Below are 215,392 nucleotides of genomic sequence, written 5' to 3' on the forward strand. Positions count from 1 at the left end.
AAACTGTCAAGAAAATGAGAAGACAAGCCTGGGAGAAAATATTTGCAAAAGACATATCTGATACAGGACTGTTATCCAAAATATACAAAGAACTCTTAAAACTTAACCATAAGAATACAGGCAGCTTGAATTATGTTTTTATTTTTTATTTTTTGAGGACAATTAGCCCTGTGCTAACATCTGCTGCCAATGCTCCTCTTTTTGCTGAGGAAGAGTGGCCCTGAGCTAACATCTGTGCCCATCTTCTTCTATTTTATATGTGGAACGCCTGCCACAGCATGGCTTGATGAGCAGTGCATACCTCCGTGCCCAGGATCCGAACTGGCGAACCCCAGGCCACCTAAGCAGAGCACTCAAACTTAACCACTATGCCACCAGGCTGGCCCCACAACCAACTTGATTTAAAAATGAGCAAAATATTTGAATAGATAGCTTACCAGACACCTCACAGATGGTAAATAAACAAACATATAAAAAGACGCTCCATATCATTAGGGAAATACAAATTAAAACAAAATGAGATACCACTACACACTTACTAGAATGACCAAAACCCAAAACACTGACAACACCAAATGCTGACAAGGATGTGGAGCAACAGGAACTCTCATTCATTGCTGATGGGAATGCAAAATGGTGGGAATGCAAAGATCCACTTTGGAAGACAGTCTGGAGGTTTCTTACAAAACTAAATATATTCTTATCATATGATCCAGCAATTGTATTCCTTGGTATTTATCTAAATGAGTTAAAAACTTATGTCCACACAAAAGCCTACACATAGATGTTTATAGCAGCTTTATTCATAATTGCCAAAACTTGGAAGCAACAAAGATACTCTTCAGTAGGTGAATGGGTAATAAAGCATGATACATCCAGCCATTGGATAGTCTTAAGCACAAAAAATAAATGAGCTATCAAGCCATGAAAAGACATGGAGGAAACTTAAACACATATTACTAAGTGAAAGAAGTCAATTTGAAAAGGCTACATAATATATGATTTCAACCATATGACATTCTGGAAAAAGGCAAACAATGGAGGTAGTAAAAAGATAACTGGTTGCCAAGGGTTGGGGGAGGGAGGAATGGGTAGGCAGAGCACTGAGGATTTTTAAGGCAGTGAGCCTATTCTGTGTGATACTATAATGGTGGATAAATGTCATTATACCTTTGTCCTAACTCATAGAATGTTCAACACCAAGAGTAAATCCTAACGTGAACTGTGGACTTTGGACGGCAATGAGGTGTCAATACAGGTTCTTTGACTGTAACAAATGTACCACTCTGGTGGGAGATGTTGATAGTGGGGGAGGCTGTGCCTGTGAAGGCAGAGAGTATATGGGAATCTCTGTACTTTCTGCTCAATTTTGTTGTGATCTAAAACTGCTCTAAAAGATTGTCTATGTAAAAGGGGAAAAAGCAGCAAATATAACTGAGTTTCCCCACTGAAGCATCTTTCCTGTTGAGGGGAGAGGAACTCACATCAATCTTTCTATTGAAGGATCACCTGAACACATTTCTGTATGTTATTGTTAATGCCAGCTTTCAAGTGCCTTGCGCGAGTGGCATACTTCAGTGGTACATTCACTATCTTCACCAGCTTTCACACAGCCAACATATTACAACGTTTAATATTGAGGATACAATTTCTCAGGAAGCTCAAACTGAGAAGATCAATCACTGAGCATTCAATCCTTTCTCAGCAATGGATGATTTTCTCTACAAATCACAAAATCTGGGACTAGCAAGAGTCATAAATAAATGGCATAGTGTGGGGCATATTTGTAAATCACTTTTAAACATTATGTCTGAATGGGAAGAAATCCCAGGCAAAAAGCAGACTAGGAATCCATTTTTTTTCTGTCTCTCAATTTGAATAGTTTTCTTTCTAGTTTGGGGGAATATGTTCATTGACTTCGCAGAGTGCCAGAAATGGTGTCTGAAAAGTTGATCTGCAATTTCAGAGTTCACGTTTGATCATAATATCTAGAAGTAACTGATAGTGACACTAAAACGTGCTGCTTGTCCCAGTGATCTGGAGCAGAGCTCAGGTCATTTACTTTAGCAAACGCAACATTAGAAAATAAACCAAAAAACAAAAATAAAAACCCCACTGGATAGAAAGCCTGATCTACAGCCCAAACTATATAGACATTCCTTTGTGTGTCATCTGCTTCATGGATACCAACTTTTATAATTATTCATTATAAAAATTGCAATAAGTCCTTTAAGAAAGTTTCCTAAATTTGGTGACCCACTAAAATCTTAATGAGTAAAATGCCATTAAGTAGCCTATATATACCAAGAGTTTGAGAAAGTATGTTGAACTACGGGATTTATAAATATTCTAGGCTAGCCTCCAACTTATTTTAGGTCACTGAAGTTTTTAATTTTTTAATACATTAAAAAATTTTTTTATAATTTTCCTGACAAAAAAATTTTTTTTCAGGAAGATTAGCCCTGAGCTAAGATCTTTGCCCATCTTCCCCTACTTTATATGTGGGATGCCTACCACAGCATGGCTTGCCAAGTGGTGCCGTGTCCGCACCTGGGATCCCAACTGGCAAACCGGGGGCCGCCAATGTGGAAAGTGCGAACTTAACTGCCGTGCCGCCAGGCTGGCCCCATGACTTTAAAATTTTTTAATTTGAAATAATTTCAAACTTACAGGAAAATTGCAAGAATAGACAGACAATTCCCTCACTTAGCTTCCCTGAGTGTCAATATTTCACCACAATAATTTTTGTTATAAAGTTTGATTTTTTATTATAAAATTACTACATGCTTATTGGAGGAATTGAGAAAAATACAGAACAGAATAAACAACATAGATAGCGTCCATAATCCACTATGAAGAGATAACCACTGTTGACATTTCCTTTATTCTTTTGTCCATATTAGACAGGCTAAAATTTATATAAACTGCTTTTTTTTTTTGTAATGATTGGTATTTCCTTCCAGGTGTGGGACTTGCATGAGGCAAGTGAGATGTTTAGGGCACAAAATTTAGGAGGCACTCATTCTCAGGGTTCTGTAGAGTCAACATGAATATGACCCTGAAAGTTAGGACTTCCTTCAATTTTGTACTGTGGGCACCTCACTTGCCTCACTCTGTTCCCTGCCGTATTTCTTGCTATGATTTCTCTGCACTTCTATTCACCATGTCAACAGATGATAGCCAAAAAAGAACAGGATGTCTCCTCCTCACTTGGTAGATTCAAAATCCTTAAAGAATAGAAATGATTCAAAATACAGACAACGTTTGGGAGAGAAAAAAAGCCCAGAATAATGTAAGAGCCAATTCTTGTCTTGTTACTAAATATGATTCTACAAGTAGAGGGGAAAGGAGAGAGAGAATGGACACAGGGAAATGATGGAAGTTTCAGTAGAGATAAGACCTTGCACTTTGCTCACCCCTTGGCAGACCCCAGGGACCAACCTCCCAGAGCACACCGTGCTCCAGCGCAGCATGGGAGTTGCAGAAAGAACAGTGGGATCTAAAGGTGTCTTGAGGATAGGAATGAGGGACAATTCAGTAGTGAACTGCCCGTGCTTGATAACCCAAGTATCAGATGTCCAGCTGATGGTAAGAATCAGGGGTCCTACCAAATTCCCCAAAAGGCCCCTGGAACTTAGATACAACTTGAGGGAAAAGGGTGGTAGGGGGACATGCAATTTGACCAAGATTAAATTTCCACTACCCCAGGGGAATGGAGGCTTACAAGAACAATTATACAGGGTGAAAAAAATGTAATTTGCTTTGCATGTCTGAACATGTTCCCCAAGATTTGTACCTATTGCACAAGAACAGAACGACCCACTAACCTGCATCTTATCATATGCTAATGGAATATGACTGGCAGAGTAAAGGGATGAAGTTACATGGCAGGGATTCAGTCCTACAGGAGACAGAGTATCCCTTCAAGAGCTCTCTTAACACTATGACTTCTTTTATCTTCTCAACCTCACATGCTCAACTACACACACTATTTTCTCCAGTTAATAGAGCCTCCACTTCCAAACTTCCAACTTTTTGCTTAAAAATCTTACGTGTCCCCCAAAATCCAGCACCTAAGACTATGAAGCTGTGAGCACTCCTTCCCTATTTCTTTGAGATTCTATCATGTGTGCATAGAGGATATTCAATATTTTCTACATGCATAAAGGGCACTGGCCTCATATATTTATGGCTCTCCAAGTCTTATCTGACTAAGTAGTTTGTACTTTTCATGAGACTACAGACTGTATTATACACATGATGCTGATCGTTTCTTAATAGTACCCAACACGTGCAAGAGGTATTCGGTGAATTCCCAAGTTGTTTATCCCACAAAATGGAATACCTAATGTTTTAGATTGGGTTCTCCCAGAGGCAGACTGAGCCACAGGTTCAAGTGGACAGTGACTTATTAAGGAAGCACTCCCAGGGCAGACTAGTAAGGGAGTGGGGGAAGCAGGACAGGGAAGAGGAGGCAGACAAGCAAGGGTACAATTTTAGATGAATTCCTGGACTCAGTCTGATCTTGTAGGGAGCTCTGGAGTGTAAATTACGCCGCTCAGTTCACCCCGTCATGAGGCTGGGGAGTTAGGCTTTGTACACCCTCACCAGTCAGTGGCTGGCTTGGCCACCTTGGGAAATGTGAACTCTCAGGCATCTCTAACCTTCCAACTAGAGGGGGCTCCAGTAGCCCCAGGGCAACCTTTGAAGGAGGTTGCTTGTGTAGCCTAAGGAGATTCTGAAGGGATCTGAACAGGGTACTGATGTGTTCACAGAGCTTGACAACAAACGCAGTCTTTGAGAGCTTCTTTGATTTATTCTGAGCAAGATGCTCCTGTTAATCCTTGTTTTCTGGTTTGTTGATTTTTTTGTTTTTTGGTTTGTTTGCTAATTTATATCCTACCTCCTTGTGTTGGTTCATACAAAGCAATAAAAAATTTTAAAAATTATTCTTAAATGAAAACAAATACCAGATAGTCCAAAGATTTATATCTAAAAAAGGAAACCATGAAAGTCCTGGATGATGGCTCAGAGCTGCTTTGGGAAACAGGAGCTTGAGAAGGTTAAACTGCTCTACAGAAGGAAATGGAAAGAATTTGTTTTTATGTTTTTTTTTTTTTCTTATGAGAAGGCAAGCACAGAGGAGAGAGGAGTGAATACAGAAATAAGAGATGTAGCCAAAAGACTGTTTAGAACAAGTGTGTCTAATGTTTGATTTTAAGATGCATATGTGTCCCCACCTCCCTAAACATTCATTGTAGACTGCTACACACTCAAAATCTTGGATAAATATGAGCTGTTTTTGGTATGAAAACTAAAGAATGGACTGAAACAGGGTAGAGAGGAAGGAGCAGCCTCAAATTGCACAATGGAGAACAAGAATTCAGCGGAGGCAGCCAGAGTCAGCTGGGCCATGAGACCATAACTCCACAGGGAATTCACAGAGGTCTTGGCCAGGGCGCTGGGTTTCCTTTTCCCCAAGGCATGGAATATGAACATTCATGCAGTCTTATCTAAATCCTTTCGATAACTGGACTACACTAAGGAAGCTAAAAGCACTTCAGAATATCTTTATGAGGTACTTTTATAAAATAACACATAGTTATAATATTGGAGAAGTTATGTGAGTTGTGTAAAAACACAAAATAAGGAAGAGACAAACGTAGAACCAGAACCCAGATGTTAAAGTTCCTAGTCCAGTCTCCTCCTGCCATATGTTATTGTCCCAGTAGCAGTTTGCAGTGGTAGGAACAGCGTTACTGGCTGTATCTGAGGCTTCTCCGAAAACCTTAGTAATGAAACAGTGAGTCTCAAAAATGGATTCATTTAAATCCCATCTGTGTCACACCTTCTGAAAAGCTGTTCACCCACTCACATTGGCTCTACTCCAAGATGCCCCATGCACTTTGTAAAACTGGCTGGCTAAAGTTTCCTTTTCTATGATGTGTTAAATTTCTTCTACTTCACCCTTCTTTGTAAAAGCTTAACAAGCTTTGATATTAAACAAAAATGGGCTATTCATGACCTGAAAATTCTTAGAATGGTGCAGAGCAATTCCTGAGACCCAGGAAGTCACTGTGTGTATTCAATCGAAGTAAGACAGTGTTTGAAGTTTTCAAGAAACAGCAATTAGTTCCCTGTGATTAGGGGTGTAAGGTAAATGAAGGCTGGAGAGATCATAGGAGCTGGACCAGCAGTTTATAATCTGTCTTTTGGAATTAAAGAGGTTACTGAAGATTTTTGAGTAAAGGAGTAACGTTGAATTGTGAAACAGAAAGACCGCTGGCTGCAAAGTGCAGAACAGATCAAAGGGAAGCCAGGTGTCTTAGTCAGCTCAGTCTTCTATAACAAAAACTACAGACTATGTGGCTTAAACAATAGATATTTCTTTCTCACAGTTGTTGTAGACGCTGGGAACTGTGGGATCAGGGTACCCAGACGGTCAGGTTCTGGTGTGGGTCCTCTTCCTGGCTTACAGATGGCTGCCTTCTCATGATGTCCTCACATGAGCAGGAGGGGAGTGGGAAGGGGAGAGAGAGAGAGAGAGAAATACTCTTTTTCCAAATAATGTCACATTCATGGGTTCTAGGAGTTAGGACATGGACATATCTTTTGGGAGGCCATAAATAAACCCGCTATAAATTTTCTAATGTAGTGGTTCTCAAAGTGAGTCAAAATTATTTTCATAATAATACTAAGATGTTATTTGCCTTTTTCACTGTGTTGACATTTGCACTGATGGTACAAAAGCAATAGTGGGGGGAAAATTTTTAAAAATTTTTAAAAAGCAATTTTTAAAGGGCAAAACTGCAGTTTTCCTAGCATGAAGCAATGCAGTGACACCAACTGTACACGAGAAGGTGAGGTGTGGACAGTGTGGGGAGGGAGTAGAAGCGGGAGAAGCAGGTCTGTTCTGGAGCTGGGTCCATGGAAGCTGAGGGCCACCAAGACTGTCCTTCACAGAGCCATGGTGGACGCTGGCAGGGCTACGCAGGAACACACCGCTGGGGCTGAGGCAGAGCAGCAGCTCCGGTTGAGGGGATAGTGATATGTATCAGAGTAGCCTAGAAGCAGGCATCAAAGAATCTGTTATCAGACACTGGAGGTTCAGAAGAAATAATCCAGCCCTTGTGAAGGTCATGGTTAACAGGCTGGGCGTGTCTTCCCGGATACAAGTTTTTGGGGATTTAGGGTATAAGATAAAATATAATCACGGTGGCAAATTTCAAGTTTTGTCCAAAACAGTAAAATGAGTGTGTATCCTCCCAGAGGGACTAGTGTGACAACAAGCTCTTACAGTGCATAGATAGGCAGAGGCTAGAGCTGGAGGCCGACTTGGCTTGGATTTTGCCCTAGTCTGGGTTTCTCCAAAGGCATGGATTTGGGTACAGGTAGTTGATTCAGGAAGTGATCCCTGGAAGGGTGGTGAGGGAGTGAGGAAGTAAGACCTGGAAGGAAGGAAAGCCAAGAAAGGGGACATTAATGACTGAATTACTCCTGGGAGCAACTGGGACTCATCTTTCTGGGGACTGTGTAGAAATACTTAGAACTGTCTCACAGAGAGGCAGAGAAGCCAGGATATTTATCCAGCATTTCCTGAACCTCTATGGTTGAAGGTCGCTCTTGGGGTCTTAACTCCACAGCATGCTCTCCTCACCAGGGAAAACCATCAAGGAGAGAAATGCAGGAACTGAATGTACAGAACTGTCTGTAGGTAGGGGCTCTGAGAGTTTTGAATCTCCTTTCTCTGGCTTATTAGTTATGTGACTTTTATTCTTTGTGATTCAGTTTACTCATCTACAGAAGGATAATGATAATCAAAACTTATGGGGTTGTCATGAGAATTACATGACAAAAGATATGTATGTAAAATGTTTAGAAAATTCCCAGGAACAGACTTAATAATATGATTATCACACTATCTCTGCAATGTTGGTTAAACTAATTCATTAAATTAATTATAGTTACCTCTTTCTTATCTTTTAGAGAGGTGGTAATTTATTTGGTATTAACTGCTTTTTTTTTTTCTTTAAGGAGTCTAATGGTTTTCTCTTAACATATTTTCAGCTTCACTAGTGTTTACCATTGTGAATTTCCTCCCATCATTCATGAATATTTGTTAGCTCTGCAGTCTTTTATTAACTGGGCTGACTTCAGTCCTCTGGAAACCTCAAAATTTTCACTGCTGCCACAGGTAGAAAAACACCAAAATGCCTTTCATTTCACCTCTCCCTGGATGCCAATGCAAAACATGATAAATGTATTTATATTTCCCAACAGCGCTATTGATTTCTAGAGATATTCTACGTGTATTTAACTGGTTTGCCTGGATAAACACAGGTTCTTACATTTCTATTTTATTTATTTTTGCCTAAGCATCAACCAAGGTGGAGCTAATATTACAACCTCAGAGATGGTTTTCTGAGCTTAGCAATTTTTTGTACATGGATCAAATTCTCTTCCACAGATCCATCTAGAAGTTCTGAATGACTCAGGACTATAAAGCACCTTTCTCTTCACCTGTTTACATTTTCACTCTCAAAATGATGCCTTAAAATGTATATCTTGAGTATTACACTCAAATTGTACAGCAACGCCCTCCCCCCCCCCCAAATGGGCATAGCATTGCAGTTAAAACTAAGGGATTTGGGGTCAGATTATCTGGGTTCAAATGTTGGTGTCGCCATTTATTAGCTGGATGAACAGGGAAAAGTTACTTAATCTCCCTTTGCCTCTGCATCCCCATCTGTACAATCAGATATTAATAGTACCTACCTCATAAATTTGTTATGAGAACTAAATGAATTAATAACTGTAAAGTACTTAGAACAGCACTTGTCTCTTAATAAGCGCTATCTAAGAGTTCGTTAAATAAAGAACTTCATATATACCGACTGTTTAGTATTTAATATGTACTTTCCCTTTTATGATTGGCGCTTTGCATGGGTCAGGTGGGAACCAGAGCAGGAAATCATTAATCTTAACTGAGACTGTCATTATTTCCAGTCTGGACAACTGCATTAAACTCCTAAAGCGTCTCATCACTAACCTCCTCTCTTTCCAGACCATCTCATCTATTGCTGTTAGTAGATCTGGTCATGCCTCCAATTTTTTCAAAAATTTTAATGAGTTCCTGTTTCTATTATGAGACTTTGCTAAGTTTATTACGCAAATACCTTCCCTAACTACACAGGAAAATAAACATGTGCCCTAGGATATATAAACTAAAACAACTAGGCACAAGTAAGAAATGTCTTTGAAGTCCAGGCTCTTAACTTAAAATTTTATGTCAATTTTACATTCTAATCCATAACATGGCCATGCATATTTTAACTTAAGAAACATTTTCCATTTCTTGCCATTGAGAAGGTTTTAAAAAGATTTTTCCCACCTGTTTCCTTGGTTAATTGTGAGCTATTGCATCAAGTACATCAATTTTGGATAATTAGACTGAATAGCAGAGACCTAACAGCTCATTATCAGGCAATTTTTTTCACAATATTTCTAGAATCCATACAGTTAAATGTGTGGATATAATTTTTTAACTGCTTCACGAGCCATGTGGGATAATCATTAAGTAGAGATGCCCTAAATGCTGACAAAGAGGTGGAACAGTACAACATTTTCAGACTACTGTTGATTAAAATTTTATTATTTTATTTTTTTAAATGTTTCTCTTGAGGAAGATTAGCCCTCAGCTAACATCTGCCACCAACTCTCCTCTTTTTGCTGAGGAAGACCAGCCCTGAGCTAACATCCATGCCCATCTTCCTCTGCTTTATATGTGGAATGCCTGCTACTGCATGGCTGGAGAAGCGGTGCATAGGTCCACACCCACGATCCGAACCGGTGAGCACTAGGCCACTGAAGTAGAACGTGCTACCTTAACCACTGTGCCACTGGGCCAGCCCCTACAATTTTAATAAATATGTCTTCATGCTAACAGTGTGTAATGGGAAGGATTCTTATGGTTCCAAGCAATAGCAACTCAATTCAAACCAGCTGGAGCAGAGAAGGGACTGTATAGCTTAGTTTGAAGTCCAGAGTTGCAGCTGGCTTCATTCGTGGCTGTTTCGAGGGGTCAAACTCTCAAGGCCTCAGCTCTCCATTTCCAGGGCAGGGTCTTTCCATATGACAATCAAGATGGTGATCATGGTAAACTGCACAAATTGAAAAGAGCTCGTTTTCCCTATGACCTCTAATAGAAAAGTGCCGGAGACAGACCAGCTTTCCTCAAATCCATTTCTCACTCAATCACTGTGACCATATGGGTAGGATGCAGTGATTGATCATGCCTTGATCTAGTGCCGCACCTATGGTCAGGGAAGATAGGAACAATTGGCTGTCAGCCTCTCACCACTCCACATTCCCCACCCCTAGACAGACCAACTCTTCCTGTTTTCCCAGGACCGTGGGGTTTCCCCAGACACAGAACTTTAAATGCTGAAACTGGGTAGGGGCAAACGAGGACAGCTGGTCTCCCTACCTCCCATTCCCCAAAAGAAAAGAGGTTTCATCCCAAAGGTGGATGGGAAAGGATGCTAGGCAGGCCAAATCTGTAGCTACCACAGTGCGCCAGAGAATCAACTTTCTTGTGATTTATTGACAAACTGAAATCATTTCTGATCATTCCACCTCCCTTATTATCTTAGAATACTTGTCAAGGGACTTTTTTCAGTGAAGAAAGCTGACTGGTGATTTTTAGCTTAGTGCCAATCTTTTAAATCTCATCTGATGTAAATAAACCAAAAGTCTCAAACAAGTCCTACTTCCACTATGAACTCTTCTAACTCAGACTTTATCTTCACTTTAGCAGTCTTGTCATGTGCAGTGAAGATATTAGCTTTACTGTGTAATTGTCATTTGAGAGTTTAGCTTTTAAAATGCAAATTAAGACAACTTTGTGAACCACTTTTATTAATAAGGTGCACATATAAAGAATTCATTCTTTTAATCCAAGTTTTACCCTTTTTCATGGCATTTTCCTTTTTTTCATAAAGAAAAATAACAATGCAGTCTTAAGTTAGAAAACTCTGACCAGCAGCCCTCCTGGCTAAGCCAATATACATCTCTGTAATAAAGCAAGTTTTCAAAATCAACATGTTAATTATAAATTTGATTCAAAAGAAAAAATAATCAAACCGCTGATTTTTTTAAAGCAAACTTTACTTCTTTACTAGCCGTGTGAGAAAATATAAAAATGGATTATTTGCGTAAAAGTCTTCTTGGAACAGGAGCCTTGATGTGGGTTACCACTTCCGGAGTTCTGTCTGTCATATATTTGGCTTCATCTCTGCACATTCCCATACATTTGTTTCCAGAAAATGCTGTGTGCCAGAATTTTACTATTTGGTTGAAAATATTTTCACCACTTATTTTACCTACACACATCTTCACAGACATCACCATTACAAATATAATAAACAATTGCCTAATCAGTAACAACCTTGCATTCATCCAACTATAAGAGAAAGAATTGGATTACATATGACTTTTTTAAAAAGCACACTGAAATGTGTTTATTAACCATGTTGTTTTTTCATAAGAGCACATTTTTCAGATTGGCATCCTCTTTTTGATCTAAACAGATTTGAAAATGTCTACCATTTAGAATGTCACCAATTTTTCATGTGTTTTTAAAAAATCTCAGGGTCTGAGGTAATTGAAAAACTGATTGTGAAGCTTTACACAAATTTTATTTGATCTGTACATTTTATTGTAATACTCTAGCCAGAGCTTCTCTCTTTATAATTGAAAAAAGTGATTACAGTTTTTCTGAAAAGTTTGCAAATTTAGGGGCTGGTCCCATGGCATAGTGGTCAAGTTTGGTGTGCTCCGCTTTGGCAGCCTGGGTTCACAGGTTCGGATCCCAGGTGCAGACCTACACCACTACACTGTCTACACCTACAGCTACACCACCACCAAAGTCAGCCATGCTGTGGCAGAGAACCACACATAAAGTAGAGGAAGATCGCCACAGATGTTAGCTCAGGGCTAAGCTTCCTCAGCAAAAAAAAAGGTTTGCAAATTTGTTTTTTTTATGGGACAATGATATCTCACAACCGTTTTTAATTTGGGCTTCTTTTCAGAGATAGTTTCTTCTTTTGGGTGAGAACTGTTTTGTTGTGTTGTGTTGTGGCAAGGATTTGCCCTGAGCTAACATCTGTTGCCAATGTTCCTCTTTTTTTTTTTCCTTCTCCCCAAAGCACCAGTGCATGGTTTCATAGTCTAGTTGTAGTTTCTTCTAGTTCTTCTATGTGAGCCACCACCACAGCATGGCAACTGACAGATGGGTGGTGTGGTTCTGTGACCAGGAAGCAAATCCAGGCTACCAAAGTAGTGAGAGCGCCAAACCTTAACCACTAGACCATCAAGGCCAGCTCTGCAAATCTGATTTTTAAGTGCATTTCAAATTTAATGGTTTCAGGTGATTATTGCTCAGTTTTATTTATTTTTTTATTAATGTTATGATAGATTACAAGCTTGTGAGATTTCAGTTGTACATTTTTGTTAGTCATGTTGTGGGTACACCACTTCCCCCTCCGTACCCTCCCCCCACCCCCCCTTTTCCCTGGTAACCACCGATCAGATCTCCTTCTCAATATACTAATTTCCACCTATGAGTGGAGTCATATAGAGATCGTCATTCTCTGACTGACTTAGATTATTGCTCAGTTTTCTCAAAACACAGATGCTGAGCTTTAGGTTCATTCACACATCCACAGTAATGGAAATTTGTATTAAACTGAACATCTGATTATATCTTGCACGTTTTAAATGGACTTCAGCTTATTAAAATGGCGATTGGAATACATCACTGTCAAAAGTAACTATAGGTAGCTTTGGATAGTTCTGTCAATAATTTCAGGCTTTTCTGAATTTCTTCTATTCTCACCGTTTCAAACTTACAATTAAACTTACTCCTTTTAACCATTGATTCCTGTGGCTATTTGAAGATACAAGTTAAAAAGCATTACAATTAAAGATAGCAGGGTAACCAGACTCCAAAATGGTCCCCATCCTTGCCTCCAGTTTTTCATGCCCTAGTGTCGTCCCCTGTCACACTGAACAGGGCTGACCTCTGCAAATAGACGTTTGTGGAAATGATGGCGTGTGACTTCTGAGACTAGGTCATAAAAGACACTGTGACTTCTTCCTTGGTCTTGGATCACTCACTTTGGATGAAGTCTACTGCCATGACATGAAGACCATCAAAAAACCCTATGGAGAGATCCACGAGGTGTTGGTGTCCCAACAGGCAGGGTGATAGAAATCCCAAAACTCTCAGGTGCATCTTCAACCTGATTCCCATTTCACCTCCTAGCTCCTTTCTTCAACAAAGCATTCTATTCATTGGGAACCCACCTTTGACTTTCTTACTCTAGAAATCAATGAGAAAGTATTTACTCACAGAAAAAAATTTGTAACAAAAATTGTTGGGACAGGTTTATTTCATCCTTTATTAACTTCCAGAGAAACCTATGAAGAATTGTTTGACCTTTTTAGCTGAACTTCCTTAATACTTGCATTTCATTTGTTTAGGGGTTAATTTTATGTCACCTAATTTTTTTTGAAATATATTATTTACTACATTTATGGAGTCTTTTTTATGTCCTATTGGATTTAACTTGATTTTTACCAAGAAAGATATGAAAAAGCCTTCAGTGGTGGGTGATAGGATTTGATTTTACCCTACTTACAAGCTAATAACAGCTTGTTATTGTTTTACAGATGCTGACAGAAGACCCAAGACTCCTGGGTGAGACAAAGGACTTTTTTCACAATCTTTTATCATTTTATTTTTTTGGCATACAACATTATATTAGTTTCAGGTGTCCAACATAATGATCTGATATTTGTATATATTGCGAAGTGCTTGCCACAATGTGTCTAGTTAATATTCATCAAGACACAGTTACAAATTTTTTTCTTGTGGTGAGAACTGTCAAGATCTACTCCCTCAGCAACTTTCAAATACACAATACAGCACCACTAACTGTAGCCACGATGCTGTACATCACATCCCCATTACTTATTTATTTTATCCCTAGAAGTTTGTACCTTTTGACCACTTTCACCAATTTTGCCCACTCCCCACCTCCTGCCTCTGGCAACCGTTTGTTCTCTGTATCTATGAGCTCGGGGTTTTTTTGTTTTTTGTTTTATATTCCACATATAAGTAAGATCATACAGTATTTGACTTTCTCTGACTTATTTCACTTAGCATAACACCCTCAAGGTCCATCCATCTTGTTGAAAATGGCAAGATTTCCTTTTTTATGGCTGAAAAATATTCCATTGTATATATACACCACATTTTCTTTATCCATTCATCCATCAGTGAACACTTAGGTTGCTTCTATGTCTTGGCTACTGTAAATAATGCAAAAGACTTTTTTAATCATGGCACAGCAAGCAGAAGGAGCTTCACGTTTGCATTAGTTCCCCTTTGCCTCCTAAATCTCATGGGGGTTGCGTTACAGGAGAGAACACTGAGTTTGGAACACTCCAACTTATAGCAAGCTCTAAGCGAACCTGTTCTTTGTCCTGGAGGGAGACAGTACTTCATCCCTCAAGGTTGCTCGCTGCTAACATAACCCTAAGAAGTAGCCAAGGTAAAGAGTGATCAGGGCCTTGCGTTCTTGGTATATCCAGCAAGACTCATGGGGGAGTATCTTTCCCAATAATCATTATTAATCCCCTTTATTTAGATAACTTTATTAAGTTTACACAGCTAGTAATATTAGATCTTGAGTTTCCTACTTCTAAATTGGTACTATTTTCAACAGACCTGCACTAATATGTAAAATATGTTTTTAAAACTTTTAATTTGATCACAGGTTTAAATGATAAATTTTGGATATTAAAATATTATTAAAGATAATAGCATTATTAAATATAACATTTAATAAAATATCACCTATAATTTTACTCCATGTGATTTTAAAATATCATTAAATAAAATATTAATATATAATTATATGTAAAATCTAATTTATATATTACTAAATATAACTTCACCTGTTTTTACTCTCTAAAATGTGGCTACCAGAAAAATTTAAATTACATATATCATATGCTCACATATATATTATAGTTCTATTGGATAGCACTGCAATAGACTACAACTCTTTTCTTTTTTTTCCTTTTAATCCTTTGTTCTTAACATTTTTTCCCTTTTTTATTAGTTATAACATACATATAGTAAATGCACCATGTACTAATCTTATGTGCACAGCTTCCTGAATTTTTACCTATGTATGTACCAGTATAGTCATCACTTAGATCAAGATACAGAACACTTCCATCACTGCAGAAAGTTCTCTCCAGCCCTTAGTCAATACCCATGACTCCCCTTGTGATAATCATCATTTTAATGTCCATCACCATCAATAAGTTTCTCCTGTATTAGAACTTCATATAAATAGAGTCACATGGTATATACTCTTTTGTGTCTGGTGTCTTGTGCTCAACATGGTGTTTTTGAGATTCATCCTCATTGTTGAGTGTATCAGTAGTTTGTTTTTTATTGCTTTGTAGAATTCCACTGTATGGTTACACCATAGCTATCTATTTTCCAGTTGGTGGACATTTGGAGTGTTTCCAGTTGAGGCTATTATGAACAAAGCTGCTTGAACATTCGTGTACATATGCCTCTTAACCTTTGAAGAGAGATTGTGATCTGTCTTTGGCAAGCCATCCAATGCCCCACGCCCACTCTAGTACCTAACACAATGTCCTTCTTGATGGATATTTGTTGAAGCATGGTTTTAAACTAGCAGTGTGCTGATTTGTCCTCTAGTCTTCGTATGGAAAAAAAAAAGTCCAGTGTTAGAACAAAGTTTACTCAAAGTTTCCACTATTATCGCAAATCATGAACAAATAGGTCAGGAAGTCAGTCTCCTGTATTTAAATGATCTATTTCAGTCTTGTTGCCAGTTAAAAACAGACTTGTGCTCCCAGATACATTTTAGCGACTGATTATGAAAGAATGTAGACTTTCCTACACTATTTTTTTCCCTGATACTCCCACCTATTTCCTTAATCTCCTTATCCTTTTCCTTTTAACAGCAATTAAGAGAAAGGTAGGTTCTACATGGAAATAGTGTATAGATATTCAAAGAAAGACTGTATTAAACAGGGAGTGTTATTATTTTGGTAGTTAATTTCTATTTTTTTTTTTTTCATTTTCTCACCTTCAAGGTTATTTATTTGGTAGACCACAGAAGCCAGACATCCTGGGTTTAAATCATGGATCTGAAATCATGAGCAAGACTGGAGACCTAACCCCTGAGCCTCAGCTTTCCCGTCTCTACAATGGGGATATGATATCTTCCATATAGGGTGGCTTGCAGGATTAAAAGACCTAACATAAGTCGGGCTGAGCTTTTCAGGAAACAGCTTTTGTGAAGCCCACTTCTCATTGGATTCATGCCTTCTTACTGCATGAGCAGCTGTTTGCGTTTTCTGTTCTTTGTCTCTCTGATAACTTGAGCATCATCAGGCATCTGTCTGCCAAGCTTCCCAAACTGTGTGCTCCCGCAGCATGGGGTGCAGCAGCAAACTCACTAACAGCCCTCCAGGATATTTTAAATTTTAAAGGGAAATAGTGATACTTGGCATCTGTCAGACAGGGAGTGAACTACCGGCTCCAGGGAATTCACAGTTTCAACATTAGATTGTGATTCATTTCTTTCATTGATGTCATATCTTGGCAAGGCTGTGTTTTCCATGGTTGCTGTGATGAAAAGCAAGTGCTGCATGAAAATCAATGTGCAACAGGATGAGGATGGCAGTATCCAGTCTGATTCCAAGGTTTGAAAAATTGCACAGTGACCAAGCACAGACATCTCATTAGCAATTAAGTACTGTTATTTAAGAATGAATAAAAATGTATTTTTTCAATTTATGCGTATTATTTTTTTATATGCCAACTAAGATGTTAGGACACAAATACTCATTAAGTTGTTTGGATCTTACTATAAAGTAGGTGGTATTTCTTAGGTCTTTCTTTTGGTCTAGGAGTGTGTGAAAAAATGACTAAGATACTAAGAGTCCCGTGAACTAGAAAGTTTGAGAACTTTTTGCTCTAATGATGTTTAACCCAGGACAGACAACAGTGATATAGATAAATGTGTAGATTTTGTAGGAGGTATATAATAACTATGTTAAATTGAAATAGTTACGATTATATTATGTAGACAAACATGCTATTCCCCAGAAAACTTCTTTAATTAGCTAGTTCCTACATATTCTCAAAACTCAGTTTAAGTATAACCTTCTCTGGGAACCTACCCCCCTTCTCAGTGCCAGCTAGATAAGGAGCCTCTCATCTAGGCTTCCAAAACCCTTTGGCTTACCCCATCGTAGCATCCTAGTAATGCTGATTTTCTTTTCGCCATATGAGTTTGTTTGCATGGAGGCCAGATCTAACGAACTTTATATCTATGGAGCCTTGCAGTATCTAACACATAAAAAGTGCTCAGAAGACATTTGTTGATGAATTAATGAAACACACAGAGGAAATACATAGGTAATAGTAATCAGTGTTCACTAAGCATTTCATAGGTACTTGAAATGGTACTAAATGCCATCACATTATCTTATAAGTTGAAGACTATTTAGTTATAACTTAAAGACTAGCTGGTTTGATCCTTGAGTTATGAAAGTTCAGAAAGGTGAATGGACACAACAGAGAGCGAAGAGCAGCAGTTATTTTTGGTCATAGGGACAGGAAGGGCTGAACTTAGAATCCAGGGCTCCTACATTTTATTTTTTCTACACTACATACTGCACCTGGTCACTGGCAATTAGAGTGTAAACTTCTTCTAGACAAGATCTTCTTTTTATATTGTTCTGCAACCCTTTACAAATGGAGTCTTTAAACACCAAAGAAATAGTTACCATAGTTTATTTGATTGAGGACCAGTTTTAGGGAAACTACTGCCAATTAAAGATGGAAGAAACTTCACAACACAATGGGAAACACAGAAATATAGGAAAAAAATTTTAGAATAAATACAGAAAAGAGTCCTTTGAATGTATTGTTGTTATTATTATTTTGTTATTGTGAACATTTCAAATGTCAATTCATTGAATTCATTCACTTGTTCAATTTAAACTGATTGAGCTTTGGGGTCCACCCAGTGGCGAATTGGTTAAGTGCCCCACGTTCTGCTTTAGCAGCCCAGGTTTGGCCGGTTAGGACCCCAGGTGCGGACATGGCACTGCTTCGCATGCCATGCTGGGGCAGGCGTCCCACATATAAAGTAGAGGAAGATGGGCATGGATGTTAGCTCAGGGCCAGTCTTCCTCAGCAAAAAGAGGAGGATTGGCAGCAGTTAGCTCAGGGATAATCTTCCTAAAAAAATTTTTTTAAAAATTGATTGAGCCCCCATTATTTGCCAAGCCCTATTCTAGGGAAAACACAAATGATCTTGGAGCTTTCTGTGTAGTGGAGGAGATAGATAGTGTACAAATAATTATTAAATTGTGGTTGGAAATAACTGGCAGGAAGATAAATATGGTGTGCATTTAGAATGTATTATAGACCACCTTACATCCACAAAACTGGCTAAAACTAAATATTGTGGAGGATGTGGAGCAACTGGAACTCTCAAGCACTGCTGGTGGCAGGGCAATATAGTCCAGCCACTTTGGAAAACAGTTTAGCAGTTTCTTTGAAGGCTAAACATACACTTATGATAAGACCTAGCAATTCTAGTCCTTGGTATTTACCCAAGAGAAATTAAAACGTGTCCACACAATGACTTATACACTAACGGTTATAGCAGCTTTAACCATAATTATAAAAAAATTGAAAACAAGGCAAATGTCTATCAACAGTGAATGGGTCAACAATTGTGGTGCTTCCATACAATGGAATACTACTCAGCAATAAAAAGGAACTGACACAGCAACACACTGGATGAATCTCGTAACATTAAAGAGACAGAGAGAAACCTGACTCAAAATGAGTACCGTGTATGAAGTTATGTGAAGTTAAAGAACAGGGAAAACTATGCTAAAGTGATAGAAATCAGATTAGAATTGCGTGGGGGAGGGGGCAGTAGTTATTGACTGGGAAGTTCCCGGAAGTTCCTGGAGTGATGGAAATGTGATCTGTCTTCATTGGGTAGTGGTTACCCTGGTGAATATATTTGCCAAAACTCACGGACCGTACGTTTAAAATCTGTGCATTTTACCTAATGTAAATTAAACCTGTTTAAAAAAAAAAGCATTACATGGTGACCTAACCAATGGGGTCAGGAAGCAGAGATCATAATTTTTTAAAATGAGGAAGTGTATTCTACAAGGTTAAAAAAAAACAGGAGTGGGAATGGGGAAGGGGGATTCCAAGTACCAGAAACTTCCCCAAGTGTTGATTTCAAGTAGGGGAAAATTTGGAAGCTTTCTATATTTTACAGGGCAGGGGCAGGGCGCAGCGACAGCGGGTGGCGGAGAACGACCGACCTGCAGAGGACGCCGACCCACTTCGACCCCAATTCCCCCCACCGGGGTCCCACTGGCCCCAGCGGTTTCCGCCGCGGCCGCTGCCGCCGCGAAGCTGGAGCCCAGACGGGCGGGCGCTCGCCGGCGTCGCGCTGACGTCACGCGCGTGCTGACGTCACCGGCGGCAGCGGCCTCTGAAGCGGGCTGGGGCTCGGGGGGCGCCGAGTTTGAGTAGTTTGGGGGCCGCTCGGCGCCTGGCGCTGCTCCCGCCGCCCGCCGCGCCCCGCGAGCCGCGCGTCGGCCGGACCGAGCGCTTCCCGCCCGTTCCCGCGGGGCCCCGCACTGGCGGCTGGGCGGCGCTCGGCGAAAGTTGGCCCCTCACGGGCTGGCGGGCGGGCGGGCGGGCGCGGCCATGGAGCCCCGCAGCATGGAGTACTTTGGCGCCCAGGTGCAGCAGAAGGACGTCGGCGGGCGCCTGCAGGTCGGCCAGGAGCTGCTGCTCTACCTCGGCGCCCCCGGCGCCATCCCGGACCTGGAGGAGGACCTGGGCCGCCTGGGCAAGACGGTCGACGCGCTCACTGGCTGGGTGGGCTCGAGCAACTACCGGGTAAGCGGCGGCGGCGCGGCCGGGCCAGGCGCCTCCTCCGCAGCCAGCCCTTTAATTCCGGACGTGCGCGTCCGGCCGGGCGAGCCCCGGGGCGCGCCTGGCGCCTCGGAACCACCCGGTAAAGGGGAAACCCATGGACTGGGGGGGCCTCTGCCGCGCCCGCACTGGCTAGCCTCCCTCTCCGAACGCGAGCAGGGGACTGACTTCCCACCACGACCAAGTTTTCCCCCACTTGTGAACAGTGACAAATTCAGCGATTCCGTGACACGGTGCGGAGTTACTTGACATTAAGGCCCAGTGTTTAATCATCTTTTCAAAAAATCGCTAATAATTTACACACACAAAGGGCTCGAAGACTTTTTACATTTGGTTGTACCAATGTAAACATTACCTAGACCAAGTCATAGGACGTTAGGATACAATTTTTCAGTTGAAAAGCGGTGTCAAGTTAATTCTTCTTCTTAGTGATTTTTATCCTACTTACTCTCCTGTTTCCTTCTTTCTTTCTTTTTGATAACTTTTGTGTCTCGAAGGTTATGCTCTTCCTCTCTAAGGCATCTTTAGAGCTGAATCAGGCTCCCGATTAAGTTTATCTTTAACGAAAAGATACTGACCCCAGGCCATTATTCTTTCGTTTTTAGTTTATTGTCGGCAGAAAGCAATTGAACGCTCTCTGTCATTTTATTTTGCCGCAGTTGAGGACTGGCTGGGATTTGAAACCGTGTCCTAGCAGGTTAGCTAATGCTGAAGACAAAAAATAGAAGGATGGGGTACAAGAAGGAATGAGTGTTTCCGAAGGGCCGATAGTAGGCAGGTTGTAATGCAGCCTCGTTGGGAGACCAGGTTAATATTCTGTGATTAGCCTAGTGCTGTAGTTTTTAGCAGTTAGTTTTCTTTCTAGTCTTCTGGTGGCAGTGTTGCTTTAAAATGCTGGCCCCAACCTCCTGTGGATGAAGTGATTCTTTTTAGTAATATATACTTACAACCCAGCGAATAAGTAGGCTGTACTTTGAAAGCTTTATCATTATAGAGAAGAAAAGCAAACTCTAGAATTATGCAGATTTAATAGTGAAACTTATATGAGATTTTGAAGGTTTTGACTTTTGTGAGGATAATTAACAGTTTGAGAATTAACCACCTTGATGCTCCATTACATACTATCTCTTTATTATCATTTTTTAAAACTTTGGGAAAAGTTAGTGTTTAATAATATATCATTACTGGTTGGGGGTTTAGTCTTTTTTCTTTGGAAGAAACAAGCTAAATTTACTTACAGTGTAAGAAGAGCATGTGTACACTCAAGATAGTTGATTTTATGTTGCAGCATAGGCTGTTGTAGAAAGTCAGCTCCTTGGTAATGCTTGTTCCCCTTCCCAAGTGAAGGTTGTTCTGTCACCTTCTCCACTGGCTGTGGTGACTGTTGTGGGCCATCTCATTCTTCATAAGTACCGTCAGTGAATGCAGTTGAGCAGTCCCAGCACTTGAAACACTCTTGGCTTCTTTTTTTTCTTCTTCTTCCCAAAGCCCCCCAGTAGGTAGTTGTATTTACTAGTTATAGGTCCTTCTAGTTGGGCATGTGGGACACCGCCTCAGCATGGCTTGATGAGTGGTGCTAGGTCTGCGCCCAGGATCCAAACCAGTGAAACCCTGGGCCGCCAAAGGGAAGCGTGTGAACTTAACCACTTGGCCACAGGGCTGGCCCCTCTTGGCTTCTATGATACCACAGTATTCCAATTTTTCTTTTGTATCTCTAAGCACTGCTTCCACTCAGTGCTATGTTTGTCCTTTAACTAGTCCTTGAGAGTTCTGATCCATCAGGGATCTGACCCAAGTTCTCATCTCTTTACTACACGTTCTCTCCATGCTCCTCACTAGATACTGCAGCCAGAGATAATTTCAGCAATCAGAAGAGAACTGCTATAGGCTCCCACAGCCTTATCTACATACTTGTTTGTAGCTGTGCTCGTATATTCTACCTTCTTCTCTGTTACGATGAATGAATTGTCTATCTATCTCACTTATACCAGTCCCTTCACATGCGTATTAGACCCCATGCCCTCTTGCCTACTCAAGGACATTAATTCATCAATTCTGCTCTCTCCTTCCTGAATCATTAGTTCTCTCCTTTCTACCAAATAGTGTATAAAAGCTTTTATGACATTGTCAGAGAGAGGGGATTCTAATTACTTTCTTATTTGGGTTTTATAAGCTTAAATTACCAAACTAGGTCATCATTTTTTTCTCAAGATAGAGTGAACATATTTAACTCTTTTGGAAAAGTTTATCATAGAATTTTTTGAACGTACACACAAATAGAGAATTGTACTCAAATTTCAAATTGTGCTGAATAAAATAGCATGTTTCTTTGGATTTGATAGTACTTCAGGTTTTGAGTGTCTTAATGATTGTCTTGCTTCACTGAATTTGAATGGCTATACTATATGCTGGATGTTGTTCTAGATACTAAAGATTTAGCTGTGAACAAGACTAGTAAAGCGCATTCATTCAGCCTCATTTGGATATTTATTGAGGACCTACCATGTGCAGGCATGCACTTTTCTAGGCGTTTTGGACACAATAGTGAAAAAGAAGAGAGAAATCCTTGCCTTTGTGGGCTTGGATTCTAGTGGAGGGAGAGCGATCAACAAGATAAATGACTAAAATCTACAGTATGTTAGATGGTGATAAATGCTTTGGAGAAAAGCAGTGAAAGGAATAGGGAATGTTGGGCAGGATGCAAATGTTGGAATTTTAAATAGTTGTCATTGCAGACCTCGCTGAGAGGGTGACTGAAAGGAGATGGAGAGTGAGATCCCTGCTGTCATGGAGATCCTATTAGAGGAAGGCAGATGGGTGTACAAATCAGATAATTTCAGGTAACAAGTACTTATAAGTCAGCTGATGTCAAAGAATGAGGATAAGGTTAGACTATTTGGGGTAATCAAGGAAGTGAGGTGAAATTTGGGTATAGACATGAAAGAAATGTAGGAGTGAAGAATGGTTTAGGCAGAGGAAGCTGCAAATGCAGAGGCCCTGGTTCTGTTAAGGAACATGAGAAAGGCCAGTATGGCTAGAGCTCACAAGTGAGTGAGGTGTTAAGAAAGATGACTTTGGGGAGGCAGGTGGAAAGAGCCTTATAGGATTTTATTCTGAATCATTGGAGGGTTTTATGTAGACTGGTGGCTACTCTGTCTACTTCACAGAGTAGACTGTGAAGGAGCAGCAGCAGAAGCGGGGTGGCTAAGGCTGTTTTGGTAGCAATGGCAGTGCTGAGAAGTGGAAGATTTGGGGGGTGATTTGGTGGTAGAGCCAGCAGGACCTCCAGTTGGATTGAGTGTGAGGGTCGAGAGAGGAATTAGGGATAACTGCCTTGCTTAAGCACCAATAGAGTGAAAGACTGAAATGGGGAAGACAGAGAGAACAAGCTGGGTGAAGGAAGTAAAAAGTTTGGTTTGAGAAGGTTGTTTAAAACCCAAGTTGAGATGTTAAATAGACGGTTGGAGTCTTGAGCTCAGTGGAGAAGTCATAATTGGAGATTAAAAATAGGGAAATAGGTATGTATGTAATGTATATGCTCTGGCATTTGACTTTTGCTAAGGATAGTCCTGTAATTTCAGGAGTCCCCAAATTTTAAAGTGGTATTATGGCAGTAAAGTTTCCCTGCTAAAATGCAGTTAAATATGGTCACCGTTTGAAGAGAGCTTAGTATCAGGCACTGTCTCCAGTATGTTATTTGCATTAATCTCATTTTAATCTTTAAGATGGCCTTAGAAAGTCAGTCTTACTGTTTTCCTCATTTTGTAGCATCTTGCCTTAGGTCATAGAACTGGTGAATTGGTGGAGGAGTACTTAAACCTAGGGAGATTAGGATTTTCCTTTTCTGGACTTTTGTAAACCTCTTCAGTATGCAATATTTGTCAGCAGTACGTTCACTTTTTGTAATACCTATCTGCAACTATAATAGTAAGTTGACTCTAAAACTGGAGAAAACGGTAAACAGCATTCATGTTGTAACTATGTAGTGCTGGGCTAAGTAATGTGCTAGGATTTCAAGTCTTTTCTTGGAATCCAAAATCATAGCTCCTTTGCCATTTGAAGGATGATACTTTCCAATGTCAGTGTCACTTTGCTTGTATTTCTTAAAATCATCATTTTCTTAAAAAACACCATGTTTTAGTTTGCTAAAAAAATGTTTTGAGATCTGTATTTGTGTATATGGATCTTGCCTCCTCCTTTTACTTGCCATATAGGAAGAATGTCCAGGTTATTTTTAACTTTTTACTATTAACATTGTCTTTTTTGTTGTCACCTTGTATATGTGCATGAGAGTTTGTCTATGGCAGTGATTCTGAACCCTGTCAGATGCAGTACCCTCTTTTAATGCCCTCTATACAATCCTGAAATAAAGTTTATAGATAATACCCAATACACATAATTTTTAAAAATCCCAATAATGTCCTCACTATGCTATAAAAGAAAATTACACATAATTTATAATGAGATAAAATATATTTCAATATGTAAATGTGCCACTCTGACTATCCATGAAGACGTGATGATAATCAGATGGGTGCACCAGTACATATTATTGGTGTAAATGCTACTATCACTGCCAATTCAGACCACTGCAAGTGTGTGGTTGCTGGTGATTCAGACTTCACAAGTGGCATTACTGTTGATGACTGTGATATCCTAGAACTCTAAATTCTGAAATTTATTTGAGTGCACCAACTTAAAGAGTTGGACCACTCCTTGTGACACCCTATCCATTTAGCTGCTGATGCTGCTTTCTTTTTTTTTTGGGTGAGGAAGATTCACCCTGAGCTAATAGCCGTTGCCAGTCTTCCTCATTTTATTTTTTTTTGCTTTGAGGAAGATTAGCCCTGAGCTAACATCTGTGTCACTCTTCCGCTACTCTGTATGTGGGGTGCCTCCACAGCATGGCTGGTGAGTGGAGTAGGTCTGGGGCCACCAAAGTGGACCATGCAGAACTTTAACCACTAGGCCACGGGGCCAGCTCCCTCATTTAGCTTTTTAACTGTCCCACACTCCCTCTTGTCTGAGCTTAAATATCATGGTCAGTCAGTCACACTCTTACATCCATTCTTAATTCTTTCCCTCCTCACTCCCACTCTATGTCCCTCATTTGATAAAATGCAATCCTGATTAATCCAACACTGCCTGCCCAAGACTACACCAATGCAACTGAAGGTGGTTGGAGAACAACACAAAATCTTTAACTGGTTTGATTTCAAGTTCCTGACCTTCAAGTGGGCCCTTCATGGTGCCTGGCAATCATACTATATTTTCTTAGTTCATTTATTCTTTTGCTTAGACAACTATTTTACATCTGTTCCTCTTCCTCAGACCTAACAATATCTCTTCTTCCATCGTCAGTGTCAGCTGATGGTCTTGCTTCCCACTTCACTGAGAAAATGGAATTGGGATTTCTTTTTTTTTTTTAAGATTTTATTTTTCCTTTTTCTCCCTGAAGCCTCCCGGTACATAGTTGTATATTTTTAGCTGTGGGTCCTTCTAGCCGTGACATGTGGGATGCTGCCTCAGCATGGCTTGATGAGCGGTGCCATGTCCGTGCCCAGGATCCGAACCGGCAAAACCCTGGGCCGCCAAAGTGGAGCACGCGAACTTAACCACTCAGCCATGGGGCCGGCCCCGGAATTGGGATTTCTTAAGACTCCCAGTACTGTACCTACCTTCCAGCATTTATAGTCATAGCAGGCTTTCAATATTTGTTGAATCAGTAAATGAAAGCACACTTGTCCATTGATTTATTTGCTGGCTGCATTCCTGGAAAACTCTTATACTAAAACCATGCAAAAAAAAGAATTCTAGGCTCTGATAACTTCAAACAGGATTTTCATTTGCTTAAGTGGCTGGCAGCCGGGCTGCCGAGTATGACCGTGTACCTTTGGGCTGCACAGCTCTGGGGAGTAATCTTGTGTGTCATACACCACCCCCCATTGAGAACAGTTGTTCTTGGGTGTATGTCTAGAAGTGTAAATATTGGGTTGTACTTCTCTCGCCTCACTCTACATAGAATTAACCAGTATCTTTAATTTTAAGTCATTTGTTTCCCCTCTTTTGGAGGGAAATAGTTTTATTACTTATATATTTATATGAAAATAACCTGATATTTCTCTTCAGGTTTTCAAATTTTGTAAGCCATCTGGTTTTACTCATTTGATTTGTGCATACATGTCCATTTGCCAATTAGTCCATCCATTCTTTTACTCATTTTCTTAGATACTGAGTTAGTTTGTGAAAAAGAATACCCCTTAAAACTACAGTATTTCCTAATGAGAGAAGGAGCATTACAGGAATATGCTTGTTATGAACAATACAGGCCTTTTTTCTGTTCCACCTATGGTGGTAAAACAACTGTGATTATGAATTAAGCTTGTGTCCCTCCTAGATTTCAAGAACTCTTGTTGTCAGGCTTTCTGACTTTTACATGGAAAGTTCTTGGTGGCGATTCTCATGCAATTACTTAGCTGTGCTGTTGGTTGACAACATTTCTGATTTAAACTATTTGGAAGATTAAACATTATATTGAATTGAAACTCTATAGCCAAGGTGACACTTGCTTGTGAGTTTATTGACGTCAGATTACTCAAACACCTTCAACCATTTGTGATTCAGAGGTGAAAAGGGAGAGAGAGAGAGAATGCGAAAATGACCCTAAAGGTTCTGGGACTTCTTAAGGATAACATTTCATAAATTTTTTAAAATTTCAGTTTTATGACTTGAAAACACCCTAAAATTTAAGCTTGGTCTTAGCACAAAGTTTGTTTTTTAGAGTTTCCATTTTTCTACCTGTTAAAAAGTATGTTATTTTTGCTTTTATATTTTTAGCATTTTTTATGTATTTATATGTTTGCTTTTATTTATTTATTTTTGCTAAGGAATATTATCCCTGAGCTAACGTCTGTGCCAGTCTTCCTCCACTTTATATGTGGGTTGCTGCCACAGCATGGCTGATGAATGCTGTAGGTCTGTGTCCAGTATCCAAACCCCCGAACCCAGGCCACCAAAGTAGAGCGCACTGAACTTAACCCCTTGCCGTGGGGCCACCCCCTACTTTTATATTTTGTATATACCTGTTAGAAAGTACATTTTTTTTGCTTTTATATTTTAAAGGGTTGGAATGGAGGCATTTGAGTTCCTAAGGAAGTGGTGAGGAGCAAACTGGAATATTACTCTAGTTGTTTTATTTCCTTCTTTTTTGGGGTTTTTTAATATTCTGCTGAAAGGACCCTTAACCAAGATGCAGGCTAAGTTGAAAGATGTGCAAGTGGAAATTCAGGAAAATTATTTGTAGCTCTGTGGTAAATCTTGATATTTGCTGTGTTAAATTCATCCACCATATTCTTTAGGAATGAGTTGACTATCGTTGGGTCTTTATTTACTAACGCATGTGAATGTTAGAATCAGCTGGTTAAGTTGCACCAAAAAATTGGGGCTTCTTATTGGAGTTACATTGAATATCATGTTTTTTGGGGAAGACTTGATATCTTTATAATATTGACCTCTTTTTATCCATGAAAATTGTTTAGGTCTTCTTTAATGTCTTTCATTAATGTTTCAGTATTTACTCCAAATAGGTCTTTTGCACATTTTATTAGATTTACTCTAGGTAATTTACAGTGTTTGAGTATTATAAATGCTATTTGTCTTTTTAAAAATTGTTTTCTGGCCTATGGAAGTGAAATGGCATTTTGTATATTGGTTTTTATGACCAGCCTACTTATTATACAATTAAAAACTTTTTAAATTCAATTTGTGAGTTCTTTTAAGTTTTCTGTACATATAATAATATCAGACACTAATGAAAGTTTTGCTTCTTCTCTCCAGTCCTTTCGTTTTGCTTGGTTTTGGTGCATTGGCCAGGACCCTTAGGGTGGGGTTGAATAAAAGAGTGTGGGCGTACTTGAATTGTTCCTGGGTTTCAAGGGTATGTTCTAGTATTTCACCGTTAGGAATCATGCTTACTATAATTTTTTAGAAAAAATTTTTAGTGTGGAAAATTTTGAACATGTGTAAAGGTAGACAATAAAATAACACACCCATAACACACATCGGTCTATGGCTAATCCTGCCCCATCACTTTGTCACAAATCACGGATACATTGTTTCATTCATTAGTCTTTCTGGTTAGTCTCTCAAAGATAAGTGCTCTTTAAAAAAAATTTTGGGGGCCCACCCATGGCTAAGTGGTTAAGTTCACGTGCTCCACGTTGGTGGCCCAGGGTTTCACTGGTTCGGATCCTGGGTGTGGACATGGCATTGCTCATCAAGCTGTGCTGAGACGGCTTCCCACATGCCACGACTAGAAAGACCTACAACTAGAATATACAGCTATGTACTGGGGGGCACTTTGGGGAGAAATGTTGAAGAAGGAAAAAAAAAAGAAGATTGGCAATAGGTGTTAGCTCAGGTGCCAATCTTTAAAAAAAAAATAATTAACATAACCTCAGTACCATTATCATATGTAAAAAAAAAAATTCCTTGATATCAAATATCCAGGGTTCAAATTTCCAATTTTTTTAAAATGTGCAAATTTTTAAATTAGTTGTTTTAGGAAAAATCAAGATACAAATAAAGTTCACACATTGTGATTTGTTAATATATTGGTTTCCTGTTGCTGCTTTATCCAATTCCCATGCACTTACTAGCTTAAAACAACATTTATATTCTTACAGTTCTGCAGGTCAGAAGTCCAAAATGGGTTTCATTGGGATAAAATCAAGGTTTCAGCAGGATTTTATTCCTTCTGGAGACTGTAGGAGAGAATTTTCCAGCTTTTACAAACTGCCTGCATTTCTTGGCTCATGGCCTCTTTTTCCATCTTCAAAGCCAGCAATATAGCGTCTTCAAATCTTTCTCTCTGACCACTGCTTCCATCATCACATCTCCTCTGAGTTTGGCTCTCCATCCTCCCTCTTATAAGGGCTCTTGTGATGCATTGGGCCTGGGTAATCCAGGGTAATTCCCCCATTTTAACATCCTTAACTACATCTTTAAAGTTCTTTTTGCCTTGTAAGGTAACATATTCACAGGTCTTGGTGGTTAAGATGTAAACACCTTTGGGAGGCTATTATTCTGCCTACCTCAGTTAACATGTTTGTTGAGTCTTTTTAAATCTCTTTCTCCCTTGGTCTCTCTTTTCAAAAATCTTGGATTTTATTTGTGGTAGAGTTTCCTACAGTCTGGGTTTTGCTGATTTCATTCCTGTGATGTTGTTTGTTCCTTCTGTATTTCCTGTAAGTTAGTAGTTGGATCTAAAGTTTGATCAGATTCAGTCTGGTTTTCTTTTTTGTGGGAAGACTACTTTATAAATAGTGTTCTTCTTCCATCAGGAGGCACATAACATCAGGAAGCCTCTTAAGGTCTGATAGTCTCTTGTTGTGATGTTAGCAGCCATCATTAACGTTCAGTGTTTAGATCTCTTAACTTGTTATCTTGCCATCAGCCTCAGACTCCTGGTGACCCTATGAGTGAGCGATGTCCACAATGTCCTATCCTCAACAACCCTAACATAGCTTCTGTAGACTCGTGCCCACAGCCTCATTTATGGAGTCAATCCACTTCATATTTGGTCTTCCTCTTTTCCTGATACTTTTTACTTTTCCCAGCATTATCTTTTCCAAAGAATCCTGCCTTCTCATGATGTGCCAGAGTAGGACAGCCTCAGTTTTATCATGAAGAGAAACTTCTCCCGTTTACTACTATTTGGTTACCCAGTGATATAGTTTACATAGAAAGGCAGATACAGTTCATATAATTCTTTCCTTTTATTTACTAATTGTCAAAATAATGAGGTGGTCTTCTAGCAGCCTCCAGTGTTGGCCAAGTAGTTTTTGTTCTTGTTATGAACTCTTCTATTTAAACATATCTAATGAGTTTCAGAGCAATGCAGTTATTATCCTTATTGCTATTCAAACTGTCCTGTCTCGACATGACCCTAGTAATCTTTGGTAGCGTCTTTGCTATTTGGTATTACAGGATGTCGTATTTCCTGCTCTTGCCCTGGACTCAGCCACTTCTCCAAGAAGCTCTGGTTCCTTTTAGTAGGAAATGGTATATGGAAAATACAGTGTGGGTGCTGGTGGAACTCATTGTTACTCGTTTGATCATTGTTTCTAGATTTTTTTCAATGGATAGGGTTAGGTTTTATTTTAATTTCAAAGAAAAATACATCATGAGTTTATACTGATATTCTAATTCAGATTGAGTACTGCACTTTTTACTACTTCTGTCTTTTATCTATAGCTCCTTTGATCAACAACAAGATTTTGAAAGACGCTGAAGTTTCTTTTTTGCCAGTATATTTTAGGGATAGATTCCCAAGTGAGATCTTACTAAGTGTGCATGTTTTTCCTGCTGATTTGAGATACTGCTTTTATCATCTGTTAAATTTTATGTGTGAGTCTATTCGTGGATTTCCAATGATTTTTGTAAGAGTTTTATTGATACAATTCACATACCATACAGTTCATTCATTTGAAGTACACAATTCATTGATTTTTAGTGTATTTACAGATACACACAACCATCAGCACAGTCAGTTTTAGAACATTTTTATCACCTCAAAAAGATGTCTGTACCTTTTAGCTGTTACCTCTCTGTCCCCTCAGATCTTCTAGTCCTAAGCAACCACTAATCTACTTTCTATCTTTATAGATTTACCTGTCCTAGATATTTCTTATAAATTGAATCATACAACATATGGCCATTTGTGACTGGTTTTTTTCCTCCTATCATAATGTTTTGGAAGGTCCATCCATGTTGTAACATGTATCAGTCATTCCTCTTTATGGCCAAATAATCTTCAATTGAATGCATATACCACATTTTTTTAATTCATTCGTCAATTGATGGACATGTGGGCTTTCCACTCTTTGGCCCTTGTGACTAATGCTGTAATGAACGTTGTCATACAAGTATCTATTTGTGTCCTTCTTTAGTTCCTTTGGGTATATATGGTTAGGAGTGGAATTGTTGGGTCCTCAATGTTTCTGCTCCACTGCACACTTTAGGCCTTCTCTTCATAGAAGATTTTTCTCTATGTTCTCTCCTTCCCTGGTGATAAACTGGAGTTGCTTCTTATTCTGTTCTTGCTAGCCTGGTTATGGAGAGTGGGTAGCATTCTCTATTTTTCTGGTCCAGCTTCGGTCTTAGGAGCCTTTTGTCTTTGCATCTTGAGGGTGAGGCTTTATCAGATCCTGCCTCTCTTCACTTGGACACTTTTACTCATCTGAGCCCAGGATGGTTTTCTGCTCCTCCCCCTGAGATAGCATTTTTTCTTTTCTCTGTACTCAGTAACAGTGAATTTTTGCCTCTGTCCTGGGGACGATTGTGTTTGTCTTTCCATCAGTAGTTTCAAACTTTTGTTTCTTATAGGACAAGTGTACAGGAAAGGTTTGGAGCAGCGGCTCCCTTCCTTCGAGACCTGTACCACCGAGAGATACTTCCTCGGGTCTCCTGCCCTGTCCTTGGTCTTAATTATGAGAGACTAGTGGAGGTTTGTAGAGAAAGAGCTTACAAGTGGGTATAAACTCTCCTGTGTCTGTAGCTACTAGGGATTCTGTATTTTCATACTAGCCCACACTCAGCTGTTAACAATGAGTTAAATATAGGTGAATTCTTACCCACTTGTGTCATGGCTTTGCTTTTCTTCTGTCCTCTGCCGTGTGTGACCTTCTGTTTATATCCCATCTTGCCTTGGAGGCATCTGTTTTTCCTTAGATTTCAGGCTAGTTGATTATTCTACAACCTCAGCTTTCTGATGGATTTAAGAATAGTTATGATTTTGTAGATTATTTGACATTTTTTTATTACAATGGGTGTGATGTTTTTTCCAGTTTTTCCATCCTAGACAGAAGCTGAAATTCCTCTGTAATTAAAGGTGCTCTTTTAATTTTTAACTGTTTCATTTAGGAAACATTTCAACATTACAGGAAAGTTGCGAGTATAGTCAGTGAACTCCTGTGTACCCTTCACTCAGTTTACCAGTTATTAACATTTCGGCAAATATGCTTCATTACTATCTTCCTGTCTATTTACACATTATTGTTGTTATTATTATTATTATTATTATTATTATTGAGCCATTTGAGAATAGGGTGCTCTAACCTCAAACTGTTCACCCCTGAATACTTCAATCTCCTTATTTTTTTAAAACTTGGTAATATATTATATGAAAATCTTTTATGTCAACAATTAAATACTCATATTTAAAGTGTGCATCAGTAATTTGTATCTATTAAAATTTCTTTCTATAGGTTTCATTAATGGGATTGGAAATTTTAAGTGCCTTTGTGGACAGATTATCAACACGATTTAAGTCCTATGTAGCAATGGGTAAGTTAACTTTACTTATTTAAAAAATTATTGTAGGTTTTGACATACTTTTTCTCATAGTTTTTGTTTAACAGAATAAATTCTCTGTAAAAGCGCAAATGTAATTTTGTACAACCCAGAGATCTGCTAATTAGCTTTAGTTTACCCAGACAAAAGATTTTAAGCCTATCTAAATAAATAATTGTATTCTCTTTGAGACAAAAAAACAAAAGCAAAAAACATTAAATATACTGCTGATAGATTTTTACTTCATATTTTCAAATTTTTTACTATATCTTTTACTTTTTTTTGTAACATATTAAACATTTATATTATAACTTATAGCACCACTTTTCAGACTATCTGTGGTGAAGGACCAGTTCTTTCATTGCTGGTCTGTTGCAGACCAATATTTTGTAAAATACAATAAAAATAAATTTCAGCAAAATGAAATAAAAAATATATAAGGCCCACTTTATTACTAGATTCAACAAACAAAATTGCTTTGGTCAGACTGTTTCAGAAATTTTGTTTTATAAACACTCTCAATTTCTTTGCCATAAATAGTTTGTACACTGGTCCTACACTGCCACCCGTATTTTGAGCAGCACTTACTTAACGGTGTGTTTGCAGTACAGTACAATATACTAGTACAGTGCTCTTCTTTGTGTAGTAGTTAGGATTACAAGTTGGCTCTGACCTATTTTCCAAACCTGAATGACCTTCATATGCCTTTTGGAGTGCTTTGGTGAGTTTATTTGGTTCCCGTTATATGGAAACATTTAAGGGTAGCCTCACATGTTCTTGATTTTCTTTTATGGATTAAGTTAATGCCTCCTAATGCATCATCACACTTATTTTCTAGTTATCTTTGGTCAGCTTTTTTCTTTATGTTTGGTATGCTGCCAAATTCTGCCAACTTTTTCTTTTCTTTTTACTGTCTGCTTTTAGCAGAAGCATCTTAATGAGTTTTCCTCTTCATTATTCCCTTTTTAATCAATACCTGGTTCCAATTCATTCTTTGTATGAATATCTTCTGAAAAGATGATTTTTGCTATGTCAGTGTCCTCCATAAAATCCTATAGATGTTAAAAACCATGCTCTGCAAACATTTTTTACTTGCTTATGTATTTTCTTAAGATGTTTTGAATCAGTGTTTAAAATTAGGAAGTTTTACATAAAAATTCATATTTCTGGCTTGTCTTGAAAAATTGGCCAGTTTGGCAGCCCTGATCTTCCATTCTCACATATAATTATTGGCTGAAGCTGGGTTGTAGCTTCCCTATTGTCTGAGTCATGAGCTTTCCAATTTATTATCACTCGCGTCATCTCTTTGTGTCCCATCTCCTCTTGTCTCCTCATAGCTGAGAATATCGGTTATAACACAGCAGGGTTGGAATACTGCACTTCTTAGATCTGGTTCATTTTTGACATTTTCCGAACCTCCCTGACCATAGGTGTTTGTGTTTGTAACCCCTGCCTTGTAGTAACTCTCTATTATTAGTTGTTACAAGATAGTATTTTAAACTTGAGAGTAATTCCAGGTATTATGTCTCTCACTCATTTTTTAGACACAAGGAGGGCCAAATGGGGTTTGATGTACTGACTGCTCACTCATATTGAGGCAGTGGTAGTATTGGGACTAGAATCCTAGTTTGTTTCTCCCGGGACTGCCCTGCTTTCAGAACTTACTTCTGTTTTATTGTCCTTGGTGTTCCAGTTCTCTGCGCCTATGTCCCTTCTTTATCTCAGAAGCCTTATTTATTCATGATCTTCAGCAAGTGCTTTCTCTCTCTCACTCTAGCTGATCAGAAACTTGCTCACTCTTGTTAATTCTGTTTTAACTTGTTTATGCCTCTGTTGTGCTCTTTCTTTTTGAAATCTTCTCCTCTTCTCCGTGGTCTTTTGTTCTTTTTCACTTCACGTTTCATTATTTGGGAGCTTTTCAGGTTAACCTTACCCTACATTGAATTTTTCTCTACTCCATGATTCTTATATCCTTAAATACTTAATAAATTACATTAAGTTGCTTTTGTTGGTTAGTGTTTTTCATATGTGTTTCCTACATATCTGCATATTCTTATATGTATAGTTTTTTATCTTTTGATCTACTCTTTCTGATTATCCCTGTGCATTTACTGTTAATCAATATCATTTTTACTTTGAACTCTAAGTGCTCATCATTGTCCTTAGTGAAACTTGAACTTGTTACTTGAGAGTCAGTGTGGTATAACGGGAAAATTTCATCACAACTTTGCTACCATTTATTGACTGCCTACTTTTTACTCATTTACTGGGCTTATCTACTTCACGTACACAAAAGATTATCCTCACATTATTTCTCATTTGTACAATAGCTCTGCAAGATAAGCATTATATCTGTGTACTCTTACAGTGTTACAGTACTAGACTAAGAGTTCCAGGATTAGCTTTCTTGTTTTATCCTGTCTTAGACCTTAGCCAAACCACTTTAGGAGCCTTTCTGTAAAAGGAAGGAATAGAATTAAATTGTGTGCTGAAGGTTTTCTTTTTTAATGTAACCTTAGATATATGTAACTTGATGTGAGTGACATTGTTTTCTTTTGGTGCACTATTAACTATCCTTATGGGTATTTTTTTGTCTTTTTACGTTAAAACTGAAGAGATGATAGGGCCGGCTCCGTGGCCGAGTGGTTAAGTTCGTGCGCTCTGCTTCGGCGGCCCAGGGTTTGGATCCTGGGCACAGACATGGCACCGCTCGTTAGGCCATGTTGAGGTGGCATCCCACATGCCACAACTAGAAGGACCCACAACTAAAATATACAACTATGTACTGGGGGGATTTAGGGGGAAAAAAAAAGCTGGGGGAAAAAAAGGAAGATTGGCAGCAGTTGTTAGCTCAGGTGCCAATCTTTAAAAAAAAAACAAAAGTGAAGAGATGTTTCAGGAAAATTGAGATTCATGTTCAGTTTCAGACAAAGTTCCAAAAAGAGTATGGGCTCTATTAATTTTTTAATATAAAATATTTAAATTTTCTTTTGTGACCACATGTACTGTGAAAAGATAAAATTTTCTGCCAAAAAAAAAATATATAATTTACATTTAACACTGATCACCAACCCTGGTTTTATGATAACTAAATTCAGTAAAGGGTCTCATAATTTACAGATCTTAAACAGATAGTTTTAATCCAGAATGGTATTGTAGAAAGAGTACTAGAATAATCAGGATGTCTGGTCATCAGTTTTGCGTCTTGTACAATGCAGAGAATAAAATATGCTAACAGCTATGCTTTAAAGTTCTTCCTTGTTTCACTGTCCAAATTCCAGTGTGATGGATTTATTCATTTGTTTAACAAGTTCTTATTGAGAGTCTACAGGGTGAAAAGCTCTATTTTGGATTCCCAATAATTATCTCTTGAATGTTCAACATGTTGAAGGATAATTCACTGGTCATTATATTATTTACAGATCTTTGAGGAAGACTTCTGCTGACACTTCTGAATGCTTATTATGGGCATTATGCCAAAGTCTTGGACGTAGTAGAGAAAGACCTCAATCTCAGGGGCCTAGGCTTTTGTTTTTCTCAGTTGAGTGATATGTCGTACATATGGAACAATGCATAACAAACATATACAATTTGAAGAATAATTATAAAACCAACACCTGCCTGTGCCTGGGTCAAGAAAGCAGAACTTTGCCAGTTCCTTAGATACTCCCTCTCTGCATTTCCTGATGACATGTTCCTCCCTCTGCTAGAGGTAACCACTGTCATGACCTTTGGGATAATCATTCTCTTGCTGGTTTGTAGAGCTTAACTATCTATATGTATCTCTAAATAGAATAATACTTCATCTTGCCTGGTTTTTAAACATTATTATTATAAGTAAATGTCATACTGCATCTATTCTTTTGAAACTTGCTTCTCAGTTATTTTTGATTGGACTCAAGAGTAAAAAACTTAAAAAAATTTGCTTACCTGATAACTTTTCATTTATGGAAACAATTGCTGTTTGTAATTTTGTAAACTATAGCTTATAATGGAGATGAATTATAAAGATTTATTCTTTCCCCCCTGTCTTTCTCTAGTTATTGTAGCTTTAATAGACAGAATGGGAGATGCCAAAGACAAGGTTCGAGATGAAACCCAGACTCTGATATTGAAGTTAATGGATCAAGTAGCATCACCTATGGTAGGCCTACATTTTAAAATTCGGATTTTGCTAATTAATGATGAAATATCGGTAAAGATAGATGGTAATCACGGCAAGTCAGTGAAGCCCCAGGGGATGTGAAGGCTGAAATTTTAAACAATGAATTGTTGCTAATGCTTTAGAGAAGCTGCAATTTAAGATAAAATGTTAATATTTAACTTTTTGGCTTTTTGCTTTTCCTTTTCGTATTTTCTACTCTTGAATGTTTTTTTAAAAAGCTACTTCAGAGATTTTAGAGATTTGACAATATACTGATTATATTATTCTTTAGGATTTTCTGGTTTGCCTTACCTGCAAATTATAGTGTTCAGTGAGAAAGCTTATTTTGGGAACTACTACATGTATTAATTTCTGCAAGTCACAGAGACAGGAAGCAAATTTTTTAACAGGTGGTTACTAATAATATAAGGCATATATTCTATGACAGTGACCCATGTTTTATGAATACAGTAGAAAAAATTTGCCCTTATGGAGATGTTTTGAAAGTAAAAATAAATTGACATGTAAACAAGGATTTAAAGAATAGCTCATGTTAAGTGGAAAATCAGAATTTACAGTATACACAATGATATTATGTGTTATTTAAAATACCATTTAAACATTATAGTATTACATATATTTTATAAAACATCAAAGTGTATTGAATTGTAAAAGTAAACTGTTTTTGCAGATATTTTGTTCCTTAGAGCTAAGTCCTTGTTAATAGTTTGGTGGGTATCCTTCAACACTTGTTTAAGGGTTCAAATTTTGACTTGTTTTTGACATGCTGTTATTACAAACAGTACTATACGGGGCATCCTTGTACATGTATCTTTGGACGTAAATATAAGTGTTTATATAGACTAGTGTTTCAGAGATGGTGTTGCTGAGTCAGGTGATTCACATTTAAGATTTTTTTTGTAAACTGCCAAGTTACCTTCCAGAAAGTTTGGCAGAGAGAGAGAGAAATATATTAGTAAAACTGAATATAGAATCCAGAAAGAATAAAGTCCAGGAAGAGGGGTGAGTGTGTGTGTGTGTGAGTGCGTGCGTGCGTGCGTGCATGTACATGTACATGAATTTAGTAAATGATAAGGGTGATGTTTGTAAATATGGAAAAAGGATTGATTGGGACAATTGGCGTTATGTTTGGGAAAATAAAGATGGATTCCTTCCTATACCAAACCCGTATAGTTGTTTTAGCTTATTTGTTTAGGTTTATGTATGCTTTTCCCAAAAGAAAATTATAGGAGGTAGCAGTAAAATGACTTGCCCAAATATGTTTCTGTGTATGGATCCAGTGATAAAAGGAGAAAAGCCTGAATTATAAAATGTTGAAAAAGCCTGTTCAGTGTGACAGTCCACAGTAGTTGCTAGGCAACATTGGACCTTTTAAATGCTTACTGGACTACTGGGCTTATAATGGTAGCATTGTTATTGAAGGTTTCTGAAGCTTAGAAGAAATTCTCTGTCCTTGGAAATTCTAAGGTTTTTAGATTTGGGACATAGTTTTTCTGAGAATAATTGAAATCTAAAGTGAACTAAAAATGTGTTAAGATATTAAAAAATGGGTAAGAGCAGCATTGGTGCAAATTTGGCTTAGAAAAACTTGTAGAGAAATAGTCTCGTGGGAAAATTCTCTTACCACTAAGGTTGCTGGTAAGGTTGGGAATAGATAAAAGATTATAACATGAGGTATTTAATTTTTTGTTATACATGTTTACTTTTCTTTTAAATAGTACATTTGGGAACAGTTGACTTCTGGTTTTAAACACAAGAATTTTCGATCTCGAGAAGGCGTGTGTCTGTGTCTTATTGAAACCTTAAACATGTAAGTTTTATGATTACTGAAAATAGCCATTTTCATTTTTCCATAAAAAAGACAATATCCATTTCACAAGACTCAAGGGAAGCTATGGAAATAACAAATTTTAAATAGTTATTCATTGCTCTCTGGTACAGGAGTTTTTATTTTATTTGATACCTTTATCTGTTAATTTTTTGTGTGTATGTTATCTTTTGTATTGTTAATTTGAAATTATTAGTCAAAGATAATAAGTCTTTTTCTTAGTATGTTAATAGTTGCTAACCAAAGTAGCTAGTCATATAATAAGTATGCTGATATAACTTAGGATCTACTTCTCTTCTGGACCCAGTTTGGAATTGTTTTTAATTAAGTGGTGTTTCGGATGTTGTGGCCATTTCCCCCTCCTTGGCTTTCTAGAGCAGTGTGGTTGGTTACCAAAATTGTAGACTGAACAAGACTCTCCCAGGTAGCTAGATGGTGAATCTGGTAGCAGTGTGCAGAGTTCTGACAGCATAGATGCCACAGAGTTCAGAATTCTGGTGTGAAGAAATTGTAAACTGGGGCTTTTGTTCTCTTTCTGGATTATTTTTTCAAATTCTTTGTGACAAGATAGGTAATATGTAGTAGCTTTCAACTTTTCCTATAGTGTTACTTCTTTTTCTCTAACTATACCTTCATTTATTTTCTTTTACTCCTCTATGGTCCTTACTGCCATCTAGAGCTTGTAAGTGCGTTCAGTCTGCACAGCTTTCGTGGTTTTCGGCTCTCCTGTCATTTGCTTTCAACCCATGACCTCATCAAAATAAGCATAAATAAAGATTTTATTGGAATGCAAATTTATTTGAGACCCAGAGTCTAAAAAATTCACTATTTTGAAGCAAAAGCTTAAATTTTCTTGAGTTATTGAAAGGTTGCTAAGTTAAGAGCGCCATTGGTTGAACATTTTGCTTTGTTGGATCATGTGTTGACAATTTCATTGTCAGTTATGATTATTCAAGTTTGCATATTTCACATTGTTTAGAATTAGTTCTTGCTTGTCTCATTTCCTTCATGTTCTAATGATGTGTGCCCATGCTTTCCACCATATTTGTCTTGTTGATACAGACAAGAAGAAAGTATAAGGATATTTTGTTTACTGTTTGATTAAAACCAAATTCTCTTTATTTTTTTTTCAAATTATATTTAGTTTTGGGGCTCAGCCACTAGTCCTCAGCAAGTTGGTACCACATTTGTGTATCCTATTTGGAGATTCCAACAGTCAGGTAAAATTTTATTTACATTCAAGCATTGATTAGTTTTTTGGGTACTCCTTCCTTTCAAGTGCTCTTATTCCATTTTTAAAAAGAAGACAAGAGAGGGTGGTGGGGGGTAGTGAAATAAAGATTTCACCTCATTTTTTCTAATCCACCAAAGTTAGTTTTTAAGAACACATTATATTCACATAAGTTGCTTAAGTTTGTCAGTTTGTTAAGGCTAGTATTAAGAGATGAGACTTAAAGAATAGTTCTTGAGTTTGAAAGATTGAGTGACAAAGAACCTGGATTCCCTTCTGTAGTCCTCCTATATGTTAATTGTGAGGACAGGTTGTCAGCTTCCTTTCTTCATTTCTGAATGTGGTTGTGTAACAACAACTTTTTGCAACAGTCATAACCCTATTTAACAGAGAGAATTTGTGCCAGTGGTATATCACTTGTTAGACATTTCTTTACCTGAGTTGCTTATACTATAGGCATGATAACAGGAGCGTGTTCTGGATCTTGTCCCTCCTGGTTGAGTTGAATCTTAGCTGTAACCTTTGTGGCACAGCTTGGGCATTCGAATTTACCCTGGATAAGATTTTCCCTGCTTTCACGCCCTAGCTCTGCCTCTGGAGGTTTGTAGAGTTCTGTCTCTTCATTTGCTCTTTGACAGTGAGCTGTGCAAGGGAACTAGAGCTGTCTTCCAAATTCCTGTCTTTAGGCCACATTTTTTTTCTTTTGATTGTGGTAAAATATAGACAACATAAAATTTACCGTTCCAGCCATTTTTAAGGGTATAGTTCATTGGTGTTAAGTACATTCACACTGTTCTACAACCATCACCACCAGCCATCTCCAGAACTTTTTCATCTTCCCAAACTAAAACTCTACCCATTAAATAATAACTCCCATTTTCCCCAACCCTCCAGCTCCTGGCAACCACATTTTAATTTTTCTCCATACGAATTTGACTACTCTATGTACCTCACAAAAGTGGAACCATGCAATATTTGCCCTTTTGTATCTGGCAGATCTCACTTAGCGTAAAGTCTTCCAGGTTCATCATGTTGTAGCATGTGTCAGAATTTCTTTTCTTTCCTTTTTAAGGCTGAATAATACTCCATGGTATGTTTATACCACATTTTGTTTATCCATTCATCCGTGGATGGACATTTGGGTTGTTTCTACCTTTTGGCTATTACGAATAATGATGCTGTGAACTTTGGTGTATAAATATCTGTTTGAGTTCAGGCCACGATCTTGAAAAGCAGTTTTATTCCAGGAAAATATATTAACCATGATGATTTGTATTCATACTCTTATTGGCAGTTCTTTACACAATCTTATTACAAATGGAAGTTGGTTTTTTTTTTTTTTCTGAGAAGGATTCATCCTGAGCTAACATCTGTTGCCCATCTTCCTCTTTTTTTTTCCAACATGAGCCACTGCCACAGTATGACCACTAACAGACGAGTGCTATGGTTCCACACCTAGGAACTGAACCTGGGCCACCGATGCAGAGCACGCCAAACTTTAACCACTAGGCCATCAGGGCTGGCCCCAAATAGAAGATTTTTTAAAAGCCACATTAGTAACTTTTATTTACACATCTCTTAGATTTCTGTAAAACCTTTTACAACCTTCTCTAGAGGTTTCTTGGCACATCCTCTTGGTTTTTGTTAATGACCTGCCATTATCTCTTAGGAGTTTAGAGGCGTTAAAACCAACTTGGAGCTTCAACTGGGTCTGCTAGTGTAATGTTACCTTGAGGTGAAGTATTTTATTGTATTTCATGTAAGGGTTTTTTTTTTGTAAATTCTGAATTCTTTGGCAGGTGAGAGATGCTGCAATATTGGCTATAGTGGAGATTTATAGACATGTGGGAGAGAAAGTGAGAGTGGACCTTTGTAAGAGAGGAATTCCTTCTGCTAGGTAAGTCTTGCTAAATTTGTTTATTTTTTTGCCACTGGTTTTACAGGTTTTTAATTTCATATGTTTATTTTAAATTGGTTCAATTTTCTGAAATGTTTTAAAATTCAAAAGATACAAAAAGATATATGGGTTATCACTGTTTAAAAAGTTCTTAAGGTGCTGTAATTTTTTTGGACAGTTTCATTATATACTTATATATTGTTTATTATTTAATATGTAATTCAATATCATTGTCAGGTAACTATCTTTTGATACCAGACAATAATGGTCATTATTTGGAAGATGCTTGAGCAAGGATTTATTAAAAATATTAAGCTATTCGTTAAGTAAATATTTTTTGAGTACCCAGTGTTGGAAGGTGCCATACAACGATACTGGATAACAGAAAACTATATAAGAATCAGTCAATACTCTTAAAACCTAGTCAAATAAAAAGAAAATTAAGATATCCGAGTAGAGCATCATCAGTCACATCAGTAAAAATCCTGTTGATAAGCTTGTAGTGTATCAGAACATTTTTTTCAAAGGTACATTTTTATTTAGTACTTCTCGGAGTTTTTTATATTTTTATTAAAGATATTATTCCAATTAAATTTTCTTTTTGTAATGAAATTTTCATCTCCATTTTAAGGGGACCTGAAAGGATTTTTTTCTTAGCTTTTTATTATGGAAAATTTCCAACTAAAGTAGACGGAATAGTGTAATTAACCTTCATGTACCCATTACCCAGCTTTAACAATTAACTCATGGCCCATTTTGTATGTTATACCCTTACTTTTGTCCTCTATTATTTTGAAGCAAATCCAAGTCATCATAACATTTCATCTGTAATTATTCAATATATTTTTAAAGGAAAAAAAATTTCTTTTCAGTTACAACCACAGTTCCGTCATCATGCCTTAATTTTTTTTGCAAATAATTCTGTAATACCAAATATCCAGTCGGGGTTCAGATTTCCAGTCGTTACATAAGTGTCCTAAGTATGTATGTATTTTTAACAGTTTGTTTGAATCAGTATCCAAATAAAGTCCAACAATTAGTTCATACGTCTTATAAGTCTTTTCATGTCTTTGTGTACCCCCAATACTTTTTTTCCTTGTGTTTGTTGAATAAACTGGGTAGTTTATCCTGTAAAGTTTCCATATTCTGGATATTGCTAATTCTTTTCCTGTGGTGGTTTAACATGTTCTTCTGTCTTTATATCCTGTAAATTGGTAATTGGATCTCAGTGTTTGATCAGATTTTTGGTGAGACGTATCAGGAGGAGCGAGACTACTTCATAGGTGGTGGTATGTTCTGTTATCATAGGTCTCATCATATCTGGCTGCCTCTCTTACCATATAGATTTTTTCCAGTACCAATTACTTTTTGGTAATAAGGTTGTCCAATAAATATGCATTTTGTTCACTTATTCGTTCATTCACTTTCTCATTCCAGAGCTAACAAGAGTTTCATTTGGGTAAATTCTGCATCATTTTATGTGGATGAAAGAAATGATGTTAACATATGTATTTGTGTGTGTGACAGTGTATATGTATGAATATATGTTACATTATATATCTTAAAATTTATATTGAAATTATTTTTTATTAAAGTATTTAAAATTTTTATTCAAGTATGACATCCATACAGAGAAGTATGTAAATCATAAGTATGCAGCTCTGTAAATTATTACAAAGTGAATACACCCATGTATCCACGCAGGTGAAGTCGAACATTACAACATTCCAGAAGCCTCCCCAAAGCCTTTTTGATTTGTGCCTTTTCTCTCCTTTCCAAAAGTAACCACAAGCCTGACTTCTATCACCATAGTTTAGTTTTGCCTGTTTTTGAATTTTTATAAATAGAATCATATGAGATGTACTCTTTTGTGTCTGGCTTCTTTCAGTTAACACTAGCTTTTTAAGTTTTTTTTGGGTTGTTGGATCCAGCTACAGTTGTTCATTTTCATTGCCATATAGTTTTCCATTGTATGAATAGGCTATACTTTATGAATCCATACTGTTGATGGACTTTCTTTTTTTTTAATTTTTTTTTATTAAGGTTATAAAAGTTAACATCCTTGTGAAATTACAGTTGTACATTATTATTAGTCATGTTGTAGGTACACCACTTCACCCCTAGTGCCCTCCCGCCACCCCCCTTTCCCCTGGCAACCACTGATCAGTTCTGTTTGTCCATATGTTAACTACCACCTATGAGTGGAATCATACAGAGTTTGTCTTTCTCTGTCTGGCTTATTTCACTCAACATAATACCCTCAAGGTCTATCCATGTTGTTGTGAATGGGACGACTTTGTCCTTTTTTATGGCTGAGTAGTATTCCATTGTATGTATATACCACAACTTCTTTATCCAATCATCAGTTGCTGGGCACTTAGATTGGTTCCATGACTTGGCTATTGTGAATAATGCTGCAATGAAGATAGGGGTGCATGGAACTTCTGGAATTGCTGATTTCAGGTTCTTAGGATAGATACCCAGTAGTGGGATGGCTGGGTCATAAGGTATTTTTATTCTTAACTTTTTGAGGAATCTCCATACTGTTTTCCATAGTGGCTGCACCAGTTTACATTCCCACCAACACATACTGTTGATGGACTTTTGAGTTGTATTCAGTTTGTAGCTTTTATCAGTAGTGCTGTTAAAAACATTCTTGTTCATGTCTTTTGGTGTACATATGTATTCATTCTCTTGTAATATATCTAAGAATGGAATTGCTGGGACATAGGATATGTTCACCTTTAGTTGATATTGATGAAAAATTTTCCAGAGTGGTTATACCCATATATATTCTCACTAGCACTATTTGCAAGTTCCTGTTATTCTGCGTTTTCACTGATATTTGGTATTGTTAGTCTTACTCTTATTAAATTTAAGTTTCTGGTGCATGTGTTGTCATTATGGTTATAATCTGCATTTTTCTGATTACTAATAAAGAAGAGCACCATTTCATATATTTATCAGGTATGTGGATATGTTCTCTTGAAGTGTCTTTTCAGGTTTCTTACCCCTTTTTAAAAATTGGGTGGTCTGTCATTTAAAAAAATTATTAATAGGACTTTTTAAAATGTATTCTAGACATAAGCCCATTGTCAGCTATATATATGTTTTAAATATCTTCTCCCAGCCTGTGACTTGATATTTTACTTCCTTGATGATATCTTTTGATGTATGTAGGTTCTTAATTTTAATGTAGTTCTCAGTCATTTCCTTTATGACTAGACATTTCTGTGCCCGGTTTAAGAAATCTTTGCTTTTAATTTCATGAAGACATTCTCTGTGTAATGTTTTGAAGTTTTAGTCACATTTAGCTTTATAGTCCACATGAGATTTTCTTTTTGGTAAATGGTGTGAGGTGGGCTTCAGATACATTTTTTTTTCATATGGATATCCGCTTGACCTAACACCACTTACTGAAAACATCTTTCTTCAGTGTTCTCTTTGTTATAAATTGTGTCCACATATGTGCTTAGGATTTTTGCATTTATGCTCAACGTAAGGTTTGCCTATGATATTCCTTTCTTTCTAAGTTATGTTTTATAAATAATTTTAGTTGTTTGAGGGAACTCCTTTATTTCATTTTTCCTCCAATCAGAATCAACCTCATAAGGGTTTTATGATATGTAGGTAGCTTATACTTTAATGTTCTTAACTGAAATAAGCGAATGACTTATTAACTCTATCTGTTCTTGTATATGGTTTCTCCTTCTTCTAAGTGGCTAACCACTTGGCAGATGTGGACTCTCAGACCCCAGCAGTGACAGCTAGTTGGTGAGAAGCTGAAGGCTTCCTGATTCCCAGTCCATAGTTCATTCCTCTGTGCTGTGATTGTGTCATTCTTCTCGATGATGCTTCTCTGGCAGATAGTAGGGAATGGGAAGGACTTTGCATAGGTACAAGGTGTGGTGAACTTTGCTTCTTAAGCATGTAGAGTGCTTGCTTTTGGCATAGGACCTCATTATTTTATAGGTAGTATTTTGAGTCTTCGCAATACTGGACACATTTATATTAAGGAGTTCTGAAACTTTTATGAGGTAAAATAATAAATGTATTTTGGTTTACCCATTTCTTCAGATGATTCTTCCACTACTGTTTCCCTCTTTCCACTAGCATTTATTCTCAAGAGTTAACTTTATACTGAACATTGCATTCATTTGAAACTATATTCTTCTGTCATAGTGATTATTCTAACTTTAATTTTTCAGAAGGGATATTTCTGCCTCTCAAATGCTGCCTTCTTTGTGATTACCAAATTTCCTGTTGGATACAGCCTTCTAAGGTTGAAGTTGTATTTTCGTCCACCCTTATATTTATATCAAAACATTCTTCTTTGTTAAAAGTTAAACTTAAGTATAACATAAAGCTATTGGTCAAATATTTTTAAAATAATAATTGAAATTTATTTTTCTCTCTCAGCTACTTTTAAAAAGATAAGCTCTGACAGTGTGGTACTGGCATAACATTAGACATATAGATACAATTTAAGAGTCCAGAAATAAACCCTTAAATTTATGGTCCGTTGATTTTCGTCAGAAGTACCAACACCATTCAGTGGGAGAAGAATAGTTTTTTCAACAAATGGTGCTGCGGAAATGGGATTTCCACATCCAGTAGAATAAAGTTGGATGTCTTCCTCGTACCATAGCCCAAAATTAACTCAAAATGGATCTAGAACTAAATGTAAGAGCTAAAGTAATAAAACTTTTAGAGAATGCTAGGCAATGGTTTCTTATATATGACACCAAAATAAATTGTATTTTATCAATATTAAAAGTTTGTGCTTCATGGAACATCAACAAGAATTGAAAAGAAAACCCACATAATGGGAAAAATATTTGCAAATCATATATCTCATAAAAGACTTATGTCCCAAGTATATAAAGAACTCCTACAACTCAACAGTAAAAGGAGGGAGAACTCAATTTAAAAACAGGCAAAGGATTTAAATAGATCTTTTTTCAAAGAAGATATATAAGTGGCCAATAAACACATAAAAAGATGGCTCATGTCATTAGCCATCAGGGAAGTACAGATCAAAACTACAATGAGGGGCCAGCTCTGTGGCTGAGTGGTTAAGTTTGCACGCTCCGCTTTGGTGGCCCAGGGTTTTGCCGGTTTGGATCCTGGGCGCGGTTGTGGCACCGCTCATTAGGCCATGCTGAGGCGGCATCCCACATGCCACAACCAAAAGGATCCACAACTTAAAAATATACAACTATGTACTAGGGGGATTTGGGGAGAAAAAGCAGGAAAAAAAAAAAGATTGGCAACAGTTGTTAGCTCAGGTGCCAATCTTAAAAAAAAAAAGCAAACTACAATGAGATACTACTTCATGTCTACTAGGATGGCTGAAGTAAAAAAGACAGACAATAATAAGTGTGGATGAGGATGCAGGGCAATTAGAACTCTGATGCATAGCTGGTGGGAATGTAAAATGGTGCAGTAACTTTGGAAAACAGTTTGCAGCTCCTCAAAATGTCAAACAAAAAATTACCATATGACCCAGCAATTCTACCCCTAGCTATATACCCAAGAGATAGGAAAACAGATGTCCATGTGAAAAACTGTATGCAGATGTTTATAACAGCTTTGTGAATATTCACAATAGCCAAAAAGTGGAAACACCTCACATCCCCACATGTCCATCAACTGATGAGTAGATAAACAAGATGTAGTATATCCATACAATGAAATATTACTTGGCCATCAACGGGAATGACTGATACATGCTACAACATAGATGAGCCTTGAAAACATTATTAGTGGAAGAAGCCAGTCATAAAAGGCTGCATATTGTATGATTTCATTTGTATGAAATGTCCAGATATGGCAAATCTTTGCAAAGAAAGTTAGATTAGTGGTTTCCTAGGACTGAGAAAATTAGGGGAGATGGTGAGTGAGTGCTAATGGGTATGAGGTTGTTCCTTGGTATGATGAAGATGTTCTAAAATTTGTTATGATGGTTGCACAACTCCCTGGATATACTAAAAATCACTGTACACTTTAAAGAAGTGAATTGTCTGGTGTATGAGTTTTATCTCACTAAAGCTGTTACTCAAAAAAAGATAAGCTCTGAGATACCTAATTATCTCTTTCATATTGTACCTGTGATTTATTATTATGACTCTGAACTTAAATATGAACTCTGGTTAGAGTTGCTTTTCCACTTATATGCTAAAGCTTTACTGGTCTCTATCCTTATCCCGAGTCAGAACCTTCCTAGATCTTTACTGGCCTCTATTCTTTGGTTTCTTAAGTTTTGTTTATAATCTCTTGGACACTCTAGCCTCTGTTGTATTTTCCTTCCATTGAATTTCATAATTTTTTTCTTCCTGAATTACTTAAAAAACACTTAGTCTCTTTTTTCTGCTCTTAAGTTCTTTCCTCCTTTTTCACTAGATTATATTTGTATATCATTATGTGTATAACATTATGAATAAACTTATTTTTCGAAATGGCTTATGTGGAGCTTTTCATTAGTTCAAGCTTAATGATCAGGGGTGAGGGTCGTCCAGTGAGGGCCACATAGAAAGAAAATTATACTGTTTAGTTTTTTGTTTGTTTTAAAGATAGGAAGGTGTGAACTTAACTCCTTATAAAATTTTGACAGGGGACTAAAATCTTTTCAGTAAATACCAAACAAATGTTAATGTTTGTTTCACGTGAAAGTTGGTAAGATGAGAAGCATTAGAAGGAAAGAGAGACTAAGAAGAGAGCAGGATGGTCATAGGAAGTATATAAAGAGCAAAGTGAGGGCTGGCAGAAAGATGAAGAGTGTGAGGTAAGCATCTCTGTGTGTCTTTGGTAGCCCAGCCCAGCCCCAAAAGACCTTTGGGTGATATCTTCCACCTTGACCCTTTTTTCTTTCTTTCTCTTTACTCCATTGCTGTTATATTTCCTTAGTATTTTCAGTTGACCCCTCTTCCCATTAAAGCTGCCTATGTCTCCATTCCTTGCTGTATATTTTATCTGCCCCACCTCAATTCCTTACCAACTCTCTTCTCTCTCAGAGCTTTGTCTGCAGTTTCCTACTCCGATTTTGCTTCTCTATAGCTGAGTGTTAATTTCATGTTTCCTCACATCTTGTTCTGCCTTTTTCCCAAAGAGCTCGCCTAAGTCCTCTCCTTTCTGTTCTGGACTGTCTGGTCTTCATTCTGACATCCCACCTTCCAGTTCCAGTGTTCCCTCTCCCATCTCATCTTGTCTCTGGGCAATCTGGCTAGTGACTGCTCGATTCTCTGGAAGATACTGTGTAGGATGAAGAGACCTGTGTCTTTCGACTGAAGTGCTTTCAGATGTGTGAATATTTTTAATTGTTGAATTTAATGGGAGGGTGAGGTAGAACGTGAGGTTAAGGTTTAGAAACCCCATTATAATGAATTCCTTGAAAAGTTTCCAACTAAAAAAGAAATTTTAGGCCAAAAGTATCTGCATCTTCAGTTTACAAGTAAGAAATGATAGGATGTGGAACAAGGTTTTTAACTAAGGTTTTAGAAGTGAAATTATGACAGAAACGCAAGAGTACGTTAGAGAGAAACGTTTGGCAATTAAAGACAACATGACAATGGCTCTGTACCCTCCCCCAAATCTCTTAAGTCATAAATTTAAGAATAAATCGTAGCATGATCTATTGGAAAGTAAAGGCAAAGTAAACTAAAAAATAGTGCTGTTAGCATGATCCCATTTTAGTCTGGAGAAAATTTATATATAAATATAAAGCATCAGAACATGTAGAGTTAAATAGTCTCTGAATGGTGAGATTGTGTTTTTTTCTTTGTTCCTACTTATATATCCAGATTTTCTTTTATAATGAGTGTTCATTGCTTTTGTAATAAGAAACATGTTTTTAACTAAAAGAAAGTGATAGCAGAAGTGTAGAGAAAGTCTTCTTCTGAATATAAAATCAGAAGTGCTAATGGAATTGGTGTTAAAATGAAAATAAGTTAATAGGGGAAACATCAGATTATCAGTTGTATCAGCATCACTTCAGTTTCTGATATTTTATATTTCATTGTTTTTTTGTTTGCTTTAAGCTTCCTTAGCATGATTTTTATATGCTTTTTAAAGATGTCTTGGTGACTGAGTGGATTCGTTCTACGATTGGAACTGAAGTATTTAGATGGGTTGGAGAAATAATTTTATGATGGAAGAAACATGTAAAACTGCCTTGTGTGAAAGTTACCTTTTGCAAACATGCCTGCGAGTATGTAGAGTGCTACCTGTATTTGGCAGCTTCTCTTGACTCAAAAGAGAGGTTTTGTGTCTCCTTCCAGTCAGTGAGTTAATTGTAAAGGAGAGTTGTAGGACTAACTGAATTCCTCTAATTGTTTTTTTCTCAGGGAGATAGTGAAGGAAATTGTTTCTGTTTAAACTGTATGTAAAACAAACAAATAAAATTTATTCTTTATTCCCAGATTAGAAATGATATTTGCCAAATTTGATGAAGTGCAAAATTCAGGCGGTATGATTTTGAGTGTCTGCAAAGGTAAGAATAATTGTTATTCCAGTTTTCAAACATTTATAAGACTGTTTAACAAAGTTTTAGGCACTAAAGATATGTTTCCAAGATAACTATATCACTGATTCAGCAGATTTTGATTTTGTGGCTTGAAACTTAGGACATAATAACGAAGTCTTTACCTCCTGCTGATCGTTACCTGTCCTCTGACTCTTGGAGTAAGTGAAAATTTAATAATGAGTCTATTGTGTAAAATAATTCTGTTGTTTTGCCTTATTTTTTTTGTGCCTTCTGGGTTGAAGATATGATGACTCTCTTGCCCTCCACGTTCCATGCATAAAATATGTCTTTTGAGGGCTGGCCCAGTGGCGTAGTGGTTAAGTTTATGCACTCCACCTCAGCAGCCTGAGGTTTGTTGGTTCGGATCCTGGGTGTGGGCCTACACAATGCTCATCAAGTCATGTTATGGTGGCATCCCATATAAAATAGAGGAAGATTGGCACTGATGTTAGCTCACTGACAGTCTTCCTCAAGCAAAAAGGAGGAAGATTAGCAACACATGTTAGCTCAGGGCCAATCTTCCTCACAAAAAATAATAAAGTGAAAAAATAATCAAATGTGTTTTTTATTCCCAGCGTAATTGATTTACTTAGTTAATTTTAGTAGAAATTGTGGGGTTGATGGGTTCTATTACACCAATGTGTAGACTGTCAGTTATGATGCTGGTGAAGAGACACAGACATAGGAACTTCACCAGCATAATCTTCTTTGGCTTCTTAACTAGAATGAGACCAAGCTGGAATTAAAGGAGGTTTGGGGTTAGTATCTGGCATTCATTTGATTTTGTGGTTGCTCTTCTTATTGTAAGGTTGCTAAATTTGTGGGTTTTTTTTTTTTTAATTGGGTAGCATTTACCTAGACTTCAGTCTTTAAATATTAATTAGCCATATATGTAAAGAATATATTCTATTTCCAAAGATAGTGTAGATGGTTTTTCCACCTAGGCAAGTAGGTTCATATTAAAGAGAGTGTGCTTAGCTTAGTAATGTAAATGAAGTTGGAGAAAAAATTTGGTGTATGAGTTGTATAGTTAAATAATAGTAAAACTAGTTACTAATAGAATCTAGTTCTTTTTCTCTGGACTAAACCAAGACTGAGCCTTGTTGTTGCAGGAAGGCAGATGGAGTGAGAATTTAGCGTTAAAAAGATTGTGTCTAACCTAATCTAAAGTTAGTTCTAGAAGCATAAATTGACTTCAGCACTACCAGTCCTCACCCTGACTGCCAACTGTTTCTCACTTCTCTTCTCTGAATAGAAGGTGTTTAAGTACCTTGTCCTTATTTTTCTAGCAGTTACCTCTGTCCATTTCCGTAGAAAGCAGAAACAGCAGAAAGGTGGACAGTTGTTAAAATTCTTGTGTGTTTTCGTACCATTTACAGTGCATTCTCATTTGTGTATTGCAGAGTATGTAGTTACAACTATGTGAAAAGTTGAATGCATATTATAAATCTAAAATATTTATTATTTGGATATGGTTTATTTTGAAAGTACTGTCATTCTTTTATTTTGTGAAGTTCTTTTTCTTTTCTTTTTTTTTTTTGCAAGGGGGGATTCACCCTGAGCTAACATCTGTTGCCAATCTTCCTCTTTTTTTCCCCCCTCCTCAAAGCCCCAATACATAGTTGTATATTCTAGTTGTAAGTCCTAGTTCTTCTATGTGAGCTGCTGCTATAGCATGGCTACTGACAGACAAGTAGAGTGGTTCTGTGCCCGGGAACCAAACCTGGGCCAGTGAAGAGGAGCGTCCCGAACTATAACCACTAGGCCATCTGGGCAGGTTCGTGAGGTTCTTTCTTTTACCTTCGAAATAGAAGATTTTTTTGTTCCTTATCTTTTAATTCCTATTTCTTTTTCTCTTGTTTATCTCTCCATAAACAGGGAGGTTTGGGGTTAGTATCTGGCATTTATTTACCTTGGAGAGAGTCTTCAGAGATTTGTTTTTATTGGAGATTATGATCTGAATATTTCAAGTATGGGCAAATTGAATGTTAAAGTCTAAAAAGTACATATGTGTATAAACATATATATATATAAAAATAGGGATGTAGAAATTGGTCATAATGAGTTTGATGACAGTAGTATGCTTTAATGGATTGGTTGATAAGGGAGGAAACTAGAAGAAGGAAGCCCGTTTATCATGTTGGCAGGTCTCAGGGCCTAGGCTTCTTCACTATTTTGTCTTTATCCTCTCTCAGTGATTTAATCCAGCCTAAAGGCTTTAAATGATACCTATTTGCTGATGACGCCCAAATGTGTAGTTCTAGCCCTCATTCATCTCTCCCTTATGCTCTAGATTTGGTAGCCTATGGCCTCGATGACATTTCCATTTGGATGCCTAATAGGCATCTCAGGCTTAACATGTCCAAAAGTGAAACCCTGTTGTCTCTTCCTTGCCTTCAAATCTGTTCCTTCCCCGCTTTACCCATTTCAACCAGTGATACACTATCAGCACAGGCTAGAAACCTGAATGGATCCCCCATTCTAATTAATCAGTCATTTCTGCCTCTGAAATCCTAATATATCACAAATTTGCTTATTTTTTTCCATCTCCACTGCTAAAACCCTACTGTGTCTAATTTACCTTTTACCTGGATCACTGCTGTAGATTTCTGTTTCATGTTTGCTCCCTGGAATCTATTTTCTACCCACAAGTGAGAATGATCTTTTTAAAATGTAAATTAGATCATGTCATAACACTGAAGAAGACAGTTAAAGTTTCTCCCTCAATGAAGCCTACATTCTAGTGAAGGTAGATTATAAACAAGTAAATGAATATCCAGAGTGATTATAGTCAGTAATGGAAGAAATACGACCACCCTTTGTTTAATCAATTTAATGAAATTAATTTAAATTGTTCCTAAAATCCTTGCTGCTGAGTGAAGAGCCATTATATGAAAAAACTATTTCCACTAGTATTATGGTATGTTTCATCCCAACCCAGGATACTTGAATAATTTTCACAGGTGGAAAAATATATCAATTGAACACTGAAAACAAACTTTTGTAAGTAAGAATTTGAAGGCGAATAAATAGTTTGTGCCTAAAGAAATGTAATGAAGGTTTATTTCCACTTCTTTTTTATTTCTGCACAATTTTCCCCACAAAATTTTCAGCCCTTTGTTGGCTCATTGTTATTGTGCACTCAAACTAAAACTTTAAAGTTATGGAACAGGAAAACATTTTCGGGCAAAATAAAGGTTCAACATGAAACCTTGCGGAAATAGTTGATGCACACAACAGACTGAAGAAGCATTGAAGATACCACCTCTTCTCTCCCTCACTTGGTGGTCATATGCAAAGCAAATTGTTGTGAGTTTTCCTAAACATAGCATCCAATTCAGATTTGTTCCATATGATATTCAGTGACTAGAAACTATTAATGGTAAGTAAACATTTTTAGTGTGTCTTTGACTGAAACCATAATAATGAAACATCACACTTCTTATATTGATTTAGAATGTTTTTGGATGAAGAAGTCATTTTATTAAATACAGACCAAAAAAAATCAGATAATTTGTTGTTAAGGTGGTATAATTTTTTAAGAGCCGCTATAGCTAAAAGTTGTCATATAAACAATCATTAAGTGTGAAGTAAATAGGGCTTGGAGATTGTAAGTAATTCAGTGGTGCCACTTTAGGTAGAATAGAGGGGCAAGCCCCTCTGAGAGTTGACATATTTGGACTGAGACCTGATAAATGAGAATGAGCTAGTCTTGGGATAAATGGTATGAAAAGTGCTTTGGGCAGAGAAAACATGATTATAAAGGTGCACAGGTGGAAAAGAACTTAGTATATTTGAAAAACAGAAAGGAAGCCACGGCTGGCTGAAGCCCAGCGAGGCTAGGGGTGGCTTGGAAGGTGGACCATGTATGAGATGTAGTTAGAAAAGTATGCCGGAACTGTGATGTGAGGGCCTTGTATGCAATGGGAGGAGTTTTGATGGACTTCTGGGAGTAGGAAGGGTTTTAGGCTGGACAGAAATGTGACTGGGAGTGACATGGTTTAACACTATTTACTTACATTTATTCGGAGAAATAGTCTGTGTCTTTATTTGTTCTCTTTCTTCTCCTCTTATGCGTATCCTGATACATAATTTCACATCTCATGCTTTTGTCTCTGATCTTTCATAATTGCCATATCTATATTCTTGTGATTTAAGTTTTGATTGATTTTTTTGGCTTGATTTTCTAGAACATTAGTATAGCACACTCAAGAACACAAAGTAAATTTTATCATCAGAGATTGGAGCACATCATTTAGTTTAGGAATAGTGAGAAATACAAGGCATTTTTTTGTCTTGAGGGTTTTTTAAGCCTGACTTTAATTCTCATGTTACAGAATAAGTTAGAATCTTTAAGTGCAGTGGAATTAGCTCTGCTATTAGAAGGAAACTGGATTTAAAATTAATCAGATTGTGGCTGAAAGGAGGCAACACCAGTCTTGTAGGAAGGAAAAGGCTGAAAGTTTCAGGCCGCCTGTAATGATGTCAGGGCCTGGTGTTGTCATGGTGTCTTCTAGGTAGTCTCCTATGCTAACCGAGATGTAAACACCAACAGTGTTGGTGGCTGTGACTGTAAGTCTTTTCACTGTAAAAAAACTATGCATAATTTGCATAATTCTGATTTGTCTAATGCTGTCTAGGTGTATAATCATTGTGAAATACTTCCCAGCTTCTCTGTTTAACAGTTTCTGGGAAAAGAATTGCTCAGGGAGGCTGGCAATAAAATAAGGCATAGAAATTAGGCTTTGAAATTACCTTGATATTTGGCTTATAAGACTCAGTAAGGTAATTTACAGCTTAGTTTTTTGTGTGTTTATAACATACCCTTTGGTGAAAAGCACAGCATCCCTTTTCTTAGGTTGATTTTAAAACATGACCGTTTGTGACCATGAGCCCCAGGGCCTTCTCCGAGCTTGATAATGTGCTGATGATTCTGCAGCTTGGATGGAGGGTGCTCCGTGTCCCTGCAGCTGCGCACTGGCTAGGTTCTGTCTCCTCCACCAGAAGCAAGCTTTGTTCCATGTGGCCCTGCTGTCTGCACACAGAGCAGCCTTTGATGGGCTGCCTTTGACGTGATTTGTTTACGGCAGCCAGAAATGCTTCCTGCATAATGAGAGCAGTTAATCATGGAAACTGGGCTATTCCTGATTGTGCACTTCAGCAGTCTTCTGTTATAAATATTAAAAGGTAACGACAAAAGAGTGAAAACCTTTTTAAAAAGGTGCAAATCAGTTAATCCATCAGATCATGTGATTGCTACTGATTACACGGATATCTTTAGGGAAGCAGAGAATGATTGCTGAACACATGCCTTGTGTTTTGATGATTGCATTAAAAGTCCCCCAGTGGGATCGCATTTATTGGCTACTAGAGCTTTTCTTACATTAAATTTCAGGCAGCCAGTACAAGAAGAAACATCATAACCTGTATCTAACCATGTATGTGCAGTTAAAGAATAATCTTGATCAAGCTCTGCTAGGCTTTGCTAAATAGACGAGGGTTTTCAGCAAGACCCCAGACTTTTATTTTGAAGTGGAGTAGCAGCTGTTGGCTATTGCGGTGCAGAGCTGCAGCGCGGCCTGGGTCACACAGTGCTCCGGGTGTCTGCAGGCTGCAGGCCGAGCCCAGTGGCGCAGGCACTGAGCTGCATTTATTTGCTCTGCTGTTTGACCTCTTGGTTTAAGAGAGCTCCCTGGATCATCTGAATGGCTATGGGAGATGGTGAGTAAGATTTATTTTTCTTCTTTTGCTTGTGTTATACACTTGCTTTTAAAGTGATGATCATTTGCTGTGTAAGAAACATATTTCTCCCTAAAGAATGAAGGACACGGTTTGTTTGTGTGTACACACTTGTGTGTGCACATATGCATGTGTGTGCTTGTCATTTGGTATCTTTTTCTACTTGATATGTCTGTACAGGATCTGGTAAATAGAAGGTGACAATTTACCTTGCAACCCAAGCAAGCCCTCAGTCTTTGGTGATGGATATGAAGGGATATTGGAAACATGGAATATATGCAAAGCTTTGAAAAGAGAACATGGCCTTTGGAATAATGACAGATTTTGTCAGGAAGGTTTGGTTAAGCTAGCTTGACATCTTTCCTGTTGTATTTAACAAGAAGTAGATTTCTCCAGTAGTAAAGTATTTAAAGAAGCAAAATGGCTTGCCATGGACACTATTTTAATTAATGTGCTTATGATTTGTCAGTGACCCTAGTAAATAGTTCTCTAGAAAATATTTAGTTTTTTACAAAGTCTACATAAGGTATAATTTGACTAATAATTGATTTTACCAGTGTTTTATTATGATAAGAATTATTTTAAAAACATATTTCTAAAGTGCTTTATAGTTTTCCAAAGCACTTTAGTGTATTTAGTATACATAAACTCCTCAGGTACAAATACCTCTGTGAAGTACACAGAGTGTTTTGGTATTTCCATTTTGCAGATTGGGAAATTGAGCCTTGCTGAGATTATAAGTCCCAAATGCAGGCACAGAGAGCAAACCAGAACCAAATCTGGAGCATTAAGTGTGCATTTGGTATTGTCCTTGATAACACTTAATACTTGAGCATCCTTTTTCATTATTAAACCTTTTCTTAAGATGCTTAGAGGTATACTTTTTAATCGAATTACTACCAGAGATGTGTACAGTGGGGAATTTGAGGTTCCTCAAAAATGTTTTGTATATTTTTCATTAGGTTCTTAAGGAAGACTGGTCTGTATTTGGAAGTTTTAACTCTAACAGTTTCAGCCTTCCTTATGACTGTATAATGACTTCTCTCTAAGGAGTTTGTCCCCTTGGGACTATGAGGAATGGGAGGCAAACTTACCAAAATGATGATATTGGTAAACAGTCATTTAAACTATTATGTACATGTTAATGGAAATATGATAGTGAATTTGGTTTTGCATGGTGTTATGGTTTATTCCAAGAATTTATGTAACTTTTATATCCCCTTATAGAAATAAATAACAATGTAATTTTAACTGCTAATTAAGGCAAAAGCCATCAAAATTAACAAATTAAGTTCTCATATACCTAAGGGCATTGCCAAGTTTGTTTGTTTATTAAACCTTAGTTTACAGGAAACTCTAAATGTTGCATTTCGTTTGGGCCACATCCAGATTTTCTTTCTTTCTTAAATGTTCTAAGTTCAATGGCTATCAATGTATATTTACTTAATTTTCCTTTTTTCAAGTAATACGTAAATACATTCAGGCTGTTTAGGAATTTATTGATTTAAAAAATCAAAGTAACAATCTCTTATAAAGCTCAGAGGGTAACCTTCCTGCTCATTCTCTTTCTCTTCAAAATGGAAATACTTTTATTGGATTTTAGTGGTAATTAAAGTAACACACCTTTATTAAAAAATAAAAACTCTACACAATAAATATATTTATATATAGACACGTTATCTTGGGGTATATAGTTCTTAACAGTTTCATATTCCTCTGCATATTAGTCTCTCACATATAATACATTTACGTCACACTAGTGTCCTGTGAACATATGTAACAAATGGATTATGCTATTCCTAACCTATGTTTTTTATTCTTTTATTTTTAGTTATGAACTTAATACACAAACACCTTCTCCTTTTCAAAATTCAAACAATTCTTATAAAGCCAAAATCTCCTCAGAACCACCTTGCAGCTCCAAAACCAGGTGTAAGCAGAGATGAATACTTTTATTAGTACAGAGTTACCTTTTCCTACCTTTTACTGCTTTACATGCATATTAAGTATCAAAATAAGTGGTTTGTTTTGATTTTGTTTACATCAATGATATTCTGAATCTATTTTTGCCATTTACTATGTCTACTCAATATGGCATAGAGATTTTTAAAAATATCATCGTGTGTAACTGCTGCATTTGTCTGAACTAGTATACCATAGTATGGATGTATCATACCTGTTTCTTCTTTTATGGAATTTTAGATTATTTAATCACATATAGTTTTCCTAAATGATTCTGAAATAAACACCTTTGTACAAATCATATATGTGTATACACTCACACACACACCTATGTCTTAAAATAGTCTAAAAGTAGAATTTCTGGATCAAAGTTTTTATTCATTTCAAATTGTGTTAGCTATAGCTAATGTCCTCCAAAAGAGGCTTTACCACTTGCATTCCTACCAAACAGTGCCTGCTATTCTGCATTCTTTTCAGTTCTTGTTGTTATTAATCTTTTAAAAATTTGCCTATGATGGGTGAAAAATATCTCACCTTTTTAAAAACATCTCTGCTTTCTAACAAGGTTGATTATCTTTGTATGTTTGGTTATTTGTATTTCCTTTTCTGGGGATTGCCTTCTGGCATCCTTAGCCAACTTTTTGGTTATTTGACTTTTTTGTTGTTTATTTATAGTTGCTCTTTATATATTCTGGTTATTAATCTATTATCTGTTAAATTTATTACATAAACTTAACTTCAAGGCCATATGAAAGATTTCATGAGCAGTTTTATTTCTAGGCAGACTTGGATTTGTAAAGCACTATAATGACTATCAATTGAAGAGTTCTGGAGTGGCTTTCAGGTGCCTTTCTGTTTAGCTGTTTTTATCCTTACCCAAGAGTATAAAACCAAGCAGTCAGATGATTGTGAAGCAGCTCTGAGCAGTCAAACCAGAGTTAAAAACCTGTAGGATTATTATGTGGCACTGAGCCCTGCAGTCTGCCTCAAAAACCTGCAAGAGGAATTTGGCCTTTTGTTGTTATGCTGCAGAATGGCTGGAAAGAAATAAGGTTTTGTTTCAAATAGACTGTTTCTTAACTTTTAACATTTCAACACAGTCTCTTATCCCAAACATGAATCTTCTAAAAAACATATACAAGTGATGATATAACCTTGGCTTTTTAGAGGTAAGCATTCTGGGACCACTCTAAACTGATATATAACTGCTGGTTTTGGAGGTGGGGAACAATAGAAAGAAGTTAATGCTGAATAGATCACTCGTCTTCCATACCCTTGAATATTCTATGTGATATGCTAGGATTGGGTAATTTAGATCACTGAAAGAAAGCAACCCTTTAACTTACTGGCAGAAAGACCAAAGTTTTTTTCTAAGAGCAATGAAAAAGGAAAAATGAGTCTATAAGGAGAAAAAGTAAATTTATTCAGCAGCAGTAAGTAGTGGGCACTAAGCTCAAAAATGTTAGCCTTCTTGAAACAGACCCATTTAACCATCTGGGTGCAAGGTATTGGGCACCAGGAGCAATATATCCTTAAACATGATGTTGCTAATGAACCTGAATCTTGAAGAAAAGGGTTACATCTTTTCTTTGTACATGAGGAATGGTGTAGTTGGTGTTCTTGACAGCTGTTATGACCTACTTGTAGCTGTCATGAAAATGTTATTACCTGAGATGACCTTTGTAAAGCTTCTAACTAAACCTTATTATGAACCTCACTTATTTTTTAATTTGATACTATGATTATCATGAAATACATTATTTAATTTTCTTAATACCAAATAATGGTTTAAATTGTGTTTGCCTCTTTACTTCATTGAACTTCTGAAAGTCTTGAATTTTTAAAAGGCCCCTCTAAAGAAAAGGATAAAAATCTTCAAGTATGTTTTTTCTAGTGAGTTAATACTTACCTAGAAATTTTAAGAAACTTTATCACATTTCTTGGCCTCTTTTAAACTTTGTATGGGATGGACTTTATTTTTATAAATAAAATAGTTAACTAAGATTAACTATTCTATAGCTGAGAACACAACGTCTTCATGTGAATATTAAAATTTGGTCATTTTATTTTGAAGCACTTGGATTTTCAATTTCTAATCACTTTACTGAAATTTTTCATTTTAGTTTAAATTGAAGACAAAATATTTACTATTTGATTATTTTACTCCTGAGGGCTTGTGATTTTCTCTAGCTTGGGGAAATCTTATTTTTTGATAAGTTTCTCCCCTTTATTAGCTTTATTCTCTCTTTATGGAATTGTTAATAGTCAGATGTTGGGCCTCCTGGGTTGATTCACTTTTATGTTTTGTCTTCTCTCTTAAGTTTTATATCTTTCTCTTTTACTCTGTATTCTGGGAGATTTCTTTGACTTTCTCATCTAATCTTTCTATTAAATTTTAATTTTGGCAAACAGAAGTCTAAATGGTTCCAAGAACTTTCTTTTTCCTTTTTTGGTGGTTCAGTTTTTACAAAATCTTGTGTGTGTGCATGTACATACCTGTATGTAAGATATTGAGCCACCTGAATTGGGGATAGGAAGAGCTGAATGATGAAATCATTTTATAGATTTTGAGTTGTTCCTTGATAATCATTTCTGTACTTACTGGCTTAGAAATTGTCACTTCTCTCTCATTCTACAAGGTAGTTCGGTTTTCTCTGCTGTTTCATTCTGCTTCTGAGAATTCTAAGTTGCAGCTTTGCTGTGGTGTTATACTTCAAAAGCCTTCCATCCTTTTCATTTGCATCTTGTAAGAATTTGTTGCAATCTTTTAGGTGCTGCTTTCACATAACTCTCTGCCCTGCCTCATTTTTTATTTGCTCTTATGATGGAACTTATCATTTTATTGGGGTTCCATTGCAGGGTTTTAAGCAAGAGAGTAAAATGACTGAAATTATCATAATTTTTTTAAGGAAAAATTTCAAACATACCCAGAAATAGAGAATATTGTGATAAATCTCCATTACCGCCTATTATCCAGCTTCAAGAGATTATCAATACATAGGCAATCTTTATTCATCTGTATCCCTACCTATCTTCCCCTATCTCTGCTATCCTGGACTGGGTTGTGTGTGTGTGTGTGCACGCACATATACATGCACCACACACATATATAAAATAAAGTAAAATGTCTTTTGAAAAGACAATTACAGTACTATTTTCACATCTAAAAAATTAACCCTTAGTATGAAATATTCAGTGTTTATATTTCCTCAGTTGTTTCATAAATATCTTTTTACAGTTTAAATTAGAATTCATACAAGGTACATCATTGCAGTTGGTTGATATATCTCTTAAGGCTCTGTTAATCTATAACAGTTGTCTCTTTCTTTTTCTCCTCTTGCCATTTATTTGTTGAAGAAAAAAACATCAGTCAGGTAAAGTTTTCCCACATACTAGATTTTGTTGATTGTACTTTCATGGTGGTTTTATGTTTTTGTTTTTATATTTTCTGAAAATTGAAAATTCTGCTAATGACTTGAACACAATCAGGTCTGATTTGGTTTTGTTCTTTGGGGTTTTTTTGGTACAAATTTTTATGGGTGGTATTGTGTATTTTTGTCAGAAGGCATACAGTGCCTGTCTTTCTTTGTGATGTTAGTATTGAACAGTGGGTTCAGGTGTTATCAGCCTGATCTATTCTTTATGAAGTTCCCCATCAGCCTTTCACTTAACAGTTTCACTAGCCGTTGGTCCAAATGGCTTTTTCAGATCCATTTTTAGAGGATCGCATTGTCTGCTTTGTGGTTTGGAAAGTTAAGAATAGAAGCCAGGAGACCAGTTAAGAAGTTGTAGCACTATAGGCAGAGATGATACTGCTCTGGTCTTAGATTAGGAGTGGCAGCAGAGGTAAAGAGAAATAGGTGGTTGTGAGATATGACTTGGAGTTATATACAACAAGAACTGTTGATAGATGATCCATGAGGGGCAGAGGAGAACTCGGAATGAGGTTTCTGGGGCCCGCCCCGTGGCCAAGCGGTTAGGTTCACGTGCTCTGCATCAGCGGCTCAGGGTTTCGCTGGTTTGGATCCTGGGTGTGGACATGGCACAGCTCATGGGGACATGCTGAGGCAGCATCACACATAGCACAACCGGAAGGACCTACAACTAGGATATACAATGGTGTACTTGGGGGCTTTGGGTAGAAGAGAAAAAAAAAGAAGATTGGCAACAGATGTTAGCTCAGGTGCCAATCTTAATAAAAAAGAAAAGAATGAGGTTCCTACATCATAAGCTTGAGCAGCTGAATAGATGGTGGTCATTTACTGGGATGGGGGAAGACTTAGGGAGAGCAGGTTTGGAGATGGTTTTGGTGTTAGGTTACCTATATCAAATTAGAGATGTGTTTGAGATATCCTTGGGGGAAATGAATAGTAGGCAGTTGAATATATAGATCTGGAATTCAGAGGTTGCCTAGGCTAGAGACAAACATTTGAGAGTTGTTGGTGTATCAAAGATATTAAAACTGTTGAGAATGGATGAAGCCACTTAGAAAGTGTGTATTCTGGAGAAAAGGAAGATATTCAACATTTAGTGGTTGGGTAAAGGAGGAATAGACTGAGCTAGAGGGATCTGTGAGGTCAGAGGAAAGCCGAGGAGAGTATCTTATTGTAAACCAGAGTGGAGAGTGCAGACAACTAAAAGTTGTTTGAGTTTTCTAAGACACCTACGGTAGCTTGTAGGGATTATTGTTTCCTAATATCAGTTGCTAATTTAACTGCTATATGTGACCATGGTCATTGACAGATATGCCAGAGTGTAAAACAGTTCAGAAATTCCAAGTCCTGTTGCTCATTGTTTTAATTAATTGAGAATAAGGAAGGATATAGTAGCCTCAAATGAAAAGAGGAACTTTGGTATAAGAAGCTACTTAATATGAAACAGTATATTTTGCACATGAAAATCCACGGTGTTGTGGGTTCTTCTTACTGAACTGGTTGGTTCATTGAAGAAAATCCACACAAAATGTATTTTGTTTTTAATGAGACACGATAGAAAGTTTGGACTTGCTCTTTGGTTTGCCATGTGAGATGGAACATATTTTTCATCTTTTATATGAATTCAGAAGCAGAAATTTTAGGTTTTAGAATACATGTACCCCTAAAATTGAAATGGAAAGTTTAAACAGCCATTTGAGTATATGGCTTTCCTTTGAAGGGAAAAAGAAAACAAGGAAGGGACTTGATTATGGTGATATAAATTTACAGTTTCTTATCTGAAACCTTGGGAACCCGTTGTATTTTGGAATTCAGCGTGTGTCGTATTTTAGAAAAGTAATATGGTCATACACCATTTATTATTGTAACCACTCCGACTGGTCTGGAGCTGCACCTTGTAATCAAGCACATTAATATTTTTGCAGCTAAATGTACACAAATTCACAGTGAGTAAAATAAAGATGTTGCATAACCTCATGTCAGTTCACATCATATTTTGCCATACACTGAGTTCAAATCGGTTCAGATTTTGCCACCAAATGAATTTAAAAAGACAAAACAACCTGGATTTTTAGAGTTTTTTGGCTTTCAGGCATGCAGATCTGGGATTGTGGGTCTATAATATCCCCGTGCTTCCTGGGGACAGCTTTCAAGTGTTATGTGAAGGCCACAAAAGGTAAAGCCTTATCCTATTTGGGCTTCTTTTTTTCTGCCCCTCTCTTTCTGTCTGTCCCTCCCCTGCTGTCTTCTCTTATCCTCTTCCTCCTCCTCCATTTCTTCCTCTTCTATTTCCATCTCTTCTTCCTCCTCCCCTTCTCATCCATTTCTGCTTGTCCATCTGTTCCTCCATCTCCTCCTCCTTAATTTCCATCTCCTCCTCCTATCACTATTTCTTCCTCCTATCTATCACCAGCATTCCTTCTTTCCCCATCTTTTCCTCCTCTTCCATCATCTCTTTCTCCTACTCTTATCAAGTCCTCTCCTCCTATTTCTCTCCTTCTTCTCCATTTCCATTATATGTATAACCACTGCAGCCTTCTCACTTTATTAGTTTCTATCCTGTAATACTTTTTAGTATGTTCATCTTGTTCAGTTTCTGCACCAAATCATGGTATTGGCTTTTTGAAACATTGGAGTGAGAACAGAGGTGTCAACACAATCATAATTTATAAGTTACTTTCTGTATTTGATCCTTTTTTTGTTTATTCAGTAAATATTAAAGCACCTACTATATGTATCCTAGGTCATTTTTTTCGCATTTATCTTCCAGTTCACTAATGATCCCTTGATCTGTGTCTGATTTTCTATTATGCCTGCCCACTGAATTTAAATTTCAGTTACTGTATTTTTATTTCTAAAAGTTCTGTTGTTTTTTTAAAAAAATCTAAATTACTTTTTATATAATTTTCTGATCCCTGAAGTTACTTTCAAGCTTTCTTAGTAAATCTTCCAAGTACAGGTATTTTATAGTCTGTGCTTGATAATTCTAGGATTTGAAACGAATCCATTGCTATTGTCTATTTCTTCTTATTTATTCTTGCTCATGGTGTCATGCCGAGTGGCCTTTGGAAATTTATTTGTGCAAATAGCATGAGGCCAGAGTCTTCTTTTCCAGGAATGTTTTACATTTGCTTTGGGTGTTGCTTGGAAGTACTACCTGAGCAAGGTTACCGAATTTAAGGGCTTAAGTGTCTTGAACACCCAAGCTGTTGACCTTAATGAAGTACTCCATTTGATTTACTTCTCTGTTGTTCTCTTTTGAGAAAAGTTTGAAAAGAATGTAAGAAGATAGCTTACTTATGGTTCACATTAATATTAAAAATATAGTCATTTGGTATACCAGCTGTGGGAAGGAAGAGTCTCTTATTAGACTCTGCATCTTATGTGGGTTTTTAATCCTGTTCCCTTTGCCCCACAAGGCCTTCAGAATAGAAGTTAAAATGTACCAGTTTTGTCCTTGTATTTCTTACTATTTAGTCAGATATATATTGGTCTTACATAGATTTTTTTAAATATATATTTTATACAGTGCTTATAGTTGTTTGCCTTTGGAGTTTTGTTTCAAATCACCTAGTAAAGCTTTTACTGGAGACCGAAAGTCTCCCTACTATGGATTATGCCATTCTGAGCTTTGTTCCACATGTTGGAGATATGGCAGTAGGTAAAATAGACCAAAGTTCTCACCCTAGTAGATAATACATTTCAGTGGGAGGAGACAAATAATAAAATAAGTAAAATGTATGTATGGTAAGTGCTAGATAAAGCAGGGAGATGGGTGTATATCAGTAGTGTCAGGATGTTGGGAAGTTTATGATTTTAGTATGCAGAGAAGATGTCATTGAAAAAGTAATAGATAAATAAAGATGTGAAAGAGGTGGGTAGACAGTGTAGCTATGGAGGGGAAGAGCATTCTAGACAAAGGGTACAAGTGCAGAGGCCCTGATATGAGTCGCAGCAAGGAATATAATGGAGCTGTACTAGAGAGAAAGATGGAAAGTGAGTAGGAGATGAGGTTGGAGAGACCTCTGTGGTATCTGAGATCTAAGAGATCTTGGACTCCTGGTAGGCCTTTTTATGGAGTCATAGGAGGATTTTGAGCAGCAATGTGATGTGACTTTGTTCAACTCAGGGCATAATATTGAGAATAAACTTCAGGAGGGCAAAGGTGAGAAGCAGGAAAAAGATATGACAGTTATCCTGGGATTGTTCTAGGTAATGAGGTTCTAGCATAAACAAGAGAACGTTCCCGCCCACTTCCAGTTGAACTTCTAGTTCATTCATAAAAGTATCTTATTTCAGGAAGTGGTAGGTGGTAGAAGAGATATAGCTGATTTGTTCTGATATGTTTTAGTTATTAAGAAAATATTTTTAAGCCTAGAATATTTGTAACTTCTATATAAATTACAAAACATTTTTAATTTGGCTGCTTGTGGTGATGAATTAGTTTTATGAATTATTTTAGCTTATGGTAAAAAAAAGATACAGCCTTATTAGAAGTGGGTAAAAGTTTATTTCCCTCTATGTTTGTAGATTTGTCTGTTTTTCCTTTTAGTTCTTCATTTTTTGCTTTATGTATTTGAAGCTATGTTACTGTGTGCTAAAAAATTTTCCTTGATGTATTAACCCCTTTATCATTATTGAAAGTCTCTCTTTATCTGTAGTAATGCTTCTTCCAGCTGCTTTGTTTGAAATTAGTATAGCCACACTAACTTTATTTTGGTTGGTGTTTGCCATGGTCTATCTCTCTATCATTCTACTTTTAACTTTTATGTGAGCTTACCTAAAAGTATATCTCATTCAAGCAACCTATTTTTAAAAACTCAGTCTTGCTCTTTTACTTTGAATATTTAGTTTATTTACGTTTAAGGTAGTTACTGATGGATTTGATTTGATTTGATTTTTGCCATTTTGTCTTTCATTTCTATTTTATCCACTTGTTTTATATTTTTTTATTTCCTTTCCTGCTTTTCAATTAATCAAATATTTTTTATTACTTTATTTTTCTTCTATTTATTTATGTATACATTTACTCTTATTTTAGTGGTTACCCTGGAGCAGAGGTTGGCAAACTTTTACTTACAGGCCAAATTCAGCAGCCCCCCTTGTTTTTGTACGTAAAATTTTATTGAAACACAGCCACACCCATTTGTTTAATGTATCGTGTATCACTGGTTTGGCACTACAACGGCATAATTGAGTAGTTGCACTGAAAGACTGCATATATGTATGGTTTGCAAAGCCTGAACATATTTTCTGTGTAGTCCTTTTTAGAAAAAGTTTGCCAACTCCTGCCTTAGGGCAGTGGTTCTTAAACTTGAATATGCATCACGGCTTGTTAGTACACAGATTAGATTGCTGGCTACCCCCCCCCCCCCCCCCCCCGAGTTTGTGATTCAGTAGATTTGGGTTGGGGCCTGAGAGTTTGCATTTCTTTCTTTTTTTTTTTTTATTATTTTTTTTATTGAGTTATTGATAGATTACAATCTTGTGAAATTTCAGTTGTACATTAATGTTTGTCAGTCATGTTGTAGGTGCACCACTTCACCCTTTGTGCCCACACCCCACCCCACCTTTCCCCTGGTATCCACTAAACTGTTCTTGGTCCATAGTTTTAAATTCCTCATATGAGTGGAGTCATACACAGTGAGAGTTTGCATTTCTAACAAATTGCCAAGTGATGCTCAGCTGCTGGCCAGGGGCTACATTTTGAATACCGCTGCCCTAGAGGTTACAGTATGCATCTTTGACTTATTACAATCTAAAATAAATTACTGTGTTTACTACTTCCACAATAATGCTAAAAGCCTTAGAACCCTTTAACTTTGCTTACCTCTTAGGAGCACTATTTTATAATAATCTCAAACTGGCAACAACTCGAATGTCTATCAACAGTATAATGCATATTAATAAATTGTGGTATATTCATATGCTAGAAAACTATGAGAAATGAACGTGAATCTTCCAAACATTATATTGAGTGAAAAGAAGCTAGGTACCAGAATACATAATGTGTGATTCCTTTTATATAAATTTCAAAAATGAGCAAAACCAACTATGGTATTAGTCAAGACTAGTTAGCTTTGGTAGGAAAAGAAATACTGACTTTAGGGGGTCAGTGAGGGTGCTTACAGGATGCTGATACTGATCTGTTGGTCTAGAGACTGTTTACACTGGCATGTTCATTTTGTGAGAATTCCTTGAGCTGCATACTTATGATTCATATACTTTTCTCTGCCTTATTTTGATCAAAAGTTAAAAATTAATTTCCTAGTAGTTTGAGAATGTTAGGAGTTAATTTTTTTTAATGGTAGAGACATTTACTCTGTTCAATTCTTGTGTGTATAGGAACAAAACACTGTTTCCATGGAAACTTCTGGCTACTCAGTGTTTCAGTACCTATCTTTCTGTAGATTTGTGTCTACTCTGCCTCTCTTAGCTATGTTTTTTTACGTGGTGGTGGCAAAAAAGTTTATTTGGAATTCTATTAGTGTTTTTAACAGAGCGGTCTATGTAGAACTTAGGTTTTAAGTGATCCAGACTGGCTCCCTAATAGTATTATGCTAAAAAAGAAAAAAATATTTTTTAACTATAAGATACTTTTTTCCTATAAGTTGTGCTATTTAAGAAAAAACACTTGCTGAAATGGAATGTGGCTTTATTTTAGGGTGTCTATTTGATTCTCTTTTTTCCAATAAATAAAAGTCTTACATTTTTTGGGTGTATTTTTTTAAAAATATGTTTAGCAGTTGGAGTTGAAGTATCCTTTTGTAGGGATGATTTGGGTATTTGTAGTTGATGTGGTGTTTGCATAGGTAAGGGAGCAGATTGAAAGGAAAAGATTCTGGCACATTGCTCTGAAGGCTGTGGTGAAGCTGCTTCTCTGCCTCGCCCATCTTGTTTGTCGTGATTGGTTTGTGCGGGGTCCTAGAGAAAACCATCTTCTCAGACGAGTAAAATGCATACATCTTGTGATTTTTGTGGGGGTGGGAGTGGGGATGTTTCATTTGATACAAGGAGATGATACTAGTGTGGTCATTCATAAATATTATAAAAGGATCTTTGCAGAATATTTTGGAATCATTTATACAGATTGTTCAGTTTGGTTTCTAAGGCCTAAGTAAACAGCAGATTGTAAGATTAGAGTTAATTATGCACAGTAATGAGCACTGTGATATTCCGTGTTTTACTGATGCAATAATAAGCGTCCCAGCAGAATGAATATTGCATAAAACCTTATTTTCTATTTGTATAAATTTTCATGTGAATTCAATAACAGAAAACAAATATAGGTTTATAAACCTTTGGTATTGAATGCCTTTGAAATTTTGATATAGAATAAGGATTGCAGCTGCATACAGAATTTTTAAAATACGTGGAGAATTTTTACCTTTCATCTGGCAATAGCTGCCATAAGATGATGTCACCTTGTAGCTGATTGGCTGTTATAGCACCTAGGGCAGGGAGGAGAAAGAAAAATGCCGGCACAAACCTCAGTGGTGGTTCTGTGGTTGTTTCTGTCTATTTTTGATAGAATCTTTGATTAGTATCAAATCTACTGTATTTGGCCATGTGAACTATTGGGAGCATCCTAGGGTGAGGGAAATTAAGAGCTTTCAGAGGAATGAGGCGACTGATTTGCAAACGGATCTGTGATTGTAAGTTGCAGAATCTGGGTATAAGGAATAAGGCAGGGTGTGCTGGAAGATGCACTATGGGAGGAGCTGGCAGAAAATGCTGATATGAGTAGCAAAAAAAGGAAAAATGCTTTTTACTATCTTTAGAGTTAATATATTTGGTTTTATGTTTTGACTTTATGAATATAGGTAGGAAATATATTACAATCTGATTTTAAATTACACTGAGCTGTTTTTTATAGTGTTAGCCAATATATAAATGCTTAGTCAAAGGAGCTTTATTTTGTATTATATATCTTACAAAGTAGTGATTTCATATATAGCTTTATTTGATTTTTGAGTCGTAAGGAAAATGGAGCAAAGCTTGGTTCTCTTAAAATACGTTTTTCTAATGCTTTGTGCAGATAAAAGCTTTGATGATGAAGAATCAGTGGATGGAAATAGGCCATCATCAGCTGCTTCAGCCTTCAAGGTTCCTGCACCTAAAACATCCGGAAATCCTGTCAACAGTGCAAGGAAGCCTGGTTCAGCAGGTGGCCCTAAGGTTGGAGGTAATGTAAATCCATTTCAAATCTGATGTGCATGCCTCATGCCCTTGATATGGCCACACATACTTAGGACTTCAGAGGAATATGTTTATTCATGACTGCAGCACTGTTGCAGATCTGGAGAGTCTGTTGCAACCCAGAAGAACGTGCTGCCGTTTCGAAAATGTTTAAAATATTATATATTGCTATTTCCTGTCAGAACATATGTGAATTAGTGTTTTCTTGAGAGTATTTATTTTTCAGATGCCATTTTTAAAGGGAGATCTTTAAGGGTGTTTTTTGGGTTTGGCTTTTTTTGTTTTTAAAGAGAGAGCAGGTTTTTCACAATTTAGCTATTAATTTTCCGGTGCTGTAGTTGTTAAGGAAATACTGATTTATTTGATGTTTTTACGCAGTCATCGAGTTATTGAGTGTTAAATACTCCAACATTGAAAAAATGGTTGAAGATACTGGCTATTGAATCATTTGTCACAATAGGAAATGGGTGGTGTCAAGTAAAATTGCCTCAAAAATAAACAGGAAAAAACTGGTTTTATGTAATTATACAGCACATAGTACAGTTTTTTTTATCAGATTAGAACTGGTTCCAGCATATTGTTTATCTTAAAAAAATTTATGGATATTTTTTCATATTCTAATTAGAAAGCCGTGAGTACTTTCTAGCTGCTAGTTTCTGCCAGGTCTTTCTGGTAGAATGAATTCTGTAAGAATAAGGGTAATCATTTAATGCAAAAAGGACTACAGTTTCTTTTTCTTTTCTTCTTGTTAATTAATTTGTGTTCTAGTTATAATTTGGTAATGGTAAAACAGTTTTTTCCTTGTTTATCATAACTGGTGGGAAAATCACGGTCTTCAGGATTTTTGTTTTTTCTTTTTGTCTGTAGTTCTTTTATTAAAAACAGAAAGGAAAGAAAAAGGAACTGTATATTTTGACCAGGTTCTGTAAGTTGTTTTCTCTTGATCTTTCTATACAAGCAAACATTATTTTCCAAGTCTCATGATATTCTAAGTATAGGAAAACTATCATAAATATTTCATCTTAACTGTCTTTAACTAATGTGTCATATAACTAGCAAGAAAGATGGTATGATATATGTATATACACATATATGTATATATAAATATGTATATGAATAAATAGATAAAATACTATGAAATAGAAATGTTTTACTGATTTCTCTGGATATTTTGAGTAATTTACACTTAGTATTTTAATTATTTTCTTTTTGTTTTGCAATTATGGGAGTGTATTCTCATCCAAATGTTAGTTATCATATCCTATTACGTGATATTTTCTATTATGCATTCTTAGGTATCTTGATGAGAAGTATATGACATTCTGTGGTTTCTTCCTTTTGTAACAAATGGCTACCTTCAGTTATTACAAAGGGAATATTTTTTCTTGTTTTTGAGTTATAGATTTCTAATCTATAATAATTATTTCATGAAACTGTCTTATTTGACTTAAAATGGATTAATATTTGAAATGTCTGGTGATAATATTTAATATCTTTTTGAATCTGAGCCAGTGGTTTATAGTTAGCTCTGTTTTACACGTTTTACTTTTCTCTTGGATGAAAATTGAGATTATATTTTACCTACCAAAGCTCACTTAATTCTGATTTTATCCATCTGATAAAATTCTTTTTTAAAATTCTTTTTAAAGAATCAGAGACTTTCTTAATGTCACTCCCCCTTCTCTGGTTTGTAGTCCTACCAGATATGAAAATGTTAGGTACCTTTCGTGATTGTAGTCATTAATCACTCATACAAATTATATCCATCTGGGCAGTGACTCTTTTGATAAAAATAAGGGAGAGGCTTTCATTCCTTCCTCCTCCTCCTCCTCCTCTTCCTTTTGACAATTGCAGATTCATTCTGCAACTGTTTGTTTCTTTTGTTTGCCACAGCTCATTTAGGTTCACTGCTCATTTTTCTAAGAGCTGCTAGCCAGAGGATATTGATATTGCTTCAGAAATTAATGCTACTTTTGACTATCAGTGCTTCTTTGAAAATTTAACTTTAGATTTTCTGTTCTTGGCAGAGGCTTATTAATTTTTGAACTAGTTGTAGAAAGTTTTCTTAGAGTTGTAGAATCTTTGAGTTACAAGGAACATTGGGAGTCATAGAGTTCAATTTATGGTTCAAGTATAGCAATCTCATAATATTTCTTATAGGTGATTATTCAGCATCTGATTAAAGTAATATGTGCTCATGATTAAAATTTGGAACAAAACTCACCTGTAATACCACTACATGTAGACATAATCAACTGATAAGTTATAATATACTTTCTTCCAATTATTTTTATGGTTACTTTTCCAATTATTTTTAAACATACAAATATTTTCTTAGGGGGAGGAAAGAATTGGCACCACTCATTATGTAGTTTTGTATACCATTTTTCTTGCTGATATTCTACCCTGAACATTTCCTCATTGTCTTAAATTATTAAGTGAAAACTATTCATGGCTCAATAATATCTAGATTGCCTTCACTATTTTCTGCTCTTATAAACTGTGCCATCATTCCTTTATGTGTATCTTTCACAACATCTCTGATGATTTCCTTGGAATAAATTTCTAAAGTTTACTAGTTTCTTGTGTTCTTTCAGTTAGGCATGGTGTCCTCCAGAAAGGTTATAAGCCCATTTCAATTCTGGATAAACTAAGTCTTTTTTTATATTGCATTAAAATCTGCCTCCTTGTAACTTAAGCAGGGAAGATGAATTCTTTGTTAAAACAATACTTTCAAATACTTGAAGGTTGTCGCGTCTCTCTTTATAACTATTCTGTTTTCTAGACTACATTTTCTTTTTTATAAGTTTATGTGGAATAATGGTGATTCAATCCAGGCACTTTATTTGCTACTCCTAGGTATATAATAAATGGATAGGTGTGATTAGTTCCTAACTAAAGGAATATGCTAGGTGGAGGTATATAATAGTGGTATAAGCCAATCACAGTACACTGAGTTTAACAAATTTTTTTTCAGGTAAGATTACCAAAATAAAAATAAAGTGAGCTTCCTTGAAACCTTGACTGAATCTACTTTTGGAGTTTTTGGAGTTTAATTTACTTTTCCCAGAGATATATGACAAGATTAAAGAGATGTATGCTATTTTTTAACAAAGTGTGCTATCCAATTAATTAAAGACAGTAGGACTTCTGTTTAATATTTAGTGTATGTTAGTTTTACTTTGTTTTTTGGCTCAGTGTGCCAGCCTATTCTACTCATATTGTGGTTGTGTGGGCTTTAAAACAAGGAGAATCAAAGGGTTATGAGTTGCTCCATACCGATATATCATTGCTATAAAAACCTATATTAGGTGGTTTACTAATTAGAATAAAATCAATTCCCTTAAATAATCCATTTTCTGAATAACGTAACTTCATAATAGGAATTAGGTAAACATATTTTCCATTCTTTTGGCTTAATAGTTTGGAATACAGTTGCTGAAGGTACAAGATTGTTTAAAATATTTATATCTCTAGTATTTTAGGTAATAATTAAAAAAAATGTTCTTGAGTTTTCTTACATATATTCTCATTTAAACCTCAAAACCCCTGAGTTAGGTACTTTGTTATCCCAATTTTACTGATGAGCAAACTAAAGTTTGGAGAAGTTAAGTAACTTGCACAGGGTCGTGCATCTAATAAATGGGCAAAACACAAAAATCACTTTGCTATACTGCCACCCACACTAATTTCTCTGGTTAAAAAAGGATTCTTCTAGATCCTTTAGCTCTGAGGTTGTAATCTACAGTAATGATCACTACCATTCAGGACCCATAAATTTAAAAAGCCTCAACTGGTATGATTCCCAGCAAAATAGAATATTTGTAAATAAGCAAACCCTTAATTTTTTAATTGGAAATAGAAATGCTTTTTAGTATTTTCTTGTTGAAATTGCCTTTTTAAAGTTCATTTTCTGAGTTATAATATCCCTTTTCCTATATTTTGTCTGCTATTCTTTTTAGAAGGTAAAGATGGAATTAGATGATGATATAATTGTTATTGTTTATAATTAGTATCAGATTTTGAGGTTAGTGATTTGTCATTGAGGCTTGTATTTAATCGTTGAGATACATCATTGCCCAGATTATCAATTCTCAAAGTTCTGTTCTTCTCTCTCACTTACTCACTCACTCATTCAGGTGGACAGAGTATTTTCTCTCCATTGTTTCTATCTAATATCAAAGACTACTTTGAAATAGTTTTAACTTTCAATTCTTATAATTAGGTAATTACCACCATTTCAAATTCAGTAGTGCTTACTCATCTTTAGGATATCTTATATTTGTTTTACTTCATTTATGTCTGCCCTGAGGTTCTATTAAGAATGTCCAAATATCTATTTTCCACAATTTATGCTGGTCATTCCCATTTTTTTTCTGTCATGCAAACAGCAAAGTTGTTCTTTCTTTTAAATAAATAGAGATCATGAGAATTGGTATATGTTTAATAAACAAATTTCACATAATTTGTTGTTTAATCTTGGAATCCAAATTTTTAACTGATAAACCTGTTTCTTGTTTTTGTACTTTATATAAAACCAAATGACTTTTCTGTTTGTGTTTTGTTTTCTTTTCTTCCTCTCTTCTTCCCTTAATGAGAGGGGAAGATACTAAACTGAGAAGATTTTAGCCTCAGGAGGCCTTAAAGATAATCTGACCCCAATTCAGATGAAGAGACGGAACCTCAGAGAATTAAATGATGTATCCAAGATCAGACAGTTTTTAGCACAGAAGAGAGGAGGACCCAGTGCTTAGCCCACTGTCAAGGGCTTCTTCTTGGATCATCTCTGGGTCATCTCATAACTAATGCTGCATGTGATACATATTTCTTATTTTTATTCCATATAACAAAACACTATAATTGACACTTGGAATTTAGGGATTGGCCAGTCACCATTCTGTCTTAAATTACTATGAATCTCTTATCATTGACTATCCATTATAAGATGCCCTCGTGCTATCTATCTTAACTTTGGTTTTAAGGTAAATATGATTCAAGTAATTAACAGATAAGTTATAAATATAAATCAATGTAACCTAATTGCCTACTGTTTATACGAATATATGTGTTTTGCTGTAGTTATTTTCTTTGACCTTTGTTTTGTTTTACCTCTTGGGCCCAACTTAAAGTGATAAAGAAATTTTATCGTACAGGTTTATTTTTTGAAGCATTCAGAATGTTTATAAGAGAAGGGAGAAAATAGTATAAACAGTCAAACTATTTGATTAAAATTAATAGGCAAACTGAAGACTCACTCTCTTCATAGATAAGTTACTGTCCTTATCTGCAGCTGTATATAGAGCCTTTGTGCAAGGCTTCATATTAGGCATTGAGGAGACCATCTGGAGTGTTCAACGTTTTAAACTTACGAAGATAATTACAGCATCTGTCTGTGCTCATTATTTCACCAACCAGTGTTAATATTGTTTGCATTTTGGTCCTTCCATACTTCATTTGCCTATACTTTTTGACTGAGATTTTGGTGTTAGAAAATTATGGTCTCATACCAGTAAACAAATTGAGTCAAGATTGGCCTCAGAAAAGAGTGATATATCGTTAATATAGATCGTACATGTGAGGAATTTTCCATTAGACTCAGCATACTTGATCAATATAAAGTAGAATTTTGTACAGTCATTCCTTGATATCTGTGGGGCTTTGGTTCCAGGACACCCTGGATACCAAAATCCCCGGATATTCAACTCTCTTATATAAAATGGCATAGTATTTGCATAAAACCTGCACACATCCTCCCCTATACTTTAAATAATCTCTACATTACTTATAATACCTCATACAATATAAATGCTATGTAAATAGTTGTTATACTCTATTGTTTAGGGAATAATGACAAGAAAAAGAGTCTGTACGTGTTCAGTACAGATGCAAACATGGTAGACCTTTCAGTCTGTGGTTGGTTGAATCTGCTGATGTGGAACCCACAGATATGGAGGGCCCACTGGAGCAACTGTGATTCTAGGCTTATATTTATCACATACGTTATAATATAGCTGAATTGGTAAGAAGCATTATTTCTATGATGGGCATGTTTTAAATTTAAACTAAATTTTTTTATTAACTTGTCAATTTTCTTTTTTAGAACCAATTTATGTTACTTACTAATGAAAAGAAATGTTATTTAATTTTTTTAAATATAAAAAGCATGCTCACTGTTAACAAGTCAAACAATAGAGAGATGTTTGGAAAAAAAAATCTTTACTAGTATCTTGCCTGTCTAATCTCATTGCCCTGAGGTGACCAGTGTTAAGTTTGATAGGTATCCTTCCACATCTTACTCCATGTTTATTTGTATAGGTATTCAGATTAGAGTTTATTTTTGTCCACATTAAACATTCTAGTAAACGCTTTGCAACTTGCTCTTTTCACAGAACATCCTTCCGTCCTTCCATATCAAGAATGAGAGTTATTGCATGCTTTTAACAGCTATACAGTATTCCACATTATTGATGTACCATGAATTAATAAACTATTTCCCTATTAAAGTCATTCAAGTTGTTTGCAACTTTATGCTATTCCAAAGAATCCAGATCTCCATGTACTTATAAGTTTGAACATTCTGGCACTTCTAATCTGTAAAATAGATTCCTCTAAATGAGATTGCTTAATTAAAGGTTGTGTGGTTTTGTTTTTTTTTTGAGGAAGATTAGCCCTGAGCTAACTGCTGCCAATCCTCCTCTTTTTGCTGAGAAAGACTGGTTCTGACCTAACATCCATGCCCATCTTCCTCTATTTTATACGTGGGACATCTACCACAGCATGGCTTTTGCCAAGTGGTGTCATGTCTGCATCCAGGATCTGAACCTGCGAACCCCAGGCTGCCGAGAAGTGGAACGTGCGAACTTAACTGCTGCGCCACCAGGCCGGCCCCTGTGTGTGTTTTTATTTTAATAAAGATATTATTTTACCTTCTCCAGCATTAAATGTAACAGCCTTGTTAATTACTGCCTGTTTTGATGGGTGAAAAATGGTGCTTTCTTTTAATTTTCATTTTTCCATCCACCTGTCCATCTGGCCAACAGCTAGCACATATTTACTGAAAGCTTTTAGTGTGCTGCTACTTTTGTAATCTCTGTGAAATATTCGTGAACAAAAACAAAGACCCTGCCCTCTTGGAGTTCATATTTTAGTAAGTTTAGAATATTTAAATTCATTAATAGGAATTAGCATATCCTCTTCTGTGAATTACATATTGTTATTATTTTCCCCCTTTTTTGGGGGGAGCTGTTTTGTCTTCTCATCAATTGGTTACAGTTTTTAAAATATTAGGCCTTTTATTCTTTTGTTAAAAGTTACAAATATTTCCTCGGTCTCTCTTTTGCCTATGGCATTTTTACATCAAAATTTAAAATTTTTGTTATGGTAGGTAAATAAAGTATCTGTCCTTTTCTTTTTGACTTCCAAATTTCCTGTCTTAAATAAGAAGGACTGTGGTCCACTCCCAAGCTTATACAAATATTCTAATTTATTCTAAAACGTTAGTTATTTTACATTAGTTTGTTCTATATATCTGGAATTCATTTTTATATAAGGTGACAGTATATCCATTTTAATTTATTTTCTTATGCATGACCAATTAATGTCCATGCAGTTAAATAAAACATTCCTTACTTCATTGAATTCAGATACTACTGTATATGTTGGTTAGTTTCTTTCCTTTTTTCCTGATGTATTTATCTATACCTACTCTAGTTTTATAGTGATTGGTTTCCCAAACTTTTTATTATGAAAAATTTTGAATGTATATCAAAGTTGACATACAGTGAACTCTTATCACCTAGATATGTAATAACTAGCATTTTGCCATATTTGATTTCATTCTCTCTGTATAGATAGATATATTCCCACATATATATTTTTTTTTCATCTCAACAGTTGGAAAGTAAATTGTAGACATCATGACATTTCAGCCGTAAATATTTAATATGCATCTCCTAAGGCTTAAATACATGCTCCATTATAAACATAATGCCATTATCATATGCAAGAAAATTCCATAATATATTATGTATAAAGCAATCCCCTTACCAATTTTTATACCCATGACATTGACTTTTTTGAGGAGTCTAGGGCGGTTGTCTTTTAGATTGTCCCATGTTCTGGATTTGTCTGATTTCTTGGTGATGTCATTTAACTTGTTCCTCTAGCTCTTTTATAAGAAGTGATTCTGTGGGGCCAGGAAGAAAAATTTATTCTGTTTCTTAGTTCAAGAATGCCCTCTTCTGTTGGTATGGTGAAATGCAGCTTCTTTACTAAATGATACTTGGGGGGTTTTCTACTTCTGATTCTATGATACCATCTTGTTTCAGTAGAGCCCTTCTCTTCGTGTTTTTTTCTTTATCCACCAAGCGTTGAAGGGATGCCTCCCTCTTCTACACATTAAGTGTACATCTAAGTGCTACTTACCTCTAACTTTAGTTGATGTCTATGTTCCATCACTACCAGGATCCTCCTCTTGCTTATAATTTCCTCTGATACTTCTCTCCAGTGAGAACTCTGTAGTTATCGTTGCTGGTCTTGTATGTTTATATTGCCCCATTTACTTGTAAATTGAAGCTTGAAGCATTATTTGTCTCTTGTTGTACTACAAGTATGTGCTGTGAGTAATTTTATTTGCTCTTCTTTTTGGTCTCGGTGGTTTTTGAAGCATTTAGTTGAACATTTGATTTGAATTTGGATGACTACCATTTTCCCATGGGAATCAGAATGTCTACTGTAAGTTTTAATATTTGGTAAGGAAATACCTTTTTTTTTAACCTAGATAATCCATTATCTCAGCATTTTGTTGAATTTTAGGACATTGTTATCGAATAGTTTTACTTTCTCCATTGATCTGAATCACTTCTTTGTCATATATCACAGTTTATATATTTGTGGATCTGTTTTTGAACTTATATCTTGTTCATTCTAATAGTTGGTCTATCTCTGCACTAAAACCTGATTGTCATAATTATCATAGTTTTGTAAGTCTTGATATCTGGTAGGGCAAGTACTCCCTCCCTTTACTTCTACAGGAATATCTCGGCCCATTCTTCTTCCAAATAAATTTTAGAATCACCTTGACAAGGAACCCTGTTGGAGGCTTGATTATTACTTAATTAATTTGGGAAGACTGGACATCTTTATGATACTGAGTTTTCCTGTCCATGAACATGTATAGTTTCCCATTTTAGTATTTTTTAATGTCTCATTAAAATTTATGATTTTTCCCCCAGAAGTTTTTCACGTTTTTTTGTTTTGTTTTTATGTGTTTGGTTTGGTGTTTCCTAGATACTTTAAAATATTTGTTACTATTGAACGTAGTATTTTTCTTTTGAAATTATAAAACTTTATTGAAAGAAATTTTAAAAGGTGTAAGTAAATGGACATAACTATATCCCTGGATAGGAAGACAATATTACAAAGATGTCACTTCTCCCCAAATTCATCTATAGATTCAACACATTTTCTTTTTTTTTTGATTGAGGTAAAATTGACATTCAACGTTATATCAGTTTCAGTTGTACAATGTAATGATTTGATATTTGTATATATTGTTAAATGATCATTATAAGTCTAATTAACATCTGTCGCCATACATAAGTTACAGTATTTTTTTTTTCTCATGATGAGAACTTTTAAGATCTACTAGGGGCCAGCCCAGTGGCTTAGTGCTTAGGTTCATACACACTGCTTCGGTGGCCCAGGCTTCAGAGGTTTGGATCCCAGGTGCAGACCTATACACAGCTCATCAAGCCACATTGTGGAGGCATCCCATGTACAAAATAGAGGAAGATTGGCATGGATGTTAGCTCAGCGACAATCTTCCTCGAGCAAAAAGAGGAAGATTGACAACAGATTTTAGCTCATGGCCAATCTTCTTCACCAAAAAGAAAATATCTATCTCTATATATATAAGATCTAACTCTCTTAGCAACTTTCAAATATGCAATACAGTATTATTAACTATAGTCACCATGCTGTATCTTACATCCCCATGACTGACTTATTTTATAACTAGAAGTTTATACCTTTTGACTCCCTTGAGTCATTTCACCCACTCCCCATCCTCTGCCTCAGGCAACCACGAATCTGTTCTCTGTATCTATGAGCATGGTTTTATTTTTAGGTTCCACATATAGATCGTACAGTATCTGTCTATCTCTGTTGGACTTATTTCGCTTAGCATAATGCCCTTAAGGCCCATCAACGTAGTATTTTTTTTTAAGTTAAAATTACTAATTTTGTTGCTGATGCATAGAAATGAAATTGATTTTTGTATTTTGATTTTATAGCTAGTCACCTTGCTAAAGTTTAATTTTTAATGATTTTACTATATATTATTTTGGATTTTCTGTCTACACCAGGGTTTGGCAAACTACAGCCAGCAGGCCAAATCTGGCCTTGATATCTGGTTTTAGAAATAAAGGTTTATTGGAATACAGCCACACCCATTCATTTGTGAAGAGTTGAGTAGTTGCAGGAGAGACCGTATGGCCCATGAAGCCTAAAATCTTTGTTATCTGGCCCTTTACAGAAAACGTTTGGCAACCCCTGATTTAGATAATGATGTCTTTAAATAATGGCAGTTTTTTCTTCATTTTCAGTGCACTTACTTTTTTTCCACTTGTATTCTTAAAAGTTAGTTTTGCTAGGTACATAATTTTAGATGGACAATATTTTCTTCTTTAAAAACTTGAGTTATTAATATACCCTCTTTGGTTCCCACTGTTGCTTTTGAGAAGTCTATTTTTCCTTTCTAGGTGATATCTTCTTTCTCTGATGATTGTCTCTGTCATCAGTGTTATGCAGTTACACCTCAGAGATCTAGGTGTGGATATTTTTTTATTTATCCTTGAGTTAGGTTGTGCATCTGAGTCTATAGATTCCTGGTTTTCATGAATCTAGAAAGTTTACAACCATTATCTCTTTTAAATATTGCCTTTCTTCTGTTCTCTCTATTCTGTCTTTCAGGTACTCCCGTTAGATATATGTTAGACCTTCTCGTCCTGTCCTCTATATCTCTTTATATCTTTCCGTTTCCCTATTTCTCTTTGCCCCATTCTGGGTAGTTTACTCAAGTGTATCTTCCATTTCTCTAATTATTTCTTCTACTGTTTAACCTTTCAGGCAAGAGTTTTTTTATTTCAACAGTTATGTTATTCAATTCAAGTTATTGCATTTTCCCCCCAAATTTCTCTCTTCATTCCTAATGCCTTTTGTTGATTGGTGTCTTTGTAATTCTACCCACATTATTTCTTTAAATGTTATATTCACATCTGTTCTGAAATCTTTAACTAGACAATTCTAATATCTGCAGTTCTAAAATCTATTATTTGTTCCTTGTGACTTCCAGTTCATGATGGTTTGCCTTCTTATGTATTTGAACTTTGATTCTGAGATCATTGCTGTAACTTAATTGGGGGGTGTTCTTCAGGTACAAATTGAGGATTCTAGAAGCTTTTCTCAGAGAAGATTTCTTCCTTCTCATTACTGGAGAATCACCAATCAGGGACCCCATTAGCCTCTCCCAGATCTTGTCTCAACTCTAGAAGTTTAGCTTACTCTTCCCCACCTGTTGGTTGGGGACTCCACTTTCGGATGGGAAGAGCTGAAAGTCACCTTGTAAAAGGAGCATTCAAGAGTGAGAGGAATTGCTACAGCTATCCTTGCAAACGTTCTAATGTAGTTTGCTCTCTGACCACAATAATTCATATGCCTCCCACATACAAAATGCACTCATGGACATTTCCCACAAGTCTCATTCTAAGTATAGCATCAAGCTCAAAGTGCATGATCTTGTGATTTACATCAGGTCCAGATGCATGTAAGGGTTCTTTGGTGTGGCTCCTCTCCAGCTAGAGGCCTGTGAACTAAAAAGACATCTGTCTTGTACTCCACAGACTCAATATATGATGGTGGTACCAGGACAAGCTAACCATAGTAGACATTCCATAATAGACATTTAGAAAGGAGAGAAATGGGAAATTCATGGTAGTCACTGGTTTATAGCAATTTTGAAATCCAATAGGAGGTTCCGTTACTTCAGGGGTCATGAATATTCCTTGATGAGGGTTGCATTCTCTCCTTGGGTGTGATTCTCTGAACCAGTGTTTTCCTCTGTTTTTGGTTCTGCCCTTGGCTCTGGGCTCTGGGCTCTGGACTCTGCCCTCTGCCCTCTGCCCCCTGCCCCCTAAAATCTTTCCTTCTTTTGCATGAAAATGTCCTGTGTTTTCAACTGAGTATCTTTTTCAGTCTTAGAATTTCTCTTAGAAAGTTGGGAATCCGGAAGGCTATTTTAAACTATCTCTGTCTCTTCATAACACTCTTCAAAAGCACTGGTCGTGCTTTCGTTAGTATAACTGTCTTTAAAAATTATGGATTTTGTATGAATTTCACTGGACTTCGTGCCGTATTTACCTCCATGTTGTTTCTCCATCATTTATCTTTCTCTTTAGTGCTAGTCTCTTCATTGTAGAATGAGAAGAACCTGCCTCATTCCACTTCTGAAACTTTGTTGTCCTTGCTCCTGTGTCGGAAACATACTACTTTACCCTTTGCCTCATTCACCTTTGTATCCAGCACTTCACCTTGTTAATAGTTAGGGACTAAGTAGAATGAAGTTTTCTCCTTACACTTAAACCTCTTAAAGTAATATTTTGGAATTTCTGAGATGTGCCTATTCTAGCCATTCTAGCCTACTAGAAACATGGTGTACCCTGAATAACAGTACTCTTTAATCCACCTCTCCCTCTCGCGCCCCTCCCCACCCACCCAGTCCAAGTGATTACCATCTTAAAGTGAGTTGTAGAGCAGGGATCAGCAAACTGTAGTCTGCAGGCCAAATCTAGCCAACTCTTTTTGTTTCGCCCATGAGCTAGGAATGTTTTTTACGTTTTTAAATGATTAAAAATATTCAAAAGAGTAATAGTGTGTGACATGTGAAAACTATATGAAATTCAAATTCAGTGTCCATAAATAGAGCTTTATTGGAATATCGCCTGCTCATTCATTTACATATTGTTGGGGGCTGTTTTCACACTACAATGGCAGAATTGAGTAATTGCAACAGAAACCACATGGCCCACAAAGTCTAAAATATTTACTATCTGGCCCTTTACAGAGAAAATTTACTGACCTTGGTTTTAGAGTGATCAGACAGCTGGGCAAAGCTCTTACTTTCTTCTGGTATGATTCTTGACCCAGGTATATTTGAAAGAGCTTTAGTCAAGTTGAAAGCCAGCATCGCTCTTCCCTTCAGCCCAGCCTCTACTTGTGCCCCTGCTCTCAAACTTTATCTAAAAATGTCTCCTCTTGGTGTGTATACTCCTTCTCCTTTTCTTGCAGTAATATTTGACATTAGAGCCCGTTACTCTTTGATTCTCCTCATATGGTATCCATTCTTCTTGCTGGTGCTAAAAGTTTTTTATAGCATTTTTTAGGTGAACTTTCAAGCTGTATCAGAAAATGGAATGATGATTGTGAGATGAAACAGTTCATTCAACAGATTATTCCCCTATGCAGGAATGCTTTTTCTACTTTGTTGGGCAATCACAACCAAGGTGAGGGAAACATTAGGCAAACTAGGATCATAAAAAGGTTTACTTGTGATTCATACAAGAGATAAGCAAGGCTAGGATGGGGAGCTCAGCATGTCCTCTGTCTACTATTCATGTATCCAGTACACTTCCACTAGCAGCACCTCTGTATGTACAAAGTGATTCTCAAAGGTAAGAGTGAGGTAGATTGGAGTCAACTATTCAAACCAAGCGACTTCTTGCCAGATTTGGTAATGCCCATGTCCAGGTTTAAAGACCTAATTGTCACATCTTAAATAGCCATAAAGCTGCATTTAGTGATATTTGTAGCCTTTCAGCTCTGCAGCTTCTGTGGGATTTTTAAAAGCCATTTAATTTCTACTCTCTCTTCCCTCCCTACTAGCTTATTTGGCCCTACTCATAAGACAGAACTCACTGGATATTAAAGGCATTGTGATTAGAGTGAATTGTGACTTCCAAAGTTAGACTTTCCTATGCGTGTCCTTAGTCAATGACACTTTTTTTTGGCCTTATTTGGGATTTATTCAGATGTTCTGCATTTCCTTGAAGGTTTTTGATGTATTTGTGGCTGGTGGGTTAATGTATGGGAGTTAACATTATCTTCTACATGTGATACCTTTTGTAAACTGCATATACACTGTAGTAACGCTTCATCTTCGCTTTTCCTTTCCTCTGTAAAACTTTGTGTCTTCCACACTTCAGCACACTAAGGTTGTTAACTGGCTCTGTTCTTGTACATGTGTATGGGTTTTCTCCACCAGTTGAGATGTATACTTTCTAAGAGTAAATTTTTTTGTTCTCAAACTTGCCTAATGGTTGCTCTTGTTATTGTAACAAAGTAATTTGCAAGAAGTGGTATGTAAATAAACAGAATGTTAATGAATGTGGAAAGAAAGTTGTTTTTATGAAAACCATGTTGAATATTTAGAAACTACTTGATAAGGACAAGTCCCTAAATAAGTTTCTCTTCAGTGGCCTGGACAAGACATTTGTGAATGATTGGAAAGAAATTGTAGGAATCCAGGCTTCTGCACTCTTATCAGGGGACCCATAGTCAAAAACAATAAGCCCCATATAGAGATTTGTAAATGAATGTAGTATAGATGTTAAGATAATATGGTAGGTATCTTATTTTTTGTTTCTTTGCTTTAACTGATTATTTTCAGTAAATCCGTTACTAGGATTGATCATGATCATGGGGGTGGGGTTGAGAGTTTTATTGTTTCATTGGATTTTTGTAATATCTAGGGAATAACTTTGTAATTTATTTACTTTTGTAATTGAATTTCCTGTAGCAAGCATGCATTCATTCCTCTTAGTTTATTAAATTATCATTTCTTTTAATTTGCAGTTTTATATTGCCTTGCAACTTTATGTTATGCTGTTCCATGGTCCATCTCTTATTGCTGTTAAAATTCACATACAGAGATCTTTAAAGGTTTTTACCTTTTTTAAAATGAGGATCTTCTTACATACCTTTGGAACCCGAATGTTTTTTTATCAGGATGATGTTAATTTTTTAAGTCCAGTTTTGAAGTATTAATTGGGGAGATATTTTTAATTTTAATTGGAGAGATTTTTAAGTTAATTGTCCCTTGGGATGTGTATCTTGTGTAGTTGAAATCCATTTCATGTGTTGAATTCTTACCATGAAAAAGTAAATATATAGAGTTAAAAACTAAGTACCACCTGTATCAGCCAGGGTTCAGTCAGGAAATAGAAGCCACAACAGTTATTTTTACAGAGAGAATTTAATATAAAGAATTATTAAATGGGTATTGATGAAGTAAGATAGTAAAAAGAGAACACTAAAGTATCATGGACATAGCAGTTACAGGATGCAGCTCCTACCTCTAGACCTGGAGGAACAAAATGGGGAGGTTAAAATTATTAAAACCTAGAGGATTGGAGGGGGGCCCCTGCAGAGTTGTGACTCAGACCTCTGCAGAGAGGTACTAGCTGGTCGGGTGTTTCTGATGGGTGGAATGAGCTCGTTCAGTGAGTGTTAGAAAAAATTGCAAACTAGAACCAGGTGCTGCTGCTGAAATGAGCATCCTGCCAGAGTTGCTAGGGTTTTACTGACAAGAACAGGAAGTGATCAGGAAGCAGGTCCCTTTTTCTTCAGCTGCCAGTCTCTCTCCAGCTCCCCCATTGACAGTTTAATGAGAAACCATTAGAATTAGCAGAAAAATGGTTTGCTTAATCCTAGGCCCAGCATCACAGAATATAAAAGAGTGAATTTGGAGCAGAAAGACAATAGCTTAAGTACCGGCTCTTAAACAACTACTGCCTTTAAGTTTACTTTTTTATTGTCTGTGTGCAACAAAGGAAGATTTGTTTGCATATTTAAATTTCATTTTAAGACACTCATTTCTTTCACATTTGCTTTCCTGACCACTGCAGCACACATGGATCTTCTGCATTTTTCATTTGCCATCATTTATTGACATTTAGTGTCATTTAAAATTGCTGTTCAGCTTTGTAAACATTTATCCTTTCACCTGTATTTCTTGTGTCCTTGTTATTGCATTGAATGAGGGATGGGAAGGTATTGTTCTTATAGTTTGGATTTTGCTACCAATCAAACCAGGTACCTTATAGAGTTAATCAACTGCTGCTGAGTACTTTGGCTTTTCTGAAAGTTGGAGATTTTTTTTTAATGCTTTCTTATAAAATGGAATATCTCTCAAAATTATACCTTTATGATATCCAAAGAGTTATATTTTCATGTTGTCCTTGATGTTAAAATGCTGAAAAATAAACTTTTCTTTTTAATTAGCAGGTGCTTCTAAGGAAGGAGGTGCTGGAGCAGTTGATGAAGATGATTTTATAAAAGCTTTTACAGATGTCCCTTCTATTCAGGTAAGGATACCACTAAAGTGGCACTCCCCATAACTGTTGCCCATGTTAGTGTTCATATAATTATTTTTGTCACTCTTTAAAAATTCTTTTTTCCTTAAAAGATGACATAAATAATATACTTGACTTATTATTACTAAGCTATTGTTGGTACAGTTAGATTTTCAAGTGATTTTTGAGTGAGACTGACATAAAATTGAATCCATATCATTAAATCATATTACATTGCAATATCCGACTACGTCCACTTTTGTTTTTTTTAAGGTGCTTGCGAAACAACATCCTTCCATTTTTCCCTCCTACCTCTTTGTCTGCTTCATCTCTGTTTCCTTTGTAGGCAAATCCTTCTTTTACCTGGCTATTGAATATTGGGATTTCTTAAGGGTTAGTACTGGGCGTTGTCTTCTCACTTTCCACTTTTTTACTAAGTCACTTCCTTCAAACACGTGGCATCAGTTCCCACCTTTGCGTAGATAACGCACAGCTTTTTATCACCAAATCAGACCTCTCTTGAGAGCCAAAATAATTTCTCCGCTGATTCTTTACTTGACATCTCCTTTTAGATGTCTCAGAGACATCTCAAACTTAACTTATCTGAAATTGGACTCATAATCTTCCTCTTTACCTACCTACTCTTCCAGTGTTTTATATGTGGAAACCATTACTTAATCAGTTATAAAAGTTAGAAACTTAGGAATCATTCTGCTGTAACAGATTTCTAACTTAGTCATATTCAAGCTACTTTTGCTTGTTATACTCCCTAAAATAATGTTTAAAAACTATATACCCCCTCAGTAAAGTAGATTTTTGAGTTATCCCTTTTTTCCATGTTGTGTGTAGGGAAGCCTTGCATAGTATTTCAGAGCAATACATCATAATAAGATTAGGGATGGGAGAGGGGCCTGCTTTTCTTCTGAAATATGGCAGAAGGACTATTGTGAAGGGGAGGTGGGAGGTGTAGGGGAGGAAGATAATTCCTTTACCCACTCTAGGTCCTTCTGGCTGGCTTAAGAATTAAATTGACGTGAGACAGAATAACAGGAGAAAGTCAAACAAAGCTTTATAATATGTATACATGGGAGAAACCCAGGAAAACTGAGAAATTCAGCCAGAATTCTGGGCCAAAGCCTCCACCTTAAATATTTTCGGCTAAAGACGAAAGGGACTGTTGGGGGTAGTGGTTTAGGGCTTCAAAGGGGAGGAAGGCAATTCACATGGAAATGGGGAAAAGCAAATGTTTGGTGAATAAGAATGGGCTTAGCAAGGACCCTCACAGTCTACCAATACCCAGGGTTATCTATAGTGATGGCCGGTCCTGGGGACAGGCCTTTTATCTTAAATTCTTTTAGGCAGTCAGGGGGAAGGTCAAAGTTTCTTTGAGTATTTTGTTCTTAAAAATAATCAAGGCAGGGGCTGGCACCATGGCCAAGTGGTTAGGTTCGTGTGCTCTGCTTCAGTGGCCCAGGGTTTTACCAGTTCGGATCCTGGGCGTGGACATGGCACCACACGCTCAGGTGCCAGTCTTTAAAAAAAAAAAAATCACGGCAAAGAGACATATTTTGTGGTGGCCAATTCTGATCCCCCACAGAGGCAAGAAAGAACTAACTCAGAAGCCTCCAGGAATCGTTCTCTAACAGAATGTTATCTGGTCCCCCTCCTACCTCTTCAGCCTTGTCTCATACCCTTTTGTACCCTTGCTATTTGTTTTTTTTAAGTAAAAGGGAGATTTAATGACTGTTGAAAGTGAAGGATGTAGGTAGGGCTGTCTTGATGAAGGTATCTGATACAACTCAGATGGTGTTACCAGGACTTTATTTCTCATCATCTCTCATTTCTAAATTCCTCTACATTGTCTTCCCACATGATCAGCAACATGGCTGCAACTGTTCAAGCCTCACACCTTCACGACCCTCTGCCTCTTTTCTGGTTGATCCTGTAAAACTTGTGAAATTCACTCTGATTGAACTGATTTAGGTCACATGCCTACCTCTGAACCTTCTCTTGATATAGAGAAACACTGTGCACTGATTGATTTAGGGCTGGTTCAGTGGCTCTTACCCTGGTCCTCTTTTCACTCTGTACTCCTGTATTCTGGCCTTCTTTCAGTTTCTTTCTGTCACGGAGCCGTTGCACGTGCTGTTTACTCCAGGGAAGGCTAATCTCTCTCCACTTTGCTTAATGATGTCTGACTTATCCTTTAGCTCACAGTTCAAGCTTGACTTCCCTAACTAGTTCAAACCCCCTATTATATATAGACTTTCAAGGCACTGTGTAATTCTCCTTGGTGGTACTTTCTCTTTGAAATTTCATATTTTATATCATTTAATTAATTTTTTTCTCCCCCTGCCTAGATTATAAGATCCATAAGCCAAAGACTATGCCTATTTTTGCTCACCATAGCATCTTTAGTGCCTAGCTTAATACCTCCCTGTTATGTAAATATTTTTTAAGTGAAGGAAAGGCTAACTGGTGTTTGGCAAACAGTTGGCTCCAGAGAAAACAAAGCACATAAATATCCTGAGTACAGTCTAGCACCGGGTTAGGGGACTAACTTAAAACATGTCCTTTTGCAATATTGTATAAGAAGTGTATGAATGCAATCGATATATTATATACGTGAAGTTATTTTAAGAAATTATGCCTATTTTTATCAATTCTTAGGATATTTGCATCTTGTTTTTAAATGACAGGGCATTTTAGAAGTATATTTGAATTTACTCTTGAGTAGAGAAATAGCATAAGGGTACAGGCAAGAAAGACAGTTTAAAGCATTTTATTTTACTGTTGTCTATAATGTATTTCCATTCCCCATTAAAACCAGTGCTAGAATGGGAAATAACCTTGTTACTTGAAACGTTATTTAAATATCAGGGCATAATTTTGATATTGCTTATGGCAAGAAATATTGTTATAATTTTGCATCTTTTCTTTAAGATCTATTCTAGTCGAGAACTTGAAGAAACATTAAATAAAATCAGGGAAATTTTGTCAGATGACAAACATGACTGGGATCAGCGTGCCAATGCAGTAAGTTTTTTACTTTTTCTTTTCTTGTCCCTCTCCTCTTTTTTCCAGTGTTCTTTTTCAAAAACATGTAAATTCAGTAGTAGTATTATCTGGTATTTGCTTATGAAAAAGAGTCTGATAGGTAACATTTCTTTCTGGAAAACACATTGAGATAATAGGCATTTTCTGATTTAGGGTCAATTTTTAGTCTATTTTTGCTGATCAGGTGGAATCTATCACACATTTGCTAGTCTCTCCACTTGTGCTAATTATTGACTGACCGGGAAAGTATGAGCTTCATTGATACCTCAGGGCCGTGGCCTCTCTGTGGGGTTACATAGTTGTTCATCGGCACCATCCTCAGTTCATGGAAGGTTTACCAGTAAAGCAGTTCACTGTCCCTGCATGCTCACTATTCATGGTATTGACATGAATTCACAACAGTATGTCCATTTGTCTGGGCTTTTTCCTCCTTTTCTCACATATTTCTCTCTGAATGTGATAAATATTTTTCACCCATGATTTAAAAAAAGAAAAAATGTGTAGTATCCTTGAGTTAAGAATATTCTGGGGGGCCGGCCCTGGGGCTGAGTAGTTAAGTTCTTGCATTCCGCTGTGGCGGCCCAGGGTTTCACCGGTTCAAATCCTGGGCGTGGATGTGGCACTGCTCATTGGGCCACACTGAGGCAGCATCCCATATTCTACAACTAGAAGGACCCACAACTAAAAATCACAACTATGTACCGGGGGGCTTTGGGAGAAAAAGGAAAAATAAAATCTTTAAAAAAAAAAAAAGAATATTCTATTTATCCTAAATTCCTTGAGAAAATACTTGATAAATTTTTAAGTAGTATTTGCATTGACAAAAGATTGTATATTTTAAAGTTTGTGAATTTGTCAAATTTACGTGTGAGGTACCAAATGCATGCCTCAGTGTCCTCTAAAAGCCAGAGAGGGAGTTCCATTTGAAGACTCTTCTGCTCTGAAAGCTCCCAATCTCCATTGTGATTAATAAATGAAATATGGTCTTTATGACACTATGAACAAAAGATAACTTTTCAGCTTCTTTTTGATAGAAAGTCTGCATATTTAAGATATTAAAAGATTTTAACAGAGAATATGTTGCTCCAAATTTGTTAAATATGGTTCACTATTCTTTCTTCAGTTCTGAGATTAGTCTGGTATATGAAAAGATCTCTGTCACAGGTGATGTATGCAGAAAGATGATAAACTGAATGTTGTCAATGTATAACACAAACTTTTTACTGAAGAGTTTTTTGTTTGACTTTAAAACAACCCATTTGGAAACACAAATGGTCTTTTAATTTTTTTAATTAGGAAAGTGGCACAGGCTCATTGCAATAAGTGAACCAATGTAGATTATAAAGAAAATGTTAATATTTTACTCCCTATTAAGGAAACAAATCTTTTCATTTTGGAGTATATTCCCCCCACCCACCCCTTTTATAAAAACAAATGGGATCAGGGGCCAGCTCCGTGGTATAGTGGTTAAGTTTGCGTGCTCTGTTTTAGTGGCCCAGGGTTCACAGCTTTGGATCCTGGGCATAGACCTACACACCGCTCATCATGCCATGCTGTGGCAGCATCCCAGATACAAAATAGATGAAGACTGGCACAGATAGTAGCTCAGGGACAATCTTCCTCAGGCAAAAAGAGGAAGATTGACAACGGATCGGCTCAGGGCTGATCTTTCTCACCGTAAAAACAACAAAAACAAGTGAGATCATACTAGATACACTACTTAGTAACTTTTCTTTTTCACATAAATCATACCCATTCATTACAGTTGGTATAGATGTCAGGCATATAATAGTTCCTCAGATATTTATTGAATGCAGATCAATATGTACATATTTCCTTAGTTGAAAGGTACCTTATAATTTATTAAACCATTACCCATTTGATGGGCTTACAGTTTTTTATTATTTGCTATTTTAACAATATTGCAATAAATATCCTTGCACACATTTATAACAATGGTGTTTTTATTGTTGTAGGTTAAATTTTTAAAAGTAGGGTTGTTGGGTAAAGAGTAGATACAATTTTATTTTAGTAGATGTTGTCAAAATATTTTGAACAAAGGTATTAATCATTCATAATTTTACTTAAAATTAAAGTATCTGTTATCTTCCTGGTACTGGATGCTATCAAGTCTTTTTAATTTTTGCCAATCTTACGGGGGAAGGTGATGTGTCTTTTTTGTAATTTGTATTTGCTTATCACTAGTAAGGTTGAGCACATTTTCATATATTTATTTTGCCCAATTTAATATTGGGTTATTTGTCTTTTTCTCATTTTATTGTTATTCTTTTTGTATTGTACTTACATGTTGCAGGTAATTTTTTCATACCATATTATGATTTTTGTTTTGTTTTTAGTTAATCTTGTTTGGGTGCCTTCTGATTTCTCTTCTGCTTGTGATAGTTTCCCTTCCTCATACACCCTAAGATTATAGAACTATTTTTTCAAATTTTTTTCTAATATCCATAGTACTTTATTTTTATGTTTTTCGTCTTTAATCCATCTGACTTAATTTTCAAGATATCTTTAAAAATTTAGAAAACTTCTGAGTTGCGTGTGAAATTATACATAATATTGGATATGATAGATAAACTTGTAACTTCTGAGTATGTATGAACACAAATGTGCACTTGTGGATTCTCTTGATTTATGTAAGTTTATTAGATATATCTGGTGTTTATATGGAAAACAGTTGGCAATTCTATGCTAAAAAGTGATGCTGAAAGTATAGAAATAGGGAGAAAGTTATTTGTTTCACAAAGTAAGTGTGATAATGTTAAAATATGGATGTGGTGATGACTTAATGGTTGGCCATTTTGATTCTGTACTTTTGATTATGAATGAATATAGTTTCCAAATTTGGCCCTTTTAAAAATAGGCTCCTTAGTTGATAGTGGTAATGGTTGCACAACAATTTAAATGTACTTACTGCCACAGAATTGTATACAGTTATGCATCACTTAACAATGGGGATACATTCTGAGAAATGAGTTGTTAGGAGATTTTGTTGTTGTGCAAACATTATAGAGTGTACTTACACAAACCTAGGTGGTACAGCCTACACCAGGCTATATGGTAATAATCTTATGGGACCACTGATGTATATGCAGTCCATCATTGATCAGAATGTCATCATGTCATGGCTGTACTTTAAAATGGTTAAAATGGTAAATTTTATGTTAATGTGTATTTTACCATAATAAAAAAAAGACTCCCTTAAAACTTTAAAATTTACTTATCTATTCATATGTTACATATGTCTATTAAATATATAATTAAAATCTATAACTTTTTTTTCAGAAAGCTCTTTTTGGTTTGCATGTTTATATATGATACATTTAATGTGAAAATGTCTGAATATAGTTGTATAAATATAATGAAATTTTTTTTAACTTTGTTCAAATAATCACATTTAGATAGTCTTGTTTTTCTTTTGGCACTGCCACTTTTTATGTCAATAATGAAAATTCTCTTTATTTCAGCTTAAAAAAATTCGATCATTGCTTGTTGCTGGAGCTGCACAATATGATTGTTTTTTCCAACATTTACGCTTGTTGGATGGAGCACTTAAACTTTCAGCTAAAGATCTTAGATCCCAAGTGGTTAGAGAAGCTTGCATTACTGTAGCGTAAGTACATTCTTTTTGTGATAAGTATTTTCATGAATGAATTTAGTACTCATTGATTCAGTGCTCATTAAGTAAGGCAGTAGTAGCAGGATAACCCCCAAAAAAGGGTATATATGATCCAAAAATCATTTTTATTATGCATAAGGATTCACTTTGTGTGATTTTTTTTTTTTAATCTTTCTTAACACTTTATATCAACCTTAAGATGTGTTTATGTGTCTAAAGCATACTGGTGGATTTTTGGTTGCTAACTCTATGAGGATACATAAGAAGTAAATGAATGGGTCTGAGAACTGGCTACATTCAATTTTCTCTTTACTAATTTGGATATTAAGCTGTTTCTGATATTTTAGCAAGTATCCTGGAGTTGTAGCATGCGTCATTAACTTATCAAAATCTAAGCTTATTCCATATGTTTGAAATTCAAGGATAGTAGAACACTTAAATTGTTTTACTGAATACTGTTGTTGTATAAAGCATTCCTTTGAAGACAAAGATGCCTATTACTAATAATTTCTATTCAGGATTGTAGTAGATATCCTAGTCAGAATAGAAAGAAAAAAAACAGAAATAAAAACTATGAGGACTGCAAGAAAAGAAACAAAACTGCCATTATTAACATATGATATAATTATCCATGCAGAAAACCACAAGAATCTATAGATAAATGATTGTATTTAAGGAGCTTTAGCAAGATTGCTAGATACAGGTCAAAATGCCAGTATACCAAAATAATTGAATATCTCTCAATAGCAGAAAAGCAAAAAAAAAAAAAAATCCACAAAATGTAACCTTGAAAAATATTCCATGATGAGAATTCTGCTTCTGGTCGTGATGTAATAACTGGTACAGGACTAGCCCTCTTGCAGAAGACTGGACAAAATATGTAAAACAACTATTTACAGATAATGGAGAGCAGACAGAGCAGACTGTGATTCCTAAAAGAGTCAATTGAGCAGTATGATCACAGTTTTGACCTGGAAGCACTTTCTGAACCATGAGGAAGGGAGGGAGAACCCAAGCAGAGCAAGACAGTCTCACTGAGATGAAGAAGAAGCAGAGACTGGAGTTTCTGAAGACTGAAGTGGCTAAAATTTGCAGTGCAGAATACTGGAGAGAAGAGAGAGACACAGAAAAAGAGCTATAGAAATCTGTGTAGGATATCCCATGAGTCTAGCTGAATACTAATCTGTGTATATGAAAGGTGCAGCTCCCAGAGGACTAAACAGAACTGCTACTGGAAGGTAGAAGGTAAAATGACAGTTCCCAGAGCTCGTATGTGCTGGGCGAGGTTCAAAATCTGACGATCCAGCATGGAGAAACCTTGTTGAACACCCAGGGCATTTAGGAGAGACCCCGGAAAGGCCTTTATATCAGAACAGTACCAAACTAGCTCTAATATAAGGCTACTCTAGACCCCGCCCTCCCAGTGAGCTTATAAAGATCAAGCTGGTTCTCAAGTAAATTACCTGCCTGCCAGAACAAAACTCACGCTCTTTAAAGGAAGACAACAACTTCCAGGCTCAGGTGGCACCTCCTTGCTTGTGATTTGAGGTTTTTTTTTGCCTGTGAGTTTAGACATTGGAAAACAAAGTATAACTGAACAGTAAGAAATAGGTCTGAGTCCGAGTACCTCTTTGAATCAAGAACCTGAGTTTTTGAAACTAACTGTATTCCAACCATGTATTTTAAATAAGATGTAAATATATAGAAATTAATACTACAAGCATTATCGCAACTGTGGTTACAGCATCCTTCCTAAGTGTTTTATCTAAAATGATACAATTAAAGGCTGAATTAGTTTTTTAACTACAAATTTGAAAAGAGGAGACAGATATCCTTAGGATGACCCAACTAACTAGATATGGTAGAGTTGTATTTTCAACCAAGAATTCTGAAATCCTACACCAAAGACGTCGGGAAGTATTTGTGACTAAAACAGTGGTGGTACCATGAATAGAAAGAGAGACTATCTTGAGGAGTGCTGATTTGGGTAAGCTTTTTAATTAGATTGTAAAATATGTTGAATTTAAGGTTGATATTGGGGCATCAAAATGGAAATATCTGATAGATAAAGACTAAAGAAAGCTCGGGGCAATCTGAGCTGAATGTTTTACCCCTCATGTTAACGGTTAAATTCTGAGATCAGATGGCTTCTCCAAGAGCTGTTGCGAAGAGATGGTGGTAGCCAAATTTCAACTTTGGATACACAGTTAAAGGATGGGAAAAAGAAGGAAATATGTAATATGTGCACGTTCTCTCTTTTGTTTTTCTGCCATTATAACTGGTTAAAATAAAAATATTAAGTAAATTCAGTAAAATAATATTTTGAATGGGTGAGCTCTTTTTGTTGTTGTTATGTTTAGTCTAAATAAATTGGGGGCAAAAAAAGTAAAGATAATATTCCAGCTGAATGGAGTTGCCACCCTGCTGTGAAGGAGATGCTCCTGGCCCTTGCTAGCTCTAGTTCATTGTGCAGTCAACAAAATACCTAGCTAATATCAAGTGTTTACTATGTGCCATGCTTTGAATTAATCACTTTTTAAATTACTTGGTTCTATTAGTATCTCTATTTGAACATGAAGAATTTAAAGACCGGAGAAATAAAGCAATTAATCTCAGATCCTATAGCTAATGGGAGAACTAGAATTCAAACCAAGTTGATTGGAATGTAGAACCTATTTTCTTTACAACTACTACATTGAGGAATCTTCCCTTGGAGACCTAACTCCCACCCAAATGGAGGAGATACTATCTTATGCTTTAGTTTTTGAACAGCATTTTTATAAACTGCATTACTCAGTGTTCATTGGTATGATACCATATATGATTATAAGAATGTCCAGTTTCGTACTGAATTCATTGAAAATTGATTTTAACCTTCATACATAACCACTTGCTTAAGATTATTGATGACCCCCTGAATTGCATGGAAACCCCCGGTAAGAATCACTCCTTTGCTACATTATATTGTAATTGTGAGTGTGTGTATGAGGGTAAGGTGGGAGGCACTCAGTCAGAACTGTGTGACCTCATTAAACAACAAAGATTGGAAAAAAATGTATATGATCCTATCTATATTTAATAGTAAACTGTTTTAAAAATCACTTCTTGTCTTTTGTAGCCATCTTTCAACAGTTTTGGGAAATAAGTTTGATCATGGCGCTGAAGCCATTGTACCTACGCTTTTTAATCTCGTCCCCAATAGTGCAAAAGTCATGGCAACTTCTGGATGTGCAGCAATCAGATTCATCATTCGGGTAGGTTCTCTTCTCCTCTCCTCTTCCCTCCCCTCCCCTCCCCTTCGTCTGTCTTTCTTCCTCCCTCCCTCCTCCCTTTCTCTCACTCTCATTTTTTCAGTGTACTTAAATAAGTAATTGGTATTTTTTTCCCACTGAGCATTGATCTTTTAACTTTTTTTTATTGTTTTAATTTTTATCGAGGTTATGATAGTTTATAACCTTGTGAAATTTCAGTTGTACATTATTTGTCAGTCGTGTTGTAGGTGCACCACTTCACCCTTTGTGCCCAGCCCCCACCCCCCCCCTTTCCCCTGGTAACCACTAACCTGTTCTCTTTGTCCACGTTTGTTTATCTTCCACATATGAGTGGACTCATCAGAGACTGTCTTTCTCTATCTGTCTTATTTCGCTTAACATAATACCCTCAAGGTCCATCGATATTGTTGTGAATGGGACAGTTTTATCCTTTTTTATGGCTGAGTAGTATTCCATTTGTGTGTGTGTGTGTGTGTGTGTGTGTGTGTGTGTGTGTGTGTGTGTATGTATACCCACACCATATCTTCTTTATCTAATCATCAGTCGATGGGCACTTAGGTTGCTTCCATGTCTTGGCTATTGTGAATAATGCTGCAATGAACATAGGAGTGCATGGGTCTCTTTGAATTGCTGATTTCAAGTTCTTTGGATAAATACCCAGTAATGTGATGGCTTGGTCATATGGTATTTCTATTTTTAATTTTTTGAGAAATCTCCATAGTGTTTTCCATAGTGGCTGCACCAGTTTGCATTCCCACCAGCAGTGTATGAGGGTTCCTTTTTCTCCACACGCTCTCCAACATTTGTTATTTTTTGTTTTGGTTATTTTAGCCATTCTAATGGGTGTAAGGTGATGTCTTAGGGTAGTTTTGATTTGCATTTCCCTGATGATCAGTGATGATGAGCATTTTTCATGTGCCTATTGGCTATCTGTATATCTTCTTTGGAGAAATGTCTGTTCATATCCCCTGCCCATTATTTGATTGAGTTGTTTGATTTTTTCTTGTTGAGTTGTGAGTTCTTTATATCTTATGGAGATTAACCCTTTGTCAGATATATGATTCGCAAATATTTTTTCCCAGTTGGTGGGTTATGTTTTTGTTTCAATCCTGTTTTCCCTTGCCTTGTAGAAGCTTTTAGTCTGATGAAGTCCATTTGTTTATTCTTTCTATTGTTTCCCTTGTTTGAGAAGACATGGTGTCCGTAAAGATCCTTTTAAGACTGATGTCAAAGAGTATACTGCCTATGTTTTCTTCCAGAAGTGTTACCTTTAAGTCTTTGATCCATTTTGAGTTTATTTTTGTGAATGGCATAAAAGAATGGTCTGTTTTCATTCTTCTACATGTGGCTGTCCGGTTTTCCCATCACCATTTGTTGAAGAGACTTTCTTTTCTCCATTGTATGTTCTCAGCTCCTTTGTCAAAGATCAGCTGTCCATAAATGTGTGGTTTCATTTCCGAGCTTTCAATTCTGTTCCTTTGATCTGTGCACCTGTTTTTGTACCAGTACCAGCTGTTTTGATTATGATAGCTTTGTACTATATTTTGAAGTCAGGGATTGTGGTGCCTCCAGCTTTGTTCTTTTTTCTCAGGGTTGCTTTTGCAGTTAGGGGTCTTTTGTTGCCCCATATGAATTTTAGGATTCTTTGTTCTATTTCTGTGAAGAATGTCATTGGGATTCTGATTGGGATAGCGTTGAATCTGTTGATTGCTTTAGGTAGTATGGACATTTTAACTATGTTTATTCTTCCAGTCCATGTGCATGGAATGTCTTTCCATCTCTTCATTTCGTCATCAATTTCTTTCAGGAAAGTCTTGTAGTTTTCATTGTATAGGTCTTTCACGTCCTTGGTTAAATTTCTTCCAATTTCTTCCAATTCCTTTTTTTTTAAGATTTATTTTTTTTTATTTTTCCTTGTTCTCCCCGAAGCCCCCAGTACATAGTTGTGTATTTTTAGTTGTGGGTCCTAGTTGTGGCATGTGGGCCACCACCTCAGTATGGCTTGATGAGCAGTGCCATGTCTGTACCCAGGATTCAAACTGGCGAAACCCTGGGCCGCCCAAGGGGATTGTGCGAATTTAACCACTTGGCCATGGGGTTGGCCTCAAGATATTTTATTCTTTTTGTTGCGATGGTGAATGGGGTTGTATTCTTGAGTTCTCTTTCTGTTAGTTCGTTATTAGAGTATAGAAATGCTACTGATTTATGTAAGTTGATTTTGTATCCTGCAACTTTGCTGTAATTGTTGATTACTTCTAGTAGCTTTCCGATGGAGTTTTTAGGGTTTCCTGTATATAAGACCATGTCATCTGCAAACAGCAAGAGTTTCACTTCTTCATTGCCTATTTGGATTCCTTTTAACTCTTTTTCCTGTCTAATTGCTGTGGCCCAAACCTCTAGTACTGTATTGAAGAAGAGTGGTGAGAATGGGCACCCTTGTCTTGTTCCTGTTCTCCGAGAGATGGCTTTCAGTTTTTCCCCGTTGAGTATGATGTTGGCTGTGGGTTTGTCGTGTATAGCCTTTACTATATTGAGGTACTTTCCTTCTATACCCATATTATTGAGAGTTTTTGTCATAAATGGATATTGGATCTTGTCAAATGCTTTCTCTGCATCTATTGAGATGATGATGTGGTTTTTGTTTCTCGTTTTGTTAATGTGGTGTATCACCTTGATTGACTTGCAGATATTAAACCATCCCTGTATCCCTGGTATAAATCCCACTTGATCATGGTGTATGATCTTTTTAATGTATTGCTGTGTTTGGTTTGCCAAAATTTTATTGAGGATTTTTGCATCTGTGTTCATTGGTGATATTGGCCTGTTGTTTTCCTTCTTTGTGTTGTCCTTATTAGGTTTGGGGATCAGGGAATAATTGGTATTTTTTTAACCCCCAGGGAAAATCACTTTTAAATTATTTTTCTGATAATAAAAGCAATACATGGTTATTATAGTTATCATTGAACATTTAAATAGTATAGAGAATTACAAAGTAAACATGCTTGCATACATGTTTCCTTTGAATAGATACACATATGCATGTACATATGTGTACATATGTGTATGTGTAATCATGTTACAGGTAGTAACCAGCAAATGTGAAACAGTAAAAATGTTACAGTCAGTGACAAAAGATGGCAGGCAAATTCTTAATATTTCTCATCATCCATATCTTGAAGGGGCCCAAAAGAACAGAGTTAAAAAAATAAATCTCCCCCTTTGATTTCTGCTCTTCTATAACTAATCACTCTAGGCATTCAGTATGTACTTTTCCAAACTTCTATTCTGTGCCTGTACAAACTATATTTACCACAAAATGTAAATGTAGTATTTATATTTTACATATATGTAAGTAATATGTTTTTTACCTTATTTTTTTAAACTTAATGACTTGGGCCACTTCCCTTGTCGCTATATATAATTCTTTTTAATGTCTAAATCAGTTCTCTATTAAAGGACATAGCACTAAATTGTCCTCACCCTTCTCCTCCCGAAGTTTATGGAGTCCTTTTGCTCCATCCTTTACCAACATTGTGTGTTAACAGTCTCTTAAAGGTCTTATAATTTAATAAGTGGAATATTATTTCATACTGTACTTTGTTTTTCTTAGATTATTAGAGACGTTAGATATTTTTTCCTTTTGTAATTCTTTTATGGGTTGCCACTTTATACTCTGTGCATTTTTTTCTGACTGATTTCTAAGACCTTTTTATATACTGTAAATATATTAATTCTGTGTTATATATATGCAAATATTTTCTACCAGTCTGTCAGTTCTTCAAATATTGTTTAAGCTGTTATTTGTTATATAGAGAACTTTTAAATTTTTATACATTGAGACAATGCTCCTTTTGTAGTTTTTTTATAGTTAAAATGACTTTCCCCCATCTCACAATTATGAAAAGGTTCAATTGTTTAAAACTTTTTGTTTTAAAATTTAATTTGGTCCTTAGGTTTAGCTCTAACTGGATTTTATTTCTGTGTGAAGTATAGATATGTAACTTGATTTTTCCCCCGAATACAAAACCAGTTGACCTAATGGCATGTTGTGAATTACAGATCAGTCTTTTCTTGAAATGACACCATTTTCATATAGTAAACTTTCATAACTCTATGAGTCCGTTTCTTAAATGCCTTTTCAGTTTCTTTGATCCATTTGGTAGTTGTTTAGCATTTGCAAAATATGGAATTCGTTTACAGAGTATAGAATACTTGGTTCATCACTAAGTCTAGCTTGATACTTAGATTATTCAAGTTCCTTACAGTCTCATTTCCTAAACAGCTGCTTTAACAGGCAAATTCTGATTCTAGTTTTTGTCAATTTCATTTTTTCTAACAGTTCTTGCTTTATGTACTTTATGTATGGTCATAGTTTTTGACTATTAACCATCCTGAAATAGTATTTTTTTTCTGTCTTTTCTGCTTTCTATTCATTGTGGTTTCTTCTTATCTGCTTCTTATTTTCTTAGACGTTCTTTATTCTTTGTCAGTGTCAAAAAATAAAACCTCTGTTTTTCTTCCCTTGCCTTTTAAAAAGTATACATTTTATCTCATTCATGTCCTTTTTGCCTTTAACCTTTAAATTAAATTGAACAAAGAGATATTTTCATTTTCAGCAATTGAAATTAATCATAGTTTTTTCCTGCTTTGATTCCGAGCAGTGTTTATTAGTAATTACTTCTCATTTTTTAATTGGTTCTGGGTGATTTTTGTTTGGTTTTAACGTGTGTTCTCAGTGTTCGTGTGTGTTTATCTTTTCATATTTTGAAATGGGTTTTCTTTGCCCTTACACAAGAACTAAAAAATTAGACTTTAGGTTCACGTTTCTTTTCCCTCAGAATTGTTTGCTTTTCACTCAGTTATTTTCTTAACTTGTTATTGTTGTCTCTAGAAGAGAGTACCATTTGATTCTTTTATAGAAAAAGATGAAAATAAAAACCTTCAGGAAGCTTTATAGGATAGTCTCTTTGTGTTAGAAGTTTCCGCACAGCAGGTCTGGGAGTAGATCATCTTTCATTAGTGCTGGCCTTACATAGTGGATGAGGATTTCTGACTAAAATTGAGGTTTCTTTAAACTTATGTTAATTTTCATGTATTGTTTTTCTTTTATTGCTTCTTTTTTCTTTCCCAAGTTTTTTTCTTCTGTTTCTCTTGTTATATGGATTTTGGAGCCCTCATGTCATTTATCATTTCTTAGATAATTTTTTGTCTCATCTTAGAGCTGTATGTGTTGTCAGGAAAAATTCCTCTAAATCCTACCTTCTTGACAGTTCCCATTTTGCCATTCTTAGGCTTTGCATTTTATGCGTTGTTTTCAAATTTCTAACTTTTATGAGCTTGTCTCACATTATTAATATGCTATCCCATCATCTCACTGAAAATACAAATCAGGTGGGGTTTGTGTTTTTTTTAACATTATCTCGTGTTTTCTGTATTTTGTGTGTTTCCCCAGGGGCTACTTCCTTGGAGAACTCTATTTGATACCTGATTCTCTTTTTAATTCCAGAGAAGCTTTTCTATTTTCAGTTGTCAACTTGTGTAATAAGTAAAAGTCTAAATTATTCCGAGCTTATGTGATTGAATGCTTCATCTGTAATTGTGAGGGTCCCTTTTTATTTTACTTTGGTACAGCTCCCTCTGAAAATGGTGTAGTAATAGTTAGGTTAGTCTCTTTCCCTACCCCTGCCACTGTGTTGGATGTGAGTTAATCAGCAGTCAGACTTTGGGGAGGTTATGAGATCGAGGAGAAGCATGGTAGGTGAGACCTCCTATATAATGTGTTGTGGCTAGGGAGTCTTCTTGGGCTTTAACTCCATAGTAATGTTTGGGGAATGGTTTCTTCTAGATATTCTAGGGGAGCAGGTCCACAGACCCTTTCCATGCTGAATCTAACAGTTGAGTAACATGCAGGTTAGCACTCTCTTTTATTAGTCTTATCTTGAGCAACTTCAGGTCTATGCATGGTTTTCTTCTGTAGTAGCTGAAACAAGTTTTCCCTTTATTTTGGTTGATTTAGTTGTGGCAGACACTGATGTGCTATTGGCGTTCTCCTTCAGTGAAACACTTGTTTCCACAATACTAGAAACAGTATCGGCAGACACCCTGCAGCTGCCAGCCCTTCAAGAATTGCCTCTGGGGCTGGCCCCCTGGCTGAGTGGCTGAGTTCCTGCGCTCCACTTCAGCGGCCCAGGGTTTCGCTGGTTCGGATCCTAGGTGCAGACATGGCACTGCTCATCAAGCCGTGCTGAGGTGGCATCCCACATAGCACAGCCAGAGGAGCTCACAACTAGAATATATGACTATGTACTGGGCAGCTTTGGGGAGAAGAAGAAGAAGAAGAAAAAAAAGATTGGCAACAGATGTTAGCTCAGGTGCCAATCTTTAAAAAAAAAAAAAAATGCCTCAGCTGCAGAGAGCTGAATTCCCAAGGTCTTGCCCCTTCCCAGTATGACCCACATTTCAATAACTGATTGATGTGCAAGTCTAAAGGTGTGGCCATCTTGGACCAATTCGAGACTACTCTGAAGGGCCATTTTAGCTCCAGAGCTCCCTAATGGCTTTGAGCAAAGATATCCTTGGACCATATCAGAGATCGATTTCTTCTTCTGCCCATTTCTGCTTCCTTCTCCTCCCTTCCACAGGTATTGATCCCAAGGGCATTTCTTAATATCCCACACACTAAACTCCCTCTCAGAGCCTGCTTCCTAGGTAACCCAACCTGTACATTAGCTCAGAAGAAAAATAGGAGATATAAAGCATCCAATATGTATGCTTAGATTACTCTTTTATTCTTATGTCTATTATGAACTTTGTAGTGTTTGCTTGAATAAAGAAGAGTCTAAGAATTACTAATAGAAATCAGAAGATTATAGGGGCTGGCCCCGTGGCCGAGTGGTTGGGTTCGCGCGTTCCGCTGCAGGCGGCCCAGTGTTTCGTCGGTTCGAATCCTGGGCGCGGACATGGCACTGCTCGTCAGACCACGCTGAGGCAGTGTCCCACATGCCACAACTAGAGGAACCCACAACGAAGAATACACAACTATGTACCGGGGGGCTTTGGGGAGAAAAAGGAAAAAATAAAATCTTTAAAAAAAAAAAAAAAAAAAAGAAATCAGAAGATTATATCTATTGAACTTTACCTAAATTCCAGCTATGGTTCAGCCAGAGTGAAAGTTTAGTTGAAATAACTATTTCAAAGTGTATTCCCAATAGTTAGGTATGTAGAGTCACTCTGATTACCTGCTTTGATGACATAGCAGTTGTTCTCCTCTACCAGCAGTAGCCCTGGTACTTCAGAAAATGTGACAAATACATGCCCGGTGCCTTTTAGTGCTCCCTCCCCCAAAATTACACTGTCCTCACAGTTCTTTGCAGTTATATGATGAATTTGTCTTTATTACAATATTACAGCCACACCTGTCCTTTGAAACTGTATCATCATCTCTGTTATTTTAATTTCAGAAAACTTTTTGACTGGTCGTAATTTTTTTCAAAATCTGAGTTTTTGGTCTTTTTGTCCTGTTCTAATATAACTAAATACTTGAATGTAAGGGAAATAGAAGAGGAGTTTATGTGAAGTGCACAGTATTTTCAACCTTTTCTAAAACATCTTTTTCAGCATACTCATGTACCCAGACTTATACCTTTAATAACAAGCAATTGCACATCAAAATCAGTTCCTGTGAGGAGGTAAGTTTTGAGAAAAGAATTTTTTTTAGTATAGCGTTAATATTACGTTATGTTTAATTCTTAGTCTGGTACAAAAAATTAGCTGTCATGACTTTCTTGCTTTCTGGAAACCTTAGTAAAATTTCTTTTACCTTATGTCATATAAGGGAAAAGGAGTGAAGTGATTATTATGATTACCCACGTTTCTCAGTTTTGTCATTGTGAGCTTTGGTTTATTTGGCCACTTGTTGCTTAGTTTTCAGAAAATATGGAGTCTAGAGTTAGGCCTCGGCTGGAGTCCCACAACTGCCACTGATTGACTGTCCTACCTTGGGCAATTAGTTAACCACTCTGAGCCTCAGGGTCTACATATGTTAGTAGGGCTAATGATATTGACCCGTTAGAATTGTGAAGATTACATGAGACACACATTAGTAGAATTGAATGTAGTGTTGAGAATAGAGTACACAGCTGTATGTGGTCAGTCAGTCTCTCTCTCTCTCCTCTTAGACTTCTTCAATTTTTAATATCACCACTATCATCATCAATAATAAAGACAGCAAAAACAAGATTGTGCGTTTGTTTTTTAAGAATATTGTAAAAGCTTTTTTTATATTTGATAGATATATGTAACTTAAATACTTTGAATGTTAGGAAGAAGCTGAATATGACATCGTTATTACCTTTAAAGTGATGTAGGGTCTTGGTGACAGTTACCCAATCACCTCTCTCTTCTGTCAGGGTCGGCAAATGATGCCCTGCTGGCCACATCTGGCCAACAGTCTAGTTTTGTACAGCACACGAGCTAAGACTGTTGTTTATATTTTTTAAGGTGGTTAAAAAGGGGGAAAGAAGAAGAACGTGAGGTAGAGACTGTATGTGGTTTGCAAAGCCTAAAATATTTACTATCTGGCCCTTTACAGAAAGGGTTTATCAATCTCTTACATTAAGGAAAATGATAATTGGAGACATAGGAATGTAACAGAGAAGGAAGGAGTCAGGAAATGCATCATAAAATTGCCTTGAAAATGGAGAGCAATTCAGTACCTGTAGGGGAAGTGAGTGGGGCATAACCTAAGCCTAAGCAGAGATGTAAAGCTGTGCCACATGCTGCAGAGCCATCAGACAGGCCACTGAGGCCAGAATACATGATAAATGGAAGATTTCAGTAGGAAAAGAGGCTGATGGGGGGAGAGGAATAGGAATAGGTCAAAATTAGAGCATAGAGGGCTTTGAATGTCCTGAAGAGAAATTTTTGCATTGTTCTGTAAATGACAGTTTTTGGTGAGGAGGTAATGTCATCCATCCTAGTTTTCATTCCAGCTATGAACAGTGATTAAAAAGGGACAGTGAGAAGCATTAGTTTAATTAAGTAGGAATTCTTATAGCTCATGTAAGAGAAGCAGGATCTGAACTAGCACTGTATTGATGATTATTGATTGAAGGAGATTTAATTCAATAAATAAATTCAAGAGATTTCAGGTGTAGAAATGAGACTTTATAATGGGATATGGATGAGGGAAGTGATGTCAAGTCAGCCTATGAGCTCTGGAGTCATGATGCCAGGATTTAAGTCCCAGACCTATCACTTTGGGCTAATTAATTTAACCTCCCTATTTTTCATTTTCTAATCTGCACAATATGGGTTAGAAGAGTGGATTTGAGAGAGTAAGAACTAATTTGTTCTTTTGTATGTGGTATTTGAGTTGACATTCACTGCCTTTGCAGAGATGTTTATGAGTTGGTCGAAACTTTGACTTAACAGCTGGGTTGAAGAACCAATGCTGGAGATGTTGGACTAGATGTGAGAAGTGAAACTGATAGTCAGAGATAAGGGTTCAGATGATATTACCCAAGTAAAGACTATAAAATGAGAGAAGTGGGCTCAGATTAGCACCAACCAGGTGAGCACCTATTTAAGGGCAAGTAGAGAAAAAGTGTTAATAGAGGAAAAACAGGGCAGAGCTGTGTCAGATGCCAAGAAAGCTGTGTCCATTATTTGCCAAGAAACAAGAGAAGCTCAAGAATGAGACAGTTGAAGAAGTTAAGATGTAGAGGCTTAGGAGAAAATATATAAATACGTGATTAAAAATCATATATATTTAAGGAAACAAATGTGGAAATGGAAGATCCATCACATCTTTCTTGGTCACCATTTTATATCTTCAATCTCAAGTGCATAGTAGGTGTTCGATAAGTATGTTTTGAATTAAATGAAATTTGTTAAATTTTATGTCAGACAAACGTTTTAAGTTAAAATTATGGGGAACTCTTAAGGTCCTTATCTATTTAGCATAGGAGTAGTTGGAGCCTTAAAGTAAGCTAAGTATTTGGCAGTTACAATATCTATAAACATGTCTTATACTTTAAGACAAAGTGCAGTATTATAGAAGATAGTGTTAATTAACATTTAGTTATAAATTAATATAACTTAATATAATGTTATAACATTTAGTTATGTTTATTTTTTAGGCGTTCATTTGAATTTTTAGATTTGTTGTTACAGGAGTGGCAGACTCATTCATTGGAAAGGTATGCATGAACTTTTCCTCTCCTACCTCCCTCCCCTCCCCATTGTCACCAGTTCTTCAGAAGTTGATGGTATTGGTTTTGCATTATTTAAAGCTGTGGTGTGGTGCTCCTCTTATTTGTTGCAGCTATGAATAGTATGATTTTCTTCTTTGTTTGTGGGGTGAGTGAGGGTCTCAAGTAGAATGGGTTATATAAGATACTCCAGGTTAAACTGGGCAAAAATTTAGAAATGTTATCTGCAGTCATGTGAGATAGGTTTCCTCAGGTGCAGTTAATGAAGTAATGCATCATTTAAGATAGAAGGAAGGCACTTGTTTCAGAGGAAAGAGATTTAAAAAACAGAGAGATTCATTGGAAAGTTTCTCCACACCAGCCGTCAGGTGTCATAGGTCCAGTATATACCGAGCAGCGTCTAGTATAGCTCTTCAATGAGCAAGAGGAAAATGTGTGGGCAGCTAGTTGGTCACTGGCTATTTGCGTGGCTACATTTCTCGTTAGTTTCAAGTTTGAAGCTTGGGTTATACCTACATTTACATTGAATATGTTGATTTTCCATTTTCATGGAAATCGTTAAATCTGTTTACAGCCTTTTTTAAAAAAATAGAATTTGTTGTTTAATGTAGCCATGATATAATTCCAAATTTTCTTTATTTTATGACAGCTACTATTCAGTTTAGTCAGATCGTTAGTGATTGTATGGTTAACAAATCATTTTCTACATTGGTAGGTTAGGAACCACACAGAAGGCTTTTTTTATTTCATTAAAATTTTAAGATTTAAGTACTATGTATTTATACATTATCTAGATTCCATATAAAAATAATTATTTTCAGGTTAATTATGTTTGACTTGTCAGAAGGAAACCATACATGAATGAAAGTATGTGGTGGATTATTCGAAAATTTTGCCATCTTGGATTTATTATTATGCACTAATTAATCTTTTTACCTCCCCTACCCTTTGTGACTGATGTGTAACATATAGGCAGTGAGTATCATTTGTCGTGAAATACATAGTTTTACACATGATTCTAAAGATGTTTTATTTTATAGACATGCAGCTGTCTTGGTTGAAACTATTAAGAAGGGAATTCACGATGCTGATGCTGAGGCCAGAGTGGAGGCAAGAAAGTAGGTCTATAATGTATATTTGTGACAGTTTGAGCATGCTTTGGTCTTCTCTTTGAAAGGAATCATATTGGGAGAATGAAAATATCAGAAGTGTCCCAAGTATTCTACTTGATTAGCTCTTTAGTAAAATTGAGATTGACTTTTTTTTCATTAAATCTATGCTAGATGTCTCAGTTTACTTCCTGTTGTCATTTGTATAATCATCAGTACTCCTATTCCATCATAACATACTCACTTTCTTTGTGAATAAAAATAACTATCATTTATTGAGCATTATGTCATGTACCTGATAGACTGTGCGGCAGTTGATACATGTTATTTTCTCATCCTTAAAGTGATCCTGTAAAGGTGATGTCGCCATAGGTTGGCAACTGAAGTTTGGAGATTTGGAGATATATCCAAAGTCATGCAAACCATAAGGATCACAGCCAGATTTTGAACTGACATCTGCTTTTCTCAAAAGCCTGGCGTCTTTCCACCAAGACTTGTTAAATTTAGAAAGTATCACTTGACACGTAGTGAATGTATTAAAAACCTGTAGGTTCATCTTCATTCTTCCCTAATGTACACATTTTACTCTTAATGTCTAATCATGTAAACTATTACATTATGTGCTTTTCTTTCTCTTTGTTGTTTGTTCGCTTGTTTTACAGGACATATATGGGTCTTAGAAACCACTTCCCTGGTGAAGCAGAAACGTTGTATAATTCCCTTGAGCCCTCTTATCAGAAAAGTCTTCAAACTTACTTGAAGAGTTCTGGCAGTGTAGCATCTCTTCCACAATCGGACAGATCCTCATCTAGCTCACAAGAAAGTCTCAAGTAAGGTCATATAAATGATAATTATTGATTTCTTCCTCTCCCCAAAGTTCAGGTTGGATGGTTGAATATCTGCTTGCTTTCACTTAAAGCCTTGAAAGAAAGACTTGAATGTACTTATATTCTTTGGTGTGTTGTCTCTCAAGGATTGGATTACATGCTAGTATAACTTCTTTAAGTGTTTAGTGTTTCAAATTTTGTTTCTATATGTTCATGTCTGTGAAAAAGATTGGGAAGCACTGATTTATAAACATTTCTTAATACCTCAAAAATAGTTCATACAGTAGGTGGCCCATTTCTAGGGTATTTTAATGGAAGAATTGTAATGGAGATTCAGAAGTCATCTTCAGAACTCTGACACAGCACTGTGTGACTGATAAAAAAAACTCCAGTTTCCCTTCCTCACCTCTTGCACAGTTTAAGATTTCAGCAAATCCCTCAAGGGGGCAAAATTATCTAGTATCTGACTCACTTCTCTGTAACTCTGTTCTTGTTATTATCTTGGCCACCTCAAATCCTTGCAGCCGTGGCAGCCTTAACCATATTTTCTGTCTCTCTAGCCCTGTGAGATTGCTAAAATTTCTGATGGCCTTCTCTGCTCCCTAGCAGTGACCACAAGTATCTGCAGATTTCCCCAGGGAAGAGCAGCTCACAAAATGTGAGCTTACCTCTCTGTAATTCCTGTCTCTTTGGGATCTTGACCCCACAAAAACTGCTAGTTGCCTTGGCAGCTCTCTCATGCAGGACTGGGACTAGGGTGAGGCAAGTGAGGCACGTAGGGCACAAAATTCAAGGAAGCACTCCCAAGGTCCTGTGAGTACTGTATTAAAGTCCAGTGACTTACAAGTTTTCAGAATAAAAGTAGATATTCAAAAAATAATTGCTGTAGGAATAATTACCTATCTAAACTTCTATTTAAATGTGATAAATTTGCACCCCGCATGAGCTTTTTTTCCCCTTTACTTTTATTTACTATGCACAAACGTTAAAATACCTATGAATCATCTGAAGATCTCGTTAAAATGCAGAATCTGATTCAGTAGATTTGGAATGGGGCTTGAGATTTTGCGTTTTTTACACACTCCTAGGTGAGGTCAATGCTTTTTGTCTGTGGACCATACTTTGAGTAGCAAGTATCTAAAGAAAATATTTTATCTTAGTCTTGTGTAACGTCTTTATACATAAACAGCCTTAAATTCTGTGAACCTGTAAGTGGTCTGCCTCAATCTAATAGGCAGCAATTTTAGGGAACAGTTATAAAATAATATGATACTGGGTTTAATAACCAACTACCAAATTTACCATTTGATAATAGTAACTTAAAGAATGTTTCTGCAGCCTGACATTAACCTGTTTGGGAATTTTGCTTCTGTCTTCCCCCACCTTTAAAATTTATACTTTCCAGATCCCCCTTACATCCTTAGGTATATTATTTATCTGTGGCCTGCAGGGTATCATTATAATTAAAGATAAATAATAAAAAAAGATATTAAGGGAGATGGTAGATTTTTAAAGATGATTTAGAGCTGTTTTGCTTTCTAATCATACATGTTATCCTCGGCAGTGGGTCTTACCCTTATTCTGTTGCCCACGCACTAATACTTAGCACAGCTGTAAGGAGTGTGATACCTACCTGGTAGGGCATGAATTGCCAAGGGCCACAGCCATTATGACTTAGGTGGCAGAAGCTTTGGTTATGCTTAGTTGCTATGTGCTAGTAATAACATACCTCTCTCTCCTTCTAAGTGAAGTATCTCAGAATACAAGTGTTGGAGAGTGCTATTATTGAGTCTCTATAGAGAGCATTGTGATGTGTGCTCAGGACCAGAGTAAACAACAGCATTCTGGTCCCTCCCTGTCTCTGTAGAGCTTAGTCTTTATTCATTGCTTGTTATTTCCTTTTTGCTTCACAGTTAATTGAAATACCATTGATATGTGACAACAACTCTTCTAAAGTGAGGTCTAAAAGGAAAATTAAAATTAGGAGTACTTCTCAACTCTTCAGAAAACTCAGTACTTTTCATTAATTATCAAAGGAGTGATAAATTCCATCTTCTTACTAAAAGCATGTCTTTTTACCTTGCAGTCGCCCTTTTTCTTCTAAATGGTCTACGGCAAACCCATCAACTGTGGCTGGAAGAGGTAAATTGTCTTTTTCTTTTTTTCTGAGGAAGATTCACCCTGAGCTAACATCCACTGCCAATCCTCCTCTTTTTTTTGCTTGAGGAAGATTAGCCATGAGCTAACATCTGTGCCAATCCTCCCTTATTCTTTTTTGTTTGCAAGACACCTCCACAGTGTGGCTGGCAAGTGGAATAGGTCCACGCCCAGTATCCAAACCCGCGAATCCGGGCCACTGAAGTGGAGCATGCGGAACTTTAACCGCTCAGTCAAAGGGCCGGGCCTGTAAATTGTCTTTTTAAGTAAGAGTTATAGCATGTTTTACTTAATAAAGTAGAAGCTACTTTATATATAGAGTAAAAGTTACTATGTAAAATGATTTTCTTGTCATCAGTCGCATTTAAAAGTAGTAGCTTTTAAACTGTTTTGCTGTGCTTTTAAAGTGTAATTTTTAAACTGTTTTAAACTTTTAACCTTTTGATGTGACGGACAGTGAGAAAATAATTTTACATACTAACCCAATACTACACATATACACTGTACTTGTGTTTGTATGCCATATACATTACTACATATAATATGTGCATTGTAGTGTATGTAATTACATACATACAATATACATATACTATGAAGTATATTGTGTATGTGTATACTTATGTAGTATAATTCAGAGTTCCATGAAACACTACTTACCCTTACTTGTGATGCACTGTTTCCTGTTCTGTTTCATTCTTTAAAATTCTGGCCATGACCCACTTAGTTGATTTCACAGCCTGTTAATGGATCCTAATTCACAGTTTATAACACTTCTCGTTTTTAAAATTGAAAGACTGAAGACCAGAAATTTAATGACTTAATTTGCATTGCCTAAGAGTGGCAGAACATGCATTATTTTCTGACTAATCCTACTCTTGGACTAGTTCTGTTTGCATTTTTCTGATAATAAAAAGATAGCACGGCTGTCATTTATTTATCTTGTACTTCATTTTCATGAATCAGTCATAAACATCATCTCTTCATCTACAAAACAGTTCTGTGAATTTTACAACGTATAATTATTTTTCCCATTTTATGGCAGAGGAAAATGAGGCAGAGAAGTATTGAAAAAATTGTCCAAGAAGATTTAGTTGTGACAAGATTGAGACTGAGGCATTCTGACTTTAAAACACTGTAGACTACTTTCTAGTGTCCATCTGTCCACTGCTTTCTTTTTGACCATTGGTCATCATGGATTAGCTCATGGTGGTTTTAAGTTTATATAATTTTCATGCTGTTTGCAGTGATTTAAATAATATAGGTTACTTTGCTTTGTTTTCTATAGTATCAGCAGGCAGCAGCAAAGCCAGTTCTCTTCCAGGAAGCCTTCAGCGTTCACGAAGTGACATTGATGTGAATGCTGCTGCTGGTGCCAAGGCACATCATGCTGCTGGGCAGTCTGTACGAAGCGGGCGGTTAGGTGCAGGTGCCCTGAATCCAGGTTCCTATGCATCATTAGGTAAGACAGCTAATTATAAGAAATTGTATGTTGTTTTTCTCCCTGGTCTCAGTGAAGTCAGGATGGTGGTGATATCTTAATTATTTCCATTTCATTCTTACTAGTTAAGGATAGTCCATATGTTTTAATATGATTCTATACTTGGGACGTCGTTCTGCGGTATCTAAAGGCTGCCTTGTTTCCACTTTACCCCTTCTCCTCCTCCTAACCATCTTGATCAGAGGAACAATTCTTGATTCCATGATTTGCCTATAGAATTTTCACAGCTCTGCACTACTGCCGCATCCAACCATGGTTTACTAAGGAAGTTTGTGAAGGATATTGGCCTTCTATCCAGTTTCTCTGTTCTCTTTCTCCTACTTCTGTTCGCTTACCAAAAGTTAAATCCTTTTGGGGATCTAGGAAAACTTCAAAGACTTAGTCATAATCAAAGTTTAAAAATATATTCTCAAGACTATTCAGAGTTTTGTTTTTTATGTCCATCAACTTTAAAAGTTTAAAAAAAGGTTGGGGCCAGCCTGGTGGTGCAGCGGTTAAGTGCCCATGTTCCGCTTCAGCAGCGCAGGGTTCACCGCTTCGGATCCTGGGTGTGGACATGGCACCGCTTGGCAAACCATGCTGTGGCAGGTGTCCCATGTATAAAGTAGAGGAAGATGGGCACAGATGTTAGCTCAAGGCTAATCTTCCTCAAAACAAAAACAAAAACAAAACAAAACAAAAGTTTGAGGTTGGTTATCCATTTTGCTCGTCTCTATTTTGTGCTTCATTTTTCTGTCTCTTGAGTAGTACTGGTGGAACACTGGTCAAGGAGATCATTGGAACACAATAGGAAGTGCAGAGATTTTAGGTATGAATGGAGTACATGACAAAGTTGGCACAGCCACATTCAGTGAGGAAAGGATAAATTATTTAGTAAGTGGTATTTAGACATAGGGTTTACAATTTGGTATAAAATTTAAGTTAGAACTATTTTTCACACCATACAGCCATTTATTCCAGATGACTGAAAAGTTGAACAAAAATGTAAATTAACTTGATGAAAACATAGTAGTTGAGTATTCATCTAATCTCAAGTTGGGGAAGGAATTTCTAAACATAAAAGCCAAAAAATCGTGAGGAAAGTGTCCCTCATTTAAATCTTAAGTGTGAAAATATAAAATCAAGTGGCTAGAAACAAAAAGGGAAAAAGTTTTTGCCACATACTACAAAAAAAAGCTAAAATGTCAACAAGTTTTAATAAGTCTATGAAAAACAAATGAGCTTTTTTTTAGAAAAATATTCTACATATATCAAGAAAAGCATATATCATAATTGCACAGAAAACACAGAACAGATGTTGAACTGCAGTTGTAATCAAACAAATGCAAATTGAAAGATTCGTAAATACAGTAGTCCCTCATTATCCATGCAGATACATTCCAAGACTCCCAGTGGTTGCCTGAAACTTCACATAGCACCAAACCCTATATATAGTATGGATTTTCTTCTACATACACTCCTATGATAAAGTCTAATTCATAAATTAGGCACAGTAAGAGATGAACAACAATAACTATTAATAAAATAGAACAAATATAACAATATACTATAATAAAAGTTACTGTAGATCTTAGCAACCTCAGCATACGATTTTTTTTCTTTCCTTATTAAGTGGAGTACGTTCACCTTTTCACTTAAAGGAAGCACTTTGCAGCTTCTCTTCGGAATATTTGAATTGCCAGCATCACTACTCTTGCACTTTGGGGCCATTATTACGTAAAATAAGGGTTATTTGAACACAAGCACTGCGGTATAGCAACAGTAGATCTGATAACTAAGATGGCTAAGTGACTAATGGGCAGGTAGTGTATTCAGTGTGAATACGCTAGACAAAAGGATTATTCACATCCTGAGTGGGAGGGAGTGGGATAGCGGGAGATTTCATCACGCTACTCAGAACAGCTTGCCATTTAAACGTTATTATGAAAGTTCTAGCCAGGTCATTTAGGCAAGAAAAAGAAATAAAAGGTATTCAGATTGGAGAATAGGTAAAACTATCTTTATTTGCAGAAAACATGACCTTAAATGTAGAAAATCCTAAGAAATCCACAAAAAACTAGTAGCGATTAATATTTAGTTCAGCAAGGTTGTAGAATACAGGATCAGTATACAAAAATCAATTGTATTTCCACATGCTAGCAGTGAATAATCTGAAAATGAAAGACTACAATTCCAATTACAATAGCATCAAAAAGAATAAAATACTTGGGAATCAATATAGCAAAAGAAGTGTAAGACTTTTCTAGGAAAAACCATTTCTTTGTTTCTCCTTTACTCTCATACTCATAATACTCTTGACACCAAATGTGTGGGTTTTCCATACCAAGCAATTCTCCTCCATCAACGGGGTGTCCTGCAATTCAGTTCACTTCTGATATTAATCATAGTTAGCAGAGACCTCACAGGTTAAGGACTCAGTCCCATAAGACTGTCCCCCCAACTCCCACTTCAGACATCATTTGCAAGTCCAGGTTGTTACCTGTGCTTCTGATCAACTGGCTAAATCAAAGGTTCCCGTGAACCCCTCCTCGGGTTTGATAAATTTGGCAGAGCAGCTCACAGAACTCAGGAAAACAGTCTACTTAGTAGATTACTGGTTTATTACAAAGGATATTAAAGGATATGAATGAATAGCCAGATGAAGTGATACATGCAGCGAGGTCCAGAAGGGTCCCAAACACAAGAGCTTCTATCCCCATGGAATTGGAGTGCACCACCCTCCTTGCACCCTCCTGGTGGATGTGTTCACCAACCCAGAACCTTGTACTTCAGGGGTTTTTATGGAGGCTTCATCACAGAGGCATGATCAAACATTAACTCAATCTCCAGCCCCTCTCTTCTTTCCAGAGGATGGAGGGTGGGGTGAAAATTCCAAGTTTCTAATCCTGGCTTCATCTTTCTGGTAACCAGTCCCCATCCTGAAACTGTCCAGGAGCCCACCAGGAATCACCTCATTAGAACAAAGGATGTTCCTATCTCCCAGGAAATTTCAAGGGATTTAGGAGCTCTGTGCAGATTCCAGAGTCAAAGACCAAATATTAGAACAAAAAATACTCCTGGTGCTCTTATCACTCAGGAAATTACAGAAGTTTTTGGAGCTCTGTGCCAGGAACTGGGCAGAGACATATATATATATATATATATATATAGATATATTTTTCTTTTTAATTTTACACTGTACACTGAAAACTGCAACACATTTTTAAAAGATCTAAATAGAAAGATATCCAGGTTCTTTAAAGGCTTAATATTGTTAAGATGGCACATTGACCTACAGATTCAGTGCATCCATATCAAAAGTCCAGCTGTGGAGCCAGCCTGGTGGAGTAGTGGTTGAGTTCACATGCTCTGCTTTGGCTGCGCAGTGTTCACAGGTTCGGATCCTGGGTGGGGACATACACACCGCTCATCAAGCCATGCTGTGGCAGCGTCCCTCATATGAAAGTGGAGGAAGATCAGCACAGATACTAGCTTGGGCATAATCTTCCTCGAGCAAAAAGAGGAAGATTGGCAGCAGGTGTTAGCTCAGGGCCAATCTTCCTCACACACACACAAAAAAAGTCCTGCTGCCTTTTTATAGAAATTGACAAGCTGATCCTAAAATCCTTTTGAAAATGTCAGGGATCCCAAGTAGATGAAACAGTCTTGAAAAAGAAGAACAAAGTTGGTGGACTCAACGGTTCCCAATTTTAAAACTTACTTCCAGGCTACAGTAATCGAGTCTCTGTGGTACTAGCATAAGGACAGACATATAGATCAATGTAATAGAATTGAGAGTCCATAAGTAAACCCATATGTCTTTTCAACAAATGGTACTGGAACAACTAGATAGCCACATCCCAAGAAATGAATTTGGACCCCTACCTCACCATATCTAAAAAAAAATTTACTAGTAAAAAAAAATTTGCTCAGAAAAAACCAGAGCTAAAACTCTAGAACTCCTAGAGGAAAACATAGATGTAAATTTTCATGACCTTGGATTAGGCAATGTTTTCTTAGATAGTACACCAAACACACAAGCAACCAAAGAAAAGATAGATAAATTGGACTTCATCAAAATAGAAAACTTTTATGCTTCAAAGGGCACCATCAAGAAAGTGAAAAGACAGCACACAGAATGAGAAGAAACATTTGCAAATTACGTAATATGATTAGGAACTTATATCCCAAATACATGAAGAACTCGTACGACTCAGTAAGAAAAAGACAGTTCGGTTTAGAAATGGGCAAAGGATTTGAATAGACATTTATCTGAAAACAATATGCAGATTGTCAATAAGGACCTGAAATGGTGCTCAACATCATTAATCATTAGGGAAGTGCAAGTCAGCACAGTGAGATATAATTTCATACCCATTAGGATGGCTATTACCAAAAAGGTGGACAGTAACAAACCTGGCAAGGATGTGAAGAAATGAGAACCTTTGAACACTGCTGGTGGGAATGTAAAATAGCGGATCCACTATAGAAACAGTTTGGCAATTTCTCAAACAGTTAAACATAGGGCCTGACCCTGTGGCACAGTGGTTAAGTTCAGCGCACTTTGCTTTGGCAGCCCAGGTTTGAAGGTTTAGATCCCAGGCGCGGACCTACACCACTCGTCAGCCGTGGTGAGGCAGCAGCCCACATATAAAGTGGATGAAGATTGTCACAGATGTTTACTCAGGGCTAATCTTCCTTAAGCAATAAAAAGAGGAAGATTGACAACAGATGTTAGCTCAGGGCTAATCTTCCTCAGGAAAGAAAAAAAGTTAAGCATAGAGTTACCATGTGACTCAGCAGTTCCACTCCTGGCTGTACACCCAAGACATGAAACATGTTCTCTTCTTTTTTTTTTTTGAGGAAGATTAGCCCTGGGCTAACTACTGCCAATCCTCCTCTTTTTGCTGAGGAAGACTGGCCCTGAGCTAACATCCATGTTCATCTTCCTCTGCTTTATACATGGGATGCCTACCACAGCATGGCTTTTGCCAGGTAGTGCCACATCCACACCCAGGATCTGAACTGGTGAACCCAGGCTGCCGAGAAGTGGAACGTGTGAACTTAAGCGCTGCGCCACCGGGCTGACCCTGAAACATGTTCTTATAAAACGTGTACATCCATGTTCATGGCAGCATTTTCCATGATAGCCAAAAAGTGGAAACAACCCAAATGTCAGGCTAGTGAATGGTTAAATAGGTGTATCCATACAACGGAGTGGAATATTATTCAGCCATGAAGAGGAGTATATCACATAAAAATGAAGTGCTAATGTATGCTATAAGATGGATAAATGTTGAAAACATTATCAAGTCAGACACAGACAGCCACATATTAGTTGATTTCATTTGTACAAAATGCCTAAAATAGGTAAATCCACAGAAACAGAAAGTAAATTAGTTGTTGCTAAGGGCTGGGAGTCGGGGAAATAGGGAGTGACTCCTAATGGGTACAGGATTTCTTTCTTGGAGTGATGTAAATGTTCTGTAATTAGATAGTGGTGAGGGTTGTGCTGCATTGTGAATATATTAAAAACACTGAATTGTATACTATAAAAGGGGTGAATTTTGTGGTACATGAATTGTATCTTAACTTTTTATAAGTCAGGAAAAGACTAGAAAACAAAAACTTATCATGAGTCTTAAAAATAAAAACATTATATTTAATATGTTATTTTCATTACCAGAAACAAATATTGTATTTGAAATGTTTTCATGTGAACTAGAGAGCCAATTTGCAACAATGTTTTTTTCAGAAGAAAGCTTACAGTAGTACCATGAGATTGACTTAATTTGTTTCTTTAGGTTCTGTAAAGTTTGAATTGCATGTTTGCTTCATTACAAAAGAGAAAGGTGTCGTCTTTTCTCTTCATCTGGCCCAGGTTTACCCTCAAGGACAAGGAACTACTTGCCTGTGGCTCTTTCCAGGGCTTAGATAATGAATTTTCTCATTCTCTCTCTCTCTATTTCTATTTCTTTTTCTGTTTCTCTCTATATATCTGTTTTTCTTGATCTTTCTTTCTATCTCTTCCTCTCTCTCTCTCTCAGCTTTATTACACACATGTGACTGGTGTTCTGTTTTCTTCTACTTTGAGCCTTGCTTATCATGGTGGAACACTTATGGATCAGGGAGAGTTTTCCATTATTTTCCAGTAAACACTTAATGAGCACTTCGTTTTTGCGAGGTACCCTGCTGTTTGCCAGAGATGCAAAGATATATACTTCTATACTCAAAGAGTCTCTTAGCCTGTTGGTAGGTTGCTAAAGGATGAGCAGCTAAAAGCTTGTTGACTTTTATGCATTTTGAGTTTGAAGTTCCTGTGAGACATCAAACTGGAGCTGTTCGGGAGGCAGGCTGGTATAGTGATGCATTGAGATACAGTGGTACAGAACTCAGGAGAGAGAACTATGCCTGAGATTACATTTGGAAGTTATTAGAGAGTTGTTCTTACTGTAATCTTTCAATATTAAACTCAGTACATTCCTTAAAGCAGTTGCCACTGGGTTTTTTCCTCCACTAAAGTACTAAATCCTTGGGCAACAGGAATATAATGAGTATTGTAAAGTTTACCCTTTTTATCCTGAAAAGGAAGCTTGATGTGATGGCAAATAGCAATTTGTGTTAAGGAAACTTTGATATGCATATTTATGAATTACGAATATTTGTTCTCAAAAACTGGGTTTGTGGAATTGTTTAAATGGAAAAGAATCTAAATGGTTTCAGTGGTATCATGTGGACAGTCAAAGCCAGATTTCAGTTGATTGAGGAAGAACTTAGGAGAATTTGTATAAATTATTCCTATACTTGATGGTCAAGAAAAGAGGTAAAAGAACAATGTAGGAATTATTTGTAGTTAAAAGTTAAGGAACTTTTTGTTTTTTAAGATTGGAGGAGTTAAATACATTTGTATGCTAAGGTGGTTGAGTCAGTAGAGAAGGAAAAGTTAAAAATGCAAGGATGAGAGGAGATAATTTATGGGCAGAGTTCCTAGGAAAGGCATGAGGATTGGGATATATAGAGCATAGCTGGAGAGTTAGCCTTGGATGTGGAAGGGTCACCAGTTTCATTGAGGTAGTAGGGAAGGAAATGAAGAAGGAAATAGATTCAAATATATTTTGGGGGGATTAAGAAGAATGTCATCCGGGGGGTTGTTGTGACTTCCTGCCTGAGGAGTCAGAGTCAGGATCGTGTGCTAATAAAAAGCAGGGTGACCGAGAGGTGGATTGAGGTTTAGAATAGCTGTGGAGGGGGCATAAGAGGTAAGGCACTCTTCTGGGCTTCCTGACCACCCATACATTTGGAGACCTGGCCAGAAGGACTCACAGAACTCAGAGGCAACTGTACTCATGGCTGAGGTTTATCATAGCAAAAGGACACAAGCAGGATCAGCAAGGGAAAAAGTTTCATCAGGTAGTCTGCAGGAGTCTAGGCACAGGCTTTCAAAGTTCTCACTCCCAGAGATGAGAATGAGGGGCTGCACAGAATGTGCTCCCTCCTCCAGCAATGTAATGCAGGAACGTGTACATGGTGTTTCTGTCCACAGAAGCTCACTTAAGACTCAGAGTCCAGGGTGAGGGTGGAACGGAGGTAGTTATGTAGCCACCCTGGCACACAACCAGCCACAATTACCAGAATTCCATACTTCTGAAAAGAAAGCAGATGTTCACCATAAATCACATTGTTTGCACAAACAATCTGGGCAAATTGATATAGCAGAGGTCAGTACCATTCCCTGCCCCCACCCCCCTGCGTGCGCGCACGCATGCGTGCACACACACACACACACACAGAATAACCTTATCATTGATATAGGGAGCATCCAAAACTAAGTTCCCAAAGGCCAGCCAAGAGCCAGCCCCGTAAGTAGGCCCTCATTAAGAGCAGCATCAAGCCTGGTATGTTTATACTTTCCTGCAGAGGCACTAAAGGCCAAGCCTGATAATTACCCCACTTCCCAGTAGTGCCAGTATGCATGATTTCATAGTTTTGTAATTTTCTCTATTAGAGTAGAAAAATTGAGATTTATCTAGATTTGAGGTTTTATAGGGATTGAAAGTTCTGAGAAAGGATGGGATGGGGAAGCAACAAGGCACTAGACAGAAGATAATGACGAGAGAACTAAAGAGTAGAATCTGAGGGGTGTGCTATAGGCTGTAGAGGAAAAGAAACAAGGCGAGGTGACTCTGATAAGGAGAAACTCAGCAGACCAAAGCAGAGGGTTTGCCTGATGATGGCAAGGCTCCAAGCTTGGGACATGGGCTGCACTGATTTCTCTCTCTGGGATAGTGAAAATCAGATTCATCATCTGTCCTGATTTTGGGGGCGGGGGGGTGGTTTCTGTAGTCTATTTCACATAGGAGCCTCATCTTGTTTAATCTAGTATGTTTTAGTTGAAAGCAAGCCTTTTATATATGTCTGTGCTTGAATTCTGTCTTCTTAAAAATAATGTTTTCTAGGGATTATAAAATCATTTTTTTCTAATATACTAAGTTTTCCTCTGTTCTTTGCTTGCTCTTTCATCAAAGAGGATACTTCTGACAAGATGGATGGTAAGAACTTTTATAAATATACTACTAAAGATTTTTATGCCTCTTGGATTCTATATAATATTTTTGTTTATTCTCTTAATTTCTGAAAATAGACTGCTTATTTAGCAGCATTGTGAAAACGGCTACATAATTCTCTTGTTGAATTTTGGGTTAGACGTATCCATTTTTGGGTTTCCCAGTCCACTCAAATACTAATTTACTGTTTGTTGTAAGTTAAATCAGTTATCTTAAAACTTTTTCATGAGCTCTTAGAAATATTCTTGATTTCTTACATCTTTCTCTGAAATATTAGATTTAGAAGAATGGAAAGGAGTCTCATGAGTGATTTAATTCAACTGTTTAGTTTATTAACTCTGATACAAAGAGAGGCAAATGACATTTTACAGATTCATGTCGTTATTTATGAAAATGAAATGCAAGTTACAGATGCTGTCTTTTTAAAAGTGAGTTTCAAACTAACATTTAACCAAAACTGAACTTTAAGCTTTGCCTTTTCGATTTTGGTATTCAAATGATTATAGTTTATCTGTAGTGCTTGGTTCAATGTGGTATTTTTTATCTGTATGGTACTTTTTGTCTGATACTAGACAGTATATTACCCACACTTTCCCTTCACTTCAGATGCCATAATGTTATCTAGGAACTTGAGCTTTTTTTTTTTTTTTTTTAAAGATTTTATTATTTTTTTTCCTTTTTCTCCCCAAAGCCCCCAGTACATAGTTGTATATTCTTTGTTGTGGGTCCTTCTAGCTGTGGCATGTGGGATGCTGCCTCAGCGTGGTGGAACTTGAGCTTTTTTTAAGAACATATGAGAAGATACTAAACCTGTAAGTCACAGTATGAGATCTAGGAAAAATGGAGAACTGTATGTTTTTCTGTCAATTACTGCATAAACTCTGAAATTGCTATTTCTTCCATTCTAATGAAATGGAACATTTATTTAATCTTAGGTTATGTACATGAGTGTTATGTATGTTAGTCTCTGTACTTCTCTGTTTGTTTAATGTATTTTATAACTTTCAAAAATTATTGAATGAAATGAAAGCCCACCAAGAGATAGTTTGTATATTTCAAATCCTTTAATATCACTTCTAACACTGAGATTCTGGATCCTTTGAAAACAAATTTTTCTTACTTTCCAGATCAAAATATTTTCTTGTTTGGGTCAGAAACATCAGCCTGTTTGAGGAATCACCTATGTTACGTGATGTACTAGTCTCACTGGTATTCAGTCCTATGTTTAAAAAAATCTCTGTACACACACAGAAATATATCTGTTATTGCCCTTTAGTAGTAGAGAGTTATGACATTTGTCATTTTAGCTAGTTTTCATTGACATCTTAGGGAGTACACATAAATGTTGAGTAAATTGCTGATGATCAATCCATCAGGTCTTTGTAATGCTTTGGTGAAAATCCTGGGTTAATGAGGCCTAGGTCATGGATTTGATTCCTGTATTTGTCAGGTAGCTTTTCTAGTTCTTTTATGGACTACCTTTTGAAAATGCACAGAAAGTGTTCATACTCTGGAAAGGTCTGTAAAAATCTTCATTTCAAAGAGAGTAATGACAGAGTTGCATCTTTCTTGAGTGATTAACTTCTCTAATTTTCCTCACCATTTCACATTTTAAGTATGAAGTATAGCAGATAAAAGTGTTATAGAATTTTGCCGTTTTCAATTGTCTTTCTTTGTGTTGTGAGTTATTAGATTACTTCAAATTTTGTTTTTTCTCAGAATGAACCTTGTAAAAGTTAATTTAAGGCTATCAGACTAGAAGATATTTTCCGTTTTCACCCTTTCATTTTAGTTTTGGGTGGGAGGCGTGAAGTAGGTCTTAACATCAGCATTGGCAGAATTTGTTGAAATTTTATTGTTTTATTTCTCTTATTTAGGAACAGCATCTGAAGATGGTAAGAATGATATATTTTGTTAGTAACACAAATACCTCCTACATTAATATTTTCATTAGTAGGAATTAAATATTGAAAACTAAAATAGGCTAATTTCTTTGCAAATCTATATAATTTGCTAGCTGTGGTAGCTTCTACATTTTATGTTTGGTTGTGTTAGTTATATGTGTGGATTTTTTTGTTTTTTTACTTCATCCTGGAGTTTTCCTTTGTCTCTTGGATCATCTCATGCTGGGAAAATGTAATTGCTTAACATGTTTAATAATATTTAGTATAAAGTTAGTACATAGTTTCATTTTTTCCAGTAGTGACATTAATTCCTTTCCGTTGTTTTTCTGTTTTTGTCTTTTAGTTTATGCCAGTTCATTTATACTTTAGGGGAGCATGTGCCATTGCTTTATCATTGGAGTTTAAATATTGTCCACGTTTAAATGCATTTAGTCAACTTTTAAATGTATCTTTGATTGTGAATCAGTTACTGGGGAATTGCATATATGATTTGAATTTGAGGTTACAAAAAACTTGCCAACCGTGCTACTTTATTTTACTAAACCAGTTTACCTTAAAAAAGTACTTATTTGTTGCTTTTGGATTTGTAGAAAGGAAAAAAATTCAATTTTTATATTTATCCTGCCTGAAGGCTATCTTATTAAACCTCTGATTTGAAGCATGTTTTTTTTCTTCTAAGTTTTACATGGATGACATTTTCTTGTGATACAAAACCAAGTAGATTTAACTTTGTTTTTGGTCTTACATTTACTCTGATAAATTCGAAATATTTTTGCATTCTAAGTTTAAAATGGAATACTCTTATGAAAATGGCTTCTGGCACTGCGGCCAGAATTATAATTTAGAATACAGTTGTAATTTAGAATAGTAATATTAAAATACTTAACTTATCCTGATTTCTTGCTTATATTGGATAGATTCTCCATTTCAAAAGTAATTTATCTTTCTGTTTTACTTCTTAATCAGGAGGACGTTGTGTCCTACTCTAAACAGACTCTGTAAAAGGTTGAAAGGCCTGAACTATGGGCTTATCAGGGGCCTTAAAGAAGTTGATAGAATGCTAGGCCTCTACCAGCTATACTTCTGGTTGTGCTTCTGTTTTATTCCTAGTTCTTAATTCACTCTATCATCTTCCCTCACTCATTTTTTAATTTTGTAATTTATCCTTAGTCTTCAGTGTATTTTTTCCTAATTAATATAGATGTACCACACTCGCCAGTGTTTGTGATTGCCCTACGAATTGTACCTTTTAACTAAAAAGGATTCTGAGCCCTTCTTTATGATTATGTTAGTATTGGTTCTGTTTGATAATGGTTGAGACTGTTGCTTGAGAACACCTAGTAAGTGTGCTGCTAGTAATATATTTTTGTTTTTACTAACAACAATTTACTTAAGCACTTTGATAGCATTATCTCTTCTGGTTCTAGAGCTCTGGTAATTAGATGTTTGTGGCTTGGTTTTGTGGAGGGGGATGAGGCAGCGATAAAAGAGAAAAGCGAGGTATTTCCTCAAATCATTTTATAAATGTAACAGGTTGATTGGGGGGAAAGAATAGTAAAGGTGTCCAAATACATCTGTAGTAATCTAATGTTTAGCATAGGATAAAAAGATTGAATATTTTACCTAGTATTCTCTTCTTGCAAATCCCTTTAGAAGTACATTTTCAGTCAGAAGGATTATTTGGGTTGTTATTTCTAAGATTAAGCTTAAATTTAAAACTATAGGCCAGATTTGAGAATAAATTTCATGGAAACTGAAATTTCAGAATTGGCACTACCAATTAAGAAACAAGTGACATGCCTATGGTAATTATCTTAATTATAACTCTACTGGACTAATAATATTAAACTAAGAATGGAAATCTTTTAATTTGACTTTATTTTTACCCTTGAAAGAAAGTTAGCTTATGGTGCAACATGTAAAAAGCAGTATATATTTTTAAAATTTTAAGAGAAATATAACCTGTAAGTGATGGTTACATTATGACAGGATTCAACAATACTTGAAAAACACACCAAATTAGAAAATTATGGTGAGATTTTTTTCCCCTCATTACTAAATATTATTATAGAAAAAAGTCTTTAATTATGTGAATAATTTATTCCTTAGGCCGAGTGAGAGCAAAACTTTCAGCACCATTCGCTGGCATGGGAAATGCCAAGACAGATTCTAGAGGAAGAAGTCGAACAAAAATGGTGTCTCAGTCACAGCGTATGTATTACCTATCAGTTGTCCTGTATTTGTAATATGTTAGCGTAAGCGTGTTGCTTGTATATTACTGTATTAGGAGATTGACCAGTGGATAAAGACAAAGCTAATTTCAAAAAAGAAAAGCCACATACTGAGTTCTTGTTCTGTACTTTAGGTTCATCATCACCTGACAAAAATGAAGGTATTTTTTTTTCAATGTTTTGGGTCAGTTGTTGTGCATGTTTTGGAATTTTTTTGAGTGGGTGTTGTCTTGTCTTTGGTGTGTTATTAGGGCTGCATCATTGGTATCTGCCACCTAGAAAGAAAAATTTCATCTGCTTTACAAACTTTTGCATGAAGATATTTTAAATAGCGCAAATCTGTTAGCATTACGGTTTTCACAGTCTACTCAGAAACTTGCAAATGTGGAAAGTTGAGCTTTTTAGAGACAAAATAATTGCCATATATTAGCATCAAATCTGGTTGCATCTAGCTAATGCTGTTCAAAGACAGATATATGGTATCTTTGTACTCTCCCCAAAATCTATTACAATATGGTTAGCATTTTTGGCAGGAGTATACTGATTCATAGTGAGGAAACAAATTGAAATGACTGATTCTGCTATGTTTCTTGTTAAATTTGAGATTTATATTTTTCCCATTTCTTTGGAAGCTGAGTTCCTCATAAGCACAATTATTAAAACACAATTTTGAGGTCTAGGTAAAATGAGTAATCCATTTCTACATATTACAGAATAGCAACACATACATTTATGGCGTTATTAATTTAAAAGAGTTTGTTCCCATTCCTTCTTTATCCAGAGATTTTCATTAGCATTTATCTCTAAAACAGAAATTTTTTCTAGGGAAATAATTCTTGGGTTATTCTACATACTTGGCTGTTTTGGAAAGACATAGATTTAACTATTTTCCATTGTTGTTTAGATGATTCCTCAGGATATAGATGCCCTATTTGTCTGTTTTTTAACTTAATTCCTGAATTTTGGAATTAGGGAAAAGAGCTGGGCTTGGAGGGAGCCAGAGTGATGATTATACAAGTCCTGCCTAGCAGATTCTCCTCTTTTCCTCTTTCCAAAGTCAAAGGATCCAGGCAGAGTAATGATGAGAGCACCCAACAATAGTCCTAAAAATAAGCAGAAATGCTTAATAAATTGGTTTGCAAATTGAGGATTATTTACAAATAGGAAAAAATGGCAAATGCCTTCTCAGTAAGGGCTCTTCTCTCAACCAAATTAAGAATAGATATCACAATCTTCCCTGATCTTGTGTACTTTTAGAGTAATTTTTTAAAGTAACTTAATCTTTAGCAGTACAGGATAGTTGTTTAGAGACTTGCTGCTCCAAACATATGTGCCCAGACTAGCATCAGCATCACCTGGGAGCCAGATAGAAGTGAACAATCTCATGCCACCGCAGATCTGCTGAATTCAGTCTTTCACAAGATCACCAAGTGATTTATGTTATAATGAAGTCTGAGAAGTATTGATTTAGGTCACAGACTCTGGAGCCATACTGCCTAGATTTGAATCATGGCTCTTCTGGGTTATTATTTAAAGCTGCTATATTTCTGTATATTCATCTGTAAAATGGAGAGGATAATCTCACAGGATTGTTGTGAGGATTAAATGATGTAGTACATTTAATACACTTAAGACAGTGCCTGGGCCCAGTGTAAGCACTATATATTGTAGCTGATAAAATTATCCTTCTGGTAGTCTTAGTCTAATATCAACTGAATTTTATACTCCTGTTTGTACTTCTGTATTTTGTTATTCTTCTGACCTTCAGGAAACAAAGAAATAAGTAATGGTGAAGTTAGGAAATTTAAAGGATAAAGAAAATCAAGATAGCAACCAGAAACTGTCCATACTATTATCTTACGGATAAAACTTAATTTTATGCAAGATATTCTACTTAGTTCTCTCCTAAAGTAATACTAAGACTGAGCTGAGGGCAAAGATTCAGAGTGCTTTCTGTATGACTATATTACTTAAGGACCTCCCTTTTAGGTATATTTTAACTACTGATCACTTCAGTGGAATGCAGAATAATTTTTTTACATTTGGTTTTTCACTTTGAAACCCAATCCACAGTACTTCAAATCCTCTCCTGGAGTGAAAACATAATGATAGGCTTTTTAGACTTAGTAGGATTTTAAGATCAGAAGACTTTAACCACTGTAAAATCGCTTAGGTTTAAATCATATTGGAGAGGTTTTTATTTATTTGCTTGATTATTTATTTAAATGACTGTTTATTCCATTCTAAATTCTTTTGAAAAAAGATATTGTGGACCCATATAATTTGATGCAAGTTTCTTTACAACATATTTGCACAGAAATATTGCTGTGATCTCAATCTTCACTTTGTTGTAAAGTAATTCTTTAGGGATTGCATGGTTTTTCCATATTTTTCTATCACTATTTAGCAAAAAGAAAAATCTCTGGGATCAAAGCAGGTGTGTTCTAATGGCTAACCAAAATAAATGAAAGCAGACCCAATGGAGAGACTTTCAGATTTATATTTTATGTAAGGATTGTGTCTTCTTTTGTTGTTGGTAGTGACTGGTTGCGTACAAATGATTGTACAGCCTGTCAGAAACTTTGTCTCCTCACCCCACCCACCTGCTGTTTGTTTTTTTCCTGTGCATCCTACGAAAGATAAAATTTGTAGCTTTTTCATGTAACTTTTCTTCAGCTATAAGATGTAGTCCTCCCTTACCTGTAGTTTTAAATTAAATGTTTAAATAATAAAAACTTAAACATTTAATTATTTAGATTTCAGGCTATCAGTAGAAGAAAAGCTGAAGAGTTTACGTTTACTTTTGCAACTTCATTTCATCTGCTTTATACATGAGTGTCTGATTTCAGTTTATCAGCTGTAAAAACTACTAAATGTACTGCTTTTGTTACAGACATCTATGGTTTTGGGATTTTTTTTAAAGTTCGCTTTTTTTGCCTTAGGAATTTTTATTTTCTAAGAACTGACTAAAGCTTTCTTATTTCCATCTGCCATCCATTTTAAATCTGCTCCTTCCCTCTTCATGGATTATAACCCTTACCCTAATTCTGCCTTTACACTTGTTCAGGATCACAATCTGCTAATACCATTGGTGGTAAGAATCTATACACTGTATGTGTGCATCTATTGTTTGATCACCTATTTTCATTATCAAGAATGGGTTCTATTCAGCAGAAATTCTTAACATATGAAAGTCCATCATTTTGTAGCCATAGGGGGGCAAAAATTGCCAGTTATGATTTTTCTTTGGCCTGTCTTTATTTTATTACCAAAACCCTGAGTTTTTTTAAATTATCCAAGTTGATCCCACTGGTATAAACATTCAAAAGCAAAGGAGCTTTAGTAATGCCTTGAAAATATCTAGTAAAAACTATAGAACAGTAGTTTGAAAATTAGACAGTGCAACAGAAATTAGGTATCCTATTTCAAGTTTTGCAAATTAGAATATTTTCTAGTGGCATGCTGTTCTCTAGGTATATTATGCCCTTTTTCATCAACTCTATGGTTTTCTTAGAAGAAATAATTAGTCTTCGTAGTTCGTTGCTGGGGAAAGAGCCTTGATATTTTCTTCTAAGTATAAATAATTCCAAGATGAGTCGTAGGCACTGGAATTATCACATTGTTGGTAGGGATCGAAGGCATTAGAGAAGAGAGGGTAATGATTAAAGCAAAATGACTACTGCCAATTTTATTTTCTAGGAGAGGGCATGGGTGAATTTAAGTATATAGAGAGTGAGCTTGCATAATTTTGATAAATTCAATAAATCTAGAATAAGTGAAGTGGTTACTCTGCTTCTGTACTGCATGTTTTCTCTCTGCTGAATAGACCCACATTTCAAGGAATTCTCCAGTCTCCTATCAACACCTCCACCTCCTAAATTTATATTAGTTTAAGAGAATATCATATGTGTTCAGTTCATTATTTATACTTTTTATATTGTTGCAAGTGTTCCCATAAAATAGTCCATTTGCTTATCTTGCATTGTGAGTTTGTGGCATGTTGGGTGTTTGGGTGTTTTGGTGTGTATGTTTAGTTTAGACATTGCATGGAGAAAATAGGTGCCTTGTGAGTATCCTTAAGGTTATAACTGAAACAAACCTGATTTGAAGATTCTTCACCTGAAACATCATGAAACAGTTCAAATGAGCCATCATTTTAAAGTCGACTTGATTAATTTCCCTATAATAATTTAGAATTCCTTCTACATAAATAGTGAATTTTTAATTTCATTAGAAACACTATGTTTTACAGTATTGGTATAGCCAATGGAAGATAAGTTTCATTTTATGTGCTGGTAAGTTTAGGAATTAATCGTGAGTTTTTAAATTGTATTCAGTGAGACCATGTCAAGAGAACTATGGCAAGGGTCACAGATCAGCAGCCCATCAACCACATCCGGCCTGCGACTATTCATGTATTACTTGGTGTACACAACATGATAAAAATCAGGAAATTTCAAAGCTTTCACTTTTTTAAAAATCCCAAAACCTGGCCGGTATTACCTCAAGACAGAGCTGGCTGGAACTAAAAAGTCACTGCTCCCTGCCTCACACTCAGCCCTCCTTCCTCATTGACACCCCCTCCTGTTCCTATTGACATTTGAATCTTTCATCTTTGTTCTGTGAAAATAAAGCATGATTGGGTAAGATTATACAAGGTGAGGAGTGACTGCCTTATTGGTTAAGAGAAGTAGTGCCCTGGACCAGCCTCGGTGGCCTAGTGGTTAAATTCGACATGCTCCACTTCAGCGGCCCAGGTTCAGTTTGCGGACATGGAACCATACCACTTGTCTCTTAGCAGCCGTGCTGTGGCACTGGCTCACATGAAAAAGGAAAATGAAAAGGAAGATTGGCAATGGATGTTAGCTCCCAGGAATCTTCCTTAGCAAAAAAAAAAGGAGAGAACTGGTGGCCACCAAAGGCAGAAAGTTGCTTTCATGAAGATTTAAGTGCAAGTTTGATTTTTCTATATGCTACCCGTCAAAATCTAGAGTTACATTATATCTTGGAGTTATCCAGTTCATTTTCCCATTCAATGCATGCATAAAATGTTTTGGTTGACAAGGAACTCATCGCCTTAAAAGTTAACCTGTGGAATTCTAGTTTAAAACCAGGTTTGTTAGGGGCTGACCCCATGGCCAAGTGGTTAAGTTCGCGCGCTGTGCTGCGGCAGCCCAGGGTTTCGCCAGTTTGGATCCTAGGCACAGACATGGCACTGCTCGTCAGGCCACGTTGAGGTGTTGTCCCACATGCCACAACTAGAATGACCTGCAACTAAGATATACACCTATGTACCGGGGGGATTTGGGGAGATAAAGCAGGAAAAAAAAAAAAGCAAAAAAATCCAGATTTCTTAGCTTTTTTATAACCCTTGCCCCAATCTCTGAGATTTTGTCCAACTCCCTCTCTGTCTCCCTGACCATATGTCCTCTGCCTTGCAAGACTGAAAACCACCAGTTTGAAAAGGGTGTGACTTCTTTGACATTGCCTGTTAGTCCTGTTCTACCCTCAGCCCTTCTACAGCCACATCCCAGACGTGGCTACCCAAGATCCCTTTTTGATCCTGTTTGAAGGCAAATAGCAAAACGCAAGCTTCTTTTTCAGCTGGCCCAATTTTGTAAACATTTAAAATTTAATTTTGTAAAAATTTTTAAATGTACACAGTAGCAAGGTAGATAACTTTGTTATATCCATTCATAGGCAATCCAGCAGGCAAACTGTTTTAACATGAAGCACATTTTCATTATTATATTCTTAAAAAAAAATAATAGCAGTAATAGAACCATTAATTTTTTTCCTTTTTAATATGTAGCTTTAGTCATATGAAATGTATTGTCAGATAAGTTATTTCTATGGAAATATTTTATACTATTTGTGTTATGAAAATCATAATAGTGTTGTCCTTGTTAAACATAGCATCTTATACCTGCAAAAACTCAAAATATATTTTATGCGATTTACCATTCAGTCCTAGTATATAGTATACCATTTTTTTCTAGGTTATGATCATAAATAAATCTTCCTCAGTCCATTTCCTTTGAACTTAGAACTTGCCATACTATCACAGTTTTCTCAGATATGTTTCTTGAATTTTTATCCTTTCAGCAAGTTCTCTTGGAGTTCATATCTTAACATTTGTATATGTGTTTGGTGTTCAGCTGGCAGCCGGTCTGGGTCTCCAGGAAGAGTTCTGACCACGACAGCCCTCTCTACTGTGAGCTCTGGTGTTCAAAGAGTCCTGGTCAATTCAGCCTCAGCACAGAAGAGAAGCAAGATACCACGGAGCCAGGGCTGTAGCAGAGAGGCTAGTCCATCTAGGCTCTCAGTGGGTAAGATTTTCTATGTGAGACTTGAGACCTTTTATTTCTTATGTGTTTCAGGCTTTGATAGCATTGAAGACTTCAGTTAGGCACTTAAAGAAAGCAAAATTCAAGGCAATTAAAATGTAGGTTATAAATTAAACTAGATATCTTACCTTGAAAGTATAATTCATTTATATTTTAGTTTCCTTTTTATTTGCAGCCTCTATTTTAGTAAAATACTATTTGACCCTTCTAATCTCAAAATAGAGATCTGTAACTAAGAAATTTAACTGTCTACCTGGTAATGCTTCATCAAGAGTAATTTCTTCTCAACTTTATATAAAAACTTGTTATCGATCAATTTTTAAGAAAAAAAATAAACCAAAATGTCAAAAATGCAAATTCTGCCTTCTGTTTTCTCCCTTATTATGCTGCTGTTGCTTCCTACCAGCCCGAAGCAGTCGTATTCCTCGACCAAGTGTGAGTCAAGGGTGCAGCCGGGAAGCCAGTCGGGAGAGCAGCAGAGATACAAGTCCTGTTCGCTCTTTTCAGCCCCTTGGTAAGTATTTGGGCAGGTGTGAGATGCATTGCTTTCCCCTTGTGTTATTACCATCTGATAATTTCAAGTACCTTGGATTTAGCTTCTTTACTGACTGTGGCTTTGCCCCTATTTCTTTTTGGTCTTTTTGAGGAAAGAGTCAGAAGAAAATTATATTTTGAGGAAATTCCTTTGACATTTACTTGTCTTAAATGAGCAAGTTAAACGTTGTATCAACAAATTGTCTTCCTAATCAAGTAAATATCACACAGATTTAAACTACAAAATATTAAACTCACGTTTTTTTAAACAAGTAAGGCTCTAAAATTTAAAAATGTTTAAATATTTACTCTCAAGTGAAATATGGACTATTTAGTTGGGTAAAATAAATACGTTTGTCCTTTCAGAAGAAATATTGACATTTCAACTTAGATATTTAACTTAGTTTACTAGAAAGAGTACTACAAAATAATGTATGAACAACTTATTAAAGTGAGAGACATAGAGTGACATCAGCATGATGGCAGAGTGAGCTCTTCCCTTAGACTCTCCCTCTTAAGATACAATGAAAAGGACACTCATAAAGCAACAGAGGACATTCACACAACACAAAAGACATCTGAGAGACCCACGCAGCCATACAGCTGAAGGTGGAAGTGCTGGACCCCCTGGAGGAAGTGGTAGGAGGTAAGAGGATCTCTTCTCCCTCCCCCGACAGGAGCAACCCAGGGCACCAGACCACACAAGGCTCTGAGAGGAGGGGGATGCCGCAGTGCGCCATGGGAACACCTTCACTCTCCAAGTTTCCTCACAGCCTATGGGGAAGCCCCACACAGAAGTGGCTAAGCTGCTGCAGGGGTGTCTTCATCAAGCCATCACACCAGGAGAGCAGATAGCAAGGGCAGAGCAAGAAAGCCTCCTGGATCGTGCAGGTGAAAGAGAGCACCCCTCCCCCCACCCAGCACTCCAGCTCAGCCAGTCAGCCAGAGTGTCCGCACATATGATAGAAAAGCAGCAGCTGAGAATGATTGAGCCACAGTGGGCTCAGAATACGTAGCTCTTGACCCCCACTCAGTGGCGGCAGGTGGAAGCTGCAACCAGATACTATCACTATGAGGAGGCACAAATCCATACCATCAGACAATATGAAGAAATATATTAATACTCCAGACCAGAAGGAAAATGACAAGCACCCAGAAATCAATCCTGAAAGCACAGAAATTTATAATCTAAGTGGCAGCGAATCCAAAATAGCTATCATAAAAAAACTCAATGAGTTGCAAGAAGATACACATAGACAGTTCAAGGAAATCAGAACAAGATTAATGAACAGAGGGAATTCTTCACAAAAGAGATTGACAACTATAAAGAAAAACCAATCATACATGTTAGGGATTAAAAACACAATGGATGAGTAAAGCAAAATGTGGACTCCCTAAATAACAGAGCTTATATTATGGAGGAGAGAATTAGCAGTCCGGAGGATAGAAACATAGACACACTTCAGGTGGAGGAGAGAGAACTAAGACTAAAAGGAAATGGAGAAATTCTCCAAGAAATACCTGACTCAATTAGGAAATGCAACATAAGGATTATAGGTATTCAAGAGGGAGGAGAGAGGGAGAATGGAGCAGAAAGCTTGTTCAAAGAAATGATAGCTGAGAACTTCCTAAACCTGGGGAAGGAGCTGGAGATATAAGTGAAAGAAGCTAATAGAACTCCTAACTATATCACTGTAAAAGGATCTTCTCAAAGGCATATCATAGTAAAGCTGGCAAAAGTCAGTAACAAAGAAAAAATGCTAAGGGCAACAAGGCAGAAGAAAATAACTTAGAAAGCAACCCTGTCAGGCTTTCAGCAGGTTTCTCAGCAGAAACCTTACAATTTAGGAGAGAGTGGAATGAAATATGCAAAATTCTGAAAGACAAAAACTTTCAGCCAAGAATACTCTAGCAAAAATATCCTTCAGATATGATGGAGAAATAAAAACTTCCCCAGATAAACAAAAGCTAAGGGAGTTCATCACCACAGGACCCCCCCCCCCCACACACACACACATAAGAAATGCTCAAGAAGGCCCTCATACCTGAAAAAAAAGGGGGGGTTACAAAGCCTTGAGCAAGGAGATAAATAGGTACACAAAATCAGAAAATTGCAGCTCTCTACCAGAACAGGTTAGCAAACACTTAATTACAACATTAAAGATAACAGGAAGGAAAACATCAAAAATAAATTTAATGTCGCCATTTTAATCACATACTTGCAACATAAGTTCAGATAAGTTGTGCCAATAATAACTTAGAAGGGGAAGAGTAAAAGGATGTAGTCAAGTTAGTCTAAGAAAATAAGAGGCTATCAGAAAATTGACTATCTCATCTACGAGGTTGTTTTATACAAACCTCATAGTAACCACTAAACAAATAATCAGAACAGAGACACAAATGATAAATGCTGAGAAAACCATCATATAGAACTACCAGACTGAATTGGTTGTCTGAAATACGTGGGATGAGAAACAAGGGAAATGCAGAAGAACTGGAAAATGAGTGATAAAATGGCAAGATTAAGCCCTCAGATATCAATAATCACTCTAAATGTAAATGGGTTGAATTCTCCAGTCAAAAGACACAGAGTGGCAGGCTGGATTAAAGAACAAGAGCCAACAATATGCTGCCTTCAGGAAACATATCTCAGCTCTAAAGATAAACACAGGCTCAGAGTAAAGGGATGGAAGATGATACTCCAAGCTAATGGCAAACAAAAGAAAGCAGGTGTTTCTGTACTTATATTAGACAAAGTAAACTTCAAGATAAAACAGATAATGAGAGACAAAGAGGGACTTCACATAATGATAAAAGGGACACTCCACCAAGAAGACATAACACTTATAAATAACTATGCACCCAATGCAGGAGCACCGAAGTATGTAAAGGAACTATTAACAAACCTAAAAGGAGATATTAACAACCACACAATAATAGTAGGGTACCTTAACACCCCATTTACATCAGTAGATAGATCATCCAGACAGAAAGTTAATCAAGGAAATGGTGCATTTAAGTGAAGAGCTAGACCAGATGGGACTTAATAGATATATATAGAACACTCCATCCAAAAACAGCAGAATACGCCTTCTTCTCAAGTGTACATGGAACATTCTCAAGGATAGACCATGTGTTGGGAAACAGGGCAAGCCTCAATAAATTTAAGAAGATTGAAATCATATCAAACATCTTTTCTGACCATAATGCTATGAAACTAGAAATCAAGTACGATAAAAAAGCTGGGAAAACGACAAATATGTAGAGACTAAACAACATGCTATTGAACAACCAGTGGATCATTGAAGAGATTAAAGGAGAAATCAAAAAATATCTGGAGACAAATGAAAATGAAAATACACCATACCAACTCATACTGGATACAGCAAAAGCAGTCCTAAGAGGGAAATGCATAGCAATACAGGCCCACCTTAACAAACGAGAAAAGTCCCGAATCAGCAATCTTTAGCTACACCTAACAGAACAGGAAAAAGAAGAACAAACAAAGCCCAAAGCCAGCAGAAGGAGGGAAAAAATAAAATTTAGAGCAGAAATAATTGGAACAAAAAAACACTAGGAAAGATCAATGAAACAAAGAACTGGTTCTTTAGAAGATAAACAAAATTGACAAACCCTTAGCCAGGCATACTAAGAAAAAAAGAGAGAAGGCTCAGATAAATAAAATTAGAAATGAAAGAGAAATTACAGCAGATCCATAGAAATGTAAAATGAGAGAGATTAACATTTTTATAGTATTTTATAGTTTTTTTCCCATTTATTAGCTAATTCATGTTATGTCACTGCTGTAAAACCTGTCTGTCCCTGATTATAGAGATTGTACTATGAACTTTACTATAATACTTTATTTACCTCAATTATAAAATATTAAATGATCTTTTTCTTAACCTCTAGTATTTTAGAATAATTGGAGAGGCAGAATTTTTAACATTGAAAATCTTTAGAATTTTTGCATGGTCCTTCAGCATTTTAACTAGCACTTTATTTGTACATACCTATAGCCATGTCAGATTTTTCCTTTTAATTCCATAAAATGTAGATTACTACAATACTTAGGTAGTTCCTCTTCAGACTTTGTGACACTTAAGTAAAACATAGTTCTCATCATCTATTAGAATTATTGTTTTCTTCAATAGACATGTTAGTGTAGAATTTCTAGAGATTAATTTCTTCTTCTGTGGGGCATTTGGGTCAAATATATCATTAGACTGATCTAGAAAACCCATTGAGCTAGGAACACAGACAGGGATATCCTCAACCCTTGTTGTTTATGTTCCAGTTCCAGGTACCAAAGAGTTTCCCTTTCTATACTTCGCCAGAGATATTTTTAGTTCATATACAGTAGTCTTAGTCTGTCGAGTGTCTGTGTATGTGTGTATGCACATGCACATACGTACATGGTACATCCTCATATATATATATGTTTAAAAAATGAAATAAGTCCTGCCTTTATATAAAATAAGCATGCCCCCTTGAAGAATTGAAGGAAGTAGAGTGGGTGTGTGGTAGTTTAAGAGCTTGTGTTCTAGGGTCGGATGGCCTACCCCAGCTCTATAACTTTTCTATGCCTGGGTATCCTCATCTGTAAAACTAAGATAATAATAGCATGTGCTTTCTAGGATTGTTTTGCAGATGCTATAAATGAGTGAATACATGAAAAAGTCCCTCAGAACAGTGCTTGGTACACAGTGAGCACTTGATTATCATGGTCATTGTCACTGCCACCACTATTACCACTACTCCTCTTCCTCCTCCTCCCCCTCCCCTTCCCTCTGAAGCTCTAATTGCTTACCTAGAAATAGTTCATTATGCTTTAGTAACAATGATCTTAGATTTTTTTTAGTGGTATTATACCTGCATTTGTATAATGCTAATACTGTGGAATTATTAGAAAATGTGAGACATCAAGAAGAAACCAGGGGCTGGCCCCATGGCCGAGTGGTTAAGTTCTCTTGCTCCACTTCGGTGGCCCAGGGTTTCTCCAGTTCGGATCCTGGGCGTGGACATGGCACCACTCATCAGGCCACGCTGAGGCAGCATCCAATATGCCACAACTAGAAAGACCCACAACTAAAATATACAACTATGTACCAGGGGTCTTTGGAGAGAAAAGGCAGGAAAAAAAAAAAAAAAAGATTGGTAACAGTTGTTAGCTCAGGTGCCAATCTTTAAAAAGAAAAAGAAGAAACCAAAATGTTTCTACACCTTTTAAACCTGTATAATAGTTAGAGATTGGAGGAAATTTATAACCAACTATTATCTGAAAAATAAACATTGTTATTATGTCTATTTTTAAAGAGGTTATGTTGTCTAGCCATTAATTTTCTAGATTCCTCTCAAAACCTCCATTTGACAATTTAAATCATCTAAATTTTATTATTAAAGAAAGCAGCTTTCCTGAGTCTAATGAAATATCCTACTTGGGTTAAAGATAATTAAACCTTTTAATCATATAATGTTAGAAGAATTCGTTTTTATAGCCCTTTTATTTATATATGGATACTGTGTAGTAAAGGTAGCAGATTGGCCCTCTTTGGTACACAGGAATGAAGAATAGCTTTCCCAGAGATCAGGTTATCCTCCCCATTCCCATTTTCCGCGATATTTTGCCTGCATTCTCATATCCTTTTATTTGTTTATCTGGTGAATCCTTTTGTCCCCTCTGACTTGAATATTGGCATTTAGCAGATGAGTCCCATACCTTGCCATCCATTCACTTGTAGACAGGGCCAGTGTGAGAGCCCTAAAGCATCGGAAATAAATAAGCGCTGAGCAAAGCTGAACTTCTCTGGAACATGGACCCTTAGTTTCCATTTATTTCTGGAACCAAGATTTAAAGGCTTATATTATTACAAGCATGTAAGTGGTGCTTCTTACCTGCTATTTTCAGCTGCAGATAACTGTTGATTCCATAAAGTTTTTCAAAGATTTTCATCCATTAGGCATTTCCATGTTGGTTCAACTCTTTCTCACCATTTTATATATTATGTGTAATGGGTAAAATTAAAACTAACTGTATATTAGTGTGTTTTACTAATGATACCAATCACCTTTCAGGGTCTGATGAAACATCTATGCAGCATTCTCTTAATCCTTTTTCTCAATCTTTTTGATTATTTTCTCATTCATTTCTTTGTGGCAAAGGAAAGAGTGATTCATGTAATAAAAGTGTTTTAACTGCTCTAATATATCTGAAGAAGAGTAACTTTGAAAATGAATAATATATTCATTAAATATTAAAATGAATTTTACCTGGCTTTTTTGTTTCTGTATGTAAGTAAAAGATTGACTTTATGGTGTTATGAAAATCGGGGTTTTGAGATCTAAAATTTAAAATATGCTAAATTTAGAGAGAGATTATATAAATATAGGGAAATACGTCACACATTTCCAGGTTTTTTGATTAAATTATTAACATTCTTTTTTTTGCTGTTCAAATGTGCTTCGATATTTAAATAATCTTCTACTGTATGCAGACCTTATATTCTATGAACCATTATGGAAAATGTTTATGTTAACATAAGTGAGGTATGTTATCTTTTGAACAATGTGAAGATGGTATGTGTATTGTTTAAGAGCAAAGTCCTTGAAAGAATTCAGATACTGAGGTGCATCACTTACTAGTATGTGGCTTTCATCAATAAATTAACTTCTCTCTATGCTGTAGTTTACCCATCTATAAAATGGAATAATTATAACTGCCTCACTGGGTTCAGGGTTAGAGAAGATAGGATTATTATTGGTTACTAGTTACCATAGTGGTTTTTTTTTTTAAACTACAATGTTCATTTTTTCGTTCCATACTTGTACTTTTGACATTTCCTTCCATTTGAATACTTGCTTTTTTGTCTCCTGTGGGCTTATGTCTGTCCCCTTAGGTGTAAGATCTGTTGTGTGTCAAGGATAATGTTGCAATGCTAATATTCAGTTGCCCTATTTGGCAATATTCTGATCCTTAGCAATTAATAGTAATACCAGTGTTAACTAACTCTCCTTGCCTGACTATAGTGCTGCCACTATTCCTTGTTTCTGTGGTAATAGATGAGGTTTGTATGGTCCTGTTATTCCAGCCTCCAGACACCATTCCAGATCTACTGGTGCCCTCTACGCCCCCGATGTGTATGGGGCCTCAGGTGAAGGATGAGTACATTTTCACTGTCATCTGTGCATTCATCTCAAGTTTTTGTCCTTTTCAGTTTCCATTGAATAATATCTGTTTTAAAATTGATTCATTTACGTTTAATTTGTTGGACAATAAATCATTTGTGATTTTTTTGTTTTCCCCCAAGTAACTTGTTCTCCTTTAGCAACCTTATTTGAGCGTTTTTCTCCCTGGCAGATGGACATTTTTCTTTTGTGTAACCTAAGTTATGTTATTTTTAAATATAGAGTTGTTTTATGTTCTCAGTTCTGTACTTCATCTTTGTATATATGTTTTAAAAAAAAAAAACCAAAATGGTGGATGAAGTGTTTTAATTGTAAACGATGGTATAGAAAGTAGTTGAGGGCGAGAATTCATCTCTGGTTTGTCTTTTCGTACCTCAGAATGTCGGGCACACAGTAAGTGCTTAACAAATATCAAATATGTCTTAGTTATAGAATGAAATCAACCTATCTTGAAGGAGAAGAGAGAATAATTGGAGGGTTTTTCCCTTGCAAATTCCTGGTGTGGCTTCATTGAGCTCCTTAATCGTTACTGGTTTGAGGATCGATCTTTGTTCTGGACTCAGCCATGTGGATGAGATTTGCCTGACTGATAGAACTGAATTAATTATAGGGCGATAGACTTGCAAGCCCTTAGTCAGCCAGCCATTCTTCTATCTTCTGATCATAAATGTATTGTAGCTACTATTCTTTAAATTTATTTTCCACACATTGTGAGTAATTTTAAGCCTTTACCCTTTTATTTGACCAAAAACTAAAACCCAGTAAATGCAGTATTGCTTTTAAAATGCTTTGCCCCATTGGTTTTTTTTTTCTCCCCTTAAGGATCTTAAAGTTTCCACCCTGATGCTGTTAACATTTACGACTCTCAAAGCTGTTTTCCTTCTGATGAATTAGGTCCAGGGTATGGGATCAGCCAGTCAAGCCGACTATCATCTTCTGTCAGTGCCATGCGAGTCCTGAACACAGGTTCCGATGTGGAGGAGGCGGTAGCAGATGCCTTGGTACTCTTATCCGTTTCCTTACGTTATAGATGTTCCAATTATGACATTAATGCATGAGTAAGCCAGTCCACCAGTGTGGGAAAGGAGATGGGAAAATTCTTGTGGATTAAATCTAGGAAGATCAAGTGTAGGCAATGTAAAAAGCAGAGCAGCATAGTTAATTCTTGATCTTCATTAATTGGTCAGATTTTAAGCCAGGGCCAATAGTAATTGATGGGAGGTCAGGAATATAAATATTGATGTCTTTGATAGGGTGATGTGTCTAGTGCACTGTAGTACACTGAGAGTAAGGGTAGATAGGTTAGTGTATAAATATGTACACTGCAAGCATATCGTTTCATGGCTAGCTTAACCTTGAGTATTCAGGGATTATTTTAGTTTGGGGTAGGAGTTTGTTTAATCTTTTACTTATTTGTATTTTCTGAGCTGAGAGAAAGAACAACTTCAAGACAAATTATAATTACGATATCTTCCTGATCTTTATGCTTGACACATTAAACAGGTTTAAAAACATAGTTACAGATCTGTGATAGTTTGTCAGAAGAGTGTTGTGCATATATCACTGTTGTTTTCCTCACTTAAAATTATGAAGTTTCATTTGAAGTAATGACTATATTTAGCTTTTGCCGGTTTTCCAGGTCAATTCAGTATGACACTTCCTCTTTCAAATTATGGTATTAATCCTCTGTTTGAGAAGCATTTACTCAATTTCTTACCTAGAACTTATAAAAGGACTCATCTTTGTTTTAAAATGAAAACAAACATTATGCCTCTTAAAACTGTAGATCACATCTTAACCAGTGTTGACATAATACAATTTTTCCCACATAGCTTTGAAAAACAACTTTTAAAAAATATTTGTTGGTCATAGCTATAATATATTAAAATGAAATCAATGTGTAGTTCTACTCTAATAGTCTATACGTGCTGAATTTTTCCCTTTACCTCAGTCATTTGATTATTTTTTTTAATAAGTTAATATAACTAAGTAGGAACTTTGTTCTTTGGGGCATGGGATATATTGATCACATCTTGTTCTACTGATGTTAAATCATTCAGATGTTTTAAATTTGCTATTCCTCATCCATGTATTTCTCAAATTATGTTTTCTGGTTTCTTTTTAAATGGATGATTTACCTGTTAAATTCTGCTCACATAAATTTTATGAATTGAGTGAGTTATTCTTGAACTATTACTTACCATACTAAGATTGTGTTTGAATTATATGAGGAATATTTAACTACCAGGACTAAACACTGAATCCCAATAATTTTATTCTGTTTACTTCCATTGTTTGTATGGCATAGATATTCCAGCTGTAACTGTCAAGTTTTAGGAAAAGACTTTCCAACTATTAAGCCTAATTTGGACCTAGGGAAAATAATAGAAATAAAATTAACTTTGGAAACAACAGAAGGATCCAGATAGGAAGAAGACTTGAGTTTCTTTGGGAAAATTGGTTATGGAATATTTTTGTAGCTTAAATATATCTCTTTGGATTAAAGGATATTGGCAAGATTAAAGATATAGTCTGCTAATAAGCAGTTCTTTTGTGTCTATATATTTAAAAACTTAATGTTTGTGGTTATGGGCATTGTTAATGCCTACTTCACTGTGCCATTTAGCAAAATGTTCTTCATTATTTTCAATTTTTCTCTTCAAAAATTTACTGCTCTCAGCTCTTAGGAGACATACGGACTAAGGTATAGACATTGCTATTTTCTGACATCTTATGATACCATAACTTTTTTTTCTTTGCTTCATCAGTTTAACAAGGTGATAGTCTTCTATAAAAAATTCATATAGAAGTAATAAAATTCTTAAACATAAATCCATTTTTCTATAAATGTGATTATCATTGGAGAGAAACTACTTGAATAGAGGGTCCTATGGGGGGGTTCTCATCCTTTAAGTCTGACTGCTGCTTGCAAAGGAGATGATGTCATCACACTGCTGCCTGTAACAGAACTGATCCTGAAGCCCAGCACATTACTGCCATTCTAAATTAAGTTGATGTCTCTAAATCAGTATGAGGCATTTACTGATAGAAACTTCATTATAAAACTATTTTGAATTAAGTTCAAGTTACATTTCTTTTAGATTTTAGACTTTGGAGAATTTATAGCCACCTGGAACTGTTTTAAATTATTGTGCTTAACATATTTCATAGAAATGTTTTTCACCAGCCTAAATTCAGATATCACGTTACATAAAGGTTTGTTTCCAGTACTTGTAAGGAAATCTCAAATTAGCTATTTACTCGCTCTCATTTCACTTTTAATATACAAGGTATAATTAGCAGTTACATTTATTAAATAATAAGCTTCCGATATAAAGAAATCAAAGGAATCTAAATATGTTTTCTCATGTTTATTGAAATAGAATGTATAGACACATTGGGAAAAATGTGGAGGACTTTCAAGGAGCTTGCCTCTTAATAATAGTAAGCCAAACAGGTTCTCACCATTCATCGTCTGTATTTACTTCTTTAGGAGACATGAGAGTTAGGTACAAGGGAAGAAAGAGTAGCAAGAGAAGTGATAGCAGAACTAAAAGGAGAATAAAGGAAAGAGAAGGTAGAAAGACAGGGGGAAAAAAGTACTTTAAAAGGAGAAGAACGTGTTTTTCTGATCCATTGTCCATTTTCTGATCCATTCTCATCCCTAAAAAGGTAGTATTTTCTTCTTCTCGCTCAAATTTCCAGGACAATTTCTGTTCGTTTATGCTCTAGTAGTTCTTCTTGGTTTTCCATGAAAAGGAAAAACCCCACATTTTGGAGCTCTTTTCGCTTCACATATCTGACCTTCCATGCAGTCTTATTCTGCTTCTACCACTTCCCATAGTTAAAGAATATTTCATCTTCTACTAACTTCTAAAACATATTTTCTAAAGAAAAACTAAATATTGACATTTTTTATTACAATGATTAGCAGCATGCTTTGCAATGATTTTAAAACAAAAACCAGTCCTTTTGTGGTCAGTAGAAATTGTGAAATACCAGTATATTCTTTTAGCTACCACTAATGAGAGTCTTTATGTATAACAGAAAAAACCAGCTCGAAGGAGATATGAATCATATGGAATGCATTCAGATGATGATGCCAACAGTGATGCATCTAGTGCTTGTTCAGAACGCTCCTATAGTTCTCGAAATGGTAGTATTCCTACATATATGAGACAGACAGAAGATGTGGCAGAAGTCCTCAATAGATGTGCTAGTTCCAACTGGTCAGAAAGGAAGGAAGGCCTCCTCGGTCTGCAGAACTTACTAAAAAATCAGAGAACGCTAAGGTAAGTGTATTGTCTTAAAATAATTGCCCTGTCAGGTTAGCACTTTTTGACTTGACTTTGTTTCCATAACACTTTAGAGATACTGGTATGGGAACAGACTTATCCTGAATTCAGAAGGTAGCATCAAAATATTTTTCCAAGTTTAGGACTTCCTAAAGCAGTCCTTTAGAATCATCTATACTGTCCTTACTAAAAGTTTTTTAATTCACTAGCTCTATTTAAAGAAACATTTTAAAAGGAAACTTTTATTCACAAATAGAAGCTCAATGAAAAATGTTATTAATTTTTTAAATTAAAATTTAAAAATGCACATAATATTAAAGCTGACTGGTTTATTAAAATGCGTTCCTGATAAGTTTTCCAGTGAGAACAAAGAATATTTATGCTCACTCAAAAATGAAGATATATTCTTAATGTTCATCTAATATGTGAATCTTAGTGTAATATGAAATGGAATTGGAGTGAATGTCTCCAAGGACCAAAGTTCATCTTGGTTTTTTTTAAGTCTTTCAGGTTTGGTTTGGTTTGGTTTCCTTTCCTAATGGCTTTTGCTTGCTTTTTTCCCCTAAATTCTTTATCTGTGTAATGTTTTAAACCTCTATAGTCTACCCCTTTAAGAACGTAGTTTCAGATAATTCATAAGTTTGAGTATGACAGAAAATAGAGAGCTATTTCCTGACTTGATACCTGAAATCCGGGTTTGATTTACTAGCTGTATGTTAATTTTAGGAAGTGTTAGAAATATGTAATTTAAAATAAATGTTTATCTCTGTGCTGCCTAATATATTTTAACGTTTGCGTATTACACTTCGTTAATCACTGCAATAAATCATCATAATATTTTTCCCAACCCCATCAAGACTGGGTTAATATTAGCTTCACTATGTCATTTTAAATGACAAGAGAGTAGTCATAGTTTAGAAAGATTTTAGCCGTCAGGTGGCAGATTTTAAGAAAACATCTTAGCATTTAAAAGGGTAAGATTCATATGCTGGGAATGTCATTTGTACAGTTTCCTCTGTCATGCTACGTTAATGAAATACGATTGTATTTCTTTTCATAGAACTTTCAACCTATAAAATAGTGTGGGTTGCAACAGAATTATTGTTACATTTGATAAATTTGTATTTGGCCCTGACTAGTAATCCCACAAATTTCTTGATTTTGAGAGCTGAGTTTTTTAGCTTTTTTTTTTTAAGAAGCCAAATTGTACATGACTAACAAAAATGTACAACTGAAATCTCACAAGGTTGTAATCTATCATAACATTAATAAAAAAAAAAAAAAAAAAAAAAAAAAGAAGCCAAATTGTATGTAGGATTACTTTTAAATGACTTCCTCCTCCAGCAGGATATTAATTAGCCACTTTATTATTTTGACAGTCGAGTTGAACTGAAAAGATTATGTGAAATTTTCACAAGAATGTTTGCTGATCCTCATGGCAAGGTATGTTTAAGTATTTAAGATTTGTTTTCTCTCCCATAGGGTGTCATTTGTATATTGCCAAAATAAGAAATGAAATAATAGCAAAAACTGTAAGCCACTTTTGTTTTATTATTGCCCAAAAAAGGGTAATAATCTTTTGAAACAAAATTGAAATTGTGTTTGCTATTGTACATAATTTAGAAATTGCTGTCTTGTAAAATTTAAGCTTCTCTAAAGAGAGATCATCTAAGACTGTAAACTGAAGGATATAGTAACAAGCACAACTCTTATGTAATTAGGGTGACTGTATTTGTATTACTAAAAACATTTTACTATTTGTAAAGCAAATAATTGGACTAAGTTGAAAAAAATCTAAGTTTTTGTTCAGTTTTCTTCTGTGATTATTACAACAATAATGTAAATATATTCTTACCTTACAGAGCAATTTTGTAGAAAAGAATTGCCATTAAATAACACAAAAGCAATATAGTATGGTAATATAGAAGCAGCATTTTGTATACTGAATTAGTCCATAAAAATTTTCAGAATATTGTTCAATTTTTAATGTTCATTAAAATATATTTCATTAAGTACTTATACATAATCTACAGGTGTACTGTGAAATTTTGGTTTGTTGTAAAATGTATTCATTTATTTCTGTTTTCAGCAATGTATTTGACAATGGTGAAACTTTTATCAGGTATCTTCCTTTAGGACAACAGGTGTCTACATGAGAATTTAATGAGAGAGAGATATGGAAGGGAAATTCAAAGAAAAATATTAATGAATTTCACTTTACTCTTTTTTTGTGGTCTTCACTTTATTGTTATTCATATCATTTCCTCCTCATTTTTTTCTGTTTTCAATATCTTCATTACTTGTGACACTACTTAAAGATATTAAAATCCCACTTGATACATAAACTAAAATCCAGCTAAAGATTATAAATTGCTGGGGCTGGCCCAGTGGCGTAGTGGTTAAGTTCACATGCTCCACTTTGGCAGCCTGGGGTTTGCAGGTTCAGCTCCTGGGCACAGACCTACACACCACTCATCAAGCCATGCTGTGGTGGTGTCCCACATAAATAATGGAGGAAGATGAGCACAGGTGTTAGCTCAGGACTAATCTTCCTCACCAAAAAAAAAAAAAAAGATTATAAATTGTTTATACTTTAAAACAATAATTTTTAAAGATTATCCTCTATCTCAAGGTATAATTATTTTATCCAAGAATGCCATACCCCATTAAAGACAAAGATTAAAATACTCTTGGTAAACAGTTTGTTTACTGAAATTTTTTAAAGTTTATAACTTTCAAATTGAACATGTAGATACCTACTATTTTATACTGATATTGCTACCACTAATTACAGCTGTAGGACTTGGTTTATACTTTAGTTTTACTTTACACTTGGTTTTAATGCAAAAATTTCTGTGAATTCTTAAGTATTAGCTGTTGATATTTTTTGTTGGCAATATAAGCCAAAGGATAAGACAGTTGTGGTCTGCATGGGCCTCTTTTATTAAATGATATTTTAATTAATAATATATACAACTTTAAGAAATAGAGTTTTAAAGCATCTATATTCAATATAGAATAATCTATAATTCTTCCTTAACTGGAAGGTATAAGAACAAGGCTGGATTATTTCTTAAAGTTAAGTTTTTGATTTTTTGTTAGGACAATAGTGCAGGTTAGCTGGGTGCTAGGATTTATACAGTAATAAAGTGAAACACTTTTTTAAAGAGTCCCTTGCAGCTCAAATAGGAAAGCTGAGTTTGATGTTAGTAAAGAACTGAACCAACCACAAATGTTTGGCCTCCTTTAATAGCTGTGGAGAACCAGCCATAGTCCTCCCCAGAATTGTAAGGAAGGTAACTTTATGGTTTTTCTCCCTTGGATTTTGTAACAACATGCAATTCTTATTGACCCATCTGATTTTGTTTATTTGGTTTGGTTTTTGGTTATTTAGTTAGTTCTATGAAGACAGTATAATGGGGAGGCTTTTGTTAATTTGTTTTTGTTTAGCTTTTGTTTGGTGATTGTCGTAGGCTCTGCCAATAATGGAATTCATTAAGAAGAAACTGGATGGGGCCGGCCCCATGGCATAGTGGTTAAGTTTGGCATGCTGCGCTTCAGAGGCACGAGTTCATGGGTTCACATCCTGGGTGCAGACCTACACCATTTGTCAGCCATGCTATGGCACCGACCCACATATAAAATGGAAGAAGATTGGTACAGATGTTAGCTCAGGGCTAATCTTCCTCAGCACCCCCCGCCCCCCCTCCCCCCCCCCCCCACAAAAAGGAATAAACTGGGTATGTCACCATTCTGTGCTGAGTTTAAAGCGTCAGGGTTTGATTTGAGTTTTTGTATTATATCCTGATATTATTAAAATGGTAGCTACTCCTCCTCTTCCCCCTCCCCTCTCCCCCCTAGTTTTTTCTTTCCACAAGTTAAGCCTCGAGGATAGTAGGGTCTGGAAAAGAAGGGAGTTTTTTTTTGCTTTTTGTTTTAAAATTTCTTTGGCAAGGAGGTAAGAGACAGCACAGGAAAATCACATGTTCTTCTCCCATACTATTCATTTAACTCTTGTTTTGAAAACTATTTTGAGTTTATCATAAACTTTTCAAAACATTTGTCACTTTTATTTTCTAAGTGTTTTTCTTCCATACAGGAACTTTGCATTGATGGCGACTAATTTGTGTGTTTTTCTTTTTTTTCTTTTTTTCTTTTTGCATGCTGTCCCCTGTGTTGGAACTCTCAATAGAGAGTAAGTTGGTTCAATATTTGTTGGAAACCTAACTTTACTGCATGACTGTGAAATTAACCCTTTTTCTCTATTTTCTCTCCCAAAGAGTTCATGCAGTGTTGGACCCTTTGCAATCCACGAAATGCTATTTGCAGTTATGCAAACTGTCATTCTGTTTGGAGATGTGCTTTTTAATCTACTAATTAATCTAATTTGATTATATTCTTCTGTTCTATATTTGATGACTGGCACACCTAAGATATAAGCAAGGTTAAGAAAAGGCTGCCTCGCTTGTAATAGCTTGAATATTATAATGCTTTCCCAGTAAGTTAGCGTTGTGAGATATGTAGGATTATAAATTGATTCCATTGCAGGTCGGTTCCATTGAATTATTAAAAAATGAATTCCTAAGTTTCAAAATTATTTAAAAATAATTTAGTCTTAATCTCCCCATATATAATTTCTAATATTCTATTAATGTTATTTCTTAAAAGCAAACAGAGCAGTTTACAGAACAGTGATTCTCAGTTTACTCTTCTGAAATCAGATGTTTAGCCCTAGTATTGTATTAGCATATCCACTTTCCACTTTCTTCTTTAGTCATAGATAGGGAAATGGGAGATAGTCCATATCTGACAGTGAACTCTTTGTGATAGGGCAATCAAGTAAGAAATTTTATGTGAAATTTCCAATATATATTTCAGGTAGATATATATTTTTTCATTTAGTAAATACCATTGATAGGATATAAGTATTTTGAAAAATAATAGTACAGTTCTATATGTAGAGTACTATAAATAATGTCTCTACATGTTTATTCATTCATATATTATATCTAATTAAAAGAAATTTCTACTTAGGAGACTCAGAGAAGTCTTCTTGAAGGAAATAGCAGTTCAGATCTTGAAAGGACATAAACTTTAGATATGTCAGCATGAGAAGAAGGGGCCTCCTGGGAATGACTAGCTTAAGTCCAGCGAAGTGAAAGATGTCCAAAAGTTTATAGGCAAGAAAAGTTCATCTTCACTGGGATGAAGGGAAAGTCTTACACATCTTGCCTTGCCTTGAGAAAAAGGGGTTAGCTACCAATTGCCGGGTAAGTTTCACTTGAGAAAATCCTTACTCTTTAAGAAACTTCTCCTACACATTCATCGAACAACTTTATATTTGGTCCTCAGCCTCTGATAACTTTGAGCTTGGTTCTAATTGGTGATTCAAAACTGTATAAAAATTTAGTCTCTATTCTCAAATGTATGTTCCAGGTGGGAAGATAATATAAATACAGAAAAAAAATTAAATAGCATCATAAAGTTAGTCCCACTATAAATTTCAAGTAAAGAAGATCAGTGACTATTATCTAAAGTAGTCCGAGAAGCTTCTTGGCTGGGACTTGAGTGGTACTTTGTAGGGAATCACATACTGTGTATAAAGAGAGGGAGTGAGGAGTATGGTAGATCAGGAATGTGTGTAAGATGTGTTCAGGGACAAAGAGTTCATGTTGTCACATAGTCCAAGATGAGTTTGGAGAGTTAGAACCTGGTCTAAGCATTTGAGACATTATTCTGCAGACTGTGAAGGGACATTAAAGGATTTGTTTCTATCAAGAGTGATATGATAATCTGATGGTGAGAAAGAAGCATGAGTTGCCCTGCTACCTGTTTTGTAAATAAAGTTATATTGGAACACAGCCGTGCTCACTTGTTTGCATATTGTCTGTGGCTCTGCTACATTGGCAGAGTTGAATAGTTGAATAACAGACACCATGTGGTCTGCAAAGCCTGGAATATTTACTGTACGGCCTGTTACGGAAATGTTTTTCTGAGGCCTGGTATAACAGCAAATATAAAGACTAAAGTCAGACTACTAGAGAAATCCAGACTTGAGGTCAGAAAGGGCTGGTGCCTACAATGATGGTGTGATTGACAGATTTGGGGAAGGCCAAGAGAGCTATTCTAGAGGTTAGATCAGAGAGGCCTTGTCAAGGAGGTCACACTTCCCGTGAAAAGAGAATCAGGGTGAAGACTGGCTTGAAATCACCCCAGATTTAGGATGCAAAAGGAAAATGCTTGGCAACTAGAATGAAAGAAAGAAGGGAAATAAGAGGAGGAAAGCAGTGTCAAGCTACAGAATAGCGAAGTATACTAAGCTAATGAAAAACTAGTACTTTCTATGATTAGTCCTTAGAGAAACAATTATTAGAAGGATAGCTGTAGGGGAAATCAAGTGAGGGAAAAGTCAATGGAGGATTTTATGTTGAATGACAGTACAGTAGATGAAGTTATGTAGTAATAGAATGGATGGAACATAACTGAAAAACCAGGAGACTTACCTCTAAGTCCTGGCCCAGCCATTAATTAGCTGTGGAAACCTTGAGCAAGTCACTTAATTTTCTGATTCTCAGCTTCCTGAGAACCAGATAAATGGGAGAGTTGACTTAGGCATTCTAATGTCTATGATTTTCAGAATGGATTTTGGTATACAGTGATGCGCCACATAACAACATTTCGGTCAGCAACAGACAGCATATACGACAGTGGGACCTAAGATTAGTACAGAATAGCCTAGGTGTGGAGTAGGCTACACCATCTAGGTTTGTGTAAGTACGTTCTGATGTTCACACAATAATGAAATCGCATGACGATGCATTTCTCAGACTGTATCCCTGTCAAAGTGATGCATGACTGTTGTGTAAGCTTAAAATTGCAGTCTTCAGGAAAGTAGGCAAGAGTTGAAACGAGGAGTGAACCAGAGTGGTGTACTGGTAATCCAGGCTTGGGGGAGGGGCAGGAGGCCCTGATTTGTAAATTTGCTGTAATTTCAGAGGTGTAAATACTCCTACCAGGACTGATTTCAAGCTACCAGCAAACTCACAAAATTCCTGAATATTTAACATTTGGCTTTCTAGGCTGGTACTAACTGACTCCAGCACACCACTGGACAAATTTGCCAGGTGCCGGTAAGAGTGAGTTCTAGATTAGATACATGCATTTGTCATAGAGTAGGCCTAGTGAACTTCATCAGCAGTGTTCTGGGCCCTGACAGTGGACCAAGTTTTGAATCGGAGAAACCAAAGTTTTTTGGGTGTGGTTGAGGGTGTGGGACGGAAGTTAATGAGTCTGCATTGTAAACAAGAACAGTGTTGAAGCAGATACTGCCTGGGGGTCAGAGAGTACTAGAAAATTTAAAGTAGTTATAGCTGCTGTTTTTACAGATATAGAGCATCTTGAGTAAATAGCTAAAGTGTATTTTTTCTAACTCAGATTCAAATGTTAAAGCTTACTTATAATTCTGATAGACAAAATCCTTCATTTCTAACATAAGAGAAAAAAAACAGGAGTTTGTGTATAACTGTATAAAGGAAATTCAAGACAAAATATATATTGAGAGCAAAACTCAGTTTTTAAATTAGCATAGTTACTTTGAGATTAACTTTTTTAAAACCATAGTTTTTGTAATTTATTGTGATTATAAACTGTCTCATAATACAACATGTCTGACACTGTCTTGAGTTTTTTCCTCTTTACCTAGAAATACACTATGGTGTTGAATTTCTTGAAAAGAGATATAGACTTAATGCATATTGGAACCAAATAAAACCCATCAACAGAAATGGAGACTAATAGCATGCCATGTAGGACTTTTTAGAAATCATTAAAACTTAGATGTAGATTTGTATCCTGAATTTATTTTAGGTATGGTTATAGTTACCCCAAATCATTTAAAATTACTTTGGGAGCAGTTTTGTAAATAATATGCCTCACACCAAAAAATTTGTGACAACTGACATTTTGAGAAATCTGAGGAGTCTCTAATTAGCCCATTATGTCAGAATGGTCTTATACTTTAAAGTAGCTGTCAGCATAGCCATTCTCTGATTAACTCAGTGCCATTCTTTTAAATTGCTGAGGGCTGGTGAGACTATGGGTAGTTCCTTGCCCTAAATTTCAAATAAAATGGATTTCAGTTTTACCAGTTTAAGCTATGACATCATTGACAACATTAGGTGTGCCAGCCATTATGGCCAAAGTTTCTTTACCAAGTGATGCTGCATGGAATAGCTAATTGTCGAACTTCGGCAGAAGTCGGATAACAGTTCAGACGTACTCTTGTATCACAGAGTCCAATGAAAAGCAAGAGAGATTGTTTTTCCGCTTGGCTGCCAATCGCTGTGCCTCTGACTCCTGTTTTCCTTTCTATTTCAGTTTTGAATTGATCATAGAGGTCAATATTTCTCCCTTTTCTCCCTCCCTCCCCTGTTTATCAACTGTAGGTGTTCAGCATGTTTTTGGAGACACTGGTGGACTTCATACAAGTCCACAAAGACGATCTTCAAGATTGGTTGTTTGTACTGCTGACACAACTACTAAAAAAAATGGGTGCTGATTTACTTGGGTCTGTTCAGGCAAAAGTTCAGAAAGCCCTTGATGTTACGAGGTAATATTTTCTTCATGTATTTCAAGTTTACCTGATAGTAGTCAGGAATATTTAGTTTCTCTGTTAAAAGTTCCTATTTCTGAGTCCTTTCAAACCATTTAGACTGCATGCACTCCATTTGAAAATTGTTAATGCTGGCATTCACATGGTATATTTAATGCTGCCTTGGTCCTTAGATCAAGCACTGCATTTCTTTCATAAAAATTTCATTAACACTGGTTGAGTAATTTAAGATGGTATTTTATCTTAATTAAAATAGATCTGCAAAGTAGAGTTGAGGATTTTAGTCAATCTAATGTAAAAATAAAATATTTCCTAAGTTTCAAAAGAATGTTTTATTATGTATTTAAATATTCAGAATCTTTTTTCAGAAGATTTTGAACCAATGATATATTTCTACTTTCTTGTGTAGATTGTTGAAGTGACTTATTTCAAATATCCATTTACTAAGTTGAGGTGAGTCTAGAATTCAGACATTAGGTGTGGGGAAACATCTCTGATAATGTTGAACTTTTTACTGAATACATTTTTCTGATTAAATCTATAGTTGAGGCAGGATAGACCATTATCTACTATAGTGTTGCTTTTTTAGCTCCCTTCAGGGTATAAATTCAAATGTTCAGATTCTTCTGGGAATAGCTTTTGTTGTATACTCTACCACATAGACTATACCACATACAGATACTGCTTCATGCATGCTTTTTGAGTGACATGTTTGGGTATTAAGCATAATTTTCTGTTGTTAAGTTTGGTTAAATAGTTACTTACTGACTTAATTTTTGTTTTGTTTTTGCTTTGTTCTTATTTCAGAGAATCTTTTCCAAATGATCTTCAGTTTAATATTCTAATGAGATTTACAGTTGATCAGACCCAAACACCAAGCTTGAAGGTAAAAATTTGAAGTCTTTTGAAGACAATGTAAAGAATTTCAGTATTTTACTAATAAAGTTATATTGATGTTTGTATTTCTGTCACATGAGAAGCTGTTCAATCAGTGGATTTTGTTTTTATAAACTTTCAGACAGTCAAGCCAGCACTTCGGGACCAACTTCACTCTTTTTGGAGCTCCAAGGTTTTTTTGTTTTTGTTTTAATCTGCATTATTTCTTTTCTTAACTCTCTTTACAAACTCTGCAGTGTTTCAGATAATGTTTGTATGCATCTGTATTCAGTACTAACCTTTGTAAGCCTTTTAAGCATGCACATATTTGATTTCAAATGTTATTCGAATGCCAGGCTATCCTTTAGAGAAGCTTATGGGGGATATACATTTAGAAGGCAACACGAGTATGGCCATCTAACCCTAAGCTGGTAATGCAAACTCGCTTTATAAAGTCTTACCTAATTTTATGTTTGTGATTTCCCAATACTTTTTTTTTAAGTTTAGGAGTTTGAGTAGATATTTTGGGTGAAATGTCAGTTTTTTACCTATATTTATTTTAGTAAACAAAATTTTTTAATCTCAGTGCTATTCTCCAGTTCTCCTTGAAATGGTAACTTCTTTTCTTTTTGCAATGTGATACTTCTGATGTGTGCATAAAATTTAGAATGAAGATCAACCTTCTCAATTGTTATTAGCACACATTTCCCAGTTAATTTATGTGAAAACTAAGTAGATTCCAATTTGTAATTAAAAGTCATTATTAATGAACATAAAAAATAATTTCATATAAAAAAAGAGCACTTGAATTCTTTACTAAAGATCTTTCTTAGCGCATTTTATTAAATGAGATTAAAGTCAGGGAAATAACAAGCATATGTGCATTTACAAGCCTTATATTTTTCTGCTCTATTCTGCACGATATATATTTCCACAAGCATTACTCCCCAGGACTGATTTTCCTTTTAAGTTTCTGAATATGATTTTGCCTTTAAATCACAATTATGTTTCTTACCAGGGTTGACTTATACTCAACATAGTGTAATTTTCTCAGAGCTGCTTTGTGAAAGGGGTTCTGTCTGTTTTGATTCTGAAAAGTGACCTGCAGAAGAAGAATAATTTACTTGATGTTATTGATAAATATTTTTGAACTCATTCTTTGTTCAAGCCACTGTAATAAGCATTTCTAAGCATATAAAACTTATAATGTTGTGTCGTTATTATTAAGCTGTAAACTGTAACAAGGGTTATGACTTAGGTGCCAGTAGTAGGTATTCAAGAGCTGTTGAAAATGTATATTTCATGCGCCAGTGGAAATGGAGATATATACCATTAGCTTAAGAAATAAGGGTGATAAGGGGCTGGCCCCATGGCCAGGTGGTGAAGTTCACGTGCTCCGCTGTGGCAGCCCAGGGTTTTGCTGGTTTGGATCCTGGGTGTGGACATGGCACTGCTCCTCAGGCCACGTTGAGGCGGTGTCCCACATGCCACAACTAGGAGGACCTGCAACTAAGATATATAACTATGTACCAGGGGGGATTTGGGGAGATAAAGCAGAAAAAACAAAAAAAAGGAAAGAAGGGTGTTAGGTGAGTTGAGGGAGAGAATAAATTTGCTAAGGTCTGAAGAGAAAGACAAAGGGAAGAGGGAAATGGAAAACAGAGAACTTAAAATTAGCTTTTCTGTTGGAAAACATTATGCTGAAGACTGGAACTACGGACTGTTTCTCTAAAAGCCGTGTATGTATATGTGTGTGTGTATCTGTGGCTTTTACATTATATATATATTATACTATATATTATATGTTATATAGCCTATTCTATATTATATATAATGATATTCTGTGTTACATATGTACACACATACACAAAGCTCTAGGGGAACATCACTTTTCAGCTTTAAATTGATATTTTAGGATAGCAAGGAGAAGTTATACTGGAGCCATCCATACTTCATGCCAAAAATAAAAGTAACTTTCAGATGAGTGATAGGATTAAGAATAAAAAACTTAACAGGTTATAGAAAAACATAGAAAACTTGAGTATGAGATCAATAAAAATTCTTTATTGAAAAAATGATGGAGGCTGGCCCTGTGGCTGAGTGGTTAAGTTCACAGGTTCTGCTTCAGCAGCCCAGGGTTTCACTGGTTCAGATTCTGGGCGCGGACGTCGCGCAGCTCATCAGGCCATGCTGAGGTGGCATCCCACATAGCACAACCAGAAGACCCTACAACTAGAATATACAACTATGTATTGAGGGGCTTTGGGGAGAAGAAGAAGAAGAAAAAAAGAAAAGAGAAGATGATTGGCAACAGATGTTAGCTCAGGTGCCAATCTTTTAAAAAAAAAGAAAAGAAAAAAATGATGGATCTATCAGGTAAAAGAGGGGTGTTTGTATAAAATTCTCTCTCTGTTACGGAGTGGCATGTGATTAAATGTCAGAAAGAAAGCAATAGAATAGGGGGAAATGGCAATACAGAGTGATTTTATTTAAGTAAGTAATATTTTAAGAAATAAATTTAGTTTTTGGTGACCTCTTTTTCCGGGTTTCACAAACATGTTGTAGAATTACCTTAGCAGCTAGATTATTTTGCCTTCTCTGAAGAAGAATGCATGTTTGTGTTATTAAAATTACAGACTATGTATATATCCTTGTGAAATATCCTACTAAAATGTAAACTTTCAAATGATTCTATGTGTATTGTGGTTATTTTGCCCATTGGTATAGTAAACACACCTATTCTGTGAAACCCCTTTAAAATTTTGCATGCCTCTATAAATTGCCAAGACACTGCACTAATTGAATCTCAGATAATGCAAATAAATATATTTAATTGTTAATGGTGGCAAATTGAAAACCAAATATATTGACGTTTATTCTTTGATTTACTATAGTCACCTTTCAGCCAGTCACACTGAGAGGTGACAAGGATTCAAGAATCCAGAGTATTATGTGCTGCTTAATTTAATTGGGCCTGCTACTGCAAAATTAACTATAGGTCTCTTTCCCTCTCTGCTGTACATTTTACCCAGGATGGCTGATGGTTAACTCTTGTTTTTTAATACATTTCTCAAAGTTATAGTTGCTTCTTAAAATCCATTCGTTATGAAATGAAGAATGGAATTTTATCCCTTCCTTTTTTTTTTTTTCACTGGAAGCAGAAAGGGGAAAATATACAAGAGTCAGAACCTTATTTTAATATTTTACTTCCTGTAAGATTAACTTAGCATGGTACTTTCTAGAGACCTTATTTAGACTGAATGAGACAAATGACATTAAGATCAATAATAAGGGGGAAAAGAACGTAGAAAAACTGACTACCTTAATCTTTGGCAATGTTTTTTCGAAGTTGCTGTTTTAATCATACATTTAAACCTTGCTTTTTCTGACTCAGCAAATCAGAATTTAATAGGTGTTTACCATCTGCTATATCCAAAGACTGTGAACTATGCCCTGTCATTTCTAAAGTGCACTGATAAAGTCTTAGAGAACAATTATTCAGAAATCCTAGAATGTTAGAAGATGTGACTTTAAAAACAGTGGTTCTCAACCTTTTTTTCTGCCCCAACATACCTGAGAGAAGGGAGATAATTTAACAGTGGCTTCCCATAAGGACAAAAAAGGCCAAGTCTACGGAATAAGTGTCTGTGCTTTGCCCTACATCTTGCTGCTTTTGAAGCCTGCATCCCACCACACACCTACCCACCATGCACCTACACATCCAAAAAAACCCACATATGATGACTCTTTCATGCAAATCAGTGTTGTCTTTTCTCCAGTGGTGCTCGTGTAAACTTTTTTGTGACACTTCCTTTGGAAGGTAATTCTAGCTGTTGATGGACGTATTAAGGAACCTGATCTCATTGTGTGAATCTTAAGAGTATGTTTGACAAAAAACTTCTATTGCCTGCCTTAATTACCCTCTTGATTTACAATACCTTATTTCCAAAATACTTTGGTTCATTTCCCCAAGAGCTAGATTACACTCAATTGATAAAGACTGGTTCCCAGGGAGTCTAGACAAGAGTCAGCTGTAAGCTCTGAAAGCTTATACACAAGAAGTGTATTAAGCTTGTCAAGTCTTAAGCAGTTGTTCAAATACAGGGAATGAAATGCCTAGGACTTAAAAGTTCTGCCATGTGTGAAAAACAAAAATCCACATTATCGTATACTTGTACCTCAGGTAGGTAGGTGGCTGTGTAATTTCTTTTTTGTTGTTGATGTTTTTTCATTTTCTATTTGTCAAAAATAATCACGTAATTGTTTCTGAAGTGTTCTCAGTGACTCTCAGTGAGCATCTGATTGTCCTCTCTCATTGTGCTTACCTCTACAGGTGAAAGTTGCTATCCTTAAATACATAGAAACTCTGGCCAAACAGATGGATCCAGGAGATTTTATAAATTCCAGTGAAACTCGCCTGGCAGTGTCTCGGGTCATCACTTGGACAACAGAACCCAAAAGTTCGGATGTTCGGAAGGTATGTTTTAATATAAGATTTAAGAGATAAATTAGGGGGAAAAAAGCAGTCATTTTGGATTGCCAGTGAAGGAAGCTAATATTTTCAGGACATTACCAGTTAGCTTTGGTGATATGTAGCCTTTTTTTAAAATCTTCTCTTTTTAATTATGTTAAATTTTATCCAATTAATATGAGTATAATTTTAAAAGTTAGAATCAAAAATAGCTGTCCTTGCTGTAATCCTTGCAACCTCTAATCTCATAAACATTCAAAATATTCCCAATCTTTCCCCTTGAATTTACCTATGTATTTCAAATAAGAACTTACACTATTTCTTGATTTGTCAATTTTAGGCATTGTCTATTGACCTATTGATAAAAGTTTAGTCGTTATGTGTGTGTCTATCTACTTTGGTAAATGAGGACTTAGCTTTCCCATACCAGTCCGACATCCTTTCCTCTACCTTTCCCCATAACCTTCAAAAGATTTGTGAATCAATTGTTGGTAATCAACAGAAAAGACACATTTTCACTGTGGAACTAGTCACTCCTATACCAAGTGGTTTATTACTGCCTCCTTTCTTATAGAAGCTTTATTTATCTTGGTGTTAATAATTTGCCTTGTTTTTCATTCACCTGTGTTTTTTTAGTTTTATAAATATCTATTCATATTTTCAACATCTCTGCCACATACCTGTGGCTAATATTTTACATATGTTCGAAAACATATTTATTTTCTGGGGAGCTCCTTCCTAGACCATCTGTTCTCTTCACTGTCTTCCTGAGACTTCTCTTCACTCCTAATCATTTATTTCTTGCATCCTTTATGTAGCTCTCTACTCTCTTCCTTAAGGAATCATTTTCTTCAATATTTGCTGCAAAGGTGTGCATAAAATATAAATTTTGTGACCTTTATCTACTGGTAAACACTTCACCCCACAACAGCAGAATATACATTCTTCTCAGGTACCCATGAAACATTCTCCAGGATAGACCATATACCAGGCCATGAATCAAACCTCAATAGTTTTTTTTAAAGGATAAAAATAATACAAGTTATGTTCTCTGACCACAGTGGAATGAAATTAGAAATCAATAACAGAAAGAAATTTGGAGAACTCACAAATATGTGAAAGTTAAGCAACATACTTCTAAATCACCAGTGGATCAAAGAAGAAATCAAGGGGGAAATTGGAAAATACATTGAGATGAATGAAAATGAAAACATGATATGCCAAGACTTATGGGATATAGCTAGAGCAGTGCTTAGAGGGAAATTTATATCTGTTAATGCCCATAATAAAAAAGGAAGAAAGATATCAAACCAATAACCTAATTTACCACCTTATGACACTGGAAAAAAAAGAGCAAACTAAACCTAAAGTAAGCAGAAAGACATAATCGAGATTAAAACAGAAATTAGTGAAATAGATAATAGAAAAAAATAGAGAAAAATTTTTGGTTTCATGGAAACCAAAAGTTGGTTCTTTAAAAACATTCAACAAAATTGACAAACTTTTAGCTAGATTCAACAAGAAAAAAAAAGAGAGAAGACTCAAATTATTAGAATTAGAAATGAAAGAGGGAATACTACTACTAACCTTACAGAAATAAAAAGGAAGGGCCAGCCCAGTGGTGCAGTGGTTAAGTTCGTGTGGTCCACTTAAGTGGCCCGGGGTTCGCAGGCTCAGATCCTGGGCACAGACCTACACACTACTCATCTAGCCATGCTGTAGCAGCATCTCACATACAAAATAGAGGAAGATTGACACAGATGTTAGCTCAGCAACAGTCTTCCTCAAGCAAAAAGAGGAAAATTGGCAATAGATGTTAGCTCAGGGCCAATCTTCCTCACCAAAAAAAGGGAAAAGGCTTATAAAGGAATACTATGAATAATTGTATGCCAATAAATTAGTTAACTTAGAGGAAATGGACAAATTCCCAGAAAGGCACAAACTATCAAAATTGACTCAAGACATAGACATGTGAATAGAACAAGAAAAGAGATTGACTTAATAAGCAAAAAACTACCCACAAAAAGAAGCCTAGGCTCAGATGGCTTCCCTGGTGCATTCTGTCAAACATTAGTACCAGTTCTTCACAAACTCTTCCAGAAAACAGAAGAGGAAGGAACACTTCCCAGCTCATTCTATGAGAGCAGTTTTACCTTGATACCAAAACCAGAAAGACACCACAAGAAAAACCCACTACAGACCAATATCTTATGAATACGGACATTTTTAATCCTTGGTAAAACAAATCCTGCAGTATATAGAAGAGAATTATACACCATGTCCAAGTGGGATTTATCCCAGGAATGCAAGATTGAATTAACATCTGAAAATCTATTAATATACCATATCAATAGTAAAAAGACGAAAACCACATTATCATCTCAATGGAATAGGCATCTGGCAAAATCTAATGTCCTTTTTTTTTTTGAGGAAGATTAGCCCTGAGCTAACTCCTGCCAGTCCTCTTTTTGCTGAGGAAGACTGGCCCTGCGCTAACATCCATGCCCATCTTCCTCTACTTTATATGTGGGATGCCTACCACAGCATGGAGTGCCAAGTGGTGCCATGTGCGCACCCGGGATCCAAACCACTGGGCCACTGAAGCGGAACGTGCGCACTTAACCGCGGGACCGCCGGGCTGGCCCCTAATATCCTTTTATGATTTAAAAAAAAAAAAAAACTAGTAATGGAAAGAAACTTGCTCAACCCAGTAGAGGGTATCTACAAGTCTCCACAGCTAATATCATACTTAACAGTAAAAGACTGGATGCTTTCTCCCTAAAATCAGGAACAAGACAATGATATCTGCTCTCATCATTTCTATTCAATGTTGTACTTGGACAGTTAGGCAAAATAAAAAATAAATAAAAGGCATCCAGATTGGAAAGGAAGAAGTAAAACTATTTCTGTTTGTAAATGATATGATCTTAACATATAGAAAATTCTAAGGAATCACGAAAAAACTATTAGAACTAATAAGGTCAACAAAATTACAGGATACAAAATCAGTATACAAAAATCAGCTGCATTTCTAAACACTTACAAGAAACAATCCAAAATGAAATTAAGAAAACAATTCCATTTAAAATAGCATCCAAAAGATTAAAATGCTTAGGAATAAATTTAACAAAATGCAAAATTTGTAGTAGAAACTACAAAACAATTTTGAAAGAAATTAAAGAAGATTTAAATAAATGGAAAAATACCCAATGTTCGTGGATCAGAAGACTTATTAGGATGGCAGTACTCCCCAAAGTGATCTACACATTCAATGTAATCCCTGTCAAAATCCCAGCTGGCCTTGTAGAAATTGACAAGCTGATTCCAGAATTCATATGGAATTGCAGGGGACCCATATAGCCAAAAGAATCGTGAGAAAGAACAAAATAGAAGGACTTTACACTTCCTGATTTCAAAATGTAGTAGAAAGCAACAGTAATCAAGACAGTATAGGATTGGCATAAGGGTAGACATAAAGATCAGTGGAATAGAATTCAGAGTCCAGAAATAAACCTAGGTGTCTATGGCTGACTGAGTTTCCACAAAGGTGCCAAGACCATTCAATAGAGAAATAGTCTTTTCAACAAATCGTGCTGGGATAACTAAATAGCCACATGCAAAAGAATTCATTTGAACCCTTAGCTCATACCATATGCAAAAATTTAACTCAAGTGGATCAAAGACTTAAGTGTAAAAGCTAAACTGTGAAACTCTTAAAAGAAAACGGGGATCAATCTTCATGACCTTGGATTTGGCAAGATATGCTACCAAATCAGAAACGATAAAAGGAAAAATAGGTAAACTGGATTTCATCAAAATTAAGAATTGTGGATATTCCAAGATACAGAATACCGATGTGACTGAAGAAAACCTTTGACATGTTTTAAGCAAGGGAGAGAGATGATCTGATTTATGTTTTTAAAAAATTACACTGGCTAATAAAATGCACTGTTGCTATATTATGTAAGGGAGAAGAGGGTAAAAGGGGTAGGACTGATATCGAAAGGATCCTGTTTTCATCTATTGTAGTAAGAAATCACTAGAAAATGTCTCAAGCTGATAAATCAAGTAATATATGAGCCTCTGAATGCCTAACTATTAGGAAAAAACAGGTATTACAAAGAGGAATTCTGGAGAGCTGAACAGGGGAATTGAAAATTATAAAACCTTTTCTAAAACAGTTTTGTTTTTAAATCCATAATAAGTATCTATTACTTTTACTTGAAGACTTGAAAAAATATTTTAAAATAAATATGACATGTATCTGATAAAGCAAATGTGACATTAAACTATAAACTTAACAGAATTGAAGGACTTCATCAAAATATACTAAAACTATTGCAATTTAAATCATGCGATTTAAACCTGTATTATTTAATGCAGGAATAGACAAATAGATCAATGGAACATAAAGGAAGGTCCAGAGACACTTAGGTTTATACAGGAGATTAGTTCATGATAAGGGTGTTACTTCAAGTCATGAGGAAAGGATACACTCATTGATAAATAATTGTAGAACAGTTGAGCTGTCTGTCTCTAGGGGGAAAATAAAGCTGAATCTCATACACCAAAATAAACTCTAGATGGAATAAAGTCTACCTTAAAAATCATTAATTCCTTTGCTCAAATTAACATTTAGGCCCTCTCCATGTTGTAGTTCCAAAAAAACACAGAATCATAAAATTTTGTTTCAAAATGCAAATAGCTTTATTTAAGTACTATTAACATGTCAGTGTACACAGCCTCTCAATATATACTTTGTTGTTTTTAACAAAATGGGCTTATAACTTGTTTTTTGGTTTTTTTTTTAAGATTTTATTTTTTTCCTTTTTCTCCCCAAAGCCCCCCGGTACATAGTTGTATATTCTTCGTTGTGGGTCCTTCTAGTTGTGGCATGTGGGATGCTGCCTCAGCTTGGTTTGATGAGCAGTGCCATGTCCGCGCCCAGGATTCGAACCAATGAAACACTGGGCCGTCTGCAGCGGAGCGCGCGAACTTAACCACTCGGCCACGGGGCCAGCCCCTATAACTTGTTTTATAATGTTTTTCCTTCAGCAGTGTATAATAGTCGTCTGATTTCTCCATGTATAAAGCTGTGTTGTCTTTCAAGGCTGTGTTGTGTAGTATGCCATTGTTCCAATGTAACATAATTTAACCATTCCCCTACTGTTGTATATTTAGATGACATAAACATAGAACACTTAGGTTTTCGTAGAGTGGGGTCAGAAAAGGTCCAGAGCAACATGTGCACATTTGGATACAAGCTGTGATGGTGAACGATTTGGGTTTCTTTCTCCGTTGTTTCTGTGTAATCTGAATTTCAAAGTCTGGCTTTTAATAACTTTAGAAGAAAGGAGGAAATTTATAAGTTTTCTTAACTGATCTGAGTAAGCTTTGTTTTGTTTCCATTTCCACAAAAGCATTAGACTAGTTTTAGCTTTAAATTGTAGATTTGTTAGATTAACTGCTTGAGGGAACACTAGATTCAGCTAGTTAATTTAAGAATCACACATTAATAAAACGAAAATTAAATCCTAAGTTGCTCTGGATGGGCCTTGTATAGCTTAGGAATATACTTCCTTATTTTCATCCTTCCTCCTCCTTGTAATCATTTATTAGGAAAACTGAACCAGAAGGATATATTGATAGAGTAACTCTGGAACCTGTCTGGTTAACTTTTGCATTGATTGTTAAGTCGTATTCATTATACTTTTCGTATTCCCTTTTTACCTTCAAAAACTAAATGGTAGTCAAATATTATTTTTTATTCTTCCAAAAAAGAAATTGGAAAGCATATGAGAATATCTTCTTTTTCCCTGGGAAAGATGGCCTTGGGCTATTGAACAGAAAGGTTAAGTGAAGAAAATAGTCTCCTTTGAGTAACCAAAATGTATTCATCTACTTCTTGAATGTCTTTGTTTTCTAGGCAGCACAGTCAGTGCTGATTTCCTTATTTGAACTCAATACCCCAGAGTTTACAATGTTATTAGGAGCTTTACCAAAAACCTTTCAAGATGGTGCTACCAAGCTTCTTCATAATCACCTTCGAAATACTGGGAATGGAACCCAGGTATTTTTCTCTTATTTTCTTGGCTGTTGTATACTGTGATGGGTGGTTGAACAACAATTACATGAAGTAAACTTTTGACCCTAGTATATAATTTTTGCATCTGCATTGGACAGTATTTCCTGAGGAGAATTAAATATTGTCCTGGTAAAAATAGAGTCCATGGACTATTGTGTTTATATTATAATTTGGTATATATTAGGGTGGTGGTGAATGGTGGCCAAAGTATGAACAAGGAAAATGAAAAGTGAGCAGAATTTAGATGAGGCATCAGATTTGCAACCATTAGAATTAGGATACCCTTTAGATGAACCAATCCTTACTTAAGGACTAGAAGGGATGACTTATTCCGGGGTTAACAAATAATATTCCAGGGTCTGAAGAGAGTAGTGCTTAAAAGATGTGTTCACATTTAATAATTACAGGCTTGAAGATCAACAGTTGCTTGGATATACAGGATTTTGTTTTGTGGAAGTAAGATCTGAGTAAATGAAACATTACAGTGTAATATATATATATGTGTGTATATATATATATACACACGCTCATATATATAAATGATATGGAATCATTTACATAATATGCCTAAAGAATTGAACTTAAGTTTTAAAAAGACGAACAGAGAAAGACCTTTGATAATCAATAAAGGAGAAAGTAGATGCACTTATGGCAGACTTAAGGTAAAAATCTGAGGGCTAAAAACAATCTGAGAACAGTTTCTTTGGACCAAAGTCAGTTATCTTTTTAAAAGGAGAAGAGATTATTTCATTATATCTTAAGAGAGAGGCAAATTAATAATATGACCAGATTTTACTCCTTTGGTATCTTTGTGAAAATCATTTGTAAAGCAAACTCGAGAGAGAAAACTTGAACATTTGTAATGGTCGGAGGAAGGAAATTGGCCCAGAACAAGAAGCTAATTTAAAGTTGTTAGTTTGGGATCTTGTTGAATCTTTGAGGAAGAAGATGTTGATAATATTTGAGAGCAGGAAGTAGGTGAAGAGAACAAAAAAAGACTAAAGAGTTAGATTTCTGAATGGGGAGAAAGTTTTTCCCCACAGAAACCAGTGGGGATGGTTTCTGAGATAAGTACTTGAATATTTAAAATATTGACCTGTAAATATGACTTGTTCATGGTTTTCTACTTCTTGATTGTATACTTCCTTAAGAGCCTTTTAGTTGAACTTAGCTGTCATATGTTAATATTTATTTGACTCCCTCCATCAGGGTTCCATGGGGAGTCCTTTGACAAGACCGACACCACGTTCACCAGCCAACTGGTCCAGTCCTCTTACTTCTCCTACCAATACATCACAGAATACTTTATCTCCAAGGTAGTAAAAGAGTGATTGTTCATCATGGTTTGTGTTTGCAGATTCCCATTCTTAGAAAAAGAGACATTAATATAATTCCAGTGGGTTTCCACTTGACTTGAGAGGTCTTAGACACATAGAAATAACAGATTGGATAAACTTTATTTATTCCAAAACTAACCCTTTAAATATTAATGTATAGGGTATGGAATTTTTTTATAAGTGAAAAGAAAACTTACTGACACAGCTTTTATAAATTACTGCTCATTGCATTGAAGCATAGTTATGTTTCTCAGATAATGCTATATAAATCCAGTAAATTGCCAATTGTATCTTTGTGTCTTTGAGTTATACTACTCAGTATAAATAGTGAGGTCAAGTTATAATGATGAATATTTTGATCTAATATTGACCACCTCTAAAAATAGAAAAAAAATTAAGCTTATAGACGAAAATATAAAAATAGAGAAGAACAAATAGGGAAGGGTTTAATATAAAATGGCATTATGTATACTTCTTAGGGAAAAATGTGACTGTGAGATTGGTCCTTAATACAAAATAGAAGACGTGTAATTTTCACACACTGTGTAATTCAGGCATGGGCTGAATTTCAAATGAAGTTCTTGACTTATTAATGGACTAATATTTTTTTCCCTTTTCCTGGCCTTTTAGGAAATAGTTTGCATAGTAGTCCGTATTTGTAATTATTAACTTGTTTTTTGTTATTAGCCATATATCATGGCATGCATATTCATTACAATTATAGGATACTTCATCAGCATTTAAGGAAGAAAAATATATTGCAAACTTATCGTCTAGCCTATTTCTTCCATGTAATACATATATGACAATTTTGATGGCTAAATTCCAGCCTATCTTGAATTTTAGAATTTGACTATAAAATTCATGTCAATAACATTTATGTTTAAAGTTAAAAATTCTTTGTCTTCTTACAGATTTGTATAAAATATATTTATTTCCTCTTCAAGCAGTACCGTTATTGTGAGTTAATCACAGGGGTTAGCAAGCTTTCTGTAAAGGGACTTATGGTAAATACTTTAGACTTTGCTGGCCATGCAGTCTTTGTCACGTCTACTCAACTCTATTGTTGTAGTGTGAAATAGTCATAGACAATATCTAAATAAGTAAGCATTGCTGTGTTCCAATACAGTTTTATTTATGGACACTGAAATTTGAATTTTATATAATTTTCATATGTCATGAAATATTATTTTTATGTTTTCTCAACTATTTAAAAATATGAAAAACATTCTTAGGTTGCAGGGGTCATAGTTTGCTGACCCTTGGTTGATCAGAACATTTTTGAAGATGAAAAGACATACCTGTTGTTAAAGGCTCTGCATTCTAGAGTCATTGTAAGCTACCCCTGATGGATGGACAAGGGAACATGTGCCTTAAGCATTTATAGCTGTCAGGTTTTGTTTTGCTAACTGTGCTTTGAGGAATATACATTCTCTGCCTATCTTTATAAATATCCTACATAGTCTCCTCTGTATTTTAAAACTACACATAAATAAAAATTAGTTGTTGTCTTTTTCTTAGTGCGTTTGATTATGACACAGAAAATATGAACTCTGAAGATATTTATAGCTCCCTTAGAGGTGTCACTGAAGCAATTCAGAATTTCAGCTTCCGTAGTCAAGAAGATATGAATGAGCCGTTGAAAAGGGACTCTAAAAAAGATGATGGCGATTCAGTGAGTATTTGATTACATTGCAGACTTTATCATTGAGTTTTTTGTTTTGCTTTTTTAAAATTTTGCTCTCTGTCATTTTCAAATATAGTTTTCTAGGGATCAGTCACTCTACAAGTATTTACTCAGTATCTGCCATGTGCCAGGCACTGTTCTGGGTCTTGGATTTACAAGGCAGAGTCACTCTGCTCAAGTTCCTTGTAGATTTTTCAGGTAGATATGAGTACTGTGGAGTTGTTGGTTAGAATGTAAAGTGAATCTATGATTGCCTCTCTCAGAAGGAGGCATTTGTACTGAGACTGAGTAAAGCCATAAAGATCTGGAAAAGGAGAATTCCATAAAAGATGGTAAGTGCAAAGACATTTAGATGGGAACAGGCTTTGTATACTTGAGGGCGAGGGTGAAAGCCAGTGTAGTCAAAGAATTATGAAAGAGACGGGAGTGGGACATGGGCTGATCATGTGGGTCTTGTAAGACAAAATAAGGCATTTAGATTTTTTTTGCTGTTATGTGTAGTGATTTGTGATAGTGGTTTGCGTCATCAGTTTGTGTGGCTCCAATTAAGAATGTTGTGACTCATATTTCTGACATTTGTGAATATTATTGTTTGGTTTGCTGCTTCTGCCATTATACAAAGAGTAGTTGTTTTTTAATCTACTTCATCTTGGACTTCTCTGACAGCTTAGACTTTTCTCAAAATAAGGTACCCCACCATTTCCTGTGAAATCTATGGTTTCTCTGTGTGTGCAGAATTATAGAACATTATGGTGCTTCACATCTCTAAAGGGTTCCCTCCTCTGCCTTCCTGACTTCTTTCCTGCTGTCGTTTTTCTCCCCATGCCTATCTGGCAGATGGGCCTAGTAAACTGGTTACCAAAAACCAGCGTAGCACTCATATTTGAGGTTCCCTACCCCAAAAGCTGCACGTGGTATTAATAACAGGTTAATAAGAATCACTGGTTAATTGAGAGTTTGTTTCCCCCTCAGAGATAGCAGGGTACAGTGTGGGAAGTTCAAGTAGTGAATTCAGGCAGAAGTGCGTTTAAATCCTGGTTCCTGGCAGTTATTGGCTAGTCAGATGATCACTTCTAAGCTTCAGTGTCTTCATTAAGAAAATAGGGACATTACTGCATACCTTAAAAGTTATTGTGAATATAATAAATGATATGACTCTATCCAGCCCAGATCTCTCTCCTGAGCTGCAGATTCATACATCAAGCCGCCTGTTTGAACTCCTGATCTTTTCCCCTAAAACTGCTTTTTCCTCTCTCAGTTGGTAGCCACGCTAGTTGCTTAGCCAAAAACCTTGCACAGAAGAATTGTCCTTGTCTCCTCTCTTTTTCTTATCCTCCATTCTCAGTCTGTGAGGAAATCTCTTGGCTCTGTCTTCAGAATATATCCAAAATCCAACCACTTCTCACCACTGCGTTTCTGGTTCAAGTCATCATCATCATCAATTGTCTCACCTGGGTTATTAAAATAGGCGTCTAACTGGCCTCCTTGATTCTGCCCTTGGCCTCCTGTACTCACTCCTCTACTCACAACTCTGTAGGAGATACCTGTCTCAGCATGAAAGCCAAAGTCTACAGAATAGATTTTTTTCCCTTGTTGCTTCTCTGGCCTCATCTCCTACTACTTTCCTCCTTGTTCACTCTGCTCCAGCCACACTGGCCTCCTTGCTGTTCCTTGAATTTACTGGGCAGCTCTTTCCTCAGGGCCTTTATCTTGATTTTTCCCTCTGCCTTAAACATTCTTCCTCCAGATAGCCCCATGGCTAATTTCCCTACTTCCTTCAAGTCTTTGCTCAAATAGCTTCTCTGTGAATCCTATTCTGACACCCTATTTAGTCTGCAGCCTCCTCTGTCCCACCTTAACACTCATAGTCCCTTTAATACTGCACTGCCTCCCTTATATCACCTTCTCCATACCATATACTTTATTCATTCATTATGTTTTTTTAATGTCTCTGCCCTTCCACTAGAATGTAAACTCCGTGAAGGGAGACATCATTCTCTCTTTTCTTCACTAATGTATCCCCAATGCCAAGAACGATGCCTGGCACATAATAGGTACACAGTAAATATTTGAAGAATATTTGTAAAGCACCCAGCTAATGGCTTGGCACATAGTTGCTCAGTAGATGGTGGTGATGGTGATACTGACGGTGGTAATGATTTCGATTCTAGTATTAGTGTCAGTGTTAATGTTGATAAGTATGTTACTGTGCCCAAACTCCATCAAGCATCCTTCCAAAAGTTATGCAGTCCTTGTAGGCCTTTTTTTTTTTTTTTTAAGCAGGCCTTTTTTATTTGATTTTCTTATCTTTGTTGACATACTGTCATATAATTTACTACCTTAATAATGGAATCTAGCAGCTTTTAGTTGTGTGTTGCTAATGAAAGTCCTTTTGTATCTTTGGCATAGAGAAGCTGTTGCTAATCACACTGTAGATATTGTTTGGTCAAGCCATTGGCAGGGGAACTGTAAAAATCATCAGAAATAGCATTCTTTTATGGTTCTCATTTGCCCTCACAGCTGTGGTTTCCTTACATCTTTACTATAAGCTTTGACATTTTGAATGCAAGTTTTAACTCATCATATTGATTTCCATTACTTAATTTTTTTTTCAGCTGGTTATCATACATTTTTTAAATAGCTTTTCAAGCAGTAAGGAAACATCTTTTTAGAATTTCGAAGAGATGTTTGAAAGTGAGTTAATTTTCTATGCCTTCCCCTTCCCATTAATAGATGTGTGGCGGTCCTGGGATGTCCGACCCAAGAGCAGGAGGTGATGCTACTGATTCAAGCCAAACAGCCCTTGATAATAAAGCTTCATTGCTCCATTCGATGCCTGCTCATTCCTCTCCACGCTCCCGAGACTATAATCCATATAACTATTCAGATAGCATCAGTCCCTTCAATAAGTCTGCCCTCAAGGAAGCCATGTTTGATGACGATGCCGATCAGTTTCCTGATGGTACGTTCTGGGTCATGCTGCTACTACCTGTGGTTTAGAGGAGTGGTAATCAATGAAGTAAAAAAATATGTATGCTCTTTTATTGTAACTGCCTAAAAAGTGAGAGTCTTTGGGATGGAAATGTTTTCTCCCAGAAACAACTGAAACCAGTTTTAGCTTATAAATTTAGTTTATCTCTAGACAAAATTCATTCAGTCATTAATTTTTATACTAGAATGACAAACCCTTTGAAGGAATATCTGTTCTTTACAATAGCCTTTTAAATGTGAAGTCATAAACTCTTTAATAAGATACATTCAAGGACCAAATATGGGAAAAGCTACCATTAAGATTTGGAATCAGTTTAGGTCTAAGCTGTAACACTTAGAATGGGCTTGTAACAGTGGGCTTAGGATGAAGCTCTGACACTAAGCTGCATAGCCTGGTAAGTTGGTTGACCTTCCAGAGTCTCACTTGTCACCTCTGAAAGAGCATGGTGATGTTGTGCTGCTTGCCCTTCTGATCACAGTCTGCAGTAAGATTCAGATAAGATGCATAAAAACTGATACAAAGTACAAAACACTGCAAATGTTTTATTTTTAATAATAAGGAATTACATTTTTCATCTATAAATTACACAATCCATTCATTCTTTTTTTATTAAAGAGTCGGGTAATGTATAGTAATATATAGCTATATGTAGATAACCTTGAAAGTCTCCCCCTCAACACTGTCTCATGATTCTATACTTAGGTAGTTTCTGGTTTTCCTTTATTCCCCCAGTGTTGCTGTCAGTGAACATATTTCTGCATAAACTTTTACACACATATACAAGTAATTCACTCTAAGAGATTTCCAGAGGTAGAATTGCTCAATTAAGAGTTATGTAAGTTTAATTTTTCAGAGTCATTACCCAATTACCAACTCAAAATACTTGGCCAGTTTAAGTAGTGCTGATTTCCTCACCAGCAAAGACTGTTTAAATGTTAATTTTTGTCACTGGTGGATATGAAATAGGTCATCTTAATGAGCATTTCCTTAATTATTAGGAAGATTGAGAAATTAGATACCAGAAATGCTTTTTAATTTTTGTGATTTTGATGAGTGGTAAAATATGTTTTTGTTTCTTTGATTATTAATGAGGTTGACAAATCATGTTTTTACCAACATGTCAAGAGACTTAATATATTTCAAATATCACAAAGGCAAAATTATGACAACTTACAAAACTAAGTCTAAATTACATAAGAATCTATAAAATTGCCACAATTGTGCACTTTGTTGTGTTTTAATCTGTCACAAATAGTTGACTGTGTTGCTGAGGTTTACTCATGATAGCAGCATAACAGGAGTGAATAAATTGGATGTAGCATGAAAGCGTCCTTTGAACTCTGTGTGTAGTAGCAACAGCCTGGTAAATTGAGACCTAGCTTTACCAGCTTTATTTTAGATTATTGATGCACAGAGCTCTCAAACTGGCAAACCAGATTGAGTCCACTGACATTTCTTGCCTCAGCTGCAATATATATATATCCTTTTTTTAAATTTTAAAAATAATCAAAAGTTTAAGAGTTGGGAGTATAGAACAAAGAACTTTTCTTGAACCATTTGAGAGTAAGTTGCCAAACTGATGCTCCATCACCCTGAATGCTTTAGGATGTACTTTCTGTGAACAAAAACATTCTCTTGCACATGCACACTCACAATATACTCATCAATTCAGGAAATTATCATCGGTACATTAGTGACCACCTATCCTAAAACCCCCTTAGAGTTTTGTTAGTTGTCCCAGTAATATCTTGTAGCTAGAAGATCCTGTTCAGAATCTCACATTGCATTTAATCACCATGTCTCTGTAGTTTCCTTCAGTGCTCAGTCTTTCCTTGGCTCTCATGACCATGGCACTTTTGAAGGTTAGAGACCAGTTATTTTGTAGGATTTTCCTCAGTTTAGGTTTGTCTGACATTTTCTCATGATTGGATTCAGATTATGTACTCTTGGCATCCCAGAAATGATAATACATTCTTTGAAGTAACACATGATTTCACTTTGCCCCATGACTGGTGATGTTAACTTTGCTCCCGTGATTATGGTGATGCTTACCAGGCTTCTCCATTGTGAAGTTACTCTTTTTGTAATTAATAAATGTTTTGTGGGGAGGTACTTTAGAACTATGTAAATATCCTGTTCCTCGTTAAACTTAAAATTTATTCACTAAAAAAATTCATGTACATATTTATAACTGTACGGACTCATAGTTTCCTGTTATATTCAGTGGGTTATAATTTGTAACTATCGTTATTTATTTTGATGCTCAAATTGTCCTTAATTTGACCAGCAGGATCCTGTTCAAGCTAGCTTATGTGTCCTTTTGATGTGTTCCCATCCTTGCATTCTGGCACAACAAAATATGCTATCTTTGCTTCCACCCTGGAATCAACTATTTCTCCAAGGATTGATCCTTGATTTCTTTTAATAGAATATGATCTTTAAACACTGTTATCTGGGCGCGAGGTGTACTCACTGCTAGTGGATATCACTACTCTCCAGATCTCTCAGTGACCAGAGCTAGAGAGTGTGTACGTGTGTGTGTGTGTGTGTACACACTGATTTACATCTTTTTACTTCTATATCTATCGAAAGCTACGTGTTTATACCAGTAACTCCAATTCCAATCTAGCATCCTGAGATTAATTCTAGTTTCCTTCCTTTCCATATTGATAACCCCCTTTTTCTGACAGTAAGAAACCTGGCTTCCATTATCGTTAATGTATTTACTTATTTGGTCAGTCCTCCTGTATGCAACCAGTTTTCCATCTCCACCACCACCACCTCCTCACTTGCACAGATACACTCCTCACCCTGATGGGCTCTACCATTCCACATGGACGTCCTCAGCCCCCTTGGGCTCTGACACCCAATGCCACAGATGGCCTTCTCATTCTGCGTGCAGTTTGACAGGTCACACTGGGTCACCACTCCATGTGGGCACCCTTCTTACCCTGACTGAGCCATGAAACCCCATACTTTCCTACTCTCACATGTGGAAACCCTCCTTACTCTGCTTGGGAATCTGTGTCCCCAGGCCTGGTCATTTGTAGTTTTGGTGAATGGAAAAATGCCTTCATTTTATGAGGTTGAGGAATCATGTTTCTACCAACATGTCATGTTAAGAGACTTAATATATCACAAAGCCAAAATTATGACAGTTTAGCAAGATCACCCCCTTTTTGTCTAATTCTCTTCTCCTTTGCTAAGGATCATATATTTTCCATTTGTTAGAGGATGATATCTTTGGAAATTATGTAACTGAACTAAACTGGGTAGAATATTTTTGAATTTGAGAACACTATTTCTTCACTTGATTGACTTCTAAAACATAAGGCAGCCATTTTATGTTGAGTAAACACTCTTTGAATATGGATAAACCCTCAGTTAAACCAAAACAGTAGTAGCTCCAAGTCTCATATAGCAGTTGTTTTCATTTATTGTCTATTTTCATTTTTAATTTCAAGATATGAAAGACCTTGTTTGACATTGTTTTATTGTGAACATTGCTAACATTATTCTTTCTTTTTAATTTATTGACTTCCATTGCTGTTTTGATTTTCCTTCCATCTACCCTCACCACGTAAAATTTCTCCTCCTTTTTTTGTTTTTAAAATCGAAAACTTCTGGCAGGAGATAAGTATTTTATTCAAGTCAGAATTTCTATTAAAGGACCTTGTTGTAAAATTCTGAGACTTGTTAGGTATGTGTCTTATTCAGATGTTTCTGTACACATTACAGACAGATACACGCGTTAGTGACAAATTTATCAAAATTAACAAGTCAAAAAAACACCCCACTAATGTCCACATCTAATTATGACCTTTGTAAAGTTGACCAGGAATTGTAATACTCCAGAATACTACCTCTAGTGAGGATGATACTGTTATTCAAGGAGACTCGTATCAAAGTTTGCCAAGTTAAAAGAATATCCCATACTTTTTGAGCACTGCAACAGAAATATCAGAATTGTAATTGTGCCAATATTGGTCATAATGACACAAAGAAAATTAATATTAGTGAGTTTATTGTATTCCATGCCCAGGTCTTCAGCATGAACCTAAGAGGTGGGTGCTATTTTCACATTTTACTGATAAGAAAACTGAGCCTCCACAATAATTAAGAATGTGTCCCTATCACACAAAGGGTGAGAAGCAGAGATTTGGTAAGACTCCAAAACCTGTGTTCTTTTCACATGACCACAATGCCTCTCTGTGTCAGAAGAGGAAATACAGTTGATTACACTTTATCTTAATTGCCTGCCTAAGGTTTATCTCATTTGTAACATAAATAGTTCCATTTTGTAATGAATAATTTATGTGCTTTCTTTGGCAGAAATTATTTTCCTGTCAGTCATTTGTCCAGACCATTATATGTCAAGTCATTTCTAATTATCTCCTAGAATAATTACAAAGCCTGTGTTTATGGAGAAGAGAACTGGGTTTCTTTGAAAAGTATTTTCTTGTGAATTCCCTTTATTCAGCTGAAATCAAATACACTCTTATCAGAATGATCCTCTGACACCTGTGAAAGTCCGATAACATAACTTCCCAGGAGTGATTTTTATGGGGTTTATAGTGATGCATTTATTGTGCTGCAGGATTTTTGTTAAATCAGCAGTGTTGGTCTATATAAATGAAATTATTACAAGACAATTTTTATTCTCCAAGTTAAGATCTTATCTTTGAACTCAACAGCCCTTCTTTTTCATGGTTTTGCTCTGCATTTTGCAAAGGTTCTTCTTCATCTTCCAAAACCCTAATTTGGTTCTTCTCAGTGATCATTCTTTCCAGAGTACCTCAAGCTTTTAAATTCAGTAGTCACATTTTGTGCCCTGTGTGTGAGTGTTTGGGGACCATAGGTTCTCAGTGCTCTAATTGTAGTTCCATGAAAGTTGTCATAACAAACTTCCTTTTTAATAGTGAATGTTGTCATTACATTTTGCTTCGATTTTCCTTCCTTATCATCTGTTAGTTTTACTCCAGTAGAAGTCATCTGTTCTAGTAGTTCGGCTTGATTTCGTCAAGTTTCTGAATCCCCTTAAGTGAAATATAATTTTTCTTTCCTTACTTGTAGTTGTGGGTTCCCTGAGACTTGTAATGTCGACCATTAGTTTCTGTAGGTCAGTGGCTAACCAGCTGCCAGGATGAGACACAGTAGCTTCTGTTTTTATGGACCAATAGTGAACCATCTGTCAAACTGCAACCTCAAGGTTCATTTTTGGGAAGAGTGCTCTTTCCTCTTGAGCCTTTCCTTTTGAGGCAACAGTCCTCTCCCAAATGCCAGATCCACCAGCCTTCTCTGGTCTAGTAGGATCAGCATAAATGGCAGCCCTTTCCAACAAAAGGCCAGCATGCTCTTGCCCAGTGGGCTCACAGAGAATACAGCTCCGTGATGTCAGCTGTCTTTCTTGGAGACTCAGGAGAAGGAGTGACCCTAGGTGTACCTGCCAGGCTCAAGCACCATATTCTGTGGTTATTTTATTCCAGAGAAGGAGTTAGGAAGGAAAAGAGTGTATGGCACAAGCTCAGGCCACTGTCTGCCCAGGCCCCTCAAGGCCTGAATTTATCATGTATTTTGTCATCAAAAGAATTTAGGAAGAACTCTAGTATCTTGTAATATTTTAATGTGAACTTTTGGATTTAACTGTCTTTCCTACAAAAGTGATTCAAAGCACTATCCAATGATGATGTTGAAAAATAAACAGTGTGTCCTTTAACATTCATAAAATTCATGAGTTCATAATTTTTTTTAAAAATAGCAAAAACAAATGAAAACTCCTTGATAACCATTGGGCCCAACTCTTGACTGAAATTTAAAGGGAACTATATTAAGTATTTATTCTGCCTTTTCTATCACTGTATTTCAGGGTAATCAAAATAGCTCTAGTTGATAAAGTTACTCTCTACAGAAGAATTCCAGCCTATGGAAGGAATAGTATAATTAGATAATCACCGTTTGTAACTCCTAACAAATAATTGATTCAGCAGCAATCACTGAGTGAAGCCATTACGTAAAAGATTGGTGGAGAACTTTACAATGGTGGGATCAAGTTATCACCACTTAAATCCGGTGATCTTCATTCATATCACTAAAAAGGGAGTACTCAGACATTGTGACTGGCATGACACCATAGAAATGCATACTGAAGTGTGTAAAATGAAATGATGTATTTGGGATTTGCTAGAAATGTTTCAGAAAAAAAAAGTGGGGAGGGGGTGAAGATAAAGTAAGAATGATAAAGTCTCGATAATTGTTAAATCTGAGTGATGTCTCTGGAAGTTCATCATATACTATTGTCTCTTTTGTGAATTTTTATAAAGAATTTTAAGCTAGCATTGATGTTTTGGAGGTGACAAAATAGAAAAGAAAATTGCCTAGTCACTTTTCTTTGGTTTCTTTCTTTCTTTCTTTCTTTCTTTTTTTTTTTTTTTTTTACAACCAATACTGTCTGTTTCCTACTGCTATGAAATTGTCGTCCCCACAGTTGTAACCTGTAAAGTTACAGGATTAACGTCACGTCCTTTTGACAGATCTTTCCCTAGACCATTCTGACCTGGTGGCTGAATTGTTGAAGGAGTTGTCTAACCATAATGAACGTGTAGAAGAAAGAAAAATCGCCCTCTATGAACTCATGAAACTGACACAGGAAGAATCTTTCAGTGTTTGGGATGAACACTTCAAAACAATATTACTTTTATTGCTTGAAACCCTTGGGGATAAAGAGGTAAATGGCAGAATATATAAACAATAGCCTGTTTTTCCTGTCCTGCATTGCCTGTCATTGCCTATTAGTCAAGCACTACACAGATTTGGGAATTGAGAAAATGAGTCTCTCCTACTGCTTCTTTGTGCATGGAATTTTCACTATAAAGTACTTTTTCTTTTGAACCAAGTAGCTTGATGATTTTTAACAATTGCAATGGAAAAAATGAAAGGTTGCTGATAGAATTTTTATAGGAAAGTACAGGTTACTTGTCTTGCATATTTAAATTAGTTGTTCAGAAGTAAAACTTCCTTTGTGATAGAATGTAGTTGGTTCCTGATTTCTTACAAATAAAAGAAGTGTGATATAAGTTCTCACCTAGAGATGTGAAAACTTAATTATGTAATATACCACGTATTTTATGCAGTTGTCTACGATCCCCTCCAAATATTAAGACCCTTAAGTTACAGAAATGGAAAATGTAAAGATTGTCTATAACCTAAAATATTTAAAATATTAAAATGTTTCTTCTTAGCCTACAATCAGGGCTTTAGCATTAAAGGTTTTAAGAGAAATCCTAAGGCATCAGCCAGCAAGATTTAAAAACTATGCAGAACTGACTGTCATGAAAACATTGGAAGCACATAAAGATCCTCATAAGGAGGTAAGTTATGACAGTTAAATTATTATTTTACTCTCAGTACTTCTGGTATTATTGCATGCTACATATAAATGTTGCTTGAAAAGTACCCTTATAAATTATTTCCTTAATGAACACTTACCTTGATGTTCAAGGTAATATCTGATTGAGATGCAAGCATATATTCTTTCTACTAAATGAATTATGGTGATATCATGGCCTTTCACCTAAAATAGGCCAGCTCTAGGAAATAATTTATCTGATTTCATTTTCTCCTTCATTTCACTTTTAGTTTTATACTTGGAGTTTATCATTGTCATCTTCACTTTCCATTTACCAATAAGAATTTGGTCTTTTAAAATAACTAATGAAGATAAGAATCATTGTTATTTTTAAGTGGCAAATCACCTATAGGAGCTAGATATCTGTTAAAAGTGTATTCAATAAAATAATAAGACTCCCTGAAAGAGTCCTGTAAACCTGTCTCATTACTTTATAGTCATGATATCCCCACCAGTGACGTTGATGAGATGACCATGAGGGTTTTTATTAAAACCTCAGAAATAATTAGAAAAGGAAATTTAAAGTAGGGACTACCGTTCTAAGAGAAAGCACCAGGTTAAATAGTATTAGGTATCTCTGGTGGATCCAAGACACAAGCACAAGGCAAATCAATAAAGGAAAGTTGAAAAAGCAGTAAGACAAAATGGATCAAAGCTAAATGTAACAGCTAAAACCGTAAAACTCTCAGGAGCAAGCAGAGGTATAAATCTTTGTTACCTTGGATTAGGCAGTAGTTTTTTTGATACAATGCCAAAAGCAGAAGTAACCAATGACAACAACAAAAAGATAATTGGATTTCATCAAAATTAGAAGCTTTTGTACTTCTAAGGACACTATCAAAGTGAAAAGACAACCCAGAGAATAGGAGAGAGAATTTTTGCAAATTATGTCTGACAAGGGACTAACAACCATATATATAAAGAACTCTTACAACTCAACAACAAAGAGACAAATAACGCAATTTAAAAATGGGCAAGGGATCTGAATAGACGTTTGTCCAAAGAAGATGTGCAATTGGCCAATAAGCACATGAAAAGATGCTCAGCATCATTAGTCATGTGCAACTAAAACCACAATGAGAAACCATTCCACACACACTCGGAAGAAAGACAATAAGATGTATTGGTGAGGTTATGAAGAAATTGAAACCCTCTAGGTAATTCACTTTTCAAAAGATAGGTGCATCTTACAGGAGAGTGAGTCATAACTTTTAAATCTATCTGGATTTTTATTCAGATTTTTTTTAATTAAGCTGGTGTTTAGTAGTGATATATCTGTAGCATCTCACTGAAGGTTTAAAAAACTGTCTAATATTTGTAGTTTAGTTATCCACCTTCTGACCCAAATAAGGGCTATAGCATTCCTGTTTTTACAAAAGATAAAATTGACATTCTTATGGTGTTACAGCTGAAATTGGCCCTGGGTCTTCTGATTTCCAGTGTATTTTCCAACCTTTCTAAGCACCTCTCACAGATTGAGATCATAAGTGAGACACTACCAAAGTAGCATCAAAAGCAATTTTGATTTTTACATGATTTCGAGACTTTCTTTAGAGATTACAGATTCTAATAAGAAGACAGACAATTGTTTCTTCTCTTTATTGCAAAATAAGTGTCTTACCCTCCCCAAGCCCAATACAGAAGAAAATCATTATGAACAGAAGGGGGAATAGCATGTTAACTTGATAACATATTAATGATTTTTATTTTATGTTGTAATAGTGTAATAAAAAGGGCACAAGCACTCCTAAAGTTGAGGATGCTAATGAGCAGGGTCTCAGCATGGCTGATGCAGGGGGCTCCATTCACGTAAAGTCTAGGTAAACAGAGCCTCCACTCCCCAGCACAGCTAGACCACAACATGATTTGAAAGTTGCTTTAGCCAACACGAAGACAACACAAAAGAAGGAAGACTGATGTGATAATGTCTTATCTGTCTTCTGACTTTAATAGTTATTGACATTTTGCCAAATCCTGTTTTATCTGTACCCTCGCTTTTTATGTTTCTTTGTTTACTGTAGTGTTTTTAAAGCAAATCCCAATATAACGTCCTATTACGTATTTCATTAAGTTTGTACTTCTAGGACCCAGTATAACATTTTAAAAAATTACTTCCCAGCTTAATTTCCTCCTTGTTTTAGGTGGTGAGATCTGCTGAGGAAGCTGCATCAGTGTTGGCCACTTCAATCAGTCCAGAGCAGTGCATCAAAGTGCTCTGTCCTATCATCCAAACCGCAGATTACCCAATTAATCTGGCCGCAATCAAAATGCAAACAAAAGTGATCGAGAGAGTGTCCAAGGAAACCCTCAACCTGCTTTTGCCAGAGATTATGCCAGGCCTAATACAGGTAAGCAACAAAGCTTGGAGGGAGGAAGAGCTATCACATAGTTGAGATTCAGTTATTTTAGGCATTTTAGGCAACTACTGGCATGACCAAGCCTTCCTGCCATCTTGGATGTTCAGAGCTGGATAATGGCTGGATAATAATCCATTTATGTAAATACCACAATTTGTTTATCCATTCATCTGTTGATGGGTATGTGGGTTATTTCTTTTTTTCTCATTAACATAAATATTGCAATGAACTTCCGTGCAATATCTTCTTATACTTACATGTATATATCTAGAAGCAGAATTCCTAGATATTGCCAAATCTCTCTCCAAAGTGGTTATACTAATTTGCAGTGATAGATGTAATATGGCTTTTTCTGTGTACAGAAACCCATCCCATTTAACAAAAATGGGATCATGTTGGGGTTGGCACCATGGCATAGTGGTTAAGTTTGGTGTGCACCACTTCAGCAGCCCAGATTTGCTGGTTCCGATCCTGGGCACACACCTAAACCACTCATCAGCTTTGCTGTGGCAGTGCCCCACCTATAAGGTGGAGGAAGATTGGCATAGATGTTAGCTCAGGACTAATTTTCCTATGCAAAAAAAAGGAGAGAGATCATATTCTGTAACATGTTTCGCTTAACCTAATCATAGAATGTGAATTTTTTTTTTTTTTCAATGAGGAAGTTTCACCCTGAGATAACATCTGCCACCAGTCTTCCTCTTTCTTTTCTTTTTATTTTTTATTTATTTTTTTATTTATTTTTTTTTTGAGGAAGATTAGCCTTGGGCTAACATCTGCTGCCAATCTTCCCCTTTTTGCTGAGGAAGATTGGCCCTGAGCTACCATCCATGCCTATCTTCCTCTATTTTATATGTGAGACGCCTATAACAGCATGACTTGATGAGTGGTGCATAGGTCCACACCCGGGATCCAAACCAGCAAACCCTGGGCCGCTGAAGCAGAATGTGCAAACTTAACCACTGCGCCACTGGGCTGGCCCCTCAGTCTTCCTCTTTCTGTATGTGAGCTGCTGCCACAGCATGGCTGCTGACAGACAAGTGGTGTAGGTCCATGCCTGGGAACCAAACCTAGGCCACCAAGCAGAGCACACCAGACTTAACCACTAGGCCACCAGGGCTGTCCCCAAGTATGAACTTTTTCCATCCAATATATAATCTTAGAATATTAATAATAGTGTGATTTTAATGCCTGCCTAATACTATATAGTGCCTATATTAAGACCATTCCTGAAGAGAATTAGTCATTCGTTTTTCTGTGTATCTATAGTCTTATCTTTGTGACTTTGTTTTAAGCCTAATACTACGCACTAAATTGTGAGGTCCTTGAAGATAACATCCAAATCTCTTCCTTTGTGTTTTGGTACTAAGAACAGAATGTACATAATATGTATATATCATACATATAATGAGGACTGAATAAGTGACTGCTGGATGAATAACTTAGAGTAATGGTATGGATGGGAGGGATATTAAACTTAATTCAGCCTGGATTGTAGGAGCACTTTGACTGCCAGGCCAAGGAGTTTGTGAGGAGCTGTTGAGTTCCCTAAAGCTGAAAGCTTTAAGAAGGTTAATCTGGAGACTGCAGGGAGGAGTGGCAAAGGGGTGACCTCAAGAGAATTTCAGTTCTTCGGGCTAAATAAGAAAGAACCCGATAAGAAAGGCTAACCTAAGAGTGGAGGTGCCAAATGGGAGATGAAAGGAGAGAAGGGCGCGTCTCTGCCTGAAAAGGTTGACAATGTATCTTCGGTCAGTAAATCTTTCTCTCCTCAGTGCACTTGGTTTTTTGTTTTTTTTTTTTTAATTGAGGTCACATGGGTTTATAATACTGTGTAAAATTCAGGTGTACATCATTATACTTTGTCTTCTTTTAGACTGTATACTCCTCAGTACACTTGAGATCTCATCTTTGAGTTGCATCTTCTGTCTCTGTTGGAAAGGTTCTTTTCTCAGATCCCCCAGGAGTGCTAACAAGGGCTTTCCTCCCTAGGGTTATGATAATTCAGAGAGCAGTGTTCGGAAAGCTTGTGTCTTCTGCCTGGTGGCTGTTCACGCGGTAATTGGTGATGAACTGAAACCACATCTCAGTCAGCTCACTGGCAGTAAAGTAAGTAGTGCTGTTTTGTTCTAAAGATAGTGGCCATGGTACATTCTTCAAAATTCAGTCGTTTGTGTGTGTTAAAGGGTAAATTTGTTGTTTGGCTTTGAATAAGTCAGGCTTTGAGCATGCAACTTACTCCTCTTACTGTTTGCATTTTAAGAATAGAAAAGGAAGGAGAATAAATATTTGATTATCATAGTTCAAACGGGAAAATTTTTTAAATGTTCAAGTGTTCCATATTTTGCAAAATATAAAGTAATCCAAAAATATATAACCACAACAATCTATTTATTCTTAATTAAACAGCCCTTGGGGGTAAGGATTTGGGTATGGGAGTGGGAAAGGAGTCCACTGGCTATTAAAAATAACCAGAAGCAGTAGGCGTTTCTTTCACATCTACCAACCACCCCGCCAAACTGCTGACTTCACTTGAGGGACAAATCTGAGAGCAGACACAACTACTATGATCTGGATAAATGTACAACTTTGATATGGCATATTAAAATTTCCAATTAGCTCTTAATACTTAAAAAAATAAAGTCAGTCAGTCTTGCTTTCCTCATTTCTTTGATACTATTAGAACCTTGAAATTTGTCCTAGGGGGTGAAGGTATCCTATGATTGTTGAATTATGCCGTATGAACCAGCTGGCAGGAGGCACTCACCTTCATTTAAAGAGTTTCCCAAAATCCCAACGATTATCATTACTATGATCAAATTTATTTTTAAATAGCAAAAGGTTGTAAAAAAATACATATAAAGGAAAATAAGTATACACCTTACATTAAAGACCTATATAAGTTATAGATAGATTAAAGCAGTGGTTCTTAACCTTTTCCTTGTTACAGACCACTTTGAGATTTAAGTAAAATCTCATCCCAAGAAAAATAAATACAGACAGAAAATTTTACACATAGTTCGGAGGATTCAGTGAGTCCCTGAAACCCATGGGACACCTGGTTAAAAACCCTTGGATCAAAGAGTTACTGTAATTTGGAGCAGCCTGTTCAAATGATATGTGTTTGGCTTGAATCTGCAGATGAAGCTACTGAATCTTTACATCAAACGTGCACAGACAGGCTCTGGAGGAGGGGATCCCACTACTGATGTTTCTGGGCAAAGTTAATGAAGCTGACTGAAGTGAACCAGGTCTCTCAAAGAAAGGACAGACAGACCACCCTCATCAATGAAAGGAAATTTTCAAATACATCTTCTGGAACTTACCATTGTTTCCCAGTTTTAGTTTTTTGTTTTGTATTTTCTGTAACAGAGGGCTATCCTCAGTCTGCATGTAACTTTTATGGTAGATATTCCAAATTCAAGAAGAAGCAGTATTAATATCAGTTGATCAATACAAAGTAATTTTTAATCTGATTCATCATTTCACGTTTGTACTTCTTTGTCTTCCCATTAACCTTTGCCAGTGTTATGATTGTATAAATTTTCTTTAAATGCTGGTTAAACAGGAATGCTTAAAGCTTTAAAAGTTTAACAGTCTAAAACTTTTTGTTGCCTTTATTCAAATGCAGAATAATATTTTTATTGCTATTTTGAATTTTGTTCCGTATCATGTCCTATGCTAGAAATATTGAAATGATGTGAAACAAAGCAGGACTAATTTGAACTACAGCTGGATTCTGTTGGTGTGATGGTGATACATGTCATTAGTTGCAACTTCTTTGGGGTGATCTGTAGTTTAAAACTAAGACCTCAAAGAGAAATGTTACAGAATTAGCCAGTTCTGTAAAACTGATATTGTTTGTTGGTTATTGATCTTGCCATCTTTATTTAAAACCATATCCCCTCTAAGATCCTTTAAGAAAGCTGCACCAAATCATCTGCCTGTTTTTTTCTTCATACTTATTAAAATAGAAGGTTTCATTGCAAGATTTTTTGGTTTGTTTATCTTTGTTGTGAATGATGCTTTTTTTGTATTTATTAATATCAAATTCACTTATGAATAAACTTGATAATAGAAACAGACAAAAAGAAAATCAAGTGCATGTGTGTCCTTGACAGTCTTCTGTTTCTCATTTAATAAACTAATTATTGAGACATGGGAGTCGACCAGCACCTTTTCTTTAAATGGTGGAACCTGGTTTCCTTTTACCGTGAAATTGTCTTACTTGAAAACGTTGATCCTGATGAGAGAGAAGATGGTGCCAAGGCTGTTATCTCTGTATAATGGGCTCAAATTCTCTACCTCTTCAGGGCTAATACTTTTAACTGAGCTGCTGCCTACAGTGTCTTTTGGAAAACTACTTAAAGAGTGATTTTCTGTTACTTTTTAACAAATTTTTTTAATCACCTTTTGCTACACCTGTTCTTTTCATGTGCAGCCAACTTTCAAAAATTACCAGTTTGGGTGAAAGGCAAATTAGATAATTTGGAACCAGGATGCTAATTTCTCATCTTGACTTTTTTTTTAAATCCTAACATAAAGTGAATTTGACTGGAAAGGCAAATAGCTATTAGGGAGGCAATTTGCTATTGTTACAGAGTTATCTGTACTTTCTTTGTTTAATTGAAAAAATGTAGAAATGTATGTAAAGAATTTAAGAGAAGAGTACTGAATGGATGATTTGTCATAGGCTTTTACTTCCTTTGTTTCTGTTCTAGCAGCAGGAAATAGTTTCTTTATATCCCCGCTCCTTTACCTGTAACAATTTTGTTTTCTACTGTTAATTACATTGTGTATTTATAGTTCTATGCTTACTGTTGTGCATATACTGGCAATAAAACTGTACATAACATTACTTGAAAAAATTAACAGTGTATATCAGTTGCTTTTCTGTCTCACTGTGTGACAAGTCACTTATACTAGGTTTCTAAAAAATCTTTAGAAGGTTCTGTATCAATGGTATTCTCATAAATTTTAGAAGTGCACCTGAGGAGAAAAGATGTATCAGGAGTAGCAACCACAATCAAATGTATAGAGCTATATATGCATATATGTATCTTTAGGAAGAAAAGGCATTTTAAACATTGAACTCTGCTCAGTAATGTTTTATGTTCCATGACCTTTGGTATGTTTTATAATCATTTTGAATCTAAATATGGATTTAATTTTCACCTCTTCTTTAAGGTTCTGCTTTAACTACTGTTGACAACTAAATAGAGTAACTTAACCTGAAAAATAACTGCACTTGCAAACTTAGGTGAAGCACCTGGCATCTTAAAGGCAGGACTCAAGAAATGAATGAACTGAGTAACAGAAGAGTGTGGTTTAATGTGACTAAGTGAAAGCTAATATATAAAAATGTGGGGAAAAAAGTCATGTTTAAAATTCTATAATTTTAGTTGATAAGACTACAAGAAAGTTATTGTTGACCATTCAGATCACTGTGTACAATGTACCCTTAATTTGTTCATTCCAGAAACATATTTAGATGTCAGCTATTAAAGAATGGTGATAAAAAGCTGCTGGTTAAATATTTTCTTCCTGCTCTTCTCTCCTAAACTAATTATCAGTGTCCATTTACTGCACTGCTCAGAACTAATGAGAAACATAATTCCACATTACAAAACATGTTTATTTCTAATGGGTTTTTCAAAATCTATAACAGACTTCAGACATTTTCAAGTGAGATATGGTTTGAACATGAAATTTTAAATTTGGAGTAAATTTGCTGTATTCTTTCATATTTTGTTCTTACAAACTTTAGGTCAAAATGACTTTTCACCAAGTTATGTCTTACAGTAAAAGACTAGAATCTCATCATCAGGCCAGATCTATTTGTAAATTCAAGTGTATCTTATAATGATTAATTTATAATAATATTTACGGTAAATAGAAAGGATTAGTATATTAATCCTTAATACATGAGGGTTTTTTTAAAAACTTAACCTTTGACTTCTCATATTCCTGCATTGTTTTAGTTCATTTTATTGCAGTTAATCAGTACAGTTTTATAGCTATGCAAAAGAAAGGTCTAGAATTAAGCTTAAAAAATATTATCTAACAATTATCTGTCTATTGTTGAATATTTGGAAAATAATGTAAAATTGAAGAAGAAAGAATTACCTTAAATAACACCACTTGAGATAATCTGTGTTGCTATTTTCTGGAGTACTAAGATAACAAATTTGATTTAATACTGAAAACTGTAAGGCAACAGTAAATTTTGTTAACCAGAAGAATGGCAAGATTAGAATGAGCTAGTATTTTGAATGCTGCTGTTCTTCCATGCATGTATTTAACTATATATTTTTAATATATTAATCCTTTCTTTGTTCTTCTATAGGATGACTTCTAATGGCAGCAAAGTATTCCTTTGTGTGTACAGCATAATCCGGGGCTGGTGATCTTCACTGAATGTTCTTATAACAAATAGCTACATCCTTGGCACATCTCCATTTGTTTCATACTAGGCAATTTTGTCGATGGCTTTAACATGAAATTGGTAAATTTAGAAAGATATTGATTATTCAAAGATACACTAGTTACTTAAATAGCTGGGTTTAAATTATTCTTACAATAGTAATCTAAAATAGAACAGGAAAGAAAAGATATCTTTATATGTATCAGAATTTCAGTATTTCAAATTTACCTACATCCATCCCAGCAACAAATATCTGAGTACCTGCCTTCAAGGAGACAGAGTAGAGCAAATAACTACAATCCACTGTGGTTAGTGCTATAATAGTAACACAGGGGACTAATGGGAGCTGGGGATTGGAGGTGGGGCACACATGAGATGTAATCATGGAAAGCTTCCTAGAAGAAGAGGTGATGCTTCAACGCAGTCGGAGAGCTGAATGGATCTGAGACTTATTGGGGTTATAGGGTAGGGAGAGCAGAGGAAAGCAAGATAGCAAAGCAGCAATGTATGAAATAACAGGAAGCAGTAGGACATGTTGCTGGAACTTTTTAAGCATGGTTTCCTGTGGTAAATGTAAAAGACCTCATATACTCCCTTTTCCCTTGAAAATACCTGCAACCTTTGGGGCCGGCCTGGTGGCATAGTGGTTAAGTTTGGGTGCTCTGCTTTGGTGGCCTGGGGTTTGGGGGCCCACATCCTGGGTGTGGACCTACACACCACTCATCAAGCCATGCTCTGGCAGCAACCCACATACAAAATAGAGGAAGATTGGCACAGATGTTACTCAGCAATAATCTTCCTCAAGCAATAAGAAGAAGATTGGTAAGAGATGTTAGCTGAGGGCCAGTCTTTCTCACCAAAACATAAATAATTAAAACAAAAAACCTGCAAGCAAAAAAATTAATTTTCCGTCCATCCTCACAATCAAGAAAACTTGGATATGTCTTTTCTTTCAGTGTTTTTATTTCAAGTTTTTTTCTCTTATTATAAAGTTATAATTTAATTTGCTTTCCAAATTAAACATGCCGCTTGTGTCTTCCCAACTGGCCATCACTACACAGCTCAGTTTAGCTGCAACATGGATACCAGTGGGGGAATTACCCAAAATGGAATATTAGGTATTCTAAGATATAATCTAATTGAATGAAGGCATTCATTGAAGACTTAAGCAGAAGAATGTGATTAGAATTAACATCATAAACACTTTAATTTTACTCTGAAAACTTCAGAAGTTAGGTGTGTTTAGGCTACAATTTTTTGCAGGCTGGTCCTATGAATCTGGTTCTGATTACGTTTATTATTAAATATTTGAATTCCTGCTGTGCATCTGACACCCCTAAAATCTGTCTGCTGTAAGTATGTGGTTGTGGATCTGGTAATGGGAGAAGGGTATTAATGTGCTTTCAGGAATGAGATTGGTCCAGGAGGGACCAGCCTGTAAATCAGGGTAAAAACGTGCCTAGAGGTGCTGCTCCTTGCAAACCATCCTCCCAGCATGCCGTGGGTGCAGCCCCAGACTCCTGGTGCAGTGTTGATATCAGACTCTTAGGGCAATATGTTTCTTCTTAAGAAAGTGTAAATCTGTTATTTTATTGGAAGTGAGTGCAAAAAGAGATTGACAGAGTGACGTCAGCATCATGGTGGAGCGAGTTCTCCCAGGAATCTCCCTTCCATGATACAATGAAGAAGACATTCATACTCCAACAGAGGATATCCACACAACACAAAAGACATCTGAGAGACCCACGCAGCCACATTGGAGGGTGGAGAGGCTGGAACTCCCCTCGGAGGAAGTGGAATGGCATAAGAGAAAAGACTCTCTACAAAAGACTGCAATCCAGGACTGCATGCAGCCTCCAAGAGGGAAGGAAGCAGGGAGGGGACTCCTGTTCGTGGGAACATCAAAGATGCCCAAGGTCCCGTGTGGCCTGGGGGAAGCCCCCTGCTGGGGTGAAAGCTGTCATAGCGGGTGACCTCATCAAGCCAACACCCCAGGAGAGCAGATAAAGCTGAGTGAGTAAGCCCACAAGAGCACACAGAAGAAAGTGCCCTTTCCCCCCATCCGCCCAGCACCAGCTCCAGCTCCAGGCCTGGGATCCTGGCAGATTTCAGAGTGCTCAGAATACGTGTCTCTTGACAACCACCCAGTGGCAGTAGGTGGTAAATGCGACCAAATACCAGGATGCGAAAGAACAAAGCCACACTCTCTAGCAGTATCAAAAATTATTAAATCTGCAGACCAGAGAGAAAATGACAAGTACCCAGAAATCAGTCTTGAAGACACAGAAGTATGTAATCTAAATGACAGAGAATTCAAAATAGCTATCATCAAAAAACTTAATGAGTTAAAAGAGAATGTAGAGAAACAATTCATTGAGTTCCAGAGCTACTTCACAAAAGAGATTGAAACTATAAAGAAGAATCAATCAGAAATATTGGAGATGAAAGACACAATGGATGAGATAAAACAAAATATGGATTCCCTGAATGCTCGAATGGACATCATAGAGGAGCCAATCAGCATAATCGAAGATAGACATATTGAAATGCTCCAGATAGAGGAGGAGAGAGAGCTAAGACTAAAAATAAATGAAGAAAGTCTGATAAATATTCAACTCAATTAGGAAATGCAATATAAGAATTATAGGTATTCCAGAGGGAGAGGAGAATGGAGCAGAAACCTTATTCAAAGAAATAATAGCAGAGAACTTCCCAAACCTAGGGAAGGAGATGGAAATCCATGTGAAAGAGGATACCAACTCTCCTAAATATGTCAATGTAAAAAGACCTACTGCAAGGCATATGGTAGTGAAACTGGCAAAAGTAAATGACAAAGAAAAAATACTAAGGTCAACAAGGCAGAAGAAAGTAACCTACAAAGGAACCCCTATCAGGCTTTCAGTGGATTTATCTGCAGAAATCTTACAGGCTAGGAGAGAGTGGAATGACATATTCAAATCTTTGAAAGACAAAAACTTTCAGCCAAGAATACTCTATCCAGTAAAAATATCCTTCAGATATGATAAATAAAAACTTTCCCAGATAAGCAAGAGCTAAGAGAGTTTGCAGCTACAAGATCCCCCCTACAAGAATTTCTCAAGAAGGCCCTCATACCTGAAAAGAAAAAAAAAAGGGGGGGAGAAAGGGGTTACAAATCACACAGTAAGGAGATAAATAGGTAAACAAAATCAGAAAAGTGTAGCTATACACCAGAACAGGTTAATGAATACTCAAGTATAACATTAAAGATAAAGAAAAGGAAAACACCAAAAACATAGATAATCTTGTCATTTTAACCACAAACTCACAAGATGGAATAAAATGTGAGAAAAACAACTTAGGAGGAGAAGAGGAAAGAGACTGAATCAGCTTAGTCTATGGAAATAAGAGGCAATCAGAAAATGGACTATCTTAACTACGAGATTTTGAATACAAACTCCATGGTAACCACTAAACAAAAAACCAGAACAGAGACACAAAGGATAAATAAGGAGAAAACAAAGAAACACAACATAAAAAACTACATAACTCAATCCGTAGCCCAAACACACAGGACGAGAAACAAAGGAAATGCAGGAGAATCAAGTGATAAAATGGCAGCATTAAGCCCTCATATATCAATAACCACCCTAAATGAAAATGGAGTGAATTCTCCAATAAAAAGACAGAATTGGGGCCAGCCCAGTGGTGTAGTGGTTAAATTCGCATGCTCTGCTTCAGCAGCCTGGGCTTTGCAGATTCAGATCCTGGGCACAGACCTACACACTGCTCATCAAGCCATGCTGTGGTGGTGTCCCACATACAACAATGGAGGAAGATTGGCACAGATGTTAGTGCAGGGACAATCTTCCTCCAGCAAAAAGAGAAAGATTGGCAACAGATGTTAGCTCAGGGCCAATCTTCCTCACCAAAAAAAAAAAAGGTGGGGGGGACAAAGAGTGGCAAGATGGATTAAAGAACAAGACCCAACAATATGCTGCCTCCAAGAAATACACCTCAGCTCCAACAATAAACACAGGCTCAGAGTGAAGGGATGGAAGACAATACTCCAAGCCAATGGCAAACAAAAGAAAGCAAGTGTCATAATACTTATATCAGACAAAGTAGACTTCAAGATAAGACAGGCAAAGAGAGACAAAGAGGGGAAGTACATAATGATCAAAGGGACACTCCACCAAGAAAACATAACACTTATGCACCCAACACAGGAGCACCAAAGTACATAAAGCAGCTATTAACAAACCTAAAAGAAGACATTAATAATAACACAATAATAGTAGGGGACCTCAACACTCCACTCACATCAATGGGTAGATCATCCACACAGAAAATCAACAAAGAAACAGTGGAAGTAAATGAAAAGCTAGAACAGTTGGTCTTAATAGACGTATATAGAACACTCCATCCAAAAACAGCAGAATACACATTCTTCTCAAGTGCACATGGAACATTCTTAAGGATAGACCATAAGTTGGGAAACAAGGCAAACCTCAAGAAATTTAAGATTGAAATAATAAGCATTTTTTCCAACGACAATGCTATGAAGCTGGAAATTAATTACAAGAAAAAAGCTGAGAAGGAACAAACATGTGGAGACTAAACAACATGCTATTGGACAACCAATGGATCATTGAAGAAATTAAAGGAGAAATCAAAAAATATCTTGAGACAAATAAAAATGAAAACATACCATACCAACTCATATGGGATGCAGCAAAAGTAGTACTAAGAGGGAGATTCATTGCAATGCAGCCTCACCTTAACAAACAAGAAAATCCCAAATAAGCAATCTCGAACTACACCTAACTAAATTAGAAAAAGAACAACAAACAAAGCCCAAAGTCAGCAGAAGGAGAGAAATAATAAAAATCAGAGCAGAAATATATGCTAGTGAAACAAATAAGGCAGTAGAAAGGACCAATGAAACAAACAGCTGGTTCTTTGAGAAGATAAACAAAATTGACAAACCCCTAGCCAGACTTACAAAGAAAAAAAGAGGGAAAGCTCAGATAAACAAAATTAGAAATGAAAGAGGAGAAATAACAATGGATACCACAGAAACACAAAGGATTATAAGAGATTACTATGAATACCTATATGCCAATAAAATGGGCAATCTAGAAGAAATGGATAAATTCTCAGATGCTTACCACCTCCCAAAGCTGAATCAAGGAGAAATAGGTCATTTGAATAGACCAATCACAAGGAAAGAGATTGAAACAGTAATCAAAAGCATCCCCCCCCAAAAAAATCCCAGGACCAGACGGCTTCCCTGGAGAATTCTATCAAACTTTCAGAGAGGATTTAATATCTATCCTTCTCAAGCTATTTCAAAAAATTAAGGAAGATGGAACACTTTCTAACACATTCTATGAGGCCAACATCACTCTGATACGAAAGCCTGACAAGGACAACACAAAAAAGGAAAACTACAGGCTAATATTGCTGATGAAGATAGATGCAAAAATCCTCAACAAAATATTGATAACCTGAATACAGCAAAATCAAAAAGATCATGCATCACGATCAAGTGGGATTTATACCAGGGACACAGGGATGGTTCAACATCTGCAAATCAATCAATGTGATACACCACATTAACAAAATGAGGAAAGCATTTGGCAAGATCCAACAGCCATTTATGATAAAAACGCTTAACAAAATGGGGACAGAAGGAAATTACCTCAACATAATAAAAGCCATATATGAAAAACCCACAGCCAATATCATACTCAATGGGGAAAAACAGAACGCCATCACTCTGAGAAGAGGAATAAGACAAGCATGCCCACTATCACCACTCTTATTCAACATAGTACTGGAGGTTTTGGCCAGAGCAATTAGGCAAGAGAAAGGAATAAAAGGAATCCAAATAGGGGGCAAAGAAGTGAAACTCTCGCCGTTTGCAGACAACATGATCCTATATATAGAAAACACTAGGGGCTGGCTCCGTGGCCCAGTGGTTAAGTTTGCATGCTCCACTTCTGTGGCCCAGGGTTTCGCTGGTCTGAAACCTGGACATGGACATGGCACCACTCATCAAGCCATGCTGAGGTGCATCCCACATGCCACAACTAGAAGGACACACAACCAAAAATACACAACTATGTACTGGGGGGATTAGGGAGAAAAAGTAAAAATGAAATCTTAAAAAAAAAAGAAAAGAAAACACTGAAGAATCCATCAGAAAACTATTAGAAATAATTAGCAATTACAATAAAGTTGCAGAGTACAAAATCAACTTACAAATTCACTTATATTTCTATGCTCTAATAACGAACTTACAGAAAGAGAACTCAAGAATACAATTCCATTTACAATCACAACAAAAAGAATAAAATATCTAGGAATAAATTTAACCAAGGAACTGGAGGACTTATATAATGAAAACTATAAGACATTATTGATAGAAATAGATGATGACATAAAGAAATGGAAAGAGATTCCATGCACATGGATAGGAAGAACAAACATAGTTAAGATCTCTTTACTACCTAAAACAATCTACAGACTCAGTGCAATCCCAATGACATTCTTCACAGAAATAGAACAAAGAATCCTAAAATTCATACGGGGCAACCAAAGACCCTGAATTGCTAAAGCAATCCTGAGAAAAAAGAACAAAGCTGGAGGCATCACAATCCCTGACTTCAAAATCTACTACAAAGCCATAGTGATCAAAACAGCATGGCACTGGTACAAAAACAGACACACAGATCAATGGAACAGAACTGAAAGCCCAGAAATAAAACCACACATCTATGGACAGCTAATCTTCGACAAAGTTGCCAAGAACATACAATGGAGAAAAGAAAGTCTCTTCAATAAATGGTGTTGGTAAATCTGGACAACCACTTGCAAAAGAATGGAAGTAGACCATTATCTCACGCCATACACAAAAATAAATTCAAAGTGGATCAAAGACTTGAAGATAAGTCCTAAAACCATAAAACTCCTGGAGGATAATATAGGGAGTACACTCTTTGACATCAAACTTAAAAGGATCTTTTTGAACACCATGTCCTCTCGGACAAGGGAAACAAAAGAAAAAATAACAAGTGGGACTTCATCAGACTAAGGAGCTTCTGCAAGGCAAATAAACTAAGATCAAAACAAAAAGACAACCCACCAAGTGAGAGAAAATATTTGCAAATCATGTATCCAATAAGGGGTTAAACTCCATAACATATAAGGAACTCACACAACTGAACAAGAAAAAACAAACAGCCCAATCAAAAAATGGGCAGAGGATACAAACAGACATTTTTCCAAAGAAGACATACAGATGGCCAATAAGCACATGAAAAGATGTTCAACATCACTAATCATCAGGGAAATGCAAATCAAAACTACACTAAGATACCACCAGTTAAAATGGCTATAATCACTAAGACTAAAAATAACAAATGTTGGAGAGGGAGTCGAGAAAAGGGAACCCTCATACACTGCTGGTGGGAGTGCAAACTGGTACAGCCACTATGGAAAACAGTATGGAGATTACTCAAAAAACTAAAGATAGAACTACCATATGACCCAGCTATCCCACTACTGGGTATCTACCCAAATAACTTGAAATCAACAAGCCAAAGTAACATATGCACCCCTATGTTCGTTGCAGCACTATTCACAACAGCCAAGACATGGAAGCAATCCAAGTGCCCATCGACTGATGATTGGATAAAGAAGATGTGGTATATATATACAATGGAATGCTACTCAGCCATAAAAGAAGACAAAAATCATCCCACTTTCAAGAACATGGATGGACCTGGAGGGTATTATGCTAAGCGAAATAAGCCAGACTGAGAAAGACAAACACCATATGATCTCACTCATATGTTGAATATAAATAAACACATGGACAAAGAGGACAGTTCAGTAGTTACCAGGGGAAGGGGTGGGGGAAGGGCACAGGGGGTGAAGGGGAGGATGTATATGCTGATGGACAAGATATAACGTACAACTGAAATTTCACAATGATGTAAACTATTATGAACTCAATAAAAAAAAGAGAGAGAGATTGACAGTTTTGCTGGTTTTGGTCTAAAGCTAAATTTACATTAATTTTCTTATCAAAGTTTAGGTCAGAGTAGAGACTTGAAATCAGAGTTGGATTACTTCAACGGCAAGAAATATGCTTTTTCTTCCCCAACCTCCTACAGCAGTGGTTGTCAACTTGGGCTGAATTTGCCCACTGGAGGACATTTGGCAATATCTGGAGACATTTTTGGTTGTCACAACTTGGGAGAGAAGGCTACTGACACCTAATGGGTACAGGCCAAGCATGCTACCAAACATCCTACAATACACAGGACCACCCCCAACAACAAACATGTATCCAGCCCCAAACGTCAATAATGCCCAAGTTGAGAAACCCTGTGCAAAAGCAAGAGTCACCATGGACAGCTCCTCTATTAGCCCAGTTTAAAGACAGTCATTTTTTTTACACTAACGTTGAAAGGTGAACAATCCAGATCTCACTTCTAGCTGACTGATTTTAAGATAAACTTTCTCGAGGAGGGGGCAGAGCAAAATGGTGGGGTGAGCTGACCCAGGATTCTCTCCCCTCCAAAATACAACAAAAGATTGGAAGAACTGAATTTCAGAGAACAAAAATAATGCCAGCTCGTTAGAGACCTACAATACCAAGAAGGCAGAGATCATAAACTTTGTTTACCCCTTCGGAGGCGCTGGAACGGTAGGAGAGAACATCGCTCCCTCCCCTAGAGTCTGCGATGGCTGCGGCGTGGGTCGGGAAGGAGCGGGGAGGGGCCGCGCGACCAAGGAATCATCCAGGACTCCTGCCGCTGATTCAGTGGAGACCCGCTGATGGGGGGAAAGCTTCCGTCCGCGGGCACCCCATAAATCAAGGGCCTTGGGAGACCAGAGAACAGAACTGATCTGAACCCAGACCAGCACTGTGAGTAACAGCCCCTCCCCCCCAGCAAAGCCAGTGGGCGCAGCCATCTTGCCCCAAGGCGGAGAGGTCATAACACGTGGCTCTCGACCACCCCATCTAGTGGCGACAGGCTGTAACTGCAACTGAATTCTACCACCATGAGAAAAAACCGCTCCTCTACCATCCAGCAATTTATAAAAGCCTCAGACCTGAAGGAAAACAATAAAAACATAGAATTAAGTCCTGAGGACTTGGAATTAGGTAAACTAAGTGATAATGAATTCAGAGCAGCTATAATAAAAAAACTCAATGAGGTAGAGAGAAAGATAGAGAAACAAGCCGAGTTCTGGAGTTACTTCACAAAAGAGATTGAAATCATAAAGAAGAATCAAACAGAATTACTTGAGATGAAAAACACAATGGACCAGATAAAACAGAATACGGATTCCCTGAATGCCCGTGTAGACAACATAGAGGAGAAAATTAGCATAATCGAGGACAGACAGGCTGAATGGCACCAGACAGAGGAAGAAAGAGAACTAAGAATTTAAAAAAATGAGGAAAATCTCCGAGAGATAATGGATTCAATGAGGAGTAAGAACATAAGGATCATAGGAATTCCCGAGAATATGGAAAAGGAAAATGGAGCAGAAAGTGTGCTTAATGAAATTATTGAAGAGAACTTCCCAAATCTAGGGATCAATGGAGAAATGTGTGTAGAGGAGGGTTTTAGATCTCCTAGATTTGTCAATGTAAAAAGACCCACCGCAAGGCACATAGTAGTAAAGTTGGCAAATAGGAATGATAAGGAGAGAATACTCAGGGAAGTAAGGAAAAAAAAGAGAATAACCTATAAAGGAGCCCCTATCAGACTGTCAGTGGATTTCTCTACAGAAACCCTACAAGCTAGGAGAGAATGGAGTGATATATTCAAAGCTTTAAAGGATAAAAACCTTCAGCCAAGAATACTCTATCCAGCAAGAATTTCCTTCAGATATGAGGGAGAAATTAAATCTTTTCCAGACAAACAAAAGTTAAGGGAATTTGTAACTAAAAGTCCTCCATTACAAGAAATCCTCAAGAAGGCTCTCATACTTGAAAAAAGAAAAAAGGGAGAAAGGGGACACAATCCACAGACTAGGGAGACCGATGGATAGAACCAGAACAGGATAGCAAATATTCAATTATAGCATTAGGGTAAAGGTAAGGAAACTACCAAAACAAGAACGATGTTAGCACTCTAACAACAAATGAATAAGACGAGTTGGAATAAAAAATGAAAATAATTATTTAGGAGGGGAAGAGCAAAGGGTCTAAATCAGTATTGGTCAAGTAGGTAAGAGACCACCAGAGAATAGACTATATTATAGACGAGATTCTAAATACAAACTTCAAGGTAGACACTAAAATAAAGTACAGAACAGAGTCACAAATCATAGATAAGGAAAAATCTAAGAAACCCAGCATAAGAAATTACAGTATTAAATGGGTAGGATAAAGCACACAGGAAAAGAAACACAGGAAAACAAGATAATGAGCAACAGATTGACAGCATTAAGTCAACATGCATCAATAATCACTCTCAATGTGAATGGATTGAACTCTCCAATAAAAAGACACAGAGTGGCAAAATGGATTAAAGAACACGATCCAACAATTTGTTGCCTCCAGGAAACACACCTCAGCCCCAAGGACAAACACAGACTCAGGGTGAAGGGGTGGAGGACAATACTTCAAGCAAATAGCAAGGAAAAAAAGGCAGGTGTTGCAATTCTCATATCAGACCAAGTGGATTTCAAAATAAGACAGGTAAAGAGAGACACAGAGGGACAATATATAATGATCAAAGGGACACTTCATCAAGAAAAAATAACGCTTATAAATATCTATGCACCCAACACAGGAGCACCAAGATTCATAAAGCAACTATTAACAGACCTAAAGGAAGATGTTAAAAACAACACAATAATAGTAGGGGACCACAACACCCCACTCACATCAATGGACAGATCATCCAGACAGAAAATCAACAAGGAAATAGTGGAGCTAAATAAAAAACTAAAACAATTGGACTTAATAGACATATATAGATCACTGCACCCTGAAAGAGCTGAATACACATTCTTCTCAAGTGCACATGGAACATCCTCTAGGATAGACCATATGTTGGGAAACAAGGCAAGCCTCTACAAATTTAAAAAAATGGAAATAATAACAAGCATCTTCTCAGATCATAGTGCTATAAGGCTAGAAATTAATTACAAGAAAAAAGCTGAGAAAGGCACAAAGATGTGGAGACTAAACAACACACTACTGAACAAGCAATGGATCATTGAAGAAATTAAAGAAGAAATAAAAAAAATACCTGGAAACAAATGAAAATGATAGCATGCCATACCAACTCATATGGAATACAGCAAAAGCTGTATTAAGAGGAAAATTCATTGCAATAAGGCACATCTTAACAAACAAGAAAAATCCCAAATAAGCAACCTTAAAGCACACCTAACTGAACTAGAGAAAAAAGAACAAATGAAGCCCAAAGTCAGCAGAAGGAGAGAAATAATAAAAATCAGAGCAGAAATAAATACTATTGAAACGAAAAAGGCAGTAGAAAGGATCAATGAGACAAAGAGCTGGTTTTTTGAGAAGATAAATAAAATTGAGAAACCACTAGCCAGACTTACAAAGAAAAAAAGGGAGAAAGCTCAAATAAACAAAATCAGAAACGAGAGAGGAGAAATAACAACAGAATCTGCAGAAATACAACAGATTATAAGAGAATACTACAAAAAACAATATGCCAACAGAATGGATAACCTAGAGGAAATGGATAAATTCTTGGACTCCTACAATCTCCCAAAGCTCACTCAAGAAGAGGCAGACAATTTGAACAGACCAATCACAAGGAAAGAGATTGAAACAGCAATCAAAAACATCCCAAAGAATAAAACCCCAGGACCAGATGGCTTTCCTGGGGAATTCTACCAAACTTTCAGAGAGGATTTAATACCTATCCTTTTCAAGCTATTCCAAAAAATTAGGGAAGATGGAACAATTCCTAACACATTCTATGAGGCCAACATCACGCTGATACCAAAACCTGACAAGGACACCACGAAAAAAGAGAAGTATAGGCCAATATCACTGATGAACATAAATACAAAAATTCTAAACAAAATTTTGGCAACCAGAATTCAGCAATTCATCAAAATAATCATACATCAGGATCAGGTGGGATTCATACCAGGGACACAGGAATGGTTCAACATCTGCAAATCAATCAACGTGATACACCACATCAACAAACTGAGGAATAAAAACCACATGATCATCTCAATAGATGCAGAGAAGGCATTTGACAAGATCCAACAGCCATTTATGATAAAAACTCTGAACAAAATGGGCATAGAAGGAAACTACCTCAACATAATAAAGGCCATATATGACAAACAAAGCCATAGCCAACATCATACTCAATGGGCAAAAACTGAACGCCATCCCCCTGAAAACAGGAACGAGACAAGGATGCCCTCTATCACCACTCTTATTTAACATAGTACTGGAGGTCCTGGCCAGAGGAATCAGGCAAGAAAAAGGAATAAAAGGAATCCAAATAGGGAGGGAAGAAGTGAAACTCTCACTGTTTGCAGACGACATGATCTTATACATAGAAAACCCCAAAGAATCCATTGGAAAACTTTTAGAAGTAATCAACAACTACAGCAAAGTTGCAGGGTATAAAATCAATTTGCATAAATCAGTAGCATTTCTATACTCCAGTAATGAACCAACAGAAAAAGAACTCAAGAATACAATACCATTCACAATCGCAACAAAAAGAATAAAATACCTTGGGGTAAATTTAACTAAGGAAGTGAAGGACCTATATAATGAAAATTACAAGGCCTTTCTGAGAGAATTGGATGACGACATAAGGAGATGGAAAGACATTCCATGTACATGGATTAGAAGAATAAACATAGTTAAAATGTCCGTTCTACCTAAAGCAATCTACAGATTCAACGCCATCCCAATCAGAATCCCAATGACATTCTTTACAGAATTAGAACAAAGAATCCTAAAATTCATATGTGGCAACAAAAGACCCCAAATTTCTAAAGCAATCCTGAGAAAAAAGAACAAAACGGGAGGCATCACAATCCCTGACTTCAAAACATACTACAAAGCTACAGTAATCAAAACAGCATGGTACTGGTACAAAAACAGGTGCACAGATCAATGGAACAGAATTGAAAGCCCAGAAATAAAACCTCACATCTATGGACAGCTTATCTTTGACAAAGGAGCTGAGGGCATACAATGGAGAAAAAAAAGTCTTTTCAACAAATGGTGCTCTGAAAACTGGAAAGCTGCATGTAAAAGAATGAAAATTGACCATTCTTTTTCACCATTCACCAAAATAAACTCAAAATGGATTAAAGACCTAAAGGTGAGACCTGAAACCATAAGGCTTCTGGAAGAAAACGTAGGCAGTACACTCTTTGACATCAGTATTAAAAGGATCTTTTCGGACACCATGCCTTCTCAGAGAAGGGAAACAATAGAAAGAATAAACAAATGAGACTTCATCAGATTAAAGAGCTTCTTCAAGGCATATGAAAACAGGATTGAAACAAAAAAACAACCCACTAACTGGGAAAAAATATTTGCAAGTCATATATCTGACAAAGGCTTAATATCCATAATATATAAAGAACTCTCACAACTCAACAACAAAACATCAAACAACCCAATCAAAAAACGGGCTGGAGGGGCTGGCCCCATGGCCGAGTGGTTAAGTTCGCGCGCTCCACTGCAGGCGGCCCAGTGTTTCGTTGGTTCGAATCCTGGGCGTGGACATGGCACTGCTCATCAGACCACGCTGAGGCAGCGTCCCACATACCACAACTAGAAGGACCCACAATGAAATATACAACTATGTACCGGGGGGCTTTGGGGAGAAAAAGGAGCAAAATAAAATCTTTAAAAAAAAACAAAAAACAAAAAAAAAACGGGCTGGAGACATGAACAGACATTTCTCCAAAGAAGATATACGGATGGCCAATAGGCACATGAAAAGATGCTCATCACTGCTGATCATCAGGGAAATGCAAATCAAAACTACACTAAGATATCACCTTACACCCGTTAGAATGACAAAAATATCTAAAACTAATAGCAACAAATGTGGGAGAGGTTGCGGAGAAAAAGGAACCCTCATACACTGCTGGTGGGAATGCAAACTGGTGCAGCCACTATGGAAAACAGTATGGAGATTCCTCAAAAAACTAAAAATAGCACTACCATACCATCCAGCCATCCCACTACTGGGTATTTATCCAAAGAGCTTGAAGTCAGCAATCCCAAAAGTCCTGTGCACCCCAATGTTTATTGCAGCACTGTTTACAATAGCCAAGACGTGGAAGCAACCTAAGTGTCCAGCAACAGACGAATGGATAAAGAAGATGTGGTACATATATACAATGGAATACTACTCAGCAGCAAAACAGAACAAAATCATTCCATTTGCAATAACATGGATGGACCTTGAGAGAATTATGTTAAGTGAAATAAGCCAGCGAGAGAAAGATAATCTGTGTATGACTCCACTCATATGAGGAATTTAAAATTATGGACTAAGAACAGTTTAGTGGATACCAGGGGAAAGGTGGGGTGGGGGGTGGGCACAAAGGGTGAAGTGGTACACCTACAACATGACTGACAAACATTAATGTACAATTGAAATTTCACAAGATTGTAACCTATCAATAACTCAATAAAAAAAATTGGTATAGCAAAAAAAAAAAAAAAAAAAGGATAAACTTTCTCTTTATTTTAATGCATATGGGCTTACCTGCCAAACATTCAACACAAATCATTGATCCCCAACTCGACCCAAACTGTCTCTGCTTATTTTCTCCTACAACTTTCTCCATTCTAAAGTCTCAGTCTAACGCTAGGTTAGTCTCTCAAAATTTGCTCTCATAAAAGGAATGGTGACTTTTATTTAAAAAAAGTGATACCTAGCTCCTGACATCAGAGAATTTCCATACAGTGAGGTTTACTCCTGATCAGCAGCTATGTGGGTGATCAAGGAGACCCAAAAGAATGGCCTTGGGTTTGGTTGGCTGGTATTAAAAACTTAGTCCTTCAAATATTGTATGATTGCCCCTGTATGAGGTACCTAGGGTAGTCAAATTCACAGAGACAAAAAGTAGAATGATGGTTGCCAGGAGCTGGGGGAAGGAGGGAATGGGGAGTTATTGTTCAATGGGTACAGAATTACTGTTTGGGAGGATGAAAAGAGTTCTGGAAATGGACATTGGTGATAATTGTACAACAATGTGAATGTACGTAATACCACTAAACTAAACAGTTAAGAAGATTAAGATGGTAAATTTTATATGTATTTTACCATGATTAAAAATAATAGGGGCCAGCCCAGTCGCGTAGTGGTTAAATTTGTGCACTCTGCTTCAGCAGCCCAGGGTTTGCAGGTTCAGATCCTGGGTGCAGACCTACGCACTGCTAACGAAGCCATGCTGTGGCAGTGTCCCACATACAAAATAGAGGAAGATGGGCACGGATGTTAGCTCAGGGACAATCTTCCTCACCCAAGGGAAAAAAAATCACTTATTCAACAACTACTGGGACATCTGTTCAAATGTCAGCCATTCTTCTAGGCACTAAGAATACTGCACTGAAAAAGCAGACAAAAATGTCTTCCTTCATGGAACTTATATTCTAGTTGAAGAGAAAAGACAAACAAGAAAAATTTGGCATACCTGAGATAGCGATGAGGACTAAGAAAAAAAGATCAGGGAAAAGGGGTAAGAAAGGCAAGGAGGATGTGACAGAATCTTATAAAGACTGGCCAGTGAAGACCTCACTGAGAAGGACATTGAGCAAAGAGGTGAAGGCAGTGGAGTGTGGTAGGTAGAATAATAACTCCCAAAGAGGTCCTTGTCCTAACGCCCGGAACCTGTGAACGTGTGACCTTATGTGGCAAAAGGGACTTTGCAGATGTGATTAATTTAAGGATCCTGAGATGGGGAGATTATCCTGGATTATCCAGGTGGGCCCAGTGTAATCACAGGGGCCCTTATAAGTGAAAGAGGGAGGCAGGAGGGTCAGAGTGAGAGAAGGAGAGGTGATGGCAGAAGCAGAGGTCAGAGTGTGGTAGGAACCGAGGAAGGCACACCGCCTCTCGAAGCTGGAGAAGGCAAGGAAACGAATTCTCCCCTAGAACCTCCCAAAGGAATACTGGCCTGCCAACACCTTGACTTCAGTCCAGAGAAATATATTGTGGACTTCTGACCTCCAGAGCTGTGAGATAATAAATTTGTGTTGTTTTAATTCACCCAGTAATTTGTTAGAATGCAATAGGAAACTAATACAGGGAGCTAGACCTGTGGTTTTACAGAAAGATTAACTGTTTTACCAAATATCTCCAAAATTGTAGTGGCTTTACATTTATTCCTCATGTACAGCACCATGTAATGCTCCACGGAGACATTCAGGGATCCAGCTCCCTTGGTCCAATTAGTGGTTCCACCACACCCTAGGCCTCACAGTCCTCCACTGAATACTTTGCATCTGACTTGATTATAAAAGAAGAAAGAGTATAGAAAATCACAAGGCGAGAACTTAAATGGCTGGGCCTGGAAGAGGCAAACAACACTCCCACTTGTGTCCCACTGGCTAGAACTTACATATAATTCCATGGCCACCTCCAGCAGTTGCAAGGGATACTGGGAACTGTACTTGTGTGCCTAAACAAAAAGAAATTGGTTTGATAAATAGCCAATCTGCTATAGTCCACCTTTCTGGATGCAAAATGTTTGTGTACATCCTTTATCCCGCACATAGAACGGAGTCACCCTTTTACAAGAGATACAACCCCCAATCCACTCAGTCAATACACCCCACTCAAAGTCCAGATCGCCAGTGATGTGAAACTCTCTCCATCAGATCTTATTTTAAAAGGAAACAGAATGTCACCCCCAAAAAAGAGAGTGCAAAGAATCTCACGAGAGTTTTGAAATGGCCAAGCCTAGAAGTAACTTATGTCACTCTTGTCCATATTCCTTTGGTCAGAACTCAGTCACATAGCCACACAAAACTACAAAGGAACCTGGAAAACATAGTTTAGTCCTGCTCAAGAAGAAGAAACCAGCCCTCCAAGTAGACGGATGGATAAGAGCAAAGGGTGATTCTTGTCTGTCTTTACCTATTGTTGGATAAAATTTCTATTGCTTTACCAAATCAGTTTATCTTGCTTGCAGAGTCCTAGCCCAATTTATTTTCGTGGTTAGCATTTTATGTAAGGCAACTTATTTTGAATGTTTCATTTGTCCGTGCTTCTCTTGAAAGAAAGCATACAGTACATATGAAAGGAAAGTACTTGTAGATGCAGAAAGACATACTCTAGAGAAATAGAATCATACAGAGTTGGTTAGCCTTTAGATCCTGTTTCTCCTCTTTCTTTTCAGATATCTCTATTCCACAGTTTTCATTCCAGTTTTGTCTTAAATACGAGAAAATAAATTTGGGAGAAGTTACGAGGTAGGGGAAGGGAAGGACTTGCTGCCCAGCTGCAGGGAGTGCGGTCAGCGCGCAGCCTCCAGCTGTCAGCCCCTTTCAGGTCAGCTCATGCCTACAGCCACGTGGAAAGTCTATACAACCAGGTGTAGCAAGAGGGAAACGCCTGAGCTTAGTTTATGACGGTTCACCGTAGTAGATAGTGCACATTACATTTTCACTCGGGAGTGGCTTTGAAAGGTAACGGTGAAAGAAGGTGCCCCCCAGGAGGAGAGCCTGAGGTGGTGGACATATTCACCACTGTGTGGGGAAAGAAGAGTGGCTTGAGATGAGGATGAATATATACATGCACACTCTTGGGCAGTGGTGAATGGCCTGCCTCTCTCATCAGGGTACCAGAAGCAAAAATATTGGAAGCTAGGTAGAGTTGTCAGGCATCTTGATAGTACACAAGCTATGTCCTGTATTTAATGATTTTTGTCCTATGTTCTGTACTGACTTGGTCAGAATAACCTAAATGTCCTGTGTTTAGCTTTTTCAACAAATTACAAAAATTTGGCAGTGAGAACTATTTTTTCAATCCAACTGAGTGTGCCGTATTTTTATTTGCTACATGTAGCAACTGTAAAGGTAGAGGACAAGGAGCTCTGTGGTAGAGACGTGTTGATAGACGTGTGGCAGTGAGTGTTAAGAGTGGAGATCTTTGTGTTAACGCTCACCAGAGAGTATCCATCCCTGAAGAAGTACTGAGAAGCCAAGTAGAGGGGCTAGCCCCATGGCCGAGTGGTTAGGTTTGCGTGCTCCACTGCAGGAAGCCCAATGTTTCGTCGGTTCGAATCCTGGGCGTGGACATGGCCCCACTCATCTAGCCACACTGAGGTGACGTCCCACATGCCACAACTAGAAGGACCCACAACTAAGAATATACAACTATGTACTGGCGGGGGGGGGGGGGGGGGGCTTTAGGGAGAAAAAGGAAAAAAAATAAAGAAGCCAAGTAGACAAAATGTCTCAGCCAGTTGATGTCAGTCAGTCTCTGTCATTAGCCATTTTAGTGCTGATATGAAGGGCATATGAACAAAGGCCATGGTGGCAGAGATGGACGCTACACATGGGCCATCTATATGGACTCCCACTTATCAAAGCTGAGCTGCTGTTGCTGACACTGAATATGGACATGCCAGCCACAGACACTGACACTGAGTCTCCAGTGTTGAATCATTCTTTCGGGAGACCAATCAGCCACTTGATGGCAAATCGACCACGTCGAGCCCTTCCAGCCTGGAATGGCCAGAAGTTTGTACTCAGAGAAGTGAGCACGTATTCTGGGGATGGTTTTGCCTTCCCCGCCGGCAGGGCCTTAGTCAGCAGCACTATCCATGGGTTTACAGAGTGTTTGATCCACCAGCACAGGATCCTAAACAACAGTGTATCAGATCAGAGAACTCACTTTATACCAAATTTGTATGAGAGAGGGCCTAAGACCATGGGTTAACTGGTCGTATGACACGCCACACCAGAAGAGAATATACAGTATAAAAACACAGGCCCACGGACAACATGAAATAGCTGCCACAAAAGTGATTTTCTTTGGAATTTATCTAACGTTTCTTTCCTGACATTGGACATTAGTTTCAAGAAATAGTATCAAATTGTACATATCTTATTAATAATTGCACTAATAATTGTGTTAATAATTATTGTTAATAATAAGCCTTTGTCTGATATCCACAGCCTATGAAAATGTAAAAATCAAAACAAAAGCAAAACAATCTCGATCAATCAAAAATCTCAATTAATTATCCTAGCACAAAAAAATCCATGAGAATAATCTTCATGTACCCACAACAGTCACATAGAGTGTCTTGGCCAGAGGAAGAACCGAGAAGGAAAAATATCCCACATTTAAGATAGGCAGCACTGCATCACTCAGTATTTCTGGAAAATGGCTCTAGGTTATTATAATCCATATTTAACTTGCCAACTTACTAAAAAGCTACAACTATGACTGAAAATACTGCAACAGCTTGCCAACTTAGTCTAAAATTCTTCTTTATTCTGAGAGAATCCCTCTTTAAGAATATTTGAGGGGCCGGCCTGGTGGCACAGCGGTTAAGTTCGCACGTTCAGCTTCTTGGCAGCCCGGGGTTCTCCAGTTCAGATCCCGGGTGCGGACGTGGCACTGCTTGGCGAGCCATGCTGTGGTAGGCGTCCTACATATAAAGTAGAGGAAGATGGGCACGGATGTTAGCTCAGGGCCAGGTTTCCTCAGCAAAAAAGAGAAGGACTGGCAGTAGTTAGCTCAGGGCTAATCTTCCTCAAAAAAAAAAAAATTAAAGAAAAAAGAATGTTTGAGAAGCCACTTGTTTTTTCTAATCAATTCCCCTGTTATGAAATGTAAGATAGGATTTTGACAAGCGTCATAATCTAACTCGTCTGAGATTTTTTTCTTTCATATCTGTGCACACTAGTGCCCAGCCACACAGTTCTGGGATGCTTAAGTACTGAGATTCTGTCCTGCAATCCTTCTAACATAAAAGTCTCTTTCCAAGAAGTGTACTCTCAGTCCAACGAGAAGTATGGAAAACAGCCCCACAATGTGACTCCATGTGAAACCCTGAGTTGAAAATAAATCTATCTTTGCTTGAAGGTCCAATTGTCCACGAGCTGAGTCTACCATGAATTACCTGAGAATGAGAATGAGAAGCTTACACATTGCTTTCCAGAATCACAATCCCTTGTGCAGACCTATTTTTAAAATGAAGTACAACAAGAAAAGAGTTGAGGAATATTTAATCTAATAATCCTGAAATTTTAACCTACTGTTTGTCAATACGTATCAACCCTGCTCTGACAAACATTTGTCTAAGAGCATCTGCTTGCTGTTCACCAGTTTCAACCAGCATGACTTCATCACTGTTGTAAAACAATACAGACCTGTTGACTGAGGAAGTGATCATAGTCCCTGCTGGCTAACGTGTCTCTAAGGAAAGTGAAGCAGAGTGTTGATGTATCTCTAAGGAAAGTTAACATGTACTGTTGTCCTTGCCAAATGAAAGCAAACTTCTTCTGGTATTCTGATTGTTAAGAAATAGAAAAAAGCCTGTGTCAGATCTGTTAACTGCATGCACAACTATGGGATGTATTGATTTATGCCAGTAAAGAACCATCTAAAAGAGCAGCTGAATTTAACACAGTGATACTAATTTCAGACTTCTGGCCCCCAGAATTTAAGAAAATAGATTTGTGTTATTTTACGCCACCACGTTTTTGGTAATTTGTCACAACAGCTAAATGAAACTAATAATACCCATGTTGAGAGAAATGGAATTGAATTGTCCTTGAGTAGAAAGAACAATTTTCCAAGGTCATCTTACCTGCTTCAAAAGAGGAAACTTGAACTTCTTAAGGATCACGTTCATTGCAATCATCACCAATACTATCTTGAGAGCCTCAAATTTAAGATTTTTGTAATCTGGAGACTGGATGTAAATAGACAAAGAAGGAGGATCTACACCTTCAGCTCTTTCTTAAGGACCATTATTTATTCGCGCATCTAGGACTCTGAGCCTCATCTAGTGACGCCCATTCCTGAAAAATGTTTCACGTGTTACAAAGGCTGAGGCAGAGGAATACTATTGTGACTTTATAAGTTTATACATCCTTTTATGAGTAAGTGCTTTTCAATTCTCATTAGACAATATACACTACTCCCAAATTAACCTAATTTCACACAGAAAAATTTACAGATATAAAGAACATCTCAAATCAAAACGTCAAAAACTCAGAATATAAATGGATGTAAAACAGGAAGATATGAAATGAGAGTTGACCAAACACAAGAGGGAAATTTAAGAAAAATTTCAAAGCAATCAGAAAAGAAGACTAAATTAAAATTTGCAAGGTAAAAGAGATGTGACTGAAAAATACAATGAGGGATATTGAGGAGATAAGTGAAAACAACCAAGAGAATGAACTGAAATAAGGACAGAGGCCAAAATGATCAAAGAAAAAGTGATAATGATAGAAGATAGGCAAAAATGATCCAAGCATTCATATGATTGGAGTTTTTTAAAAGGAAAACAAAACAAGGGAATAGAATAAATATTTAAAACTAAATATTCAAAAATATCTTCCAGAAAGAAAAGAAGATCTGAATCAACATATTTAAAAAGCCACCATGTTCCTGGAAAAATTATTCTGAAATGATCAATTCTTAGACATATTTCAGTAAAATGATTAGACTTTAAAGGTAATGGGGGGGGGGGGGCTGGCCCCGTGGCCGAGTGGTTAAGTTCACATGCTCCGCTGCAGGCGGCCCAGTGTTTCATTGGTTCGAATCCTGGGCGCGGACATGGCACTGCTCATCAAACCATGCTGAGGCAGCGTCCCACATACCACAACTAGAAGGACCCACAACGAAGAATATACAACTATATACTGGGGGGCTTTGGGTAGAAAAAGGAAAAAAAAATAAAATCTTTAAAAAAAAAAAGGTAAGGGGGGAAAAGTCCTCTGGCCACAGAAGCGAACAGATCAATGACTTATAAATAAAAGAAAAGTAGGAGGGCATTAGACTTCTTGAGAACAATACATAAAACAAGACAACAGTAGAGGAAAAAAGAAATCAATGAAATTGAAAACAGGAAAACAATAGAGGAAAATGAAAAAAACCAAAGCTGGCTCTTCAAAAAAAGTCAAAACTTTAACCAAGCTAACCAAGAAAAAGAGAGAGAGAAGACAAAAATTACCAATATCGGGAAGTAAAAGTGGAGAGATCTGACAAACACAACCTCAGCCAGGTGATCAAGGTCAATATCAACATTGATAAATCATGTTGATACTGTGAACCCTTGATATATGTGGTGACACGGTGCTTCACCTCTATGGTTTTTCTCCTCCAAACCTGTAACATGAGTCTAATCATGAGAAGAGCATCAGACAAAGTCCAGTAAAGAGGCATCCTATAAAATGCTTGACCAGTATTCCTCAAAACTGTCAAGGTCATCAAAAACAAGGAAAGTCTGAGAACCTGTCACAGCCAAGCGGAGCCTAAGAGGACAGAAAAACTAAATGTATGGTGGCATCGTGGATGGAATACTGGGACAGAAAAAGGCATTAAGTAAAAATTAAGGAAAACTGATCACACCATGAACTTTGATTAATAATAATAATATATCAATACTGGTTCATTAATTGTTGCAAATGTACCATACTAATGTAAAATGTTAATAATAAGGGAAACTGAGTGTAGGTTATATGAGAACTCTCTGTACTATCTTCTCAACTTTTCTGTAAATCTAAAACTGTTCTAAAAAAAAAATAAGTCTATTGAAAAAAACAGATAGGGGTCGGCCCTGTGGCCTAGTGGCTGAGTTTGATGCACTCTGCTTCGGTGGCCCAGGTTCAGTTCCCGGGGGCAGACCTACATCACTCAGTGGCAGCCATGCTGTGGCTGCAAACCACACACAAAATAGAGGAAAATTGGCACAGATGTTAGCTCAGGGCGAACGTTCCTCAGCAGAAAACAAAACAAAACAAAACAAAACATAGGTGGGGGGAAAACTGCTCTTAATGAAAGCAGACTGAAATGAAAGGAGACTGAAGAAACTCAAAAAACAAATGGAATTGTGACCCTTGAGTGAATTCTGAATTTTTAAAAAGCCATAATAAACAATTTAGGGACAAACGGAGAGATTTAGAAATGAATTGAATATTAGATAATATTATTGAGTTTCTTTAATGAATTATTAAATGTCTTGGATGTAATAATGATATTACAATTATGATGGAGAATTTCTTTGCTCTTAGAATACATTTTGGAGTATGTAGGCATGAAGTATGAAATCTGCAATTTAATTTCACGTGGTTAACACATAAGTAAATGAAGAGAAAGAAACAAACAAATATAACAAAATCTTAATCTCAAATATAACATATGACTAAAGAATACATAGGTGATCATTTTTATGTTCTTTCAGCTTTTCTGTAGGTTTAAAAAAATGTTAAATACATAGTTGGAGAAAAAATAAGAAAGTTCACTAAGTTTTTTTTGGAGAAGCATAATTGTATACGAAATATGCCTAGGAGAAAAAAATCACCTGTTCTGTTTTCTTCAAGATAAAGGCATTTAGAAGCGTATAGATTACCAGTTCCACAGTTCCAGAGTAAAACTTTTTTCAGTACGTCATCACTGAGTAAAATATCCAAGAAACTGGCAAGTGGCTGGTGTGTCTCAATGAAACGGCTGTAAGCAGTAGACTGTCCACATTCACATATGGTCAAATAACATTTCATCCTTGGTTGGTTTTTATGACATGATCAAAAACACCATGAATAGTGACAACAAGGGCACTGGCAAGGAGGATGTCTGTCCTTGAGTTGCCTGTTTATCCAGGGCATAGGAGTCAGCTCATTCTCGTTGATGAGATGGGTCAAAGAGTAAAGCTCTTCAGAGATTACACATAATAGCAAACACTCACATGATGCTAACCGTGAACCAGCAGAGTTCTAAGCTCAGCCAATGTATTAAGTTATTTAATCCTCACAACAACTCCAGGAGAAAGATCTACCAGTACCTCCGTTTTACAGATGAGGAAACTGACAGAAAGAGAGGCTATATGACTAGTCCTGATCACCCATTAATAACTGGCAGAGCTGGAATTCGAATCCAGGTGATCCAGCTACAGTCAAACTACCATCTTATGTTCAAAAGAGCAGCTGGGCCTTATCTGTGGTTATGTAGCTGACATGATGTTCATGTTCTTTTTGACACAGTTCCAGTTCTCGAAATCTGGTTGCAGGGCATTCTCCCCATGCACATACAGAACCTGAAGGTAACATTCTCATTTTAAGGGCAAAAGGACTTTTATCAAACCCTACCAAATGGCATTGTTATCCACCAACCTCAGAATGAGCATATTTGTTAATTGTTCCAGGTACAAACTTTGCTAGTTTTACATCCAGTTGACTTGAAGCATTTCAGCCATCTTCCTATCTACCCGGTTGGGGTATGTTGTTTTACAAAAATGGCCACAATTTTCCAATCCTTCCCCCACCTCTCTTAACAAAGAGAGAACCTGAAAAATGCACATTTTATAATGGCGAAGCATTTTAAGAACCACCGGCCAAAAATATTTTTGTTCCTTGTCAATTTACATTCACAGAATTTTTGTGAGTTTGCATCTCCTCCCATCAAGAGGTGGTGGAGTCGTTTTCTCCAGCCCTTGGATCTAGGTTGGTCTTATGAATTGCTTTGGCCAAGAGATTTCAGCAGAAGTGATGGTGTTCCAGTTCCGGGCCGAGGTCTTACACTGCCATGTCGTCTCTTGGAACCCACTCACCCACCATGAGAGCAAGGCAGGGCTAGTCTGCTTGAGAATGGGAGACCATGTAGTGTAACTCAAGTCAGCCCAGTCAGCCCAGACGAACCCCAGATATGCGGGACAGGCAGCCAAGATCAGCAAAGCCATCCCACAGCTGCTTGCAGATGCCTGAGGAAGCTTAACTGAGCTCATAAGAACTGCTCAACTGAACCCAGCTAAATTTCTGACCCAGGGAAGCATGAGCTAAGTAAATGGTTGTTGTTTAAAGTCATTGAATTCTAAGATGGCTGATTACTGTCAAAAGCTAACTGTCACTCTGGCTCACTGGGTACTTGGCACTGCCTTTTCCAAAACCTTAGCATGTCCGAGAGGTATACCTGGGACCCCATTGTCTTGGTTTCTTCAGGCTGCTATAACAAAATACCGCACACTGAGGGGCTTATAAACAACAAAAATTTACTTCTCACAGTTCTAGAGGCTGGAAGTCCTAGATCAGGGTGCCAGTGTGGACAGGTGAAGCCGTCTTCTGGGTTACAGAGGACTCACTGTATCCTCACATGGCAGATGGGGGGCGAGGGAGCTCTGTGGGGTCTCTTTTTATAAGAGCATTAATCCCATTCATGAGGGCTCTGCCCTCATGATCTAGTCACCTCTCAAAGGCCCCACCTCCTAATCCCACCACCTTGGGGTTTAGGTTTCAACAAATGAATTTTGAGGGGACACAAACATGCAGACGACAGCACCTATGAACCTCTTAACAAAGATGTACATGTCTGAAAGGATGCATATTTTGAAACGATTAAGCAGCTCAAGAACCATCACCCAGAAAGTGTTGTTGCTACTTGTCAGCATTTGAAAGTCACGCTATTTAGAATTAACTCTTCTTGAGGAAAAATTAATTGCTGTGTAGAAGTCCAAGCAGGTAGCACTTTTTAATCCCTGTAGTCAAATGTGAATATTTCTTAAAGACTTAATTTTCTCCATCAAGAGCTCATTCTTCCCATTTACCAGCTGTCTCTTCCTGTTCATTAGCTGCTGCTGAGTACTGATTGGATAAAGGCTCTGTAAGGAGAGCAGTTGTCCCTTAGCCTGATCCCCAGGGTCACATCTAATTGGGAAAAAATGGTAGGTATGGGATTATTGACCACAGAGATAGCAGCCTTTCTGTTGAGAGCTGTGATCAGCTTCTTTCACAGTTTTGCAAAATAGCAAGAAAGTAATTTTCACCACTACTGGCAACAAAAAATTCTAGCAGTGAGGTTTCAGATCGTGCTGCAAGAACAGCCCCTCAGCTTAGTTGCTCTTTTCAATGAAAGTTTCTGTGTGGGTGAATCTCAGAGAGATGTACTCCAACTGGTATATTTCTTGGAGTTGAGGGTATAAGTGTCATTTTCATCCTACTTTGTTTAATCTATTTTAAGAACTCTTTATATATTAGGGAAATAAAACTTTTCTCTATGATCTATGTCCCAGATGGGTTTTTTCTTTTCTGTTTTCTTTTGATTTTGCTTACGGTGGTGTTTGCTATAAAGAAAGTAAAATTTTTATGTTGTCAAATGCATCAATCTCTTAAGATTTCTGGGTTTTGCGTCATAGTTAAAGAAGCCTTTTCCTCTCTGAGTTTCTAAAATTATTCTCGCATCTTTTCTTCTAGCGTTTAATGATTTTGCCTTTTATCCTTTCAAACCTTTTTTGAAAAAAACCTTCAAGCCACTTGGAATTTATTTTGGTACGGGTGTCCCCCACTATCCGAAAGTTTGCTTTATTCCCCTTCTCTTTCACAAAAGACCTACATTAATGCCTGCTGAGTGAAAGAAATCAGAAGAGGATTTTCACTTTTATGAAAAAAAGGCAAAAGGAGAAAATAGCAGTCAGCGTTTGCTTTGCAGGGAGGCGTTATAAGGGCTAAACAATGAAGCCTACTGTCATATTCCAAACCCTCCATGTCAGCCACAATAGACAACAGACCTCAATCTTTGACACCGAGGCGGGCAGATATAGAAGATGTAGACATTAGTGACCCGCCTCCCCTGATGGATTCAGACAACGATGAGATGAGAGTAGCCGCCCCTCTTCCTCTCTCTCCTACACTCAAGTCTCCTGTACCTCCCACCAACTCAGCCTCTGATGACTCAATCTAACACACCCTGGTCACCACCGCCACCTCTCAGCCATCGAGTGTGCTTGCTGTCTTCCGCATTCTGGTGAGTGAAACTACACTATACATACATTATTTCTACTTTATATAGGCTGTGTATTTACCATGTCATTCCTGCTTTTACTATGTGTCAGTGTCATTTTAGATTTTATGTGTTATTTGGTATGTTTTGGTAAGTTATTTTTTGGGTCTGGTAACATTCAAAATTTTTTCCATGTAAATTAATAGTAACTGCTTCTTTGCTTTATGCCATTTCAGCTGATAGAAGGTTTCATAGGAACACTCTACTTTTGGATAGTGACAGAAACCTGTATAAGCGTTTTCAGATGGTTAAAGGTGATTCCCAAACCATTTATTGAATAGTCCATTTTCCTCTACTGATTTGAGATGCTAGTTTTTATTGCATAATAAATTTCCACATGCATATAGATCTGTTCCTTGATTTTTCATTCCCTTCCCTTGCTCATCTATTATTTCACCAATGCACACTCTTTTAAATATTCAGATTTTATAATGTTTTAATATCTTTTAAATCTTTTTAATTTTTTCTTTACTATTTTTGCTCATTTACTTTTTCATAGTAATTTTAGAATCAGTTTGTCCAATTAAAAAAATTCTGTTAGTATATTTGTTGGAGTCACATTAAAGTTTTTGGTTAGCTTACAGAGAACTATTATTATAATATTGGATGTAGTATTCTTTATGTTCAGTGTACTTCTCTGATCATTTTGAGAATTTAAGTTTTGTTCACATAGTTCTTTACACTTCTTATTAAGTTGGTTCTTAGGTATTTTACCTTTTTAAATCCTATTATAAATTGATCCTTTTCTCCTATTATATTTTCAAATCTGTTTGTTTATATAAAGCTATTGATTTATGAATATTCATGGTATATGCCACCATGTTATTAAATTTTTATTTGGTTCCCATGAGATTTCCAGGTATATGAGCCCATAATCTATAAACAGTGATAATTTTAACCTCTTCCATTTTTATTATCTCAAATTTCTTCTTCTAATCTAATTGTGCTGTTTAGTAACTTCAAAAACCTACTAAGTGATAATGGTGAATGTGACTGTGCTGATTAAAAATATGCCCATAGTATCTATCCAAAGAACTTGAAATCAGCAATTCAAAGAGACTCATGCACCCCTATGTTCACTGCAGCATTATTCACAATAGCCAAGACGTGGAAGCAACCTAAGTGCCCAGCAACTGATGATTCGATAAAGAAGATATCATGTATATATACACAATGGAATACTACTCAGCCATAAACAAGGATAAAATCACCCCATTCACATCAACCTTGAGGGTACTATGTTAAGTGAAATAAGCAAGAAAGACAATAAAAGACAATCTCTGTATGACTCCACTCATATGTGGAAGATAAGCACGCAGACAAAGAGAACAGATTAGTGGTTACCAGTGGAAAGGGTGCATGGCGGGTGGGCACAAAGGGTGAAGTGGTGCACCTATAATATGACTGACAAATAATAATGTACAATTGAAATTTCACAAGGTTATAAACTATCATAACCTCAATAGAAAATAAAATAGAAAAAAATATGCCCACAAGTTCTTTGACATTCATCCCTTCAAAAGATGGAGACCAAGTCTCTTCATGAAGGGATGCTGGACTGAGTAACTTGCTTCTATTGAACAGAAACAAAGTGGAAGAGATGGTGTGTGATTTTGGAGACCAGGTCATAAAAGGCACTGTGGCTGCATCTCTCTCTTGTTTTACTTACTCTGGGGTGTGTGTGTGTGTGTGTGTGTGTATGTGTGTGAGTGTGTGCTCAGGCAACCCTATGGTCCCAAATGTTGAGGTACAGAGGCTTCTGGCCAACAGTCACGCTAGTGAGCTTAGAAGTGGTTCCTCCTGCCCCAGTTAAGCCTTCAGATGACTGCAGCCCCAGCTGATATCCTGACCGTAACCTTTTGAGAAAGCTTGAGCCAGAACAATACAGCTAAGCTGCCCCCAGGATAGGTGTTGGTGCAGATTTTCTTTATTGGAATGGATTATAAACTGATTCACAAAAAACCCACCAAGTTTAAAAATGAATTGTTTTAGCTTGGACTGAAAGGGACAACGTCAGTACAACATGAAGAGAGGACTTCAGATCCCTGCACAACTATAGACAGGAAGCAGCTGAGAAAACCATTTAGCTGTAAACATGGGCTTCTTTTTATAGAAGTGAAAGGATAACTCAGAGAGTGGAACGGAGAAGAGCCCAGTGGATGGAGACAAGAGCCACTGAGTATTCCCAGGAAGTATGACAGAGTCCTTCTAATCAAGGAACTGGCAACCTTTACCCAACTGAATTTCAGAATTTCTATGGACTAGTGACTGCTATATACCTTCCATTTCCACCCTCTTTGAAGGGAAATGTCTGTAAAGACAGTTTTCGATACCTCTCCCATCATTACATGTAACATGTGGTAGTGGTTGGGGCAGATCACTTGTCTTTTTAATTCACAGATCTTCATATGGAGAGGAACAACTTGAGTTACACCCAAGGAACTGCATCCAGGGAGCCTCACCTGCTCCAGGGCCTCACAAGATCCTGGACCTTAATGCTGTAATGGAATGAGAACTTTGCAGGGGTCTGGGGAAGCGGTGAGTGTATTTTGCATGTGGAAAGTATGACACTTGTTAAAGATGGTAAGGCAGACTTTATTCAGGACCATTACAGTAGGTATAGGGCCCACTGCAATGGGATTTTGCAGTTGGGGAGAGAGATTGGGCGCAACTCCAAACCCAGCATGGTCAGTGGGAATTTAGAACCAGAGCACGGTGGTCAGAGGATGGAAAATTACTACGAAGAAACATCAAGGGTAAGGAAGGTTCTGGCTAAACCCACCTAACAGGATTCTTGTTGAAGGCAGGCCAGGGTGATCTGTTATCACCTGGGGGATGGTGGAGGCTAAAGAATCTTATCAGATATCGAGGTAGAGGGTTTCACAAGGAAGCACAGAGATGAGCCTAGGGAGAGAGTTCAGGAGCCTGACTAAAATTTGGCCAAGCAAGGAATCTTTGTCATAAAAAATTGGCAGCTTCCACTTCCTAGTTTGGGACACTTGCTTTCCGGACCCAGCTGCCACGCTGTTAGGAAGTCAAGCCCACACGGAAAGGCCATGTGTAGGCATTCCAGTAGTCCCAACTCAGGTCCCAGTGGACGGCGAGCATCAAGCAACAAACATGTTGGTGCAGCAGCCCTCACATGACTTTAGTCCCGGCCATATGACTGCATCCGTAGGAGAGACCCTTTGGGAGAGACACCTAGCTACGCCCAGTGAACGCCAGACCATGAGATACAACAATAACACGATCGCCTGCTGTTACTGCGACGGAACCCTTAATTTAAGTCAGCCTGGCCATACCGCTTACGGCTATCAGTAGTTGGGAAAAGACTTTCCAAAGCTCTTTCTCGGGAGCGTTGATTGGATTACACTAACATCAATCAAGATTTTCTGCCCAGGGGGCCTTTGAGGCCCCAGAAAGAAAGTGAGCCTATTGGCTAAGACTCCCAACCGCGCTCTCCATCTATAGTGCGGGCAAAACCCAGAGACTACCTGAAAAGACCAC

At 36.6% G+C, this 215,392-nt stretch overlaps 1 protein-coding gene across 50 annotated transcripts; it reads left to right on the forward strand.

Moving 5' to 3' along the window:
• The first annotated feature begins 19,606 nt into the window (after positions 1 to 19,606).
• CLASP2 (cytoplasmic linker associated protein 2) lies at positions 19,607 to 183,321 on the forward strand. Of its 50 annotated transcripts, XM_070575816.1 has the most exons (41): positions 19,607 to 20,059; positions 32,362 to 32,440; positions 36,487 to 36,590; positions 38,330 to 38,421; positions 39,584 to 39,659; positions 41,470 to 41,567; positions 49,985 to 50,055; positions 69,262 to 69,408; positions 85,758 to 85,840; positions 88,772 to 88,864; positions 92,368 to 92,513; positions 95,638 to 95,773; positions 103,409 to 103,479; positions 105,931 to 105,990; positions 107,043 to 107,120; positions 107,774 to 107,941; positions 110,025 to 110,080; positions 111,381 to 111,554; positions 120,098 to 120,121; positions 122,014 to 122,031; positions 124,150 to 124,251; positions 130,430 to 130,600; positions 131,025 to 131,132; positions 138,241 to 138,303; positions 139,232 to 139,338; positions 141,018 to 141,041; positions 142,385 to 142,629; positions 144,012 to 144,075; positions 151,077 to 151,240; positions 152,051 to 152,129; positions 152,262 to 152,312; positions 156,453 to 156,596; positions 162,517 to 162,660; positions 163,885 to 163,991; positions 165,534 to 165,687; positions 168,433 to 168,661; positions 175,222 to 175,415; positions 175,930 to 176,058; positions 178,238 to 178,444; positions 180,446 to 180,562; positions 181,595 to 183,321. In XM_070575816.1, the coding sequence occupies exons 1-41, from the start codon at positions 19,865 to 19,867 to the stop codon at positions 181,679 to 181,681; spliced, it is 4,659 nt and encodes a 1,552-aa protein (XP_070431917.1). In that variant the 5' UTR covers positions 19,607 to 19,864; the 3' UTR covers positions 181,682 to 183,321. The 50 variants fall into 50 exon arrangements, with proteins under 50 accessions (XP_070431917.1, XP_070431922.1, XP_070431924.1 ...); XM_070575821.1 differs by lacking the exon at positions 152,262 to 152,312; XM_070575823.1 differs by lacking the exon at positions 138,241 to 138,303.
• Positions 183,322 to 215,392: the final 32,071 nt, after the last annotated feature.

This window comes from Equus przewalskii, chromosome 15, assembly GCF_037783145.1.
Source record: "Equus przewalskii isolate Varuska chromosome 15, EquPr2, whole genome shotgun sequence".
Taxonomy (NCBI): domain Eukaryota; kingdom Metazoa; phylum Chordata; class Mammalia; order Perissodactyla; family Equidae; genus Equus; species Equus przewalskii.

Excerpts from the sequence above, each read along its gene's own strand:
- CLASP2 (XM_070575816.1), top strand. The coding sequence starts at position 19,865 with ATGGAGCCCCGCAGCATGGAGTACTTTGGCGCCCAGGTGCAGCAGAAG. Across the intron at positions 141,042-142,384 it reads TAGGAGACATACGGACTAAG|AAAAAACCAGCTCGAAGGAG; the intron begins GTATAGACATTG and ends TATGTATAACAG. Across the intron at positions 152,130-152,261 it reads CCCAAACACCAAGCTTGAAG|ACAGTCAAGCCAGCACTTCG; the intron begins GTAAAAATTTGA and ends ATAAACTTTCAG.